Source organism: Peromyscus leucopus, chromosome 5 (assembly GCF_004664715.2).
Source record: "Peromyscus leucopus breed LL Stock chromosome 5, UCI_PerLeu_2.1, whole genome shotgun sequence".
Taxonomy (NCBI): Eukaryota; Metazoa; Chordata; class Mammalia; order Rodentia; family Cricetidae; genus Peromyscus; species Peromyscus leucopus.
In genome coordinates, this window is record NC_051067.1 from 92,008,014 (window position 1) to 92,296,371 (window position 288,358).

At 42.3% G+C, this 288,358-nt stretch overlaps 2 protein-coding genes across 2 annotated transcripts in view; one reads left to right on the forward strand and one right to left on the reverse strand.

Moving 5' to 3' along the window:
- Pou4f2 (POU class 4 homeobox 2) overlaps positions 1–1,443 on the forward strand; it is a 3,579-nt gene extending 2,136 nt beyond the window's left edge. Inside the window, exon 2 of the mRNA XM_028892911.2 lies at positions 1–1,443. This exon is cut by the window's left edge and continues 1,196 nt beyond it. The gene's annotated coding sequence lies outside the window, so the exon portion shown is untranslated.
- A 36,884-nt stretch (positions 1,444–38,327) lies between these two features.
- On the reverse strand, positions 38,328–238,336 carry Ttc29 (tetratricopeptide repeat domain 29). The gene is made up of 13 exons (XM_028892914.2): positions 238,000–238,336; positions 237,607–237,639; positions 232,539–232,636; positions 230,589–230,672; positions 203,356–203,579; positions 195,788–195,973; positions 161,743–161,955; positions 154,147–154,232; positions 122,070–122,161; positions 108,886–109,009; positions 100,742–100,970; positions 39,825–39,891; positions 38,328–39,306 (listed from the first exon to the last, which is right to left on the reverse strand). The coding sequence occupies exons 3-13, from the start codon at positions 232,628–232,630 to the stop codon at positions 39,288–39,290; spliced, it is 1,416 nt and encodes a 471-aa protein (XP_028748747.1). The 5' UTR covers positions 232,631–232,636; positions 237,607–237,639; positions 238,000–238,336; the 3' UTR covers positions 38,328–39,287.
- Positions 238,337–288,358: the final 50,022 nt, after the last annotated feature.

A 288,358-nucleotide genomic window follows, 5' to 3' on the forward strand; every position in this document is an offset into this window, starting at 1 on the left:
GCTCGGCTTCGTCAAAGGAAGCGTGGAGCTGGCTATCAGCGGGAAGGCAGAAGGCCAAGCTTTTGAAAACCTCGCAAGAACGAGCAAGTAAGATTTGTTTTTATTCTTACAGACGTCACCCTTGGTCACGTTTAAAAGTACACTTTGCAGCTATTTTTCAGAAATAGAAATTGATTCAGGACTGAAACTCGAAGCTAGAGTTGATGCTTAATGTGATATGATAGAGACATCTCTAAAATATTTTGAATTTAAAAAAGATGGCAGATTTTCTGCGTTTACACTGTATATTATATATATATTTTTATTGTGGTTCTTACCGCTTTCTTCCCAATCTGAAGTGTTAATGCTTAAGGAAGGAGTTGCGCCTGCTGTGTGTGTTCACTGTTCTTGACAGCTATTATTAGATTATTGCCGAACAACCCTCTGTAAATTATTAATTTATCTCTCTGGCAACTTAATTTCGTGCACATACTAATTAATTAAACTTCTTTAATCTGAAAAATAAAACCGGGAGATAAGTACAGCTGGTGATGCTCAAACATTTCTTCTTTTATGAGTTTGCTGGATTTTTACAGCTTCCCTCTTGGACTGTGTTCGCTTTAGCCTATTTGTATATTCTCACTTTGAATGAAGGTCGTTTTCCCTTTGTTTTAACTGGTAGTGTTCTGATTTGTGAGTTGACACTCGGTAATGGATGTCTTAATCGTGTAGACCTGACTCACTGTCCGAAGTCTTGTTTACTTCCTTACATATTTAATGGGGATTCCCACATTGTCCCCATGACACACGCGCTCTCTCACTCACACTTACATGCCTACACACAGACACGCACGTCTCTAACAGAGGAGAAGAAGCAGTTGGAAGCATGACCGATAACCAGTGCATCCTTCTCCGCTTAGGTGCGGTTTCCACTTAGTGCTTGCTCTGCTGGGTTCTAAGATTTCACCAAGGTGTTCCAGTCTCCCCATTTTCAATTGCTTTGTTGCTCCATTTTGACATTTACAGAAATCCTTCAGTTTTTCCTTTTAGGAGGTTTGTTTGTAGGAAAAAAAAGAATTTGAAAAACAAAAAAGACAGTGCACTGCTTGTAAATGCACATTGTTTCGTAGAATCCTTTTGGAGCACACACACACAAATAGGTCCACAGTGACTGGTACCTTGTCTATTGTAAATATTTCACTCAAAAATGATGCACATATAGATATATTCTTACAAAATCTGCTGTAATTGCTGATCCATTTGAGGCTCTCCGAAGTCCTGAGTTCTGTATATGATCTTGTTTCTTGTTTTTGTTAATAGATTGTTTATTTATTATAGAAATGTATTAAGTTATTTTGGGTGTTGTTTGATTGTCTTTCTCTGATGAGATGATTTTAATGTTTTACTGGCAAAGTATGCTGCTTTTTTCATTAAAATATGCTATTAATATTAAATGACTTTTAAAACGTGATGCTGTTTTAATCATTTATGTGGGAATTATTTTGGCGCTGGTTCTTTTAAGAGACAGGAACACAGAGAGTGGCTGCTATTAAAACATGGCTTGGACTTAGCAAGGGACATTTCCCTGGGAAAGTATAAAAGAACAGGCATTATAATCTCACATTAATGGGCAGCTCTCATCTCACAGGGCACTTTGCTTTTAAGCTTAGATGAAATCATGATGTCTGGCTCCAGATACCTCCTCCAGAGTCCTTCCTCTAGACTTGAAATGAGTCTGTAAAGAGAATCTTATAAAGCCAAGGTCAGATGGAAACTGTTCCATCCATTCCTTCCCATCTCCCATGGGGCAAAGGAAGAAAGGAACTCAGCCCAAGGAAGGCTGGGTGTGGCAATGGTAGGGGCAGGACTTGGTGACTAAGGAGAGGACTTCCTCCCCCTTGGTTCTCAGTCCTTTAGCTTGTCCTGGGGATCAATGGCCTAAGCCATAGCAGAAAGCATCTGGCTTTCCGGCAGATGAATAAAGTCTGTCGTGGTGTCCTCTGTCTCCGTCTCTTTCTATTCCCCATAATCTTTAAGGAAATTAGTATGATTGCAACAGACAGGGTGTGGTTGAAAAAGAAATCCTGGGTGGCTAAAGGAACAAATTTTTGCCCCTTTTTGTGACTTTGTCTGACACATGAGCTGGAGGAAGTCTATTAAATATTGATGTGGCTATGGAATTCTGCCCATTTGGCTCAGGCACTTCCTTTTCTGGTCCTACTTTAAGACACTTCTTCTTCCATCATAACATATTTCAGATCCTCCACAATAGTTGAGCACTGTTTTTGGCTTTCAAACCTTACTTTTCTAGTAAGACTCTGATTATATTACATCATCCATAGTGATTGGAATTAACTGGCATGGAGAACATTAGGTTAATGTATAGATCAAACAAGAAAAAAGAAGCAGGTAATGACCTGTGCTTATATTCTCTGGGGGCAACTCTTCTTTCCTATATTGGCCTTCTCCAGACAAAACTGCTATGAGATGTTTCTTTATTTGGAAGAGGCTTAGAAAACAACCCACAGATTTATGAATATTGTTGTACTGGCTCAAGTTAGGATTAAATGTCTCAAGAAGCTGATTATTATTTCCAGAGAGAACAAATAGTTGTGGATGTTATATGGAAAATGAGAAGGACCATTTCTTCTATAACTGAAACAAAGTACATGCCTCAGAAAAAAGATCCAAGTGTCCATTTAGATAGAATGAAATACATTCCATAGGTGTGAAAGAAAACAGTGGCAGGTGGTGATTTAAGAGGAGGAACTGTGAATGTAGGTACAGTGGCATTGGTGATTTGGTTTTATTCCTGTGTTTAGGAGGGCTGAAATGTCTCTTTTTTCATTTCTTTTCCCATCCTTGGATTCAGTTTTCCTGAAAGTCTTTTCCGACAGCTAGCCTCTTATCTCAGTAGGCTGCACAGCAATTTCAGCACCATGGCCAGCGACCACACGCCTGAGCAATGCTCCAACAGAGCTAATCAGCTAAAGAACTTTTCACTTGTTTTTATGTGTTACACATCATACTTTCTAATCTGGAGTAAAAGTGATTTACACAAGTAGTAATTTTCCCCTTCCCATGTGTGGGTTTTAAATAACAAAGAGTTAGTCAACAGAAAAATGATTGGTGTGCTAGTTGGTGTCTTAGTTCAGCAAATAAGCCATCTTTAAGGGAAATCATATAAAATTAGTAAACCGAGAGATATTACTGAACAGCCATAAAATTGGTGTTTATTCTTTTTGGTTTATCTTGAAGTACACAGCAACCTTCATATATGCTTATGAGTTGCAGAAGAGTTGCTTACTTCAACACTTCAGAATAAAGTCCTGTATTTACCTCTAATCTGCCAAGCTTTGTGTTCCTGAATTTTTAAAACTGTATTGTGCTCTCAGCTCATTTTGTCCATTCTTACCAGGGTAATCCCCCCTTTTATCTTCAAGGTGGAAATAGCTTCACTATTAGAGACTGCTTACATGTGTGTTTTATGGAAACATTAGAATTTTTAAAAAGTAAATACATTCTGAAAGTTTTTTTTTTTTTTTTTTTTTTATTATTATTGAGAGTTTCAGAGACATACAAAGCCAAAGATTTGGAGAGAAGAAAGTTGGGTTTAAAGAAGAAATCAAGGGTAAGAATAGACTAAACATTGAGTAAATTCTTGAGAAATTCCCATTTGGTATACATGAATACACAGAAAAACATGTCTGAAATCTTTGTCATGTCAATCAAAGCCATCAACATTCATGACTAATTTTCTATTTTCCCTCAAGGCCACAATTGCTATCTTATTGCAAATAGATATATTATGTATTGGCTTAGAAGCCCATTTTTTGATCCTAAATCTTATCTTTCAGAACTGTCCAGTTTCTTTTTGTTAAGTTCTATTTAATATGACTATGCAAATCCACACTGAAATGAGACACATCAGTAGCATGGGGCATAGTGGTGCATTCTGTAATTCTAGAACTTGGGAGGCTAAGATGGAAAGTCAAGAGTTCAAACCTGTCTGGGCTACATGGAGAGGTCAAGGTCATCCAGGCTACCCAGTGAGATCCTGTCTCAAAAAGCAGAAAGAAAAACAAAATGCATACATACACTCATTGCTATCTAAGTACTTGCTGCAGTACAATAATTATACTGTCCTGGAAGAATATAGTTGCTGTTGGAAATTGTCAATTTCACTAACACATTGTTTAGGGGGGGAAAAAAGAAAACTTGAAGAGTTGAATGAAGTGATTAAAATTTAGAAAGTACTCTCTCATTTTATATAAAATACATTTGTAAACAAATACCATGCATGGCAGCTCACACTTACAATCTTATCACCTGGAGAGATGGGGCATTGCGGCAAGCTCGAGGCCATCCTGGCTACTTAGTGAATTCCAGGTCAGCCAGAAAACCCTACTTCAAAACAAAATGAAGAGAAACAATAACAAAATTACACTTAGAATAAAAATAAATAATAGTATAGAGTTTTTAGATTTTTTAAATTTATTTTTGCTGTCAAGTACAGTTTCTGTGATATCTTTTTGTCCAGATAACTGAGCTGGGGTGAGGTAAACCAGAATACTTTATTTCAAACTTCAGATGAGTCAGTTTTTCTGTGTTAGGAAAGCCTTTGAGGAGAGTGTGGCAACAGCACCCAAGGACAAAACCAAACCAAACAAATCCATCAGAAAAACCACCCTTTTTAATAAAGTGTTGTGTTTAGAGGCTGAGCCTCAAACTTTCTGGGCAGGTCATGATAACAGGTTTAGAAACTTGTTTCTGTAATTATTTGGCCTAAGTGATGATGTTTAACTCTAGGCAAAGAATTCACATTAGAACTCCAAACTTCACTTTACACTTTACACCTCCCATGAAGGGAGGGCCTGCTGAAGAAAGTGGAAGCAGGCTGTTCCCACAGTACCAAAAGGGGACAAAGGTTCTGGTTGGTTGTGATGGCTCTGAAACGCACACTTGTCAGGAGGCAGATTTATAGCATCGAGAAAAATATTGCTAAAACTCCCCTGCTCTGCTCCTTTAAAAGAGTCATTCCCAGTACTGAAAGTCTATTATGAGAGAATTAATAAATTACACAGCGAATTATTAAATCCAGATAATTACAAGGAATAAGTAAGTAATCATTAGTTATCTCAGCTAATTACTGTGGGTCAGAGCCAGGCAGAATGTGAAATCCTCCCCGGGAATTGAAATTAACTTTGCACGGCAAGTCTCTCTGCTTGACATCCTCACTCTGCAGGCACATGGCAGCTCCCCTGTGAGCCAGCCTTCCTATTTAACTTGGAGAGACTGGAAATAAAATTAAGTGGCGATGTGATAATAGGAAGCTGCTCAGAAAGCAAACTGTGGGTTTTCTGTACTTTCTGTGCCTGGAGATGAAAAGGTTTATTTACACCAGTTTCAATTTTTTTTTTAAAGCATCCTTCTTGAGCCCTGGCTCCCGGAAACACCCGCACAAGTGCCCAGCACTGTTCTGACAGTCAGACAGTCAGGTTAGCAGCACAGGGGGATATCCTCTTTCTCTCCCTCTCTGTGATGGGAGGAGGAACAGTCAGAAAGAAAGATAAAATAAAAACATTACTCTTTGCTTTCATCTCCACAGTGGAAGGGTTGTTGAAAAGTGCAACTCAAGTATAATAATCTGTTTGTTTGTTTGGGTAACAATATGCTTTCATCTTGCTACAGGAAGATCCAGCTTCCTGCAAATGCCTCTCCTCACCAGATGCTTCAGGAACTGATGTCGCTTTTTTTTTTTTTTTTTTAAATCTTGCATCACTTTCTGAACCCAGGCTTTCCTACCCCCCAACCCCCACTTCCCACCAAGCCCCTAGGCCTTCCAAAGGGCAGAAAAGAGGGCGAAGCCTGGTGCCTGTTGGAAAGCAGGAAAGAATCCGTGTGATAATGTGATTGTATGTATCACAGGTCTGGGAGAGCCTGGACATTTGAAGAAAACGGCTGTTAATGTATTAAAATGAGGGGGAAATCTAAGAGTGCTCTCTAGCTCTCTCTCTCTTTTTATCAATTGCAATTAGATGGACGGTCTTTGCGCTCATTCCCTGCTCTAGTCTGGGATGATAATAAAAATTTAATGAAGCCTGGGACGAGTCGAGAGCTCTGTCGAGGGACCGTGGAATAGAATATTTTAACTGTACATTTATACCAACTGTCTAGCTTCAAAGACGTGACTGCTTTTAATCTCGAATTATAAAACCACAGACTTAAAATTAAATATTAGATACCCTCGGATCCCCTTCCTTTCTGAAATATTGTCACGACTCTGTTTTCCTCCATTGCCCCGAAACACACATTATCTTGGGTCTCCAATTACATTTCCGTGAATAATAGATGGCTTTGATAGGGTGCACTATTCCAGAGCTTTGTGTGTGTGTGTGTTTTTAAAAAAATAGAGTTGATGCAATATTAATTGGCTGTAGATGTTATAAGAATGCACAGCCCCCTTTGCAGGAACAAATCGATGAGCCAGAGATGTGAGAGAGGATGAAGGCGAAGGTTTCCCCCAGCGTGGGTCACTTTTTTGAGAAGGGGACCTTTCAGGGCGTCGGTACGTGAAAAGACACCCCAAGTTCCGGGATCAGCGGCCTGAAGCGAGCGAGGTCCACCGGCCAGGACAGAGGTAGAAAAGGGGGAAGTAAAAAGCCAGGCGGGGAGGCTTCCTTCTCTTTCCAAGGCTAATGCTTGGGCACTGAGGAATCAGTATCCTCACCTCGCCCAGCGGCCGGGCACCTTGCTTACAGGGTGCCCCTGCTGGCCCTTGGTTGCCTGCTAGTCCTAACCCCTCTCTTTTCGTCGCGGGGTCCCGGGATGTGCGGTGACAGGCGGTTGGGAGCCGTGGGAGGACAAGGAGCAGAGCCACCTTCCAGTGGCTAGGGAGCCTTCCCCGGTTCTGGGCAACCCCCTAGAGCCCTGGATAGCCTTGCCAGGCGCACAGCCAGAAATCAGCAAGAAAGAGAGCCCGGATCTTCGCTCCCTTGCATTTTACTAATCACATCTATTTAAATTCTAGCGCGGTCCGCCTTGCTCTCCCTGGGAAAGCTCTGGAGAACTGGACCCATCAATTATTCTGGAAAAAAAAAAAAAAAAAAAAAAAAAAAAAAAAAAAAAAAAAAAAAAGACTCTGCAAGGCTTCCAGCCTGCCAGAGGGAGGCGGCGGGAGGGGTGCCCATTCTCGTTCCCACCCGGCTCCCTCCTCTCTGCTCCTTCCAGACGACCCCTGGGTGGACACTTAACTTCTGGATTCTGGGGTTCCATAGGGTTTATGCGTGGTCTTTCGGGGGTTCTCACTTTTGTGGGCAGGGAGGGGGAGGTGTTGGGAACAGATTGAGAGGCGCCTTGCTCTTTACCTTCTTCACCTTAGTGGTCGGGAGTCAGTCCTCTGCAGAGACGCCCCACTTTCCCCCTATACCTCCCTCCGATCCTCAGTTTTGCCAAGTCCTTCACGCTTGCTTGGTGGTTGGAGACTATTGGGTAAGGACGTGTGGACTGGCCTTTGCCGCTCTTCTTCGCTTTACCACTCGGCAAGGACGGTGCCTTGAGGGAGGTACTAGTTCAGAAGTCTTTTAGGAATGTCGGGTTAACGTTCCCCAGCCTACACCCCACCCCCATTCAGTCTCTGGGATGCCCCGAGGCCGAGCAGCAAAGCCGCAATCCCTGGTGCGCAGCTGGATGCGCAGAAAGAACTCGGGTCCTTGTAAGGTAGGGAGGCGGGTGAGCTTGGTAATTACTACTCTCCACCCCTGCCCAGCCTCACCCGCCTCCACTCCTCCCTGGCTCTGCAGCCATTACTCCACCTGTCACTTGGTAGGAATAAGCTCCCTCCCCTGCTTGGCTGTAGCTGAGAGAGACAGTGCCCCTTCACCCTTCCACAGCATCTGCATCGCATCCTTAATTTTTTTTTTTGTTATTTTTTATCAGCACCATACTTCTTTTTTATCCTCTTCCAGTTTTCTGACCCTTGGGATGGACTCAGAGTCTTATTTGGGTATGTTGGTGAGCAGTTTTGTGTTGAGCATTATTAGGAAGGGTATTGGTGTGATCTTGTCATTTGTAGGTCTTTCTGAATAATTTGAAGGGAAAGACAATGAGAAGTATTGTACTATGAGAACTGATATTTTTGAAAAAGCCAACCTGCTTCTGAAATGACTATCAGGTGCCAAATCCCCCTATTTAGGCTTGAAATCAAATGCATTTGTAAATTATTAAATGGCTTAAAACTGTAAATCAACACACCCACTGTGGGCTTCTTTCACAGCACAGTTTGTATTCTTGGAAGATCTTGATGACAAGGGCTGGAAGGCTCAGTCACTGGGAGAGGACAGGCTGATACCACCATGCTTCACCATCCTATACCCCTTATTGGCTACCACAACTGACTTGAGAACTTGTTGGCCTAGCATGGAGCTAATAGAAGTGGAGAGAGCCTTCTGCAATCAAATGGATTGCCTTATGCTCAGATTTCAGAGCTTGGGATGTGAGGGCAACTTTTCTTGATATTTGTCCAGAATATGCATCTTTCCTGCTCCAGTTATGGCTCCTGGCTTTCCTAGTTATCAACCCTGGGAGCTCTGATTAGCTGTCTTGGGATGGGAATGGAATACATCTTCCATGGTGGTGATTACTCAACCCCCATACAACCCATACAGCCCTGGGTTGTAAAGGTGCTCGAAGAGTTTGCTTGAGCCAAATAAATCACTTTACAAGAAGCAGAAGTAGGACGCACATTTTACAGTGTGGAGAAGGGACAAAGTACACCACATCTTTTGCAGGCTTGGCTTGAAGTCATATACTTCAGACAATCAGATTCTAAGAGCCTTTACTTCAGTTCATATTTTTATACCGAGTGCTCACCTAGTTCACATGGATATACACCTTTGGATGAGGATGGAGGTTCATGATGTCACACACAGGTATATAGAGAGCACCTCCACCCCAACCTGCTGTGAAATGTTAAACTCATGCAGAATCTTTTCTGATTCTAACCAGGACACTTCTATCAGGAATACACTGAAGACTCACATCTATTGTTATCTTTTTGCCCCCCAGTGCACCTGCCAGACTTTGACCTTTTATTTGTTACAAGAGGCCCTTGCTCACTCATCCTGTCCTTATTCAGAAACCAATGGGTTGTCCAGGTGGTAACATTTTTAACTCTAAAGGTAGAAAACATCCCTGCCTGTCTGAACACTAGAAAACACCAATGGCAGCTGTGATCAGGAGGAATGAGGGATCTAGTTAGCTCAAGGGTTCTTTTCAGAGTACTGCTCAGAGCTTCAGGAGCCAGGATCTCCACAACTCTGTATGGGCTGCCAAGGAGGGCAGGCTGGCTAACTTGTTGCCTTTGGTGTTATTTGGGTACCACATTCCAGAGTCTCACTAGTGGTGCCCAAGGTGGATAACTACCTTCCTGGCCTGTTCCTGAAGATGAGTCCTTCTTCCCATTTTCACAAGCAGGCTTGTCCCCTCACCAACAGACTGGAGTCTGTGAGGGCAAGAGAAACTGGCTTCTGACTGGGAAGCCCTCTGGGAGAGGAACGGTTAGGAGGACCCTGTGATAGTGCTCTCAAGTAGTCCCTCCTTTCTCTGAGGTGGTCCTCAGGAGTTAGGAGAGAATAGGTTGGTAACTTGGAATTTTTTCATCACTTCCTCACCTTGCAGCCCCGAGAAGTTTTAATGTTGTTAAAGGGATCTATCTTTTCGCTTCTCCCCGCCCCCCTATTCCTTTTTACAATTTTTGGCTTTTTGAGACAGTCTCACTATGCAGTCCTGGAAGTCAGTCTGTAGACCAGACTTGCCTTGAATGCACAGAGATCCACCTGCCTCGGCCTCCGAGTGCTGGGCTCAAAGGCTCATTCTCCCATTTCTTAAGTCCTTTCATTGACTTCTTCCCCCAGGCTCCCCACCCATACTGCTTTTCTTTGTTCAGGAATCTGCTTTTCCTCTAGGATTCCCTCAGAGTTTCTGAGGTGGAAAAAGAGAGTGTGAGGAGGAATGATAGGGGGTGCTCTACTTTCCCCAAAGGAGTGGGGTAAATGCAAAGAATGACCCTGATACCCCTCACTGGCTTCCGTATTATAATGCAGATGAGCTACAAGGAGAGAGGCTCACAGTAAAACTAGGCTTCAGCAGTGCTCAGAATACTCCCATTTCATCACGTGTTCTCAGGAGAGGAGCCAAAATGTGTCCCCGTAAGTTGCAATTAGTTTTGGTATTAAGTGTTTACTTGCTGTAAAGAAAATTAGAGTATTCTCCAACATGATAGCTCATTCACAGTATCTGGTAGGAGGGAATGGGAGATCCTTGAGTTGAAATGTGGTGAACCACCACTTCTCATTCTGGAAAACTCAGACACCTTTCTTATTGAAATCAGAATTCTATGGTTTTGTCATTCACATTGTGATTTAAATAACTCTTAACTTTCATTTTTCAAAAACAAAGCTTTCCTGTCTGGTTTCAATATCAGAATCTAAGATGACCCAAGGTAGAGGGGAGCTGGAGCTTTCTCCCATTGCTACAGACTTAGTAGCTTAGGAACTGGTGGTTGGAAGAAATGTCCAGTTGTTTTTCCCACATCCTATTATCAGGAGGAATCGCTGAATTGGGAAGGGGGCTTGGAAGAGAGAACAGACAGATTTAATAGAAGCTCGGAGCAATCATATTTTTGTGCCTCCATTTGAAGCTGTGACTTAGTAACAATAGAAGTAACTTAGTAGCATCTTTCCTCCATGTCATTTAACTCATGGCCATTAGGTCTGTTATTGCAAGACAAAATGATTTAATCAGACCTGAAGAAGTCTCTTTAGTACCTAATCTCTCACCTTGACACTTTTCCCTTCTCCTCCTCTCCCCTCTTCTCTCAAATGGATGAGGAAATCTTAGATGCCTGTGTCACTGGTGGAAACAACTCACTTATTGAGACAGCATTTCTTCATCATCTGTAGCACCAGTCATGAGTTGCTTAGAAAAAACTGTTCTACCCAGGTCTACATTGACTCTTGCATTTAGAAGACAGAGAATTCATACAGAGATTCAACCCTGTTTGGCTTCCCAGCAGCAGCAAGGCTGAGGTTTGTCTGTAATTCACAATCAACAGGCTATTGACAAGGCAGGGAAGGCTTGTTTTTCAGGTTTTGCAAATTATTTTATCTGAAGTATTTTGCCTTCTCCAGGAGAGGATGATATCCTTGAAAACTGAAGCCAGATGCATGGCAGTGTCATGAAATCCTAGTTTTAGAGACGATCTTCCTCCCAAATGATGGCTCCAGCAGAAGCTGGATGGAGGTAACACCTTAGGTTGCCTTTTCCTCCTAGCTTCCTGTTGACCACCAGAGCTGGAATGGGTTATGAGGAGCTAAGCACCGAGTCAGATCTCACAGCCTTTCATTCATGGTGACACCTTCAGACTGAACTTTTGTAACGAGCGGTGCAGGAGAGCAGAACAGGCTGCAAGAGTGAATAAGTAAACAATCATGAAAAACTCAAGGCCCTAAGGTCTCCTCCAAACAGCCGAGTACCAGGTTTCTTCCAACTTTTCATATATGCATTGCTCCCAGATTCTTCCCTTTCCTGACCTCACTGCTATGTCTCCATCTTTCTCCGTCTCTTTCCCCCAATCTTTTTTCCTTTCCAGTACACTTTTACAGAATGTGAATTGTATGGCAAACTAGGGAATATGATCTCAAGCAATTCTCAATCACACTGAGCTAAATTTCACAGGTTTTTAAAAAGTGATGCATGAAGACTTAGATCCCAATTTTGAGGGTGACATTCGGTTGGAAAGCATGTGAAACAGATTTGAGTCCCAGGGAAGAACAGAGCTGGGTGGCTCTCCTGGGTCTTGGGTGTAAGGTGTTGGTCAAAAAAAAAAAAAGACTGATCAGGATATTCTTGGTCTGAGAAGCTCTTTAGCTCAATTGAAGAAGGCGTCGTCAAGGACACTTTTATGCTTTCTCTTGAAGAGACACACATGGATGCAGTATTATATTTACTACTCAAATACCCTGACTTTTGGATGGAAATGCCATCAGTTGTCTCTGCCCAGTTCTTTTGTAGATGTATTAATCATAACCACAAGGATTGCTAAAATGGCAGGGCTCTCTTCGCTTTTCAGTTTATACAGAACAGAATCATTTACATAAAGTCCTTAAGGCAAATAACTGTTGGGGCTCTAATTTATATCTGATCGAAAATTAGCCGTCATTATGCGCTCCATTAGCAGCGTCTTTAATGTGCTTCTAAGCACCATTTGTCAAGCGGCTTGTTAATATCCTTCAAGTCTTTAAAGTTGAGAGCTCATTAAAGAGTGCGCTCTGTTATTGATGTAATTTAGATGAGTTTGGAAGAGCAAGCACACCATGCCTTGAATGGGCAACCTCCAGAAACTAGGGCTAAGGGGCATTTGGTGACCAAGTTCACAATCAATGATTTCCTATAAGACTTCTGGCTCCCTTGACAGTGCCTCTGTGTCCTGCACTGGTGTTTTCCAAGGCTCACTCCCTGATTTGAGAGTAAGTCGTTTCCCTCTCCAGGAAGACTCTTGAATACTTCTCAATTAATTTTGCTGAGCTTCCTTAGAAGGCAAAAGACCATTAAATGGGCCCTGACCCAGCGTCACTTGTGGGAGAACTCAGCAGTGTGGCTTCTTCCTTCACAGCTCCACCTCGGTTTAGCACCCATTTACTTTTGGAGATACACCTCGCCTCTTTATTCCATGTCCATTGAGAAAACCCTAGGCCTCAAGACAGAGATGTTGCCTTGGAACCTATTTTGACTGAGGTACAGCAAACCTGCTTAATTATGTACATGTTATTACATTATCTATCAAACACCCCATCAGAAGAGCATAAAGGCCAATAAATTATCTCAGTTATTCATCTAAAAATCCATATATTTTGTCATTTTCTTTCAGGAGGAGATTATGTTAGTGTAACACAATAAAGAAAACCATTAGCACAGGCTGAAAATTGCAAGTGAGTGCAACAATAATTCCACTGGCAAGAATAAATAACAGCTAGAGAGCCGCATTCCTGCCTTAGATTTCCGGGGGGGGGGTCTGCCTCCGTTTGATGCCAATCTTGACTTTACCAGTGAATCTTACTACCAGGGGTTTAGTTATGCGTCCCCTCCAACTCTTACTTAAAAAAATTAAGCCCCATAATTTCCGAGTCCCTCTTCCATTCCTACTCTAAATTCATTCCCCCTCTTGAGACCTTCCCAGGACTCAGAGATTAATGCAGATAATGAAAGACATCAGGGGTTTTATTCTCCCCTCTAAATTTCTGAGATTCCTCCAGCTTAGACGGCTGGATGTAAGGAAGGCTCTGTTCTATCACAGTGGAAATGAAACCAATAGTTTAGGGACTGGGGGAGGGGCACAGCGCCTCTGTCTTCCTGCCCCACCTTCTTTCCCTCATTCTGAAAGAATAATCTTTCTCATCATTTCTGGAACAGCGTCTTCTCTTGCACGTCCACACCTTAAAAAGAGTTCATTACACACACAACAGAGAAGAAGGGAGAAAGAAAGATATAATAAGATCAATTTAAGGACATATTGAGGTCATATAACAGCACAAATATTCTCAAGTGCTCTGTATAATGTGCAGTGGGGATTTTGGGCAGTTTTATTGTGTGGTTAGGATCCTCATCTCCGTTGTTTTTTACAGGATTCCTCCAGGCTAAAGTAATAAAGCGAGTAATTAGAATGCTAAAGACAGATGTAAATAACAGGAACGAGACAGCGGTGACAGATGAGCGGCTGGGTCAGGAAGGAGCCCAGTTGGTGGAAATGACATGGCTCTAGCCCCCCCCCCCCCCCCCCCCCCCCCCCCCCCCCCCCCCCCCCCCGCCTCTGTTCTCTCTGGCCGTGGCCTTAGGCGGCCAGCTGGGGACACAGCGGTCAAAATTGCATTGGAGAGGTGCGGCGCTGGGGGTGATGTGAGCCTGGGGAGCCAGAGCTAGGCCCCTGCTCCGCGCCCAGGGCGCAGCACGGGGGCTCCCAGTCTTCCCTCGGGCGGTCCCAGGTCGCGAGGGGTGTCCCGGGTCACTGCGGCTCCATGCCCCACTGCGCTGCCTTCTGCTTTTTCAACCCAACCAGCGCTAGGATCCTCCGCTGCCGCCTCAGTACAGCTACCGCCCAAACCAGAGGAAACCACCTGGGCTTCCTTCCACTCCCCTCTGTCAGCCCTGCCGTGGAATCCAACAGTCCCCAAAAGTTACCCGAAGTCACTGGACACACACCCTCCCCTCGCACCCCAACGGGGCAATCCCTATGCTCTTTCTAGCAAAATATGTAACCCTGGCTTTTTCAACTCTGACCCAGCGATTACTAATGACGCTAAAAGCAGTGGAACCAGTCTTAATGAGTTCTTCTCCCCACAGTCTAGGTGGATGAGCAGACAGGTCCCAGTTTGTTATAGAAATTTTATAAAAAGCCAGAGCTACTTAACCATTTTAATCTTTGACATCAGAGGAGAAACAATTAGATCCGATTAAAACCTCGTGAAATCTCAGGACCAACCCCCACAGGCCATGTTCAGAACGGATGCAGAGAGACTCCCATTTCCCTTAGAGGATCCTCAGTGTGGATGCTGAGGCCTGTTCAGATTTGCAGCTTTACCCCAAGGCTAATTCCTGGGAAACCGTGGCCCGTGGGTTAGCTTCTGTTAGCTTCACAGCATTAAAGACTTTCTAATACTCTTTATATGAACACCCTCTCTCCCCAGCAAACCCCAGAGGGAGCCAGAGTCTACCAGGAAGCCTCGGGAGCACCCACTGAGAACGCTGGTGCTGCAGCAGGCTCAAACCTGCTTGTGAAGCAGTGTCTTGTATCCTAGTCCAGAAATCCCTCTGCTGTGGTCTCAGTTAAAACACATACTCCCTGGAGAGAAAAATTCTTGGGGGGAAGGGCTACAAATAATGGTTTGGGGTAAAATAAGAGAGTGTAACTTGAGATCCAAAGATGTTTACCCATTTTGCTTCAGCCCATATAACGTTCTCGTTTGCATCCATCATGTTACCAACGCTTTTCTCAGCCCATTCCCCACCTGACTTAGCATCTTGTTCTGATGTAGCAATTTTACTTTTTGACCATTTCTTCTTTGTGGGATCTACCCCAAATATGGGAGGACATATATAGTTGTCTCTGTGATTGGCTTAATTAATTCCCATCTTTTCCTTACACTAGCCAGCAATGTCTGCAGTGAGTCCGCGCAGCTGCTGACGGCAGACTCGGTTCCACTGAGGATCTTTGGTGTGTTCACCCACTGCCGAACTGCTGCCTTTCAGATGGCTGTGACTAAGATGAAAAGTTCATTAGTACTGGTGAGTTCAATGTAGGGATCGCAGTAACATCGGTAGCCTCCTCCAACGATCATTTTCTCTTATCAGTCTCCTCAGGGGTAAAAAGCTCTTGGCCTTGGAAGAGGATTGGATGTTCCAGTTAAGTCTCCAGTTACTGCATTTGATTTTTGAGAATCAATCAATTTAAAACCTTAGGGTATTGTGTGAGGACCTAAATTTTGGGGGTGATCTAGAATTCTTGTCTTAGTCCTCTGACAGCAATCTCTGTTTATTCTCATATGAGCAAGCTTCAAGTCAGGCATCTAAAAGTCAGCTGCTGGTGATAGTCCTGGTGAGGGTCAGAGGGAACAATACCTTGGGGGAAGTTGGGATGCAGGTAGAGGAGCCAAATGGTAGGTGCAAATTCCTCCTTAAGTCAGCAGTGTGGACCTTGTGATTTCCCTTTCCTGTGTGCAGACATTTTATGTGCTGTGGACTTCCAGGGTTGTGATTTCATGATTAAAGGACACACTTTGAAGTGCAGGAAAGGAACAATGCATGCAGATCTCATGTCAGAGAAAGTTTTTCATGAGGAAGCCTTAGTTTCACTTGGGATGACTGTTTTTGTTGGGATCTGGTATAAAGTGTATTTCTTTCTGTGTGTTTTAGAGAAAATGCTTATGAACATACTTCATGAGCAGCCTTCTGTGAGAAGTCTCCCTGGGTCACACCAGACCCTGATGATTTATCAATTCTTTGTTCCACCTGAAACTTGGTTTTGTGCATTATACTTCCCTCACATGTCCCCGAAATGTTAATGTCACTAGTGTGTTTTATTCTAATGAACTGAAAGTCCTTCAAAGGTGTATATTCCAGGCTGTTTGAACACTTCCTGGTCTCTAACTTGGTTCTGAGCAAATACATCATCCAAATGTAGATAGTTAGTGACATGTTTAATTAAAGCTAGTCCTCTGTAAGCTCCAATACTGTTTTCTTCAGGGAATCATTTCTCAACCTGTCCTCTGCCTCAGCTCTAAACTTACTCGACTTACTTCTCCAAAATCCCGTCTAGCAAAGCCACAGAGTGCAGGAGGAAGGTAAACACAGTGATCCCCACGTGAGCCTCATTTTTGTTCTTTCAATTTAAATAGCTGAAAAGCCTGGTCCTCGTTTGTGCATAAAAATTACAAAACTGTCAGAGCTGGGTAACTAATGTAAGAGAAGGAACAATCAGATCTGCTGTGAGCCTCCAGATGAACCAGCCCTTCAGGTGCTAAAATCTCATAGGCAACATCCAGAAGAGCATCATCCATGGCCTCAATCAGTTTCTTCCTCCCTTCCTTCCTCCCTTCTGTCCTTCCCTCTCCCTCCCTCCCTTCTCACCTCCCTCCTTTGTTTTTTACAACAGGATTTCCTTGTAGCCCTGGCTGTCCTGGAACTCACTCTGTAGACCAGGCTGGCCTTAAAAATCAGAGCTCCATCTGCCTCTGCCTCTGATTAAATGAGATGAAAGGCATGCACCGGATGCCACACCCAACTGCCATCTGTTTCTTGGACCAGAGAATGAACTTCATCAGAGAAGCCAGAGCCCATGACTTTACCTGTTTCTGACACAGTCCATGACACATGGTCACTCAGTAACTGCTTCTTGTCTGACTGCTAGGTGGAGCCACTTAAAGAATGACCTGTCTGACCCACAGGCTTTTTCTTTCTTGTTGTCAAGAAAGTAGTTTGCTTATGAATTAGTGATGGGAAAGGAAGACTTAAAGTTAATCATCGGATAGTCCTGGCTGATTCTGAGTTTGAGGCCAACCTGGGATACCTAACAAGATTCTATCTTTAAAAAACTAAAAAACAAACAATACAAAACAAAACAAAAACCAGCAATGGAAGCCTAAGGATTTGAGGAAATGAAAACCATAGTTTTTTGTTTTCTTTTTCTAGCAACATGCTATTTGGTTCTCCTGCACATGGCTCTAGAAACAGACCCTGTAAGAACTACTTACAGGGACACAGAGTAGCGGCAGGGGCTTTAGTCTCTGGCAGATACAGAAACTCTGTGGGGTGTGTGAGTTATTTTTCTTTCTGGATAAATGGGGAGTATTTTTTTTTATTGGATAAATGAGGGCAGCAACCCCTGTAAAGTTCTTTCTTTCTACCTTACATGAGATTTAGGTTAAAATATAACAGGTTTTTTTTCCTCCCATCATAGATCTTTTCAAATAATTACCATGTTATTGTTTAATGTTTCAACTTGCTTTTAGAAAATGATTCTACATTATTATTATTTTATCTGAATCTACCACACCTGTGATAGCATGCCACAGAGGACATGGCAGGCATTCTCTTGGAGTTTGGTAGACTTGAATTCAAATGCTGGAAAAGTCAGATTCGAAAACTTCCTAGTCATGTGCAGTTGCAGGGAAACCTCTTTGTGAGTTGTTATTTTTTTTATCTGCAAGCCTAGCATGACCACTTTCCTCATTGCTTGAATTATTGTTTGAGATATCATAACATTTAGTGTATTTTTAAATTAATTAATTTTGAGACAGGTTCTCTCAATGTAGCCCTGGCTGTTCTGGAGCTCCCTATGGAGGCCAGGCTGGCCTTGAACTCACAGAGAACTTCCTGCTTCTGCCTCCCAAGTGCTGGTATTAAAGGTGTGTGCCACCATACCCAGACTTAGTGCATTTTTTTTGTACTAAATAAAGATTTAGTTTCTTTTCCATTTTCAAAGATGGTGGGTAGAACTTTGCACAATGAAAGTGTTCCAGATGGTAATCTTTATTTTCTATTGTTTTTGAAGACACAGGAAAGTATTCTTATTTCTTTCAATTATTTCATCTACAAAATTTAGATAATAATTAAATACCCTTTCATAAAATTTATTTATTAAGAACATCAGTGCATATTCAATTTTAGTAATACTCATGTATTACCAAAGAATGACTTCAAAAAGGCATGTGTGCTTCCAAAAAAAAATGATGCCTCAGAAGGCTGAGAATATCATTTCTAGTTTTGGCAATCAGATTTTTGCAGCAGTAATTTTAAAATGTAGAATTTTACTAGTGTTTTAGGCATAAATTCATCATCTATTTCTTGAGGAAATTGAAAATAAAATAGTTCACCCTCCCCATTCTGCTAAGTGGTTCTAACACATACAGAAAAATTCGAAATGGATTGCAGCTTTAGCTTAGTAAAATGTGAAATGGACTGCAGCTCTGGCTTCAGGGGCACTGTGCTAAGATGTAAATACTGGCTGGCTGAATGGAAAGCTAAGATGCAAGCAGTGACTAGTTGGAGCTGCTTAGGGAGGCACCCACGCTGCAGGCCCAGGCTCCTGGGACCTGCTGAGACTCCAGGCTGCAGGAGTTCTCTGGGAGTCAGAGATGGGTTCTGATATCAGGAAAGGGCAGGAGCTGATGCTGCACATGGAGATGTTCAAAACACAGTCCCGTCACAGGAGTGAAATGGACAAAGGATTCTTCCCTGGCTAACTTTTGCTTTGCGAACTTCATATAGAATCTGACTTTGAAGGTGTAGTCCGGAAGGACTTGCAGGTTAGGGAATTCTGCACCTAGCTGCATGGGTCAGGGTGGTGTTGTTTTTCATATTTAGTGATGCTTTCTTTTCTACCAACTATTTCTAGAATGGTTATATTAGTGAAGGAATCCCCAACCACGTCTATTAACTTTTCTTGGATTTTAGGTAGTCAGAATGGTTCTATTAGTGAGGGAAGCATTTCAACTACATCTATTGACTTTTATTGGATTTCAGGTATTTTGAAAAATGATGGGAATGAAAAGCACACCCTAATTTTGAAAAGCTAATTGCCCATTGGTACCTGCACGTGAAGGACAGCTGAAGGACGTTTGTGTGTCTGCAGTCTCAGGAGTAGATAGGGCAGTACGAGAAAGCCCACTGGACCTGCAGTCCACTAGGCACCTTGAACTGATACAGGCAATGGAAGACATTCTTCTCTCCTTTTCTCCTTGACACAGTTCTCAGTATGTATCCCAGACTGGTCTTGAATGCGGATTCTGCGTCAGCCTTTCCGGTGCTGAGAATACAGCCACCTGGGAATAGATTTCTTCCTTTGGAGCTGGCTTTGTTCAACTATGACTATTTGTTGAAGTCACCAGACTTTAAATGCAAGCGACAGACCCCCAGTGATTCTGTGTTTTTTAAGGATGGCCTTGAACTTGAGAAGGAAAGATAGTTTGCCTTTTATTTAGCACCTATGTCCCATTTCAATCACTGTATTTTTTTTATATATTTGCTCAAGGACTTTACTCACATTTGTAGCAAATATTCTTAGCCAAAAAGAAAAATGCTTTATCCTTTATCCTTTACACGAGAATAGATCTTTTCTAGCCTTGACTCACAGAAAACAGACTATTGTAACTGGAAGAGTGAGGCTGATGATCCAGTCTGTAATCTCAGTTACTTGGGTTACAGAGGCAGGAGGATTGCAAGTTCAGGACTTGCCTCACCTACAGTGAGTTCAAGTCCAGCTTGGGCATTTAGTGAGGCCCTGTCTTAGTTCAAAACCATAAAAAAGGCTTGGGAAATGGCTCACTGGTTAAAGGGATATGTTACTGTTGCACAGGACTCAAGTGTAGTTCTCAGCACCCACCCCAGACGGCTCCAAACTGCCTGTAACTGCCTTCATGGGAATGTCACACCTCTGACCTTTGAGGGAACCCTCACACAGGTGGGCATACCCGTGTACGTACCCATGCATACACAATAAAAAATAAATCTTAGGGGCTGGAGAGATGGCTCAGGGTTAAGAGCACTGGCTGCTCTTCCAGAGGACCTGGGTTCAATTCCTAGCACCCACATGGCAGCTCACAACTGTCTGTATCTCCAGTTCTAGGGAATCTGACACTCTCACACCAATGCACATAAAATAAAGTTAAACAAATTATTTTAAAAAATCTTAAAACATAGTACAGTAAAAAGAAGGCTGGGAATGGCACTCAGAGGAAGACTGCGGCATGGCAGACGCCAGGCCGTGGGCCTGTCTATGGTTTAGTGACAGCAAGAAAACCAACTGAAAAAGTGGGAAAGAAGCGCTTTCGCTTTCTTACTTCTGAAGAGGGGATCATTGGAGTTGAGGGTTAAGGCCAGGACTGTGCAGCGACTCTGCACATGATCTCCTACTAAGCACCACCACAGGCTTTGCGGGTAGCTAGCAGGCATCTAGGCAGGGTGGTGTTACTCCTTTATTCTTTGTGTGGAGCTGTGTGATTGCATTTGCTGTCCTGTTACTTCAAAGATATTTCACTTTTATTGCTAGAAAAAACATGTCAGTTCAGTATTTTGGGGAAAATCTCGCATCTGGGAGAGAAACATCTGCATGCTTTCTCCACTGTGGAGGCGAACACTGGTCACTGTGGAGGTGAACACTGGTCACTGTGGAGGTGAACACTGGTCACTGTGGAGGTGAACACTGGTCACTGTGGAGGTGAACACTGATCACCACTGTGGAGGTAAACACTGGTTACTGTGGAGGTGAACACTGGTCACTGTGGAGGTGAACACTGGTCACTGTGGAGGTGAACACTGGTCACTGTGGAGGTGAACACTGGTCACTGTGGAGGTGAACACTGATCACCACTGTGGAGGTGAACACTGGTCACTGTGGAGGTGAACACTGGTCACTGTGGAGGTGAACACACTGTGGAGGTGAACACTGGTCACTGTGGAGGTGAACACTGGTCACTGTGGAGGTGAACACTGGTCACTGTGGAGGTGAACACTGGTCACCACTGTGGAGGTGAACACTGGTCACTGTGGAGGTGAACACTGGAGGTGCACGCACTGTGGAGGTGAACACTGGTCACTGTGGAGGTGAACACTGATCACCACTGTGGAGGTGAACACTGGTCACTGTGGAGGTGAACACTGGTCACTGTGGAGGTGAACACTGATCACCACTGTGGAGGTGAACACTGATCACCACTGTGGAGGTGAACACTGGTCACTGTGGGGGTGAACACTGGTCACTGTGGAGGTGAACACTGGTCACTGTGCACAAGGAGAACTGGACAGGACCGGTGGAGTTCAGGTGACAGCGCCTCAGTGCGTCCCGAAGCCTGTCTGTGTCTGACCTGCTTTCACAATGAAGGAATTTGGACACTGGATTTGCCTCACATTCTTTAGCACCTGGAGACCTGGCCTTGGCAATCAGCTGCCACACAGAAATTGACTAAGCCACTAAAAAGGCACCGTGGAAGTTCAAGGAGGAAGAATTAGTCAAGCTTTTAATTAATTCACACTTTCCTTTGGTAGGGATGTGTAGAGATCCACATAATCAATTAGTCTTCAGCTGCTCAAAGCCAGCCACATATCACCAGCCAAGCTGCCTATTGAGTCTTAAGGATAATAAAACACATACAGATCAAGCCTTTGCAGAGACAGGGGCCTGTAACAATTCACACAGAATTGGAAGGAACAGAGACACTCCAAGGGGATGAGTTCTGCTCCACTCCATGCAGCTAGCTGCACTGGTGGGCCTAGAAGGCATAGGCTGTTATTACTGAGATAACTGAAAGACTTTTTTTCCCCCGTTTTTGTTGACATTTCATTTTTTTATTAAGAAAAATTTTCCATTCATTTTACACACCAATCAAAGACCCCCCCTCTTCCCTCCTCTCACCCCCAGTCTCCCCCTCCCAACCCACCCCCATTCCTCCCCACAAGAAGGCAAGGCATCCCATGAGGAGGTACACCCAGTAGAGGCAAGTCCAAGCCCCTCCCCCTGCCTCAAGTCCTTGTGAGGTGTCCCATCATAGATAGTGGGTTCCTAAAAGCCCGCTCAGGCGTCACAGAGCTTTTCTCCAGTGACTGATAGAAGCAGATGCAGAGATCCACAGCCAAACACCAGATAGAGCTCCAGGAGTCCCGTCAAAAAGAGAGAAGAGGGATTCTATGAGCAACTAAAGACTTTCAAACGCACTCAACTCACATGTTTGTTCATAGCTAAGCTGATGCATCTGGACACATTCAACTTATTTACACTTGTGAACGATCGTCCTCATGGGGTCCTTAGTCTGTATAGGTTCTCCATAAAATTACCCCTTGCAACTTCCTGATTCTCAAAGATCACAGGTGTGTGTGTGTGTGTGTGTGTGTGTGTGTGTGTGTGTGTTTGTGCGCGCGCGGGCATGCCTGTGCATGTATGCTCACCTGTACATGTCTGTGTGAAGGAGGTCAGAGGTCAACACCATCTTCCTCCAGCTCATCTTTTTGAGACAGGCTCTCTTCCTGGGGCTCAGTGTTTCAGCTAGACTGGCTGGTTGGTGAGCCTCTGGGATCTGCTTCTTTTCTCCTCCCTGCTAGCTCTGGGGTTACAGACATGTCTCTGCTTCACTTTTATGTAAGCAATAGGGATCTGAACTTGGGACCTCATATTACAGGCAGGCACTTTGTCAACAGAGCCATCTTTCCAGCTCCTACATTTCCTAATTCTTTTTGCTTTGTTTTCTTCAAGGCAGGGTCTTACTATATAGTTCTGGCTGTCCTGGAACTCACTCTGTAGACCAGGCTGGCCTCGAACTCACAGAGATCCACCTGCCTCTGTCCCCAGAGTGCTGGGATTAAAGGCGTGTGCTCATTTCCTAATTCTTACATGCTACAATTTTGAGTTGCCATCTACCGAAGTGGCCGTTGTCTCTACAGCTGACATTTTTACTTAAATAAAAATACTCACTGCTATTACCAAACAAGAGCTGCTGAACATGGACATTTCAAGCTGTCAGTCTATCATGAAAGCGGCACCCCCCCCCCCCGCCCCTGCCTCTGGAGATATGGAATGAAATAGCTATTGCCTATGGAACATGATCTACTCAGAAATACTGGCCATTTGGGTCTTGGACTTTTCAGTAACTGTAGATCAGCAAATAGTGCATGTAATGGACGGGGAGGAGTCAAGGACATAGCTGTCGGTAAAGCCTTACCTGATGATATCTGTTCTATTGCAAGGTAGTGAGGGAGTTAGGAATCGTGTATGTATATAATAAAGGTCTTTATTACTGTCTGTAGGATTTATTATGATAAGAAAAATGACACAAAGCTGATTTCTGAGCTGAGTTTGTATTTTTAAAGTGACAAAGTGTTACTGACTCATTTTGTGTGTGTGTGTATATGTGAGTGTGTGTGTGTGTGTGTGTGTGTGTGTGTGTGTGTGTGTGTGTGATTTCACTCTGTAGTCCAGGCTGGTTCTGAACTCACATCCTCCTGCCTCAGTCTCCACAGGCTTGGAATCCATACAAGTGCCACCAAATCTGTTCTAGTGATCCACCTCTATTTTTTTTGTTTTTTGTTTTTTGGTTTTGTTTTTCCAAGACAGGGTTTCTCTGGGTAGTTTTGGTGCCTTTCCTGGAACTCGCTCTGTAGATCAGGATGGCCTTGAACTCACAAAGATCAACCTGGCTCTGCCTCTCAAGTGCTGGGATTAAAGGTGTGCGCCACTGCTACTGGCTGTGATCCACCTCTAAAATCCAGTTCCTATATTGTCTGAAGGGAAACAAACTCCTCACTATTTTCTTCATTTCTTTCCTCTTTCTCCTCCTAAAATTCTAGTGTCTGTATCTTATTCCTCACATTGTTTCTCGCTTAAACTTCCTTTCACGTTCTCAGCAGAAACTTCATCGGAAACCTGTTTTATACTACCATGTGTCTTTTAATTGTACCTATGTAGCTAAATTTCTTTCTGTGAAAATATTAAATGAAAGTGATCCTTTTTGTTTTTAATGTTAGCATTTTGGTTTTATAGTTGAGCTTAAAGAGTTAGTATATAGAATAAGCACATGGATAAACTGAAAAATTTCAAATTCCATCATGCAAGAAGGACCCCAGGGAAAGAGATTTAGCAAGCAATAACAAAAGATGTCGGATTTATTGTGCTCTATTTTTTGAAGCACATAGCTAAGGCTCGGTAAAAAGACTTCCATAGAGTAATAAAATGCTGCAGCCAAAAGAAGTTTGAGAGATCATTTAGTTAAAAGTTCTATTAGAGGAACAAAGACATGGTATCTCAGATCACGTAGAAAATTAGCTGTATAGTCAATACTGGACTTCCGCCAGAATGAACCATTATTCTATAACAAGCTTATAAAGAATTAGAATATAGCATGATTCTTTATGAGCTTGTTATAGAACAATGGTATTGTCATTATTATCAGCCGCCACACCTGCATTTCTGTCCGTCAGTTTTGAAGCAGCTTTCCATTTTTTCTGACTCTGAGGCTGAACTCTGGGAGTCCATGGTGAGGAAGTGGTCATTCTGTGGAGTGTGAGGAGAATGGAGCAAGTATTCAGTTTCTGTGTCCCTAAAGCTGTCACTTCCCTGTCCCTCACCTTGCCTTGTTGACCTCTGGACTAGGAAGCAATTTCAATAACTCTCTTTGTCCTCTAGAGTGGAAGTCTAAGGAGAGATTTGACTCACAATGCCAAGGGATTACGTTCAGTTTAGAATAAAGAGTGTAGAGGGGAATAGAGGAGGTCTGTGAACGTCGAGGCCGGGTCAGGGATAGGAAGTCTAAAGGGTGGATAGGGCTTTTGATTCACTGTTAGTCTTACCATGTCTTAGGTGTTTCTGTCCCCTTATACATGATTTAAATTCTTCCTTATAGAAATAGCTGACCTGTTGTGTGCTGTCTAAAGTCTTGGTCTTTGGGCATAGCTCAGTGGTAGACCCCCAGGGAAGCACTTGTGTAGCATCCACAAGCTCCTGGGCTCAGTCCTGAGCACTACAACAAATATATAAATAGTACACTTTCCCCATCCTACCTTCATTGCCAAGTATTCATTATGTCTATGTTAGTGTTGGCTACCATGGATATCCATGCTTAGAACTCCCAAATCAGCTATACATTTCTAGAATCAAGATAAACAATGATACATTTATCACATTTTTCTTCTCTAAAGCTCTCTAAATTATTTATACTAGATGCTAGAGTCAAGATTTTTTTGTTATTTTTGGGTTATTGGCTAGATCATGAAAATAATCTTGTACTGGGGCTGGCATGGCAGCACATTCCTTTAATCCTAGGACCTGAGAAGAACAGGTAGGTGACTCTCTGTGAGTTCAAGGCCAGCCTGGCCCACATAGTGAGTTTCAGGCGGACCAGAGCTGCATAATGAGACCCTGTCTCAAACAAACAAACACCAATTTAACCCAAAAAGCCTCCAAAACTCTATAACCAACCAACGAAACAAACAAAAACTCTCTAAAAACCTGTATTAATTTCCTTCTAGAATGTTCTATGTATTTCTTAACTTTATGTAATGCTTGTATTTTATGTGGGATTTAATTGGAATGTGTGCTCTGTTGATTTCACATTCCCTGGGCTGCTTGGTAGATGTCATTGGTTTGAATGGTTCCTAAATCTTCCATAACAGAGTAAACCGAAAGGGAGGTAAAGACAGGGGACTGAACCAGGGGCAGATCCTTGGTTAGAATGAAGGAGTCCTAAAGGCCTTTTCAGAGCTAAGGTTCTTTAGTTCCCAAAGAACCCAGAAGAGAATTTCTCAAATTTTTCCCCTTTTAGTTAGCATTCCACTTAGCTTTTCATCAGCTGCATGCCCAGTCTTAGACAGAAGCCAATAAATAGCATTTGAACTATACCACACCTCATCTTCTGATGCCAAGGACTTGCTTTGGAGTGTCAGCATTTGGTTCTGTTAGAGAAGTCTGTGACTACCGTTACACACTCATTCAACACTTACCATCAGTCAGGTGAAGTGAGAAGAAACAGCAGGCAAAAGAGTGCTGTGGGATGTTCTGTATGTCCTTGGGAGCCCGTTCTCGGGTTTCTCGTGGCTTTACCCAGCAGGTCCGCATAGAGGATGATTAGGACCACGGGCCTGAGTGCAGGTGTCTGAGATGGTCTGCACTTGGCTGTGCTGGGGGATGGTCTGTATGTCAAGTTGCTCTGATTGGTCAATAAATAAAACCTGATTGGCCGTGGCTAGGCAGGAGGTAATAGGCGGGACTAACAGAGAGGAGAAAAGAAAGAACAGGAAGGCAGAAGGAGACTGCCTGCAGCCACCCACCAGGACAAGCAGCATGTGAAGATGCCGGTAAGCCACAAGCCACGTGGCAAAGGTATAGATTTATAGAAATGGATTAATTTAAGATATAAGAACAGTTAGCAAGAAGCCTGCCACGGCCATACAGTTTGTAAAGCAATAGAAGTCTCTGTGTTTACTTGGTTGGGTCTGAGCAGCTGTGGGACTGGAGGGTGACAGAGATTTGTCCGGACTGTGGGCAAGGCAGGAAAACTCTAGCTACAAAAGAGAAATATAGAAACATGATGGAAAAATGACAAAAGCCTATCATCAGCAGCCATGTAATAGACGGGAGCAGGCAGCCTTCCCATCCCTAACCCTCGAACCTTGCTTCGCAGTATAGTTCCCAATACTGTTAATGAAAAGGAATGGAGATGTGACATAATCGATTTAAAAATGTAATTACATTTTTTTTTTTTGGTGCTGAGAATGGAATCCAGCATTTCACATATGTAAGTCAAGCACTGAGCTACCCACACCCCACCTCCCCAGCCTGCTTCACACGTTTAACGTGGAAAAAAATGTTTTGAGACAATGGGTTCTGTTTTGGTTATATTCATCTTGTATTTCCCTAACACGTCCAGGAAATTTCCAGATCGGCAGTATGCACTAGGGTAAGGCTTAGCCTATCATACCTAAAACCTTTCCCTTTGTGCTTCTAGGACCACCCCCTCCCCCGGCCCATCCCCACAGTCCTGGCAGTCCTAGGACATCTTCAAGAGTAAGATGTTCTCTCTCTGCTGAATGCTGTAGTAGGAATCCCAGACCTTCCCAACAGGAAGTCCTTTGTGCACTTCCTGGAGATTCCTTGAGGCCCACTGTTTTGTATCCTTTTGGGGTTGAATAGCTCATTGTTGGTTGGACCTGATTTAAAGCCCCTTTTGTTTTCTTCAGAATATGGAGCGGATGGGTTCTGAAAGAGCGGATTGCCTTGTTCTGACAAAGCACTTATCTGCCAGCATCTTTACTGAGTGGAGAGAGGCGATGATGAGTGAGTGTGTAGGATGATACATACGCACAAATCGAAGGGGTTGAAAGACATTGTTTACGTGACACTTGGCCATGGATTTCTTTTTGCTTTGCAGCTGAGGTTCTGAGATGTGAATTCTGGCTGATTGTACAATATCTCCTCATAGAGATGATAAGCGGAACGTCACGCCCCAACAGTGCGTATTTACACAGAACACCCTGGTTCACTGTTTCCCCTCTGGCTCTTCTTAAACAAGCAATTTATTCTCAGCAGTTTTAAATTTAAAATCAATATTTCTAATAAAATAGTTTTACACTTTTCATCTTTATGTATGGACATGCATTGGAAGAGAATCCGAATGGATTTAAATTGTAAAGATGAAACTATTAATAGAAACCGTTCTGAGGACTGGATTTATAGACTAGTGAAACTTTCCCTTCAGCATCTAGATTTTAAGTAGCAAGTTTGTTTTCAGGGAAAGAAAACAAATCAACTGGTCACATTAAAATGCATTTGGAGGCCCGTGAGATGACTGTGGGTAAAGGTAGTTGCCACCAAGCCTCACCTGAATTCAATTGCTGGGATCCACAAAGTGGAAAGAGAGAACAGACTCCTGAAAGTTCTTCTATGACCTCCACAAAAATGGTGTGCTACAGCCCTCTGCCCCGCAAAAGAAAATGTAACATAAAAACATCTTTAAAAAGCATGTGGTAGTTTGGAAATAATTTGAACAGTTTAGTGTTTTTAACACAAATACTGACTGCTGGTGTGTGTTTGTGTGTGTGTGTGTGTGTGTGTGTGTGTGTGTGTGTGTGTGTACACCTAGGGCTCCATACAGTCTAAACACATACTCTGCTATTGTTCAATATCCCATACTTAGCTCCAACACTGAGAACTCTGTTGATGGCCTGCTTCAGAAGAATGCAGGCTGAGAAATTTGCTGTGGAGTCCAGGATGTAGCTATCAGCCTTCTTCAAGCTGCTCAAATGCTTACACTGAGCTATCATGTAGACTGTTCTCCACAGATTTGGAGAATGGCACAGTGAGTTTCTGAGAACACTTAAAATTATACACCTGAAAGTGATTGTATGAAGTTTATTGAATGTTCCATGTGTTACAAAAATATAAAGAACTGACTAAAATAATTGTGAAATCTAGCAGCCTACATTCACGACTGCAGCTTCTTTTCACCCCACTTGGATTTGTTGACTGGGTCTCCCGTCTTTGTTAACTTGTTAAATGCGAGCAATAGGATTGTCTGTTCTGTCTTCTACCATAGAGGAGAAGAGAGCATGTAGTTCATTTGTGCCGCCTCGGAGTCTGAGTTTATGTGCATGTGTGCAGGTGCCTGCAGAGGCCAGAAAAGCCAGTTCAGGGATCTCCCGAGCTGGAGCTACAGGTGCTTGTGAGTCCTCTGACCTGGGTGCTGGGGACCAACTGGAGCCACCTCTGGAAGAGCAGTGTACTCTCTTAACCTCCAAGCCATCTCTCAGCCTCTAGTTAAAGTGAGCGAAACTGGGCTATTTAAAGCAATGTTGTTTTGTTTTGTTTTGTTTTCTTTAGTATATTTCTTAGTTCTTGAGGCTGGAGTTCTAAATCCAGTTGCTGGCTAGTGAACATCTGGTTCCTTGGCTGGCTTCCAGGATGGGGGACTTATGGCTCTGTCCTTGGATGATGGAAAGCAGAGGAAAATGGGGATTATGTCTGAAGCCTCGTATGTAAGACTTAATCCTGCCCAGGAGAACATGGTCCTTTTGTCATTGTCACTTCTTAAAGGCCCCATGTCTATCAGTGATGATCAAGTTTATGAGCTTTAAAGAAGGTACAAAACATTGAACAGCAGAGACCGTGTGCACCGCTCCTCACGTGAACTGTGTATCCCAGAGAAGTCTCCAGGTGAGTTTGGAAGATGGTCTTCGCTCTTCTCTTCATCACCCTCTTCTTGATTCTCTTTCCCTTCCGTCCCTCCTCCCCCATTTTGCTGTGTAGCACTCCACTGTGTAAACCGGCTACAGCTTACTTAGCACGTCTTCTCTCAGTGGACACCGGGGCTGCTTCTAAACTCTGGACCTAATTAAAAGATTGTAATGAGAACTCATCTGTGTGCCATTTCCCATTTCTGTATGCATGTCTACAACATATATTCTTAGACTAAAAACAAAACAATTCCATGGCTTTTGCATTAGGAGTTTTGGAAATAGACAGTAAAACATACCGGTACTTCATGAAAAAGAAAGGAACAGAAAGTCATGGCAAAACCCCCACAAGTTGTAATAAACATTTAAGGCTATGTATTCTAGAGGTTTCCAGATGTGCCCCACAGACCCATCTGAGAGGGATTTCCGGGTAACTGGTGTGGTCAATTTTGTTTTTGTAGCTGTATGAAAATATCACTAGTTTAATTACTGTGTTGATACTTGTACCAATGATGTCAAAATACTGGTGGGGAAACTGTGGGCAGGCTGCAATAACCAGGATAATCATATCAAACTACTTGGAGGTACAGTGGTGAACATAGCTGCCTTCCAAGCTGTTTGTAGACATCTTCCTTGCTTTGTACTTTAGTCAAATAAAGAAGCCGGTTACTGAATCTCAACCCCTGAGGCCTCTTCACAGTATACACTGTGTGGAAGATGGAGAGAGTCTGCACAGAGCACCTCTGCACAAGGAAACTGAGCCGTGAGGCTGAGCTGCTGGCTTCACAGATCCCTTTTGTTTCCCATTTTGCTTCAAAGAATGAGTAGTAGAGCGTGTGTGGCAGACACTTCCTTCAAACTGAACAAAGTGAGCTTGTCACTTCAAGGAAATCAGTTTATACCTTTTTTTTTTTTGCCAGTAATAATTTGAGTTTTCAAATGAAAAAAATCACAATTTTGGAAATATGTTTCTTTCATCTTGAGCTTTCGAGCTTCAAAACACTTTCTGATGAAGTTGGAAGTGATATTATTGGATGTAATTAAAAACATTGTATAAAGAAGTTGGCCAACATTTGAAAGGGCTGCTTTACTTTTTGAGCCAATATTTTCTAAAGGATCAATGTTTGATGCTATAAAAATCATGTATAGCTGGACTGGGGATGGAGCTCAGATGGAAGACTCCTTGCTTAGTGTGCACCAAGTCCTGAGTGTGTCTCCCTGGCACCACAGAAACTAAGTGCATTGTCCAATGTCTTTAATCCCAGCATTCAGGATACAGAGGTGGGAAGATCGGAAGCTCAAGGTCATTCTCTTTTACCTAGGGAAGTTCTGATGCAACCTGGGACAGATCCTGTCTTTAAAAAAAAATCTATCATGCATGGCTTAAATGCAAAGTAAACAGGAAAAGTTTACTGCTGTGGCTTCAAAGTTTTTGTTGCAACCAACATTTAAGGAATGATCATTTGTCAAATTTTGGAGTTTATTGAAGGAGATTATCAGCAGCATTTGAAGATCTGTTAAATACCCCCCCCCACACCCCAACTGCTAGAGCTCATGAGGCTGCACTTTCTTCAGAATAATCTGTTGTGAGAGATTCTTTATAGGAGCAACTGTAGACCAGGCTTGCCTTGAATCCACAGAGATCCACTTGCTTCTGCCTCCTGAGTGGTGGCTTTTATTCTTTCATGCAGGATCCACCAGGGAGCATTTTTTTTTTTTTTTTAGGTTCCTCAGGCATGCTCTTCCAGTGGGGAATGCATTGGAGATGGCCTTGGCTAGGAGGGATGGTTGCCTGAGATTGCCTTTAGTGCTTCAAGTGGCAATGGGTTATAAGCCAGAACAATGTGTCAGTAACAGCAAGGACAGCCAGAGCACTGTCCTTGAGGACATTTGCTCATTTCATCCCTCACTGCTTTAGATACACGCAAATTAAAGACTGGAGATGAGAATGCAGTGTGGATGGTTCTGGGTGTAGCATAAAATTCTGTCCAGGACACATGCTTGGTTATATGCTTCCTTTTAAGACTATGCCTTAATTTTATAGTAAGTTCAGTATTGGGATTTTTTTTGCCCTTATTTTAATGCTATGGCTTTTGGAAGGCTAACTAGTCAAAGACCTACTTCAGCTGATATCCATAGACAGTTTGCAAGATCTGTAATGTAAGTGAAAAGCTCACTATCTCATTGAATCCATGTTAGCAATGCAACAGATGCCTAAGATACATTGTTGAGCTGAATATTCATTATCAAATAGAAATCTGCATTCTATGTGTATTTTGTAAGGAAAAATATCTAAGTATGTTTTTAATGTTGGATGTCTACTGTCTGTTGGAATAGAAATGCAAACATATAAGAACAAAATACAACAATAATTAATAATCATTGGAAATACTTATAGATTGTTATACAAAGTAATACAGCCATTTCATATTATTAAGGAGCAAGCCAGTAGATTAAAAGTAAAGGCTAACATTCACAAACAATATATTAGTCAGGCAACTTAAATATTGCATGACTTAGAGTGGGTAGATATTTATACATTTAAAATAATATAATAAACAGTCGCAGGAGGATTGTCACAATGACCAGATTAAATGCTTGGAACTGCTGTGAAGGCATGGAGATAGGAAAGAAAATAGCCTTTAAAACTGTACTCATAATTTCAGAGGAAATTATTTAATTATTTAGTTCATAAGTCTTTCTTTTAAAAAATCTCTCTCTTGACATAGAAGGCTTCTGTGACATTCCCCACCCTCTGAAATTAAAGAAACCATCTAGACAGGAAGCCATTGAAGAGAACTCTTAAAAACTGTGACAGGGATGCTGAATAATCTGTTGTGAGAGATCTTCACAGTTGGTGGCTTTTGCCAGGAGTAGGGGTGGGGAATACTTTTTCTTTCTCTTTCTTTCTTCTTTTTCTTTCTTTCTTTCTTTCTTTCTTTCTTTCTTTTTCTTTCTTTCTTTCTTTCTTTCTTTCTTTCTTTCTTTCTTTCTTTCTTTCTTTCTTCTTTCTTTCTTTCTTTCTTTCTTTCTTTCTCTCTCTTTCTCCTTTTCTTTCTTTCTCCTTCCTTCCTTCCTTCCTTCCTTCCTTCCTTCCTTCCTTCCTTCCTTCCTTCCTTCCTTTCTCCCTCCCTCCCTCCCTTCCTCCCTTCCTCCTTATTCTCCTCCTCTTCTTCTTCCTCTTCCTCCTTCTCTTTTTCTTCTTTTTTAGTTTTTTGAGATGGGATTTCTCTGTAACAACCCTGGCTGTCCTGGAACTCACTCCATAGACCAGGCTGACCTCAAACTCACAGAGATCCACTTGCCTCTTCCTCCCAAGTGCTGGGATTAAAGGCAGGTGCTCCCACTGCCCAGCTGGTTCTTTAAGGCACTGGCCACTGGGAGTTTAACCATGCTTCAGTGAATATACAGGCAACACAAATTGGACTTGGTATTTTCTTCTTTTTTGGGGGGGAGGTCACAAGTGGAATGTGGATCTGGGAGGACTGAGAAGTAAATGTGATTGGGGTACACTATGTAAAATTTCCAAATAATCAATACAAACATTGAGTTTAAAAATCTCTCTTGTAGTTTTGGTTGTGAGCCTAGCCTTTAATGGCTGAGCCATCTCTCCAGCCTTGCCAGGCTGTGGTGGGACACGCCTTTAATCCCAACACTGGGGAGGCAGAGGCAGATGGATCCCTGTGAGTTTGAGGTCAGCCTGATCTACAGAATTAGTTAGTTCTAGGACAGTCAGGGCTACACAGAGAAACCCTGTCTCTAAACAAAACAAAACAGAACAGAACAGAACAAAACAAAAAAATCTCTCTCTCTCTTCTCTCTCCTCCCTCTTCCATCTCTCTGGACAGGTCTCAGTAGCCCTGGCTACATGGGACTCACTCTGTAGACCAGGCTGCCCTTGAATTGAGAAATCTGTCTGCTTCTGCCTTCACAGTGCTGGGATTAAAGGCATGCACCACCATGCCCAGCTAATTCATGGGTCTTTCACTTTAAGTTATCTTGGGAAATTTTCATATTTGGAAGAGTGAATAAAAAGCAAAATGTCAAATTTCCCTAAGTCAGGAAAAACAACCCAAACCATACAATGACATCTGTGATGAGTCGCCTTTGACCTGGATACTAGACAGACTATGAAGAATAAAAGGAGGAAGGGGAAGCCTTCTAGTCTGTCAGCCTCAGCTGAGAGTACTGAGCAGGGTTTCTCCTCGGCCACCGTACTGAGCATTCTAATCAAACTGCAGGAATCAAACTCCGGTCCTCTGCTTTGCCCAGTAAGTGCTTCTACGTGCTGAACAATTTTGCCAGCCTCACGAATCTTTTTTCTTTTTTTCGAGACAGGGTTTCTCTGTGTAGCTTTGCGCCTTTCCTGGAGCTCACTTGGTAGCCCAGGCTGGCCTCGAACTCACAGAGATCCACCTGCCTCTGCCTCCCAGTGCTGGGATTAAAGGCGTGTGCTCCAGTGGCGCAATCAGTTAGCGCGCGGTACTTTTTCTTAATACATGTAAACATTTGTAAATAATCGCAAGCATAAAACTATATTTGATATCGATGAGACTGAGCTGAACCTACCCTGTAGTCACACACTCGCTTTTGTTTTATCTTAGAGTCAGGTTTATTGAGTTACAATTTGTGTAGTAAAAGGCACTTCCCTCCTCCTGAGTACAATTTAATTTAGACTTGACAAATGTCCATCTTTGACAGCCACCAGCCGAACCCATCCTCTGCCCCTACCCATTAGCCACCAGTCTAATGTGACTTCTGTTTCACGGTTTATCCTTTTTAGATGGTTTTAGAAAGAAAATGTTTGTGTTTGGTTTCTTTCACTTAGTGTGAATTTTTTGAGATTCATTCATCTCAATTTTTTGTTGTTTCATTCATCAGTGGTTTCTTTTGTTTTATTTTATTTTTATTTCATTTTATGAAAGCACAGCGATTTGATTACTCATTCACTGTCACGGACAGTTGGGTTAGTTTCAGCTTTTAGCTATTAAGAATAAAACACTACAAACATTCATGTATAGGTTTTGGTTGTAGATATGTGTTTTCGTTCCGTCTGTGGAAATATCTCGAGTGGGCTTGCTGGGTCACAGTGTAAAGAATCAGTGAAGACTTTTCAGACTGCGTCATCCTGCCTGTATACCCACCACGTTTGGAGCGGTCCAGTGTGTGTCATGACCCGTTAACTTTAGCCATTTTAACAGATCTGTGGTGACTTCTCTCTGTAGTCTGGATGTGCATTTTCCTGGTGACCGACAATGAGGCTGCAGACATTTCTTAGACTCATTTACCACAGGAGTGTTTTCTGTGCTGAATGCCTACTCAGTTTTCCCTTGTCTGTTCAATTACATTTTGCTTTATTATTGGCTTACAAAAGTTCTTAGTATATTCTCAGTTCTAGTCCTTTATCTGATCAGTGCTGTAAACGGCTTTTATCAGTGTCTTGTCTTTTCTTCAGGTTTTCATTTTTTTTTGTATTTTTTGTTTGTCATTTCTTCTTTCTCTTTATTAAATTATAAATTATTATAAAATTATAAAATCACAAATAATTATTTGTTTTATAAAAATTATTTTTCTGCTGTTATAACCTCATCTGCTGCTTTGTTGTTGGTCTTTTAATTTTATTTTATTAAAATTATTAATGTTAGTTATGTCTTTAGAAATGGGGTTTTACTACATTGTCCAGGCTGTCCTGGAACTTCCTGTAGAGAACAGATTGACCTTGAAGCCATCTTCTTTTTTTTTTTTTTTTTTTTTTTTTTTTTCGAGACAGGGTTTCTCTGTGTAGCTTTGCGCCTTTCCTGGAACTCACTTGGTAGACCAGGCTGGCCTCGAACTCACAGAGATCCGCCTGCCTCTGCCTCCCGAGTGCTGGGATTAAAGGCGTGCGCCACCACTGCCCGGCCATCTTCTTTTTTTTTTTTAAATTTTTCTTTATTAAGAAATTTTCTACTCATTCTTTATGCCATCCACAGACCCCCCCTCCTCCCTCCTCCCACCCCCAGCCCTCTTTCCCAAGCCACCCCACATCCCCACATCCCCCAAATCGAGGTCTCCCATGGGGAGTCAGCAGAGCCCGGCACACTGAGGCTAGGCAGGTCCAAGCCCCTTCCCACTGCACCAAGGCTGTGGTGTCGCACCATAGGCACCGGATTCCAGAAGCCTGCCCATGTACCAGGGACAGACTCCGATCCCCCTGCCTGGGTGCCCCCCAAACAGTTTGAGCCAAACAATCGTCTTCCATGTCCAGAGGGCCCAGTCCAGTCCCATGGGGGCTCCACAGCTACCAGTCCACAGTTCATGGACTTCCACTAGTGAGGCCAGTCATCTCTGCACGTCCTCCCATCATGATCTTGACATCTCTCGCCTGCAGTATCTCTCCTCTCTCTCATCAATTGTATTCTGGGAGCTCAGCCTCGTGCCTGGCCGTGGATCTCTGCATCTGCCTCCATCAGTCACTGGACAAAGGCTCTATGATGACAGCTAGGTTATTTGCTAGGCTGGTCACCAAAGTAGACCAGTCCAGGTACCCTCTGGACCACTGCCAGCAGACCAAGGTGGGGTCAACCCTGTGGATTTCTGAGAGCCTCCCCAGCACCCTGCCTCTTCCTATTCCCATGATGTCCTCATCTATCATATCTTCCTCCCTGCCCTCCCACTCTGTCCCTGTTCCAGCTCGACCCTCCCATATCCCTGTTCTCATCTCCCACTCCTCGCCCTCTGCCACTCCCAACACCCAGTCCACTCATGTAGATCTCATCCACTTTTCCTTCACAGGGTCATCTATGTGTCCCTCCTAGGGTCTTTTCCTGTTAGCTAGCCTCTCTGGAGTTGTGGGTTGCAGTCTGGCCATCCCTTCCCTCCCACTTAGTATCCACTTATGAGTGAGTACATGCTATGTTTGTCCTTCTGAGTCTGGGTTACTTTACTCAAGATGATATTTTCTAGATCCATCCATTTGCCTGCAAATTTCTTGATATCATTTTTTTTAACCGCTGAGTAGTACTCCATTGTGTATATGTGCCATATTTTCTTTATCCATTCTTCAGTTGAGGGGCATCTAGATTGTTTCCAGGTTCTTGCTATTATGAATAATGCTGATATGAACATAGTTGAGCATGTGTCCCTGTGGTAAGATTGAGCATCCCAAGGGTAGTATAACTGGGTCTTGAGGAAGACTTATTCCCAATTTTCTGAGAAACCGCCATACTGATTTCAGAGTGGCTGTACAAGTTTGCACTCTCACCAACAGTGGAGGAGAGTTACCCTAGTTCCACATACTCTCCAGCATAAGCTGTCTTCAGTGTTTTTGATCTTAGCCATTCTGACAGGTGTAAGATGGTATCTCAGAGTTGTTTGATTTGCATTTCCCTGATGACTAAGGATGTTGAGCAATTCCTTAAACATCTTTCAGCCATTTGAGATTCTTCTGTTGAGAATTCTGTTAAGCTCTGTAGCCCATTTTTTTAAATTGGATTGTTCAGTATTTTGACGTCTAATTTCTTGAGTTCTTTATATGTTCTGGATATCAGCCCTCTGCCAGATGTGGGGTTGGTGAAGATCTTTTCCCACTCTGTATGCTGTCATTTTGTCTTATTGACCATGTCCTTTGCTCTACAAAAGCTTCTCAGTTTCAGGAGGTCCCATTTATTAATTGTTGCTCTCAGTGTCTGTGCTACTGGTGTTATATTCAGGAAGTGGTCTCCTGTGCCAATTTGTTCCAGACTACTTCCTACTTTCTCTTCTGTCAGGTTCAGTGTAACTGGATTTATGTTGAGGTCTTTGATCCACTTGGACTTGAGTTTTGTGCATGGCGACAGATGTGGATCAATTTGCAATCTTCTGCATGTTGACATCCAGTTATGCCAGCACCATTTGTTGAAGATGCTTTCTTTTTTCCATGGTACAGTTTTGGCTTCTTTGTCGAAAATCGTACATTCATAGATGTGTGGATTGATGTCAGGGTCTTCAGTTCAATTCCATTGGTCCACATGTTGGTGTTTATGCCAGTACCAAGCTGTTTTTATTACTATTGCTCTATAGTAGAGCTTGAGGTCGGGGATCATGATGTTCCCAGAGGTTGCTTTATTATACAGGATTCTTTTAGCTATCCTAGGTTTTTTGTTTTTCCACATAAAGTAAAGTATTGTTCTTTCCAAGTCTGTGAAGAATTGTGTTGGGATTTTAATGGGGATTGCATTGAATCTGTAGATTGCTTTTGGTAAGATTGCCATTTTTACTATGTTGATTCTACCTATCCATGAGCATGGGAGATCTTTCCATTTTCTGATATCTTCTTCAATTTCTTTCTTCAGAGACTTAAAGTTCTTATCATACAGGTCCTTCACTTGCTTAGTTGGAGTTACCACAAGGTATTTTATATTATTTGTGGAAGCTATCTTCTTGCTTCTGCTCCCTGAGTGCTGGGATAACAGGTGTGTGCTATCATGGCAGGTGTTTCACTTAATCAACTTTTCTAATGGAGTCGTGTTTGAAGCAGTTGTTAACACCTGTGCCTGGCTTTGGCTTTTTTTTTTCTTAGAAGGATGTTTCTCAATCTCTGACTAGAAGGATGTCCTTCTCTGTCCTATAGTTCTTATGTAGATAACCAGGAGTCTCAGAGCATCTATTACCAAGCCTATCATCTTTTTTTTTTTTTTTTTTTTTTTTTTTTTTTTTTGAGACAGGGTCTTACTATGTAGCACTAGCAGGAACTCTCTATGTAGATCTTGCTGGCCTTGACCTCACAGATATTCTCCCGCCTCTATTTCCTGAGTGCTGAGATTAAAGACACAAGCTATTACACTCAGCTTACCATCATTTCAAAATGCCTTCTTTATTATATGTTAAAAATTTTAATATTAATTGGTTTTTTTCCTGGTTCACCTGTCTGTCTGTTAGTTCCTGGACAGCTACCTACCCCTTTTAGTAGGAGCAAGTGGACATTTTTGGAAAAAGAAGATCTGACCTCTCAGGAAGCTCTGCTATCAGTGATTGTTAACTGTATTCTCAACAATTCCCCCCTCTCTCAGGTTCCATCTCAGCATCCTGCGATCCCCATCTACCAGAGGGCAGACATCAAGGCAGGCTTAAAGAAGGAATCACATTTTAATTCTAATTTTAGAGTGAGAAACAAGAGACAGTCCAGGACTGGGATGTTGTGGAAGTTGGCTCACAACCCAGAAGAACCCTTTCCCCTAACACACCTAATCTAGGCTTTTTGGCGAGGGCATTGGATCATCTTTATCACGTTGTTGCTGAATTGATTCACTCTTGGGCTGATAGTAGGTATACCTGAGCACCTCTCAACACGGCATCATTCCAGGATTAGCCTCTGCTCTGCAATTGCAAACCAGGAAAGGAATCAGAGCCAGAGTATACCCTGACTGCGTTGACAGGGAGTAAAGTCTTTCTTCTTGGTGATGCACTACCTTTATGGATTCACCTGAGGGGGACCATCTGTTTTAGAGGTAACCATTCCAGCCACATCCTTTCAGCTCAAGCACACTAGCAATGGCCCCTGAGCTGTAAGGGTTTCCCTGACTGTCTCAAACACACTATGTATGCTAGGTTGTGTCCTATCAGCTAAACGTGCCATAACTCTAAGTTTCCACACATCAAGCAGACTGAGTAGCAGTTCAAGCACACCATGGACTGCTCAGGACCCTTTGTGCACGCTGGGACATTTCCCTGGAATTTTAACAAATATGATCATGTGTTTGTGCAGCATGAATGGTTTCCTTAACTTGGAAATATTTTACAATCAGGAATAATTAAAATTTGATTCTTGGATGCCATGACTTCATGTGGAGTAGTGGGTAAAAGGAGACATTTTAGAGTTTATTTCATGTATAACTGTTGATCTTTCTAACCAGGTGAGCTGTTCTTCATCTTCATAAACTTGCCATAGTTACTGCAGCACAAAATTCAACAAATAACCCTAATCTTTTTTATGACTCTATCACTTCTTACATGGTCCTATGGAGTGAAGTCTAAGACTATGTGCTAAATTTCTTCTTGCCTTGATGTGGTGCCACCTAAGTTTCCTTTCATTGATTATCTGGAGATCTGAAATAAAATAAATGATAAGATTAACTTTTGCATTGTGCTTAAAAGTTAAAAACAACTTGCTTTGAAAGAGATTTTTGCTTTCCCTGTTTAAAAACACACCTTGGAGATGAAAAGTACTTGAAGTATATGATATTTCAAAGTGAGTCTGTGGTGATTTAGGAACAGTGTTTCAGGGTTAGTTTAGTACCAGGTGAAGCGTTATTGGTTGTGAGGAATAAGATTGTGTTTGGGGGCCGGGCAGCGGCGCAGCAGCTGAGAACATCGGCTGCTCTTGTAGAGGACCTGGGTTCGGTTCCCAGCACTCACATGGTGGCTCAGAACTGCATGCTACTCCAGTTCCAGGGCATCTGATACCTTTTTCTGGCCTCCTAGGGCATTGGGCATACATGTGGTGCACATACATACATGTAGACAAAACATACTCATAAACTAAAGCAAAAAATATATAAAAAAGACTATGTTTAGTATCCTACACAAAGTTGACACTTAGTAGAAAGTTTTTATTTGATCAGTACCTTGATTTTTCTTCCTGATTATCTGGGTATTGATATATATCATCTTCTGTGTCTCTTCTAGTCATTCCTAGAGGAAAAAGAAAACAGATTCAAAGCTTTTCCTGAATAGCTTATCTTTATTGTGAGCTCATAATAAAGTGTTAATCCTATTGAATGAGAGTAAAAACTACCTACCCACATATTTTTGTTGAATTAAGCAAGTTTTATTTTATGTCAGACAGGGTTATCTTCCTAAAGTGGGGTTTGAGAGAATAACCCTGCCCAGAGGAGAAATGGGTTTTTATAGCCACAAAACCACAAGGCTGGGTGGTGGTGGTGGTGTTCTAAGGGTTTTTGGTTATGTAGGAACTTGGCAGAACATTTAAAAATTATTTGGCAGAACATTTTATCAGGGTATAAGTCAGGCTATAGTGTATGGAACATGTCAGATTCCAGAAGATGGGTCAAGACCTTGTCAAACCCAAATTTTGCAGAAAACAGGAAGGAACTTATTTTGATTTTGTAAGAAGATGGTTTTTAATCTTAAGATGGAGTTAGACTGGTACATCACTGGAAATGTCTTTTCAGGGACTGCAGTCTTTAGCACTTAAATTGTGAAAGTGCGTGTATCACTAGGGTAGGTTGGATGGTCCAACGATGGCCACAACCATACCTCCCATTCCACATTCCTACAGTGTGACCTTTTCAACCCCTCACCAAGAAGCACAGTCTATTTTCTCTTTTCTTGAACTAGTTTTCAGGCTTTAAAAATCAACAATCACACTGGAAGTGACCATGTGCATGACTTCCAAGGCTAACTCAGAAGTGACCATGTACATGACTTCCAAGGCTGGCTCAGAAGAGGCCTGCAGCTTCCCTGCTGGCCCCAAGGCTCCAGTGTGTGAGCCAGCCTGTCTTTGACCTTCCAAATTACCCTGTTTGTCATCTGAATACGACTTAAGTCACCCAATTGTATCTATCCAAGCCCTGCCTGAAATTTTCACTTGCAGAATTCTGTGATATGATAAAATAACACTGGGTAGGCACTGTTGCTGGTAAGTTGGTGTGTTAAGATGATACTCAGAAACAGTGTTAATTTAGATAGAGTATAAATTATCGAAATGGTGAAGTCAAATGTGGCATGTCTGTCTGTGTATCAGTCTGTCTATGCCAATCTCTCCTTAACTTTCATATTTTCTCTTTTGCTTTTGACTTTAATACATCCTTGCCAGTGACAGTTTTCAGGTGGCCTCATTTCCTACAGTCTATATTTGAATATGGGAAATGCAAAACTTTGTATACATTAGTACCACACTCTATAACCTTGTTTCCTGAAATCCCCTTGGTGATTTTGTTTTGAGAGTCCAGAAGCCCTTTTGGTCCCTTTTCTTGCTACTGGCTCTGGAGATGGAGACAGATCTACATGGACTAACATTCCTTTGGCTCGTTTGTCCTTTCTCTTTCCCTTCTCGACACTTGTTGTTAGATTACATAACCAACCATTCATGCTCAGTGTTCTCTAGCTATAAGTGGGCTGGTTTGTTCTCAATACGTTTGTGAATTTTTCCACTGTGGGTGGGAATTTCTCACACTCCTGATCTCCTAGCTCTTCTCTTTTACTCCTGACTTAGCCGCCATTTTCCTTGGTCATATGTAGAACTGACCATTATCAGTCAACGCAAGCCCTTCCCGGTCTCAACTTCCTGCATCGACGACTTAGCTGCCATGTTTCTTTCTCTGATACCCTAACTCTGGTAATTCCCCTGCTCCACCTGTAGCTCCACCGCCTTGTCAGATTCCTTGACATCTACCATCTTCTTTCCTTTCTTCCTACAATTTAAACTTTGAAGCCACCCCCTTGATCTCTTTACCCCTTTCCTGATGTGTCATACCTGACAAGTCTTCACCCCTAGTCAGATCAAGTTCCTGTCTGCTCCATTCCACAGCTCTATAGATCCACTCAGCTGGAGCAAACATCCAAGCAGACGGAGAAAGCTCGCGGTAAGCTTTTGGGCACAGACAGTAGAAATACCGTTCACACTTTCCTTTCAACAGTCCTAGTCTGTTTAGTCTGTCTCCGTTCGATGGCTTTTTAGCTGCTGAAGTTTCTCCGTCCGTCAGTGACTGATTTTCCAGTTTCATATTAGAAATGAATAGCACCAGGGAGGAACTCTCCAGGTTCTATTGCAAGAGCAACACCCAGACCTGCATGTGCTCTGTGCTCTGCTTCCCTCCTGCACAGGTGAGCAGCTGCTTGCACTCCCACTCAGGTTCTAGTCTTTGCTTCCTTCCCCACAGCTCTCCACTGCTTGTGTGCACAGAGCACAGCTCCTGCAACCCCCCGCCGCTCACTTAGCAGGCTGTTTTGTACACGAGTCAATACCTGCTTAGCAGCAGCTTTTGGGGGTACTTTGGCTGACAATTTAAGAAAGGACACAGTTTGCCACAGTGGGTAAAGGCAGAGAAGGGAGGGGACTGGAGTCAGGAAGCAGAGTAGACAGGAAGTGGGCTGGCCTGTAACACCTCAAGGCCCGCCCTTAGTGACTCATTTCCCCCAGCAAGGCTCCTCCTCCTAAAGATTCCATAACCTTCCTAAGCAGCACAACTAAGCCATGAGAGTAAGTACACAAACTTCATACTCAGACAACAATGCTTTGTTTTCTAGTAGATCTTTTCTATCTGTGTATCTAATATTTAACAGAGTTTAAGTCTCTAGGTTACTAGGAACAGATATGCACAGAGTTATATGTTAGATATTAGGCGTTTACTTCTCTTTGCATTTCTACCTTTCCTCAGTCTTATTTGTTATTCATTCATTTATTTATTCTTTAATTTATTTATTTAAATGATGTAGCATTAGCTGTCCTAGAACTTGCCTTGAACCCACAGTGATCCACTTGTCTCTGCCTCCCAAGTGCTGGGAATGAAGATGTGTCCCACCACACCCAGCCCATCTTTTCCTCAGGCTGGAATGTAAAGTACTTACTCTATCATTCAGACTGTATCTTGCAAGGACTGACAAGACTTTGATGCAATAGTTCTCAGCTGGAGGAGGGGTGACTTTGTCCCCCTATAGGACATTTGGAAATTTCTGGAGATGTTTTCCTTGTTATAACTAATAGGAGAAAGTGCTACCGGAATTTAGCAAGAAGAGGACCTGATGTGTGTTCTTCAGCATCCAGTGACACGCATGACAGGCAAGCCCTATCTCTTTCCCTAGAGACAATCCTTTCAGTAGTATAAAATTGAGAAACTCTGCCCCAGAAGGGGTTGGGGCACATAAAGCAATAAGATAGAAAATCATCACCTCCAAGTGCCCATGTGGCTTTGTCATATATAAGGAACACTCACTGCAAGACTGAGGGAGACATGAATATTCTTTTTTTTTTTTTTTAATTTTATTTTACAATACCATTCAGTTCTACATATCAGCCACGGGTTCCCCTATTCTCCCCCCTCCCACTCCCTCCCCTTACCCACAGCTGACCCCCCATTCCCACCTCCTCCAGGGCAAGTCCTCCCCCGAGGACTGCGATCAACCTGGTAGACTCAGTCCAGGCAGGTCCAGTCCCTTCCTCCCAGACTGAGCCAAGTGTCCCTGCATAAGCTCCAGGTTTCAAACAGCCAACTCATGCAATGAGCACAGGACTTGGTCCCACTGCCTAGTTGCCTCCCAAACTGATCAAGCCAATCAACAGAGACATGAATCTTCTTAAGTCACTACACTCTGAGGCTTTCTCTAGTGGGAGCATAGCCTTTCTCATACACAATATGCCCCGCTGTTCTCTTTGAGACAGTGTCTCACTGTGTACCCCTGGCTGTACCCCTTGAACTCTCACGTATTCTAAGCTGGCCTTGAACTCAGAGATCTGCCTGCCTCTGTCTCCTACGGGCTGGGATTAAAGGTGTGTGCCACTGTGCCTGACTGCCTTCTTTTAGATATGAGCCCCTATGACTTTTCAGTTGGAGTGTTTTCATTGAATGTACGGAAACATCCTAGTGTCCTTAGACAGGACTTCAAGCAAGGCGAGCTCCACAGGACTGAGGACTCTCGTCCCGTCACTGCCAAAGCACTCATTTTCAGTCCTAATCTAGGACTGGTCTCAAACTTGCTTTGTAGCCAATGGTGGCCTTAATTTCCGATTTCCTGCCTCGACCTCCCAAGTGCTGGGAGTACAGGCATGTGCCACCACGATGGATGGGTTTATGCGGTGCTGTAGATTGAGCCCAGGGCTTTGTGTATTCTAGGCAAGCACTCTGCCAACTGAGCTCATCTCCCGCTCCTGTTCTTTCTAGTGTTATGCTCTTAGGCCAGCATTCCTTTTAGTGTGGTGAATGATACAGTGAGGTAGACTGCGGAAGTCCTCCGTGAGGTTGTCAGGGTTGCTTTCAGTCATTGGGTACCCACTTCCCAGATGCTGAAGGAAGATGATGTTTACTCTGGGATATTGTTGGCGAAGATTCTCGGAGAATAGCTACATATGTTGCTAATATTCTACTCCACTGGGCTACAACTGCTAGTGGAACACAAAGATGTTCCATGCTGTCTGTGCAGGAAGTCTTGGTGATGGCTGATTCACATATGGGAACACTTTCATTTCCCTTTCACCTTGGAGCACGGTGAGTCCACAGGACTGGCAACTCTGCCATTGCTGGAACATTCGTTTTTTGGTCGTAGTCTAGGTTTTGGACTATGGGTCTGACTTAGGGTGTGACCTGACATGTTCAATCTGCAGGGCTTCAAAGCTGGAAGACTGAGCCAATAGTGTACAAGAGCCCATGGGAAGCAATAGAAAGCTTAAGTGTGACGTGTTCATATCCTCTTCCTTGTCTGCAGAAATGGGCATTTCTTTTTTGCTCACAGTGAAGACATCCTTAAATGGTGGATTCTCTCAAGTGAGTAGTGGGAAGATGTGATTTATACCATCTTCTGGTCTATCCTGTCACAGAACAAGGTGGAAAGTGTTATGGCAGTCACCTTACAGCCTCATCCCTTTGTTTGAAAGCATAAAGTGCAGAGTTGGGTATAAATGGGATCTTGAAGATCTAACCTGTAGATAAGTTTGGGCTGAAATGGAACGGACACTTTCTGGCAGTTTGGTGACTAGATAGGTGAATGAATTTTTAAAATTTTGTCATGTAAAACATTTTTAGTGGCTGTAGCTTAGAAAAGGGTAAATCATAACTCAAACATAAAGGTTGTGCCAGGGTTTATAGACTAGACCCCTGGTAATGGATTCAACCTTTCCACAACAGATCAAAAGTATTGTTGTGTGCTCACATGAATAGACAGTGGTCATTGCCTTACATTTAAAATGCACTCTAAGCGACAAATCCAGAGAGCAAGGTGTGAAGGCTGCATTGTATCAGCGTGCTCTGCAGAGAATTTCTTCATGCGGGTTTTGCCTGCTGAAATATATGCTGCAGTTCAAAGCTAAAGGGATTACTTTTGAATAGTCATTGCAGAGGTTGATTACATTCGTCTATCATATTTAGCCGGACCCTGCAGGCTATTATTCCATTAGCTGTGCTGGCCCCACCATTGTCAAAAAGTTGATCACCCAATGTTAACAGACCACGCTTTCTGTTGACCTTATCAAAATGCTTCAAAAGGCTTTGCTAAAAAAATAAAACTTGGATTATGCGTTATGTAGTTGATTAAGGACAGATACCATGTATAAAATGGTCCTGTTTTCTGGAGGGCCTTAGAATTCTGTCATTGTTGAAGATGAGGTTTTTTTCTTTTGTCTTTCAACACATTTTATTTGAAGCCACATATTTAGCCTCAGGAGAAATGGCACCCCATTTTCACGGATAGCAATGTCTTGAAAATGCATTTCTCAGAAAGGGGTCCTTTTCTTCCCAAGCATACACTGAAACCACACACAATTAACACAGTGAAGGAAACCCAGCACGTCAATGACAGCAGCACATCTATAGCGCTCTGACTCAGCACGGTTTCGCAACATGGTTTTCATGGAGAACGGACTTGCTTTGTTGAGAAATATATGTAGAAAATGAAAATTTGCCACTCACATTTGGTAACCAGAAAATCTTTTCCAGTAAATGTATAGATATTGAGAAGTGGGGTTTTATTACTTAAAATAACATATGAACAGTTTTCACTCGGATCATGTTATAAAAGCTCTCCCCTAGGAACAAAGATGGCTGGGAAACTACCCCCTGAACAACAATTAAATGCCTTTAATCATGGTCTCAAAAATGGTGTTGGCTTCGCACACTTGAAGGTGCTCTCCAGCCTGGTGTCCCTTAACTGATGGTGTGTGACATGACTGGTCAGGGACAGTGCACTTGTAACCAAAGACAGGAGACAGATTTGAAGTTACAGCGAGTCCCTTTGGAAACCAGTGAGGGTGCTCAGCAGAAACTGACCATGCTAGCCCTTGGACCTCAGACTTTTAAATTGTAAGAAGAAATTTATTATATTATGTTATATTATACTATATTTACTATATTATATTATGTGCCAGTGAGATTCAGGCAATCTGTAACATGGCAGCCCAAACAACTGAGACAAGGGTACCCGAGAAGAGAGGGCTGGAGATGTGTAGAAGTAAATTAAACCTGAAGTATTTACACAAGTACAGACTGGAGTCTTTAATCCGGAGCCAGGGGAAGAAACATCACGTGGACACAGAATAGAGTACTCAGTGCCCACAGACAGCTGGGACTGCTATCTGCCATTGACAGCCATATCAGGAAACTGCAAGTTTCACAGGATGCTGGGTCTTGCCTCATTGTGGATAATAGTTACCCAACACTAGACCTCCCTCTGACCCTATATAACAGATATGAAAGAGATATTTAAGACCAAACTGCTTCCAGGTGACTTTACTGCATGTCAGACCAAAGCTCAAAACTATTTATAGGAACAGAAAACTACACAGCACCAAGAAGGGTTCAAGTTTGTAATGTCTGGTTTCCAGGAAAAATTTTAGACATACAGATAAAAAGTATAATGAAGAGAAAAATCAATTACTCAAAATGACACAGTCTTTAGGATTAAAATGGTTACTGTAATTGTATTTTAAACATTTAGATTGCTTAAAAATACAGAATGTACAAAAGAGAAAACAGTAGTGAATGTGAAGACAGAATGGTAGAAAGTGCTAAAACTTAAAATACTAACTTATTTTGTAAGCTGTAGAACAAATTCAAGCAGCCGAATAGAGTTGTCCAGGGGGTCGTCTGTCTGTCCAGGGGGATTCATTCTGTGACTTCCAGTAGCTCCCCAAACACACAGAGAGTGCTGACCCCACATATTAGAGTGACTAAAATGGGTATGTAGCATGTGGACATGGATATACTGAACAAAAGGACGATGCATATGCCCCAAGCAGGATGAAGTGCGGCAGCCCAAACTTCACCCCATCACTCAGAAGACTGCAGAGTAAAACCGGAGAATTCTTTGTCTCAAGTTTTTTCTTTTAATGTTTTTAAGTGATGGTTAACCCTGGCACCGGAAGGCAACATAAGGCAGTAAGTAATATACACACATTGTTGGAATTCTGGAAGGAGATGGATGGGTAATTGAAAAATATTTTAAGGAATAATGATTGAAAATTTTCAAAATAGATGAACTTGATAAATACACAGATCTAAGAAGGTCACCGGCTGGATGTGGTAATGCAAGCCTTTAAGTTCAGCACTCAGGAGGCAGAGGTAGGCAGATCTCTGTGAGTTTGAGGCCAGCATGATCTACAAAGTAAGTTCCAGGATAGCCAGGGCTGTTACACAGAGAAACCCTGTCTCAAAAAACAAAACAAGTCACAAAAAAAGAAGAAGAAAAAGAAAAGCTTTGTCTGTCTTAGAATTCTATCCCTAGTGAAAAAAATTCTTTCAGAAAAGACTTTGAGACAGACAACAGCTGAAGCAGTTCATCCCCAGCAGAGCTGCTTGACCAGAGACAATAAGGTCTCGAGCAGGAGTGGTGTCAGGTGGGAATCGGGACCTGGGTAGAGAACTGAGGAGACCTGGAGATGTAGCTCAGTTGACAGAGTGCTTGGCTAGCATGCATGAAACCCTGAGCCTCATTTCTACCCCATAGTAACAGCATGAAAGGGCACACCCATAATCTCAGCACTAAGGAGGTGGTATCAAAAGGAACAGAAGTTGAAAATCATCCTTGTTGACCAAGAGTTTAAGGCTAGCCTGGGAGACATAAGAACCAATCACCAAAGTAATTTTTTTTTTTATGTAAACAGATGTTTCTCTCACATCTACCAGTCCCCAAATCACCACTCAGAGGCTGAATATGAATTACAAATGTCCGGCCAATAGCTCAGGCTTGTTACTAACTAGCTCTTGCATCTTAAATTAACCCATATTCCTTATTAATGCTCTGCCACCGTGGTGGTACCCTTATTAGCATGGCATGTTCATCTCCTGCCCTCTTCTGTATCCGGCTGGCAACCTCTGACTCTACTCTTCTCCTTTCCATCATCCTTAGTTTGGTTACCCTGCCTATGATTCTTGCCTGGCTACTGGCCAATCAGCATTTTATTAAACCAATTTGAGTGTCAAATCTTTATAATGTACAAGAGGATTATTACACAGCATTTTTTTTTAGATGTAGCAAATTAGTACAGACTCCTAAGAGAGTCATTGGCTCATCCATGTTTGAGAATCATTATTTTACATATCTTTGCTCTAATTTATGTCCAACCTCTTAATGCTGGGGTAGAATAACATGCTTAAGAAAAGGTAGATGTAGGAGTCCCAGGATGCTTTGAGAACATAAGTGAAAATGAAATTTGTTTTCCCCAGGCCAAGTATGTATCTTGTTCTAGGAATGTGGTTAGCATTTTATTTAAACCTCTCAGTCCCTACAGGGTTTGCTTGTTTGCAGACAAGGAGCAAGGAAGGCCAGTGATGAGACTAACTTGCTCAAGTCTCACATAGGTGATAAAAGGCTTTTAGAGAGTCAAACCTATGCACACAGCTATTATTCACTTTATACCAATGCATGTCCCCGAGGAAAGTGAGTAGCAGCAGAGCCTCTCAGGTGAGTTGGGTTTATCCAGGTTGACTTATTTGACTTTGTGGCAGGGAGAGCTGCCAACAAGTTTATTCAGTTCTCGTTTGTCTGTTAATCGTTTAATTTCTTGTGTTTTAGGGCCTAATAAAGCACTTACGGCAACAGCAACAAAAGCCAGATACTCAAGGCACCTCTTCCAAAATCATCAATCTACAATACTGGCCATGACGACTGAGCTTGGGGGACACCTAATCCTGGGGTCACATCATGTGACTTGTTGCCTTTATTTCATCGTATTTTAACCCTGGTCCTGATGGCTTCAGTGCCATGAAGTCAGAAAAGGAGGGGCTATGGCGGTTTCTTCATAAAGATGGCGGTTTATCTATGTTTTCACTGGGGCTCCACTGCAGACATGGAATTTCTCTAAAAATGCAAATCACTTGGTGTCACACAAGTGAGACTTGCTAGCTGAAGTGCTGTCCCAGAGCTAATGTCTTTATGCTCTGTGATTGAAGAAATCGATCCATCCACTTATTACAACATCTTCACCTAAATTTTTAGCTTTAAGCCCTAGATGAATGTGTCTAGAAGTAGTGGGGGGCTTTTCTTTAACACTCAGAAAATGGATTACACTTGTTAATTTGGCTTTGAATCCTAGCTATGTCAAAATAAATACCATAAACAAGTGTTGAAGAAATCAATCTAGACCTGTTCAATATCAGAATGACCAGAAAAGGATTTAGTAAGACTCTCAGATGTAAAGACTAATGTACACACTAAGCCCTTATGTAATAAGACTTTTTGACATGCTCAGTGTAAAGCCGAAGGAAATGATTTCTGAAGGCAGAAATGGTGCACTTTTGTTGCATTAAAGAAAAACCCCTAGAAGGCCCACCTACACAGGCATCTGGGAAAAGATCTTGTTTTTCATTCCAACATTCTTCTTAATTCATGGGCATCATATCACTGAGTTTTCTTATGTTACACAAAGCAGCAATTACACACAACTGTAGGGTTAGTTCTTAAATATAAATGAAACAACACTCTCAAAGCCAGGACACCACGAGGCAGAGCGATCCTCCATTCTTTTTCAGAGAAGGTGAAGTTAAGGAGAAATAAAAATCATGTACAAAAACTTCCAAAATTCCATTGCTGCCATTTTAGACTTGGAGCCAGAGCAGCAAAAGCTAACCATCTTTTTCCTGAGAATTTTTTTTTTAAATCTCACTTGTACCATAATGAATAAGACAAGGGCTTTCACACTGCAGTACTCTGAAAGACAGAGCCTCACACTTTCCAGCTGTGATGTGGTTATGTTGACTAGATGGTCCCATAGACGGTCACTAGATGGTCACAATGGTAATCTCTGTTTATTCCTCATCCATTCAACAGCTGGTCACTGAGCACCCATGGGGACAAAAACATACTTGTGGAGCAGGTGCCAGGGGACAGTTGGTAGCACAGCTCTAATTAGATGGCTATCGGGCATGGCTGGTGTGAGTGGAAACTGAGAGCCAGCTCCTGTCCTACCAGAGCTCTTCAGACCAGGGCATAGTCTTCTGGAAAGAGATGAAATTTATATGTTATGTATTTTAACTTATTAAAATCATTTAACCCAGATTTCTAAGACAAATATTGACTTTCGCAGGGTACATACAAATGCATTACAATCTCATCTCAGGAACAGCTTGCTGGGTTTTTCACTGGGATTCAAATTCTTTGATAGCATGATCGGTGGGTAAAAAGTTTGAAAATCAGAAAATTATTTGTTAGAACACACAACACTCAACATACATATGCTTATGATTTTATTGATGGATAGATAAGTAGTTGTCATTTTAGAAAAGATTTTGCATAATCTTCAATTCTGAATATGTGTGCGTATCTGTGCATGGGCATGTGCACATGAGTACAGATGCCTGCAGGGGCCATCAGTACTGGGTCCTCAGAGAGGTGGAGTTACGTGATTGTAAGCCACTCAACATGGGTGCTCTAACCTGAACTTAGGTACTTGGGGGCAGTGCAGGCAGGCTCTTAATCACCAAACACAGCCCCGCTAGAGGTCATCAAAAAAAAGTTCAGAGTGTAGCAGTTTCTGTTTTGAAACTTATATATTGATCTCTCTACCTATAGAACCTTGCACAAAGTCCTCAACTATTTTTTTAAAGACAGTCTGTCTGCGTAGCCTGGCTGCTCTGGAACTTGCTACGTATACCAGGCTGGCCTCAAATCCACAGTATATACTTAATTTAAAAAATGAATATGGTTTTTAGTTTATCATTTGCTTTAAAAATGTATTAAAATATTGAATAGCACATATAAAATGGTCACTAAATGTCTGTTGAAAGACAGAATAAATATGTCTCTTCTTAAAATGAGAGTATAAAGTTGTATGATTAAAAACAATGCTTTTAACATTTTGCTTGAGGCAGGTTTTATATACAATCTAAGAAGTAGATTTAGCTGTGTGTTTCTTCTTGTTTTGTTACAGACTTTCACTATGTACTCAGGCTGACCTCAACCTTGTGAGCCTTCTGCTGTGGCCTTCTGATCGTTGGAATTACAGCACAGCCATCACACTTGGCAGAAGTAGCTTTGGAGAGCTTGTTTGTTTTTGGTGAATACCTTATTGGCTCATCTTACAGGTAGAGTAAGAAAATATCCAGTCTCAGTTTCTGAAGTGCTTCAGAGAAGAAATGTTTTAATATTCAACCTCTTCAAATAACTTAAAACAAGTAAAAAAAAAATGCCTGTTTCTTTTTGCCTCCTATCTTAACGAAAGAAGGTTTCAGCTACACAAATATCTCCATTCTCAGGAGGTAGCGAGGCACCTTCTCTACCCTAACGACAGGACTGCAGTGTTTGTGGTGTGGGAAGGAGGAGGAATGGACACCAGGAGCTGGGAGATTGTAACCTTTCTACAAGTGTGGCTGCTCTTCTTTGGTTGACCTTTTTAGGTTTTGTTACATCATGGTTCAGAAAGAAAAGCATCATATCTTAAAACCAAAAGTACTGTATGAATAAAGATATTATATAAATTAAGGTTTTATGCGGGATGGAATTACCAATTATATAATGTGTTGCATTCAGTGATGCTGGCTGCGGGAAAAGATGGCTTTAGGGACAATCTCATGTCAATCAATTAAGTTGGAGAAAAATTTGACATTATTTTATCCTCAAGAATTCAGTTTTGTTTGTATTTTTATCCTTCCCCCATCTTTCAGTAAGATGATAACCTATATAATTTCATCATTGTCCAATCTAAAAAAGTAGGAATTAAAAACCTAAACACCAGGGACAGGAGAGAGATTGGCAGTAAAGAGTACTGGCTGCTCTGGCAGAGGACCTGGGTTCAGTTCCCAGCACCCACACAGTAGCTCACTCCAGTCCCAGGGAAGTCACTGGCCTCTTCTGCTCTCCACCGGCCCCTGCATGCATGTGGTGCACAAAACCACGTTCAGAGACACACTTATACACACAAATCAATAAAATAAATTTTAATCCCCAATTACAAATGCATATACTACATGTGGTTTAAATTCTGGTTATTTTGTCCCCAAATTTAGGACATTTCATCACACATACTAGGGAAGAAAGTAAATTGAATGTTATCTTGAATGGAATCTTTTATTTTTCACATCTAAATTATCTTTTAAAAAAATTCCCTTACACAGTCCCTGTTCAGTAGTATTTCTTACTCCGGTTGTCCTGTTCTTTTAAAAAAATATTTATTATATTTAGTATGTTTCTATTTACATTTTTATATTTAAATGCCATCATAAGATTATTCCCTTCTCTTTGGTATTTGCTATCTTGCTCAGGCTTGGGTGATATTTTTCACTAAGACAGCTCACAAATTTATTTGGAATAATGTTAAGTGCCTATTGCTTTATCCATACCACTGGGGACTCCGTGGGACCACTTTTGCCAAACTATATGTCATATAAACAGTAAAGGGCTTTGAACTATGGAAAGAAAATGATTAGAATCGTCCTTATGTATTGAAATTATAGAAAAATTTTACTAGACCTTTTATAAAAGAGTAAACAATGGGTCCCTAGAAATCTGTAATTATCCCTCATACATCATATTCCTTACTGTAGGGTTAATTATTGCTTGTACAGAGGAGTTATACATATGGTACGATTTTTTTAAAGGATGGCTATTGAAAAATCTGAACTCCTCCATCCTCAGCTTCTTATTTCTTCTCCCCTGGAGGCAGCCACTGCTGCTGTTTGTTGGGCATTCTTCTCTGAAACATTCTATGCATTTTTAAAAGGATAAAGAATCCAAATTCACATACAAATACAGTACATATTTATGTTTTATATTTGCACAAATGTCAGTATACTATATTCACATTTCTGTACAGAAGTAGTATATATTGGGCACTGTGCTCTCTCTTCTTAAATACACCAATTTTCTTTAGAGCTATTTTAGTCTCACAACAAAACAGAGCAGAAAGAATCCCTTGTCCCAGTGTCCTAGCATATACAGCCTCTGCCTTTGCCTCTACTCAGAGTAGTTCATTGTTTCAACTCATGGACCCACACTGGCGTGTTCTCATCCTAAATCCACAGTGTAGAGGTCACTTCTGGTTGTTTCCATGATTTCACATTCAAGAATAAATCTGTTATAATTACCAGTGTGTAGGCATGTAGGTGGGCATATGTTTACACCAGGTGTCCATCACCATGCCCAGAAGATCAGAGGAATTTTACCTAAAGAAAGAAGTATGGTATCTGTGTGGTAATTTATTTAATGTGAATACTGCCTGGTGGTGCTGCCCATGCTCTGTGGGTTTTGGGTATTTGCTATAGGCCATAGCCTTTGCAAATTTTACTAAATGTAATATTTCTTCAGATACCCACTTTTAAATTATAGACATTTTTATAAACAATATGTGAGAATATGAAAACTGTTAGAAATATTTTAAGAATAACATGATTTGTAGAATTCTTATGATTTTCTAGGAATTCTATTTCTCATTCACAAGAACCTAAGGTTAATTTCCTGGGAATTTGACCAAGTAGAAATGTTGATATCAGAGAACTGGAAAGGAGACAGGATCAGCTGGGAAGGGCTTGGGAGGAGCCCGGCCCTGAGCAGAGGGACCAGAGATGAAGAACGTCTGAGATAGAGTTTGGGGCGCTGTGCATTTGTAGGAACTGAGAAGGCCTAGGATTAACTATGGGGAAAGTTAAGTGACTATGACGGCAGACGAGCCCGTTGGAGGAGTAGACACAATTGGAGTGATGGAAGAAAATGTGAAGAATAACCATGGGGACACTGACATTGTCCAAATTTATCAGGCTTTCTGATGGAGTGGCAGTGAACCCAGAGCTAAAAGCTTCAAGGGACGAAGAGAAGATACAGCGAGGTAGAGAGGTACGATCAGAAAAGGCAGGACTATACAAGATTGATTTGAGAGTTACAGATCATGCCTTAGACAGCCAGAAGTGGTAATAAGGTCAGAGCTGTGTCCCACATGGAGAAAATGCTTCTGTGAGAACTACAGAGAAACAATAACTCTGGGAGCCAGCCAGCTTCCAGCTCACACAGAAAAGGGAATATTGGGAGTAGGGAGGATGTCCCTTGGTCTGGCCGTAAGTTCCTGAAAGCTCACTGGCAGGGTCGCCGTGGGCAGAGAGTTAGGAGAAAAGATGAGAAGAAAGGACACACAGACAAAGTTATGGTCAGCAGAGCACAGGGAGACTAGGGTTTGCTGTGGACGACACACAGGCAGTGAGGGTATGCGCAGTAGCGAACCCAAATCTGAACATCCTACTTTAGTATGGGTTTGATAGGCTAGGGAATTAGCAATGTATTTCGATTGATACTCGAATATTTTGATGAAATGTGTTTTAAATACTTCTGTAAATATGACATACAGGAGCTTTATAGTTGGTTATTTTTTACTCTTTGGTCTTTGGGGGCCAACTACCCAGCTCCCAAATAAATACACGGAGTCTTATTCTTACTTATGAATGCCTGGCCAGCTTTTTTTTTTTTTTTTAACTTAAATTATACCATCTATCTTTTATTTCTCTCTATTTTATATTTATTTCTTTACTTCTTATTCTTTGGCTGGCTGTGTGGCTGTGTGGCTGTGTGGCTGTGTGACTGGGTGACTGGGTGGCTGGCCTTCACATCCTCCTTTCCTTCTCTTTCTCTTGCTCCTCCATCTCTCTTCACAGATTTCTCCTCCTATTTATTCTCTCTGCCTGCCAGCCCTGCCTATCCTTTCTCCTGCCTTGCTATTGGTCATTCAGTTCTTTATTAGACCAGTCAGGAGTTTTACACAGGCAAAGTAACACAGCATTACAGAGTTAATCAAACACAACATAAAAGAATGCAACTCATCTTTGCATTATTAAACAAATGTTCCACAGCATAAACAAATGTGACACACCTTCAACTAATATTCCACAACAGAGTTTGTATAAATAATGGCAAGCACGAGCCTGCTCACTTCCACCCATTCTCCTTGAAAATAGAGTAATGGGACTTCAGGAAGTACATTTAAAATGCTATCAGACCTATTATTTAAATATGGCTCTGTTTACTTTAAAAATTCTAGAGTTTAATTTTTGCCCCAGATAAAGACTATTGCAGAGATCCACGACTCATCAAGATGCAGAGAGGGACTGACCGACTGTGGGTACTCAGCCCTAAGTGATGCATCTACAATACACCCCAAGGCTCAGGGAAAATCAAAGAGGAGGGACTGGGAAAATTCCTGAGTCCCCAGACATGACCAGGAAAATGCACCCAGTAACTCCGGACAAGACCACCACAATAGCACCAGTTGACATGCAGATTCAGACAGGGAAAATTTCCCGTGGTGCTGCCCCTAGGTGAGGAGCTACAGAAGGTCAGTCAGTACGCAGAGTGTTGAAACACCACCCGTGGCACAGGCGCTAAATGCTGGCTCCTGATCTGGACCCAGGTCACCAGACTCAGCGGTTGGCACTTGGGTTTATTTCATTTGCTGGATGAATTCTCCCTCCGCAGAAGTCTCTGTCTTTACTTCTGTCTGTCTTTCCCAAACTCTCCTCAGGGCATCTGAGCATCCAGCTGAACAGAATATATTTTTCTTCTCTCAGTGAAACGACATTGTGTTTCATATGTGTTTTTAGAAACCGCCGAGAAACGAAGGCCAGCTAGTCAGTCTGCCTTTCTTTCTCAGACTGTGAAGTCAGTGAGGTTCCAGGGCAGCCTTTGACACATGGGTATAAGCGGGTGGACACACTGCTCTTCACTGGTCAAAATCTGACTTCCAGGTGCTGACTAAGAGCAGTCCTTGGGATACGAGCTGCTGCAACTCAGCCACACAGATTTCTTAGTGGCACCAGAAAAGTAAAGTGTGACTGTGGGGAGCAATTACAGAATTTGACGCGGGTGGACTGCTGGGGGGCGGTGCTCAGTCTCTAAAGTGTTTGGTGCACAAGGGCTGAGGCTTGAGTTTGATTCCCAGCATCCATGTGAAAATCCAGGTGTGGAAGTGCACACCTGTAATCCCAGTGCTTGTTTGTGAGCTAGCCTCGCCTAATTGGTGAGCCCCAGGTTTGGATGAGAGACCCTGTCTCGAAAAACAAGGCGGACAACTCTTAAGACACTGGGGGTTGACTTCTGGCTTTCATATGCAACTGCACACACACACACACACACACACACACACACACACACACGCACACATACACACACGTGCACACACACATTTTACACACCCACACATATTCACACTCACCTACCCATATTTGCACACACATACATTTGCACACCCACATATATGTACACATATACACATTTGCACATACACATTCACACACACCACTTATACACAAACTCTGGGGAAGAGGGGGATCTTCTCAAGAATTTGTCTCTCTTTCTTTGAGGGCAACTGACTCCTTGAATATGTTGGAGCCAGGATGGCACCAATCAGTGAATGTAGTATGTACAGCTAACAAAAGTGAAAGGTACACTTCTAAACATTGAAATTATTTTCTATAGCAGTGTGAGCTAATCCTCTTTCTTTCCTCCATTGTTTCCTCCTTTCCTTATTTCCCTTCCTTTCTCGTTTCCTCTTCCCTTTCCTCTTCTTCCCCCTTTAACGCAAATCAGTGGACTGTAGTCGAGTGAAGCCCCAGTTAATGCTGGATAGGGCTCTATCTGCATGCTGTCGCTCAGGGGCATCATTTCCCTTTCCAGAGAAACTGAATGGAAACACAAAACAAACTGAGATGGTTGGGTTACAGTGGAAAGCCGGTTTGCCTAGAACTTCAGCTAGCCTCTGCCCTGATCTCCCAGGACAACTCACCCGTCAGACCTTGAGCTCGTCAATCTTCACTGACATTAGTTACAGACAGTGCCTGGCAGTGGCTCTAAATATCATGTGGAAAATATTTCTAGGGGCACAGTAAAACAATTTAAACAATGTGAGATGGTGTCTTCTCGAAAGAACAGGGACGCTTCAGCCATGAAGCCTCAGCTGTATGGCTGCTTAAAGACCTGAACAAGTCTGACACCACCATGATGCTTACTCTGAAGGCGGAAAGCTCACGGGGCCTCACCTCTAGACAAAGAACTACAGGTAAGTAAGGAATGATGCAATACCAAGTGGTCAGCCCTGAAATCATACACGTACAAGCAACACTAAATGGACTGAGCAGGTTGTGTTCAGATATTTTTGCATTTATACACAGGCACATAATAGTTAAGGAAAGAGAAGCCGTGAATCTGAAAGGGTGCATGATGTGGGGCATTGGGGAGCTGGAGGGAGGGAAAGAGGAAATGTTACAATTATGTTTTAATTAAAAAAATACAAGCAGCTTTTGAAAACATGTCCTAACTGGCCTTAGTAGAGTGAGAGGGTGGTAATGCATAAGTAACTTGGTGAAGACTGAGGTTTTATTTGAATGATTCAAATGCTCTAAAAGGAAGAATGTCTTTCACCTCCTTTACAGATCACTGAAAATAAGAGGCCAACCCGACGCCACCCAGGGTTCAGCCATGCCGTTTTCAAGCTCCAAACAGATATTGATTTTCATTTCAAACTCTAATGCCAAAATTAGCAGTGTCAGGTTGAATTAGAGGTGGATGGCTTGGAGAGTTCAAAAGCAAATCGCCTGCACAGCCAGGCAGCTTTTTCTTGGTGGTTTCCTCCCCTTTCAAGCTTTAAAGGCAACAAAGCATGGGATCTGATACACCCTTCAGTTTTATTGCACCCAGAGAAGCATTTAGCTCAGCTCTACTTCAGTACACTGCTTTCCTCCAAGTTCGCATCCAGGGGTGAACGCATCGAGAGTGGGGTCAGTCTGCTGATGGCAGCCATGTTTTCCATTCCACAGGAGGAAGCTTGCTTATATCGTTGCTGATAGGGGCAATCATGTGTCTTTGGAAACTTTAGGTCTTCTGATACACAAAGATTGCGTTTCTGCTTGTCCTACAGTGATTCTCATGTTGTACTGATGGCTTCCATAATTTATATCACAGCACAGACAAGTATCCACAGTGTGGTGTGTATGAAAACTACATGGTGTTTTAAATTACAGTGTGCACGATTTATTATTTACATGTTAATTCAAATTTGGTTACAGGTGTAAACCAGAATCCTGAGGTCCTTTATCTTTAGCTCTAGGCGCTATTGAAAGTTCCTCAGACAGGACACTGTCATCTCACAATGGATTCCTCCAGTTATGTAAAGAATACCACACCAGGAGGAGCCATTTGCAAAGAGAGACTCTGCTTTCTGTACCGCAGCTGGGAAGCACAGCTAATTCACTGTCTAAACTCCCAGCCCAGCGATTGATGTTGGAAAAAGTTCAGTCTCCTAGAGTGAGTAGTGGAGTTTACAGACTAGCCTTCAGTTCGCAGATCCTCTGTGCCAGCCCTAGGGGAGACAGATTTTATAAATAAAATATTGGTGAACAGCAGTAGTCACAACATTTTTACAAACCTAAAGGAAAATAAAAGATATCAAAGGCTAGGGCTGCTCCAGCCAGCAGCGTTAGTCGGTACCTGCCTCTCAGAAGAGGCAGGGCTGGAACAGAGAGCAGGGCCAGACAGTCTCAAAAGGGAGACTCATGTCAAGAATTAGAGATGCGGAAGACGTCACAGTGTCTAAATAGATTTCAGCTTAATTTTCCAATGGGTTCAACATTATGCTGCTAGGTATTTGTATTAGTGAAGCAATTATGTACTTTGAGGGTGAGTGTTAGATTCTGAAAATTAAAACAATTGTGATCCTGTTTTCGGTGTGCAGATACAGTGAAATATTGGTTGATCAGTTAAGTTCTGTGGTAATTTTTCCTGTAGCTAATGTGTACTGGGGGTACATTCCCTTCTTCCTCATTCCTGGAGGAAGGAGTGGCTAGGTGAACACTGATGGGACAACCTGCCATCTCTCCAATTTCACAGCTCAGTGTAAATACTGCATCTTTCAGGAATGACTGAAAATTTAATTTAGGTCTTGCATCACAGGTCGAAACATAGTTCAAAGAATGACCCAGAACCACATGTCCACTATCCCAGGAGTGAGTGTTCTTCCGGGAGCCGTCATCCAAAGGCCTTTGATCTGAAATGAACAGCCATCTCCAGATTCAGCTTATTGTAGTTGACTGAATTTCAGCTCTTGTGTTTAAACAGTCAGGACCTAGGGTTTTCCTTAGCAAAGACTTTAGTCATGTTTTGATGTCTTGTCTAGTATTTTTATGTGTGAGAAACCCTATACCTGTGAAGTTCAAAGGACACTATGGGCCAAAACCAGAACAAAGCTGTGTATCTGGAGTCTAGCATGATTTTGTGCAAAGTGGCTGTGGTTAGGCCAATAAGGATTCACTGCTTGTGGAGGCAACCTCAAGACTAAAGGGATGGTTCCATTTCCTATTAGGATTAACCTCAGGCTGGAGAAACGGCTCAGTGGTTAAGAGCACTGGCTGCTCTTCCAGAGGACATCGACTCTAGTCCCAGCACCCACATGGCAGCTCACAACCACCTGTAATTCAAGACACCCATTCCTGGCCTCTGATAGCATTGCATGCATATGGTGGACAGACATATATGCAGGCAAATCACCCATACACATAAGAAAAAGAGAGAGAAACATTGTTTATGGACAAGCCCGTTTAAAACCAAAGCTGTCTTCTACAACAGCCAACTGCAAACACACTTTAGATGGTAGGCGGCTACAGAGTGTTTTTATCGCTTTTTTATAGTCTAGGAAATAACCCTTACTTATACAAATTAGAGTAGGTCAATTAAAGAACAGAGGGATGTAAAGATTATTCTCGTGTCACACGCATGGAAAACAACTCTTTCCCCCATCCTTGCTAGACAATCTTTCTAGAGCAAATGTATTCACGTAGCTTCCAGAGCCTCTTGTACACTGTGTGTGTGATCAGTGTGGAGATGAGAACGGATGTCACTGAGATGCTGAGTTGGGAGGTCAGAGCTGCCTTGCATCACTATGGGTAAGAGGAGGCTCTGCAGACATCTGCTCCACATTGTCTCTAAACAGAATCTATTTCAGAGGTTTGTGTCTGATGCTCCCTACTTAGTCTTTCTTCAGTGTGGTGTAATCTACATAATTCAAACAACCAAGGAGTGTCTGCGCTTAAAACCACCTGCTTGCTTATATTAGCTAATTAATGGTGATTTATCTGAGTTGTTGGTTTGAGTGTAGCTGATTGTCTTTAGGAACCTGGGAAACACTGTTAAGAATTCTGATTAAAATGTTGCCTTTATGACTGGCAGTTTCATGAAAAGCGATTAATCCTCCCCCCTCCCGTCTTTCTCTCTCTGCAGAGGAAAACAACGTCAGACCCCCAAGCGATGTCAAGCCATTGAGTGTGCACTGGTTTTTGGTTCAGATTGTATGTTATGGTTATTGCTTTTCTTTGCTATTCAGGTTTATTTTCTGCCAAGCTTTCTCTCATCTGGATGTCTTATGTGAGAATATTTTAAGCCTTCTTTTATAGGATTGTGACTGTTTGACAACAGTGCTGATCTTGAATCCACAGACCCCAGTCATTTTCTCAAGGATTAATACAGCAGATTTGTTTTAACCAGATTTCTGTCCCGGTGCCTGGATGTGTGAATTTAATGGAGACGTGTGCAGCAGGAGCATAATAGACCTCTCTCGGTAGCTCAGCAGTCTGTTGGATATTGGTGTGATTTCCTTCTTATTTAAAAATGTTTTTAAACTTTATTTTTACTTTATGTGAATGTTCTTCCTACATGTGTGACTGTACACCATGTGTGTGTTGGATCCCTTGGGCCTAGAGTTACAGATACTTGTGAGCTGCCATGTTGGTGCTGGAATTGAAACTGGGTTTTCTGGAAGAGCAACCAGTGCTCTTAACCCCTGAGCCATCTCTCCAGGCCCTGATTGATTCATTTCTTCCCTCCTTCCTTCCTTCCTTCCTTCCTTCCTTCCTTCCTTCCTTCCTTCCTTCCTTCCTTCCTTCCTTCCTTCCTTCCTTCCTTCCTTCCTTCCTTCCTCCCTCCCTCCCTCCCTCCCTCCCTCCCTCCCTCCCTCCCTCCCTCCCTCCTTCCCTCCATTTCTTCTTTCTTTTCCTTTGCTGGTCTCACTGTATCTCAGGCAGAAGAGCCTGAAGTCTGGAAAAACTGGCTATCTTTTTTGACCCTGATTTGGTTCCCACTGCTATTACAGCAGAGAGAGAGAAGTCTCTCCCTAGACAAAGTATGTGATGGCAACCTTGAATACACAATTTACGAGAACAGTGGCTCCATAATTTGTGGTGTGGCCTATCTTGGTTTCAAGAAGTTGTAAATTAATTAACCTGTATGCCTTTCTAAGACTTGGACTCAAGAGTATTTTCACGAGCCTACATCCTTCCCAACAAAGATTGTTCAAGTAATAATAGCAAGATGTGTATTGTATTAAGGGTACATATATTTTCAATTTCTGGTCATTAATCCACATATTCCTTTTAATGAACAAGGCACTTTTCATGTATATGCATTATGACAGTTAAAGATTTTAACTATTAAAATAGTCATGAAAGAATTCAAGGTCAAAATGCAGATGACAAATTTGTCTTCTCAGTGGCCACAGACTTAAAGTTTGCCTGGATTATCTCTTCTTGAGGCATACAACTGAAGAATAATTTGCCATGTTTTTCTGATTTCTGATACATTTTTAAAATACAGAACACACACACACACACACACACACACACACACACACACACTATGGTTATAGATATAGCTCAATAGCAGTGAGCTTGCCTAGAAGGCATGAGACCCGGTGATCACCAGCACAACATATGTGTTACATATTTCTATACATATATAAATATCTGCATACATATATACACAAACATAATATATGCACATGACCTATGCCAGTTGTCAGATTTGACAACCAAAACAAAGTTTTGCTATTTCTACTTTGCACTGTAGCCATTTAGTGGGGGTTATTTTTGCGATTGAGGCTTATGCCAATTTGCCTGGCCACGGAGTTCTCACAGTGGCCCATCCCTGCATTTGCAAATTCAGCTCATCTCCTTGGTTGTTGAGTGAGGAGTCCGGGCACACCAGTTCTTCCCACCTGCTTCTCTTATCTGTGTGGCTTTCAGATTAGTATGCCTGAGAGGCTCTTCAGCTTTTGATGTCTGCCCGTTCCCCAACAATGCCTGTGCTAAGTAAGTGAGGAGTTCTTCTAGACCTCTTTATGTTGAAAGTGGCAACACCATCTGTTCTTGGATTTTCCTGAGCCTCCCCCTGCTCCATCTATTTTCTCCTGTTTTTGACCTTAATAAATCCAAGACATTTTTATTGGTGGCACTCTGTATCTAAGTCCAGCTTATACCATGTGGGTTATACACCCCAGCTTCTGTCATTTCATCAGAATATGAAATAGGGGAGGGTAATTGTCTAGTGCCTTTCAGATAGATTTAGTTGAACGATACATATTTTAAAAACATTGTCTTTTAAGAAAAGATTTTATTTTGTATGTACATTTCCCTGCATGTATGTTTGTGCACCATATATGTGCCTGGTGCCTGTAGAGACCAGAAGAGGTGCCAGAACCCATGGGCCATAGATGGTTACAATCTTCCGTGTAAGTTGTAGGAACCAAAGCTGTGTCCTTTGCAAGAGCACAAGTGATCTTAAGCACTGAGCCACCTTTTCAGCCCCTACAAAGGCATGTTCTCTCAGAGACTCGATGAAAGAGGGCAGAGAGCATGTGGAAAGACAGACAGACAAAGAAACATCACCAGACTGCCTTGGTCACCATCTAAAGTGAGTTCCAAAAGAGAAAGGGAAGTCGTACAGCAGGCACTGTGACCACCCAACTTGCACTCGTGGACTTTATCAGAATGCCTCTGAGTTTCATCTGCATGTATTTCATGTTCATATGTGGGGTCTTGATTTTTATAGGGTGAGCCCAAGAAAGTGTTAAACTTTATTCTAGAGAAAAGTCCTACTCATATCAGGGCTGATTATTGCTAAGCCACAGGGAAGCCAATGGCGATGTCCAGCTGAACTGAATTAGTTCTCTCCTTGTGGCCCTTCTGCTATGATGAAGCAACCCACTGATATTTCAAGAACACAGAGCAGAGGAAACACCCCCAAAAGCATCTATGTTGAAACACACTCTAAAAGTGTCACAACATATGGATGAGAAATTGCTGGTGATTTCTAACACTCAGAACTAGTTTCTGCAGTAAGTATTCAATCACATTATGATTGGTTCCATTTCAAGAGTGATAGAAGGAGGAAATAGACTCCAATTCACAGTTACTGTCTTGTGCAAGATTCTTATTAAAAACAGCACATTCCTGTAGCCCAGAGGGCTGACAGCTTCTTCCTAAGCAGGAATGCTGCTCGGAGCTAACCTCAAGGGGCTACTCAAGAGAGACAGAGATGCAGCCTGCACCTCTCTGGGGGGTCTGAGCGGGAGGGGCAAAGAGCATGGGATCTTATAATGTTGCCAAGTCTCAGTCATCCCAATAAACTATTTCTTAAGGCTCTGCTGGCTTTCAGCTCTATGCTTAATTGGTTTATAAGTGCATCACTAAGGAAACTGATCCTAAAGAAAAACACTGTAGAATCACTGTGCTAGGGTGTACATCCTCTATGTTAGCTAGCATTTTTCCTGTTTTGTTTTTTATCATGTTCAAACATAGGTGTCGTTTGCTCCTATTTCATCACTTGGGCTTGACATTCTACCTAAAGATGATCAAAATACAATAAAAGGATCGCTGCCAGACAGAGGCTCTTAACAGCGCTGAGTGAAGTAATGCTTGGAGACACTGTGCTGAGGAGCAGGAAGACGCTGAATAAATTCAGTTCAAACAAGATGCTCATGTCCTGAGGTACCACTGACACGCCTGCTTTTTCTCATTGTCTGCAGAGTGACAGCAAGTGTGCAGGCAGGGGCTGTCCTCTGTTTCCCACAACGATCGTCGGTTTCCAATTTATTGACTTCACCTTTCACAGATAAGACGTTAACTTCCACCTCAGCATTCTTTACATGTTCTTATGTGATAGATCCCCCTTCTCAGAACCTTGATTCATGCTAGACGTCTACTGTGTGCACTATCTCGTCATTTAACAGGTTTAAAAAATTACAGTACAGCAGCATGTGATGATTCCAAGTTTCTGGAGGTGGAGGCAGGAAGATTGAAGGTCGTCCTTGACTACAGGGTGAGGTTGAGGCCAGCCACAGCTGGTCTTCTGACATCACACACACACACAAATCAAACACAAACAACTAAATAGAAATAATAATGTCACTACAATTTGGAAGGATTTTGGGCTTATTTAAAAAGTATTGGTCTTGGGTTGGGAATGAAGCTTCCAGAGACAGAGACAGACAGACAGAGACAGACAGAGAGAGGGTAGCCTCTGCTGTAATGCAATCTTGGGGATTAACTCCTGGGCCTTGCATATGCCAGGCAAAAGTCCGACACTGAGCACCATCAGTACTTTATTTTTTTCAGACAGTCTTGCTATGAGTCTCAGGCTGGACTTGAATTCCAGCTTCTCCTGCCTTAACCTTCCAAGTGCAGGGATTATGCTGCCTCGTGTATATGTTAAAGGCATGTTCATGTTGATATATTTTTAAATATAATGGTCTATTGTTTTATAAATTTAGAACATTACGACCTCAAGATAAAAAGGAAATGTCAGGTGTGGTGTCACAAGTCTTTCATTCCAGCACTAAGGAGACAGAAAGAGGAGGATCTTGTAAGTTCAAGACCAGCCAGGACAACTTACATAAAAGTTTCAGGCTAGCCAGGGCTGCATAGTGAGAACCTGTCTTAAAGGAAAAGAAGAGCCAGGTGTGGTGGCGCACACCTTTAATCCCAGCACTTGGGAGGCAGAGGCAGGTGGAACTCTGTGAGTTCAAGGCTAGCTTGGTCTACATAGTGGGTTCGGGGTCAGTCAAGGCCACATAGTGAGACCCTGTCTCAAAACAACAGCAACAACGACGAAAGAAAGAAAATAAATTATTAATAAAGTCAAATCACAATTTAAATGCTTAATTATTTCTTTAAAAGAAATAAGAAATCATAAGGAAATGTGTAAACAAAATGTGTTAGACTTGCCACTACACTATTCAAAGAATGGGATAAGATTGGAAACAGAACTCTAATTTTATCTAATTTTTATCATGCAACTACGCACGTGACTGTCAGCGACAAGGAAGCAGCTCCCTGGCCAGCACACTTGCTAGTTTGCACTCCCAGTTGGTTGTGTATATCATGTGGTCCTAAGTCAAGAGCATCTGAGACAGACAACTTCCAAAAGATGGCCGACCTAAGCCTGTGCCCATGCTTCCACTTTAAACGATGATGATACTTTGTGGCAGTAGAAAAAGATGCTTGGTCTAGGAGGGAAAAGGATAGAAATCAGCAGTCAACAGAGGGCTCTGCTGCTCAGAGCTTTCGGCTTCTGCCATCCACATATGCAGGTCAGGTAGCTGCACTCTTGGGGTATACAGAGCGCTCAGGCAAAGGTGAGAATCCTAGGGATAGAGTCAATCTGAGGACCAGAGAGGTCTTGAGTTGAATTATTATTTACTCAAATTTAGTGTTTTTGTACATTTCTTGGCAGCTAAATGCAAGAGGAGGAAGAAGGAAGGAAGGAAGGAAGGAAGAAGATGGTGAAGAGGAAGAATTCTGATGTGTCAGTGGCCAGATCTTTATACAGATGTTTGCATTTAAAAAAGTGAGGTCAGTAAACTTAAAGAAACTCCCAATCACCACACCTCAAACAGAAGATCACTGTTGTGTAAGGAAATAATTTTGACACAGGTAGGAATGCATTTGGTCAGGTCAGATCATTATGTACAAGCTGGGTACTTTTTTTTTTGACTTAGTTTTTATTCATATATCCCTGTGTGTGCTTGTATGCATGTATGTACTCATACATGAGGTGTCTTTGGAGGTTGGAAGAGGGTATCAGATCCCGTGGAGCTGAAGTTATTGGCAGTTGTAAACCACCTGATACAGATGTTGGAAACCCAACTCTGGTCCTCTGCAAGAGCAGTGAGCACTCTTAACTGCCTAGCCATCTCTCCAGCCCCCTGAAGCTAGTTTTTATGGCTCCTCCTCCTCCTTTATTTCTACACCAATACATATTGCCAGATAGAAGTTTTCTAATTCCCCTAACATTTCCCTGACATTAACAAATATGCAAGGGCAGCTTCATTTTGTAAAGGGGATGGGAAGGGATAAGTATTCATAAATGACTATACTAATATATTTGTTGTACAGACTTCCTGTCTGATAAAAAATTAAAGAGGAAAACTGAATCTGTATATTTTACCGCATGGGTTTGTGATAAAACCACTAGCCTCATAATTGTTAATTCCCACTGCAGTGATTTTCTAAATTGGGGTTAATGACCTTGTGGATAGACAGACCTCAGCATTACATTTTGTGGGATCTTTGTTAGAACTATGAAATCATACAGTGTAACAAATGGCAACATTCTTTTCTCACTCTATCTAAAGAAAACTGAAGCCTCTAGTCAGGTTAGAAGAGATGTTATAAGAGTTGGGAACTGGGAAGAAGTCAGACAGTGGGCAGCTTTGTGTCTTTGTAGCTAGACATTTAGAAGTGATTAAGGAAAAGATCAGTGATGAATGCCAGAGGGAATTCCTTTAGAATCATTCATGAAATCGTGCTGCCAATTAAACCCCGAGACAGCCGGCCAACCGGCAAGCCATTGTGTAAGCAATCACAGAACTCCTCTGCAGAGTCCCTAGGAATCACCCAGAGCGCAAGTCACCTCCAGCCACTGTCATCAGATGAGATGTTCCCTCATGACCTTAGAGCAAAGATTAGCAGTTAGTCTAAAAATCAGTGAACCTTGATTTTGGTTCTCTCTCTGTGTGTATGTGTGTAGGCTAGAGGCTGACATCAAATAACTTCTTCATCGTGTTCCACCTTATGTTCTGAGGCAGAGCCTCTTGCTGACCTTGATGCTCACTGACTGGCTAGACTGGCAGTCATTGAGCCCCTGGTTGGAATCCCCTTGTTCCCATCTCTCGATACTAGGATCACAAGCATGTGGGACCACACAAGCTTTTTATTGGGGTGCTGGGGATCTGAACTCAGGTCTTTATGCTTGCAGACTGAGCCCTTTGCCCACGGGGCCTCTCCTTGGCTCTGCTGGTCTTAGTTGTGTCCTGTCATCCTGGGGCTGGGACACAGGAAAATTACCTAACATTTCCAAACCTTCCCTCTCTTACTACAGAGAAGAGCTCCCATCCTCCACATGCTTTATCCTATTTTGACAACTACCCTGAATCTGTTCTGTTCTGATTGCTAATGCCTAGATCTTTCTCTGCCTTTGTTTTTCCCCAAATGAAAACTGAACACTTTATCCCATTGCTTCAAGCCTGGTTAGTATGTCTGCTCACTAATAATTCGCCTCTGAGACAATAAAATGCCTTAATTTAGTGGAAGCAGACACCCTTCTTAATCATAACCCACACCTGTATAAAGAACTGTAGTTTATACAGTAAAATCTCAGTTAGTCCACACAGCACACCTGAAGTAGGATCCAACTGTATCCACCTCACGGGTGAGTGGTAGTAATAAGCAGGAAACCATTGTTTTCTCAAGGCTGCATGCATAATTTGGGACCCAAGTTCTAGACCAGCTATTCTTTCTGCTTCCCTGCCGTGGTCAATAAAATGCTGAGAGAACATTGAGAAATATATGAATTTTAGACTGGGCAGTTGACACCCCCCAAACAGCAGTGGGGAGGCAGCATCTGTCACACACAGACAAGTGTGATGAAAGCAAGCTTTTTCAGGCCTCAGTTTCTTTACCTTTAAAATGGAAGTTTTGGACAAGACAATGCTTTGGAACCATTTCAGGTTTAAGATACTATGATTTTTATGAACATATAAGCATCATAGTTGCAAGTTTTAACGTCAATTTTCATTTTCTTTTCACTTTATATCAATTGTACAAGGAGATTGCAGTTGCCAGAGAATCTGATAGCATTTCAAAAATGTTTTATGTTACATTAAGAAAGAAGCAAAAATGTGGAAAATTGAGAAATTGATTGTGAAGATTCAAGCCGGAGGGTGTTGGGTTGACACAGCAACACCTCCTGTGGGATGTGCTTGGTTTCAAGAAAGATATACAGTAGGGGCGGCGGTGGCAACATTCAACTATCCTAGCAGCTGAATTAACTCGAGTTTTCAGTAGGGTCACCAGTGTGGAACACCAGCATCAACCTGCTCATGGATTAAACTGTAAAACATCGGATGTGAGACTAGATTAAGCCGTGTAGCCAATACTGATGTTGCCCAAGTTTAAGTACTATTCTCTATTTATTATTATAAACTGTTGGATAAAATGCAGCCCAATTTTAGACAAGAGGCTGAGAGCAGAAGTAAAGGAAAAGATGTTTCGAACCCCTTCCCCGCAACACAATGAGGCTGGCCGGGCTATGCAATTGTGATGGAAATATTTGAGCTGGTGTGTCTGAAAAAAATGCAGTGATCATTTCACTCTTCCTGGCTTTTAATGCTCCAGGGTTTTGGAGACGAATAGGAGTAATAAGTTCACTTTGCAGGATTAATGCAGTAATTCTTTATCATAAGAGTGGAGCGTTACCTCAATCTGATTTTGCTACAAAATGGTTCAAAGTCTATTTTTAATGATGGCCCTAATTTGTTAACACCTTTTACATTATTAATCCCCTTTATATCCAAGTAGTTATTGCATGTCATAACAATGTATCTATGCAGGGAATTTAATAGTGTTTTCTAGATGTCAAGAAAAGGCTTGTTCCACAAAATGCTATTAAAACTGATAATGAGCTAAATATTTGCCATAGCAAACATTGAAATTACTATATCAATCAGCATTGGGCCCTCTTATTCAATAAACAGAAATTAACCTATTAACTATGCCCAACTTTCAGCCACAAAACGCTGCTTTCGACCACTGTTCTCCATTCCTGGTCTTATTTCCTTGGGACTACGTATTGTCCTAAAGCCTCTGAGTTTTGTGTAAAATGCTCAGTGTTAGCGCTGGTAGTGCAAGCTCTGAATATGTAAAATCATGTGTGCTTTGCCACAGTGGCTGCAAATATTTTTAGCCTTTCTTTAAGGTAGGCACCTACTTATACACCAAAATTAGATTCTACCAGATAAAACAATGAAAGACTTAAGCTTTTAAATCATTTTTCCAGATCTTTTCCAGATTTCTAGTATTCAAAGATTTTGCTAATAATATAGAATGTGACTACAGTATCTCTATAAAAGATATAGGAAAAGTGGTGGAGAGCCAGCCGCTGTTCAAAAACGGCATTCAGATATTAAAACAGAGGCCTAGGGGCAAAGAGCCTACTCTTTGTAGGCCCAGAAGAAGGCTGCAGATTCAAAGACACACACACAGTCAAAACCAAAAGAAAGGCTCATTCCTACTGTGACGTAAGCGGCCCTGGATGAATGCGCTGGCCAGATTCATGGGCTGCCCAGATCCAGTTACCCTCAGAGTGACACTCAGTGACACTGGGCTGAAGATCAATGCTGTACAGCAGTGTATGACACCTGCGTTGCTTCTGATGCTATTCTGTTGGTACTTAAGTAGTCAAAGGGCCTGCACACCTTTAGTTGTCTTCGTGGTTTCTGGTTTTCTGGATAAAACGACACTACAATATGGTGATATTTTATTTGTACTGGAATGTGATTTTATTTGCATGTTAATAAATAAAGTTGCCTGGGGTCAGAGCTAATAGCAAGCCATAGCAGAAGCTGGGTGGTGGTGGTGGTGGTGGTGGTGGTGCACGCCTTTAATCCCAGCTCTTGGGAGGCAGAGCTAGGGGGATCTCTGTGTGTTCAAGGATACTGCCAGCATTGGAGACACATGCCTTTAATCTCAATAACAACCATAGAAGACCTGGAGGTCTGCACAGACAGGCAGTAATGAGGAGGTCATGTGGTTGGATTTACAACCAATGAGAAGGCAGAATAGAAAGTCTATAAAAAAGACAAACAGACAGGAAGTTGCTCTATTGCTGAAGAGGACAGCAGCGGCAGTGAAGGGTACAGTTTTTAGCTCTTAGCTATTGCTCTGACCTCTTGGGCTTTCATCTCTGCATTGGCTTTGTGTTTCTTATTTAATAAGACTGGTTACATCTACACTACACATTTTATATCATTTGAAGTCAGGCGAGGTTAACATTTAAATGATGAGTTTAGGGTTTGGATATGTGGCTGTGTGCATCAAAAAATGTTTTGTGGTTGTGCTCCCTACTTCTCAGGGCTTTTTGTATCTGTTTTATTCAGTTCCTTTGGAGCAGGCCGAAGGTTCAGTGTCTCTGTTGGAGAGTTAAAAGGCAGATCAGGGACAGTTAGATGTTTGGTTCAGTCAGTATGGACGCTAGGGAAAGAGCCTAGGGTATGATTTCCAGGCTCATAACCAAAGAGGGTCTGAATTCTGGTTATTCCCTGGACTCACTGGGGGAAGCTCGTACATTGTTGGAATGCCACCCAATTTGATGCCCAAATCCCTTGGCGTCGTCTCTCCAACAGCTTGTTTTTTTTTTTTTTTTAACATTAATATATAGGGTATCCCATGATATTTTGATCCATGCATACATTGTTTAATATTAAGTTAGAGTAAACATATCTACCTCCTCAAACATGTATCATTTGTTTGTAATGAAAGCATTCAAATATCTTTCTTCCAGCTTTAAAAATTATCCACTGTACTATCACCCTCAATCAGCACTATGTTATCCTCCTCAGGAGTCACCCTCTCACATCCAGGAGTTTTAGAGGGTTTAAAAGTGCATCCAGGGCAGAGGGCCCAGGGATCTTGTTAAAATGCAGACTGTGGTCAGCAGATCTGGGGGAACCTGAGAGTCTATGTTTCCAAAAGGCTCCGGGACTCTGACAGGCAGAGAGCACATGCTGAGTATCAGATCACTCTTCTTTCACTCCCAGGGGCCCAGGGAGACCTTGCTGGGCAAATGACATCTCTCCAGAGGCTCTTCCATATTTAAGGACTTGGAAGGAAATACTTCATTGAATGGGCCTATAATTTTTTGGACTTCATTAGATTGCATGAGGTTTCAAAGAAACACATGCAGTTCATTCCTAAACTTCAGTCTCTTCCAAGTCAAATAATCTCGTAAAGGTAAGTTTTCCGTGAGAACATTTGGGGATAAGGACAAGTAGGGCTTCAACAGCAGGTCTAAGTACAGATCTGTGAACCAGCTCAGGGGCGGATTCCAGCTCAGGCAGACAGACACCAGTACATGGCCTCATGCGACCGAGCCTCATTCTCCAACGTGTGTGGTGGGAGTCATGTACAGAAGCCTGGTACCAAGTACATCAGACACTGTGCTAGAGAAGAACAGGGAGGCTCCCTACAACCAGCAGTGTCTTTGTAGCGAGAGAGAATGATGCCTGCAAATCGCTTAGTATCCGGCTGAGCGTGCGAGGGCTCCGTAAATCTTAGTCATTTTTTTGTATTAGTGCTAAAGTCTTTTCTGTTATTATGTCCAATTAGTACATGCTGCCTTGATTTGTTGATAGCCTAATAAGGACAGGAGCCATTGATTAAATATACTAATCATAATTTTGGATGCAGAACAGGCCTTACAGGCACATTATGTGAATATGCCTAAGAGCAAAGAGCAAAGCCTTCTTGATTAAGAAATGCAGGGACTTGGCTGTTAGTTATATGGTCAGTTTTTGGTCAAAGGCTCCATGTTGTTTATAACAAAACAGACAGGCATGTCTGCCAACATGATCTGTAAATATAAGTGATGGCAAGTTTGCAAATTTTTAAAAAAAATATTTCCTTGAATGCAAAGTTATTAATAAATGCTTTATATCACATTCATTTATTATTTTTGGAAATTTCTCATTTTACATTTGTATTTTCTTTTAAAAGAGATTTTCTACTTTTTGCATTTTAAGAGATATATTTTTTTTGTCATTGTTAATTTTTGATACTGAGCTATGGGCCCCGAGCCTCACACCTACTAGACGGGAGTTCTCCCATTGAGTTACTCTTGGGAAGTCAGAAAGTTTGAAGGGTGTATAGTTTAAAATAAACTTCTCTCACATGCAAAACTTAAATGTGGAGAGGATAAAAGGAGATATTTTGCCTAAACAGTCCTCTGGGAATATATGCACAGGAAGAACACAGAATCAACATATGAAGGCCAGGCCAAGTAGTCCCAGCCATGCTTGCCACAGAGGCTGTAGTCATAGGACACAGAAATACCTTCTTCCAGCACACATGATGAAAAATCAACTTTTTACCACATTTTCGGTTTTTCCACATCCTTCCTGGATGAATAAATACTATTGCCACCCTATTCTGTACCCCATCTCTGAGCATCTTGGCCTCTGGAAGAAGGTACTTCTGGGGCCATGGAAAGTCTGCTCCTTCCTTACACGGGGGAAAACAGACAGAGTGTTGAGATGTTTCCATGAACTCATCAACTCAGAGCCAGGACCAAGAGACTCAGACTGATGCTCACGCCCACGCCAACCCTCTTTTTCTTCCTTTTTAATTAGGAAAGAGGGCACACCAGTCTTATTTGTGTGTCCTAGATAGTTATTTTAAAATTGCATTAATTTATCTATTCATTCATTCATTCATTCATTCATTCATTCATTTGTGTGCTTGCGTGTGTACCAGGGAGCATGCTGCAGAGCACATGTAGAGGTCACAGGACAACCTGTCGGCATCAGCTTCTGCTTCCACTCTGGAAGCTCAGGGGGATAAAGTTGGGTCAGCAGGCCCTGCCAGCAAGTATCTTTGTCTGCTGAGTTCACTTGCCTTTTGACTTGTTTATTTCTTATTTTTTTAAGAACCTATTTGCCAGATCATTCTAAATATTTCCTATTTGAGCAGAGAAGTTGTAAGATGTGAAAAGAAAAGAGCTTTGAGTTGTAATGCCCTGGACAGTTTCTAGAAGCATGGAGGACATTCCGGCACAACCTTCCTACGCTCCTCCTCTGTATCGCCTTCCACAGAGCGTTCACGATGCGTCTACTGGTGCTTTCAGTCATAGTTTTCTAAGCCGGCCACGGCTACACCCCACTAGAGTACCTTTGAAATTTTGTGCTAACCTCAGCATGTCTAAAATTCTACCAAAATGTATGACAGAATACTTACAAGTTTTCTTTACTTTAGAAGAGATTGTGAACTACTAAAGTAATGGGGGAGCCAATGGGCTTTGCTCATTAACTGGATATGGGTGTGAGAAGAGAAGGGTGGACATGAGTATAATCGAGAGAAATATTTGGGTGAAAATCGGAAAGCTGCCATTGACCTGCAGATGGTTATGAAGTATCTCAGTGATGAAGTGAGGTGGACTGGTGGCTGTGCTGAGGAGCTCAGGGACTCGGAGCTATGCGCATCTGGACTCTGTGGTATGCACATCTGGACTCTTAGCTACGCACATCTGGATGGCACCCATTATACTTTACTTTTATTCTTGTTCTATTTCCTTCAATTTGATCTTTTTGTAAAATTTCTCTCCCTTCCTATAGAATTATGCTGTTATTCTGATGTAATTTGTATATTTAGCTCATTAATCTGTGTACCACTTCATTACCAATATATATTTAACATTTTAACAATCTCAAGAATTGCTTTAGTTAGTTGTTTTACTGCTTTGATATTTTAATATCTTCATATCTATTCAATGCTAAGAATTTTTTCGCTCCCCATTTGACCTTTTATCAAGGACCATTTGTTTGTTTGTTTGTTTATTTATTTATTTATTTATTTATTTATTTATTTATCTATTTATTTATTTAATAAAATGGCTATTTGTTTAAAGCATCTTAATTCTATTTCAGACGGAATCACTTGATACAAACTGTAATACTTCTGTTAAGGATTATTTTCTGGGCACTGGCTTTTGAAATGTCTTGTGTGTCTGACACCATCACCTAGAGCAGTGGCTCTCAGCCTCCCTAATGTGCGACCCTTTAGCACAGCTAATCATGCTGTGGTGACTCCAACCATAGAACTATTTTGTTGTCCCTAAGTAACGCGGCTCACAGAGTGGGCCGTTTGTTTCTCCGCCCTCAGTCTTAAGGTTTTCTGTATTTACCATCTGAGGTTGACACGACTTCTCTTGTTAGATCGAGGTTGTTAAGTACATGTCCTGACTTCCATCATGTCATTTGATAGCTTGTCTTCTGGCCATGCTCTGATAAAATCGTTGCCTTCTGGTCACTCCTCAGACCTGTGCTCTCTCCCTGAAAGCCTGCAGCTTTACTCGAAATCCTTTCTTAAACTCTGGTTCACCGTGCTTGCGCTAGGTACGGGAGCTCTCCTCTCTCGGCGCTTCTCAACCACCAGGCTGTTGGGTGTTGCCCTTCCCCTATTTTCTCATGGGGTAGCACTCCAGTTACTGTATCATATCAAAGGATTTATTTATTTTTATTTGTATCTGTATTTCCCTGTACGTACATACATACGTATGTATGTATGTATGTACCTACGTATGTATGTATGTATGTATGTATGTATGTATGCATGTGCGATGTGTGTGTGCCTCCTGCCCACAAAGCTAGAAGTTGTTGGATCCCTTGGAACTGGAGTTAAGCATGGTTGTGAGTGGCCATGTGGGTGCTGGGGAAAAGCTCTGTGATGACAGTTAGGGTGTTCACCCGTCTAATCTCTGGAGCAAGCCAGTTCAGTTCAGGCACACTCTCCACTCTTGAGGCAGATCCCATCTGTCTTTTCTAAACAAGCACACTTTACCTTTCTCTTCTCCATTTCACTCTAGTTTCTACCCTCTCCATAGGCTCTTTTTGCACATCACCAGCCATCAAGTCCAAGACCTTTTCTCCTATCACTGGGCTACTGACGAGATTTCTCCTGCAAAACCAAGCTGACTTATTTGTTGTTTTGTTTTTGTTTTTGGTTTTTGGTTTTTCGAGACAGGATTTCTCAAAAATAAAAATAAAAAATAAAAAAAAACAAAAACAAAACAAAACCCAAACAGCTACTTCCATACCGTCATTTCAAACTTAATCACACCTGGTGTTTGTACCTTGTGTGTATGTGAACATATGTTTCTGCACTTGAAAGGAAATAAACTATACAATGAATTAGTTTCCAGAAATGATGAGAAACAATGAGTAACTTCATACAAAAGCATTTTTAGGATGCTGTTTCAGACTTACTTATGGGCAACAGCTTTGAACAATGAGAGAGGAACTTGGTTCCAGTACAACTTGCTAAGAGTTCACTTAAAGGTATTATATAAAAATGAAATGGACATCTAATTTTACAATTATTATATGACAATGTTAGAAAAAGATCTGGTAATAATTATTTTTGGCAGTGTTGATGAATATAACCTAGTTACAGTTTGTGGTGTTTCCTTTACAGTGTGCTTTCTTTTTTTCAACTAATTTCCAAGGTTTTCTAAATAATTTTTACTTTTCCCAACATTTAGGTGTAGCTTGAGAACATAACCAAGATCAGTACATTTTAGAGGTTGTTTACATAGCTTACAGACACCTTTTAAATAATATTATAAACTGAATTCAAACAAGATATAAGGCATCTTCTTAAACTGGCTCCATTAGTAAAAAAAAATCTTTAAACTGTAGCACTAGTTTTAACATTTGGCCAATTAACTAAATGATTTTACATAAAAGTAGATGGCTTGATCGTCTGCTTCATCTTGGTCACAATGGGCTGCTGTATTCTGGGGCTAAAGACCAGGTTCTAATTAAGTAGATTAGGCACTGTGTGCTGAGTCTGGCCATCACACTATTCATCCTACGGTCACTGGCTCCCAGCTACTGAGGAGGCTGCCAAAGGCTCATTTTACTTCCTTTACATTGGTTCTGAATCTCTACTTAGTGGAAGACTAACCTGGAAGCTAGTCAAAATCACACTGAATTTATAGTTTTCATGTAGAATGGAAGCACCTGCTGTTTCTACTGCTTTTAGAGCCCCTTATAACTAGATGGCTGAGGCCAGTGAGCGAATCTTAAATCCAACGCTACATTCAAACAATCTTCTTGCCTGATAAAATGTTATATTTTACCCCCACCTGGGCTTAGTAATGACATTTATAGCTACTTGGATTCTAGACCTGTACAGATTCTCAAAAATTGGAATGTTTTACAATTCGAAAGTATTATACATATTTTTATCTCCTTGTGAAGTGTCAGGGATAGTAAACACAATTCTAACAAATTTTTTTAGCCTTAAAAGAAAGCAAAAAAACATTTAAGTAAGATAAAAATAGTATCAGTTTTCAGTATAGGAGACAAAGGGAAGCTACAATTTAAAACATGCAATTACCTTCCACTTTCTAAAGTCCTGCTACTTGAAACAAATGTGACATTACAGTTTGTGGTACATTTTTGCAAATATTTTAATTAAACAGTTGTGAAAGGGAACTATTAGAATTATAAAATTCCCATATGTTTTTCCAAATCTGCTGAAACCTTGGTTTCTCCCCAAACTGAGCTTTGTGAATCCCTTCCCCTCAATGTGCTTTTTGGCAGCTTAGGTAAGGAAAGGCCATGGCATCTCGGGGATCTGGGGGGTGCAGTGGACTGTTTATCTTTAGGACAGTGTGTGAGCAAATGAATAACAATTTTTGAGCTTTATGTTGTGTTTGTGTGCATGTACGTGCCATACGAACCTTCATCTTCTGCATTACAAATACTTACACAGTTTAAATTGCTAAAATGTTTCAAAAACACAAAAATGCAAAGTAGCACTTCCCATTTGCTTTATCTAGAAGTTATTTCTTAAATTTGTGAAAAATATGTATTTACATATATATAAATTATCACTGTACCAGGGTTCTCATACTTTCTTGTTTCAATGGTTCTCTGTTAGTGTGTTTTCTGTTGCTGATAAAATAATGAACCTACACAAAGAACAACAGACAACCAAGGAATGTGGAGAGCAGGAGAAATAGTCCTTTCCAGGGAAGAGCAAGCCAATTGGTTAGATAGTACCAAACAGTCAGCCCTGGACTTACATACAAGTAACATTATAGAGATTGAATAGGTTGTATTTATATATAAAGGAATACATATCTGTATGTATATAACAACAATTAATGAAAGAGAGAAAGGAGGGGTACATGGGAAGTTTGGATGGGAGGGGGAAATGATATAATTATTTATATTATAATCTTAAAGAATAAAAGAAATAACTAAAGGATGCCAAGGGCTGGGTTCTTTACAAGGAATAATATTTTGGGACTGTACTGGTCAGCCTCTGATGAAAACTCATCTGGGCTGCATCAGGTCATGGCAAACGGCTTCACGGTGAGAACTCATGTGAGAGAGAAAGGTAACACAGTGAGAGGAAGCCAGAGAGACACAGGGGCCAAGTCTGCTTTATTATTTTGTTTTTAAAATAAGAACTCACTCTTTGTGGAACTAACTGTGGCCTAAGAGAACTATGTTACTCTCTTCCTCCACCACACTCCATGACCTAACTCGTTCCTACCATGTCTTACTTCACTCAGGAGCTGACACTTGGTTGGACCCTCCATGTCAATCCATACCACCCTGTTAATATGAAGGATTTGCTCATGTAAAAAAAATCAGAAAATAAAAAATTAGATGGCAAATGATGGTGGGATTGCTATTAGAATCTACGTCTTTCGTGTCTCCATATAGATTCTTTCTCATTTGCCTCCCTTGTGAATCTGTGTGAGTCTCACGAGAATCAAAATACCCCAGCAGCTTAGTTCAGAAATAGAGCTGCCACTCTAACTCTAAAGGAGGTGTGGTGTAGTAAGACTTAGTAACCACGCGTGAACAGAATGACCACTAGACTGGGCTTCACCCCACCCCAATCAAGACATGCTAACTTAATACAAATATTTTGGTAACACCATTCTGAAATGAGCTAACTTGAGTCTCAAGCATATAGATTTAGGAAATTAAGTTAATCACTGAAAGTTCCTTTTAAAAAAATTCTGAAGCTGAGATTTGAAAACAAAACAAAACAAAACAAAACAAAACAAAACAAAACAAAACAAAACAAAACAAAAGGCCTACCCTCATATTCCAAAGCTGGTAGACTAAAATTAATGTGAGGACTGTGCTATGAAAAATTTATTCACTAGAAGCAAGAACTATATAAGACAAATTCTCTCTATTTGGGGTTTGGTAGAACTTCATTACAAGTCAAGTGAGAAGCATGCTAGTCCAATACTGCATTAGCTCAAGTTATTCACCTGTAGTGTAGGACTACCAGAAAATGAAATTTTATCACAGTGGTATTTGGAAATGTTTTACCTTGGTATCTTGAGAAAATGAAATTTACCCAGCTGTGTGCCAGGAAATGCTGCAAAAGTCATTTTATGCATGTGAAGACTGCTTAAGAAACTCCCCAAGACTCGTAGGAAATAGATTTGATGGTAAAGTGAACTCAATAAAGATTCCAGCAGTGAAGGGAAACCTTGAGTTTTAATTTTCAGAGAACAAAAATATAAAACAAAACCCACAAGCAAACCTCGAGGTCTTTCTATTGGCAAGCACATTCAGGGCCACGTCATTTACTCAGCTAGCTGCACAGACAGTTAAAACACGGACTGTGCGGTGACGCCATCTTGGATACAGCACCTTTATATGTGAGTCTCACGGGACAATAGTCTGTGACAAATCTAACTCTATTTGACTTCTAGAAATTGATTCTTGATAGTTACTCAATGCCCATGGATGATGCCTCATTGTCTATTGATTTCCTCCTTTTCTTCAACAATCTTTTTCTTTCTTACATTTGTTTTTTCTATGGTATCTTTATGCAGAAAGTAAAATCTTTATGCTGTATTTTACCACAACCTCCCTAGCATGTGTTCCTGAGACGGGTAGCTGCACGAAGCCTCCATGGATAGAAGAATTTATGATTTCAACCATCCTTTGTACGGCTGTCAAATGTGACAGGTGCTAAAGCTTGTCTACTGACTTCAGGTAGGGGGAGAAGGGTCCTCTTAGATTTATTAACATAGGAACATCTGTGATAGTTGTCTTCCATACTTACAAAAATAGTACCATGTTTTAGTCTATAGCCTGGCAAATGTAACAAACACCTTCATTATTTTTTCAAGATAAAAGGAGAAAGATGGTTCCACAGATGAGTGAAAATTTTAGAGAGCAATTACTTAGGTCTTTACGGTCACACAATACTTAGAGCTGGCAACTTAAGACATATAGTCCTTAACCTTCCTCAAGATTCAAGGAAAATAGACTCAGTCACTAACAGGAGCTTAAGCCAGTTTTTGTCTACTGAGAAAGGACTAAGATCTCAGTTTAGTATAGCACAACACAACATAGTATAAAAACATATATAATATGTAATACATACTGTATCATACATGATGGAAGTCCTATATTCACCATAATAGTTGCTGAATACAGAGGGATACTGTACTAAATCACATCAAACACACAAAGATAACACCCATTATTTTCGAGCATCTTTTGAGAAGACAGATGGTAAACATGTTCAGTAACTTGAATTTATCTTGGTAAGTACCCAAATCAAAGCAAAACAACGCAAATGGCACAAGTTGTTGGGAAAGGTAGCAGGTGTGCCCTCAGAAGTGTCTGTGAGTCCTGGCCATGTCCTCTATGTGGCCTTGGGCAGGAGCTCTAACTTCAGTGATTCTGTCCTCAGCCACAAAGTTGAAATCCTAACTCTCAGGGAGCCGTCATTGAGAGTGGGTTCCGGGAGGGCTTAGGTTACCTGGCCTCAGCAGGCAATGGCAGCGGAACACCTCATCTTTGCTGAGCTTGTCCTTCGTCTTCTCAACGAAGGGTGGATTAGAAATCAGGGCCTTTTGTATTATAGACTTCCACACAAGTGTTTCCTTAGATTTTCCCTTAAACAGATTAACTAAATCAGAATTTTCCCATGTGGTTGAGGGATGTCAATAGAAAAACTGATTGTGTGAGGTAACATGAGGCCACGAAGTTTTCATGAACTCTGGGCTCATTCCTATATCAAGAATTCTATATGCTTGGATGGATGGGGGAGGGCTACTATTTTCAGCTGCTTATTGACTTTGTCATCAAGTTTACAACTCATTCAGGAGCAAATATACTCATCTATGAAAGAGTGCAGTTTCCTAAGCAGCAGTAGCAACAACAGGTTGGGCTGGTTGAAGCTGGTTGAAGCTGGTTGAAGCCACCAGCATTTGACGGATGGACAATTAGGAATTTCTACACTCTAATAAACAAGAGATCTCAAAAAAGGACTCCTGTGCTGTAATTACCAGTCTGTTTGCCTCAGTCCCATCCTCGGAGGAGACTGAGAACAGCTGGCGAAGTCTCCCCTGCTTAATGATGCTTCTTCGTCCACAGTGACCGGGTCATTAGAGAGCCTGCCTTTCCCACAGCCTGAGGAGTCCCAACCTTTGCTCATGTGTCACATTTTCCAAATGATCAAACTTTTCCATTATAATTCTGAAAATGATTTTCAATGCTTTTGTGTATCTTTTGAGGTATCTGCTTTCAAAAGCAAAATTGTGGTCAAATAATAGAATCATTACCATTTAATTCCATGAAAAGTAATATCAACACTTTTTAAAATGGCTGATATGAAGTCAGGGTATAAGCATTTAACCAAAGGTCACTAAACTGGCATAAAGAGAAAATCCCATTCTTTCCATCATCACTATTGAAGAATAGCTACATGTAGGCGTATATGTATCTCTCATATCCTCTCTAAAATAATAGACTTTGCCTGGGATCCATGAAGACCTTTTGGGTGAATTGCTCTCAAGGCTTTATGCTGATAGGTTAAGACTAGCTGAGAAGACACCAGGCCACGATATTAAAGCAAGAGGGCTCCCATCTGCTGCACCACTTTTACAGGCTCCATCCTTTGTGCGTATGTGTGAGGCATAATTAACAAGGGGTTGGTATCTCTTTCCCCAGAAAAGCATGGAATTGCCAGGCGGTGCTCTACATAATAAGCCTATATTTGAAAAATATGCTTTCAGTTAACACCGAGTCCATTTGTACAACTTATCCTTTCTGCTCACACTGGTTAAAAGATCACTTGGAGCAGGGCTCTCAACCTGCGGGCTGCAGCCCCTTTGGCGGTCTAACAACCCTTCACAGTCGCCCAATACCACCGGAAAACAACATTTACATTACAACTCGTGACAACAGAAAAGTTACAGTTATGAAGAAGCAACAAAAATAATTTTATAGTTGGGGGTCAGCAAACATGAGGAACTGTAAAGGGTCACAGCGTGGGCAGGCTGAGAACCACTGACTTAGAGGGCCCAGGGAGATGGCTCAGTCAGCAAACCTTTGCCACAGAGGCACGAGGACCTATGCACAATCACGAGGACCTATGCACAATCAATCATGAGGACCTATGCACACTCAATCACGAGGACCTATGCACAATCACGAGGACCTATGCGCAATCCTCAGTGAAGTACAACACCCACGAGAAAGACTGGGCATGGTGGCAGACACTTATAATTTCAGTGCTGTGTGGTAGCCACGGGAGGATACCTGTAGCTCACTGACAAGCCCAGATCCCAGTGGAAGACCCTGTCTCAAAAAACAACCAACCAACCCCAAACAAAAACAACAACAAAAAACCACAGTAATACTCAAGACTGATCTCTACACATGTATCTTCAGCATCTCAAACTCTATTGGTTCCTCAACTCTTTCGGTCATTTTGATATATCTTCAGAGAAAAATATCCTTTTGTTTCTATTCCTTATTCTAATACTTGTAAACATTTGACTACTATTATGAAATATTTCCTGGAACAGTACAAAAGAATTGACCAATTATTTGAAAAATCTGCATAAAATGTAGAAGCTGATATGTAAGCTCAAGAAAATATTCTGTCCTATGTAAAAAGAAATCAAAGAACTGAGAATTGCATAATAACATTTGAGACATGCTTTGTTTGCCAATGAAGAGCCAATGAAGAAATACAGTGTGTTTCTGAGCACCTCCAAGCTTAGCTAGCCAGGACTGGGACTTTAAAACAATGTGAAGGTCCACGCATGTGTCGGACTGCATCAGGTATAACTTAGCAGTTCATCTGGACTCTCAGAGAGTAAGTCCCCCAAGCCTAAAAGTAAAGGAGTTTTACTTAAACATACTGCTCAAAAAATAATGTGAGATAGTTGTATATTCACCTATTATAGTTTTCACATTGTCTGAAAAAGTAGTGTGTGTGTGTGTGTGTGTGTGTGTGTGTGTGTGTGTGTGTAGATAGCCTAGATAGTTCAGATATTTAAGCCAAATTTTGCATCGTTCTCACCAGTGTGGGGACATTGATTTACACAACTGTTTGCGTAGGCTCAAATGAGCCCGGCAGACTGAGGGTTTCTCCTGTGTTTGTTGATTTTTGACAGCTGTCAGTTCGCAGGTCTGACTGCTTTATCCGGGCTTCACCAACAGCACATTAGTATCTTCAGAAAATGGGCCGTGAGAGCTGCAGTTCCATGTCCCAAATCAATTACTGCATTCTTAGACCAGCAGTGTGTTCATTTGTGGGCAGGGACAGCCGGTTGGGGGACTGATTGGAGGAGAGTGTCATGGGTAGCAGGGGAGAAGAGGAGAGTGTTTCCTGCTTAATGGGTTGGTATTAAGTGGGTGGGAATGGCTTCTAATTAGGCAACAATTGCTGTGTTTTCTAGTTTCCTCCTTTCCCTCCTCCTGCCGGTCACCAGCTGCCAATCGGCCCCCATTTCTGGATGTTTTTTTTTCTTGAGTTCATTGCTCATTGCAGTGGAAGTCTTTGTTTAAGAGAAGAGGGCTCCCAGGGTCTCAGCTGCCTGGGTGCAGCTTGCAGCCTTCGATGAGTAGCAACTGTCAGTTTATTTTATCTCAACCTTTTCATCATTCCGCTGAAACTGATCGACTGCACCCACCTGAGAGACCTGAGGATTCAGTACCTACGAGTCATTAGCCAGGACTGTGCAGCCTTTCACTGTGCAGTGAGTCAGCTCAACACTTCCTGAACGGCAGTCCACCTTAACCCTGTGCTGCCCCCGAACACACGAGAATCTGGCCTCTGTGGTTCAAAGCCGAGTTGACAGGAGGTGCTGTTCTGATACAGTCCTGTCCGTCTGAATATCCTGCTTTGGCCGAGGGACAAGGAAAGCGCCTCTGTTGTATGCTTTGCTCTAGGGAACTCCCTAAGGGGAGACAGCATATAGTGGAATACAGTTTTATTGTAGCCACAGGAAAAACAGGTACAAAATTGGAGAACATTTTACAAAATGACTTTATAATATGAGGTACTAACCCCATTCTTCACAAACACCCAATGAGTGGGGTTGAGCCTTATTTTGTAGGCACGTGACATATGACATCGTTTCGCTTTATATTTATTTATTTACTGTGTGTGTGTGTTACAGCACACATGTAGAGATCAGAGGACAACTCCCAGGAGTTTTCTCCTTTCAACCTGTGGGTCCCAGGGATTGAACTCAGGAAGTCAGGCTTGGCAGCAAGCACCCTAATCCACTGGCCCATCTCACCAGCTCTAATGTAGCTTCTCTATGGGGTTTCCTGTGTTTTATTTTTACAACCAACCAGATAAAATTTTCCTGCACAGATCAATGGGATTTTGGAAAGTAATTTCCTAAAGAAACCATGGAAGCTGTTGTGTCCAGAATGTATTTAAAGAGAATGAATGACGAGACAAGAAGATCCTGTTTGTGCCACAGGGGAGTGTAAAGCACAGTGAAAATTAGCAGCACACCAGTAAATGGTCTCATTTACACTTAGAAGTGGGGAGTGACAAACGGCTTATATCTAGCCACAGTCAATGTGGACAGACCGGCTTGTTGGGAGATAAAACTGGCAGAACAAAGTAGATCATGTTAGGTAACTCAGGAGGTGACACATAGCGGCACTGGGTTGGGACTGAGACAGCAGGTCCTCAGGAAACCCTGCAGCACCATTAGGCGGCCTCTGGGTGTGAACGGGTGAGATACCTGAGCACCCGAGGCAGGTGTGAAGAGTACATCCGACTGCCTGCCGCTGCTCACGTGCGAATTTACAATCACTTCCCACAGAACTCCTCTGCTAGGAAATGCTGTCCCTTTAAGGGACACGTGCAGTACTAGATCACCCAGATGCAAAGAGCTGCGTGTGTACATTTAACAGAGGGAATGAGTTTGGAGTTCAGAGAACCTCGTTTTAAGACCCAGTACGTGGGTTTGTGTATTTTAGTGAAATGACAAATAGACAGGAGGAAAAACTAGCAACACAATCAGCTTCAACACTGAAAGATTAAAGAAACCCTAGGACAGTTCTCATACAAGAATCAGGCTTGCACTGAAGGCAGGCTCTTAAGTTCTACCCTTAGAGGTTTGTTCACTCATTCCGAGGGCCCTGGAACACCCACTGACAGTAACTCTATGCCAGTCTCATAACTCTGGTACAAGTGACCTTTGAATTCCACCTTGAGACACTGCCTGGAGCTAATGTGAGGTTTAATTTTCCATAAGTCATCTTAAAACACTTGTGTATAAGTAGAAAACACAACGGATTGTCCTGATTCACCAATGTAGACTTCAATGCAGTTTGTTTTTGTTTTTGTTTTTTCCTTGTAGGATTCTCCTCCTACTCAAATGAAAAGACTGGCGACTGGCGGAGGAGTACACAAGAAAAGGTCGGAGAGCTTCCCAGGGGCGCAGAGGAGTACACTCAGAAGAAGCGCGGAGAGTGTCCCAGGGGCGCAGAGGAGTACACACAGAAGGCTGGAGAGCATCCAAGGGTGCAGAGGAGTACACACAGAAGCCCGGAGAGCGTCCAGAGGCGCAGAGGAGTACACTCAGAAGGCTGGAGAGCATCCAGGGATGGCAGAGGAGTACACACAGAAGAAGGCTGGAGAGCTTCCCAGGGGGTGCACACTGTGTTTTCCATGTCTGGGCTCAGTTCCCCGTTCTAGACACAACTGATCTTCACAGAGCAGCTGAAACAATCTTTTTGAAAAGTTAACCAGAGAGGTCTTCTCAGAAGGACCTCAGTGGTTATTTCCTCACATTTGTCACAAAATCCAAAGCACTCACAGCGGCTTACAAGAACTATTAACCAGATGCCCCTGAGTCCTTCCTCCCTTCTCTCCCCCTCCCCCTTTCCTTGTCTTTGCCCCTCTTCCCCCTCTCTCCTTGCTCCTTCCTTCCCTTCTCCCTCCTCTCCCCCTTCCTCCTCCCCCTCTCCCCACTCTTCCCCCACTCCCCTTCCCTCCCTGTTCCCCTCTGGACTTGCTCCAGCCACGTTGGTCATCTTGCTGTTCCATGAGTGAGCCTGGATATGCCAGAGGAAGACCTTTCCCAGAAGACCTTGCTTCTTCCTTCCCCTGCACCGCTGGGCCGCTCTCCTCTTACGCTGCCTTATTTTCCAACTTGATGGTACTTACCACTATTTCTGGAGGCTGCCTGCCAGCATCTTAACCTGCTTCTCTGCTGACAAGATTCCCAACTTTATTAACTCAGGCGGAAGGATGAGATGTGTGTTCTTGTATACGTTAAAAAGAGACCCATTTTGCTACTTTCCCTCACAGATGGTGGGAATCTGGTGAATCAGGGTCCACCTTAGCATCCTTCTCGGGCCTGCTGTTGGGAGCCAGGGGCAGTGATGGAGGGCTATCCAGAACCCAGCCCAGAAAGGGGTGGCACCAGGCACGGTTTGTACTGTAAAGCATCCTTAGTATTTCCTATAGCAACAAATCAACCTGCCAAAATATATGTACATCATTAAAAATCTTTTCCTATGGCTGTCCTTTTTTGTTTGTTTTTTGAGACAGGGTTTCTCTGTGTAGTAGCCCTTGCTGTCCTGGAACTTGTGACCAGGCTGGCCTTGAGACCCGCCTGCTTCTGCCTCCCAAGTGCTGGGATTAAAGATGTGTGCCACCATTGCCTAGCTTTGGTTGTTCTCACTGTTATATAATCTTGGATTTGATACATACAAACCTGAAAGATTTGCTACCTGTATTTTTATTTGGGAGCCATTGTCTTGAATCCTGGCTGTTTGGTTTGTACACAGGTCTATGAGATGTGTGTTATATCTTATTGTATATGTTAAAAAGAGAAGCATTTTGCTACTTTCCCTCACAGATGGTGGGACTCTGGTGAGCCAGGGTCCGCTTAAGTTCCCCTAAGTGTGATTATAATTCTAATTGCGGAGTTATTTCTTCAATTCGATCTACTCATGAATGTGGGTTTTCATTCACAGATATCTTTAATTTCTGTAGAGAGCATCATTATTATTATTTTTTCTTTCTTTAAATAGGTTTGCAAGAATCAAAAGGTAATCTCGAAGAGAAATAGTTTCCACTTAGCTTTCATGAATTCCATTTGACTGAGAAGGTCACTCAATGGAAGCTAAAGCTGAAGAATTCTGTGTGAGCTATAGAAGGGACAAAGTTATGCATAATTATCTATGCAATTACACTTGCCCGGCTTGAAGATTTTTAGCCAGGAATGCTTAATAACATTTGCGTGGTTAAATGAGACAGCAGGAACAGTGGGAAAGGCCTCCGGGCATGGTCGTCTATTTAAGCATCCACTTGGATTTTCAACATAATTAGTCATATAATTGTGTGCCTAAACTTAGTGGATCCATGTAAGTAATTATCAATTATTAAAAAGTAGTGCTTCTAATGTTTTTCTCTCTGCTTCCTGCCAATCAAATTACCAAGGAACATACGATGTTCATGTTTCATCACATAAATTTTTAAGTAAAATCAACTGTGAAGCCTTAGGTGAAGGTGGATGAATGAGAAATCTGTGAATTAATTCGGATGAATGGTAGCTAATTCAGCCATTTGGATATCTATGGTTTTAGGTAGTTTTCTTGCTATCCAATCATAACATCGTTGAAGGATATGACCATGGTAAATATTACCACAGTACCTCTGAGAGTTCAGGAAGCAAGTTCAAGTATGTTCATAGTGACTTCAAGATACACCTCAGAGGCGTTGACACTGCTCAGGATGGCCTGGGCCTAAAAGGTCGAGCCGGACATTGCATTTCTTCTCTAGACTGTGGCCCAGTGTTTCCCACATGGTTTACATTGTGCTCAATCCCAGGAAGCTACCATCATCCACGAGAAGTCTGATGTATGTCCATGGGTTGGTATTCAAGGCAGTGTGACTTCTAAGTTACTGTAAGCAATTTCTAAAAGAGAAATTGCCATGAAAAACATGTAGTTTTCTAGTAATTATGCCAAACTATCCAAGTTATACAACATTCACTCATATCTGAGAGTTAAAATTGTCTTCCCCTGGAAGTTAGCCAGTTAGCCCTGAAAACATATACACAAATAACTTATACAGCCTGAGCAGATTGTACTTATGAACACACACACACCACCACCACCACCACCACCACCACCACCAATAGTTAATGAAAAAAAAAAGAGGTTGCAAATTTGAAAGAGAGCAAAGAGGGGTATTGGGAGGGTTTGGAAGGAGGAAAGGGAAAGGGGAAGTGATGCCATTATATTATAATGTGAAAAATAAAAGAAATAAAAAAACCATGCCAAGGGGGTAGAATAACGTAATTATAGTATAATTTAAAATAAAAACTATTGTAAAACCTTTAAAAACTAAGTTAAAAAACACAAGGATCTTAGAATAAGAAAATTTAAAGAAAAGCAACTTCTGGAACCAGGTTATAATTTTAAAGAGGAATTCCCAGTTGAGGAAGGTGTAGGATGAATTAGGAGCCAGTAACACCGATGTCTCCAATGCTCATGCCTCAAGTCCCAATGGTGTGCCACTTCTTTCTTCAGAAGAGAACGTTAGATGAGAGAGCAACAGAATTGTCCTAAGAGAAATTTACCAAAGATGGGTGACATCTACCTAAGGGAGAGGGCCTCATGCTTCCAAATTCTGGCAGTGGTAGAAGGATTTAGCTACCTTCCTAGTATGTCAGACTCATGAGCACAAGAAGGGGCATAGCTGGACAGTGGAGACAGACTTCTCTGGCAATGAAACAGGTAAGGCCAGGTGGCCGTGGGGTCACCCAGACCTACAAATGCAAACCTTCTGCTGCCGCAGCTCTGGCATTAGCCTGGTTTAAACAACCCGAAGACTGTTCACAGGCCTCTCAAATGATCAGTAAAGACGAAACACAAACAGAAGCACAGCAGAGAAGCCTAGTTACATTCCTGAGGAGAGGTGCACTCAGTGTGCTCTGGAAAGTTACGCCTGGTCACACCACCAGCTACCAAGCACTGTGAGTGGAATCTAAAAGAAGGCTAGTTTTTGTCGAAGCAATCAAGAATTCTCTTTTATTGAACCAAGGCAGCAGATAGAGAAGGAGATTCTCAGAGTGAGGGAAAAAAGAAAATAAGAAACAATCCTCTCAACCTGAGGGAACTGGAGTCATTATTTTCCAATGAAGCTAGTTTTAGTTTCTGAAGAAATACTTCATTCTGTAGGAAGTAACTTGTTACTTGTGTTGTACAAAATAGGTGAAGCCTGGTGATGTGTATTTGAATGAGGAAATTGAAAATCCACACTCAAATTCTTCCTTTTTCTTTTAGAATTTGGTTGCAATGAAGTATTGGTTTCTCTCTTTCAGATATTTCCCATTTGGGCATTATGTTTGTTTTGAATAAGCTGCAGAAGGTGCTGAATATGTTTCCTGATGTCTGTGAGAGCCAGGTTCATATGATCACTTTAAGTAAGGCTAACAGAAGGGTACACACTGGTGGTCGTCTTCTTTTGACGTGGGTATGGAACATATAAAGGACATATTTTAATGCTTTTATCCTATTTGTCTCATCCAACTTGTTTGCTGTGACTAGAAATGAGAGTTTAATACAGTATTTTAAGGGTTTCTACCTTTAAAAAAAATCACAGGCCAACTCGTAGACTATAAATGCACAATCTGCAAATTGTCCTACAGAGAGATGGCCACCCCAAGTCTCTCACCAGCACCCTTACTGCTGTGGTCCTGCCATTGAAAAGAGTCCTGAGGCTCCTGGAGTCAGAGTAGGCTAGGCAATATGGGAACCTGCATGGGGATGGAGATTGACGTCCTATACATCCTCTCCTAAAAGTCATAGTTTTTTTTTTTTTTTTTTTTTTTTTTTTTTTTTTTTTTTTTTTTCCGAGACAGGGTTTCTCTGTGTAGCTTTGCGCCTTTCCTGGAACTCACTTGGTAGCCCAGGCTGGCCTCAAACTCACAAAGATCTGCCTGCCTCTGCCTCCCGAGTGCTGGGATTAAAGGCGTGTGCAGCCGCCACCACCGCCCGGCCAAGTCATAGGTTTTTAAACAAAAATCCCAGAGCCAGGTGTAACTTAACCTCTTTATGAGCATTGGTAAGGCAAACCCAAGAGATTACTGCCCCCTCAACAAAGCCTGACACTCATAGTTTCTCACAGGAACTAGATGATAACACCCCGTTGCTGAAGGTACCACATCCCTTGACTACAAGACAGAGAGATCAGGCAGGAAGTGAAGAGGGAGCTTCCCTGCTGCTGACTAGCTTTCTGGGTGCTGAAACGTGCTATGAGGGCTGCTTAGGGAGAAAGGGCATGAGTGGTTTCACCCAGCTGTGAATCCTATAAACCACAATATCATCCTGTCAGACAAGGTGTGCCTACCGAAGCCACAATTGAGTAACCCAATTCTCTTTGAGTAGACATGAGGCTTACCCCTAGGAGGGAATCCTTGTCTGATAAGGTAAAAAAACAAACAAACAAACAAACAAACAAAACTCATAGTTGATGAGGTCTTCAGCCCTAGTGGAGAACTTATGACTCTTTATTACCCTTCTTTAGCTTATCATAACACCAAACTTCCTTTTAAGTATCTACTTTTAGACCCATATACAAGTGCTCATCTCAGCCTTAACCAGAGATGCTTCTCTTTGTAAGGGGGTGATGGTGAATACAGAGATGCCTGGCTGCTCAAGGTGCTGAGAGTAATTGACAGTTGAATACTCAGCCTTAAACAAGACGTTTATACCACCGCCTCAAAGGTTCAGAGAACATGGCAGAAGAGGGGGCAGAAAAGATGTAAGAACAAGAAAAGGGGAAGAAGGGCTGTGACGTGCTAGCTTCTGGCCTGGCACCGCCAGCACAGCTGTGACCTCCCAGGAGCTCTGGCTGCATGCAATGGGCCTGTCAGCAGTTACATGGATTCAGCAGGGCTTGCGAAGGTCCTACCTCTCCCTCCTGAACGACTGGTTCCTGATGGACTCTGGGGGAACGGAAGACATCATTTGCAGTTCGTTAGCCACAGATAAGTCCTCTGGGCTCCAGTGGACAGTTCCAAACCCATCATCACAGAGATGGCCCTGGTTAAACTCAGTGAGTCACACAAAAAAAGACACGAAAGTGGAGTAGGGACTTGCAGGCAAGAGGAGGTACAAAGGGGCTAGGCGGGAACTCAGAGAGGGTGGGGGTAACAATAATCCAGATATACTATGTACATGTATGAAATTGTCAAAAAACAAGTTAAATAAAGGTTTTTTTTGTTTTTTTTAAACCTTGCTTGCTAGCCAGTTGGATGATTCCATTATTGTCACTTCATATTTATGATTATTAAGCTATAGAAAAAGTATCCAATCACAACAGAATATGAGGGCTTGGTTATGAAGATGACCTTTTCATATTCTTTAAAAGCTCATGAATGAGAAATGCAAGCAAAGTATACAATAGAAAATGGCTCGGTACTACATTCTGGGTGCAACATGAAGCCAACAAGAACCAAGAGCCGTGAGACCAAGTCATGGCACTTCCTGAAGAATAGTGCAGGAGTCATAAAGCCAAGAGGATAATTTTTCAGTCCCTGTGAACCTTCACATGACATCTCACCGAGAACAGTGTCCTTGCAGTCCAACTAGCTGGTGTGCTCGTCTGTTTTGGTGCTTGGCATGCACATCTTATTTCTCTGATATAATTTACATTTGGCCTCAGTGAGAAAGTGCATGGGAATCCTGCTACTGATCCCATTCTCATCAACATGTAGCTCACATCATTGGCATTTAAATGGCTATAACTGCATGCCGGGGTTAGCACTGCTGTTAAGTTGAATGAGGAAAAGCATTTGTTTCTATTGCTGTGTCTGTGATTGTGTTATGAATTACCTTTTCCTGCAAAAACACACATTTCCTTGATTGTGAGGATGTCTTGGGTGTGGGAAGTAAATATTATTCTGAAGAATTCAGTCCAAGTTCATAGGCCCCTGAGCCTTCCAGAACCAAACAATCGCAGTTGCTTCAGGACTGAGTGCTGTGGATATCACTCTATATAAATAAAACACTGATGGCCAGTGACCAGACAGGAAGTATAGGCGGGACAAAGAGAGAGGAGAATTGGGGAAACAGGAAGAAGGAGGGGAGACACTGCAGCCACCGCCAGGATAAGCAGCATGTAAGGACACTGGTAAGCCACCAGCCACGTGGCAAGGTATAGATTTATAAAAATGGGTTAATTTAAGATAAAAGAACAGTTAGCAAGAAGCCTGCCACGGCCATACAGTTTATCAGTAATATAAGCATCTAAGTGATTATTTTATATGTGGATTGTAGAACTGTGGGGCTTGGTGAAACCTGGAGAGAAGCCTTCCAGCAACAAATGGCGCCCAACGGCTCGATTTTCCACCTTAAACCTGAGAATATTTAATAACCAATTCTAAACAGATCCAAAACCAGGATCCTGCTTCTTGTCTCATACAGGCAGCTAGATGCGGCAAAACGCAGGTTTGAACACTGGCGGGTTCCTGGCGTTTGCGTTTGACCGGCAGTATGGCAGAAATGAGGCATCTGCCAGCGGCACATTACGCTGTGTGGTAGATTTAATCTTTACTAGTATTAAAAAAAAAAAAAAAGGTTTCTGAGCTACACGCTGCTTTGATAAAAGCTTAGACCCACTATTTCTGAGACTTGATGACTCACAAAACTGGCAGAAAACGCCATGTTGGTAAGCTGAGATGGGCGGAGCCAGCAGCCACAGTGCCTTTTTAGTCTTACAATACTGCAGTTTAAAGCAATTGATTCACAATACATAGGCTTAAAAGAGACAAAAAAAAAAAGATAAATCAATATAAAAAAGCCACATAAAGATGAATATTACACAGACAATCTGGATTGTGTTGTCTTTGGTATTTTTAACTACAAAAAAACATTTGACCAGCCGGGCGGTGGTGGCGCACGCCTTTAATCCCAGCACTCGGGAGGCAGAGCCAGGCGGATCGCTGTGAGTTCGAGGCCAGCCTGGGCTACCAAGTGAGTTCCAGGAAAGGCGCAAAGCTACACAGAGAAACCCTGTCTCGAAAAACCAAAAAAAAAAAAAAAAAAAAAAAAAAAAAAAAAAAATTTGATCGAAAAAGATGTTGAATTAAACCAATAGGTATATTTTAAAGGTACCTTGACTTCAAAATTTGGATTTAAGGATATGTTGCTTTGGAAAAGAGGTTCTGCTTTTGTTTCCACAGAAAGCCAGAGGCTGTGGATTTGTTCCAGATTAAGATACATCAGGTTTCACCAGCCCAGACCCCCTGAAAGATCTCCGATGCACCATGGCCCAGATGATCCAACATCCAGAGCGGTTTCAAGGCAACTGGTTCAAACAATACAGCCTCACGGACTACCCCATAGGCCTAAAATTTTCTTTGCGTCCCCATAAGATACAGCGCCCCCTCCAGCAGGAAGTAGTAAGAGATGCTATGCCCAAATTCCCAAATATACCAAGCTGGCTTTAGAGGTGGAATTGGCTCACTCCCCCTCTAAAGCCAGACATATTGCTTAAAAAAAAAAATGATTAAGAGATTCTTGTGTCCCAAATCAAAAGAGCCCTCTGGTGTGGGACAGAGAAAAACCAATATTTTTATTTAAAACAGGTTGATTATAAATGTGATCTCTTTCTAAAAAAGAAAAGGGGATATGATATAGATATATAGGAGGATATAGAGATGATAAGATAAAAGGGTAGATTAATGAACCTACTTTTAAAGAACAACTTGTTTAAAATGTTTTACATTGGTATAGATTTTAGTTTATGTTTAAAATGTTTTACATTGGTATAAATTTTAGTTTATTGATACAAACTTGAAGTTAATTTTGTTATACTGTATATATATATATATATATATATATATATAATTTCTATTCTTGTTTGAGGTATTATGTTTATGTAACTCATTTAAAATTGTAATGGATAATTAAATAATAGATTAATAATTAGTCATCTATGATAATCATATCTGTAGCCATGTTAGTTAAGTCTTCTAGGTATACATACATATATTTCAGATAGATAGGTAATCTTCAAACACTTCATAGACCTAGAGAATATGGCTTTTAAATAACTTAGAATTCTGTTGACGTGAGACACAATTGCTCCTGGCTGCACCAATTTGATCCGGAGAGAATGTTGGGCTTCTAAGACATTTCCATTTGGAAGTTTGTCTTCTTGGCACAAAATGGCCTACTGGACAAAGAACTGCCCTTGCCTTGACGGCTGACAGTACGAATGCAATGCTGTCCTTTCCGGACAAGCGGGACACAAGGAAAGCGACCACTGTACTCTGCCAAGACAGGGTAAGATGGTCTTTCAGAATTCCTGCTTCTGAAAATGGTCTGTCATATACTCTAGGCCTGTAGCCAATTTGAATGCACCAACAATGCTGAAAAACATTAGGTGACTGTCCAGGCTGCCAGCTGTCTTGGTCCACTCTTGCAAGATTCCCGAAAGTTGCTTGCATCCATCTCCCATTTCTCAGGTACCATTATGTTCCTTCTCAGGTCTTTGATGTGGTTAAAGACTAAATAGTTGTAATTTCCTCAGTTATGATAAAAGATAAATTAGATATAAAACCTTAAACTCACAAATATAAGATAGATAGGACATCTTCTTTAATATTGTAACTGTAATTCTTGCTCGATAATTGTTTTGTTATATGTACTTTACCATGTTAAAGTTAAAACCTTCCTTTTAAAAAAAGAAGAAAATGGGAAGTGCTGTGGATATCGTTCTATATAAATAAAACACTGATGGCCAGTGACCAGACAGGAAGTATAGGCGGGACAAAGAGAGAGGAGAATTGGGGAAACAGGAAGAAGGAGGGGAGACACTGCAGCCACCGCCAGGACCAGCAGCATGTAAAGACACTGGTAAGCCACCAGCCACATGGCAAGGTATAGATTTATAAAAATGGGTTAATTTAAGATAAAAGAACAGTTAGCAAGAAGCCTGCCACGGCCATACAGTTTGTCAGTAATATAAGCGTCTGAGTGATTATTTTATACGTGGATTGTGGGACTGTGGGGCTTGGTGAAACCTGGAGAGAAGCCCTTCAGCTACAACTGAATCATTTTATTAAGGTGTAATAAACTTGATTTTTTTTTTCTCTCAGTTTTTAAATTTGGGAGACTCAATGTTAGAAGGGGAGAGCAGGCTGTATGAATCATTCCCACCATCTCCCAGTATTAGAAAAGTCTGAAGGTGCCTGTTCTTGCCATGGTCCCTCTAGAGGAACAAAGGCCAGTGGTTTGCTAGTGAGTCACCCTTCCCATCCATCTGAGGATCTCAGTGCTCTCTCTGCTCCATTCCCTTAGGGGGTCATGTGCTCTGCTTAAGAGTGTTGGCAGCTCCTGGAGCTAATGATTTGTTTGGAGGATGGAAGTCTCCGAGGTGCCAATAACTGCATAGCTTTCATAATGTAGCTTACCGATCTTTGATCTTTTTTTTCTTTCTGTTTCTGAATACACGGGACCCTCAATAGCAAGATTAAAGATGCCTCGTCCTCAAGGAAGGTGGAAGTTGAAAACTTAAAAGCTGCTCAGATTTCCAAATAATATTCTTGTACTTTTTCATTTTGTCAACATCCTGTTTGGTGAGCACCATCCTTCATTCATGTGATAATTGGATGGTAATCCAAATAGTGTGGCATCATAGGCTTCCCAAGGACGCATTGAACACAAGCTTAAAACGTGCTTAGTGCAAACTAGCTTGTGGTCGGGCTTACAGCTTCATCTTGAATTCTATTTGATTTAAACATTTACCTGGTGCCTTGCAGATGTCAAATATCACATCTTCCTTCCTAGAAAATACCCAGAGTTCGGAATGCGTGTTTGAGAGACCCATGCTCTTAACTGAGCAGTTAGGGCGATTAAAAAAAATAGTCATGGTAGAAAATGAACTGAAATGGCTTGAAGAGAATGAATGAAGCCATTGAGACCAGAGCAGAGAGCATTTTCAAGTGGAAGGGGCCTCAGGCACCCTCACCTAAGGACCTGGCTGAACTGAGCTAGAAGGAAGGTGTTCATTAGGAGTGCAAGGGGGTGAGGAGCATATGCAGTCAGGAAAGGACCAGTTTAGAAAGGTCAAGAGGCCTTTAACCAGAACTCAGTGAAGAGCCAGTGAGGAGATTTTTGTTTTTTTGCTTGTTTGGTTTTGGTTTTTTCGAGACAGGGTTTCTCAGTTTCTCTGTGTAGTTTTGGTGCCTGTCCTGGATCTCACTCTGTAGACCAGGCTGGCCTCAAACTCACAGAGATCCTCCTGGCTCTGCCTCCCCAGTGCTGGGATTAAAGCATGAGCCACCACTGCCTGGCCCAGTGAGGAGTTTTAAGCAGAGTAAAAATGGAGCATCTTAAGGCAGATGTTAGTGTGCTTTGAACTAAAAATACGCTAATGCAAACTATCATGTGTGGGCTGGAGAGAAGGCGCAGAGGTTGAGAGCACTGACTGCTCTTCCAGAGGTCCTGAGTTCAATTCTGAGCACCTACATGGTGGCTCACAACCATCTATAATGAGATCTGGTGCCCTCTTCTGGCCTGCAGTCATACATGCTGTATACATAATAAATAAATAAATCTTAAAAAAAAAAAAGAAAAAAAAGAGTAATGTTAAAGAATTTTCTTAAAAAAAAAAAAAACTATCATGTGCATTTAAATAATTTCCTGTAGGTTTATTTCATGAAGGAGAGTTACCCTTCACAATGCATAATGTGACAGCAGATGAGAACTCAGTGCTTACTCATACTTGTCTGAACAATTGTTAATTTTTACTTCTACAGGCAAGTAGCTCATCCCGGCACAGAGCTCTGAGTCACGTGAGATGAGCAAGGCTGGTTGTGATTTCTACAGCACTCTGAGGAAGGCTACCCAGCACCCCCATGCAGACCATGAGCTTTAGTGTTGAATCACGTGGGCAAATGAATGATTTGTTTCTGCTCCCAAGTCCTTCAGAAGAAAATATAACCTCTCAAAGCACCAAAGAGCCACAAATGTAAGAGGTAGGGATGAACAAAAGTGGAAGAAGGCTTTTTGAAAGCTGGAAACGAGGCACTGACAGACACACCTGGATCCCATTGGAACGTGGCTTTTCTGGCCCCAAGAGAATTCTTTTTCACAGTATCATCAGGATAGTAAGAGTTTATTCAAGACCAACCAGAGACTTTGAACAGCTCAGCTTATCCTCTGCAGACTGTATCTTTTATCAGTGTAAGACGGCTAACATGGATCATTTCCCCTGTCTTAGATCCTGATATTCTGGGCAGAAAACACAAAAATCTAAGATGTAGGTGTTGGAATTCCTGGCCACTTCCTCAGCTACATGACCGCACATCACAGTTCAGAAGCCAAGCAAGGGGCCTTACGTCCTATGTAAGCCGTGGGATTGCATAACTTGCGCTCAGCATGATCACGCAATCTGTGCATATGCTTGGCATAGCTCTGTTACCCCATATACGCATGTACAGGGAATGCATAAAAAGCAGGTCCCAGACTCCTCCCCCTTCTTCTCCTCACCCTCCTCCATGCACATGTCTTCCACAGGCCTGATCACATCCTCTTCTGTCCCCTCCTTCTCCTAATAAAACTCTAATAGTGGGTTTTGTCTTACCTTGTGGCTTTTCTTGAAAGTGATATTGCGCCGCCAAATAAAACCAACACTGATGCCGAGACGAAGCAGGCTCTCCTAGCGCTCTGCGCCCCGAACCTGTGCCAAGGTTTTGCTCCGTCTATGACTGCCCGCTCTTTTCATTTGCCAGGCTGCCGGACCACTCCGCACAACGTCGGCTGCTCAGATTGGTGAGTTTTCCCTTTCCAATCCCTCGCCATTTCCCACACTGCAGCCTGAGATATATTTCTCTCTGTTGGAGCCCCAGGGGGTCCTTGGGCTGTGTACACCATGACTCATTCTCTCTTGATGAGGCACTGAATGCTGTCGGAACCCCACCCCTCCCCGGGGGGCGGGTCCTCCGGGTTAGCACATCCTGGCCCTTATTCTCTGGCTTGACAAAGTATTGAATGATTTGTGCTGATTCACAGATCCTTCCCTAACCTCAGGGATACCTGAGACTGGGGTCTTGGATCCCGTTTGTTATTTTAGTTTTTCATTTTCTTCTCTTGGCTGCAGTCATGGGACATAAAGGCTTCCTCCTCTTGGTCCTACTCCTCCTCTGAAAAATACCTTAAATATCCCTGGGATACTCATAAATATGGCCATGTAATGGCTGCTTGGACCCCGATATTCCATGGGAATTATCTAACTTCTGCCAGCGAACAGGCAAATGGAAAGAGTTACCTTATCCCCACGCTTTTACCTAAGCTCTGAACCCTCCCTTTCTGAGTCTTTCTCTCCTGCCTATGTACAACCTGAACCCGAGGAATCTCTGACTCCAAAGAACCTCCACCTATCAGACCTCCACTCTGCTTTCTGGTATCAGGCAGGCTGTTCTAACTGCCCAACTCTGGCTCCCACATTCACTCTCACTGTCACCGTTCCCAGCTGCCCTGAGAAGCACAGACTGGTCTGGAAGCAGGCTAGGATGCACGCAAGTGAGTTTCCGATCAGGACCCACATTGGGGTTACAATAACCTGGTTATTACACTGTCATCTGGCTTTCTAGCTACAGACCACTTCTTCTTGAGGCTTGCCTCAAACCAGTAAACTATAAAAGCTAAAAAACATAATTCAAGATACGGAATAAAATCTGTCTTATGTCTTCCAGAGCTTCCTGACATCAGGGCTAACTTAAGTCCTGGAGAGAGGGCCCCTCACCCCACAGGCAGAAGTCTCAGTTGTGGCATTTAAGGTACCATGGGAGAGATGAGAAAGCCCATGAACAGAATTGCCAAATGCTGGCACATGCTATTTGAGCGGCTGCCTGAAGGCTTCCATGTCCCTGTTCTAAGTGTGGTAGAAAAGGCCGCTGGGCTTGTGTGTGTCCTGCCCCACTTGGGCCATCAATTAAGCCTTGTCTGAAGTGCCACCAAGAGGGACATTTGTCAGCTGACTGCCCCCATGCACCTCATGGCATGGGGAAATCAAAGACCTCCAGCAGACCTCCTAGGCTTGGCCATGGGCTCCCAGGGAACCCAGGATGCATCATGGGGCGATCCGTTTCCAATTTTGGACACTGAGCCACTTACTCAGTCCTGAGGGAGTTTTGGGGTTTCACATCTCCTCATTTTCCTATTGTGAGGATAGGGGGCAGCCTTGCCTATCTCATCACACCCCATCACTTAATTGTATTTTCAGGGGCATCCCTCTTACACACACATTTTTCGTGGTGCCAACCTGCCCTGTGCTCCTAATGGGAAGAGATTTTTTAGCTAAGGTAGGAGCTTTCATTTCATTTGCCAACTCCCACCAGTTGCCTCACTCCAGACCTGTCAGAAGTGCCTCTTCTCCTCCTCATGCACAGTGACACAGACAGGGCCCTGCTCTCTCTCGTTTCAGAGGACATCACTCCACAAGCTCTTCCTTCCTGGTTCCCTCTCCTAATTAACTACTCAGCTAATTGTTACAGGACCACCATAGACCTGGAGTCCAAGGACAATCAAGTATACCCAGGTCGTAAGGAACAGTAACAGTCCAGAGGTATTTACACCCCCAGACTCAAAAGTATCTGGGCTCTGCAAAAAACAGACTTTAATATAACAATCTATTACTGTTAGCCCTCAGCAATTGATCACCTGTGTCTCCTGGATGCTAAACAGATGCCTTAAAATAATCTGTCTCAGATAAGGCTTATCTCAGGTAAAAATTAAGAGCATGTTCCAAATATCTGCCCCCACTAACACTAACACTACAGCAGGATACTAAAATATTACAACATCATAGTCACAAGCTCAAGATTTTAAATTTCCCATGGCTGCTTCTTAACATGTTTAAAAATTCTTCCGAGCTCCATAGAATCTACCTGGACAGGTCAGCGAGCTCCGGAGCCAGCTTGAATCTACCTGGATAGCACCTTGTCAGATAATTCCCAAAGCAGCAGATGACAATCCACTACCCCAGGACACCTGGCTACCTCAGAAGCCCCCCTTCTCTGTCCCCCAAGAGTTAACCATGTCCACTGAGTCAGCTGGAAGCAGTTTCAGGAGACACAGCGCCCCCATCTCCGTTCACCCACCTTTTTTTATAATAAGCAAAGAGTCTGGAATGTTGGAATTCCTGGCTATTTCTCCAGCTACATGACTGCACATGTGCAGTTCAGTAGCCAAGCAAGGGGCCTTACGTGTAATCTGTGCACCGCGTGATCATGTAATTTGCGCGCAGTATGATCATGCAATATATGTGCATGCGTGGCATAGCTCTGTAAGCCCATATACACATGTGCAGGGGAATGCATAAAAACCGGGTCACAGACTCCTCCCCTATCTTTTCTTCCCACCCCACCCCCATGCACGTCTTCCACAGGCCTGATAACATTCTCTTCTGTCCCTTCCTTCTAATAAAACTCTTATAGTGGGTTTTGTCGTACCTCGTGGCTTTTCTCACACAGTAACAGTGCCACTTAATAAATAACATTGTGCTGCCGCATTAAAGCCAACAGTAGGTAGCTCCAAGCTGTGGAATGAACTCTCAAGGATCTAACAATGAGCTAAAAAAGTTTGGTATTCAGGGTGGGCAAGATGGCTCAATGGGTAGAGGTGATTCCACCAAGCTTGATAACCTGAGCTTCATGCCTAGAGTCTAATGAAGTTAACATCCAACATTGACCCTTACACTAGCCTAGTTGTTTATAATAAAATAATTTAATTATTCATAAGAAAAGTAGAAACATTGTTATAAAATATTTTCAAGATTATAAAAATAACATTAGCTACTTATTATCAGTAAAGTACCTCATCCATCCCAGTGTCTCTACAGTTGCTCTCATCTGCATGCCGTGTGACTGGATAGTATTAAAAGGCGTAAGTTGATTTCACATGCCTTACTCCTTATTTGAATTATTCCTTACATAGTGTACATAGTGTGGTCTCCAAGATGACTGGGAAGTGCCAGCTCAAGGATGGTGAATTATTGGTAGGACAGATCACCCCTACTGGTGTATGCTTCCCATAAACAGTACTAGTATGATTGGCAGGAGAGTACACCCAACTTCCAATGTAGTAACAAATGAACGAAAACAAAATTACGAAGCAAGTTCAAGTCACCAACATGTGAACAAACCTTTCCAACAGAAATACCTTGGATAATACAAAATCTAAACGCCAAAGCCTTACCCAGAATCGGGTCGTATTTGATTTGAGTTCTACTCTCCTTCCAGGACAGCAGGCAGTTGAGGCTGTCCATGTCTGCAGATTCTATGTAGTTCTTCATCATCACCATCATCTGGTGGGCTCTCGCTATCCCGAAGTGAACTTTGGTTTCATCCATCAGCTCCGTTTTCATGAGCTCCACTGTGGTACGGAAAGCTTGCTGGAAGTACTCAGAAGCCTTGCTGTACTGCCCCTAGTGAGCAAGAGAGAATACTTTTTTATTTCTTACCTCACCCATTTCACATATTTGCTCATCTCACCTCGGCACACCCATTTTTGAAGAGAAAGAGCAGGCAAGCTGGCTTTTCATCCGAAGGCTGTCTTCTGTGAGCAGTGGTCACTTGACGGTCAGAATCTTGAAATTAATTTGGTTAGAAAGCTACAACTATGGCTGAAACACATGAAGCACACAGCAGCAGGGGGAAGCGGGGAAGCGAGCCGGCTGCCGCGATTTCAGCACCACGTTACTAATTATGGCCCTGTGTGTATCCAGTGAAATGTCTTCAGCTGTCTCTTGTCTTTATTTGTAGCACGTCAGTGGTGACAGCTGACACCTGCAGCTCTCTGCTGATGCGGGTCACTGCCTCTCTCTCCTGACGGACCTGCACTGCTTGGCTAACATCATGGGAGAATCGAGATTTAAAACATATGATTGTAATGTGGATAGAACAAAGAGAAGGTGAGGGGTTGAGGAGGACACATGACTCGAACCACTGGCCTCTATATGCATGTGTACCTACACAGCTGTGCCCGCTACATGTGAACACTCATACACACACAGAAAAAAATAGAGATATTTAAACATGGTTGAACACTCCTTTCAAAAGAAACTTTCACAGGAGAGATTTTTTTTTTTTGCAATAAAATTTTAATCCCTATTCCCATACTCTGTGAAAGAAATGGGCATTCAAACCCCATGGATACATCTTCGGGCCACACACCAGCACAGAGGGGGTGCAGCTTCAACCCCTAGCCCTCTGCAGTGGGGCAGGTTGATGAGGGGTCACACTGATGAGTAAGGAGACACCCTGACAGCGGGATGGTGATGAGCGGCTACTCTCACACACAACACATGTTAACACTGTGTGTCCTGTGTCCATAGGGCAGACTATAGACACTTCCTATTCAAACTATTCCTTTGACCAAATTTGCTGATTGATGTGAAGCTCCTTTATATTGTATACATAATAATTATTATTTGTTGCTGTAAGCAATTCATTCTTTTATCATAAAACAAAATTTCTAATGGGGAAGATGATTTGATTAAAACCATGTGAAAGGTGGTATCTATGTTCCAATTATATATGGCTGAGAACCATGAGAAATATGAAAGATGATGAAAATGCAGATTATCCTGATAGATACCAATGGGAAAGGACAAACTCCACGAAAAAGTACAATTTGGCCAAGGCTAGCCCTTTGGAAAAAACAGAAATTGAAGCCTCTAACTGCTCCTGTTATATTTCTGAGCCTAAGGCTGTCCATTGATTTAGGCTGAGAGTTTGAATCTGGCAAATCCAGGGCTATAAATAAATGGGCACACATTTAAACGTCAGCATTATTTAAAGACGTGTTAAAATGAACTCGTGCATTTATCTGCTTAGTCATGGGGCGGCCGCTGTGTGTGGGGCTGCATGGCACCAGTGGCACCCAGCAGCAAGGGCAGCAGGGGCAGGTGCCCACTTTAGAGCAGACAGTAATGCCTGGAGTGGGCCTGGGCCTTATTTAACCCAAGTGCTTTTTCTCCCTGGGGCAGGACTACCCTTAGGTAGCTGTCCTCCCTTCAAACTGACAACTGTCTGTCATGAACTACTACCAATGAAAATGTCTCTAAAACACTGTCAAGTAAACGCAATCAATATTCATTCTTTTCAGATGCTATCGTTTTTTAAGAAATGTACCTTCTGGGAGTGAGTTTTCCTTAGTGTCTAATGTGTTTCCACATTCTTCATTCTTACAAAAGCTTACTATGTAAATGTAATCTCCTCTAAAATTCTGTATAACTTTCTAAAGTTCATCTTTGTTTTCAAGTCATCTCTATTATAAGTTTCTAATGATTCTAGAAATCACTTCTGACAATCTTAAATAGGAGCTTGAGGTTGCGCAGCAAACTATACGTACATTATTCCATCCACGCGAAGGCAACCCCGACCAGTACTCTGCAATCCCTGGCAGTTCCAAGATAAGAGCTCAGTGACATCATAGACCTGAAACAGAGCTTGTAACAGAATTTTCATGCCTATTCTGTTTCTTACAGATCCAATAAGCAAAGTCAAAATAAATGAGTGTTTTCTAAAGGTAAGTCATTCTCTCTCTGTGTGTATGTGTCTCTGTGTGTGAGTGTGGGCTTGCACATGCATGGCACACTTGTGGAGGTCAGAGGACAACTTTCAAAAATCAATTTTCTTCTTCCACCTTGGGTTTGGGGGATCGAACCCAAGTCATCAGGCTTGTGCGGCAAGTGCTTTGACCCACTGAGACATCTCATTGGCCCTTTTCTGTTATTTTAACATAAGAATTACCATTCTTTTAACTGTGATTATTGTTTTATCTTATTGAGGAATGAGAAATCTCATAAAGGGCAGATACTTGATCTTCCCTAAAACATTCTCATTCGGACACTTTATAGTAATTATATATTTTCAATTAACATTCCATCAAAAGATCACATCTACAGAGTGGCATGGGAGGCCCATTCTCCCAGATTTTATATTAAAAGATTAACTAAGATAAAGACTATTTTTAAGATGCACTAATTTAAATAATAAAAACACTACCATAATCATAGAATATGCCAATTCCAGTGTTTTTCAAGATAACGATTTTGCCTTGTAACTTCTGTCTCACAATGTTATATTTTGAAACTTATTACTAACAATACCATTAAAATAAGTGGCCCGAGCAATACAGAGGCAGAAAGGATGAGATGTGGTAGCTGGTGGCGAGTTCTCCTGACTGCTGTCTATTGCTATGATTAAACACCATGACCAAAAACAACTTGGGGAGGAAAGCATTTATTTCTCCCTACAACTTGCAGTCTATCATGGAGGAAAGCCAGGATGGGAACTCCAGGCAGGAACTGAAGCAGAGGACAGGAAGGAACTCTATTTACAGGCCTGTTGCTCATGTCTCACTTAGCCTGCCCACAGACAGCTGGGATCCCCCATACCAATCACAGAGATGCTGGGGGCTGTCTTTCTGTGTGCTTTGAATATATGTTGTTCCCATTGGTTAATAAGTAAGCTGCTTTGGCCTATGGCAAGGCAGCTTAGAGGCAGGCAGGAAATCCAAGGAGAGAGACAGGAAAGAGAAAGGTGGAGGGTGGTGAGAGACGCCAGCATTGCCAGGAGAAGCAAGACGTGAAAGTACCAGTAAGTGATGGTCACGTGACATCTTATAGATTAATAGAAATGGGCACTCCATGCTTATCTTCCAGTCCAGCCATGTACAGTGGCCTAGGTCTAAAAAGCCAGCACATGGGAGATTAAGACAGGAGGCTTGCAAGTTCGAGGCTGGCCCGGGCTTCGCTGAGAATTTCCGGCCAGAAAAAGAAAGAAAAAAGAATGAAAGGAAGGCTAATTTTCTAAATTGTGTGTGTGTTGCACGCGTGTGTGTGCGCGTGTGTGTGTGTGTGCGCGCGCGCTCGCGTGCGCGCATGAGTGCAGGTGCCAGAGGCACTGGGTCTCCCCAGAGTTGGAGTTACAAGTGTTTGCTAGCTGCCTTATGGAACCTAACTCACGTCCTCTGGAGGAGCAGTATGTACTCAACCACTAAGCTATCTCTCCGCCCTTAGTACACCCCTTCGTACGTTCTTCTGAATATTGACAACACTCTGCTTACTCAAAGCTTGTGTCAATACTACAGTAAACATTTAATCATTTATCGTTTTAATGTTTGTGTGCAAATTTAAAATTTTTTTTTTTTTTGGTTTTTTTTTTCGAGACAGGGTTTCTCTGTGTAGCTTTGCGCCTTTCCTGGAACTCACTTGGTAGCCCAGGCTGGCCTCGAACTCACAAAGATCCACCTGGCTCTGCCTCCCGAGTGCTGGGATTAAAGGCGTGCGCCACCACCGCCCGGCTGCAAATTTTAAATTTTAAGAGACTTCAAATATAATAACTTATACTAACATTTTAAGTACTGTTTTCTGCTAGATGTCTTAAATATGCAGAAAATCGTGCAGTTGGGCTGGTGAGACGGCATCGCAGGTATAGATGCTTGCCACTAGTTTTGAGTTTTCTTGTTACTGACATCTGGAAGGTGAGGGAACTGAGCAGAGAACTAACTTGCCCAATGTCTTAACTAATTAGCAGCTGGGCACAGTTCAAACCAAGTGGACAAAACCCAGGCTAGTTACTCTCAGCCTTGCTCTAACCTCCTTCCAGGAAGCGGTCAATTCCCACCTGTGCAAATAACTCATGGAATTGTTCAGCTGGGTAGCTTGTATGGCAGCACTCAATATAATCGGGAACTGTCCTCAGCCACTCAAGAGCAAAGGTGGCAAGTTATTGTTGTCAACGTTTTCTTAGGAAGGGATTTTGCAGAACTTAGAGAAATAGCAACCACCCCCCAGTTCTAATTAATCTCTTTGTTATACCGACTGCCTTTCAGACTGCACTGAGAAGAATGACGGACAATTCGGTTAGCCTGGGCCACTGTCAGCAGACACTTCTAAATGACGACAGGGTGGAGAACGGTGATGCACAAAGACTAAATGTCGCTTTAACAGTTTGAGAAACAAATCAAGCTTTGTTTTGAAGTGTGGGTGGTTATAAAATCATGTACTCAATGTTATGTTATTTGTCATTAAGACTATTTACTACTGGACCCATCAAAGTATTGGAATCAACTTATATATCTGAACCATCTGTTTGTCTGCCTGTCTTTCACTGGTGATTTGAATGAGAATGCCCCAGCATTGGCTCTGGCATTTGAACACTTAGTTCACAACTGGTGGTGCTGTTTAGGAAGGCTTAGGAGGCATGGCCTTGCTGGAGGACGTACCTTACCATGGTACTGAGTGTTCAGACTTATACAGTTCTCAGTTTGCTCCCTGCTTCCTGCTTTTGGTTTGATGAATGAGTTCTCAACATTCTGATCTAGTCACCACACGTGCTTGCGGCCATGCCTCCCTACTATCGATGGCAATGGACTCATGGCCCTCTGGAACCATAACCCCTAATAAACTGTTCCTTCTGTGAGCTGCCTTGGTCATGGTGTGTTATCACAGCAATAGAAAAGTAACTAAATAGTGTCTATCTGTCTGTCTGTCTCTATGAATAAAACAAATACATATATAAAGATATATATGTATGTATATATATAAAAAGATGGAATGAATGTTCAGAATCCTCCAAATTTTATAATGAGGCTAAATTGGTAAAAATTAACTTTTAGTAGTTGACACAGTCTTTGTACGTTAAACTGTTCAAGAATCAAATGTCAGAGAATAAATCACACTAGTGACATTAAAAAACACTTGGCAAAACTTGAGAAAATGAAAGCCTGAAGTTCTAGTGTTTCTCTCTTTTTCTGTATCTTTCTGTCATGAGGGAAACGGTGGACACTTGGCATTCCTGTCACCTGGAACATCGGTGTTCGGAGTACTGTTTGGTAGGATGGGAAAGCCATAGCAGTGTGTGCTTGGTTGTGTTTCTGAAGAGCTGTCCTTTCAGAGGGTCAGTCTGTGTCTTTCAGTCCAGTGTGTCTGTCAATCCAGCTATTGTGGGGCGCAGTCCCCTCTTTGACTGCAAGCTTTTCTAGGGCAAGTCTTGGCATCCCTGCCCACCACCACTTTATCTGGAAAATAAACTCCCGCTGTGGGGATCAGCAGGGCAGAAGTGGTCCAGGAGGTGGGGGCAGCAGAGGAGGCACAGGAGAGGAGGGTCCTGGGGGTGGATGTGGGGGGCAGAAAGAGAGAAACAGTGGGAGATGGAGGGAGCAGAGCCAAGGTGAGGGCAAGGGTGGGGGCCTGGAGGGAGGAGGCAGGAAAGCAGGGGAGGGGTGAAGGGGGCAGAGTGGGAAACCAAGAGAACCGCAGACCTTAAGACTGTGAGCCTTCCCCAGGGTCTCCAAAAGCACTCTGGGCAAGGGAAGAAATGGCGTTATGGTCAGCACACTGACTAATTCTGGTGTCTTTGTGCTGTGCAAAACCCATTCTAAATTTCCTTTTAGAGTCACTCTTGGGATGGTGGATTCTTCTCCTGGGAAGGGCAAAGGAACCAGAGGAGCAGCAGGAAGCTGAGAGAAATGAGAGGTCATGACTAGCTTGCAGGATTTTCCCAGAACAGAAACAAAACAAAACATTACTTTCACTCATTTGTACTAATTTCAAACTCATTTTATTAAAAAAATATTGTAGTGGCTAAGAGTGTGGGTTGGACTGTTCCAACTGCTTTGAATCTAGGAGACTGGAAGTGAGTCAAACTCTTGGAGGGTCTGGAAGAGAGAACTGTTTGGTGGTAGAGCACAATCGTGGCAATACCAATCCTGTTTCCCTGCCAGACACAGCAATAGTTCAAGGTGCTGCCCTCACTAAGTCAGCTCCTTTTCTCCTCAGTATTTACTCTGTGCATGGTGCATGTTTGTGTTCATATGGATTGTGTACCTGCTCATGTGTGTATACATGCATGTGTATGTACAGATGTATGGAGGCCAGAGGTCAAGGACTAGTCTCTCCCTTGACCACTTTCTACATTGTATTTTTGAGACAGGATCTCTCTCACTGAGCCTGAGGCTCACTGATTTGGCTAGGATGGCCGCCCAAAGAGCTCCACTGGTCCTGCCCTACCATTACTGGGGTTATAGTCATCTGTGACACACTGTTTTTGAACACAGGTGCTAGGGATCTGAAATCAGGTCCCTTTGCTTGCAAAAAAGATACTTTAATGATGTGGTCATTTCCCCAGCCCGCCAGTATTTATTTATTTACCGTGTGTGTATGTGTGTGTATGTGTGTGTGTGTGTGTGTGTGTGTGTGTGTGTGTGTGTGTGTTTATGTACATTTATGTGTATCACCTGCACAGGCCAGAAGATGGCGTCAGATCCCCTGGAGCTGGGGTTACAGGAAGCTGTGAGCGTCCTGGTGAGTGTGCAGGGAAGCAAACCTCTTCTGCAAGAGGAGCAAGGACTCTTATTCATCAAGCCATCTCTCCAGCTGATTTTTAAAAATTTAGCATTGTAGATGGTGTGTAAAATATTGGGTTTCGTTATGACACTTTCACACATATACACCGCTGTGCCCTGTTCATGATTGCTTCCCTCCCTCCCGCCCTCTTTTCCCACCCTCTCAGGGTTCTTTCTTCTCAGCCGTCCTTCTGCTTTCTTGTTGCTTAATTTAATCCTTACAATAACCCCGTGAGACGAGAAAAACCAAAGCACCTAGCAGTGTAAATAACTTGTCCCAGGTCCCAGATCTTAAGAGTGAGGGAGCTGGGCTTGTCACCCAAGCAGTGGGTTTCCACAGTAGTGCTTTTAATCACTGAACACTCAGATTAACACAGAGTGCATGAACACAGTTGGAGAATATAATTACCCTAAAAAATGACGGATCGGATTCATGATCAAAACAGCAATTATAACCAGAGAAACAGGCTTCTTCCATACAATTTCTAAAGGAGACCCTGGGCAACTGAAGGTAATAAAATTGGTATTACAACAGATGCATTTACTAATCATGGATCTTGGGATGCTGTGAAAACCCACTCTAAATTCCCTTTGGAATCATTCTTAGGGTTTTTGTTTCTTCGCCTGGTGGGGCTTAATAAAGAGCATCCCAACTGGATTAAAAAGAAATAAGAATTTGGACCAAGAGAGGAATGTCAGAGTAAGCTGATAAGGGCCAACGGTTATCACAAAGTGCCTTTGAATGGAAATCTTTTCATTGTTGTTCACACTCAGTCACTTGGAATACTGAATGGCCGTGGTCACTGCTGGTGGGGCCTGTACACCACCAGACGAGTGGGAAACAGGTATTCCTAGTTCCGCACCTTTCTGTGCTCCATCCTGCGGCCTCAGCCCTTTTCCACATTGACTTGTGAGAGAGCGAGCATAAAATGAGAACAGACTTCCAACTTTGCAAGCCTTTCCACAAACAGGGGCACACGACTCACTCTTTCATTGTGGATGTCACCAAGCATCGTGGACGCTCGGATCACGTCGAGGCTCTGGAAGTTGTTCCTTGCGATTTTCACAACCTTTTCCAGGTATTTAATTGCCTCTGTCATCTCGCCTTGGCTGAAATGAAATGGGAAACCGTTAGTGTAAATCACAGCGATGTGAAAAGAAGGAACTTTGTGTCTGCCGTAAAAAGTGGGAGTGCTGGTCAGAAGGTTAGACTTACAACACACAGTGCATTTGCAGACACGGCTTATCTCTGTCAGAGAATACAGTGAGCTAAAACTCAAAACTTTTTATTTTTTTTTAATTCTATACACCATTTCTACCCCATCCTCCCCTTACTCCAACTTCTCTCATGTCCCCTCCACTCCCTCCCAAAATTCATAACCTCTTCCTCTTTCATATCACACACACACACACACACACACACACACACACACACACACACACACGGCCCGCTGAGTCCATTTAATGTTGCTCATATCTGTATTTTTTAGGGATGAGCACTTGGGATTGGGTAACCTATCTGGTGCTTGTTTCTGGAGAAGACTGAATCCCCCTTTCTCAGCCGATAATTGCTTGTAGCTCCTTATTTAGAGCTATGAGATTTCTATGAGGTTTCTCCCATCCACAGCAGCATGTCAACTGGGGCTGCCATTCTTCAGATCATTCTCAGGTGATTCTAGTTGGGACACCAAGGGTGAAGCTTCCCTGCCATGTATTGAGGACGCGACCTCACTGTACATGTTCTGGGTCTCTGGCTCTGGCAGCCTTTCCACCCCCTCTTCTGAGATGCTACCTGACCCTTCGGTGCAGATGTGTTGAAAGCTCAGACTTGTAAAGCCTCATGGATTGTTGGTGTGGATGGAAAATGGTCCCACTGCTTTAGAAAACAAATAGTCTTCAAAGTCTGTAACACAGAGTCAATGAGTGGTCCTGAGATTTGACTGCAAGATATTCAACCAATAGAAACAATCACATCTCCACACAAAAATCCATACATTATTGTCAGAGCAGCCTTATGAATAACAGCCAAAGAGTAGACACTATTGAAATGCTGATCAGTTCATAAGTGACTCAGAATGCAGTATGTCCATACAATGGAATATTACTTTGCCATAAAAATGAAGTACTGCTGTGCAGTGGTAGCACACATCTTTAATCTCAGCACTTGGGAGGCAGAGGCAGGAGGATCTCTGTGCATTTGAGGCCAGCCTGGTCTACAGAGCGAGTTCCAGGATAGATTCCAAAGCTACACAGAAAAACTCTATTTCAAAAAACAAAATAATAAATAAATAAATGAAGTGCTGATACCAGATAAAACATAGACAAAACTTGAAAATAGTAAGTGAAAAGTAGACAGGGAGATGATATATTGTGCATTCATTTTCTACTGTGTGATGAACAAAGACAGAAAGGACGCTAGGAACTGCTAGAGGCTGAGAGAGAGGATGAAGGATGATCAATGGTCCATACAGGATTTCTTCCAGGGATAATGGAAAGTTCCTGAAATCAGAAGGTAGTCACGGCCACACAATTCTGTGAGAGTATTAAAACCACTGACTTGCAGAATTTAAAAGGAGAATTTGTATATAATTTTATTTTAAAGTATATAAAAAGTGAAAATGCTGATGGGCAGTTCACTCCTTTAATCCCAGAACTTGGGAGGATCTGAGTTTGAGGTTAGCCTGGTCTATGCAATAAGTTATAGTCAATGTTACATAGTGAGTGAGTGAGTGAGTGAGTGAGTGAGTGAGTGAGTGAGTCAGTCAGTCAGTCAGTCAGTCAGCACCCCCCACCTCTCTCACACACACACAAACACACAAGTGAATACTGTTCTTTTAAGTGTCTCTCAACAGCAAAATTGCAGGTTTCACTAAAGTCACACATATACATTCTAGTAAAATGCTTAAGGAGACTTCACTTTCCAGAAGAGTACACGGCATGTACTGGTCACTTAGACACGTTTGAAGGAAGGTGTGGTTCAAAGGTGGATGGGGAAAGATGTGGTCCACATGAGCTGAGTGTCAAGGAAACTGAGGGAGCCTCAGCCACGTGGATGTTTGGAGTTCACAACTCATTTCAACATTAGGTACTTCATGAGAAGGAGCACAGCTCAGCTGGAAGGGCATGTGCCTGGTGAGCACAAGTCCTGGATTTCATCCTCAGCACAACATGAACCATTTCATCCTAGTACTTGGGAGGTAGAGATGCTGCTTTAGAAGTTCAAGGTCATCCTTGTGAGTTACAGGCCAACTTGAGATACATGAAACCATGTCTCAAACAAGCAGGCAAAAGGTGAAAATTAGGAGAGATCGATTACGGATTCTTAATGACTTTCAAAGATTATTTGGAGACATTTCCCATCTATGAACTATTGCTGGGGTAAAAAACAATGAAATGAGTAATTTGTTCAAAACCTTAGAAGGTGACAAAGACTTAATAGTCCAAGAGAATTATCACCTGAAGCTGAGAAAGAATTGGTCTTGGTAGAAAAGAAAGTACAGGAAGGACAGACACGATCCTGTTGATCCAAAGCTGGATTGCATTTTTTTTTTTTTTTTTACCCTTTAGGCATTCTCCTACAGGAATTTTAATGCAGAGGGAAGATATTATATTGGAATGGATATTTCTACCAAATAAACAGAGTAAAAAAATTTAAAAATTATATGGAAAAGATCTCTGACTTGATTTTAAAAGGAAAATTAAGACTTTGTCAATTACAGGAATAGACCCAGCAGAAATTGTCATACCTTTAACTAAGAAGGACAATAAAAATATGGTTTGAGGTCAGCCTGGGCTACCAAGTGAGTTCCAGGAAAGGCGCAAAGCTACACAAGAGAAACCCTGTCTCGAAAAACAAAAAAACAAAACAAAACAAAAATTATGGGCAGAAAGTGAACTTTGGCAAAGAGCTTGCAGTAATTTTGGGGGAGAGATTAACAGCAAATATCCAAAAAGTGATAGAATTGAACTTACAAAGAGAGCTGATTGGATTTTGCCTTGCATTGTACAGGAAATACCCATATCTGGAGCTTGTACATTTTATACCGATGCAAACAAATAAGGAAAGGCAGGTTACAAATCAAAAAATTTAAGTAAAGTGGCTCAAAGTCCTTATATTTCTGTTCAACAATTGGAATTATATGCTATTCTGTTGGTATTAATGGATTTTTCAGAACCTCTCAACATAGTTACTGACTCTCAGTATGCTGAAAGAGTGGTATTACATATTGAGACTGCAGAATTTATCCCTCATGAGTCAGAATTAACTCCACTATTTATTCAGTTACAAGATATAATCAGGAATTGGCATTATCCCTTATATATAACTCATATCAGATCCCATACGGGTCTTCCAGGCCCTCTAGCACAAGGTAATGATAAGATTGATACATTATTGATAGGAAATATGCTAGAGGCCTCAAAATTTCATAAGAAACATCATGTCAATAGTAAAGGTTTAAAAAAGGATTTTTCCATAACCTGGCAACAAGCCAAGAAAATTGTAAGGTAATGTCCTACTTGTTCCTTTTACAATCAGAATCCATTACAAGCAGGATGTAACCCAAAGGGTACTCAGAGGAATGAAATCTGGCAGATGGACGTGTTTCACTTTGCAGAATTTGGAAAATTGAAATATGTACACCACACCATTGATACTTATTCAGTATTTCAATGGGCAACTGCTTTGAGTTCTGAAAAAGCTGATTCTGCAATCACTCGTTTGCTAGAAGTTATGGCCATCATGGGTATACCTGCACAAATCAAAACTGACAATGCTCCATCATATGTCTCTGTTAAAATGAAACAGTTTTTTGCTTATTACAATATAAAGCATATTACAGGTATACCACATAGTCCTACAGGCCAAGTAGTTATAGAAAGATCAAACAGAACTCTAAAGGATATGTTAAATAAACAGAAATGGGTAACAAAAACCCCCAGAAATAGATTGCATAATGCTCCATTAACTTTGAATTTCCTCAATGCTAATGAGAAAGGAACAACAGCTGCAGAGAGACATTGGATATTAGAAAAAACTACAGAATTAAATCAGTCTATATACTTTAAGGATGTGCTGACCTCAGAATGGAAACCAGGATATGTGTTACTGTTGGGGACAAGGTTTTGCTTTTGTTTCTACAGGAGAAGATAAGCTGTGGATACCATCAAAATTGGTAATTTCGATTTGAACAAGAGAGACCTCTTAATTAGAAGAAGTGATAATTCATCAACCAGTGTGACTATCCAATTTAATCTAACTTATACCATTAACACATGGCATTTCATTTAATCAGATATAACTTGCCAAAAGGGAACTTCCCCAAAGTTAGTCTTGGGGAAAGGTTTTTGTTTTTGTCTTTTAGAGAGAATGAAGGCTAAGGAATCTGAAGAACACTGGACAAACAAGACATCTGAAGAAAAAGGACAAGTCATCTAGAAAAAATGTCCCAAGATAAGGAGTAAATTGGCCTATTGGTATATCATCTATACAATTTTGTAAGTCTTGCTAAATGTTTGTTTCTGCTCTTCTCTAAAGACTCTTAACACAAATGGTCTTCTTGTCGTCCCAGTTCAATTAAAAATTAAAGCTGGCTTTGGAGTTGGAGAATGATTCTCTCCTTCTCTAAACTCAAGCATGTTGTTAGGAAAGGAAAATGCAAACTCCCTATATCATACCAGAAGAAAGAGCCATCTTCTGATGTGAGACAGAATAAAATTAAAAAAAATTAAGGGAGTATTCTATTACTACTAATCTCAATTCTTTGATTCTTTAAACTTTTCTTGAAGTATGAATTTTATATCAAAATTTATAAGATTAATATATTTTTTAAACTTTTGTTATGATATTAATGGTCATATAGAGTACTAACTAATTCTAGAAAAAAAGGCTCCATTTAGCTGCCTATACATGTTTTTGTGTTTGAGTCTCTATCAGTTTTCTGCAGGAAATCACGACCAGGCCTAACATCGAATCTGAAGTCTCCAGAAAGATGATGGGGCTCCACAACAATGATTCCAAATGGACAATAATACCACTAAGCTGACAAACATCATCTACAGATCAGCTTTGGACTACAAACTGCTCAGAACAATTTCAAATTGGCTAGCTGAGATGATCCAGTTTCACAGACTACTTGAACAAGGACTTGAGATAAGCCCTGAACTTTGGCATTATGCAGAGACTGAACAACAAATAATATAGCTACCTTTCCTAGAACTTGACAATTAACCCAAAATTTTTCTTTTCAGAATAAAGATGCCTTCACCCACAACCAGCAGGAAGCAATTTTAAGAATACAATACCCACATTCCCAAAGAGGTGGTGAGGGCGGGTGGTTTTTGGTCTTTCAATGATTTTTGGGTTTGGGATAATTTTCATTGTTTAGGAGGGTTGGTTACAAGTTGTTGTTGTTAATGGTTAGGAAAAGGGCTAAACAATGGAGATTAGATTTAAGGTTCTTGCAAAAACAAGATATATAGAATGATAGATTATTGAATCTACTCTGAAAAGTAAAGATAAGATATAGGTATGATATAGATAAAAAGAGAGATTATTCAATCTACTTTTAAAAGACAATTACTAGTTTTAAATACTTTACATTGGATTGGATTTTTGTATATTGTATACAAATTATATATATATTGAGATTGTTAGAAAATGTTATATGTATATTTCTAATCTTGTTCAAGATATTGTACTTATACAGTTCATTTAATAATGTAATGCAATTTGCTAATCCATAAATGTTATTATTACCAACTGTTAGGATATAAAGAAATGAAAGTTAGTAGTTAGATATTACAATCCAACTTGTAGTTATATTAGGTATGTTTTTGAGGTTGAGCAGATATATTTTAGATAGACAGGTCATCTTAAAACCTTTCAGAGATCTACAGATTATGGCATTTAAAATGTTTTAATAACTTAGCATCTTCTTTTTTATGACTGTGAGACATGTCAGCTCCTGGCAGCACCAATCTACTTCAGAGAAAATATGGGCATTGAAGAAATTGCATATGGAGTTAACTTTCATTGTGGCAAAAGTTAGCCACTGGACAACAAAGTATCCTAGAATCGACTGCTGACAAACAGGACAAAATGGACAGACAGGACACAAAACAAAGGACTACAGATTCTTGCCAAGACAAGTGTGGTTGTGGCTTTAGCAACAGGCATCCTCTGAGGGCAGGACAATATGGCACCATCCCTGAAGTGGCCTTTGCAATCTGGAAAAGGTACAGTGCCTCTTTCTTCAAAGGCAGCTGAACAGGCAGTGGACCAATGGCTTCTGGTGTGCAGTAGAAAAGTAGCTGAAACAGTTATTCTTGAAAGAGTAACTAGGTTGACGGAGTCTAACCTCTCAATGGCAGACTTGTATTTAATGAAAGGGATGAAGCCACCCACAAGCTGAGAAGAATGGGCTGTGGAGAAGAGTGGGATGCTGAGATGAAGCCACCCACAAGCCAAGAGGAATGGGAAGCTGAATTCCAAAAACACCAACAATTTCCAGAACTTAAAATCCTGAATCATGACAGGACACTAAGTGTCATATTCTCATTTTGTTCTTCTTTTGTTCTCTTGGAAAAACAATTTTGATGATATTAAAGTTATAGACCTAGAGAAAAAACTCCCATTTCTTCATTTTTAACATGACTCTAAAGAGCTCTGAGGTGGAAGCTGTGTAAGTGAGCAGCTGGGTACCCAGCAGGGATTCAACAATGACCGCCGTGAAGTGACAGAGACTGTGTGCCATGAGAGACAAGCGCAGTGTAGCTAAGCATCCACTGGGAAAATCCCCACGATGTGATAAACTGAATGTGAGATTTTAGTGAATGCTCTGCCTACAGACTCACAAAGCCCCGGCTATCAGAGCCTATCAAATCTGTTCTTTCTTCTTTCTTTTTGGTAAACCCATACTCTACAGAGCAGAAATAAAATGGAATTTCATGTTCCCCAAAGTTGTGATTACTGCCTTTCATAATTCCATATGTATCATTTTTCATGCCAAAATCATGGCTTCTCTTCCAGAGTGAGGTATAGATCAATTCTCTAGAAAAGTTATGCTGCCCATGGAACATATATTAAAATATAAAGAGAGGGCTGCTAACTGTTTTAACTTAAATATTTGTTTGTATGTATAATTTTCAGGGAAGATCAGTTGGTATTAGATAATCAATTGGTATGCTTTTCTCTGGGGAAGACTTTCTCCAGCTTTTAGCAGTTCTTAGTTATGTGTATCTCTTTATCTGGGATTGCTAACACAAACTGTGCAGGTTGTATTTGTGTATTTAGGAATATATATCTATACATACATGTGCACACACATATATGTAACAACAATTAAAAGAGAGGCTATGAATGTAAAAGTGCAGGAGGCTGAATGGTACCTGGGAAAATGAGTATTAAATATTGATAAAATAAATAAAGCATATAAGCCAATAAATAAAATACTAATAAATAAAACCAAAATAGAGAGTACAATAATATTTTTAGGGCTAAGAATATTTTATCAAACTGTTGTTAACATTTCAAGCTTTTTTCTGTACTTTAACGTCCCAGGAAAAGAATGAGACATCTTTACATACCACTTTAAAGCCAGAGGGAAAATTCATTCTTGGTATTTAGCTAAATAGACTCACCAAAGCTTGTTTATGTTTAATGTTCTTTAACAAGTGGGTATGTTTTGGATAGAAGTACAGTATACATTAGGTTTGGCCTGCTGGGTTAAATCATATCACACTCAAGCAGCAGTACAAAAAGAAGTTTGGTAGAAAAAAACAAAATGGTATAAATACAGTGGTTATGGGGTGTTTTGATCTTCTCTCCAGCCCCCCGAGATGCAACAGATTTCCCAAGCACCAAGAATTATCCTGGACTTGCTCTAAAGCAATGCTGGGGAAAATCTTCTCGTCGTGAGTTAGACGCTGCTCTCCCACCCTCAGTTTGTACTGTCTACCCAGCAACTAGAATATAAACAACAGCGTGGAAAGAAAACCTCCAAATGTGGACACTAACAACAGATTTAGAAGCTAGTTTGTCCTTGGGAGAGGGGGAAAAACAATTTCTTCCTAGAGAAAGGCTACAGATTATTTATGTAAGTTCAAAGACAAGGTTAAATGTTAGACAAACATTAATTCCAGTTTCCCTACACGCAGTGCACAGGTGCGCCTTCAACAGCAGATTGTATGGTATAATCATTGAATTCATTCAACCGGACCTTAGAGAGTTAAAAACATATATTCTGAGGACCAGGACTCCTCGGTCCAAACAATGAGAATGAAACGGGGCAGAATATTTGTGTATCAAGGTGATTCCAGTTTCCAACTGGGAAAACAGGACTGTTAACGTCCCCGTCCCCTGACAACTGTCCAATTATGTAGATCACACTTGGCCTAGTGTTTGCTGAAGAAGTAATCAATAAAGGATGTGGTTGACTGAGCATAGATTTTGGTTGAACCAATGCATGAAAACTTAATCATTTACTCAGAGAGAAGAAATCAAATAGAGCAGAGATGGAGCAGCCACCGAGGGGTTTGCTGATTGTACCGCCAAGTTTGTGGGCCACAGATGAGAGTAATAAGGCAAATGGGATCAGTGGCGGGAGAAAACGTAAAAGGCGATTCTTAATTCCATGAATTAATAGAAACGCTTCTGTTGGTCTTTTTTTTTTTGGTCATTTTTAGCAAATTTCACATGGAAGCCTGAATGCTCCATTTTAGAGAATATATGAAAATTACTAGGGCATGTCATTTCTCTCAAGCAAGAAGAAATTAATCTTCAGCTATAACGGAAAGGTAATTTTCACACTGGAAACTTTGTTGGGATTGATTTGAAGATCTCCACTGTGGAAAGTTTTCCAGGGAATCATTTCACTCAAGTGTGTGAGGAAATTGACAATGGGCACGGAGTAAACCCAGAAGTGGGCTTGCTGTGACCAGTGCATCGTGAACACAGCTGGGTGGGGTTCTTGTTTTTTAGGTCCTTTTAAGTAGTTTTCCTGATTATGTAGAGCTGTGGCATTTCAACAAGTGAATTTGTAAATGAGAATACACAAACATACATATTCCATAAGGAAAATTGCATGCACTTGAACCATCTCTCTCCGAAATCATCATCTAATAGTAATATTTACTTGGTAATTTCTCAGCTCACTTTTTCTTTATGAATCACAAATGACATTTATGGTAGTGTCATAAGACCCTTTCAGACTCAGTTCTTCTCTTCAGTACTACTTCAAGTAGGGAGGAAATGCTTACCCTCTCTCGCTCCTCTTAAGCCCTTATGCAGTGTATATTGTTCACACTGATAGAAAAAAATGTCCACTACTGAAGCCTCCCTGAATAAGTCACGCCAGGTCTGGCTTGAGCAGCATCAAAGGGTAACTCTGTATCCCCAAACCTGAGAGAATGTGTGTTTCCCAGGGAAGGCTTAGTATAAATTCTTGTAACCAATTCTTTTAGAGCTTCTGGCTTATACTCCTTCCAGGTACTCTCAGCTGATGGCCTTAGACATGCACTTATCCTAGACATGGCTAACCTCTTCCATTTCCTTTAAAGAGATAAAATATGGTTATAGAGATAGGGCTGCATTAGGGAACCTGGTGCATCACTCAGGTTAGGAAGAAGAGATTTAGGAGGAATGCTAAGTTTCCTCCTAACACAACTTGATTTATTTCTCAGACACCACTGCCATAATTTTTCCTATTTTGCCTGTTACCTTTTGTGTGATACCTGCTAGTCCAGAAGAACAGTTGAGGACTGTGAGTGGGGTTGACATGTATGTACTTGTGTGTGTTTGCACATGGGTGGGTGTGCTTGTTAAAGTTAATATTAACTCCTCAAAGCAACATTTTCTTAAAAATGACCACAAAACCTGTAAAGGTTTGGACAGTTTAATAGACTTGATTTTAATCAAAGCTTTCCAAATAGCCAGTGCTGTTGTGGTCCAGAATGTTTTGTTTTGAACACTGAAGAAATGTCCATAGATTACATCCTTGACCAAGGCCATGCTCCCCTGAATGCTCCTATGAGCCAATGCTGCAAAATGGCAGCTCCACACTGGGAAGGTCACGACCTGGCTTATTTTCTCCTATGGCTTCAGAGGAAGCATCCCTGTACCCTCCTGCATCCTATACAACATTACAAAATTAAGGACGCACAAATCAATGAGAGCTTTACCATACTTTAGTGAAAGGCAATTCCTATAAATGTAATTAGTTTTATTGGCATAAAAGTAAAATGTGGATCTGTTTCTCTCTGTGTGTGTGTCTGTCTCTGTCTCTGTCTGTCTCTCTGTCTCTGTCTCTGTCTGTCTCTGTCTCTGTCTCTGTCTCTGTCTCTGTCTCTCTCTCTCTCTCTCTCTCTCTCTCTCTCTCTCTCGTGTGTGTGTGTGTGTTGTGTGTGTGTGTGTGTGTGTGTGCGCGTGCGCGCGTGCGCACAGCACCAGAAGATAATATTAGGAGTCTTTCTTGATTACTCTCCACACAATTTTTTTGCCTTTGAGACAGCGTTCATCTGTGTAGCCCTGGCTATCCTGAAACTTGCTCTGCAGCACAGGCTGGCCTTGAACTCACAGAGGTCTGCCTGGCTCTGCCTCCCGGGTACTGGGATTAAAGGCGTGTGTCACCACCACTGCCAGCATCAACACACTATTTTCTTTTCTTTTTTTCTTTTCTTTCTTTCTTTCTTTCTTTTCTTTTTTTTTTTTGAGACAGGGTCTCTCTTTTTTTTTTTTTTTTTTTTTTTTTTTTTTTGGTTTTTCGAGACAGGGTTTCTCTGTGTAGCTTTGCGCCTTTCCTGGAACTCACTTGGTAGCCCAGGCTGGCCTCGAACTCACAAAGATCCGCCTGCCTCTGCCTCCCGAGTGCTGGGATTAAAGGCGTGCACCACCACTGCCCGGCCTGAGACAGGGTCTCTTACAGAACCTGGAGCTCATCAATTAGACTAGCTTTCCAGCAAGCCCCAGGGATGCGCCTGTCCTGGCCTCTCCTGCACTGGGATTACAGCATAAACAACCATGCTGCCCTTTACGGGATCCTGGAGATCTGAGCATAGGTCTGTATGATTTCACAACAAGCCCTTTCCTGATTGGGCACTTTCACGGCTCTGTTTGCAGTGTTGCCGAGAATATAAGAAACGGATTTTCCCCATTCCTAAGAAAAACTTGCTACCTCCTGGCCTGGCATGCACAGCTATGGCTTTCCCTACCTCAGACACATTGGGTCATCTGTGTCAGAATTCACCAAATTATCATTCATCTTTGCCCTTAGTGTTGACGGGACAGATCAAGAATTCCCATTCTGAGGTACATACTGAAATATCTCAGATGAAACATGCAGTGAACCTTTGCAGATAATTTCAAGCCAACCTCAAGTGTCCAGAAGTTTCAAAAATAAATACGAGAGCCATCAGTAACCAAAGGCCGCCATGACATCATCTTGTGACAGGGCAAATGCTCAGAAAAGGTTGTAAGGGAAACCATTCCCTCGAGAGTTTTCTCTCTCTAGCCATGTGGAATGTTATGAAAATTTCCTTTTATAAGAATTACTTTACGAGCATGTGAAGGGACACATTAATATTACTGTGTGAACTTAGATCAGGCTTATCACTACAAAGTGAGATGAGGAATTCAACTATTTTCTAGGGGATGGAGAGATGGCCCAACAATTAGAGCACTTGAATACTATTCCAGAGGACCATGGGTTCAATTCCCAGTACCCACATGATGGCTGACAACCACCTCTAATTCTAGTGCCAGAGCATCTGATCTCCTCCTATTCTGACTCCTGTGGACACCAGGCATCATCATGCACAGACATGCACATATATAAAACATGCATGCATATAAAATAAAAGAAAAAACAAATAACAAAACAAAACCAACAACAAAACCCCCACAAAAGCCCAACTGTTTTCTACTGATTTGCACCAATGATGATATCAGAGGCAGGTGATTTAGTGAAATGAACTGGCCAAAGACATGCACAGGGTCCGTACGACCAGACAGATATTAAGTTGAATACTAGCCAATCTCATCTTAGCTGCTGTTTGGAGAGCAGAGCTTTCAAGAGGCAGCTGGTGGGTCTGCTGGGGACTGCTCACCATGCATATTGGGAGGGTCCACTTCCAGGTTGCTCGCTTTCCTTACGTGTGGCTGGCCCTGGCTCTCTCCAGTAAACATCCACATTCTCAACAGTACACCTTCTCCTAAGATATTTGTCTAACAACGACCAGGTTTTAACTGATATTTTATAGGCCACCTTCCATTTCATTTGTATTAGCATTTTAAGAAGTGATTCTTATATTAGTAGTGATATTTATGTAATGATTCTACTTTTAGTTCATGTAGCAAATAAATGTTAAATGCCTTTCAACAACACCGCCACCTTTTCAGACTGCCCTGTATATATCCAATATGTTTACAATGGAAGACAAATATGAAGAAGTTACAGTGTAACAAATTTTACACTTGCCACTATTATTATTATTATTAACAAGCTATATTTGGCTCTAAGCTAACATACTGGAAAAAACAAGACTGTGCGTTTGATGGATTTTGGTGTTGTGAGTGGCTGCCACACAGTCACGCTCTATAGCGAATGGTGAACCAGATCGCACTGGCTGCAATACAGGAAGTGAGGGGCAACCAGCAAGTTTCCACCAAAGGCCGAATCAGAAGCTGCTCTAGAGATTTTCATTAACTTTTCTGTTTCAAATGAGATGTTGGGAGTGTTGGTTTGCACCCAGCTGTTAATCCAGGTTTGCTTAATGAAAGGAGTGTGGTGGAAGTTCAAATGGAAACTCTTGCTGAGGAACTTAGCAGAGGCTAGGCGAGTCACAACATCGAGACTCACTGCCTGGTACAGGTTCTCTGCAGCCCTGACCTATGAGATGTGACCTGATTTTTTTCCTGCTTGGGTTCATTCAAGGTCATCACTCAGAAAACGAAAGGGAGCTAACCCAATGGAGGAACAGACGAAGACGACTTTGGATGCATCTTTTAAAAATACCACACTGGTTTGAAGTAACTTACCATCAAAGGGTCACTTAAGAAGGGCACTGCTTAAAATTTCAGCAGGCAGTAATGGAAAGCGACAGACCTCAAACAATTTAAGTCCTTCACAGCTGGGTGACTCCACAGAGACAGCAGGCCAAGGCTGTGCTAACTTACCTCTGCAGGACCTTGGCGATCACCTCGTAGGCTCTCCCCAGGCTAAGGTCATCATCCATGTTGGTGGCGATCTCACAGTACCTGTGAAGCACCTATGGGGGGAGGAACATGCTGAGTGGGTAGTCTGTCCACATTTATGGATGGCGCATTTCATGATAGAGAAGATGAAAATGCATCCTTTTTAAACGTCTAAGTTTTTGTTTATTAAAGGTCCACTCTGGTTTGGTTTATTTTTGTCTGTGCTATGACTGTTTCACAGCTATCTCTTTGAGCCATGACAGTGAAGTCTTAGTTTTGAAAAATTTTTTTTCCCTCACACCATCCCAATTCTCCAAACCTTTCCGTTTATATAATGTAGGTGTGAATAAATAATTGAATGGTTTACAGCATTATTTTAAAATATGGAGACTATTACCTAAGGTAATATAAGGCAGATTAGAATGTTCTACCATAGTAGTTCAAATATCATGGTTCTTTCTATAAATAGCTCTTTGAAGAGAATGAATTTAGGCAATGGGCCTTCTCTAAATCTGTCATAGGAGAGGCCTGCCTTGCAGTGTTATGTGTATATAGCGCAGACTAAAAATATTTCTTACAAATGTACTTCATTACCAGCAATCTCCCTGGTAATCAGAAGATTGCAGCTGCCGCAGCCAAACATATGATCTTAATTTAATTTAGCATTGACATCATCGGTGTGCTGTCATTTTCCTCTTTTTAATTCCCTGCTCCATTCATTCCCTGGTCAGAGGAGGAAAACACAGAAACCACCATCCTCTCTTTCCTCTTCCTTAATTGTTGTGTGACCCAACCTATTACACACATGAGGACGCAGGAAATCTCCAAAGACCTCTGTGAAAATCCTTTGTGCACATTTTCTAGGAAAGCATCAGAGGACGTCGCTTTATGGCATTTGAGAGGGTGGGGGCGGGGGCGGGGCACACATCTGCCTGGTGTGCTCTGCCTCAGATGCTGGCACGAAGGGTTATGTACTAGGAGAGGCCACGTTTGTCTCCGTACCGCCCTCTCCTGTGGCCCCTCCCCCATTCGCTTTCTGTTTCCTTCCCTATCTGCTTCCATGTCACATTCATCTTTATTTCTTCAAAGTTAACATTGGGGAAATAATTCCATGAGGCCATCGTGATCCCTCGTTAGAAGCAGCTCTCCTGTGGTTTATAAGACACTGCTCATGTTAAGACCTGTCCATGGCTCTGCATCAACCCTGAAGTCCACAAAGTTCTAAACTTTGAAAATGCTTTCAACAGTTTTGATTGACAAGTGATGACTGCATTTATTGATAAGCTATAGTGTGATGCTTTGTCCTGTGCGTAATTGGGGAGCTCACTCGCCAACTTCCCAACTTGTTATTGTTTTATGATAATAGTGTTCAAAAAACAAACAAAAAGAATGTACATAATATATTTTGATCTTTTATTTTCATCTTTGTGTGTGTGTTCCTGTGTGTGAATTGGGTACACACATGCCACGGCACATGTGTGGAGGCCAGAGGACAGCCACAGGTTCCAGACTTCACCTCCTCCTCATTTGGAAGAGGCCTCTTGTTCTCACTGTGTAACATTAAGCTGGCCCATTAAAGGTAATGGAATTTTCTCAAGTCCAGCCCTGAGAAAATTCCTCCCAGAGTCCTGGGAAAGATGCTAAGCCTGGCATGGGTTATCTGAGGGAAAGGAATCTACATACACCATGCTTTTTTGTCCGTTGATTTTATTACTCTATGACAAAATTCTGTCTGTACAGCTTCAGCTCCGTCCTCACATTCAGCTCCTCTCTGTGCCTACTTTTCCTGTCTTCATAGTTTTAGTAAGCTCCTATGTTTTTGACCTCATCTTCGTCCTCTGTTCCTTTATCCTCCATCTATCCTTCCTGGCTCCTCACCCCTGGCCCTGATAAACTCTACAAGAGATCGGCCTTACCCTCTACAGAACCTCTGTCTTCCTCTGGCCATGTGGTTCTGTGTCTGCCTCTGGAATTCCACTCCAGTCCTTACTGCACCTGGTTATACAAAAAGTCCTATTGTCCTCAATCAGTCTCTCTGTCAGGCCCCTAGGCCTGAGGGAAGGGGATGGTCTGAGCACAAGAAATAAAACTATGCATCTACAGCCTGCTTGTCTCCTAGACTCAGCAGGGGAGTTAGTTATCTAGAGGTTCAGCAGGTCTGAGGAGCTAAACTGTTTGCCAAATGGTCTATAGTATATGGGCACACAAGAATTTCATAGCAAGGTGCAGCTGAATATTAAGGCTGTATAACACCAAATATTCTGTGATAAATGGCTTCCCATTTGGTGGAACCTTGGTCGGTCAAAGTATAGCTTTAATACACAGCTGAATCTCTATAATATATTCATGCAGCCTGCAAGAGCCCATGTGCTTCATTGGAGTTCTCTGCCTCCTGTCTTGCTTCAGGAATACTGCACTTACACACACACACCACATCTGGCTTGGCGTGGTGAATACTGCACTTACACACTACCACATCTGGCTTGGTGTGGTGAATACTGCACTTACACGCCACCACATCTGGCTTGGTGTGGTGAACACTGCACTTACACACCACCACATCTGACTTGGTGTGGTAAATACTGCATTACACACACACACTACCACATCTGGCTTGGTGTGGTGAATACTGCATTACACACACACACACCACATCTGGCTTGGTGTGGTAAATACTGTGATAGATCCACAACACGCCCCCACGGTTGGACACGTCCGGCGGACCTAGACACTTCAGCCTAGCCAGTTCTGTCAAAATAGCCATTTCCAGGCCAAGGCATCTCGAGTGACCAGGACCCCGTGGCTTCGCATGGTTGCATAAGAGTGCACAACGAAACCATGTGATCTACGTGCATCGTGGAGTAGCCACATCGACCTGTGTACGCATGCGCCACCCAGCCTTTATAAGCCGGCACCGTATTCCCGGCTTCCTTCTTCTTCTCCATACATGTGTCTCTTCCGCAGGCCTGAGCACTTGTCTGTCCTTTTATCTTAATAAAACTCCCGTTAGTGGATTCTGTCATGTTTCATGACATTTCCTCGCAGGGTAAGAGCACCGCAAAATAACTAACATACTGCACTTACACACACACACACACACACACACACACACACACACACACACACACACCATGTCTGGCTTTGAGTGGTGTGGGTGCGAGGATCTAAACCCAGGTCCTCACACTTGCACAGCAAGCCGTCCGCCTCCTGAGCCGCATCTCTGGCCCTCCCTTGGCAATTTTGGAATATATAGCACATGATCAGTAGCCTTGATTCTCATTTTTCGGCCTCTCAATGAAGCTCCGCAGAAACCTTAGGACATTCTTTTTGTCCCATTCTCACAGCTGACAGTTCATTGCTTTGACCTGAGGTGACTTCACAGAGCCTACTCTGAGGCATGAGATAGAACCTTTGAGTTTTTTTTAAATTTGTAAAAAACCTTGTTGGACTGATACACAAAGACATGTAGGAAGAGACTCTAAGGAGCTTTATTTTGGTCCACATATTTCTAGATGACATTCTAGAATCTCAAATTAAAGGCTGACTATTGTGCGCCCAAAATAGTTCATTTGCTTTTTTTTTTTTTTTAAAATAAAAACTGTCACTGTTGATATGGATTCACAACAAGCCCCCACGGTTGGGCATGGTCACATATGCCCGGCGGGACCTAGCCACTTCTGCCTAGACATTTCTGGGTCAAAACGTCTCGCATGACCAGGACCCTGTGGTTTTGCGTGGTTGCGTAAAGCACGCAGCGCAACCATGTGATCTACGTGCATGTGTGGAATAGCCACATGGGCCTGTGTGCGCAGGCGCAGCCCAGCCTTTATAAGTCGGTGCCATGATTCCCGGCCCCACTGCACTCACATGTCTTTCCACAGGCCTGTGCACATCTGTCTCTCTCCCTTATCTTAATAAAACTCTTGTTAGTGGATTCTGTCCTGTTTCATGACGTTTCCTCACTGGGTAAGAGCGCCGCAAATAAACCAACAACTGTGACCCCAGAACTATTTTAAAGCTTAGGAATCTTACAATGGTGACTTGTTTGCAACACTGAGAGCTTTTATATATTGCCCACTAGTCCAGACTTTGGACTGATGCAACTGGATTCTCGAGGGCATAAGCTGGGCTTACACAGTGAAGATCTCTCGTGTTCTTAGTTTGTTACATGTGGCTTCTTCATGGTGGTGGATATGGTCTCCTGGGCGAACACTAACTCAAGCGTTCCCTCTTCTTTTTGCTCATCCCTCTGCCCCTTCTGTGAGAAGGGATCTCACTCTGTTTGCTAAGCTGGCCTCATACTCTGGGTTCAAGCAATCCTGCCTTAGCCTCTTGAACTGCTGGAACTAGAGGCATGTGCCCAGCCTCAAACTCAGAAGAAGATTGAGAAGTAGGCCTTAGTTCCTCCATGACTGTTCCATATCCCAGCACACAGGCAGGAGAGCTCTGTATTTAATTTCCTCACTAAAGAGGAAAGTTAAAAGCTGTCACTCAGTTCTTGTGACTCCATACATCATATCATGTAGTCTGCACACTATACAACAAGTAGTCTTACTCTGCTTACCAGCCTCTGGGAGCAACCTGGCAGGAGTTCCCTCCCCAAAAGGAAGACAACCAACTTTATCTATGGCTTGAGAGAATTTGGTATTTGTTTTAACAGTTACCCCAGAACCATGAGCCACATAGGCAGCTGTAAAGCCATGGTTCATCTTCTGTCAAGCAGGGAATCATTGAAGGACACAAGAGCCACACTGCGTATCTTGTGGAGGATCTGGTCTATGATGGGTTTCTCTGTCCCAGGAACATAAGCTCAGGAGAAGAGCCATGCATATGGGGGAAATCTAAGAAGAATGCAGAACAGAGGGAGTCAGAAGTTCTTATTAAAGTAAAAAGAAAAAGCCAGGACTTGAAGTAGAAAATAACATGGAATTATGAATTCTATGGAAAATAGAAGTGTTTATATTCATTGTGACAAACTACTGTGATAATTAATTTTGTCACCTTAATCCCATTAAGGGGCATCTAAGAGATTAGTAAGTCTAGACCCAGGTGTGTGTGAGAGCATAGGCCTGGGTGTGTGTGAGAGCATAGCCCGGGTGTGTGTATGTGAGAGTGTAGCCTGGGTGTGTGTGAGAGCATAGGTCTGTGTGTGTGTGTGTGTGTGTGTGTGTGTGTGTGTGTGTGTGTGTGAGTGTAGCCTGCCTGTGTGTGAGAGGGCATCTCTAGAGAGGATGGACTAGCAGGGCCTGACCAACCTTGAACAAGAGTAGCTTCATCCCACAGACTAAGTAAGGCCTGTAATGGAATAAACAAGGAGAAAGAGAAAGCCCTTTAGTGAAGGCATTCCTTCTTCTTTCCTGGCCTCCATGATGTGGATTTCTCTGCTCTGTCTTGCCTCTAAAAACATGGCCCCAAACATACTTCCTCGTTTAGCCTATGGTAGGTATTCTGCCACGCTTGCGAAAGTCTAAAACCAGAGTGGGACTGTTTTTACAAGACACAGCAGGAAGAAGATGCATGGGTTCTAGCAGCATCTGTGGAAATCTGAATAGACTCGTGTTGTGACTATGGTGGGCACGTATCTATAGCCTGGATGGTTACAATCTACCAGCACAGGTCAGAGAAGTGGGAACAGGGAGTCCCTAGGTGTGCTGTGCCCTCGGGGATGAAGAAGTCTTCTTGCCTTCCAGATATACAGTCAGTGAAGCTCATGAGGTTGAAGAAAGAGAAATGCTTATCTGCTATGCTGCTGTGTCAACTCCACGTCACCAAAGTGGGAAGAGTCAGCTTATGTATCTGGCAGTGTGGAAGAGTTGTAGAAAAGAGGCGAGTGGGTCACAGCAGATGGGACACTGGGAAAGGTGACACTTTGCTAACTTAACTCCCTCTTGTTACCACTTTTTTCATATTGTCCAAACTTTTAGAACTAGTGACTGGTGGTACCATGCAAAGAGTTCTTCCAGAACATTCCATTCCCAATGGTGACTAGTTATAAAATCACATCGTAAAGACCATTTCATTGACCTTATACATTGTGCAGTGTGATGAATCTATGTAAGGGAATAAAGACACAGCCCAACGACTCTGTGTCATTAGAGAAATTTGAGAACCTTCCAGAAGTTAGAGTTTTCTCTAGGTGCTGAAACCTATTCTAAAACTGTCCCTGGCCCTGTACAGCCAACCCTGTGTTTGGAGGAATGGAAGATAATTTGTAATGAAATCAATGATGAAGCAATTTTAGGTATTTTTGAGAATTCTGGAGAAAATACAACAAGAATTTGAAGATTCATTAAGAAACTCATATGAAGAGGACATCAATCTACATTTGAAAAGAAGGACAGGGGTGGGTCCAGGACAGCCTGAACAGCTGTCCTGAAATGAGAATGAATGGAACCACTGAAGAAAGAAAGGTTTTGCCAGGGAATGAAGACACAGCAGTATCCAACAGGAACATCTGCTTAAAGCTTATCTAGTAATGGAGAGCAAGTAATTCCAGTGTTAGTTGATAAGTGAAAACTCAAATCACAACTTATCAGTTCGATTATGATTTATTTGTTGTTGGAGAAGCCAGGCTGGTCACTCATTACAGCTTTTTATCCTATTCCAAGAAACTAGTGCTAAAACAGCACTTTCTGAGTAACCGCAGTGTCTGTCTCTCTCATCTCAGGGCAGCTTGATGAGCTTGGCCAAGGTCCCCCACGTTCATGACCAAGCCAGAGCCCCTGTGTTCCCTGTGGCTTGAAACTGGGTGCACTTGTTCCTGTGTCTAGGGAAAGGACACAAGACATGTTTCTTTTCTCTCCTCACGTATCACTGAGCATGGACAGCTCAAATCAGTGCTACCAGGTCACCCAGGAAATGACCTGAGATTTAAATAAGCCCCTGGTCCTGCTGGTAACCCTCACCACCATTGTTTCTATGGGGAAACAACCCAAAGCAGCCGTCATTAAAAAAAATCAGGTCTAGGATGCAGCTCACTTGAAATGGGAAGCCTATGCAAAAATGTCAATTCATGCTAATTGTTATTTTTATGCATGTGTGTATGTTGTATATGTATATGACAGTTTATGCATGTGGAGACCAGAGGACCACCCCAGGAATGCCATCCACCTCATCGGAGACAAGATCTCTCATTGACCTGGAGCTCACCAATTATGAAAACAAGTGGCCAGTGACAGTGAGCTCCTCCCTTACCTGCCTCCAGGGTTGGAGCTACAGGCGCATGGCCAGTAGTAATTTGGCACGGGTTCTGGGACTTGAACTCAGGTCCACATATTTTTAAGAAAAGAACTTTACTGAGAAAGCCACCCCAGTCCCCCAATTCTTTTCAAAATTCACATTTAGTGGCATTTAAAAATTATTTTCCTTTCACCGTTCGCCGCCCTCCCCCACCCGCTCTTTCTTCCTTAGCTGGTTCGGCATCGGCATCGCAGGCAGAATCCTCCTCCTCAGGAGGCATAGACCAGGCCATGGACAGACTCACTAGCACTAATAAGGCTATGGAGGGCGCTCGTGCAGGCATTAATCAAATCTCCCTCTGAGTGTTCAGCTTTCCTCCAAATACCACAGGTGATGGCAGGCTCTCTAACAGACTGAGTGTCATGTGTCAAGTCCTTCATTTCCCTGAACCTAGGGTGTAGATGGAAACGAAAAAAGCTTACCTTGAAGGAGGGATGGAAGGTTCTATGTGGTACTTTCCCTTCATGCTTGTCTAACCTAGCCTTTCTCAGATGGAGGGACATCTGTCAACATCTGAGAACACTTCCGGTTGTTATAGTCAGGGGAGGGTTGCTAGTTCCGAGTTACACCATACACCCCATAACAAAGAATTATCTGGCCTAAAATGTCAGTAGAGCCACTGTTGAGAAATCCTGACCCGGCTCCCTTAAATAACTTTCCTGACTGGAAACTATTCCCTTGGGAAGCTAGCCACATGCTCACCAGGAAGCTCCATAAACAAGCTGTAAGTTGAGTTGAGGTAAGATCTGCAGCTCCCACCTGCCAGCCAAGAGTGTGTCTTATGGGGCAACAAGGTGAATTTGTCCATCTCAGTGTAACAGCTTCTAATCACGAGGCATGGCTCTTTTCCCCATCCAGTTCCTCTGCAGATACATAGTCATCAAGGACATTTGGAGACAGGAAAGAACAAAACTGCCACCGTTTAGTCACATTTAAATGCTTCCGCCTGTTTTTCCCCCACAAATCTCAGAGAACTAGAAGAGTCAGAATAAGCCTACTTAGATCAAACATCATCCTTAAAGCCATAAAGGACAGCCAGCAGATTGTCTGCAAACAAGACATTATGAGTCCCCTGCCCAGGGCACAGTTTTCAACTTCTTTCCCCATTGATCACTATAAAAAGGCAGCACACCTAGAACTTTGTTATACATGCCCCAGAGAAGCCCTGGATTGTGCCATTTCATAACAAAAGTTTGGCTCTAATCTCAGTTCACTGCTTTGCTTTGAAGAAAAAAAACAATACAGATTTTTACTGGCACAATAATAAACCCAGGAAAGGTAAAAAGTCAGGTTTGCCATCGTGAGCTTGCAATCATTGTCAAATCTTATTGGAAATACATTTCTTCTGATTTCTGGCTCGTAAGCCCCCTTAGCCATTTCACAGTTGGTGAGCAGGGAGGATGCTTCTGCGTCATTTGCAGTGTCTGAACCCGAAGCAGACGATCAGCTGCAACATTAGTCAAAGAAGTCAGTGTCTAATGACTTCTGACAGGCCCTGCAGTGAGAGGCTGGGGCCAGCCAGGGCGTCACCAGCAGCATCCAGGGGCATCTTCCTGGAGATGAAGAGGGGCATTGTAGGAAATGCTGAGGATGGGGCAGGGTTCCCATACACTTTCTAGAAAGGCACAGCTTCTGACACGCAATAAACACAGTGACACTTTCTTACAGCTACGCTATTGTGAGCGAGCCATCCGAGTGTGTGACTTTGTAACCTTTGCAAAAGTAGCTTCACTCTTTTTTTTTTGTTTGTTTGTTTTTAACACTCTTCTTTTTTTATAGTGCATTGTGTATACTGAAACTCTCTCCTTCAGTGGGAGGCAGTCGACTTTCCTGCTTCTAACACTGATCATTTGGAGGGTGTATCCTTTGTCCTTGGAACCCATTACTCATCATTGAACCCATCTGCCACCGTTGATGGCTTGTACTGTCTAGCACACAACCCAGAGACTGTGTGATGTGGGGCAGAAAGGACTGAGTGTGAGAAACATTATCTCTGATTTCTCCTGTCTGCCTAGCTCTCTGTGTGATCTTAGACAAGTAACTTCAGTCTTGCAGATTTCACGTCCCAATTCTGGAATATGAAGGCGTTGGAACAAATGGCCTAGAATTCTCCCTTCCAAAAGTATGATTTGGAGTTTCAGACTCCAGGATGATGTGTTTAGTCATTTAAGACATGTTCTACTTCTTTTCAATAATCTAGTTTAAGAATTCCTAACCAGGGAGCAAAATGGCTCAGAAGTTAAAAGTGGGTGCAGCTCTTCAGAGGACCCAAGTTTGGTTCCCAGAACCCACACTAGGTGTCCTGTAACTCCAGTTCTAGGGAATCCAGCATCATCTTCTGGTCTCTACAGGTTCACACACACACACACACACACACACACACACCACACACCACAATTAGAAATAAAACAGTCCCCGGTCAGGGACTGCAAAGATGGCTCAGTCCTTAGGAACTTAGGAACACATTGTTCTTGTGCAATCATGAGGACTGGAATTGAGATTTCAGAACTTGTGTGACAATTTGGGCGCCCTGAAAAGACCTGCAACTCTAGATCCAAAGGATCTAATGTCCTCTTCTGGCTTTCAGGTGGGCAAAGGCACACACACACACACACACACACACACACACACACACACACACGTGTGCAGACAATCACATAGACATGTATACACATAAATAAATGAAATAAATCTTTCAAAATATCCCTGATGGAATTATTTTCTTTTTTAAAAATTTAAAGAAAAAAAATAGTGAATCACTTCTATTCTGTTGAAATCTTCATACTTTCTTCTTATTTGTGGATTCTTGAAAACTTGAAGTGTTTTTAAACAGGCACTACGTTAGAATAGCAGTAAGCCAGACGTGAGTTTCTAATGGTAGCCGGCTGGTCTGAAGAGGTAGCTCGTGCGTGCTCACTCTTCTTCAGAAATAGCAAGCATTTGCTTTACACCTTGATGAAAGTTTGAAGTCACTCATACTTTATCCAGAAGCGCTGGATAATCCCACAAGTGCTGTAACTTGACACTATACCCTCAACAGCCTTATAAGGATAGAAATACACCCCAGAAAATCTTCCATGTGTTACCTAAAGCTCCCCCTCTGCAGATGATGCTCAGCCTCAAGACAGAGATGAAACTCCACAGACAAGTAAAAAACAAAGCTTTTCTCAGCCCTGAACTGGAGCATATTGCTCCAAATTGTTACGTCCAAAGTTGCTCATTACATCATTTGTACTATGATGGTATTAACACTACATATGAACATTTTTACTGTGGTTCTCAGTTGTTATTTTATCACAGGTCAGAAGGCACAGGGACATCTATCAGGTGCAGCCCAATCATAGCGTGAGTTATGTTTGCAGTTTCTCAGAAGAAAGTATCTCCCTGCCCTTGACATCCCGCAGAGGAAACCCATTGGAGGCTTTGTTTTATATTTTGTTCAGAGGCCCTCGACCAAAGGGTAGTCAATTTACGGGCAACTGGCTATCGGTAACCTGATGTCAAACTTTCGGCTTGGTGGAAGATTAGAACGATAACTTAGTTCAATCACATCCTCGTAGGACATTCAGACTGTTGAGCTGTGAGGCATGGCAGAGGGAGGGGTGTTCAAGGCAAACACATTGAGAGGACAGACTGGCTGCAACCGCTGAAGGGCAATATGAAAACTCAACTCTCCTTTTCCAAGAATCCCCCGATCTCATTGTAACCCACTGCTGACACCTCTTGGGATTCGTAGGAGTGTGGTCTATGCAGAATCACAGGCATTTTACAATCACCTCCTCCTACTTGATATAATGAATGGATTTCTTTCTTGAAATAAAACTGAGAAAAACTTGAAGGCAAAATAAGCATCTAGAGCTAAAGTGACAGGCTAATAATTTTAGCATTTCCCCCTTTTTGTTTGTCAGTGAAAAACACTATGAGAAGATCCCAGCCCCAGTGAGAGGCACAGAGTGGAAGAAACAGGCAATTTCATAATCAGAATGAGACAAGAATGCAAAAGGTTGAGGGGTTCTGTCCCAGGTATTGCTCTAACCAAGAAACCCCAAATTCCACTAGGAAGAAGAGTGAGTATGACAGATGATGGCCCTGTATCTGTGATGACATCAGAGCTAATACCAGCTCTTTTATTTACGAATGCTGGAGATGGTTGTGACAAGCTGAATCATAGTTAGTGCCAGTCAGATCTAATCAGATTAGATGCACATTGCCACTCACTTCGCTCACGCAGGAATGACAGCATTTACAAGTCGCTGGGATATGCTGGGCCATGGGCCCTTTACTCCGCCATGCAGACATCTGGTTCTCAATCTTGATCCCGATTTCCTTGGCCTCTGGACTCGAGAACCTTCGAGGTCTCAAGCCTGAGCTGTTGTTTCCAGCTTTTCTCTTGATTTTCCAGAGCTTTCTGACAGGGAACTGCAAGTCTCTGTCCTACCTGAGTTCTCTTCACACTGTCCCGTGCATCTAATTATAATCATTGAGTCGAGTCACATGGACAAAAACTCTTTCTGCCTCGTTCTCTATTGCACTCTAAATTCCTAGTCATGTTAGCATTGAATGTTGTTGAGTAGATATGGTAGAACCGGAGCCAAGTATCAAGAGTGAAGTACCTACTGAGACACTAATGTGGTTGTGATACGATGTGGTATGTATTGCCTTAGGTCCCCGGCAATAAAGAATAAGCATGATACTTCATACTCAGGGCCAATGGAAAGTGTGTGAACATTTTCAATTTGTAACCAGCCTGGAGAGCTGGAGCATCAGCAAGTGAATTTAAAAGGATACAAATGAATTTCCAAAAGACGTGAGACCTCCCCATCTAAATGTATGATTGCTTTGTCCAGACATCTTCTCAGACAAACAGATGTTTCCCATCAGGCCCCAGGATACTAAGGCCAGAGAAGAGCTGGAGCTCTTCAAGAACAGTGGGGACAATCTGGCCTTATCTGTGGAATTAATAACAGGCCTCTCCTCCTTCATTTTGCCGATGAATAATGAAGACAAACGCAGAACTCTCTTCATAGGTAACAGAACAAGTCTGAGGTGTATGCCGCAGAGAACCCGTGCCAAGCGAGCAGTCCCGTGTCCCCCACCTCTCCCTGGCAGCTCACTCCTCCCGCTGGATGCCTTCAATGGAACCACATCGGGCTCACAGGGAAGGTTCTGAATGTTCTACATTTGTCAGAAGGCTTTAACAAGCACTGATACTGCAAAGGTTTCCATATTCTTGCATGAACCTATTACCAGGAGATTTCTCTCTCTCCTCTGGCGGGAAGCCATCATCTATCCACAATCCCTCGCACTGGATTTCCCTCCCATGGAAGGCAGAATTCAATAAAAATTCATTCTCATTTCCCATTCTAAGAAATCCGCAGGAATCTTGTGAAGCATTTTAGTGTGTGCTCTGTGGACAGTGCAATGTCCCTCCCACCACAAGCCATTATTCTGGTAAACTCAGTACATACTAGTTTATGTTTGCAATGTCATGCTTCCCTGTCGGAATGTAAGAACCCAGTCCTTTCAAATAAGGCATGGTAGAAAAGGCTTCAGCTGACTGCTTCAAGGAGGCTTCATCTATGACCCTTCCTCAGTGGCAGGAAAGACAAGGAAGCAATTTATGAACCATTTCCATTCTGACGGGAAATGTGATGCCACCAAGAGCTTTTATCGAGTAGGTTATAACAACTAGTGATAAGTGTAAATAATAAATGGTTGGACTCCTAGGGGACATGGTGGCAACAGGAAACCATTTTGGGTACTGCTGATGGGGTGCTAGTAGTCTTGGAATTCCCTGGCTCCTCAGTAGAGTTTGGCCTGACAATAAACAACAGTTTAGTACTTTATCTGATCTTAGCCAGGAGGGGAGTGGCGCAGCAAGGTTTTGCAGATGTTCACATTCAATAATCTATCCATAATTGATGAAACAGGGAGGTCAGATGTAATGGCTGCTCCTATCCCGTCGGCAAATAAATGGGTATTGACAAAACAAGCCAGCGTGGCACAGAGCGCGAGCGATGACAGGCGGGAGATGGCATGGGGGCAGAGGCAGGGGAAGCACAGGAGGAATGTCTCTGCAAGCGCGTGGTGGAAGGGACTGCTCCAACACACAAGCAGATGCAGGAGGCTGATCCAGGGCCGCGGGAGAGGCTGTTGGAGTACAAAGAAAGAAAGATGAAGGCCAGCAGAGACGGAGACAAGGAGGAGGGGCCTGAGAAAAGGCCGGGCTGGGTGAGTGCAGAGGCATGAGTAGTTCGGAATGCCTTGGGATGCTTGCACTGAGATCCAGATGTCTGAGTCGCCATTATTGCACAGCTATGTGTCTCCTCTCATCTGCCTGACTGTCACATTGAGCAGGTTAGGTGAATCCAAGTCAGCGCGAAGGATGCATGGGACATTTGGGGACCCAAACCCTCCTGCTGCTAAGGGGCATTCATGGATAGATTCCATTTATACTGTGCCCCTCCACTATGTCTTTAAAAATCTATGAAAATCACTTTTGCTATTTTAGGAATATTTTCAGATAAGCTCAAGGTACCAAACCACAAAGTTAGAAAATTTGCTAGAAACTGGAAGGAACCTGAAATACACACTGCTTAAAATCAAATTTACTGCAGAGGAGTGAGTGTGAGGCCAGGATTTTTAAAATAATAAAAGCCAAACACTGTATTTTATTCACCTCAACTTATGCAAAGAGAATAATAAAGCCTTAATCGAGTGTACTTTTATTGACTGAATAAAATTCAAGATATTTAAACATAAACAAGCAGCCGCACTCCTAGACTTCTATTCCAAAGCAAAAGAATAAGTTCTCACAGAGTTTATTGTGTAATATTATAAAATGAAGAATGGTGGAACAAAACGATGGTTATTATTGCTATAGTTGGTCATAAAGATGCATCGGACACAGAAGTTTTAAATATTAATATTCCCACAAATTACTTAAATCAATTTAGCACTCTTTAGTGGTTTGTTTAGAAATGCAATTTATTTTATTCTTTGCAACCAATGCCTTTGATCAATTTTGGAATAGCATTCAAGCTGAAAACATAGTGGGAAGCAAGTAGCTCACTAGCATCCTAGCTCTGGGTTTTACAGCCTACACTAAGAATTGCTGTTGTAGCTGGCATTTCCAAGTTGCTTCTCAATACAAAAGCATTGATTGAGAAGCAGCCAGCTCAGAGGGATCCTGTGGTCTGTCCTGGAGTACTTGTTGGTAGCCTTTCCTCCACCCTCCCCGGCCAAACCCCCATTTCACACCTTCCAACTTTCTTATAGAAGCTTGGCATTCCACAGCTTGCCACAGATCATATTCTGAACTTTAACCTTTGTTCACATGACTGGTCCTTGGCTCAGCCCTGCCTTCCTGAGAGATATATGCCTGTGTGAAGGAGTCTTACCTTGAGCCTCATGGCCCATGCGACTTGGTGGCTGCCACTGGCTCATGACAGTTGTTACCATTGACTAAAGCCTACATTTACAGTGTTCTTATGTTCATTGTGTGTTTGATCTTCACAAAGCCTTGAAATAAATATTAATATGCCCAATGTGTAATCAGGAGCAACAAAGTAGAGTGTCTCATTGTGAGATGTACAGTGAGCAGGGAGGGGAGGGGTTTGAGCTGGCTGTCCTGAAGGTCCGAGTCAGTGGTTCTAGGCTCGGCACTCTGCCTGCTGCTGGGCTGTCCTGAACAGGCCTGTGCTGACTCCACTGTCACTTAACTGCCATCTGGGGCTTCAGTTGCCTAGCACCCCTCTCCCATTGTGACAGCCATGACAGCCCCGAATCTCCTGATGCTCTAAATGTTAGCTCCCTGCTTTCTGGCCACTGTTTGGCCTGCCAGCTGCTGCCATTTCATCAGCACTGTTACTTGTAACCACTAAGACTGGCCAACCCCGAGAACTTTTATGTCATTCATTTGCTTGTAGCCAACATCTTTTACTTTCATTAATTACTATTATTAGATTATGTCTATTTTTTTTTAAGACTGGTTATCATGTATCTCAGGCTTGAATTGAACTCTCTATGTAGCTGAGGGTAATCTTGAAGTTGTGATTATCCTGCCTCCACCTCCTGAATGTGTACACCACCACACAGGTTGCTGGGGGTTGAACCTAGCGCATTATACATTTTAGGCAAGATCTCTACCAACTGAACTGCACTGCCAGCCCCATTATATATATTTATTTATTTATCATGGCCTCCACGGTCCTCTGTGTACCCATTCTTAATCTTTCTAACCACCTCCTACGCTCCTCCTTTGGCTTTGCTGAGACCCCTTTAGCACCAAGCTGCTAGAAGCCCGGCCACCCAGGACTGTAAACTTGCCCCTTCCCTCTGCCTGGGCCACTGCATGGTTGACTCTTAACTGCTCCCAGGCAATGCTCATGTGTCAGCTTCTCCAGGAGGCCTTCTTTCTTCATCCCCTCTCCCAGTATACAAGCACCATTCCTTTGAATGGTGGGCATCTCCCACTCTGTTTTTCTAGGGCTTGTCATCGTCTAATATAATCCACTTGCTTATTCTGCTCAATCTTCATTATCTCTTTCCCATGGAATAGAAGTTCCACGAGGGAAAAGATTTCTTGCCTCTTTTGTTGCTAGTATATCCCAAAAAGTGTGGCCACAGGCATTCAAAACCATGTGCAGGATGAAGAACACAGATATTGTCAAGCCAACACATAAACTATTTCAGTCTCCTGAAAACATCAGGCACAGCATTTCCAGTTCTTCAGTGTGGGGACACTGAGGCACATAGCCATGAAGACACTGGGCCACAGTCACGCAACTGGAAAGTGCTCATGTGGAAGGAGGGATCTTTTAGCTTAGAGTAAAAAAAAGCTGAGGCAGGGTAGGAACTTTACAGGCAAGGGCTTAATTTCAGCTCTAACTGCAGAGAGCTGACACGGATCAAGAGAGAGAGCAGGACTGGAAGGGAGCTCGTCTGGTGAGAGTCTAGCTGTACACGCATGAGAACTGAGTTTGGATCGGCAACTACTCTGTAAAAGCCCCGCACACAGCAGGCACCTGCAGCTCTCCTGTCAGGTCGGGGCAGGACCTCCGGGGCTTGCTACCAGCCAGTCTACCAGCCAGTCTGCCCACACTGGAGAGCTCCGGTTTCAGTGGGGAGCCCGTGTCTCAAAAAATAAGATGGAAAGTGATCGGGGAAGTCACCTGAAGTCAACGTCTGGCCTCCACAGACAAATGCACCTCCCCCACATGCACACACCAAAACATGTACACACACACACACACACACACACACACACATACACACACACACACACAGCGGGGAGAGATATTAGGCTTGTCCATAAACAAAAGTAAAAACAGTGGTAGGCTAGCATCTAGTAATTCCCAATGGTCATTTTTATGACATTTTCCAAGACATTTCTTCCTAATGCAAGATACAGAGTGGTAACCTGTTTGTCCTTGGAGACATTATGATGTCATCCTAGACATTATGGTAGTCTGCGTCTAATAGTGTGAGAAATGGGTAATTCAATGTGTACTTTTTAAAAAGGGAGATACACCTGCCCATCCATTTAATGGATGGCAGGTTGTGGGTTAAGGTCCAAGAATTCATTCATTTCTTGCTCCATGGTGGCCACTCATCAGGGAAGTGATGACCATATTCAGCTCCAGCTCTCTCTCCCACCTCGCTGCCAAGATGGTGCCTGGTGCTGCTACTGTGAGGCTAGGCTCAGGATTCTGGATCTTTCTGATACAATCTGTCTTGTTGTCACCAAGCAGGATTATAACAATGGTGTTATCCAAACAATGCCATCAGGGGACAGAACAGAACTGGGCCAAAGAGCTCCGTGACACACCAGACCCAGAATCCCAGATGGCTGAGTCTCAATTTGAAAGTTTTTCTGATACTTTAAAAACCAATTTTGAAGACAGCAACGACTACAGAGACGGTACAATGCTATTCCCATGTCATCTATTACAGCAAACAATTAAAAAGTAATTTTAGCTTTGAAATCTTGTGACGGATATTAATGTTTATTTACACAATGTTTTTAAAGGAAAACATTGATTTTTAATATCTATGGTATTATAAACATACAAAATGTACATAATAAACACCCGCTCTACTGTAAGCTAATATAAGCTCATAGGGAAAATGAATATGTTTAATTAAATTTGGGAAAAACATATAGTTAAATCATTTGTGGTACAATAATAACGACCAATAAACCATTATCTCCTTACTGTTCCATTGGAATTTCATCAAGGCACTTTATTAATAAATATCATGTTCGTTTTACAAAGCAGGGAGGATCTTTACAAAGCAAAGTCGTCTAGGATCTCAGAAGTCAGCAGAAACAGGAATACCACAGTCCACATGCTGCCCAGCAAGGTCGTTCTTGAGTTGTTGCTTGGTGCTAGGCAGCACTCGGCATCGCACATGCCCAGTGCTTTTCATTGCTACTTCATTTCCTCTTCACTATCACTTCCAGGTGAGCCGGGCAACGGTATGGCATTCCTGCGGTGGGAGAGGAAACTGAGGCACAATGGAGGTTTAGAAGTGGTGGGACCAGCATTCAACGTTCTCTGCCTCCAGGGACCGACCTCGGAACTGAAACCTCCTTCTGTGGTAACAGCCGAGGTGGCAATGTGGAAATTAAGATATACGGGAGGACCTGTTCCTCTCCTCCTATTTCTGTTTACTGAGAATTCCCAACATTGTCTTCTCCGAGAGCGCTTTTCGACCGCAAGTCTCATAGCTGGTGCTTTTTAGTAACGCCATCCCTTATGTAGAACGAGTTGCTTGCATCCAAAGCGAGGAGAGCCAGCTAGGTTGTAGCAATATGCTGAAGACATTACTTTTGAAAAAGACTTGGACTACTTCTCTGTCTTGGATTTGTATTAACTCAAAGGCACACAGAAGCATTAACAGAATACAAAACAAAAACCTGAAGAGAAACCAAGACAGACTGAGCTGAAAGAAGACTCCACTGGAGCTCCATTTCCTCCTTGTGGAGAGGAAGAGGGAGGCGGAGGTGAGAAACAGGAAGTGAGCATGCCTGACTCTTTCTGGAGAGCTTACGAAGTAGGGATCTGTTACTAGCCTGGTATGACGCCCCCTCTGCTTCCTGGGTCCGTTCTCATGCTTCCCTAATCTGTGTATTGATTCTCAGCAGGCCCATCCCGCTGCACAGGGGTTTCTGTTTTAAGTTTCAAGTGTTATTGGATAATAATTCCTTCTGGGCAATAATAACAAGATGTTATTCATAGCAGTAAATCGTTCAGTAAGGAGAACGGATGAGGATTTTATTAAAAATTTATACGGGATCTAGAGAGATGGCTCAGCGGTTAAGAGTACTGGCTACTTTTTCAGGGGACTTGGGTTTGGTTCCCAGCATCCACGTGGTAACTCACAACCATCTGCAACTCCATCCAGTTCAAGGGGCTCTGGTGTCCTTTTCGGTCACCAGGCATGCCCATGGTGCACATACACACATACATGCAGCCTCAAAAATAACACACATAAAATAAAATAAATCTGAACAACCTCTATGTGCAATTTGTGATGAGACTCAACAAACCGTTTAGAGATGATGTTAGCGCCACCTCTGCCAGTGCGCAGGAGCAGCTGGACGCAGGGGCTGCGGGCAGGCGCCTGTGTGCTTGCGGGCCGCGCGTGGGCATGCGCAGGAGTCTGAGCCTTCCTCTCCTTACCCTCTCTCCAGCAGCCCCCTGTCCCCAAACACCCCCACTTCTCTGACGTCCAAGCTCCCACCTGAAATCATCTTCAGACTTAATAATTTTCTTTAATGCTTTGGGCTGAGATGAGCTGTTACAATGCCTAAGAGCTATGCCCAGTGGCTCACTGAAGAATCGAGCTATAGGCAGGCCACATAAACCTATTCAAAGCATCAACTAAGACCGTTGCATTTCAGTGGAATGCAAAGGAATAATAGCTTACTTTTTACATAGCGTTTTGTTTTTAAAATATAAAATCAATATGTTAATTGTGTAAAATGTGGAGAATATGCATCTCATTGTCTTTTCCCTAATAGAAAATTAAAGTCATTTGTTATTTCCATGGATTATCACTGAAAACAACTTGATGGTTCTAGTATTTTCTATATATTTATAGAGTATGTATATACATGCTTGCATATATACATATGTAAACAGGGTTGTAATGTACAGTGTTTTGTAACCTAATTCTTTACCTCCATATATCAATAATATTTCTATGTTATAAATGTTTATTGTTTAATTCCTCTTGTCTGTGAAGAGTGCTCAGCAGTGCTTTGAACAATCTGTTGTTGTTTTACATTTATTTTGTTTATGGATTTTTCCATGACAAATAGTGCTTATAAAATTGTATATAAAGGTCACAGCTAAGTCTCTGTATATATTAGTTATGCAGGTGATATCATGGCTAAATATTTGTATGTTTTAACACTTATTTCCTTTAGAAAAGTTCTGAAATAAGTATTCCTGAGTCAAAAGGTGTACAAATTTGTACACCTCCTTTAAAAAATAGCTAGTATTTATTGACTGTTTACTAAGTGATAAAAGTGTTATCTCTTTAGCTTGGTTAGTCATGAGGTAACCATCTCTCTATTTTACAGGTACAGAGAATGTACTAGAACTCAAGCCCAGCAGCCTGTCTGTGCCCCTTCAGACTCTCGGCAGCTGTGGGCTGCTCTGGCCACCCCTTAGGCTTTCCCTAGCTCATGGCTGTGGTCATAGCAACCCAGAGTTCCAGAGATGACTGCTGTAGCTTCTTCCCGGTGACTGGTGAAGACTGACTGGTGGAGAGGAGCGCCTGGGCTTCCTTGTCTCTCTGGCTTCCTTTGTGCATGGCAGCAAGTGTGTGGAAAATCCTTGTGTAGCCTTCTTTCTTGTGCCCAATTCTCCTGCGCAGAGAATCCCTTCAGTTAAGCCACGTGAACTCAGATCTGTGTCTCAAGTCGGCTTCCAGGGAAACTCAAACCTAGTCCTGCAGTTGTTAGTTTCGTAGTGCATAAATGCTCTCGCCTACCATGGCCCGTAATTAACACTGAAACGCAAAGCATGTCCCGTATATCTAAAAATACATATTTGAGTAAGAATGATCAGACACATTCAGGTTGCAATCAAAAGTAGTCCTGACTAGGCTGTTCTGTGTTCTTTATTGTGAGGAGTCAAGTTGAGTTAACCACAGGTCTTAGCCCAAGTCACAGTTTAAACATCCATCTTTGTCTGTCTCTTAATTTTATGTTCATCTTTCCTCCCCATTCTTATTCCTCTCACTGGCCCACTGGCCTCATGTCCCCAAGAATCTTCTGGGTAGATATACCAGCGTAGGAGGAACAGCACGTTCCAATCATTCTCAGAATGTGGGTACCAGCAAACACTAACTGCACTCACTGCTCTCTCAGATCCTCACCAACCATTGATTCTACTTAAATTTCTGATTTTGTGCCTCTAAGTCATGATTTTATGCAAAATAATATTAAGCTCCTTCCTTGAAATGCTCACAAATGAAAGCTACAATATATGTTTCCACGATCAACTTCCTGCCTGCCATTCAGGAACAGGACACTGTTTTGTGATTAAATGAGTTCATTACTTTCTTTTCCTTTTCTGACTATCCTTGGCTGCCATCATCAAAATACACACACACAAAGAAAATCAATAAGATGTTTAGGAGAAAAACAAAAGCTCAGTCTTAAACAAGTACATTTTACTAGTTACTAATTAAAATTATGGGCTTATGAATGTAGAAAGTCTAAGGTATTGGATAAAATAAATTTTTATAAATCTACAAATTAAGTGTTAGGAATAAAGAATGGATGTTCCATTTGAATCTTAATATAAATTATTTTTTATTGAGCACTAATTATTCTGAATATCTAAACTCAATATTGCTATAAAGTGAAAAACAACCAATTTCCTATGTTCAGATTCATTTGAGAATACTTTGCGTATTTTCCTTGTGTTGTGAATCAAATTTTGGTCTCATGAAGGCTAGACAAGTAATTTAACTCTGAGCTTTACCCTAACTCTGGATAACCGTTGACACTGGGGGATGGGGAGTTCGAGGCCAGACTGGCTATGTGGCCAGCTCCAAGCCAGCCTCTTCTGCACAGCAAGAGCAAGGCCCTGTGTTAAAAGAAACGTTCACCACTTTTCTCTGTCATCACTCCTTGTCTTGAGGAAATATACACGATCTCTCCAACTCTACACTGGCGAAGCACAAGCCGTCCATTATTTCTCCTCACCCATCTGATCTCATAAGCATCCGCGGTTCCTCCAGGTGTGGTGTCTCCTTGTCTGCAGCCCTTAGATCAGTGTGCACTAACAGCTGTGCCTTTACCTCCAGGTCTGTCACACAGTCCGTCTGGTGACGAGCTATGCAGGTCGCTTTCTTGCTGTAGAGCACATTTTCATGTGCGAGCCCTGGAACTTTAAGGAGTGTACGTGCACTACACTCCATGTGGCACTGCTCAGAACTCGTGGGTAGGGACTTGAAGTTCTTTGCTTTTTAGAGACAGATAAAAACGATTACCCATACATTCATCTGCTCTCAAAATTACTATCAAAATCTTTTTATATCATTTTGTAAAGTGGAGCTGACTGGAATCTAAAAACTCAACAACTCTGTAAAGACCCTGTAGCAGCATTTTTTTTTAAAAAAATGAATATGTAAGATAATCACAAAGTATTGGCTAGTGTGGTATTTTAGATATCAAGGGAATCTAAAACTAGGTTTCTATTAAAAACACAATGTATGTTATTACCAGGTAATTGATTTTTATTGTAATTTAGGCCATAAACTTTTCTGACATAAAACATTTCACAATTTTGATGGAAATTTGAGTTTTTAGTTTACTAATTCCTATTTCTAAAGTTCAGTTTCTCAGGATCCTCAGAGATGGCCCAGGGGAGGAAGTGCTCGCTGCCCAAGCATGCAAATGGACTGGACTTTAGGACCCAGCACACAAGGAAAAAGTCAGAGGGACACACTGTCAGAGATGGGCAGCCGGGAGGCCTCCTGCTGGTCAGCCAGGCAGGATTAGGGAGAGCCAGGCTCAGTGAAAGGCTGTGTCTCAAAAACTAAGTTGGTGAACTATAGAGAAAGACACTTATCACCAGCTTCTAGCTCCCAAAAGCACACTCACAGGTACCTGCACACACAAATGGACACACACACATACACACAAATAAATAATTAATAATTAATAGAAATTTTCATTTTCTCCTTGGAGCTTCTGAATTGTGACTTACATAACATTTTCATCATTTAGATTGTAGACATGGCCTTTTGTGTATTGCTCAGTTTAAAAGAAGACAAAGACAGCAGGCTGAGAGAAGAGGATTATTGGATTGCTACAAGTCTCAGGCCAGACAAGTCTGGGATACAGAGTGAAAACTTAACCTCTTTCAGATCTCAAACCCAGGACCAGTTTCCCTCAGCACCTGTGGGTCCTCCCAGCACTTTTCACCCCGCCTCCACCCTAAGCCCCTCCCTCCCAGGGGCGCGGCTTCTACTTCCCTTCCCCCAGTCTGACCCCTATATAACTCTGCCATTTTGGCTACTCCAGTCTCTTGGCTTGTTGGCCCAGGGCCACCTCTCCACCTGCTTCACCTCTCTTGCCCTCCCTCCCCGTCTCTCCTCTCATGGTCTGGTTTAGTCTGCTGGCCATGTTCAGCCTGGACTTCCCTCTGCCCCCTTTCTCCCTTACATCTACAATGAAAGTCTATCCTCTCCGTACTTCAGGAGTAGTCATGCCCTCCTTTTATTTCATTCGCCACCAAAAACATAAAATAAAAGCCAAGAAAAAGAAAACAAAAAAATGCACACATTATTTTTTAAAACTATACCAGTATTGAAAACCGCTATGGAATTTTATTCAAGTAAAAAAGTTGCAAGGGTCATACAGCTCATTAATTGGGAAGTTAAAAATCCTGTGATTTGATATGATTTATTCTTCTGTGCTTATGGAAACCTCAGTAATTACTATAAAGTTACCTGATTTAATGTTTCAGGAAGGTTATAACTTAAGTACAGAGACAAGAAGAACAAAATTATTCATAAAACAATTGCTTCTCCATTCTCAAAATTACTAAGACAGATTTTTCTATACTCCTTAAAAAGCCATTTTCCATGTAAGGCTAACTACCCAGAAGGCAGTGTACTTGCACACTGAGCTCCCATTTGAGATCACTGCCCAGTCATTTGAACCATGTTCTTCCCATGTTGTTCGAAAATAAACCCATTTTACAAATGAGAAAGTTCCGCTGCTTTCCTCCTACAGCACGTTCTGCAAGTCCCTCCTTAGGCTTGTTTGACCCTGGGTGTTCTGGATGTTTCTCTACTGAGTACCACATATGAAGTGAAAGTGGAGAGCTGTTGGCATGCTGGCAGGTGTAGGTGTGTGTGTGTGTGTGTGTGTGTGTGTGTGTGTGTGTGAGAGAGAGAGAGAGAGAGAGAGAGAGAGAGAGAGAGAGAGAGAGAGAGAGAGAGAGAGAGCAGGTGTCTTGCCAAACAAAGGTCTGCACAGCAACACCTGGTGGAACTAGAGTCTATAAGAGCTGCCCCTACAGAGTTCTCAAGGGGACTGTCTGCGGCTGGAGCAGGGGGAGAGAAATTCAACAAAGGAGGAAGGACAGCTTCTCTCTCAAGTAAGAGAATGGCCACTGGGAGCCGAGCTCACACAGGCAGAGCCTCAAGCTGCAAGGTGAGTCCGAGTTCTCTTGTTTCTCAAGCTTTAGGGAAGGTTTCCTAATGATAAGTAAAGACACATTCTGTTTCATGGGTAGTGAAAGATATTATATTTAATTAAAGACCTGGCTCAAATCCTTTTGGGGGATGCCTTTTTTTTTCTCAAAGAAAAATGATATAAACAGTTTTCTACAAGATGTTGCCTTATTTTCATTATAAAAATGAACGTCAAGTAAAAAAGACAAATTTAAGTATTGTGTAAATGCATACATGAGAAGATTAATAAATGGTAGTTAAGAGAAAAATAAGATTAGGGATGGCGTGATAGCCCAGTGTGTAAGGATACTTGCCACCAAGGCCGGCCATTTGAAGTCATCCCTGGCACCCACATAGTGGAAGAAGAGAACTCACTCCTTCAAGTTTTTCTTTGACTTCCACACTCATGCAATGTACACACACACACACACACACACACACACACACACACATACACACACACACACATACACACACACACACATACACACACACATACATACACACACATACACACACATACACACACATACATACACACATACACACACATACATACACACACATACACACACACGGTACTTTTTAAAAGAAAGGAGTTTCTATGACAGACAAAGGCACAAAGTGTCTCAGTAGGAACTTTGCTCTATGTGTGTTGCTCCAGAATCTGCCAGGGTATGCATGCCAGCTAGATTAGAAAGAGCTCACTGCTCTGTACTTCAAAGGGAACTCTACATGGAAAGAAACTAAGCAGGAACAATTATTAAGAGTTATTTCCTCACCTCCCAATTTCCTGTCAGTGAAGGGCTATGGAAAGAATACACCATTCTTTGTGAGGAATGGCTTTTATAGATATCTTGCATCTGTTAGGTTGAAAGGATAAATAAAATTTCACTACAGTTACTTAATGAAACCTTAAGAACGCTTTATAAATACGACTAATGTCATCCATTGTTAATGGATATATACCAAGCAAGTTGTAGGTTGCCAGGATATTAATGTCAGTGTGTCTTTCTGACATATAGTCTTTACTTGCATTCTTTCTATGTGATGCTGCTGGGTAATGACAGAGATGTAGGTCAGCCATGCATGCAAGTTCAAAGCTTTGTTGGACGATTTCTACAACATCATAAAGATGCTAATGTATTAAACAATGAAGTGGCTACATTGGGCACATGGAATAACTAAATAATAGTATGTGTGATGAATCCTGTTGTATAAAAGCAAAAGAAATAGCAATCTTCCGGGCAGTGGTGGCACACGCCTTTAATCCCAGCACTCGGGAGGCAGAGGCAGGTGGATCTCTGTGAGTTCGAGGCCAGCCTGGGCTACCAAGTGAGTTCCAGGAAAGGCGCAAAGCTACACAGAGAAACCCTGTCTCAAAAAACAAAAAAAAAAAAAAAAAAAAAAAAAAAAAAAGAAATAGCAATCTGATGAATTTTGCTTTCCTTGTACATATTTTTTTTTTTAAAAAAAATGACTTTATTTCATTGTATTTGTGATTTGTGTATGTGTGTATGTATTTGTGCACATGAGTATAGGCCAGAAGAAGACGTCCGGTCCTCTGGAGTTGGAGTTACAGGGTGGTTGTGGGCCACCCAGTGGGGCGCTGGGAACCAAACTCAGGTCCCCTAGAAGAACCACAAACATTCCCAACCACAGAGCTGTCTCTCTAGCCCCTTGTAAAAGTTATGATTAAACTATATTTTTGGTGAATAATGGAAACCAGATTTTTCACAGGATGAACAACTGAATAAAGTTGGTTTCTGGGAACCGTTAAGGAGAATGAGGTATTAGGAAGGAGGGAACCGCACAGCCAGAGAAAAGGCCGAGGAGACACTTTCTTTCTTTAAGGTTGCGGTATGATCAGGACTTCTCACTGAACTGTAAAGGTGGAAAGCCTTATACAGTAAGACAGAACAAACATGCTACCTGGGGTTCCCCCTCTTATACTGGCACTCTTGCTATCCTGGGGACCCCACCCTCGTGACCATCTAAGTCTAACTACCTCCCACAGCCTCACCGTCAAATCCTATCAGCATGCGACTCTGGGGTAGGATCACTGACAGATGAGTTGTAGGGACACATCGAAACCACACACCAGTAACGCTTCATCACTACACTTGTATTCTTATTCTTGCCAACAAATTCTTTTGTTAAATATGTTGACAATTTATTAAGAAATGTTTTTAAATAGAGGCACATTAACATAAATTTAAAATTCCTCTTTCTGGTCAATAGAACTATTGAGTAGGAATGTTTCTTTTAAAAGACATGGCAGAATCATTAAATGGATAACTAGCATTATTGGAAGGGAGAACTGTGTGAGAGGTCGAGTCCAGAGGAAAAATACTGAAAATTTGATGATACCTTGGTTTATATACTTAAAACGCAAGTGACTGGATAAAAAGCTATAGCTCTAGAAGCAACAACAACAGACACCTCTAGGGGCTCCATGACTGCTGTGGGGCGTCTCTCTCCTCCCCACAGCCACACAGGACTGAGCACTGGCATTGCTTTAAAGCATGAAGATAACACTGAGACGTTATTGATGACACTGTCAGCGGACGATTAGAAAAGGACTTCAAAGAGAGGACAGGGGCGAGTGCTGCCTGTTTTCCTCACATAAATGGAGTCCAGCTATCAGTCATCTGTCACCTACCCATCATTATCATCTATTATCCATCATCTGTCTATGAATGGCATGAAAGAGTTAGGGAACAATTTCAGAGGAAGGGAGAGAGTAGGAATAAGAAAGAAATGTGAGCAAGGTACAGTGACACCCGTGTATGACGTCATCTAACCCGCTGCTGTACAGTGACGCCCGTGTATGACGTCATCTAACCCGCTGCTGTACAGTGACGCCCGTGTATGACGTCATCTAACCCGCTGCTGTACAGTGACGCCCGTGTATGACGTCATCTAACCCACTGCTGTACAGTGACGCCCGTGTATGACGTCATCTAACCCGCTGCTGTACAGTGACCCATGTATAATCATCTACCGCTGCTGTACAGTGACGCCCGTGTATGACGTCATCTAACCCGCTGCTGTACAGTGACACCGTGTATGACGTCATCTAACCCGCTGCTGTACAGTGACGCCCGTGTATGACATCATCTAACCCGCTGCTGTACAGTGACGCCCGTGTATGACATCATCTAACCCGCTGCTGTACAGTGACGCCCGTGTATGACATCATCTAACCCGCTGTTGTGCAGTGATGCACGTGTATGACATCATCTAACCCGCTGCTGTACAGTGATGCATGTGTATGACGTCATCTAACCTGCTGCTTTACAGTGATGCACATATATGACGTTATCTAACCCGCTGTTGGGTAGCTGACTGTGCTGGTTAGCTCTGTCAACTTGACTCAACCTAGACTCACTTGAGGAGAGAGTCTTAAAGAGGAAATATCCAGATCGGATTAGCTTGTGGGTACATCTATGGGGATTGTCTTGATCATCCTTGGATATGGGATGACCCAGGCTAGGGCAGCACCATTTCGCGGGCTGGGCAGGACTGTGTAAGAGAAAAAAAGCTGGAGTACTATGAAAGCAAGCAGAAATGACCCAGGTTTTCATTCTCTCTGCCCTTGCCTGTGCATGCGACTCTTGGAGCTCCTGTCTGGACTTCCCTCGATGATGAACCGGAACCTGGGACTGCAAGGCAAACAAGCCCATTCTCCTGCATGTCACTTTCTCTCAGGATATTTTATAACACGTCAGCAATGAAGCTAGGACACTAAGAATTTAAAACAAGAATCAAAGAACCTTTTTAAAAAATATTGATTATTTGCTTTGCGATTAGGTGACTATTTCCATCTCCAATCAATTAGGAAATCACCTTGCATATTTAATTGTATCCAGTCATTGTGTTTCTTGTGTATCCAGTAAATATAGAAGGTATTGTCTGTTGCAGACTTCCTAGCAGACCAAGTGGATACTCACTCAGAACTTTATGTAGAGAAAATCTTTTCATTCCCTTAGGAGTAGTTCCATGGAGCTGACATGATGAAGGGTGTCCTTTTGAAGCTTTGAAGGGCAGAAGTCTGAAATCAGGTGTCGTGCAGCATCATGACTCTACTCATGGCTCTGGGAGGGGATGCTTGTCTGCCTCTTACCCCTCTGATGGGAGGGGATGCTTGCCTGCCTCTTACCCCTCTGATGGTCCCAGGTATTTCTTGACTTGGGTTTACATTGCTACCAACTCAGCCTTCATCCTCACATGGTCTTTTTCTCTCTGTACTGTCTTTTGTTCTTGTCTATTTCACATCCTCTTCTGCCTTTTTCTTAGAACATTGTTTGACCTTGAGCCCACCTCAGTCAATCCAGGACAATCATCTCATCTCAAGGTCCTTAAACTAATCACACCTGAATTCACTGGTTCCAGGGATTAGGAAGTGGCTGGCAGCACCACCTAACCTATTACACTCAGTGGAGTAAGCCTACTTATACCCCCACAGGGTACGTGAAGCAATTGACATGTGGAGAGCTCAAGGGACTGGCCTGAGGTTTTCCAGCTAATAAGCTGAGAACATGAGATTCATATTTACTTCTAGAAAAAAAAAAACACACTTTCTTAAAAGAGTAATGGTTTCCAGAATTTTCCACTTGGATATCAAAGATAATTTCTGTGATCCACTCTTTACTGGACTATCTTATATCATGGACAGCATAGGATACACCAGAATTCCCTACTTCATGCGGTAACTCTGTAGTTAAATTAGTCACATCTGACAAGGCTGTTTGTTGCACACTGTATGAATTAGCTTTTTTCATGGCTGTGAGAAAGTGCCTGAGGAAAACAAAAGTGGGGAGATGGCGTCCTCTGGCTCATGGGTTCGGAGATCTCAGTCTATGCCACTCTGCCCCATTGCTGCTATTGTACAGAAAGGCAGAGCGTCATGGCAGGGGGAGTGTGGCGAGCAAAGGGACTCACTGCACCTCACACTGCACCTCACCGCACCTCACCCCCCTCCCCGCACCCCCGCACGACCTCACACACACCGCACAGCAAAGCACCCACACGACACACGCACCAAACCCACACCGCACCCGCATCAGCATAGCACAGAGACAGGACAAGGACAGACGGAGCCCTGGACAGGAAATGGGCCCCAAGAACGCACTCCCACACCCTGAGACACCTACTTCTTTGCTCTATGTTTTTTACACATTTATTTATTGTGTGTCCATATGTGTGCGTACATGTACCATAGCACACATATGAAGTTCAAAGAACAGCTTGCGGAAGTCAGTGATTTCCTACCCTAAGAGTTCTAGGGATCCAGCTTGGGTCTTCAAGCTTGGCAGCAAGCGCCTTTCCCAGCTCAGCCATCTGATTGCTCTCTATTTTTCTTTTTCTTTTTCTTTCTTTTTTGTTGTTGTTAAGGTTTTCTTTTTTTCTTTGTTGTTGATTTGAAACAAGGTCTTGCTTCGTAATCCAGGCTGGTCTGGAACTTATGGCAATGCTCCAGCCTTAGAATTCAAGTATTAGCATTACAAGGGTGAGTGTCTCAGTTAGGGTTGCTGTTGCTATGGTGAAACACCATGCCAAAAGCTAGTTGGGGAGGAAAGGGTTTATTTGGCTTACATTTCCACATTGCAGTCCATCATTGAAGGAAGTCAGGACAGGAACTCAAGCAGGGCAGGAACCAGGAGGCAGGAGCTGATGCAGACTCTGCTTACTGGCTTGCTTCACATGGCTTGCTCAGCCTGCTTTCTTATAGAACCCAGGACCACCAGCCTAGGGATTGCACCCCCCCCCACACACACAATGGGCTGGGCCCACCCGCATCAATCACTAATTAAGAAAATGCCATCCATGCTTGTCTACAGCCAGGTCTCACGAAGAGATTTCTCAATTGAGGTTCCCTCCCTGAGGTGACTTTAGCTTGTGTCAAGTTGACATGAAACTATCCAGCATGGTGAGTCACCAAGACTTGATTTCTTCAAAGTTCCTGTCTGTAAAGTTCCTGCTACCTCCCAAGTATGCCACCAGATCATCAAATCCATAATTAGATTTAGTCTGTCAGTGAGGGAAGTGTATTCATGGTCCCTTCACCTACTAAAGCCTCATCTCCAAACATTGTACTGGGGACCAGAACATAGGGGTCTTTTAAGGGGTTATTTCATATTCAAGCCATAACACATGGAATTTATAATAAAAATATATTGAAAATAATCTTAATGTCCAGCCATATGTATCCATGCAGGCCTTTTAAAATGAAGCAAATGTATAATTACATATGAGATTTTCTGAGAGAGTAGATTTTGAGTATTCTCAGAAAAATAAGGCAAGTTATGAAGAATAGGCTAATGAGCTTGACTGTGACAATCACTTTCCAGTCTATACCCATTTCAAAGTAGCATGTGGCATGTTTTACAAACTAAATACACACATTTATCTGTTAACCATCCCTTGGTTAACCTGTAACCATGAAGACGAATGTGGAGCATGCCTGAACCTGTGTGGAAAAGTTCATTCAGGACACAGAGCTGTGTGTGTGAAAAGCAAGCATTTCACACATAACAAAAGGATGCATACTTACATGCATTTATATGTGCTGCACGTACTGAATGTCTTAGAAAGGTAAGTCACAAACTTGCAACTGTGTTTGCCTTTGAGAAAAAGAACGTGGAGCTAAGTGTGGGGATGGAAGGGAGCTTTCTGTTCTAAGTGCTACTGTGTGACTTGATGCTACCTTGCTACAGAGCAAGGGGGTGGGGGGAGGGAAAGAGAGGGAAGCGGGGATGAGAATCCAGGAGCTGGTTTTCACCTAATTTAATTTTTAGTTTAGTCTTTGTCTCCCCCCCCCTTTTTTCTTCTTTGAGACAGTCTTGCTATGTAACTTAGGCTGGCCCCAACTCAAATAGTCCTCCTACTTGAGTTTCCTGAGGCTGGCACATACCACCATGCTTTACAGTTTTTTAGCTTCATCTCTTAATACATTTTGTCTTCCTCAGACAATTCATTACTCCCCAAACAATGTGTGTGTGTGTGTGTGTGTGTGTGTGTGTGTGTGTGTGTGTGTGATGTGTTTATGTGCACCACTCCATCATCACCTTTGTGTTTTCTGCATCTGGAACCCCCACCGCCCCACTGTTCTCCTGTGCAGCCCTCCTGGTTTTCAGTGCTGGACTCTACCCCCTCGTCTCTCTTCACTCAGAAGCTCTGAGCTTATGCTCTGAATTATGGTCCTGTTTCTCAGCTGGTCACTTCCATTAAATTAGCTCCTGCAGGAAAGCATGCATCTTGGTCATGTGTACACTCTCCAAGCACCAGAACAGAGCTTTGCTGAACACATAGCACTGACCACAAAATTTAAACGGCAGAGTCTTTTAGGAAAAGCTATGTTTTCTGTGAGGACCAGTTTCAAGGGAACTAGAAAATAACACGTGACCCAAATACAGGACTCCTACTTAACACAAATATCTAAAGGAGCCAAGAGATCCCACAGCTCAGCATCAAACCTGCACTATGAAAACTAAGGTAAGTACATGGGGTGTAGATGGTTAGGAGGCCGCATTCAATAAACAGTACAGATAGCACAAGGAAAGAAAACTGATTTCAATTCTAATAAAGAAAACCCGGCTCTGATGTTTGTACTTGTTTGTGTCCCATCAAACAGAGCAGGCCCTGTTACAAACTATACAAGCACTAATTCTGTCATGCAGTAAGACATGTCGAAGATTGGGACTATCAGCCTCTCACTGCCCCGCCCCCTGCCTCCAGACCCACATCTATGCAAATCGCACTGTTGTTGAACAGACACATCCTCACATTCTAAAATCACATTCTAAAATCACTGTGCTTTCTGCGTTTAGTCTTCCTTCATTGGAAACTATTGTCCCTTGTTCTGGGGGAATGGGAGTAGAGGGTCACATTACTCAGTGTATGTAACTTCCCTATCTCTTAAAGTGCTTCATAGTGGCCGACTATAACTCACCTTAGATGACCAATAGAGCCCACTTTTTCATGCTTCTAGGAGACAGGTATTCAGTTTGGATCTCCATAAATAGGTGTGCTGATGTCAGACCTAACCTACCTCTTCTGACCTTATGATAACGTCAGATATTATAAAATGATGATGTTCACTTCGACTTACTGTGAGTGCAGTTTCATATTCTCCAGCAGCCAAGTGGGCTGAGCCCAGGTAGAGGGCAGCTTCTCCTTCCATGCTTCTGTCATTTCCTGAAGTGAGGATGTAGAGAAGTCACCATGGTGTTGGTGGACAGACACCACACAGAAAAAAAATCCTCATCAGTCAAGACAGTAGACAGTCACTCTTTTAAAAACTTCCACACATACCAATGATCCTTGAAATTAACCTGCATTAAAAAACAAGCAGTGTGTGTGTGTGTGTGTGTGTGTGTGTGTGTGTGTGTGTGAGAGAGAGAGAGAGAGAGAGAGAGAGAGAGAGAGAGAGAGAGAGAGAGAGAGAGATTAAGTAAGACCTATTTGGATCTCAAATGATAGGTTAAGATACTTTAGTGATATAAGTATAAGGAATGTGTAGACCTACAGTTGTCCAACATGTCTGTGACAGCTTACATGAAACAACCAGCAACACCTAACAGCGTACCTGGCTGCACACGCCTGCCAATCATCTGTTTCCAACAGGACACGTGATTAATCAGTCAAGAATGTTGGTCTGACAATGTTCAATTCAGAATTGCTGGTTCAAGCTTATGTGAGAATGACCAGAAAAGTTCTGCTTCTTGGTACAGAAGTCTATGCACACACTGAAATGGAAAAATGCTTTCCTCTGCTAATTATGCTTTCTCCTTCCTAATTTCTCTGATGTATTTATTTCAACAATGACCCGGTTCTTTCCAAAGGCAAAAGTGTAAAGGTGTAATGTATGGTTCAGTAAGAGGTATGGTGTACTCCTGGTGAATCCATAGCTTATTTACATTACTATGGAAACATAATCTGTAAACTTTATATGTTAGAAACAACCATTAAAAGTTTTCTTTAAAATAACACTATTCTTTTTCTGCTTTTAGATGTCACTGTCATCCAAATCCTGGAAATGCAGCTGCTGACAAATCCCTGTTGGCTTAGGTCTCTACACAGTCTCTTTGGTGTCTGATTCTGGATTCTAATCACAAAGGACTTCAGGAGTGTGTGTCCTCCTTGCTGTGTTCTGTCTCTCCACTCACCAGGTTACCGCTGGTGAGGACAGAAGATGCCAGGACAGACAGCAGATGCCTCGGACAGCACCTGTTTTTGTTGCCTAGCTATTTCGCGGGCTACAGAAAACTATGCTACAAGATCTCACACTTCAGCAGACCTGATGGTCTGTGATCCAGCCTGGTGGTAAAATTTTAACTTAGCCCAGCAGGGTCCTCATAGGTTTCCAGGTGATGGGGCAGGCGTGAGTCCTGGGAAGGAAAGATGAAGTAGGAGAGGGTGGCAGTTGTGGAAAGTGAGCCCCTGGATGCGTAGAAGTTGATTGTGTGTGGTTTGTATTTGCTGAAAGAAATTCCTGGTGTGGGCAAAGACAAAAGATTACATATCTTCCTCATATCTGGAATCTAGATTTAGCAACACACAACATACATATATACATGATATGAAAACAAAGGGGAGATATTTGGGGCAAGGATGGGGGTCTGTGAGGGGCAGGGATGGGGGTCTGTGAGGGGCAGGGACAGGGTCTGTGAGGGGCAGGGGTGGGGGTCTGTGAGGGGCAGGAATGGGGTCTGTGAGGGGCAGGGACAGGGGTCTGTGAGGGGCAGGGGTGGGGGTCTGTGAGGGGCAGGAATGGGGGTCTGTGAGGGGCAAGGAGGAAGACAGAACAGGGAGACAAACTAAAATGATGGGTGTGTATGGAAATGTCACAATAAAATTTAAATGGTACAATTATACTACAAAGCTATCAACTACCCAGTGTGATACATCACAGTTGTTTGTATCTAATTGTGGTGGGGTGGGTGTGGATTCACCAAAGAGGAGGCAAGAAAGGGAAATCTACACAAGATGCCAATTTTGGAGCAGCTACTTGAAACACTCAGGGAGCACAAATATCAGCTTAAAAACTAGTGGGCTGAGAGCATGATTCGGCAGTGGGATGCTCCTGTGGTATACTCGGGTACCTGCACCTGTCCCTGGCCATCAGCTAGGCGTAGGTGTGGCAACCTTTCCTGTTTACTGAGTTGTGACAATATGACAGCAGGGAATGACAGGGAAACACCAGTAACAACCAAAACAAGTTATAGCTGCAACTTTGGCATGATTAAAATGGAGTGATACATGGGTCGTAACTTTTAGTTTGTAGGGTAGGGATGGAGACAGAAAGTAGGCCTGTTTGGTGAGACACTCGGTGATTAGTGTCCTGGGGGAGCACAGCAAGGGAAAGGGAGCCCTGAGGTGAGAGGGTGAAGCAGGTTTCGACTCTCACTGGACTTGTGAGGGAAGAGCTCAGGAGAAGACGGCATCTACAGTCAAGTGGAATTAGCAGCATGGAGTAGAAACAGTCTGGAGACCTCACAGCTGTATGAAAACAAACCACCCTGCTAAGTAATCACTGGGTAAAAAGAAAGAAACCTCTCTAGCACTCTGCTTCTTCCTATTCCCCTGGGGTCTTCATTCATCATGGTATCTCCCTCCCCATTCTCCCACTCTACTCCTGACCCAGCTGGGAATCCACAAAGATACCTCCACTGTAGACTACTGGCAATGGTCGAGAGAGTGCCTGAGCCAAACACCCTGGCTGTCATGATAGAACTCTTATCCAGTGTCTGATGGAAGTGGATGCAGAGATCCACGGCCGAGCCCCATGTGGAGCTCCAGGAGTCCAATCGGCGAGAGAGATCAGGGATTGTATTGTGAGACCAAAATGAGCCATCTTAGAAATAAGACCAAAATGCTTTCACCCTAAAACTAAGGCCTAAGATTTCTCCTTTTAGGAATAGGCCATTAGTTACTGAAACCAGTCAGTTCAGATTCCAGAAACCAGGAAGTGTAAAAGTACAGAGTCACAAGATACTCACGAGGTAATACCTGCCAGACTATGGAATGTCCTCTCCCTGGTTTCCAGGGTAACTGACCACAGAAATGCCCCCACCTGAGGGCAGCCAATGAGAAATGGTGGCGGGCAACCACTCCCTTAGAAGTAATTTCTAGAAGTCCCTAGAAGCGAGCCAATCAGAATTGTATCTGTACTAGCACCCCTAAATGATGTAACCTTGTGACTTTTCCCTTTAAAAACTGAGCTTGCAGACAGGTGGGCACTTCCTCCAGCCTCCACTGCGTTGGATGTTTTGGACGAAGTCCCTGCCTAGGCTTGTATTGCTTTTGGATATCCAGAATTAAACCTTGCTTTTGCATTCCGGCATGCTCGTCTTTGGTGATCTCTCTGGGGGTCATGATCTGGGCACAACAGTATGAACAAGAGATATTGGAAAAAGCACAGGGACAAATAGCCAAACTAGTGGAAACACATGAACTATGAACCAGTGGCTGAGGAGCCCCAGGGAACTGGACCGGGGACCCTCTGGATAAGCAAGACAGTTGATTAGCTTGAACTGTTTGGGAGGCCCCCAGGCAGTGGAGTCAGGACCTGTCCTTGGTGCATGGGCTGGCTTTTTGGAGCCTGGGGCCTATGGTGAGACACTTTGCTCAGCCTGGGTGAAGGGAGGAGACTGGACCTGCCTCAACTGAATCTACCAGGCTGGGCTGACTCCCCAGGGGAGACCTTGCCTTGGAGGAGATGGGAATGGGGCATGGACTGGGGGGAAGGCTGGGTAGTGGGAGGAGAGAGGACAGGGGAATCCATGGCTGATATGTGAAATCAAGTTAATTATAAAATAAAAATGTTAAAAAGAAAGAAACCACAAGGTGAGCTATAAAATATGAAAACTGTGAGATGGATGAAAGTGAAAATGCAGCAAACGGAAAGCCAGATAAAGTCACACACACACACACACACACACACACACACACACACACACACACACATATGATCACACACGTGTACACACACACACGTGTACACACACACGTGTACACACACACACACACGTGTACACACACACACGTGTACACACACACATACGTGTACACTCACCCACACAAACCTAGCAAAGCCAACCTAGTGACACAAGAAAGATTGCACATCGTGATCAAGTGGGATTTAGTCTGGGAGCCTAAGGTTGGTTCAAACTATACAAACCAGTTCTATCACATTAATAAAACAACAAGAAATGCATGGTCATCCTAAATTATAAAAAAAAAAAAATCTCTCAGCAAAATCCAGTCCCTTTTCCCCCTAAAGCCCCCAGCAACCCTGGAATAGCAGGAAATTTCCTTAATGTGTGAATGGACATCTACAAAACCCTCATAGCCAACATCATGTTTAGTCGTGAGGGGCTGAAAACTTTGGCCCTAAGAGCAGAAAGAAGGCAAGACTGTCTCTGTCACCACTTCCAGGTTCTAGTCAGGGACACTAGTAAAGCAAAGCCATCGGATCAGATGGGAGAAGAAAGCTGTGCTCAGATGCATGGTCTATTTATGAGAGCAGACATGTGTGTTTGTGTGAGCAGACATGTGTGTTTGTGTGAGCAGGCATGTGTGTTTGTGTGAGCAGGCATGTGTGTTTGTGTGAGCAGGCATATGTGCTTGTGTGAGCAGACATGTGTGTTTGTGTGAGCAGGCATGTGTGTTTGTGTGAGCAGGCATGTGTGTTTGTGTGAGCAGGCATGTGTGTTTGTGTGAGCAGGCATGTGTGTTTGTGTGAGCAGGCATGTGTGCTTGTGTGAGCAGGCATATGTGCTTGTGTGAGTAAGCATGTGTGTTTGTGTGAGCAGGCATGTGTGTTTGTGTGAGTAGGCATGTATGCTTGTGTGAGCAGGCATGTGTGTTTGTGTGAGCAGGCATGTGTGTTTGTGTGAGTAGGCATGTATGCTTGTGTGAGCAGGCATATGTGCTTGTGTGAGTAAGCATGTGTGTTTGTGTGAGCAGGCATGTGTGTTTGTGTGAGCAGGCATGTGTGTTTGTGTGAGCAGGCATGTGTGCTTGTGTGAGCAGGCATGTGTGTTTGTGTGAGCAGGCATGTGTGTTTGTGTGAGCAGGCATGTGTGCTTGTGTGAGCAGGCATGTGTGCTTGTGTGAGCAGGCATGTGTGCTTGTGTGAGCAGCATGTGTGTTTGTGTGAGCAGGCATGTGTGTTTGTGTGAGCAGGCATGTGTGCTTGTGTGAGCAGGCATGTGTGCTTGTGTGAGCAGGCATGTGTGCTTGTGTGAGCAGGCATGTGTGCTTGTGTGAGCAGGCATGTGTGTTTGTGAGTAGGCATGTTGTGTGTTTGTGTGTGTGTGAGCAGGCATGTGTGTTTGTGTGAGTAGGCATGTATGCTTGTGTGAGCAGGCATATGTGCTTGTGTGAGTAGCATGTGTGAGCATGTGTGTTGTGTGAGCAGGCATGTGTGCTTGTGTGAGCAGGCATGTGTGCTGTTGTGTGTGAGCAGGCATGTGTGTTTGTGTGAGCAGGCATGTGTGCTTGTGTGAGCAGGCATGTGTGTTTGTGTGAGCAGGCATGTGTGTTTGTGTGAGCAGGCATGTGTGTTTGTGTGAGCAGGCATGTGTGCTTGTGTGAGCAGGCATGTGTGCTTGTGTGAGCAGGCATGTGTGCTTGTGTGAGCAGGCATGTGTGTTGAAAGCTTCAAAATGTGAGGTTAGACCCTCTTCATGACACACAAACAAATAGACCGTGGATCTAAAAAGGTTCAAAACATTAAAGCTCTTAGATCAACTGCAGTAAATCACTGGGACCTTGGACTAGCGTGAGCGCGTGCGCACACACACACACACACACACACACACACACACACACACACACACTACATGTTGGATGAGACCAAGATTAAAAACTTGTGCTTTGCTGAATACCACCAGAAGTTGAAAGGGGGAAAATGTTCAAATCAGATACCTCATGAAAGGCTCACATTATGAATATATAAGGAATTTTAACAACTCAGTAATAGACAAATAACACACCTGAAATGTGCAAAGGTAGTGAAAATGGTCAGTGAGATCACTTTGCAAGCTAGAGCTCCCCAGAAAGTGAGCATGGAGTTATCACATAACACAACAATCCTTCTCCTAGGTGTGCACCAAAGAGAATTCAAAATGTATGAAAGTTCTACTGTGGACAAAACAGCTCATGTGTCCATCAGATTATGAGCAGGTAAAGAAAGGGTGAGAAAACCATACAGTGAAGTGCCACTTGGTGGATGTATGAAGGAAGGAAGCCATGCTGCATGCTGCAAGTTGGATGTACCTTCAAGTGCCATGCTTCTCCAATGCTGTCAGGCTGGTGCTCAACTTGAATGTCCCACCATAGTGCCCTGGAGAAGGATTCTGTTCCAGAGGATGTTAGTGTCTCTTAAATACTCTCTAAAGCCAGTGTGGGGGGCATGTGCTCCTGACTATTCATTCCTTTTTCTATAAACTATGTTACCACACAGAAAATGCAAACTCAAAGTGTAAAGTCTTCTCCTAGTGGACACACCCATCATTGATTAAAGTGTAAAGTCTTCTCCTAGTGGACACACCCATCATTGTGATTCTGGTATCACTTACTGTGTGACCAAAATTTGCTGTTGACACTGATCCAAATGCTAAGGATTTGTGTACCCTTTATTCCCCCAAAGAAGACATGGACCATCATTTATGCAGAAGCAGTTAATTAGATGGAATTTACCTTTCAGTAATGTATTTCAACTAAAGTTATTTAAAATAATAATAGAAAAAAATGAGCTCAAAATTTACTTTTCCTCTATAATAAATTAAAATCATACTCTAAGACCAGTCCCATTTACCCCAATTAAGCCATCAGCTTCTAAACAAATGAATTCATTAAATGTGTCCATGAATCAATAAATTTTAGTTCAAGACTGTAGCTTCCTTTTTCCCCTTGATGGAAAAACTTCTCTTTTAGAAAATAACTGTGGTAATATAGTAAAAAAAAAGGTATTTTTTCTTTGCATTTTATAAATTGAAAGTTTATAAGAATATGCTCCATTTTCCTTATGTTTTATACAGACAAAGATGCTGTAAGATAGTAAGGGTATGAGCAGCTTTCCCGAAAGCATTTTCACTGCTGAGAGTGTGAATGAGAATCACGTGGGCATCCTGCCAGCCTGCAGACTCTGATGCTGCCAGTCTGGGGTGCCAGTCAGAGTGTGACTTTCACAGCATGCTCCTGCTGATGTTGATAATGCTAGTCCTGAGGCCGAGCTTTGAGGGGCAAAGGTCTAAGGCAAATCGCAGTGTCGTTTCCTTGTTACTTCTAACTAAACATTGGCCACGATTTCCCAAGCATCTGACTATAGGGAATTTATAAAGGACTTCTCAGATTGTAAAAAAAAACCCACACCACACACACACACACACACACACACACACACACACACACACACATGACCTTACCTCCTCTTTGTGGGTTCCTTGTTTTACAGCAGTACCCCCAGTGGATTGTAATTTTGGAAATAAAGCTTTCAAGAAACTAATGGATTTCTCATTGTCAGCACTAAAGCCCTAGCTCTGCCTTACAGTGAAATCTGAAAGCAGATTGATGGCATTTGTCTTTGCATTTCATAGGAAATAATTACCCTAACACTTGACAATTTTTACTCCTCTCTTGGGAGAACCAGTGTCTGTCCATTAAAGAGAACAGTGTGAGAGCACTCTCTTCCACCCACCTTCTTTGGCTATTTCAGAAGCTTTTATTAGAATTTTGATGGCCTGTTTGTATTCTTTGTTTTCCAGCATTCTGTCTGACAGCAATCTGTAGGTCCTCACGAGACTTTCACAGGCCAGCAAGTTGAGAAGTTGACCCGTCTCATCCTTCCATATCCGTCCCTGTGTCAGTTCATGGAATGCTTCATAATGCTGGGCAGCTTCCAGAAGCTCACCTGAGGAACAGAAGCCATTCATAAATATAAATAGAGCACAGGCCAGAAACTTGTTTTCAAAAATTTACATGTTTGTCGGCACTGCTCATAAAGGGTGGGAGAGAAGCAGGGATACTACATGTGTCGGCCTTGCTCATACGGGGTGGGAGAGAAGCGCGGAATGCAGTTCAAAGGATCCGAACTGGAACAGGATCTACCTCTAATGGGGCCTCAGATTCAGTACTTAATTCTGGTTCAACATCTCCAAGAGGGGTGGACTCAGCGGTGGAAATGACTGCCTTTCTGCAAGTTCAGAGACAGCACGAAGGCCCATCAGTGGTTACTAGCCTCATTACATGGGCTAGTGTCTCTAGAACAGCATGCATTCTCCATTTAACCCACAAACAGTCTGATGGTGTGGAAGTCACATGGTTCCATTTTACAGAAGGGGGTGTGGAGTCTCAGCTCACCGTTGTGTGCTCAGAGGGAACAGAACTGTGAAGACTCTCAGAGCCTGTGCTCACCACCATTTATCTTCATTGCTCTCCAGAGACGCAATTGCCTCACTCTTGGCGAGCATTTAGGTACCATGAGAGACATGCACTAGCTACACATTTCAGATGAACACAGCGGGGTGTAAACCTGCTTCTCGGAGTTTGAAGGGGCACCACCCCACCCCTCCCCTGTCGTCTGCCTCGTTCTGGACGAGGAGAACCTCGCTGAGTTGTTCTGGATTTTACATCTTATCAGTCATGTCTCTTCTCAAATCCCAAACTCTAAATTAGCCTTAAACCATTTCATTCCTTAAAACACGAGGCAGTGCGTTTCTGGGAGAGCAGTTTGCCGTTCCACACTGAAAAAAAAACTGTGTTTTATATGTTAATCGCCTGCAGAAACATTGCCGCTCTCCAACAGCAGAAGCAGCTTTGGCAGCATCAGAGTGACATCACTTGTCTTGACTAGACCAGCTCACCTAGGCATTTCAACTGCAGCAATTAAACGTGAGTAAAGGTTCCAAGCAGACAGCCTGCTCTTATTTCCATTTTCTTCCTTGTTTGGGTAGACTAATTACTGCCCCCCCTCTGCCTTAGTTTACCATTCTGTGAAACAGGCACAGAGTGAATTAGTTCACATTCAGTGTATTACAGAGTCAGTGTAAAATAAACATAGGAAGTGTTATCAGTTGGCACAGTAATAGCATTTCTGCAATAACTAACAATCAATTGCAGTTACAGTCATTATATTTATACTTTAATTCAGCTTATCCTGCAAAATATAAGAATTAGTCCCTCTAACAATATTACCATGACAGTTTAAATTAACCCAAACAGTTCATTTCCACAAGTTGTTTCATTGGATAGTGTAGGCAGGGATGATGCTGCCTTGACTGTTTATATAATCTGTCAACACTTCTTATACTGACTTTGTTACTGAGACTACTATTAGCAAACACTAATAAAACCAAGAGTGTTGGCACATGCCTGTATAACCCCAGCCCGTGGGAAGAGGGTGTGAGAGGGTCAGGGTTATAAATAGAAGACATTGCATGACAGGGTCTCAAAAACTACATCAGAAACAAGAGTGATATTTCCAAAGGAAGCTAGACAAAGCGGAGAGTCACCAGCAAATAAGTGGTAGCAAAATACAGTCAAATCATAGCCAGTATGAGTTCTTACCTTCTGTGCTGGGGTGGGAGTAAGCAAAGATACCTAATCAGAGGCAAGGAGTCCTGTGGAGCTGTTTAGAAACCTATCAAACAGCTTTGGAAGAGAGGAGAGCACACAGCCATAAATTGATATCGCTGAAGAATACTTCATGTCATAGGTTTTTATAATGAATGAAAATATCAGAAAACATCTACAAAGCACTCTCTCTGGGAGAAGGGCTATGGTGGAAGATGGCTTCATTTTTTATTTTCCTTTTTTTTATTTCACTTTATTTCTGCTTATTGGTATTTTTGAGAATTTCTGTCATCAAAATATATTTATTTAGTACTAAAAAATACACAACAGAAGTCATTTAAAAATAATGCCCTGTCCCTTTTCGCTTCGGAACAGATGTAGACAGCAGACACCCACTGCTTCAATCTGTTTTTCCTTGCAGCTGATGACTTTTGTACCTCCTGTAAAGGTCAGCGTAGTTTCTCATCGATGCCTATAACACCTTCACCAGAAACACCTTCCTTAAATACCCGTGACCCTCATTTTGGAACTTCAATGGAGCACTGGTGTGTGTGTGTGTGTGTGTGTGTGTGTGTGTGTTATGCCTTCTGTTAAATATTCTTCTGCCCACAAAGTATTGCTTTGTGACTCTGCAGAGATGTGCACGAAAGCTCTTTTTCCTTTTTCCGTGTCCATAAAGTGGGGATACATTTTGTACCATGTGAATAGGGAATAGTGGATACAGAAAACTGAGAAAATCGGGGAGTTCCAGAAAGAAAACAAAACAAAACAAAACAAAATAACAACAAAACTGTAAAGTAGATGGCACTCTAGATAACACAATTAATTTAAATTAGATGTAAATGAGGCATGATGGTTCAAATAAGAAGTGAGATATCCTTGTCCAAAGTTGAGGGTAGAAGTTGAAGGCAGGGAGAGGAGGAGGGAACGGAGGTGAACCCGAGGACAAAGGGGTGGAAAGGGCAGAGCTACGGTTTCTATTCCCTGTGAGTCACACATCCTCCTTGCTGCTGAGTCTTGAGGGCTGTTAGGTTTTCAGGATAGACCCAGATGTGTAAGGAGGAACACAGTCTGGGAGGATTTGGGGTTACTGCTCACTATGAAAAGCCATCTTGGAGCAATCAGAAACGGTCTTTTTGTATGAATCTGAGGTTTTCTGGGGTTGAGACTGCCTATTTCAAGACTGTCTGGGATTCAGTATTCAGAAGGGTGCTTTGTGACCACCATGGGGAAGGGGCCTAAGACGCACGCTTGGGTGACAAAAACAGGAACCCCCTTTCCTGGAGGGGAGGCATTGATCAAAACAAAGGTTTTCTTCCTCACACGTTATTTTTAAATGTGCCTCAGACTGGTGGATATAATTTCCAATTTTCCACAAATGGGGAAACTGATGCTCACAAATCAGAAATGGTCTTTTTGTATGAATTTGGGGTTTTCTAGAGCTCTGGGGACTGCCTGTTTCTGAGTAAATTAGTGACTGAAATTTGTAAACCACATTTAAAAATTTTATGATTAGAGGTTGAATTCCTGATCGTCAAAACCCCGAATAACCAGTTCTACCACATCAGCTACAGCATCACAAACTGTCAGGAACATAAGTTGCCTCACTTAAAATGGCAGGCCTACACCTCTCTCAAGCAATGCTTGAGTTAACGCTCATGGGTCTCTCCTAGGCCGATAATATTGTCACTCGAGCTGGTCGGCCTTGCAACCATTAACAAGAAAAAAAGTGCCCAGCCCTCGTGTGCTTCTGGTCGGTCTTCCTGAATGTCCAGTTTCATAATCAGCTCCATTAAAACCCTCTGTTTTCTCCTCAACCATGTGGTGACACCTCGGGACATTTTGAATTCTTTGGATGTCCCAATGTAGTGACTTCAGCCAACCAGTCATGGCTTCCATGCCACCTGTCACTGATGAGGCTGGTCCCCGGGGTTCTGATCAGCGCTGCTTCAAGTGGGAGGACTTGTACAGAGGAGAGCTTTCCAGTCCTTCTCAAAGGTTTCGGTCCTCCAGTTTCTTAATAGAAGTGAATAAGGCAGTAAGGACTTGATTCAAAGGACCACAAGTCCACAGGTGGCTCAACCACAATGTCCAAAGGCTGGTTGGAACTTGAAAGCACACATTATAATGCAGCATATACTTGACTTAGAATACTAAAAGATATGCCTATGCCATGATATTATCATAACTTAAATGCAGTTACTCCCTTGAAGCAGGATCAATAGTGGTATGATTTCTGTTCAATCTATCTCCAACAGCAACAAGGACATTAGTAATTATTTTATAATGTAAGTGTTCTGATGCCAGTTGAATAGGTATCTATTGCAATATAATGCACACCACTTTTATCTGAAAACTTTCACAATGTTACTAAAGTTTTGGAAAAGGCCATAAACAAAACTCATTTTGACCAAGCTAAGAGCAAATACCAGTGATGATAACAAGCCAGTATAGTAGTTACTTCACTTAGAGAAGAAAGGATTTATTTGGGATTATGGTTCTGGAGGGCAAGAGTCCATGGCGGTGCAGTGGAGGTAGCCAGTGGCAGGCATGGTAGCTGGAGCAGCATGTTCACATCTTGAACCTCAAGCACGAAGCAGAAATTTTGCAATATATTTGATTACACTCTGTAAAGACGTGTCACTGTGGTTGGTTTAATAAAAAGCTAAATGGCCAATAGCTAGGTAGGAAGTATAGGTGGGACTTCCAGACAGAGAGTGCTCTGGGAAGAAAGGTGGGTCACCAACTCGACACAGAGAAAGCAGGGCATACAGGAGGAGAAGTAAAAGCCACAAGCCATGTGACAGCACGTAGATTAATAGAAATGGGTCATTTAAGTTATAAGAGCTGGTTAGAAACAAGCCTAAGCTAAGGCCAAGCTTTCATAATTAATAAGAAGTCTCTGTGTCATTATTAGAGAGCTGGCTGGTAGGACAGAGAAAGACTCGTTACACAGAGAGAACAAACTAGAAATAGACTGCTCATCTTCACACTCTCAAAGCTCCTCCTCCAGTGACACACTTCCTCCTACAAACTTACACTGCCCCAAAGCTCCCAAACAGTGCCATTAGTCAGGGACCGAGTAGGGGATATCTCAATGAAACCACTACAGCTAGATTTTCAAATCTGGCTCATGACAATCTTTGTAACTCCTTTGAAGTGTTCATATATAATCTACCCTTCATTTCCAAATAAAATTTAGCATATCAAGACCTGGAGAGATGGTTCTAGACCCCACTATCTGTCTTTTAGAAGGGTAACAGTGAGTGAGCAATGTGAGTATCTGAAGTCCGTCATCCTCTGCGATTCTCAAGTGTGGGCACTGTTTTCCACTGAGGAACAGGAGCAGACGGAGGAAGAACAATTGAACTTGGGATCACAAAAATAAAAAGTAAGACTTAGTAGAAACCTCATATCCATTAAAAGTCTCCTGGGGGGGTGGGTAATCAGTTGGGCAGTGGGATCATTAGCAAATCTTCAGCACTGCAGCATCAGGGTAGCAGTCAGGGAGAGGTAACCAGGTACTGCTGGGCTGTGTGCCTTCAGGGCACGGCCCTGTGTCGTGGCAAATGGGCCCTGCTCCTTCACCTGAGTCAGGGAAGAAATCAGGGCCAAACTGTCACTGCGGGGATGAAAGGCAGCCCTCCATAGACTCTGCCAGTGGTCCACTTATTTCCAGACCACGAAATGGCATTGCAAACCACGTCTCAGGTGAACCTTGTGAACAACCGTGTGGGACAGGAATATCTAGGTATAGACAAAAGGTGGTCCAAGCCTTGACTTTATTTCATATTCTTTTAACAATTATATGACGTCTACATAAGCAATAAAGACTTGGGCGTGTTTTTATAGTTTTTCACCTCAAGCAAAGTGTGCTCCTAAAATAAACGCACTCATTGTATCTGAGGCCATACAAACAAGAAGTCCATGCACTCATTTAAAAACACAAACAAAAGCCAAACAATGCTGCTGTAATGGCACAGTGCTTGCCAGGATGTTAAGACAAACACAATGTGGAGAAAATACAATTTTATACATTTGGATATTACCCAAATTGTGGCTTCCCCTTCTCTGCACACCATCTCTGAAAGTTTATAGATATTTGTTGCCTCACAGCAGATGTCTAGAACAAATATTAAGTAAAGGGAAATGTATATGATCTCTCCCATTTTAGTTTTTTTTTTTAAAGTAGGAAGATTGACTAGATATTAACACAAATAGGTTTAAATGTGAAGCTGCCATAAAGGCAGGAACATAAATGTAATTCTCCCAGCCGCTATTTTGATGCACATTTTTGATTCCATGAATATTTTATGAAATGGCCCAAACTAAAGCCATATAACATTCCTGCATTACTGATGCCTGCGCCCGTAAGCTACGAACATTAGAGGCATGATTGAATGCATTAAAATGAACTCATTCAGCAGTGCATTGATTACTTGAAGGGGGGAGGGAAACAAGGAAAAGAAAGAAGAAAAAGAAAAAGAAAGAAAAAGAACTTGCTCCACTTCAGGAAAACGGCAGACACTTGGAGTCTGAAAGACAGGGGGTGAGGACAAGTGCGAATACAATAACGTTTCAGAAAGTGCTGCTCATGTTAGCCCTGACATTAATTAGGCAAGGTGTTAATTATGTCCAAAGATGGCTGCTGGTATTGTTCAAATAATTTAAAATGTCACATTCCCTAAGAGGCAGAGGCCTGGACTGCTTTAGCTCCATACATCAGCAAGTCTGAGAGCAACTAATTATTTCTTTTTCTATCAACTTGTACATTTGCCAGTAAAAACAACACGCAGAAACAATTGCATGAAAATAATTTGACAGGTCCATGAGGCCCATTCCCTCAGTGAGGCGGGCCTATATTGTAAGCATATTTACTTCTAAATTGGGCACGTTTGTTGCAGACTTTAGGGAAATATTCCACTTTAGTTTAAAACAACAACCTAAGGAACAATAAAGCTTTATGTATATTATGTTGCATTTTAATCTGGAACTACTCGCCATCTTTGGCGTAAGTTACTATCCTGTACAATGTAGACGTAGAATGTGCTAGAAGCAATACTGAGCAGTAACAAAAAGAGAAAAATGTTACCACCCTGGTGTAAAAACAAAAGACATTGCTTTCCATTTTGGCTTAACTGCAAAAGCAATTTACAACATCTTTCCATATTTACATTCAATCATAATCATTATAACGGCACCACACACGCTGACATAGCTCGGGCTCCCCATCCTGCCGATGGGAACACTGGAGTTCCACCGTTAACCTCCTGTTGGGGGAATTGGCTGTTTACTCTAATCCACTGTACACCTTCGCAAAACGGAACGCCAGAAGACAAAGGTTTGCTTTCACAACTCAATAGCATCTCTAAAAAAGAGTTCAGAAAATGTGCCCATAACTTTCAAGGAGCTACTGTGAGATGCACAGAGGAAACTTAGAGAGCTGTTTCTTTCCCACACAGATTTCAGGTGGGCTGTAGGAAAGCCATTCCCTACCCGTTAAAGGACTGATGCTCACTGAAGGAGCCAGTGAGAGGGGTTCCAGGAGGATGGTGTGTGCGTGTGCGTGTGCGTGTGCGTGTGTGTGTGTGTGTGTGTGTGTGTGTGTGTGTGTGGTGTGCCTGTGTGTGCGTGCTGGTGCTGTGGTATGATCCTTCTGTATACTACGAATATGTATTTCTCTTATTGCTAATGAAAAGCTGATTGGCTGATAGCTGGGCAGGAAGGGATTGAACACGAGAGCCAGATTAGGAGAATTCTGGGAAGAGGAAGGGTGGAGTCAGAGAGACACCAGCCAGACACCGAGAAGCGAGACAAGAATGCCATACTGAGAAAAAGTACCAAGCACACGTGGCTAAACATATATAAGAATTATGGGTTAATTTAAGTGTAAGAGCTAGTCATTAATAAGCCTGAGCTATCATTCGAGCATTTATGATTAATATAAGCCTCTGTGTGGTAATTTGGGAAGTGGCTGCTGGGTATTTGGGAACAGGGAATAGGAAATGTCTGATTAAATGCCCGTGTGTTTGTGTGTGCCTGTGTATGTGTGTGTGTGTGTGTATGTGTGTGTGTGTGTGTGTGTTGGAGACTGAGAGGGGAAACTCAAAAGGCCTTTATTATTATGATGACAAAACTGGATCAGGTAAAGCCTGCCTTGACCTTCAGAGCCCCTGTAGGAAGTGTTACCAGCTGCTGCTTGGACATTTGGGTGTCCCAGCTGCAGTCAGTGCACAGGTGAAACTACTGAATGCCAACAGTTGCTGTCTGAGTTGGGGGATTTTAGGTTTGCTTATTAGCTGCTGGCTTTGGGGGAAGAGATCTTTTGGAATTTGTCCTAATCAAAGGATTGATCCCTTGGTAGATTCACACTATGATAGTATTATTTGGAAGTGGGCCCTAGTTGGAGGAATTAGGGCCCTAGGATCACTGGAAAGATACATCTTACCCTTGGTCCCTATTGTTTTCCTTTCTGCTTCCTGGCTTCCTTGAAGTGAGCAGCTTACTCCTGGCTGCCCTCTAACATGAGGTCCCACCTCACCTCGGGGCCCAAAGCAGAGAAACTTGTGAAGCCATGACCCGAGACAAGCTGTTACCCCTGCTACTGTTTCTCTCGGGAGTTTGTCAGAGGTCTGACTGAGACAGTTTCTTTGCTCTTAAAAAAATGCATAAGCTGAAGACATCAGATCGTCTCAAAATTAAAAACAAAACAAAACACTGGGTTCAACCCCTAGTACCACCCAACCCTAGTGTGATAGTACACAGCTGTAATCCAAGCTCTTGGAAGGTAGAGACAGAAGGATCAGGAGTTCAAGGTCAGCCTTAGCTACATAATTCAGGGCCAACCTGGGTTATATGAGACTCCATCTCAAAAACAAAAACATTTGTAGAATTTGTACACATGAAATTAGTACTTCTCATTAATAAACCTTGTAGAACTTCCAGTTTTCTTCATATAATATATTGTTTTACTTTCATGCTTGTGCCTTATTTGAAAATCCCTTTTATATTTTTTTAAAACCAACTAAAAAAACAAAAACCCTAGGAATTTCACAAAATAATTTGTGCGTACTAGGCTAGTACCGTGCCAATCATTGAGCTGCCTGTTCAAGCACTCAGACATCCTAAGTGGGAAGTATTGTTAGGCACACAAGTATTCAGATACCGGTCCCATGCTGACTGTAGCACTAATGAGTGGTATTTTGTAGTTTTAATAGTATCACTCTTACCTGCAATCCATGTTCATCTGAGCGAGGGGGGAGGGGCAAGCTGTCCTCCACACCTTAGGTAGATAGCAATTAGGTAGATAATGAACGTGCTATTTGGGATATTACAAAGGAAAACCAGCAAACAGACTGAAGATGTTTGATTTAGATGAGCATGGAGATAACCACGCAGTTGGACACTTAGTAGTTTCCATGCACACTAGTAAAAGACTCTCCTGACAGCGCACCCCTCCCTCTTTTTCTCCTCTGTCCCTCCCTTTCTCCTCATCTGACCCCAAGGCATTAGCATCTATGTGTCCACACCTTAGAGCCTTAGTAACAGCCTTAGTGACTGTCTTGCTTGCTGCTCATGGGCAAGGCCCCTGTGGAAGACGATTTCAGGTTTGAACTTCAGTATCAGGATGCAGTCACTCTTTCACAGAGCCTGCTGAGCTCCCATCCAGACTAAAAGATGGTACCACTCCACCCCACCCCCCACCCCCACACACTGACGCCTGGCCTTTTCCACTCTCTACTCCCCTCCTCTCTGCTCCCCTCCCTCCCTACTCTTTTCTCTTTTCTTTTCTTTCCTGTTGAATGCTGTTGAAGACACTAAGTGGAAAGCATTTGCTCTCCTCTGGTCCTTGGTAGGAAGACCTCTGCAGACGCAGTTTGGGGGCCTTGCTTCTCAGCAGCGGAGGAAACACAGGCCCAGAGCAGTTATCCGCTGCAGAGATGGCTGCAGGCTGGCTGCAGCCAGCCAAGGCCTCCTTGCAAAGCTTTCAAACAGAAAACCCTGCTGCCGAGCCAGCACCCCTGAACCAGGCAGGGCTTCCTCTCTGTGCTGCTCGTTAAGCAGTAAATAATTAAAACACCCTGAAAAAGACAGGTAAAATACAAGCCACGGTGTCAGTAACACAGACATGAAAGGGAAAGGGGAAGAAAATGAATTTTAAAAAAAAAGCAATGAAATAATTCATTTGAAGCTTTAATAAAGTTTCATTTGCAGTCTTGTTTAAAGATATATCAGACTTCAGGGATGTAACCTAATTACATTTTTATTCTAAGTTCCATTCAAAGATCTCGGACTTTGATTCTTTAACACAGATCAAACATGGTATAATTTTCTCTTGGCTATCAATACTTAAAAAGAATCTCTTCATTAAATGCTGTAAGGTCTTACGAGTGTGTACACAGAGTAGATGGGTAATAAACTGACACAACCCCAAAAGGGGACAATTCATCTGTTCAGAAGCAGCAGCGTGAACCCCTTTGGTATCTCTAGACAGTTTGAGTGACTGAGTTCACATTTACGGAACTGTGAAGTGCCTCGGTTTCCAGCAGTACTTAGGTGGATCTTGGGAAATGTATGGTAGTAGTCACACCCTCAATTAATTCCTGGGGTTTCTGGCAAAAATGAAGTGTGATGAAAGAGCTGGAAGTCCTGAGTCTGTCGGGGACACAGCCACCACAGGGAGGGCTTTTAGATGGTCCTGCTGTTGTCTGGTCCCCCTATGCCCTCCCATGCCCCCACCCCCATGCTGTCCTACCCTCCATGTGCTCTGGGTCTCTGGTAGTTTGGAGCCCCTAGGGTTCATTTCAGATGTGTGCTTGCATTGTTTTGTGCCTCTTCACACCTCCTCACTAGTAAACAGAGACTCTTCCAGGACTCTGTCCTCCAAAAGACATTTAAGATGCACTTCTAAAAGCAATTTATAGGCAGATGTCTCGATTGACTTATTTTACTTATCTGGAGGCTGGGGTTGAACCCAGGGCTTCCTGCATGCTAGGAAAGCACTCTGACAACTAGACCACTTAATTGAGTCCTGAGGTTTATTTTTTAACTATGAGGCAGGAAGGAAAATTCTCCAGAACTGGCTTAGCTGTGCTACAGATGGGCTAGGGCTCAGCTACACTGACAGGAGAGGCACAGGGAGCTTCCCAGGTGTTCTGGGAGATGGTTTGGTTTCGTTTTGCTTTTCCCCCTCTCTCAGATCTCTGCAGTGTCCACAATACGTTAATGATTTCAAGACTAATGCTTTGAACATAGTAAAAATGGCCATCCTACCCAAAGCCATCTACAGAGTCAATGCAATCCCCATCAAAATTCCAACACAATTCTTTATAGACCTTGAAAGGACAATCCGATATTTCATATGGACAAACAAACAAACAAAAAATGCAGGATAGCCTAAACAATACTGAACAATAAAAGAACTTCCAGAGGTATTACCATCCCTGGTTTCAAGCTGTACTACAGAGCTACAATAATAAAAACTGCATGATATTGGCATAAAAACAGACAAATAAATGAGTAGAATTGAAGAGCAGATATAAATCCACATACCTACAGACACCTGGTTTTTGATATAGAAGCCAGAAATACACAATGGAAAAAAGAAAGCACCATGAACAGATGATGCTGGCCTAACTGGATGTCCGCATGTAGAAGGATCCATATTTATCACCCTGCACAAAACTCGTGTTAGTGGATCAAAGACCTCAACATAAAACCAGATACACTGAACCTGATAGAAGAGAAAGTAGGGATATCCTTGAGTGCATTGGCACAGGAGACCACTTCCTGAACAGAACACCAATAGCAAGGCATTAAGATCAATAATTAATAAATGAGACCTCATGAAACTGTAAAGCTTCTTCTGTAAGGCAAAGGACACTGTCAATACGACAAATGACAGCCTACAGAATGGGAAAAGATCTTCACCATCCCTGCCTCTGTCAGAGGGCTGATCTCCAAAATATATAAAGAACTCAAGAAACTAGACATCAAAACCACAAATAATCCAATAAAAAAAATGGGGTACAGATCTAAATAGAATTCTCAACAGAAGAATCTCAAATGGCCTAGAAACACTTAAGGACATGTTCAACATTCTTAGCCATCAAGGAAATGCAAATCAAAACCACTCTGAGATTCTATCTTACATCTGTTAGAATGGCTAAGATCAGTAACACAAGTGACAGCTCATCCTGGTGACGAGTACAAACTTGTATAGCTACTGTAGAAATCTGCTGTGGGATGATCCTTCTGTACACTGTGGATATATATTGCTCTCATTGGTTGATAATAAAGCTGTTTTGGCCTACAGTAAGGCAGGATAAGGTTAGGTGAAACAATTAAACTGAGGACTTGGAGAAAGAGGGGCAGAGTTGAGGGAGATGAGAGCCAGCCATCTAAGAAGCAAGATGCCAAAGGACCAGTAAAGCCACAGCTACATGGCAAGACATAAATGAATAGAAACGGGTTAATTTTAAATGTAAGAGCAGTAATAAGCCTGAGCCATCTGCCAAGCATTTATAATTAATATACATCTCTGTGTGGTAATTTGGGAAATGGGTGCTGAGTATTTGGAAACAGGCAGTCGGGACAAAGGACTCCACTCCCCTTCCCAGAAATCAATATGGCAGTTCCTCAGAAAATGAGGAATCTACCTACCCTAAGACCCAGCTATACCACTCTTGGGCATATAGCCAAAGGAGGCTCCACCATAATACAAGGACACTTGCTCAGTTATGTTCACAGCAGCTTTATTCATAAGAGCCAGAAACTCCATACAACCTAGATGTCCCTCAACTGAAGAATGGATAAAGAAAATGTGATACATTTACCCAGTGGAGTATTACTCAGCTGTTAAAATCAATGGCATCATTTATTTGCAAGCAAATGGATGAAACTAGAAAAAAAAAGTCATTCTGAGTGAGGCAATCCAGATCCAGAGAGATAAGCATGATATGTACTTACTTACAAGTGGATATTAGCTGTTAAGTAAAGGATAATCATGCTGCAATCCACAGACCTAGAGATACTAAATAACAAAGAGGGTGGAGAGGGAGCTGGCAGCATGGATATTCCAGGGAAGGGAAAATAGAATAGATTTTGTGTGTGGACTGGGGCATGTGGGAATGGGAACAGGAGGAATCAGGTTGGAGAGGAAGGTATGGAGGAAGAGAATATGTGAGAAACAACTGTAACTGGGGGACATTTGAGGTCAGTGTGGAAATACAGTGCAGTGGAAACTTCCTGGAAACTATGAGGGTGACCCTAGGGAGGACTCCTAATAATGGAGGATATTTAGCCTCTCTTCTGTAACCAGGCAAGTCTTCCAGTGGTGGGACTGTGACACCAACCCATCCACAAAACCTTCAATCTACAATCCGTCCTGCCTTCAAGATGTGCTGGGGAAATGGTGGCTCAGAGCTTGTGGGAGTGGCCAAACAATGACTGGTCTAACTTGAGGCTCACATCACAAGAGGGAGCCCATGCCTGACACTGCCTGGATAGCTAGGAACTGGAAGCTGGATGGCCCAGAGACCTAGGGTAGAACCAAATATGACTGGAGGGCAAAAAAAAAAAAAAAAAAAAAAAAAAAAAAAAAAAAAGGTCAGTGAAAATGATTCCTAATGATAGGAATCATTTGCTTACTCATAGATGGGTGTCTATCCCAATCGTCATCAGAGAAGCTTCCTCCAGCATCTGATGGAAGCAGATGCAGACACCCACAGCCAAATATTAGGCCGATCTTGGGCAACCCCACAGAAGACAGGGAGGAAGGATGGTAGGAGCCAGGGGGGTGGAGGACACCAGGAGAACACAGCCCACAGAATCAACTAAGCAGGGCTCATAGAGGCTCACAAAGACTGCAGTGGCAATCATGGAGCCCGTGTGTGTCTGCATTAGGCCCTCTACATATACAGTGTTGTTTAGTTTGGGGTTTTGTGGGACTCCTAACAGTGGGAGTGGGGGTGTCTTTGACTCTTTTGCCTGCTCTTGGGACCCTTTTCCTCCTACTGGGTTGCTTCATCCAGCCTTGATATGGGGGTTTGTGCCTTGTCTTAGTCCATGTCTGGTGGATATCCTGGGAGATCTGTTCTTTTCTGAAGGGAAACAGCAGAGGAGTCGATCTGGAGAAGAGGGAGGTGGAGTGGGGGTTGAGAGGAGTGGAGGGAGGAGAGGCTGCTGTCAGGATGTATTGTATATAAGAATAAAAAAGAACAGACTGATGCTTTGATCCAAAGGCCTTTGCCACTCTAAGAGCCATATGTAAGGGAGGTTTCACTGTAACAAGTTTTAAAATTGATGGCAATTTAGAAGGAGAATAAAGTCTTTCAAAGCCCAAATACTCCTGTAATGCTTGTCAACAGTCTGTTAACAGCAAATAATGAAGATACTGTTGTTCTCATTACGGTTAGCACAGGAAGAAAATGCTAGGATTTAGAAATATATCACACTCTGCTTAGGGTGACCGGTTCATGCAAGTTTACTAGTGACTTGCCTGATTCTAACCTCAAAAGTCTTGAGTCCCAGGGACTCCATGTGTTCCGGGCAAACCTAGATGGTAACAATTGTCCTATCTGCAGCCCAAGATATAAGGAACTTTGAAAATAGAACTCAATAAAACTGAAAAGCAGCTTCTAGGAAAACACATGCATGTAAAAAACATATCAACAGAACTGAAACTCTTGGGGAAAAATCTTAAAATATTGCTAGCAATGATACTATCCATCACCCAAAATCGAATTATTTTGCTCGTGGATCTTTTCTATACCCATTCATATTTTTTACACAGTTGTAAGGAGTGAATGTAGTTTTCTTCTGATTCTCATTATTTTTTCAGGATTCCTTTCCATGCTGTGTGTTTTCATAACAGTATTCTGAAATGCTGCATATTATTATACTACATTTCAAAACCATTTCAGCAATTCACAGTGCTACCACCAATACACACAGGTAGTACCTCAATGAATAGCAATTGCTTTTCTTTTTCTTTTTTAAATTTTAAGAAGTTATTCAATGGAACTTTACAATTATTCAAGTGAGTTAGCCACCGATTCTGCTGTAAACTTGTTCTATTTCTTCTTCAGTTACTAGCCTTTCCTATGAAGTTAAACCATCAGAAAATTTTCTTGGGTGATATACTTTTCAGGTGGAATACATCTGCTTCTTCTTCCTCACGTGTTTGTGCAATATACAGATATAAAGTTTATATCTATATACAGATACAAAGTTTATATCTATATACAGATACAAAGTTTTAATGGGTTTCCCCCTCTGCCTGACAGCTGCAGACTAATTTGCTCCTCCCATGTAGTGTGCAAATATTATCTTCCCTTTGCACTTATTCAGTCACATGCCCACATTCAGTGCCTTGTAAATCTCTCCACCCCCAGACCAGTTCTCCCTGTTCTGAGTTATGCCATGAGTAAGCAGCCCAGTTCCCACTTGTGTTTCCGAGCAGGACAGGAAACCTTGTCTTCTACAGGAAGCCATCCAAGCCCTCTTGCTCCTACTGTCTTGCTTGCCCAGTCCTTTTCTTCTTCCTCTTTGCTCACCATCTCTGGAGGGGCTCTATGTTGTACTAATTTTCAGAGAGCTAGCTTCTGTAAAGAACCACTTTTTAAAATTTTACATTTATTTATCTTATTTTTATGTATGCAAGTGTTTGCCTGTATGCTTGTATCTGTGCCCCATGAGTGCACTGCCTGCAGAGGCCACAAGAGGGCATCAACATCTTGGAACTGGAGTTAAATAAAGACGATTATGAACCACCATGTGGGTGCTGGGAACCGAACCCAGGTCCTCTGCAAGATCAACAAGTGTTCTTGACACAGAACTATCTCTTGAGCCTTAACAGAACACAAACCACTTTTTTAATGTGCCATCTGAATAGTCCAGAGGGTAGCATGGATTGAGGAATGAGAGGGTTTAGTGCTAGTGCCTACGGCAGCATGGTGTATTTACTACACTGGATTCCTGGGCTGGGTAAGGGCTGAGCACAGAAGCAAGAAGACAAATTGACCAGTAGACAAATGAAAGAGGACTTGAAATGTGAGATAAAACTTATATATCCTTGCTTGGTGGTGGTGGCATACACCTTTAATCCCAGCACTCAGGAGGTAGAGGCCAGTGGATCTCTGTGAGTTCAAGGCTAGCCTGGTCTACAGAGTGAGTTCCAGGATAGCCAGGGCTACTCAGAGAAACCCATGTTGAGAAAACAAAAATGAACAACAACAAGCCCCCCAAACATTTACATTTTTAATTTTATTTGAGCCTGTCCTCTTTCAGACACCTTTTCTTGCTATAATTTTTATAAGCATAAACCAAGGACAAAATACAGCCAAAGGGAGCATTGCAAGGTGACTGCTGAAAATCTGCACTGGGAGGTGGTGGAGGGCAGGGAAGGAATGCAGCCTGGTGTCTGAAGACACAGGTTCCCCTCCTGGCTCTGACAGCTTTACTTGTCAGCTAATGTTGTTCAAGCTTAAAATTGAAGACAACCCTGAATATGTGGCATGGATGGACCTTGAGGACATCATACCATGGGAAGTATGCCAGTCACAGAAGAACAGAAGCTGCAAATCTGTGTACATAAGGAGTCAAACCAAACAAACTTCTGGAAGAAAGAGCAGAACGGGGCTGGGGAAGCAGAGGACTCAGGACATTGTGCCTATGGGAGACCAACAGTCCTGGACTCTATAGGACATTGTGCCTATGGGAGACCAACAGTCCTGGACTCTATAGGACATTGTACCTATGGGAGACCAATAGTCCTGTACTCTATAGGACATTTTACCTATGGGAGACCAATAGTCCTGGACACTCTAGGGACATTGTACCCATGGGAGACCAACAGTCCTGGACTCTTTGGGGACATTGTACCTATGGGAGACCAACAGTTCTGGACTCTACAGGACATTGCTGCTGCAGGCCACAGGAATATATCATAAGAACTCAACTGGTTATGGCAAAGTCACTACCTGGAGGGATCAGGGAATTCCTCCAGAGGAAGCCAAATTCCAAGGAATTTTTGACGTTATTTGGCTTGTTATATATATCAGCTGTATTCTCTTATGAAAATCATGTGTGCCTTCATAGTTTTCTCAATTGACTTTTCCCTGAGAAGGGCTAACAGTGTGGACTGATCACTCTCTGGACATACACATTCCAGGACTTTGGAGAACAGCCCCAGGAAAGGCTTTCTCTGTAATAAGATGTCTCCCTTAGCCACTTTCAAGGACTAACAGGAGACACCACCTAGGTTGACACCCAACTTCCGAGGACTAACAGTGATAACAGCCCCCATGCAAGTCTCCTGACTTAAGGTAAATCCTACAAGGGGACACCACTTAGGAGAGGTGGACGTTAAGTAATAGCTTTACACAATTTAGCTAGGACCCTCCCTTTATATACCGGGACTTCCAGGGCATGAGATGGAGAAGAGAAAGAAAATGGAAGAACTAAATGGGTAAGAACTTGAGAGGAACAAACTGAGATGGGGAAGAACTAGATTGAAGGGCACGAAGAGAGTGCCAGAGGAACGAGATGGAAGATGAGGAAGAGCCAGATGGGGAAGAACAAGATGAGGAAGAACAAGACGAGAGAGAAGGAGATGGGAGAGGAGCTGGTATGGGAAAGAACTAGATGGATGAGAACCTAGAAGGGGCAGAACTAGATGAAGGAATTAAGATACAACCTGGAGGGGACAACAGATAAATGTAAAGAGAAATTGGGCAAGAAAGGAGCTAAAAATGAGAGCAGAACATAAGCTTGTAGAGAGAAAACTGACAGAATAATAAAATGTATTGACTAAGGAATTTCATGTACATAGATTCATTCCTTTTCATCAAAGATTAATTATCAGCTGGTTATAGCTTCTTCCCAGACCCTGGGAGGGGACTGTCGAGGGGCTGGACCCCATAGTCACCGATATATCACACCTAAGGGAGGCCAACAGTCCTGGACTCTCTAGGGGCATTGTGCCTATGGGAGACCAACAGTCCTGGACTCTATAGGACATTGTGCCTATGGGAGAGCAACAGTCCTGGACACTAGAACATTGTACCCATGGGAGACCAACAGTCCTGGACACTCTAGGACATTGTACCTGTGGGAGACCAACAGTCCTGGATTCTCTAGGGGCATTGTGCCTATGGGAGACCAACAGTGCTGGACTCTCTAGAGGCATTGTGCCTATGGGAAATCAACAGTCCTGGACTCTCTAGGGTCATTGTGCCTATGGGAGACCAACAGTGCTGGACTCTCTAGGGGCATTGTGCCTATAGCTTACAATGCTATTTCATGAACTTATCTGTTAAGAAACTAGACCTCACATTTGGTATTAACTGCAATAAGATAAAACTGCAAATGCGTTTTTGAAAAGGAAAACCTCAAGCTCTCATTATTCTAGTTGATGCATCTTTATGATGGAATAGTATCACTTACCTTGTAAGTGAGGAAAAACATGGCATATTTACATACCAATGTCCTTGCTCTGTCATTCTGTGTATTGAAGATACATCTGACTTATTCTGCTTGTCCAAATTCTATTCTTTTTCTCTCTTTTAATATTAGCCTAGTATTTTTATTGATTATTTGGGAATATCATATAATGCATCCTGGAGAAGAAGGGGATGTTGAGATGAAACCATATATACACAGCCAAGAAGAATGGACAGCTGAATTCAAAAACTGTCAACAATTTCCAGAATTTAAAATCCTGAGTCATGACATGACACTAGTGGAATTCAGGTGTTTCTGGTACATGGACTGCTCTCACCCAATGTGAGGTTGAACTGTTGACCTTGTGTACATCCTACTTCACAAATGAGTCTGTCAGATACGCTAAGCCTATAGGCTGAAGATGATGCCCCAACACTGTGGAGAAACCTCAAGTGACTGTCCAGGCAGCTGGCTGTTTCTGTCAACTCACAAATTTTTTGGAAGTTGCTTGCATGCACTTCCTGTTTTTATTTTTGTTAGCTTATATTATTTCCTTCTTGGGTCTCTGAGGGAGTTGAAGATTAGTTAGTTATAGTTGAAGATTAATTAGGATAGAAAGTGAATTAGATACATTTTGGACTTACCAAAATAGGATAGATAATGGAATTATTTTCTCTGATTTGTCAAATACAAATGGACTAGACATTGTTTAGGTATTTGTTACTTGTATATATCGCATATAGTTATTGTACTTTTGTATATAGTTTTTCTTTTGTTAGTTATAACCTTTTTGCCTTTTTTCTTTTTATTAAAATAGAAAAGGGGAAATATGGTGGTATTTTATTTGTACTGAAATGTGATTTTCATTGTATGTTAATAAATAAAGTTGTCCAGAGGTCAGAGCTATTAGAGCCATAGCAAGAGCGTGGTGGCGGTGGCAGCGGCGGCGCATGCCTTTAATCCCAGCACTTGGTAGAAGAGCTAGGTAGATCTCTGTGTGTTCAGGGATACAGCCAGCATTGGAGACATAGGCCTTTAAGACCTGGAGGGTGGCACTTACAGGCAGTGACAAGGCAGTCATGTGTTTGGGTTTACAACCAATGAGAAGGCAGAACAGAAAGACTATTTAAAAACAGACACACAGGAAGTAGCTCTCTTTTGGGGAAGCTAGGAGCACTGCAGGAGGTAAGATTTTAGCTCTGAGCTCTGACCTCTCGACTTTCTCTTTTACATTGGTTCTGTGTTTTTTATTTTAATAAGACGGTTGGTTACATCTACAGCATCCCAATCACCCTTACTTCCCAGTCCTCCAGGGTCTGCCCCCCCACCTTTCTGGCCTCTCCATGATGAAAAGATTAAAAAAATACAAGTCTAATTTGTATTGTTCATGTAGTCATTGGAGCATGGTCAAACTCCCAGTGGCCAGCCCCTTAAAGAAAAGTGAGTCCTTCCCCCTCCCACCCCACCAGTATTCTTTTATTGTATAAGGTGTACTTCCTTATCCTTATCATAGTTTTTAATGGTTCTCTATGGTGATATTTTATTTGTACTGAAATGTGATTTTATTTGTATGTTAATAAATAAAGTTGCCTGGGGGTCAGAGCTAATAGCAAGCCATAGCAGAAGCCGGGTGGTGGTGGTGCACGCTTTTAATTCCGATCACATGACAGACAGATCTCTGTGTGTTCAAGGATACAGCCAGCATGGAGACACACGCCTGTAATCTCAATACCAACCATAGAATCTTCTGTGTCCTTTATAGTCAGCAGGAAAAAGGTCTGCACAGCATGGACCATGAACATTCACTTGGCGTGTGGCGTCAACATGTGCCACAGACCTCAGCATGACCACTGGTGGCAGTATGGACCACAGACACCAATACAGTCCCTGGTGGCAGCCCAGCCCATGGACATCAACATGGTTTCAGGTAGCAGCACAGACCATAGACATCTACATAGCTTTTGGTGGTAACATGGGTCATGAACATCAACACAGCCCCTGACTGCAACAGAACCATGGACCAAGATATGGCCCCCTTTGGCAGCGTGGGCCATAGATATCAACATGGCCTCAGGTGGCCATATCAGCATGGCCCCCAGCAGCATCATGGTCCATGGGCATCAACATGGCCTCATGTGTTGGTGGCACAGACCACAACAGCATCAGCATGACCTTCCATAGTAACATGGGCCCAGCATGGCCTATGGACATCAACATGCCTCAAATGGCAGCTCAAGCCTTGGATATCAACATGGCTCAGCCTCTCTCCACAAAATAAGCACTGCTCTGTTCCTCCATCCTTCCCACCCCTCCATCACAAATTCTTTAGTCACAGTGGCGTTGGAAACGGCAGTGTGTCACTCCGTATATTTTTTGCCTATACAGCTCTACATGCAAACACTCATTGCCTTGAGTCACTGGTCTGGCTCAAGGCCTCTGGTCTCTAAAGCACCACATATCCGGGACCATCATGGAGACTTCTTTGATCACAGCCATGCTTCAGGTTTTCATCTTCAGTGACACTTGCTCCCAGATCTGGTTCTACAGCACCGGCTCCTCCTTGTGGTCTAGCAGCTGGTAGATGGAGTAGGTGTTGGGGATGGACATGCCTGATAACAGCTGAGTTGGTCAGGCTGCCATGAGCAGCAGGCTTTCCTGGCCAGGCACCTCAGGGGCCCAAATTCTATTCTTAAATCACCTGGAAGAGGCAGTATGGCATAGAGAAAGGAAAGGGAATAAAGAACTCTGGATTCAAGTTGGTGACCAACTATTTACACACCACACGGCGGTGACCAAATTGCTCACTTCTTCCTTTGTGTCAAGTTGGCCTAAGGACTAGATTGATGTGAAGATTCCATATGGCACTAAGACTCATTCATCTCACACTGTTATTTCCAGCTCAGTTTTAAGTAATTGGGCACTTAGAACTTACTACATCCATCTCATTGCACTTCTCTAGGAAACAGGTCTCCTGATCCCTGCCATTCACATCATGCCTCTTCTTGGACAGCAGCTTTTGGAATCCCAGCTCCCACGAAAAGCAGCTGCCATAAACAACTCTTGCTTTTCCCACCCTGGCCCAAGGACAGCTCTTCCTTCCACTTGTTGACTTGTTTGCAAGCAATGGCCTAACAAAGCGGGACATGAGGGACCTGCAGGAAAGCCAGCGAGGTTCTCAGGCAGAGACAATGGCTCTATGTGCTTCCTGCCACAGGAAAGCCACAAACACAGCAAGGCTGCCATGTTCCACATGTATGTGATGTTTCCAAGAAGAGATAAGATCATCCTGAATACAAAGTTGAGCAGATTTTTGCTTCTTCATGGAAGACATAAGCCCCCAAAGTGGCTCCTGAAGTCATTTTCTACAACTTTCTACATGCCTCCATGTAGATGAACACTGTCCGTGTAGCCCTACAGAGGGTATCTGGAGCACTTGACAAGGCAGAAGATTTGAGAACAGAGATGGAACATCAGGAGATGTCATGGGAGACACCACGGGCAAGTACAGCTGCCCACACTGGAGAGCAGGGTCCCCGCAGACATGGTCTCCTGTTGCTGCCCCTGACGTCTACTCTGTTTCTCTGAAGATGTTCTCCAATTCCAAATGTGTTCACTGGAGCTGGGGTTTGTAAGCCCGATACTGATTTACTCCAGCACCATGCATCCCTCACTGCCATGCTTTACATGACAGGTTCACCAGGGAGCACAGAAATGACCTTGTAGATGGTAATGTGATGAGCAGAGCACCAGACACTTCGCTCATCCTGTTACTCATAGTAATATTCCAATAGTTACAATTAAGAAGACATAAAGAGGGCTGGAGAGACGGCTCTACTAATAAGAGTGCTTGCTGTTTCTCCAGGAGACTCAAGTCTCAACACCCACACCAGGCGGCAGCCACCTCTAACTCCAGCTCCAGGGGATTCAATGTCCACTCTCCCTCCATGGGTATCTGCACACACACACACACACACACACACACACACACACACACACACACCACCACCACCACCACCACCACCACCAACAACAACAACAACAACAACAACAACGAGTCTTTCGAAGATCACTTGCACAAATGTCAAAACTGTTCTGCTTCTGCATCTCTGCTGCTACAGAACAACTACAGTGTGCATCGATGATATTCTCCTCACTTTGTAAGACTCTCAAAGTCATACTTGTTATGGGTCTGTGTTAGAGTGTGGTCACTGAGACAAACTAGAGGAGAGAGTCAACTTGGAAAAGGGAAGGTGATTTTCACTCTGGTTCGGTTGGTCCTTTGCTTTGGGTTCTGTGATGTGATAGAACATCGGGGCGAGAGGGCACGCTGAAGCAGGACTACTCATCTCATGGCAGGGAACGCCAGGATTCAGAGAAAGAACCAGATTTCCGAACACTTAACTTCCTTTGCTAGGCCCACCCCTAAAGGACCCCCGCCCTCGGGCCCAATAGACCACAGACTGGGAACCATGCTTCCAACACGCACTTTCCAACGACTCCTCTCTGGGGCTAAGTGCTTAATCCTCAGTACCTGTGAATATAACTACAGTGGGAGGGAGGGGCTTTGTCCAGTTCTGATGCGACATGGTGGCAGCCTGAATTCAACATGACAGTCACATATAGAGGGGAGATGATGTGAAGAGCAGGCGCAGTCTGCCAACCAAGGCCTGCCCTGGGCCACCACAGGCTGGGAGGGCCTGAAACAGGCCTTTCTCCACAGATCTCAGAAGGAACCAAACTCTGAGGTCATCTTGATTTTGGATTCGAAACTTCAAAACTGTGAGTCCACACAATTCTGCTGTTTAGGCCACCTAGTTAGCAGTATTTTGCTATGGAAGCCCCAGAAAACCAATGTAGTACAGTGACAAAGATTTCTTTAAGTAACAAAAGCTATTACTTTTGGGAAAAAGAAAACGTCAAGGATCTACTCAGTGCATTTGAAGAATGTGATACTCATTTTAGACATGTCATATAGTACAATCATGTGGGGAGTGATCAATTGAATAGTATCTAAAACAACACAAAATGACTTTCAAAAACTCTTTAGTGTCTCATATAAATAATCCCTTCCTAGCATTTTGGCTTTTTATTTTATTACATATTCTGTTATAAATGTAGTTTTATTTTTATTCTTTAGCATTTGAAGTGAAGTTGATTATCATGGTATTCAGTTCTTAAAAAGGTAAAAATATAATCATTTAATATAACCAAAGATGTCACATCAAAATTGATAGAAATTTCATTGTAATTCCTTATTTGTCATGGGATAACATTTGCCAGTTTATTAGAAAAACAGCCTTAATAACTAAAAGACATGCAAAGGATATATCAGTTTTTAGTGTGGTATTTTATTTTCTCTTTCATTTTATTAAAAATTAATAGAGATGTAAGCGCTGTTGAGAGGATTTAAAACCCTTCAGATGTACGAGATCTCAACTGGGGAGGCCTCTAGAGAAGGATATGGAAGCAGAATGATGAGGAACTCACTTTGCAGGGTGACTGATTGCTCTCTCTCTCTCTCTCTCTCTCTCTCTCTCTCTCTCTCTCTCTCTGTTGTTTTTCAGTTAGAACAAAACTAGCCAGTTGAGAACTCTCAGAGACACTATCAAAAGGATAGGTTTTAAGAGATAATGATGGAGACTGAAGGCTCACTAGAGGTCCAGACCCAGGATCATGGAGTAGGAAAGTGTGAGACCGAGGTGGCAGAAACATGAATTCCATGTATAAATTGGACAATCATCACATAGCGAAGGAAGACTGATTTTGAGAGGCCTTAAATATCAAATAAAAATTTGAAATAAAAGTAACAGTTGGAGGGGCAGGTGAGCTGGCTCAGCAGGTAGAAGCGCTAGCTAGCCACCAAGCCTGATGACTCGAGTTCAATCCCAAGGGCCCATGTGTAGGAAGGGCAGAATCAGCTCTTCTAATTTGCCCCCTGAACACCACACATGTGCTGTGACATATGTATATTCACACACACAGAATAGATGTTTAAAAGTACCACCGGAAACCTGCAGATTCACACATGGAGGTTTAAGTTAGTGATAGCTGACAGGCATTGAGTGCCTTGGTTCTGTGCCTACGTGGCATCACACTCAAAAGTGCAGCAGCTGCTTTGAGAGGCTTTAAGCTGAGCACTCTGAGAGTCTCTCCTACACTCCACTAACTAACTAACTCCGGAGTGAGTAAGTCATTTCACCACGGCACCTGACTTCCTTGTCTCTAAGGGCGGAGCTCACGATATCTACTCCTAACTCGTTTTCTGATTTCTATGGATACATGTGCCATCTTATTTACTTATTGGGGTGAAAAGGCATTTTTATGAGAATTGGGGGATGGAGCTTTATGTTAACTTATTTATGCTTCTCTTAGTTTTGACCTTTTATGATTTTTAAGTTTTTATTTATGTGTATGTGTTTTTGTGGACATATGCCATGTGTACGCAGGTGTCAACGGAGGCCAGAAGAGATCATAGAACACATCCTTAAACACTCAGTCATCTCTCCAGGTCCACAAATGGTGTTTTTATAACATGCCACCAACATTTTTGAGTGACTTACTTTTGAAACTATGCCATGTTAGGGCTGGACGATGGCTCAGTAGTCAAGAGTGCATGCTCCTCTTGCAAAGGGTCCAGTTGTGGTTCCAGCACCCACATCAACACACATGTGCTTGTGACTACAGCCCCAGGGCGTCCAACACCACTTGCCTCCCTGGGCACACATGCTCATGGTGCAAATAAACTCACACAAAGACATACACACATATAAAATTTTTAAAAAGTAACAAATTATTAGCATTAGCCTCTTATTATCTGGTTAAACTGAATTATTTTCTTTCAATTATTTATTCTCTTGGTTTGGTTCCTATTTCGTGCTCTTCTCACTATTTGAATGTCCGTTACCTAAGAATATTAATTAATTCATGATTATGATGGTTTAAAATAGTTTCTACTTTTGTTTAACGCGTTTGAATTGGGTCTTTAAAAACCAGTTTTAAAAATTGCACTTCAAATTTCTCAGTTTTGTTTCTAATAGAGATCTCTGCTCCCTCCTCAACCTCCAGGGGAAAGAGACCTTTTCCCTCTGTCTGCTTCTAGACAGAGACAGATCTGGTTGGTGGAATTCTGAACTCTTGTCCTCTCTGGATCCAGTCTGTAGGAGGTGCGGTCTCTGAACTTTCTGCCTAAGCACGAGAGTGGCTTGGATAAGCCTTCTGCCAGGACTGGAGGTTAGGATTAATCCCTGGGGGGCTGGGGAGATGACTCACCAGTTAGGAGCACTTGCTGGCCTTGTGTAGGAACCAACACCCATAAGGTGGCTCACAACCATCTTTATCCCAGGATGACAGGAAGGTGGCACATCCCAGCCCTGATGTCAGCAGTCCCACGAGTGCAGTCCCTGAGCTCTCTTCTCTTTTGAACCCACCCTATACTTAGCACGAGAGGGGCACAGCTAACAAAGGCTTTCCGCATCCTTCTGCCTTGTTTGGTTTTTGTTGGAAAGGTTTTTCTCACGGAAGACAATAAATATGCAGCCATATAAAGCCTACCTGTTCTTTATAGCTCATTTTAAAAATGTTTCTCATGCAATTTCATTTTAAAATAATGTAGATCTGACATAATCTAAGGATGTGTGTCAGGACCACATCTAATGACTTGTGTCCCTTTGTCTGTGATATTTAGGATAAACTGAATTTTTGGTGTGTGTGGGTTGGTGTGTGTATGCATGTGTGTTATAGGCACATGCTTGGGTGTGCACATGTATGCATGTGGAGATCAGAGACGACACTGGGTGGCTTGCTTGATCCTTCAATCACTCTCCATCTTAGTTTTTGAGAGCGTCCTTCCCTGAACGTGAAGCCCATCAATTCAGCTGTGCTGCCCGACCACGCACCCCAGGATCCACCCATCTCTACCTCCCCAGGTGCGGGGCTCACGGACTCATGCAGCATGCCCAGCTTCGGCATGGGTGCTGGGATCTGAACTTAGGGCTCTAAGCATGTATTTCATCCACTGAGCAACTCAGCCCCAGGTAAGCTGATCTTCACATTATTGCTGGCAATGGACCTTTGAAATACATGTGGTTCTGTCTGAGGGAGGTGCTCATGAGGCCTCAGTGACACCGGAGAAACTATGGGCAGTTGAACTATATGGCTGCTGGGGGAGTGAGGGCACTGGTCTATTGTCCCACACCCATGCGCATACAGGCAACACTAAATGAATTCAGTGGGTTATTTAAAAAGGAAGAGAAGGCCATGGCATTGGGAAGGAGACACTGTGTGGGTAATCTGGGTGAGTTAGAGTGGTGGGTATGATCAAAACACATTGGACATGTATGAGATTCTCAAAGAATGAATAAAACTGTATTAAAATGGCTCAGTTGATTTTAGTAACATTCAAAGGTTTTCTGTTTTACTTGTTAGACTAAATATAGGGTTAGAATAAATTAGTAAAAGCAAGCTAATGTTTACATTTCCCATTTGTACTTTATTTATATTCTCTTTTTCATAGATGCTTGTTTAAAAGATTTAAAAATCATTTTGCACTCTGGTAAGGACAATAGTAAGTATGTCTTTTAAGTGTTAAAAATAAAATAAGCTAGAGGAGTAATCAACAATACTTCTAAATGTTTGGTAAATATGGAAATCATAAAGAGAAAATTAAAATTATTTTATTTTATTATACTTAATTTTATGTATCATCTACTAAAACCATTTAATTTCTTTTTGGTAAATTCAGCTTTGCAGACACTTAGTTTGAATTTTTATGGCTAGTTCTTCTGCATGAGGCTTTCCCTTGTCATGAATTTCTCATTTTGACCTGTTTGGTTCAAGACCACAGTACACACGGAAACTACACATGCGGTGCTTTTAAAGCAGGGATCTTTAAACATGTTTTCCGTGGCTTTGTTGAGAACCAGGAAGCAGCCTGGTGTTCCTCCTTGCATGTCTCAGGCTCACAGCGTCCCCATCTCTTTTCTCCCACCAAACTCTACAGGGTCTACTCTGTTGTCTTCTGGTATTCGTTGATGAAATGAGAAAACGGAGCCTTGTTTACTTCCTGTCTCAACACAGTCAGTGTTTTCTCTTTGCGTGTAGGTAAATAGCTCTCTTCATGAAGTATTCAAAAGGCTTCCAAGGAGTTTTCAAAATATGGACCTCTCTTTATTAACTTTGACTGAAGCAGAAAGGCTATTTTAATTTTCATTTGAGATACTTGTAGGGTCAAGAAAGCTTTCTGGAGATAATTCTGATTATTGCTTTCATTCCAATCATGGTTTATTCTTCCCCTAGAGAGTCCGTATTCATCACTGTCTTACACTGCCTTCATCTCTTTGTCTTCCTCTGCAGTCTGAGGCCTTTATTCAAGTGTGTTGTAGACATCACAGTTACATATTTACATTGGGCCAATTCCTCTCCTTAAGGAAAGCAGTCGTTACGTAGAACCCCCAGATCTAGGATGCAAAGATTCCTGCAGGCTAGCGTTTCAGGGAAGTCATGGTCCTTTGGAAGCTCCACGGAAACCCATCAGGTGGGTGTTAGAGGCAGCTGATCTTGATTTTGACCCTGTCATTCTCTGATGGTAAGGAAAGGTTGGTGTTTTCCAAACTCTACAAGCCTTCCGCTAAGTGCAGGTCTCTGGCCCAGCCCCTTCCCCAATCCTCCTCTCCTTCCAGTCATGCAGGGGAGGGGAAATGCACACATCCTGAATGCTCAGCTGGCTTGCATCAAGGCTCCGCCATTGCTACTGTGTTGGGTCCTGATCATACCAGGAGGGTAACGATGCTTCCTGAATCATACAGCAGTCTATAAAACAGAGGGTCTGAGAATGCACGGTTCTTCCTGCCTGTGTCAGTCCTCTCCGAGGGCCGCAGCACTAGCAAGGTGCTGCCAGAGTAGTTTGCCTTGGTCTCTTACTAGCAGGACAGTTGTCCCAGCAAACTGATCACCTACCCAGGCACACGCAACACGCTTCGCTTCTGCAAGTAAGTGCACAGTGGCATCAGCTCAATAACCCAAACTGGGGTGACAAGTGTCCACTCAGAGAGTGACTTGCCTTCAGGAGTCAATGACTCTTAGCCAGAATCAGCAGGAGGTTAAGGCTCTCATTGCCTAGAGTGCTTTGTGTGTGAGAGAAGGGTAGGGAGGGAGAAGGAGGAGAAGGAGGGAGAGAAAGAGAGAGAGAGAGTCAGACAAGAGACTGACTGGCTGGAGGGAGTTAACTAGTGTGTGAGCTACTTTTATGACAGGAAGTTGAACCATACCGCCCCTTATAAAATTCATGATAAAAAAGTCACAGTTGGGGACATATTCCTCATGATCGCTAAGGAACAGGAGTTTGAGAGACGGCTCATTCAGTAAAGTGCCCGCCGTACAGATGTGAGGACTGACTTTGATCCCCAGGACCCGCGCTAACAGTTGCTTATGGGTTCCGGGGAGATAGTTCTGTGGGTAAACTGATTGCCACCCAAAACGGAAGATCAAGGTTAGGATTCCCAGCATCCATGTAAATGTCAGGTAGCCACGGGTGCCCTCCTATAACCCTGCTGCGTGGGAGGCAGAGACAGATGGTCCTTGGGATAAGATGGCTAACTAGGCTAGCCGGATTAGTGAGTTCTGGGTTCAAGAAAAATCAAGGTGAATGCTTGACATCAACCTCAGACAAAAATGCGTGTGTGCACACACACAAGCCCACACACACACTTGAACATGCACACAGACCACACACACATACACACAAAAGAAACAAAAAGCTGAGTATAGTGGTACATGCTTACAATCTCATCATTCTGAATCCAGAGACAGGTGGATCCTGGTTTGCTGCCTACTGAGCACGTTCCAGGTCAACAAGAGATACTGTCTCCAAACCCAAGGAGAAAGAACCTGAGGAATAACACCCAGGGTTGACCTCTGGCCTCCATATGCACTAGTATATATACCCACACACATGTGCATCCCCCCAAAATACACTCACACATTAAAAAAAATGATAGAGGAGGTAGGGGAAGATGACTGATCTCTCACCATCAGCGTACAAGGATAAGAGAGAGTGGAAATTCTATTGCTTCTCAATGAAATCAAAACAGCAGAGGGACAGTCCCTTAGAAACGTGCCCTCCTCTACCACTACTGGCAGGATGGCCTTCCAGTTCTAGATGAGACAGGAATGAGCTGGTGGTCATCCTAGTGTGTTTTCATGATGGTCCTGGAGACATGTGGCTTCCAAGTAATCTGTACTGAGACATTACCTCGTATCTATCCAGCTGACTGACAGTTGTAGCTGGAAGTTTTCTCTGGTCCACCTGGCCCGGTGGCCCCACAGCCACTTATAAAATAACCATTCAGAGACTTATAGAAGAAGCAAGATGTGAAAATACCAGTAAGCCATGGCCACATGGCAACTCATAGATAAATAGAAATGGGTTAAGTTATAAGAGCTAGCTAGTGAGAAGCCTGAGCCGTAGGCCAAGAGGAGAGAGATGGCTCAGCAGTTAAGAGCACTGTCTGATGTTCCAGAGGAACGGGGTTCAATTCCCAAGTCATCTGGAGTCCGATCATGTCAGGATAAAAATAAATAAATAGGAAGAAGGGACCTGGTGACCCCTCTCTCCTCTCCTTTCTCCTTTCACCATCTCTCTTGGATTTTCCCTCCTGGCTCTACCCTGCCCTGCCATAGGTCAATACAGCTTTATATATCAACCAATCAGGCAACACATATTCACAGAGTACAGAAAGATATCCCACAGCAGACAGTTAGCAATCAGTTCTAGGGCTTGAACTGAGGTGACCCAACCGTGAAGGCTCTCTTCCAAAGTTTCCCTGTCACTGGAAGAATTTAGGGTCTATGTTGTAAAGCCTAATTAACATTAACACAGTTTTTCTGCTCATATTGTGGTGGTGGGTTCCAAGGGTTCCCCCGCCCATCTCTGTGTACATGCTTAGCACCCAACATTATCATTCAGAGAACATTGTATTGCCTTTCTCATCTCCTACAGCAATTAGTAGCTGGACTCAAAGTCTGGGGTGAAGTGGAATGGATTGCTGAATGCTAGGAAATGGTCCCTGGAAGCTACACACAGGAACTGGGTGAGAAGGAGCAGGACTTGGAAAGGTAAGGTGACTGAAGTGAAGGTTAACTTGTCCAATGCTGACCCTTCCAATCTAGTCCTGCAAAAAAAGAGACCGACCTCCATAAGGTTCCATGGAAACAAGCTAGTTTTCTTGCTTATGTCTAGTGGGCATAAAGCAAGGCTCGGATCAGTTACTAAGTCACTGAAAGTGGGTAGAGGGAAGAGCTGCTGTTTCCTCCACCAATGCTGTGGTGTTGCAGCTCTCCCACTCTCTCTCCCCACCAATGACGCTGCTGCTTCGATGGCAAACAGGACCAGTCACCTTTTGATGACAGAGAAAAGGCTGGTGCTGTCAGGTCGGGGATGGAACATAAAGATATGTCACACCATCTTGCTGTGTGCCTTGGTCTCAGTTCATCCACATGGAGGAGATGGCACTTCCCTCTAGTCACCTGTCCTCCTAGGTCTGACTGGTGGTTCTTCTAGCCCTCCAAGAACTGCTCCAGAATTAATGAGCACATCTCCTATTGCTCCAGGATCTGGGTACTCTCTGCAATGCCCACTGGACAGAGCATGAGTACTCCTTGCCCCTGCATCCTGGCTACACAATAAGATCCTTACAGATAAGATCATGATTCTAAAAGAAGATGCAGCCAGTGACTTACTATAAGAATTAGTCAGCGCCTGATTCCTCCATGACTACTACTCTGCCATAAATCTGCAGATATTTACACCGAGGAAAGCCTGGCTGCCCTTCAGGCAATGGGGGCCGGGGCACACCGTATACTTCAGCCATCCTGAGCAGCAGACTTGAGTCTCTGTTGTGTTTGACTTAGCCAAGAGGCTCTGGATGAGAACTAGTCACATTGTGCCTGTGGGCTGCACAGTACCTCTGATTGCAACCATGTGCCCAGTCTCTGACAATGGCATCTGCATTTGTTCCTCATTTGCTCTACAGTTCCCCGAGGGAGCTGGAGCCCTGCCCTGAACCATAGCTTGCTTGGTTGGGCCCTGACAACCTGCCCATTGCCATCTGCTGGCTAAAATCCTCTTTAAACCTGAATGGGGGCACCCATGGAATCAGGAGGCTGCCACCTGGCCCAGAGCACAGCTGCTGCCTAGATGTTGCTGTGGGGCCTCCATTTGCCTGTCTGGACCAATCAGGTCAGATGAGTGGAAGGGACAGGACCTTGGCCTCAGCAGGAACCCTGCAGCCAGGTGAGCCCCTCCATTCTAGCTGCATGTATTGACAGTCTATGAGTTTACTTTTCTTGTGGAAATTCTCCCCCAGGCTGCAGTATCTGCACAGACAGTTCTTGTCACCAAGACCAGTCTCTAGACTCCCTACCAACACCGGCTTGGTTGTTCATGCCACAATAAAAATGTGGCTCTGGAACTCAAGCACTGTTTAAGGACACAGATGGCATAATTTTACATCTGACAAAAGGCAAAAGCAAACTAACCACAGACTCTAACTCTAACATAGCTTTGAAGGCCAAGTCTCTAAAATATTCAAAGACAAACACGAACTTTACTACAGATACTAGTGTATTTTACTGTGATGCAAGGGTGGGACATCTAAGTGTGAGCAACCCAAAGACCTGCACATGCTACTCTGCAGCAGTCCACTGGGATCACACTTCCCACACTCATATTGGCCCAGCCCCTGTCTGTCATCAATGAGATGACCAACCACTGTGCTGCTTCGTGTAGGGTTAAGGGACACGCCCAAGAGTTGTGGCATGAATGAACGAATGACCAAATCAAACAGTAAGGTCAGTGATGCATAAATATGGTCATCAAAACTTGCTCAGAGATTCTAAAACTCAGGAGGAGGGAGAATGGGTGCAGAGTGTCCATTTGTCAAGGTGAAGGGCTGCAGATGGGTTACTCAGCAACGCGAATTTACTCAACATACTGGACTATACATTCAGAAACAGTTGGGGGGGGGCTGGAGAGATGGCTCAGAGGTTAAGAGCACTGACTGCTCTTCCAGAGGTCCTGAGTTCAATTCCCAGCAACCACATGGTGGCTCACAACCATCTGTAATGAGATCTGGTGCCCTCTTTTGGCCTGCAGTCATACATGCTGTATACATAATAAATAAATAAATAAATCTTTAAAAAAAAATGTTGACTTAAAAAAAAAGAAAGGAACAGTTGGGCTTCCTGTGGACCAGGACTTGGCCTTGTTCACTGTGTTGCCCTGGGCACTAGGCTCTAAACCAATATTTGATAATGCACTGGAACACTGGAACACTGAATGCTGAATGAATTTTGCTCAGTTGTAAGCTCATGACCGATAGTCTGTGGCACAGAGTTGCTTACTTAACTGTCCCTCTATTTTGGGATATTATAAACTGTACTTGTAATTGAATGGTATAATTAATCCTCTTAGGTATCTCTTAGCTGCTTCTTCTGAGTTCTGTCATGGTGGCAGCTTTTTAACCACACCTCCTTCCTTTTCCCCTTCCTCTTATAGTTGGCATCTCAGGTATGCTCGTAGAGAGGCTCAACTTCAAACCACAAATGCTGCCATTTCTGTCTGCCCTTCCCACTGTGGTGTCCCCTCAAAGCAGGGTGTTCCTCCTGCAGCTGTTTCCTCTTCCAGAGCACCGCACTGTTATTTTTACCCATCTCAATCCCAGCAATCTCCAAGTCTTACCAACACCCCTCAGCTTCACCATGTACTGCTCTAGTCAGTCTGCAGGACCTCTCACCACAGCTGACATTTCCCAGCATCCCCTGTGCTGCTCATATTACATGGTCCCTCATCATTCTGTAGTGTCTGCCATTCTCTGGGGCACAACCCAGCTTAGCCACAGCTTCCCAGAGCACAGAAACTAATTTGATTTCATTTTGTTTCAAAGTCCTATATCATCCTGGCCACAAAATTATATGTATTTATTTTTATATTATATATAAAATCAATTTACTACCTCCTCAAAGAACCTTAGAGTTAAAATAGCATTTTCATAAACTATTTTAATCATCCCCTACATACTTTTTGCACATTATCTGCATATACTCTTTCACATGTTTCTTAACTTTCTATGTGAAACTCTTGATCAGTCATCATTTAATAGCATCTTTACCATTTTGTTATTTGGTTTTGATTTTGGGTTGTCTTATTACGTTAAATACATGTGTTTTTTTAAAGAAGCAATTCCTTCAGCAATTATTATAAAATCTCAAGGTAGAATCCTATTTATACTGTTTTTATACTTTGATCCAAGGAGAAGGAGGAGCACTAGGAAATTCACAAAGGAACCTTTCGTTTTTCCAAACAGTTCTGTGAGTAGAAATATTATTACAAAACAGACCAAGAGGGCTGCTAGGAAAGCAGAAGAGAACCACCACAGACATAAAAAGATGCCGCATGTGACCTGAGGAAGGTCGCAGAGGACGCAGAAAAGATGTGGGAATGATTCAGGAAGACGCGCTGGCTGTTCTAGGCTGACTGCTCCTGCGGAGACAGCAAAGGATTGTGCAGGGAATGATCTTCAAAGAACAACGAAGCTGACTCGGTCAGCCACTCCATTTTGCTTTTTAACTGCAATACCTGCCTCCTCACTGTCAGGTCCTTTTCTTAACTTCCTCCACGGTTTTGGTCTCAGGATCCCGCCCTACACCAACACCTCCAGAGAGTGCCCACTCACCTTCTTCCTCGAAAAGAAGACCCATGTGGGCATGCGCTTCTGCTTCTTTCTTCCCACCGTCAGCTTTGATCCGCTGAGCAACATTAAAACACCGTCCATAGAAGTGATTTCTCACCCACTTGTCCTCAGAATTATCAAAGTAACAGGCCAGAGCGTACAAGTTGTTATACACTTCTTCATAGTATCCTTTACAAAGAGGAAAAAACATACTGTGCATCAGAAGCTCAGCTTAGGACACACATGATACTGCAAATCACTGCTGTATTTGTCTTTAAGACATGGTCAACTGTCTTGAAAATTAAATCTAATACAAACATCATTTATTTCAATTATTAAAGTAATCACATTAGTCAAGGGGATGTGTATATGAGACAAGCAGCAGGTGTCTTTCCAAAAATGCTGAAACCCTAGAAACTGAGACATATTTGGTTGAAATAGGACTTATTTATATAACAGAACTGGACAGTATCTGTTAGGAATGTGTTCCTCTTGGAAGAGGATAGTGGTGTCAGTGGTCTCATATAGATAAATGGGGAGATCAAAGGGAAGGGAAGGGGAGGGAAGGGGAGGGGAGAGACTATTCCATATCCCAGTGATGGGTCTAAAGGCATGCATCACTAAGCCTGGTGAAATCAATGTTTCTAAACATAGGCAATGTTTCTAAACATGGGCAAAATAAAAGCAAACGCAAAAGGGAAAAAGGAAATGGAAAGCCCAATATATTTTTACCCCAAAGGGGATAATGCTGCTGATTTGTACAAGAGACTCAGGTGAGGATGACAGGTGGTGATATATTGTGTACCCTAATAAAATCTGCCTGCAGATCAGACGGCAGAGCCAGCCACTAGATTAGACATAGAGGTCAGGCAGTGGTGGCACACATCTTTAATCCTAGCACTCGGGAGGCAGAGATCCGTCTGGATCTCTATGAGTTCAAGGCCACCCTGGACTACACAAGATTGACTCAGTCTATGAGAGAAACAGAGCCAGGCAGTGGTGGCACACACCTTCAATCCCAGTATTTGGTAGTCACACACCCTTAATCCCAGCACTTGAGATCTCATGCCTTTGCTTGGGAAGCACACATGCCTTTAACCCCAGGAAGTGATGGTTGGGTGACAACAGGTATATAAGGCATGAGGAGACAGGAACTAAAGGCTTTTCAGACTGAGGCATCCTAGAGGTGAGACGTGGCAGTAACTTGTTTCCTTGTCTATCTGATCTTTCAGCATTTACACCAATATCCAGCCTTGGATTTTTTTTTTTTTTATTGAAAGACCATTTTAGCAATTCATGTTATAATGATACACATGCTTCTCCCATTTTCTCCCAATGTTTCTAGAAATATAAGTTTGCAACAGCTCTAAAAAAGTAGACTTCTATACTTCTGCTTTGGGGTATTTTTCTTTATTGAAAATGTATACACACTAGCCATTCCTTTTCCTCAAATTTCTGGTAATTTGTTACATACAGCTTTGTATTTTTCTTTTTCCTAAAGTGATATCTGTATTTATAAGTGTGTGGCCGTGTGTGTGTGTGTGTGTGTGTGTGTGTGTGTGTGTGTGTGTGATCTGTTCCATGAATGCTGTTGCAATAGTGAACTTGAGCAAAGATATTTGTGTGTTAAAAAACTGTGCCTTGATTCTGTAACTCTAATGGCCCACACTAGCCTCAAACATGTGACAATCTCCCTGCCTCTGTGTAACCAAGAACTGACACCATAGGAGCGAGCCAGCCACTGCAGCCAGGACTAAATTACCTTTAAACATCAGTCACTGTGCACAGAGTGCTCCAGCACCAGCTGCTCATCACCACAGGAGAGCCAGCTCCTAAAATGACCCAAGTCACTGCAATATTTCAAAAGCATTTCTTTGTGTGTATGAGAATAGAGAGTGGTGTGTGTGTGTGTGTGTGTATGAGTGGAGGGTCTGGTATATGTGTGTGGGCACATGTGGGAGTTTGAATGTCATTGGCCCCATAATCTCATAGGGAGTGGCACTATTGGGAGGTGGGGCTTGTTGGAGTGGGTGTGGCCTTATTAGAGGAAATATGTCATTGTGGGGATGGACTTTGAGGGTTCTTATGCTCAAGATCCCACCCAGTGAGTCAATTGACTTCCTGTTGTCTGCAAGATGTAGGACTCTCATATTTCTCCAGTTCCATGTCTGCCTGCATGCTGCAATACTCCCTGCCATGATAATAATAAACTACACCTCTGAAACTGTAAGCAAGCCCCTCAATTAAATGTTTCCCTTATAAAAGTTGCCGTGGTTGTGATGTCTTTTCATAGCAATAGAAGGTGGCCTCAGGGCAAGATCCTACCCTGCTAACTTTTCAACTTGTGAGAAAGAACTAAAGAAAAGCTAGAGCCAGGTGTGGTGGGGCATGCCTTTAATCCCAGCATTGGGAAGGCAGAGGCTGGCAGATCTCTGAGTTTGAGGCCAGCCTGGTCTACAGATCCAGTTTCAGGACAGCCAAGCTTAGGCAGTGAAGGCCAGAAAGCTGGTGAAGATGTAATTAGACAAGGGTGCCCATGTTCCAGTCCCATAAGCAGCAGGTCTTGGCAGCTTCAGTCACACAGCTCTGGCTTTGGAGTTAAGGACAGAAGAAAGGAGTTATGGAATAAAGCCATTGAGGCCAGGCATGTGTCAGGGGTGTCCCTGAATGGAGGCCTAAGAGAAGCCATTGTGTAAAGTTGAAGCCTGGATTACCTTGGAGACCCCAAGATGTTAGAGATGACAGAGTCATGGGATACCTGCTGATGAGAGCTGCTAACAGGGAGTGGAACCAGCCCAAGACAAAGAAGTGTATTGCAGTCAACAAAGTTGAACAGAGTTAAGAGATTGCATGAATCTCAGAAGAGACTTTGAACTTTGGACTTTTAAACATTGTTGAGATTGTGATACACTATGGGGACTTTTGAAGTTGGACTAAATGCATTTTGCATTATGATATTGTTACAAGCTTATGCAGGCCAGGGAGTGAATGTGGTAGTTTGAATGTAATTGGCCCCCATAATCTCATAGGGAGTGGCACTATTAGTGGCCTTGTTAGAGGAAGTGTGTCATTATGGGAGTAGGCTTTGAGATTTCTTATGCTCAAGATATCACCCAGTGAATCAGTTGACTTCCTCTTGCCTGCAAGATGTAGCCAGCACTATGTCTGCTTGCATGCCATCATGTTCCCTGTCGTGATGATAATGGGCTAACCTCTGAACTGTAAGTGAGCCATTCCAATGAAGTGTTTTCTTTATAACAGCTGCATGGTCACGGTAACTTCACAGCAATACAAGAAGCCCTAACTAAAATGTGCAGGTGTGCATCCATGTGCATGCTTGCAGAGGCCACAGGGCCTGTCTCCCCCGGTTGCTTGCTGTCTTATTTCCTTGAGGTGGGTCTCTCACTGAACCTGCCTACGCTATCCTGTTTTATTTGAGTAGGCTGGCTAGCCATCCACAGCGATCCTCTTGTCTCTGCTCCCACAGAGTGCTGGGGTTACAGGCACATGCTGCCACACACAGTGTCATCTGTGGCAGGGAGTGTCATATATGGCAGGGTTTCTATTGACGTGATAAAACACTGTGACCAAAGCAGCTGGAGGAGAAAAGTGTTTATTCCGCTCACACTTCCACATCACTATTATCATCAAAGGAAGTCAGGACAGAAACTAAAACAGGGCAGGAACCAGGAGACAGGAACTAATGCAGAGGCCATGGAGGGGAGCTGCTTACTGGCTTGTTCCCCATGACTTGCTCAGCCTGCTTTCTTATAGAACCCAGGACCACCAGCCCAGGGATGGCACCACCCACAATGGGATGGGCCCTCCCTCATCAATCACTAATTAGGAAAATGCCCTCCAGCTGGATCTCATGGAGGCATTTTCTCAATTAAGGTTCCTTTCTTTGAGATGACTCTAGTTTGTGTATCAGGTTGACATAAGAGCAGTCAGCACACCTGGCTTTTCCTCGGGTGCTGGGGTCTGACTCAGATCTTTACACTTACACAGTGGGCACTGTCCATGGAGTCCCTCAAAAGACACTTCTGAATCCTATACCTTCTTCGCAGAAACTTCCTACAAGTGCATTTCTTACCTAGTGTGAATAGACCATTAAAGTGTATTTTATCACATTTCATACTCACTGATTACAGTTTCTGTTTACAGCTGCCAGTAGGTAAGATACTCAACTTTCTATGTTAACAAATATATATGTAAACATTTTCTTCTGTTTAATAAATTAAACTATAATTTAAAATATTCTCATCATTATGTATACAGAGTATTTTAAAGTGTAAAAAGCTTAATTATGGAAGCTCCCAGGATTTCATAATTAAAGACTGCCTATCAGTTGAACTGTTTTTCTGTAACTACATCTGTATTCTTCACATTCTAAGTAGCCTGTTCTCCTCAAGTGAACTGCCAACAGCCATCATCAGAAGATGAAAGTCCATCACGGGTTTGTTATTTAGTCAGATGCTATGGCTGCTATTTTAAAAGGGAGATTTTAAAAATCTTTAAAAAAGTGAAGTAAATTAAAAAAAATACTCTTGCTAATTTTCCCTACTGGTGAAATAACACAGTACACAAAGCATACACGATGCTCTGATAAGTACTACAAAGTATGCTTAAGCCCAGGATTAATTAACCCAGAGTCTCCCAAACTTCCTTTATTGGACATTGTTTTCCTCCCTTTTCTGCTTTCATGAAACTTACATCATGTGAAAGTCCACTTGGGTGAAACAGATTTTGGGTGTATTGAACAAATGTTGCCAAGAGGCAAAGAAGCTACTCAACCCTTGGCCAAAATTTACAAGTCACATGTAAGGCACTTTGAATTATCTGTCTTCAGTTTGCAGTTGTCATCGACACTTCCTCCTCAGCTTCATGGGGCTCGGGGCACTAAGAACAACGGTACAGGTGTCACAGAGAGGATTCACACTGGAGAACGTGAGGTTTGTGTCAGAGATGGGCACTTTAACAGGGGACGACCACCCAGAAAGGAACGACAGATTGCTTTAAAACAGCTTTTCTATAAAGCAGCAAGTGGTGTTTGCTGATTTAAAAAAAACTAAGGTTACTGATGTGCACATCTGCAGAGGCTGAACGGCCACAGATGACACTTCCTGCCACAGATGACACTTCCTGCCACAGATGACACTGTTCCTGCCACAGATGACACTTCCTGCCACAGATGACACTTCCTGCCACAGATGACACTGTTCCTGCCACAGATGACACTGTTCCTGCCACAGATGACACTTCCTGCCACAGATGACACTTCCTGCCACAGATGACACTGTTCCTGCCACAGATGACACTGTTCCTGCCACAGATGACACTTCCTGCCACAGGTGAGGGAGAACTGCCACAGATGACACTTCCTGCCACAGATGACACTTCCTGCCACAGGTGACACTTCCTGCCACAGATGACACTTCCTGCCACAGGTGAGGGAGAACTGCCACAGATGACACTTCCTGCCACAGATTAGATGAAAGGAACTTCACTGTAATCCTAGAGTGGATGAATGGTCTTTCTGAGGAAGCAATGAAAACACTCAGAGACATGTTCTTTCAGGATCAGTGTGTTGCACCCCAAGATGACACTCGATGGGACCTAGATAACCACTGACAGATCTCTGCATTCTAGATGCACATGTACACACCTTAAAACATAACACATGTTTTCAGATTTTGGATTCATTCAAGTTAATAGAAGCAAACATGCAGATTATTCAGATCACAGTTTTTCTGATAAATTTAATGTGTGGAGGGTGAAAAAATTACATAAAATTTCAAGCAATGATTATATAAATGCTTATGTGATACTTTCTGCAATAATTTTAATTTTCTATATTTCAGCAAGGCAAAAGCCATACCATCTTATAGGAGGTAGCCCTATGGGTGTTTTGAGCCAAGGTAACTTTGTCCCATTTAATAACTGCAACTTTATTTCTCACACACATGAATGGGACTTTCGCTGTCACAAGCTGGGACTCTGTCATTGTTTCCGTTAGAGAAGTCCTTCTCTTCCTGCGTAGTTACTTTGCTTTAGCTTAAGCATCCTACGGCCCGTCACCCTGCAGATGCTCCATGGCAGACTGGCACGGTAATGACACACCATCTCAGGTCAGATGCTTGCCTCACACTGATGCTACTCAAATCAAAGCCCTCGATTTAAGCTGAGGATGAAATTGAACTTTATAAAATAAATAATGGGCAGACTTTATCTTGGCTAATTCTATTTCTTGTATAAATATCTATTCAGGATTTTGTTCTGATAGTAGAATTTGGGGCTTGGGTTTTGTTTGTTTTGCAATAACATGGAATATTTATTTATAATAGTTAATTTCCTATATTTAAATTGTATTTTTTAAGTTCATCAAAAGACTGTTTCATGGTGATTCTGCAGTTTAGAATGCTTTCCATAATACAGATGGCCCCTCCCTTACTCAGTCTTCCTGCTGTTCATTTTCAGTGTCTCTTTCCCCAGTTCTACATCAAGCTCATGACGACTGGGACCCAGGCTGCCCCTCTGAGCTCTGCATTTTCACGGTCCCCAGTAGCTAGCTGTGGGTAGACAGAATCACCTGCTGACCGAGTAAAGGCCGAGTGAAAGACCACGTTGTCATGTACAGCACTGGCTTTTCTGGTCTTTATAAGTCCTTTTGTGTTTTCAGTCAGAATGTTGAGGAAAAAAAAATTTGGAATGCCAAATTCTAGAATTTTCTTTTCACTTTTCCAATGAAAACAACAAATTCCTAATTCAGACCTAAAAATGTTAAATGATAAAGTTAAATTCGTGACACAGAATTAAAAATATTAAATGACAAAGCCCATAGAGCTTTATCAGAGATTAAGTACTTAATTCTTAAGTACTTTAAAGTATTAAATAATTAATACTTTAAACATACAGTACTAGCTTTATAAAAAACATTAAAATATGGCAAAGGAATACACTAAAATTATTCTGTGGAAAATAAGAAATTAACTATTGAAATCACAGTCATGGATTATGGATCATTTTCCTTTTCTTCTGAGAAAGTGTCTCACAATGTAGCCGAGGCTAACCTCAAACTCACAGTAAGCCCCTGCCTCCATCACCCAAGCGTTGGGAGTGCAGCCTAATAGCACCCTGGAAAATAAAGGCTTTTCATGTCTTTAACTAATATCATTTTATAATCCAACCAATGGGATCTAGTGACAAAACTTTGAAAACTCATTATGAAAATGCTAAGATAAAATAAATCAAATCAGTGAGTCTCAAGTGATGGTGCTTTGAAAACTCCTTGGTGAGAGCCAATACTCATCCCACACAGAGAAAGATCAGGATATGACTGTTCTCGATGACAGGAAAGGTTTTAGCCTGTTGGACACCTCTGGAGATGTTTGGTAGTGTACCCAGTCTTCCAAGACTTTCAGTGACATCGCCAGCCTGGTGCCTAGTCCTTTACTCCTTAAAGCCACTCAGTGGACCAGCTTGAATTGTACAGTTTGTCTTAATGTATCAAATTCACACGGCAACAGTTCGGAATCTTCCCTGGGGTGCATCTCGGGCCACCAGGCACCTACCTTGTCTCTCCGCGGTCTCGGCCCTGGTCAGGTAGTGGTAGAAATTGTCCAGCTTGTCCGGCTGCTCCTCCAGCGGCCTCTGCAGCCAGAAGAGGGACCGCACCTCAGCAGCATGCCGCAGAGCATCCCACTGCTCCATCAGCGCGAAGAGCTCTGTGAAGGACTTGTGGTAGCCGTCGCGCAGCATGTCCACACAGACGCTCTTCTTGTAGGAGTTCCTGTGCCTAGAATATGACAAGAACACGGCTGATTCGGACCTCAGAGAGTTTTCCATCCTCTGAAAACCAGAACTCAAAGCAGGCTTTTTTTTTTTTTTGTTACCGTCAAGAGATCTTTGTGACAAATCAATCAGCTTCAGTTTAATGAAGGATGCCTGGTGCTTACCTAACATAGTGATATTAATGTAATCGCATTATAAATATGTCAGCTCCAGAGCTGGGGTCTCTTTGAAAAGGACAAACAAGCTACTTGACTATTAAAGTTCTCCATACACCACCCCAGCTTTAAACCATTCTGCTCAAACCAACCAGCCAATCAGAAGAGCAAACAAACCAACCAACCAATCAGAAGAGCAAACAAACCAACCAGCCAATCAGAAGAGCAAACAAACCAACCAACAATCAGAAGAGCAAACAAACCAACCAACCAATCAGAAGGCCAACAGGCACCAATAAATCAGATAGAAGTGAAACTTGTTACTGAATATTAAAAAACCTTAATTTCTCTATTAGGTAGTTTCACGATCTACTATTGGAACTTAACAAACTTCAATCATGCTTCTGAATGTAATGTTTTAAAACCACTGAAATATCATACTAAATATATACATTTATATAATCATTTACAGGTAAGATCAAATTAATGACTTGATAATGCAATTAATAATAAGTAGATAAATAAATAGAAATTCACCTCCTTTTTGCACTTAGGAAGCTGAGGAAGAAAGATTATTTACTTAAGATCAACCTGGGCTACATAGTATGAGCCTGTCTCAAAAGATAAAACCCAATCGAAACCTCCCCAGACATACTTCAAGGTTCATATGCGGAGATAAAGAGGCAGGCAACTCTCTCATGTATCTATTCAGCAAATCCCTATTGGATTTCTTATGATGAACTATTTTCTTCTTTTTCATTTTCTTGTGTGTGTGGTGTGTGTATATGCGTGCTTTTTGCATGTGTGTGCATGTATGTGTAGGCACAAATGCACATGTGTGCCTGAGGTTAATGTCAGGAGTCATTACTCATGACTCTGCCTGTTCTTTGAGGCAGAATCTCTAAGTCAAGCCCAGAGCTCACAGATATGATCAGTTGGCTCTGGAGACTCTGAGCTGGAGTTAAAGGCAGGCTGATACACTCACTGGGTGTGCATGTGGGTTCCAGGGATCTGAACTGCAGCTTTCACGATCGCATGACAGGTGATTTAACTACTGCACCCAAGAACTGAGCCATCTTCACAGTCCCTTCTCCTCCTCCAACAGATTGTTCTAGACCAAACCGTTCAGTGCCCTCGTGAAATCTGTAGCTGCTCAGGGGAGGACACAGACAACAACTAAGTAGATACATAATATTTTTTGCAGGGCTCCCCTAGGACGCCGTGAGATGAAGTGTGTGCACACACTCTGGGAAACACAAAGCCAGTGTGGTTGGTTCTAGCCTCTAAGATAGGCCTTAGATTCACCTGTGGAGGTTCAAAAACAAAACAGCACAACTGTGCAGCCTCCACCCCCCAAGAGCTTCTTATTCCATAGACCTCCTTAGGCATGAAGGGAAGTGTGGTGAGACTATGAAGTTGTTAAAGCAATGGTGAGGTTTGGACTCCAGGCCAGTAGTGCTAGAGCTAGGCGCTGAGGAGTCTGGATCTGGGCCATGTTAATAGTGTGCAACGGAAGATTGTTATTATTATTGTGGTGCTGGGGATGGAATGTGGAGTATTGAGCATGCTAGGCAAGCCTTTCACCATTGAGCTCCACCCCATACACACGGCTGCATTTGAGAAGTGTCTGGAAGGAGCATCCCAGATGGACTTGAACTTCAGTCCTCTCCCATCGGACAGCCAGACCATTATAGAGCTAGCTGATAAAGAGAATAAAGAAACCATCTTTCTAAACCAGAAGGTCAAGAGCCACTATGTGATAAGAGATAAGATTCTCAACATGTGGCAGAGAAGAGCAGCCCTGGATTTCTTTTTTCTGCTGTCCTTCTGATCCAGTGAGAAGGACACGGGATGGAAGGGTTAACGACGAGACTGTGAATGGGCCAGGTCCCCTTTTCTTCCCCTCTCTCCCTCAAACAATAGATGAGCTGGAAATGGAATTCAACTTCCTGCAAAGTCCAGTAGAACATCGTGGGGTTGACTGTCCCCATCTCTCTGGTGTGATGCTTGAAGGCACAAAGCTGACCACCATATCCTTGCCCACCTCCCTGAGCACAGTGCATGGGGAAATGGCCAACCGTCAGGAGATTCTAGACAGAGGGCAGCTGGCCCTTTGATTTCTCAAGGGCCTAGAATAGTATGAGAGGAGTGGGATGATAACGTCCCGGGGGCTCTGTGTGCCATCCTGAAGTTCCTGGAAAGAGAGGTCCACCATTCCTGCCGCCATATTTTCGAGTGGTGACAAGGTTTGTATGCAGAAAGGCTGTTTCTAGACTGCTCACGGGGACAGACATGAAACAGGAAGCTCTGGAGAGATCTGGCAGCCCAGGCTGGCTCATCTGTGGAGCTGATGGAAAAAGCTTGGTCAGGTGCATTAGAGATGGTCACCTCTGCAGGGCCCCCTAGCTTAGGAATACATTCTGTAAGAGAATTTACCTCCCAGGGTCTTAGAGAGTCAAGGCTCCTATTGTTGCTGAGGGCACACAGCTGAGGGTCTGCTGAGTGTCCTGGTGGATTCTCTTATCGTTTGTCTCTGCTGTGCTCGCTCGCAGGCTGCTACACACCGACATCCTGTCCACTGTTACACCAAGAAGAGCAGAAAGGAGAGCGTGGGGTGGCATAGCTGTGCCTTTCCTTAGGTGTGGGGAAAACAAAAGCATTCCTGAAAACAGCAAATGCCCCTTTATGTCACATTGGTCAGGCCTGTGTGAAATGCCACCCTGCTGTGACACAAGGAATCTGGGAACAAATGCCTCTTTGGCTTGAGAAAATCCTGCTAGAGGAAGGTAGCATGGGGACTGGGTAGTTACTGCAGACATGGCACAAGGCCCCTGACCAAGGCTGTCACACCCTGTCGCTCGCTTGCCAGGTTGCCAGATAAGATCCAGTTAAAATTAAATGCCAGACAAAAAATAAATGATTTTTTTAAAAAATTAGAATGTTCTATTTATTACATCAGATAGACTAAAAGATAAGTTTCTGACTGTTTGAAAACAAAATTGAACTTTCATATACTTTTGTTTGCTGGATCCAGGGATTCTCTTCCCTTTTGACCCCCACAGGGCAATGTTTTTCCACCACAGGGGCACAGAATGGGGGCAGTGGCTTGGAAATGTTGAGCCATCTGAAAGATCACCACACTGGTCTGGCCTCACCTGAGTGACAGGATTAACACAAGGGAGGGTCGAGGCACAGGACCAGAAATTAAATTGAGGTTATAAAAAAAATAAAGACTTTCCATTCTGCAGTCTTGAGTTTGTGACCCTGAACTTCACACCTGATGAGAAGGGATGGACGAGAGGCTGGGGGGCTGGAACCGGGCAGAGGTGCCGGGGCCAGCAGCGGAAGTTGTTGGTCCCAAAACCTAATTAGGTGGTAAGATTCCGGTGGCTTGGTGACCGGATGTTATGGTGAAGGAGGAGATCGGATGTGACCAGGTGTTTAGAGTGGTGACGGGTCATTTTCTAAAGAGGGAAAGCAAATGGTTGAAGACACTTTAAAAATGATTAACTGCAGTTTGGGGAACCTGAGGGCACATGTGGTTGGCAATCCAGAAGGCAGCTTTGGGGAGGCCTCGGGGACTGGAGTTCCAGCCAGCCTTTCTTGAAATAAGAGATGCCACATTTGTGTGTTGGTGGCTCTCACCACGGGAGGGAAGAAGACCTCCTGGGTCAAAAATAAAGAAAAGCGAAACGCTAGCTTTAGGTGCAGCATTTGGGAGGGCAGCTCATCTCACGCTGGGTGAGAAACAAATGCCAGTCAATCATCCTGGGCCGCTTTTGTTGGCCTCCATAGACGGAGGCTCATTTGCAGGATGTGGCCCGTCTGGCAGTGATCTCCCCCTCCACAGCTGGCAGTGAGCTCCCCTCCACAACTGGCAGTGAAGTGACCCCCCAACCCCCCCCAACCCCCCACCCCCCCCCACCCCCGCACACACAGCTGGAAGCATTTTAAAGTATGTGGAAAATAACTAGTCCCACTGAGGTAGAATCTTTGTGGGTCAAGAATTCAGGACTTTTTTTTTTTTTTTTTTTTTTTTTTTTTTTAAAGCAAAGTGGTGATATTCTCTGAGAAACTTAGGGTGTAAGCAGGATTGGGGCTCAGTCAATGTGGCAGTGGCCTCTCAGAAAGACTGTTGGCTGTTCTTGCTACCCACTGTCTGTTTAAGGGTCTTTGACTTGGCCTTTCCTTTTGGACTAGATTCTCTCCTAATTTCCACCTAATTAGTTACCGAATATCCTTCCAATAAGGTCATTCCCACTTAATTTAGTCAAGATCAGTTTCTGCTCCCTATGTCTCCAAACCATGAAAGTGCTTCAGAAGGCTGGACTGAGGTTTTTTTCTGAAATAGCTTTCAGTCTCCAAACATCCATAATACAGAATTAATATACATTTCAAAAATGTCAAATGTTTAAATGTCCATTCTTCACAAAGACATTCTAAAAGGCAATATTTCAATTGTGAGCTGTACCTATGCTCACATCATTTCCATTTTGCACATATTTTTTCATGTGTGCGTATGTATACATCATGAAATAAGCCTTATCATACTTAAAGAAAATACTTAAAAAAGAAAAAACAATAATGCCAACTTACTAAACAGACTCCTATTGAAACTTTCCTAGTTGATGTAAGCTATTTACCCACCCCAGATCTTGATTTCCTGAGGTGACTTGGTTACCCGAAAGTAAAATTGTGTCCGTTCTCAGCAATGGTCGACATTTCCAGGCTCTCTCTCTCTCTCTCCCTCTCTCTCTCTCTCTCTCTCTCTCTCTCTCTCTCTCTCTCTCTCTCTCTCTCTCTCTCTCTCTCTCTCTCCTCTCTCTCCCCTCTCTCCCCTCTCTCCCCTCTCTCCCCTCTCCTCTCTCTCCTCTCTCTCTCCTCTCTCTCCCCTCTCTCCCCTCTCTCCCCCTCTCTCTCCTCTCTCTCTCCTCTCTCTCTCTCTCTCCTCTCTCTCTCTCTCTCTCTCTCTCTCTCTCTCTCTCTCTCTCTCTCTCTCTCTCTCTCTCTCTCCAAGACAGGGTTTCACTGTGTAACTCTGGCTGTCCTGGAACTCACTGTGTAGACCAAGCTGGCCTTGAACTCACAGAAATCCTCCTACTTCTGCCTCCAAGTGCTGGGATTAAAGACATGGGCCACCAATGCCCAGCAGCTTTCTGTTTCTTAATAGAGAACCATAACCAAAGTTCATTTGCTTTGTGGAAATGATTTTTTTAAATATAAAGACAATAGAGTTTTGTCATTTTAATAATTTTTTCTTTGGACCTATATGTTTCACTCCTTAAATTCAGTGACACAAAAGAAATAATTATAAATATTGGTCTAAACTAAAATATGCTGCTTTTAGGTATCAGAAGAACAAGTTAAACAAGGAGGAGATGAGAATTCCTGGACATTTTATGAAGGTATATGGTTCTCCATCAGCACAGCAGCCACACCTGAATCTACTGCTGTTTTTGCCAGTGATTTATTATTGGGGCTCCATAGTTCCTGACCAGCTTCCCAGGCAGTGGCCCAGTGAGATTTTTATGTCCCGCCAGATCCTCTGCCTGCCATTGCCACCAAATGTAGCTTTAAACTAAATCTCTATCATTCTATTTATCAATAAGACTTGGGAGTCAGAGGTTGGGGTGAAAACCTGCTAGTTCAGAGAGGTTGAGGAACAACTAGCTGACCTTCTTCGCTGGTGTCTCTGAAAGAGAGCCTTCTTGCGATCTGCCAAACCAAAAAGACTGCCACCCTCAAAGTCCCTCCCTACTACTTCCTGTGCATCTCTCTATCTGTCTTCCAGATTCCTCTGACTCTCTATTCTGCCAACTAGTTGCTGGCTCCACCTCTTGATCCAAGGTTGATTTTTACTTAATAGCACAAATGCAAACTAGGGGTTCACAGTGTGATCAAATATCCAGCAACAAAGGACTTCTTCTTTTTTTCCGAGATAAGTTTTCTCTGTGTAGCTTTGGTGCCTGTCCTGGATCTCACTCTGTAGACCAGGCTGGCCTCAAACTCACAGAGCTCCACCTGCCTCTGCCTCCTGCCTCGCCCGGCTGCAACAAAGGAATTTAATATTATGGAATTTGAGGCAAGTGCTCATGAAAACAAGTGGCATGGAAGTAAAAGTAGGGACAGTCATGAACACACCAAACATCTATAAAATGTGTTCTGGGACGTTATCACTGCAGGTACACGAGGCTTCCCGGGCATATTGGCTAATGTTTGCATCAACTCAACATAAGCTAGAGTCATCTGAGATGAGGGAACCTCAGTTGAGACAATGCCCCCAGAAGACGGGGCTGCAGGGAAGCCTGTAGAGCATTTTCTTAATTACTGATTGATGTGGGAGGGTCAGCCCACTGTAGGTGGTGTCACCTCTTGGCTGGGGTCTTGGAAAGCAGGCTGAGCAAGCCAGTAAGTAGCACCTCCATTGCCTCTGCGTCAGCTCCTGCCTCCAGGTCCCCCAACTCACATTTGAGTCCCTGCACGCACTGCCTTCAGTGATGAACTGTGATGTGGAAAGGAAAGCTGAATAAATCCCTTTTACCTAAGTTGCCTTTTGCTCATGATGTTTTCTCATAGCAACAGAAACCCTAACTAAGACACTGGATGGGAGCTGCAGATGAAGAATGGATTTTAAAACTAAATTGAGCTCTGCCCCAGTTGCCAGCCAGCAGGGAGAGTCCTGCAGGCAGGCTCCCTGACCCTGCAATCTACAAGACCCACGCCCTACCCCCTGCAACCTCAGTGGCTTCCTGAGACACAGAATCTGCCAGTTCTCATTGGACCAAGAGAGCCTTTCTCCAGTAACTGATGGAAGCAGATGCAGAGATTTACAGCCAAACACCCGCTGAGCTCCAGGAGTCCAGTCAAAGAGAAAGAAGGGGAATTCTATGAGCAAGGGGCATCAAGATCATGATGGAGAAACCTACAGAGACAACCAAACCAAACTAGTGGAAACTCATGAAATTTAGATCAACAGCAGTGGAGCCTGCATGGGATTGGACTAGGCCCTCTGCATAGCGAGACAATTGTGTAGCTTGATCTGCTTAAGGGGCCCCTGGCAATGGGATCAGAATCCATCCCTGGTGCATGAGCTGGCTTTTTGGAGCCCATTACCTATGATGGGACATCTCGCACAGCCTTGAGGCAGGGGGAGGGGCTTGGACCTGCCTCTACTAAATGTACCTCCCCATGGGAAAGGCCTTACCTTCTTGTATACATTTCTTGTATAAATGGGGAAGGGTTGGGAGGGGGAGGCTGGAGGGGCCGGAGGAGGGAAGGAGGGACCTTTGATTGGTATGTAAAATGAATAAAAATTTTTCTTAATTAAAAAAAAAAAAACCCTTGACCTATGAGAGGGGCATTAACATCTGGTCCTTCAAGATTTATGTCATGACTTTGGTTCATTATTCATCATCTTCCATTCATCTCTGGTGGCCATAGAAACATGACAATTTCTAGAGTTACTTATCTTGCACTTGGCAGTCACTAACATTTGGACTAAAGAGAAGAGACAGAGGTGGTTCACTTCTTGTGTCTCGCCCTTTCTGGTCAACAATTCCTGTTATTTAAAAGATATTTATGATTTCAGCATCTGTCAAATGGATCACCTCAACATCCATATGTGAAGATTTGCCAAAGTAGAGGAGTGCATGTCAAAGCTATGTGGCCTCTTTAGCGCCTTCTTATTTGAAGTAGTCATTGCATCCTACCCATACTGGCACCTGTGGGAATTCAAATAACAACGTTGTACAGTTTGTGTCCTTTGGGAAGTTCATTATTTTCAAAAATTTAATGTCTCAGGGACTGTAACCAAGACAGAGGTGGACATCCCTATCAGTTCCACCTGGACCCTGCACCTGAACTGCAGCATGCAGAGTACGTGCTATTAGGGACCATTTTCATGAAGACTGCAGTTCTGGTTTTCAGGACAACATCTATTAAGATCAGCTCCATGAAAAAATCCAGTTGTTTATATTGCTACAAGCTCGCTGCCTTAGTTTTGTGTGTTAGCAGCCTGTTCACATTTGTTGCTGCGAGCTGGAACCACCTTGCAGATCATTATGGCCAAAGCATTCTGGAGTTTCCACCTGACTTTCCTGTCAAAAAAGAAGCCTTGATAAACAGGCATTATACTGATGTTTCCATTAGCAGTCCTGACAGCCGTCGTATCACTGTCTGGTGTGATCATCTTTCTAGATGATGTAAGATCTTTGAAACTACAGAGACAGATGAAAAGGAAGTAAGTCTGAAGCGAGGGCTCCTTCCTTTGCAACACTTGTCAGAAGGGCCCTAGAAGTAGTTCCCATTCACACCCCAAACTTGCGCAGTCAGCAACTCATTCTAAATAAAGTGTCAACAGGAAAAAAAAAATGAATCTAGTTTTATCTATATGGGGTCTACTGCCATTTAAAGGCAATCTAGTTAACTATTTTAATTTACATAAAAATCCTTCAAAATATCTGTGTTACAGAAACCTGTAAGTGGGAGAGTCGACCTTCACACACAGCCCTCTGCCTACCAATTCACAATTCTTTCCATTTCCCCACATTGCTGACAATTATACAAAATATTTAATCCTTCTTCCTCTTCTCTACAGTGTTCTGCTTATTTGTATTGTTTATTTAAAAAAATGACATATTCTGCAACTACGTCACAATCTCAGTTTGAATGATTTTCTCTTTATCGAAGCTCATCTGTGTTCATGCTGGGCCAGGAAAAGTGACCAGAGTCATCCTGTGACCCTCCCAGAGGATCTGCCTTAAAATGAGGGGCTGGCAGGTGATAGCATCCATGACAAATGGATTAGATAGCTGTGAGTCTCATTAGAGGATAGAAAGGAAGCATGCTGGCAAACATTTCAAAAGAATGAAAACCGCACCCTTCTACAGATGGAAAAGGTAAGGGATGGATGAAACAGACAGGCACGGCAACACCATTTAGTTTTCTGGACATGAACATGAGTTAGCTAAAGGTAGACTTTCAAAATCTAAGCATTATCACCTCTCCAAATATATGGGGAGTAAATCTAAAGTATTTATTTATGGGGTGAACTGGAATTTACACTATCAGAGTGAACCTTCACATTTAAAGATTTCAAAGAATTAAAAAAATTCTTTAAAACAAGATCATAAAAATTTTATTTAATCTGACAAAGATAAACTTGAAATATCTCGGAGAGCTCTTCAAAAGTCAGGATAATACTTTTATTCCATTAAGTTAATATTTATAAGCCACTAGTGGGTTATCTGTGCCAGTTTTAACAATTTTACACTCATATTGGCAGGATAAATGTTATTGGAGTCACCTGCGGGATAACTACACTGATGCCGACACAGCTTTGGTTAATACAGTTTCCACAGGATAAAGTGAATCACTATTCTTACATCTTCTTTTCAATGTAGGTAAATATTATACAGGATCAAAACAAAAAGAAGTTATTTCCTGGCACACACATACTGATAACAATTGCCTAAGTGCTGTGGGTCTGTTTGAACATTTTTTTTTTCAAATTTTTCTCCTAAAATTAAAAACAGACCATCATGAAGCATTTCTCTATAAATACACAAAGCTAGAGGAAAGGGGTAGAAGAAGTCACAGACTTAGAATGACTTTACTTTAAAACTAGATGGAATTTCAATGAACAATGAAGGCATTCATGATATAAACATCAGCTTTTGGTAATTCTGAGTCCCAATGGTGACTAACACTGCCTGAGAGCATCCTATGTGTAGAGTACACACTGGAGAGTACCAAATGAATGGGGACTTAACACTTTTAGTGCTTTTATTTTATTTTCCACATACTTCTAAATAGAGCCCAAAACAAAGTTTTAACATTAAAAAAAGAAAGAACAAATCCCTTCCTTTACAAAGCACGAGGGTTTCCAATGAGTTGACTGGTCTCTGGGGGCATCTACTGGAAATTTAGCAAACTGCAGTCATATCATGTAAATCTGATAATTTTGATTCTCCATCTTAATACAGATGCTATTTTAATTGGTATGTAAACAAAGTGGCAAATAAATAATATAAATAAATGTAAAGTTATTCAGGGCGATCTACCTCATCCAGCTGACAAGGGCAAGCATAAAGCTGTCTGTGGGATCAGGGAACGATACTCCATTGCTTCAGATGCACATTGATTAGGTGGCACCTCAGGTCAACCTTTTCAAACCAGTCAGCTCTCATTGGGGAAGAACTAGGGTGCTGTTTCAGCCATAAGCACCCCATACCTAATAAGGATTTTCTATTCGTTCCTAAGGAAAGTGCAAACACTTCCCAACCGTGATGGTTTCTCTGAAACCAACATTGCATATCTGCACATGTACTAACTACACACAACCAATGTTGTCTATTTTTTATATGATTAAGTTTGCCTGTTTCATGTTATTGTCTCAAAAAGCAGAATTTTACTATACTTAAATTTAAAACTCTTTTTATCCTGACTAGTCATTACAATTAGAATTATTCATTAGGATTAACATGACTCATTCTTCTAGAGATTTCAGAACCTGAATAATGCACATCATGTGACAGACATAATATAATCACAGCAGCTTACATACATTTTAAACATACATTTCAATAAAGAACTTTTCATATAGTTTCACTTATGACTAATCACATTGTAAGAATTTTCATGGCATAACCATAATCACCATCTCGATCCTTTATGAAATTTAAGGGCATATATTTAAAAGAAAGTTTTAAAAATAATTTTGAATGTATAAATATTGTGCTACAAATTGTACCATTATAGATTTTATATGTTGTTATAATTTTGTGTAAAATGTTCCTTACAAAAATTGGAATATTTAGTTAGCATCTAGAATGTATTAATTTATGTGTTTTCTGAAAAATTTCGTTAGACTCACCACCCAGGTAAGTGTGGTATCATCCACTATGTAAGCTTTAAAAAATGGAGATAAAAATTTGCCAACAGTTAGAATGTGCATGTTAATACAGTAGGACATTTCTTTTCTGCTCAGATTTACATTCAACTAGGTATCTAGACTAACTTTCTAATTTAGAAGTAAAATCTGTTATATGACTGAATAGAATTGTTGCATAATTCTCTAAACAGCTATAAATTTATTAATATGAATCTTTGGAAAACTGTTATACATTCAAGTTTTGCTCTATATTTTTGGAAAATACAAATTCATATCTATTAATAAAGTAGGAAGCACAAACTTTCGATATCTTTATAGTATATGTACAAATTTGAAAATATTATTTGAAAAATTATATTGAACCCAAGAACAACTTTTTATTTTTTTTAAGAAACCTAGTAATAAGATGAACTCACTGTGAGACTATTGCTAATATTATTCTTTTGATGGATAACACAACATTTTATAACATGCAACAAAGAATCCTCTTAACAAGAATTCGTTTCATGACAGGTGACTTCCTTTTTAGAATACATAAAATATTTCTGTTTGTGAAACAAAAGTTAAGTTGCATATTCAATTGTTAGAACTGATGTTTGGCTTTCAATGCAGTGACTTGCAAGACCAATGACGTTTACCAATCCAACAATGTCTTGCTGGCCATAATTACTGGCTGTCGTAGGAACAGTGGGTTTGATTTAGCAGGCAGCCTAGGACCACAGCCCTCTGAATGGCTTTAAAGAGTTCTCTTAACAACATAAATGCATTTTAATGTATAGATCATGTTAAAGGTGCTTTCCATTCAGTCAAATCTTTGAATCACAGTGGCTACCATTGTTTGGGCAAGAATCAACCATGCATCCATCAGTCTAACACAGCACTGGATATTCACAAAGCCGTCACACAGAATTTTAGCAGCATACACCTTTAGTGAAAAAAAATCTCAAGTTTAGCCACAGTTTTTTTTAGAGCTTCTTTGGGAATTTTGTATAAAAAACTAGAAGAAAACCCATTATGTGAGTTTCCAGTTTTGTATGTGATCTGACTAGTTGCAAGCCTTCCTGGAAAAGCCAAGCTCACTTACAGAGGAGTGGTACATGCTGAAGGCCAGGCAAAGTGCGCTGCGGACTGAACGCCACTTGAATGGGATTTTCCAGGGAATTAGTGTCAAGCTAGAAGGAAACGCAAGTCTGAACACCTTTTGAGTATAAGGGGGAGCCACATGGATTCATGTTCTTTTGGTCCAAATTACACTAAAGTTTTCAACCCTTGGAAAGGCAACAGAAAACCATTTTTTTTAAAGTGGCTTTTAGTGAGAAAAAAGAAATTTGAGTAAGTAATATAATTATTACATTGTGTCCTAATGTAATATTGAGTGTGAATTAAAATTTAGTTTTATATATCATGACTATGAACACACAAAAGTATTAACATGCTACAGCATCTGAGTCTTTTTGTGTAAATTAATATCATAATTTGTGTTAGCATAAAACTCCACAGGATATTGTATCCACTCTATTTTTTAAAATGTAATTTGTAGTGTCTGCCACAATTTTTGAAATCATATTATTTGGGATTGTTTTTCTCAAAACAAACTAAAAAAAAAAACACTCCTTTCATTCTGGTTCTCATCTTTATAAATAAAACAACAATTTTCCACATAAATTGAGTGACCTACGAAACAAACAGAAAGCTGGAGAACACACTAATCTCAGGAAACCTTAAGACGAGGGTGTGGTCTTGCCATGCTGTTTTTGGAGCCTCACACTTCGCCTGTGCCGGATTTTGCTGAGTTTTGCAAATAAAATTCTGTTTTTCGCACTCTTGCTGGGAGTCGTGAGAGTCTGGAGTTTGCACCTTCCCATTAAAAATGTATTGTATTTTTTGAAATTATTCACCCCGCCTTTTATCCAGATCGTGTCTTTGAAAGGAGGAAGTGGATAATAAATGGAATAATTCATGATTTCCCATTAAATATGAAACTTTCTTTTGCAGAGTTTAGAAAATGAAGTTCTACATAATGTACAAAAGTTGATTAGAACTTTTTCAATGGTTTTTTTTAACCTTTCACATAAAACAACTCCACGAGTAGGTTTCCTTAGGAAAAGTAAACCAACTGATTCTTTACACCTATAGTCTTGTGCTAACTGTTCTCTTGTTCCTGCTTCCAGCACACACACAGACACACACAGACACAGACACAGACACAGACACACACAGACACACACAGACACACACACACGCAAGCACACACACACATATTCACACACATACATACACACTCACACATATATACACTCACACATACACACATACACATATACATACACTCACTCACACACATACACACACATACACTCACACACAAACACATACACACATACACTCATACAAACACACACATATATTTCTTTAGGCTATTTAAAAAGCATTCAAATGATGACAGGAAATGTCGTGTGACAAGTATTTAAGAGAAATGTGACACCCTTAAAACACAAAAGGAAAACAACATAATTTAAAAATGAAAACAAAACATTATTCATTCTCTTTAGTATAAAAATAAATAGCAAACCCAGAATTTTGATTTCTCATATTATGATAGTTCTTCTAGTGAGGTGGTGACATTTGTCATGAAAAAATAAAAACATCAGCTCTTAAGTCTCATCTCTTCCTCCCTCCACCTCCCGTCTTCTCCCGTATTCTGCTAACCACACCATTGTCCCTTTTTCCTTTTCCTTTTTAAAAATTAAGTTAACTTGAGAAAAAAAAAACTGTGATAAATTAACTGAGGAGACTTGTTACATCCGAACATTCAAGGACAACAGCTGGTCTCGTTTGCCGGGTTCTAATGTTTCTACCACAGCAATGCACAACTTTTCATTAAACATCCTTTAACTTTCTCCCACATGAAAAATAAGTCAAGAATATGTCTTCCCCTGTCAAACTTAAGGGCATATAAGATAAGTACAAAATTATAAGGCATATGGAGAAAATATTCTTTATCATTACAAAGAGATGGGTACCACACAGATGAATGGAGAAATGAAGGTTCCTCACAGGCCATGTGCACGGAGGATCAAACTTTCAGAAAATGGTAAAAACTGCACTGATAAAAACAATATAAACTGATCATTCTGATGCTTTGACAAATGGCATCTAGGAATAAATAGCTCATCCTAAGCACCATATTGTCCTTATTGCAGCTATCACAAACATTTAGGAAAATTTCTAGTTAGGAATAACAATATTTAAAAATCAAATAATGCATGAATAAGAATATTGTAAAATAAGAAGGAGGTATGTTTGAGAATACAAAACAGTGCTGAATTCAAACTTAAAAAACAAAACAAAAACAAAATCCACGTAAGATGGACAGGCACCGGGCAGAGAACGTGCCTCTCCTTGCGTTTTGTCCCCCACCATCTGAGATGCTAACAGGAGGGAAGCATGCAGCCTTTGCAGCTTTTTTAATAGCACACAAAACAGAATGCAAACAGAAAAACCTAAAGACTCGGAGGTTTATAAATAGTTTGGTTACTGAGAAGTGTGGCAGCTGGAAAAAGTGTATCAGATGCCACAGCTTCAAAGTGTAGAAAATCAACAGAACAATGAAGACAAGTAATCCGAATGATTTTATTTCAGAAACATACAGATGAGGTAGCAGAAAAATGCTTGGCTCACTCATTCCCAGGCTGATGGGAATAACAGATTCAAGCTGGTGACCAGACTCCAGCAGCCAGGTCTGCCAACTGTTCAGTAAGTGGATATAGAATATGGATTAATATCTCAAATGTACAAGACTTTTTCATAAAAATTGACTATGGACTAGAATGTACTATGGACACTGGAAATTTTATAGACTGATATCATGCACAGCATGCTGTCTAAGCCAAGGTTCCCTCCTCAACCCCCGTTCCCACTGAATGAGAGAAACAGAAAGCAAACTCCAAATCCATTCACTGTAAATGCATAAATATAACTCCAACTTACTCAGTGCTTCAAAGCAAAACCCTTTATGTAAACTTAAAATATTTGGGATCTTAAAGATACTCAAACATCACACCCCGAGAAGGGAGCCTCGGGGTCGAAAAGAAGCGTCACCCAAGAGACTCTCGGGAGCAGCTGTTCTGAGCGAGGAAGCAGCTTTCCACTCAGGATGACAGAAAAAATCCAAACAAAACAGACACAAGGAAATACGCCCAAAGAAAGGGCAAGAGAGGAACATCAAGAGGAAAATGGAAAATAATAAAACAGAGAGAGGCATGGTGGTCTCACAAAACAGACAACTTCTTGTATAAAAAGACAAAGACGTCGCTTCGAATCTTATCAAGAATTGAAACAGTAGGAGTACAAAAGCCGATGCAGCTGTGCACGGCGGCAGCACAACCCTAATTATAGTCACAGCTATCATTTATTTTATGTTTCGATGATGTTCACAATACTCGCTGTATAATTACCTGATTGAAGGCTCCCAATGTTATCTATAAAACTAGGGCAGGGAAAGAAAGATTACAGGTTAACAAGATAATTTAGATGAAAATGCATGTACATACACACACATATACAATACACACACACACACACACACACACACAAAGAGAGAGAGAGAGAGAGAGAGAGAGAGAGAGAGAGAGAGAGAGAGAGCGAGAGCGCAAATTAACCACACACCATATAAGTAGGGTTTATCCAGAATTCAGTATTTTTAAAAAAATCTAGTAACTTTATGATCACTTCAGCAAAATTTATGATCACCTCAGGGGAAAAAAAAGCAAGCAAGCAAGCAAACAAAAACAAACAAACAACCAAAAAACCACCAGAAAATTATTTAATAATGTTAAAAACCCATAATGCTTAAGAAAAGTAGAAATTAGGGAACCTTTTGTTGACAATGTATGTATCCATTAAAAAGACACAGAAAGGCCCTTCACATTTGCGGTGCGTCAGTTAGCGTACTCCCAGGCAGGCGTGTGCGGGGTGCTGCTGTCTGCCACTGTGCCCACCAACACCGCTGAAAACAGCAGTTCTTGTTAGTGTGGGGGCTCAAGGTTTTAATGCTATCGTTTCTTGTAGAATAACGTTTAAATTTGTGAAATCTTTGCTGGAGATCCAATGATATTTTCCTGACTCTTGACAAGATAATTCTAAAATCCATACAAAATAGCCATATGCAAGAAAAACATTTAGAAGCAAGAGGGGCACCGTCTGCAACTATAGCAATGAGAAGGGTTGTGTCACGGCTACCAAGAAAGCAAAGACATCAGTAGCACAGAATATATATGCTCACGAGTGTGTGAGGTATAAGAATGCACACGTGAGAATTTGACATTTAATGTAAGAGGCACTGCAGTTTGGGGAAATTTGGGGGACAATCGATTTATTTGCAGATTTTGAAACCCATTTCTTAACATTTGTGTCTTGCACACACATGCCACATACACTGCATATGCTGTATTGCCAGGCTGCACTGAATAGTGCGCCTCAGACATTTCAATCTGTTTTCTAATCATCTTCCTGTGGCTATTACACGTGGCCGGTTTACAGTGGTGTCAGCCTCATGTCTTCCGACACTCAAGCCCATCTCTGGCTGTATTGACTCTGACGACATCGACTTTGGACTTCTGCATTCAGGAACTGTTTCTTGACTTGAAGAAGCTCAAAATGGCAAAGCAAATCAGAAAAACTTTCAAATTTTGTTTGTTTTTTCTTAGACTTGATAGACAAGTCTAAGGTAGATAGTCTAAGACAAAACAAATAAAAAAACCTTGAAAGTTGGCATATCGTATTTTTTCTTTTTCCTTAATAGTAGTCTGGTTAAAGGTTGATCAGTTCTCTTCATCTTTCCAAAAAAAAAAAAAAAAAAAAAGGCAATAAATTCCATTTATTTTCTCATTTTTTTCTGCTCTCATTTTAATATTTCACTGTATTAATTTTACATCTAGTTTTTTAGTTTTATAGTTTTATAAAAAGGAAGCTCAAAATGACAAAGCAAATCAGAAAAACTTGCAGCAAACAAAGAAAAGGAAAAACAGGCATTTCAAAATGTACATGGGACAGTGGGGTAGGGCTTAAAGGAAAACCTACAGCATGGAACGATGGTGTGTACAAAGTGCAAATACATAAAGGGAGAGGGACCAAGGGAGGGGAAGGGGGGGGAAACGGGGAAGGAAGGAGGAAGGAAGGAAGGGAGGAAGGAAGGGAGGGAGGAGGGAGGAGGAGGAGGAAGGAGGAGGAAGGAAGGAAGGAAGGAAGGAAGGAAGGAAGGAAGGAAGGAAGGAAGGAAGCTAGGTAGGTTGGTGGGTGCAGAGTCTAGTGCCATCTTGCAAATTCTTGGAGCAGTCTGGACTCTGGCCTCTAATGTGTGTCCTCCATTTCCTCTCCAGCTTAGCCCCTGCCTTCTTGACGCTTACTCACTGCCAAGTGTTGCCCTGTGCATGTACATACAGTGCATATAAATACATAAAAAGTATAAAAGCCCTGCTACACACAGCACTTTATTCTTCTTTGGATAAACAGTAACATAGTCCTTAGAGCTGTTCTATGAGACCCTTTCTCTCTCTTTGAGGAGGCTGAGTTAGAGGAGGTTAAATGAACTATCCAAAGGCAACCAGTTCTTTGTGAGTGTAAAGTGGAAAGCTAAGCATCGAGTCTGGGCTTAAAGTCTGCTCTCCTCCAGTAAACTTCCCAGTGCTAGCCTTACTGAACACATGCACTCTTCTCCATCCTACTTTATGAACTCTCTTTTTATTTTTAAAATGCTGGCTGTGATCCCCAAACTAATGGGTCACAACTACTGCTCTCTAATGGGTCACAATCTATAGTTTATTAAATATTAATACTCGGGGAAATAAAGTACATGTTTATGATGGTCCACAGCTGTTCAGAGAGCAGCAACAAGCACTTGGAATTCTACTGTGTGGGTGATGGTGGGGCACAGGCGGCCTCACACAGCCAGGAAAGGGGAAAGCTCCTAAGTACATGAGGCGTGGGAGGGAACGGCGGGCCTTCCAGGCACAGCACAGGTACCCAGCTCACAGATTCACCACCACCTGTGAGCTGTGGTCCTCATCCATACCGTAGCTACACAGATAAACAGCACACCTCCTCCATCCTGTCAGAGCACGCGCAGGAGACAAATGGCAGTGGGGTGCTGGAGTGCTCTGATGGGAGAGGGTTACAGAAGAGTTGCAGATGCCCGGGAGAACCACGGCACAGTCTAGGGCAAGAATGGCAGTGCCTTAGGATGGGAGATGAGAAGGATAGCACTTGGTTAAGGCCTGGGCGGCTCCAGAGCCAGGGTGGTGTCAAGGAAGAACGGTGGGTCACAGAGCTGGAGCGCCAAGCCTCAAGTTCAGCTCTTGCCCTGATGATCTGGGTGGCTTGGTCAAGATAATGCCTCTGGACTTTTATTCTTGGTTGTAAATGGAACTGATAGATATTTTTTCTAGTATTAAAAGAATTTTTACAGATGACTTACGTGAAACAATACCTGAAACATTCTAAGTGCTCACTGTAGCTCTTATTATTTTTACTACAAAAATTTCAAAGTGGGAATGGAAGGGATTTAACTAGAGAGGCTTAGGTAAGAGCAGCCTGACTTAAAAAGTTATTTATTGAGTGCCTACTGTGTGCTGCATATTGTTGGAGGAACTGGGGACTCAGCTGGGAATAAGACATCGCTCAGCTGCTCAGGTGGGTTCAGAAGAGTCAACATCTCTTTCTTCCTTTATTTATTCCCATGTCCATTCTATCATATTCTAAGTAAGACTACTTCTTATAATCTCCTTTATTCCCACCCTGGTCACGCCACTCAAAGCAAGTCATGCACAGGGCAGAGCAGTCTTGGGCACACATTGAAGTGAAGCCACCTCACATCGTTTCCTTGTAGAAAATACAGCAAAAACTTCCCAGTATATTTAGAATAAAAGTTAGACTCCTCAGAAATTATTCTGACCAGTAACATTTGATCCCTCAAGAAATGGAATGAGAAAAAAGTCCACACAAAAGAAATTTGGAAAAATTCTTCCTCATTGATCACCTAAGAATTTTGGAAGATACTATAGTGATTAATTAGTCAATTTATAAATGACTAAATGCATATATAATTCATTAGTTTTAATTAATTCAAGGACATTTTATTAGACTTAATTAATTGAAGGGCTGGAGATCAACACTGGTTAATTTCCAAACAATCAAAGTCTTCCATATCAAAAGCTGGAGCAGAACAAACACTTGTAAATGAAGGCATTGTTGCAATTTTCCAAAGATGCATTTCCCTTTTCCTGTCTCGGGACCAGGGAAGGGGACAAAGAGACGTTCAGTTCCTAACTTTACTTCACGCCCGTGCGATGGGAGCACCCTGAGAACCGTGTCTCCCATGCCCATCATCTCTGCCCTGCCTGTGGATTCCAGGACACCTTAGCCTTGCAGTGGTGGCTAATCCCTTGGGTGGGCTCTGCGAACTGATAATTCAGTGTTAAGATTCTTTCTCATTGGGTTTGATCATCTATAAATAGGAAAAACAGGTTTCTGTGGGAAATGACACAATCAAGTTTATTCAATGAAAACCCCTCTAATTTAATATAATTCCCAAATTAACTGCCTTGGCCAATGATGGATTTGCACTCTACCTGACAGTGACATACATGAGCCATTTCTAGATTTTTAAAGGATGTTGGTCAGCCTAACTCTCACATCTGAGTTAGTGGGGCATTCCTTACAGCCTTACTAGAAAAAGGACTGCTGAGTTTTGCCTGGGTATGTGGATTATGAAGAAGACAAAGATATGTCTCCCTATTTCTGGGTGTTCTGGGTATGTTTAATTTTAAGATACTTGTTAACCTGAAGAAAATGGTCAAAATTTATTATATGATTTTTGTGTGGTATGTAGAAAATTAATATTATCAGTTTAAGCCCAAGCCTAAGGATACATATTTACACACAGACTAATATACACATATTTACAAACATACTACACATGTGTATCTTGATAATTATATTCCAGATGAAGGGAAGTTGGACATTTCTAAATAATCTAATTAAAAACTAAAGAAAAAAATATCACCTTAATTTTCTTCTTTTCATCATTTCTCATAGTTAGACATCAAACTTTTTTTCAAAAAAGAATAATGTGCTTTTTAAACAGACATCACACACACACACACACACACACACACACACACACACACACACACAATTGCACTGACTAGGAAAGACCTTGATCTAGCCATTTCTGTGGAGACTCTGAGTATGCAGAAGCATCCTTGTGAGCCTATAGCTTTAAGCACTGAGAAGTTCAGCAGTTGTTACCCCCACTTTCCAACATAAAAAAACAGCATGGCAAATGTGTGGGCCAGGAGATTGATATTTTTATGAATGTTGTAGTATCAATATTTTAGGGATTGTTTTTTAACCATAGCAGAAATCTAAAAGGTTGTGAATAGTTTCGAGTCTTCCCTGTTTTAATACTGACAGAATACAATATCAAAGACGAACCTCACTTAACACCATCATATAACCATTTACTCGGCAACCGACTACTTTAGATGTTTAAATTTGCCAACTCCCTTAGAGATTCCATTTTTTTTTACAGCAGAGCACAGTGTTTTAAAGGAAAACAAAGTGATTTCACAAAAGCAGACAATAATGAACAGGCCAGAGGACAAACACACCTGGAGGAGATTAAATTCCCACAGCATGCTCTGAACAGTTAAATCTGGACTAAACACCGTCTGCTCTCTACATGTGCAAACCCCGGACCTGATTGGCCAGTAACTGGGAAATCTGAAAAGACTGTCTAGAAGGCTCTGAGATTCCAGAGCAAAGCCTCCTCAGTGAAATGCTAATTTATTGTGAACCACAGGAGTTACACAACTCAGAATGAAGCAGAAAGGGACTTTAAAGTAATTTTTACGCTGACCCTCACTGAACTCGGAGTTTACCCGTTTATCCAGACTGGCTGGCCAGGGGCTCCAGGGATTCTCCCCACTGGGACTGAAGGTGTGGGTGCCACATCTGGCTGTCCCTGGGTGCTGGGGTTCTGGACTCAGGTCCTCACGCCTGCGCACCACCACAGCCCTGGTTCTTGGTTTTGTTACGGTCTAAAGTAGCTGGATGAGGGAACCAACAGTCCTGGCCACAAATGCCTTGCAGATGAGGCTCAAAGTCAGATACCCCCAAAGAAAGCAGCATCTCAGGAATCACGTGAGTCTCAACCTACCTTCTTTGTCCACACGCTGGGGCTTCCGATTTGAAACAGAAAATAATACAGAGCAGATTAACATTATCTGTGCCCAAATGATTTTGCTCATTTGTATTTTCACATACAATGTTACAAAAACTGCCCCCCCCATTTTATTTGAATCTATAAATTACAATTTTATTTCTTAGCTTCTCGGAGCAATTAAGACATGATAATACGTGATATTTTAAGTGCTTTTAGAAAAACAATACTGCATTCTGATAATATACATAATTAAAAATCCAAAGTGCACCAAGGGTTCTGGTTCACCAATTTCCAGCAGTTAGAGATCAGTTAAAACAATATCAGTAAACCTATCACGTAGACTTGTGTAATAAAGTTGAATCACTGTCAAGTGCAAATGTAGAGTATATTATTTTGAATAATGCAATATCTAAGATACAGCCAAAAAGGGTGCATTTAACAATTAATAAAGTGGAGACTGGGCCTCCAGCTTAGTGGTAGGAGTGCTGGCTGCCCTTGCAGGGAATCCAGGTTCAGCTCCCAGTACCCACAATGGGTGGCTCACAACCACCTGCAACTCCAGCTTCAGGAGGTCCAAAGCCACAGTGCCCTCTTTTGGTCTCTACAGTATCTGTAAGCACATGCTCATCTATATACTCACACACATACATAAATTAAAAAAAATAAAAAGCTGGGTATGGTGGTATGTGCTTTGAGAAATGGAGGCAGACCAGTCAAGAGTTCAAAGCCATCCTCAGCTCCAGTTCAAGGCCAGCTGGACTGTGAAAGGCTCTATCTCAGAATTAGGATCATGTCACTGAAGATACTACACTCTTTGCTTGCAAAGTATAAAGAAACCCAGCAGGAACTGATCTGGAAGCTTCCTCCCTGTCTTCATGATCCTGGAATGTGCTACACAGGCTGTTGGGGAAGAAGGGTGGCAGTGGTCTTATCCAGGTGGGAACCCATTAAGCAAAATGAGCGTGAGGAGGGTAACCAACCACTGTCTGACTGGTGCTGTGGTCTGCTCCACAAGAGGGAATTTATTTCTGGTACTGCAAAAAACCTGGTACTAATTAAAAACCCATGCCTGAAAATGCCTTAGGCCCTCAGGGTAAGCTTAATACTGTTGATTAGCTAGATGGTCATGGTCCCAAACTACCTTCTAAATAGTCATGCTTATCCCCATAGACCAATGCTACTTCAACCAGAAAAGCTTCTCTTTGCAATGAATTAGTGGTGAATGCAGAGGCACAGGGCGGCTCAGGGTGCTGTGGCTAAGTAACAGCTGAATGATCCACATTGAACAAAATGTTTATTCTCTCTCTAAGACTCAGGGAGGGTGACATCGCAGAAGATGAAACAGACAGATTTAAGAGGCTGAACATAAGAGGGGCCATGACATTTGTCTTCCGGGCATGGCAAAGTTAGTCAATGCGGCCATATAACCTCACAGCAGCTATGGTCGCTTGCAATGGGACAACACAAGACTGGGCCCCTCAACTGTCACTCACGGGGGAGTTTAAAGGACTCTATCCTTTCTCCATGAACTATTGGCCATTGGTGAATTCTGGGGGAAGGGATATCATTGTCTTCAGTTGTGTGCCCACTGAGAAGCCGCCAGGCTTCAGCTACAGTTTCAGAGCCACGGACCCACATGATCCTGGGTAAACCCAGGAACTCTCACACAAAACAACAACTAAGTCATAAGAATAAGAAGGAGACTTTTGGGAAGGAGAGAGAGGGTGAAAATGGCAGAGAGAAAGAGAGTAGAGAGGGGCTACAATAATTAGAATGCATATTATGCGTGTATGGTATTGTCAAAGAACAAAGTCAACCAAGGTTAAAAAAAGCATCCTGAAATTCCTTCTGTATATATAGATTAGGTAAGGCCTGAAGTCCTTGCTTCTGAACTATTCTACCCATTCCAAAGCAAAGCGAGTGGCATCTGACCCTCTGCTGGATTTCTCTAGTAACAATTGTTCAGGTTTTCTGCTTGAGTACGTTTTAAACCAGATTAGGAAATGGGAAAGAGATCCTAAGGGCGGGCACATTCAAAGTGGCATACCACATGAGAAGGAGTACACCAGCGATAAAGCCGCCCTGGGAGCGCAGAGGGGGCCAACGGAGGGCCACCAGTCAGAGCCAGCAAAGCTGCAGCCGCACCCAGCTTCAGGCCAGCTGAGCAAAGGCGGCACAGAAACAGTGAGAAAGCTTTAGAGAAAGGAGTGTCTTCATCACTAGATTTGGTAAAAACAGAATACCCAAGAGTACTCCAGAGTAGGAAGTGCACCTAGAAGATTGTGTTGAGACCTCGGCAAGACTGGAGTAGGCAATAGGGAGAAGTACCGGGGCTCAGGAGATATTTTAACGTTGCATCTGATGGAGAGCATGGGGCATGGTAAGGGTAAAGGCTGCTTTGGGGAGTGGCTATAGGGACAATCCTGGGCGGGGTGTGGGAGAGGAGCGTCGGAGAACCTAGACTTTAGTTTCAAGTTGCTGTGACCTTGTGATGTGTATTCTGTATCTTCTGCAGCCACATCAAGGAGGCAGGTGAATGTAAAACTTTGGAGCCTGGAGAGCTCAGTGCTGGATTTGCCAGTGTAGCAGCTATGGTATCGCTGCTAGTGTTTACAGCTAAGACTGCATCCATCGAGATGATGGCTGGAGAAGCAGGCCTAGGACAGGGCCCTTGGCTTTCTTTCCACTGAGACTTTGAAAACAGAGATGCAGTCATCAGAGGAGGCTGATGTGGTCTGGAGGAAAATCATCCAACAAGACATCCCAGAAATCACAAGAACAAAACAAGAGTGGTGTACACTGCCAAACGCAGGGAAGGCGGTCCTCAAGATGAGACGGAGGAAGAACTGTCAGGTGTGGCAGAAAGGAAGCATGCTAAGGAAAAGGAGAGACGGCGATAAGGATAGCAACTACAAATGCATTGGAAAAAATATTTACATGATGCTTGTGTTTGCTGCAAAAGATGGTGTGTGTGTGTGTGTGTGTGTGTGTGTGTGTGTGTGTGTGTGTGTGTGTGAAAGCACTTGCATAAAAAGACCAGAAATATTAATGGAGGTTTGAACACTAGTGCTGTTGATTCAATGGGGAGGGAGAACTTGATGGTGTACTGAAGGAGGGGGAGGGAGGCAATGAGATGGAAGGATCAAGAAGTGCTTAGAACAAGAGTGGGACCTCCCACTCACCGCAACCAGGGAAGCCACAGTGTATGCACTGTGATGCATGTAGGCTGCCATATTTGGAGGCATGTGATAAGAAGTCATTTGGAGACAAGACAAAGAACACAGCCTATTAGGGTATACTAAATCTAGTGTGTCTCAAATGTCTTAGTGAGTATATACAAATGTTCTAGCATCCTAATGAAGAATAAGGCAGTAGAGTGGAGGATTTGAGGCATATCTTACATGGTGCTCTACCTGCTTGAACATTGATTTTTGAGTCACTGTGTATTAAACTCTGTGTGCTGGTTATCGCTGACTTATTGGTCCAATCACTTTACTGTGCTAACCACGTATATATACATTGCTTGACAAGTTTTATCCAGCCGTCTCTGTCCTTTCTGCTTTACCCTTGGTCTCTGGGCTGCACTTCACAGTGCATCAGCAGCACTCATCCTTTCCATAGCTGTCTGGTACACATAGGTCTTAATATCTCCAATACATGTTAAGACTTTGGGATAGGGTCAACTATCTTACAGTAAAATATCACTGTCTCTCCCAATGTGAAAAATCTCATATTAGATATGAGGTAAGTATTTAGTACCTGTTTGTTGACCAATTTATCTTTTTATAGTTGAATGGCTAATAAAACGTTTTATGCAGCAATTCCTCAGCTAATAGAATATGCACAATTCTTATCGGCACCTGCTGGGCATTTCTGGGAGATGCTGAAATCATTCATCAGTTTTCTCCTTTATGTGTTATTCAATTAGTTTGTCTAGGGTGCAGTAGTCTAGAATGAATATCAATCAAGAGCGTAATAGCAAGTTGTGTACAAGCTCTCTCCATACTAATGACCTGCACTGAGTGTGTCGCAAAAAGGGCTTTTGTGCAGATAATATTAGATTCTTGAGTCACATGCAGGGTCTGCTTTTAGGAGAATGCAATATGGAAGAATTACTCAGTGCTACTATTTTCTGTAACACGGTGAAGAATTTGAAATCAATTTGGTGATATTCTTAGTGAAAAAAATATATTATTACTGTAATTAGAGAAAAGTCATAAACATAGTCTACCTTGTACTTTCTTGGATTGAATAGTCTGCCCTGAGTGCTTAGGTGCACAGAATTTTTAGTTTGTTGACTTTTATGAAGCATATATTTAATTCTTATCTTAATATCTTAATTCCTAACACTTAAGGGCAACTAAGTTATTTGGACATAATTATACTTAAGTTATCATGCAAGTACTATTTATATATATTTCTTATAGTTAGTAACCACAATGTCCTACAATAATGACCTTTAATTTTGTTCAACAGGTTGCCAAGGCAAGCCAGTGAGTCATCAATCCAAATAACATTTAATCAAACATCTTTAAAACAGCTTTGTGGAAATAAGTAACATTAATTATTATAATTTTAAAAGTTATTTTTAGACAGGGTCTCATGGTTGCCCAGGCAATCCTCCAATTCTATATGTAGCAAAGAACGAATTTGAACTCCTGATCCTCATACCTTTGTCTCCTGAGTGCTGGGATTTACAGGCGTGTCTCCCACCATGTCTGGTTTATGTTGGATGAGGATCGAACCTAGAGCTTCATGCATGCTAGGCAATCACTCTGTCAACTGAGCCACTCCAGTCCAATTATTATAAATTTTACCATTCTATGCTGGAGCTATTGACAAGATGAGCTCTTTTGTTTGTCTATACAATACTCACATTGACAAAGATCAAATCAAACATACGAAGAAACAACATTTTACAGTGTATGAAACCTATGATAAAAACATTAGGCATATTTCTTGATTGAATTAGCATTAAGTTGTATGCTGGTGGAATCTTTTAAAAAATTTGCATTAAACATTACAGCGGAAATCTAGTGAATTCAGTGTGATACGTGGAACCCTTTGGTGGTGCCAATTTTTCAATGCTTATGCCTAAAGACTTAACCTGGCTGAGACCAACTTAAGCCTGTCTGGCCATTCTTTAAATGTCTCTCTATCCCTCTAACATACATGTTTTTTTTTTTTTTCATACTGCTATTTGTCCCATAGATTAGATTCTGGTTAATGATAGAATAGCAGTGTTTATACTGTTCATTAAAAGAATAAATTCAGACAACTTAGAAATAATTTTACATTTAACAACAAACTGCTATTCATCAACACTTTTGAGGGTTTTTGGACAGAGGGAACAAAATATACCACTAAGAATTATTTTTCATTTTTTAATCACCAATAAAAAATATACATCTTTTTCTGAAAATTCTTTCCTTCCCCACATAGGCAAAATACCCTAAAGTGGAGATTAATAAGCAATTAATGGCTCAGACTTTACTCAATATTGCAAATGTACTAGTATAATATCTTTCTAAATATAAGAATTTTGAGAGCCAAAAAAATTAAAGACTTTGATGTGTGTAAGATCAATAGACGTGACTTATCACTATTTAATATCAGTTTTAATTTTTAAATGCCATGTTCCAGTGAAAAAAAGTTTACTGCACGGGAAAATTGAAATTCCAAGAAAGAATCCAGACAAAAGAAACAAACTTTATATGAAGGTGCCGTTAAGAGGGTCAGACTTACGCAGCAACCTCTTCCTTCGACAGGCCTTTGAAATTCTGCTCCAGGTAATGGTCTATGTCATCTTTCTCTTTGATCAACTGAGTCCTAAATGAAGTGGAAAGAAATAGTAAAGTACCGTCTGACCAAACTGAAGAGCTTCCAAACACAGAAAAGCGCCACCAGGAGAGAAGCTGCGCTCCACAGACAGTGGTGTCTGTGGTGAAGCATAGCCATAACCTTAAGTTGTTTGGATCGTTTCCAAAAACGTGAAGGTAGGAAGATAGGGAAGAGTGGATCTAGTGAATAAAGGGAGACATGTCAACATACTGCAACAGGTCATGTGCTCACGTAGTGGTGTGTTCTCTCAAAGCTTGCACGGTCTTCCACCTCATTGTGGGATTTGCAGTACAACTCTCACTATTTTCTTTGGTACAAGACCTTGAGTCAAGAACTACTACTTGATACAAATGTGCTAAACATGTGTGTTCCAATTACTGGCACAGTTTTCCATGGAATGCTGTTTGTAAAGGTCTATGTTTTCCACTCGTTCTATTTGTTTTGTTTTTGTTTTTCATAAACTCTCACTTGGCACCTAGTCCTTCTTAACCACCTGCCTCAATCTCTGAGCACTGATCAATTGCAAGTGTGCCCATCATGCCCTACTAAGAACTTGCTTGTGGGTTTTTTCCTTATATTGCACATAAATCTCAAATTATTGAGATTCAAGATGCAAAAAAGTTAAAAGAGACTTTATTGGAAAATGTGTCCATTATTATCACCCTCTACATTTGTAAAAACAAATATGCATTAAGTTCTCAGGACCCAGTATGTATTCTACTAAATGTCCCCAAATAGTCATGTTTTATTTACAGAATTTTTATTAAAGAATGTTTGTAAAAATGTTTTCCTAAATAGTAAGATTCTTTAATAAGATTCTTTTTTAAAATCCATTTGATTTTAGGGAAGTGACAATTAGTTGTGTTTATTGCTCACTTCAAAATTAATATGTAATCTTAAACACTAAAAAAAGCCAGACAGAACAAGCTTTTTGAATTTTGTAAATATTTCAAAAATTAAAGAACATATACATGAATGTGTACATGCACTATTGAAAGATTTCTTAGCTTCCTAAAACAGAGTATTTGATTTGCAATTTTAAAAGAATGTTTGTGTTGGTTTGGTTATGAATTTGCTTTGGTCCAGGGGTTTTGTCTTTCTAAGAAATACTAAAAGTGATATATGAGAACAAAGAAATCTTGTAACAATTTGATTGTTACACTTTGCAGGAATTGACACAAATGCACAAAAAGAAAATAGCCAAAGGTACATATGTAAATTGTTTCTAGGTATAAGCAATATGTGTATTTCTAAAAGTCAATACACTGACAAATGGCAACTTCAAAGTATTTCAGTATCTGTTAATATTCATAAATATGATAAATGCATCAATTTCTTCTTCTGCATTTTGTGACAATTTCAGTAGCTTGGTAGCCATTCCTCAGTAGCAGCAGTACGGGAATGCATTTTCAGATTCCATTTCATTTCATGAGCTAAATCTTGCCTGTCAATCTACCCTACTAGGAAGCATGCATCCTATTAGGACACAGCTCTCCAAAACAAAAGTCAGTGTTTGAGACTTTGTGAGCTAAAAGCCACATATGTTTTCATCCAAAGCTTCTGCTTTATTCCATCTGTGTCTATTTTAAAAAGAAAACATCTTGAAATTCTGTAGAAAATATAAAATAATTTCACAGGAAATAAAATGATTAAATGACTACCAGCTTGGTAAAAACTGGTTATATTTGAGTGAGGCTCATTAAGACTTTCTAAACAGTGAATTTGAATATTTGACTATAACAATGTATTATCTCTTTTCCTTACACAATTGCAATTTTTAAGATGTGCTATTGACATCCAGGACTGCAGGAATTGTACCCTGTAGGATGAGAAAGGGGAAGTAGGGATGCATACCTTGGAACTGTTACTGAAGAGCATGGCAGCTTCTGTCTGGCTAAGACTGTAAGCTTTTTACTCGTCACAGGAACTGGAGGAAAGGTGGTCATTGGGGACTGCAAAATGTAAGCAGAAATCGCTGTTTTAAAAGGATAAATCTTCAAAGAATCGATAAAGACAAGACATTATTAGCAATGTATTATGTGTTGTCTGAGATGAGGATACCTCTATGTGTCGAGCTACTGCTTTTGTTACGCAGGAATGCTACTGAGAGAGTTAATTCCACAGGCTGCATCTCTCATTCTCTTCTACTGTCTGTCTTTTGGACAATGTTCTGTATCTCTTCCCCAAAGTGATTTAGGAGAAAATCTATAAATGGATTTTCGACGGTTCAGCTTTGTAAATAGTTCTGGTAAGGGACATGGTTGCAATGCAAGAATAAAGTCTCTGGACAGCTGTGGGTTCCAGGATTCGTGCTTTACTTTTTTGTTACAATCAACATTTTAGAATACGTCACACTTTGCTATTCTCTAGTAACCTCAACACTCACAAATAGAGGCTTCCCTTTAAAGTGATAGATGCTGAAACTGATTCTCAGTGAAGAGGCAGCCTCCTTGAGGAGGCAGATAGCTACAACACATCAGATAGCAAATCATTTCAAAATGCATTAGTTTTAAAATTTGCAGGCAGGCGGATCTCTGTGAGTTCAAGGCCAGCCTGGACTACAGAGTGAGTTCCAGGAAAGGTGCAAAGCTACACAGAGAAACACTGTCTCAAAAAAACAAACAAACAAAAAAGTTGCTTCAAACCACTTTTCCTTTCATACCTTAAATGTGTCAAGAATTTGGACAGATTGTAAAAGAGATAGCTTTTTTTTAACCCCAAACTATCGAGACCTCTTCTGTATGGGCAGAGCTCATCTCCACTCATTTATCTGGTGGTAAGGGCTACCAGCTGGGACCCCAAACAGCTGTCTTTCCAGAGCACAAGCATGAAGTGTGGTCATATACATTGGGTTTTCTCATTGTATAGCAGTCTTAGGATTTCTTAGGGACAACACAGGGTTCCAAAGGCAAGTACCCCTCTTATGTTGGGCCCACAGTCCTCACAGCATCTGTTCAGATCCAGGCCATGTGAATACAGAACCATCTACTTGAGGGAGACTGTTAGTCACACTTCAAGAAGAGAATGGGGCAGGGGCATGAGAGAGATGATGGCAGCCTTTTTCTGCAATGCATTATGTCGTAGTTGTGAGCACTGAGAAAGGAAAGCCAGTCAGGTTATTGGAACTTTGTCCCCAAAGAAAACAAGGTGGGTTAGGCAGTGGTGGTGCACGCCTTTAGTCCCAGCACTTAGGAGCAGAGGCAGGCGGATCTCTGAGTTCAAGGTGAGCCTGGTCTACAAAGTGAGTTCCAGGACAGCCAGGACTACATAGAGAAACCTTGTTTTAAAGACAAGAAAAGTAAGCAAGGTGGGTCCTGTTATCTGGAGGACCTACAGTAAGAGACAGTGTTCACTCTGACAAGGCTCTCAGTTGCAGAGTCTGCCTTCCACTTAAACAGAGAGACATTCAAAAGGCCAGATGCTCCTGATGCCATCACTGCCACGTGCACCAGGTTTGACTCCTACCCTTCATCAACTCCCTGGAAGGCTGCATCTAAGCTTCAGATTACTCCTCACCAGCATTTTACAGCTGTGTGATCTGTTGTAAAACTATCAAGTTATGCCTTGAATGGTCAACAGATTATTCACTGAGCCACTGCTTTGTGATGGGCACTCTCCTGGGTGCTGAAGACACAACATCCAGGAAAAAGACCAAAGATCGATCTCTGACCTCATGGAATTTCCATTATGAGAGTGGATATTGAGAAAAGCAGATACCAGTTACATAAGCAAAGTAAAAAGACCACACCATGGCAATAAAAGACTTGATAGGAAAAATACACCACCAATGCTAAGCTATAGTAGAGGGTAAATACGAGAAGGCAATGAAGTTAAAATTTAGGAAGACAGAGTCTTGAAGTTGCTGTATACATGAGATTGACTTGGGTACTCTCTCTACTGTAGATCCTCCAGATATCAGGATCCACCTTGTTTCCTTTGGGATGAAATAATCTCAGCTTCACTTTGAAAAGTAGCTTCTCCTGAGGTCACAGGGAAAGGAATGCTGGCTTGCAGAAAGGCTGCTCTGGAGGCTTCTGTGAATCTGGCAGGAGAGGTCAGTAGGAAGAAGTAGAGCTGAGAGATGTAGCCAAACCATCCACACAGTGGAGTGCTACAATAGCATGGCACTATGGGACTGGATATAGGTGGAGGAAACACTAACATCTGAAGGAAAATCTTATGAAAGTCAATAGTGATAGCATTGGTCTCATGTTCCTAAAAAGGATTATCACATTGGACTAAAATATTTTTCGCATAATTAAAGAGATAATTTAAATACAGGTTAGTATTTTATTTTCAGTACACTAAAAGCCTATTACCCTGTTTATGCAGACTTGATTAATGACATGAATCTTCACAGTCTGTGCATAATATGCAGCTAAAGACAAAGTATTGTTTTATTCTGCAGAATAAACAACAGAAATGAATGCTATTACAAGGGATAACTTTATAATATAATGACTTAACTCTCTTGTAACTTAAAAAGATCTGGTTTTTTTTTAATCAAATGTTATAGCAACCAATTGGTTTATCTGGATGCCCAGAATTTATTCAATCAAAGTCTTATACATAACATGCATTAAGAAGTTTTGACTTACATAGGGAAAACCTCATGGATGTGTTTGAAGGAACATATAAAGGCTTCCCAAACCAGATTTCCAGAAGCTTAATCCACAATCTATGAAGCCTTTCTTCCAGAGTATTCAGTGTTGCAGAATAAATGTGAATGAACTCCATTCAGCACAACCTGCATCCCATGAGTGCACACATCGTGAGACCCATTCTACTTTTCAGAGCATTGTAAGATGGCCACTGGAGTGAGGGAGTCTGCACAGTTGCAGATGCCATTGAAAGATTCACCCAGGAGCGTCTCATAGGCTGGGAAAGCTCAGCTACATTCAGGCAGATGGAGCAGCCTCCAGAAGCTCCAGTATGGCCCATCAAGGTGCATATAACCTCGCCACCTCTCAGAGTGGCCTTCCAGTATATTATACAAAACCAAGTGAGTTGGCTGAGTTTTGCCAGGAAATACAGGCATATAATGAAATCAAATGCAAATAATACACATGGAAAAGAATGTGTCTTCTTTGTCACACAGATCAACTGTGATTTTTTTTTTTCAAATTCTAAGTCAACGTTTCCCACCATTAAAGTTTCAGCTGCCAGTTCCTTCATTTTGCTCTCCTCTGATCTGAGAACATGAGCAGCGGGAACACCTTTACTCTTAAATTTAGTTTAATGTAAGTATTGCAAACCCTGCTGGCAAGCCTCAAGGCACAAACTCTGAATGAGGGGTGGTCAGAGCTGAATTACAAAGTGGGGAAAAAAGTTATTAACTGCATGTTGGAAAAATGTTGCTCAACTCATCTGTACTGGAAAGTTGAAGCTAAGCATTAGTGTGGATGTCTAGCAGCCTCTTTCCTTGTTCTAGCCCACATCCTACTTTGCCTATGCTTTAGGCAAGAGCTTTTTGTTTTTCATAATCAGTGTGTGATCACCACTGTATCTATTTATACAATATATAGTGCGTAGTTTGACTACATCTTCATGTGGGACTTGAAATATACTCAATATTCAGTGTGATCTTGGACCAAATTATCTTCCTAAGTAACTGTCCTCTCTTTCATGCCTTATGAGTATGGTCTTATTTATGCTGACATTTATGAAAGTAGGAAGTAGCTGCATTCTCACAAGTAATAGGGGGCTGAGGAGAACTGAGGTAGTGTGTGTGTGTAGGGAGGAAATGCCAGTACTTTAGGGAGCTATCATTTCAGGGGTTGCTTTTGTTTTTGGAGTGACAAAAGCCTCTTGTTCACTGTCAACATGACTTGAGCCACTTTCCCATCATTCCCAGCCCTTGGTGTTCTAACCTCGACTCAGTAATAAGGAATTTAGTCCATTCCTGCTGTGCATCACCTGCCAGGTCAGCAGCAAAGATGGAAGCCACCTCCAACCCATTGGCCATCAGGGTCTACCCCAAGAAGAAAGCTGCAGGAAGGCAATCACTCAGGAAAGGGAGAAGGAAGTTACCTCTCGGGCTGGTACCAAGATGTGCTGAGCCCCTGGAACCCAGCTAACGCAGTGCATTAGGAGGGCCCAGGTCCCCCCCCCCCCAGTGCCAGTGAATGGGCATGGCTACGTGTGGCACCCCAGGGCCTGAGACACAGATCAAAAGGCCGCCCGGAGCCATTCCACAGTTGGCATTCAGAAAAGATTTGGTGCATTCTTTGATCTGCTGGTTGGCACTCACATCAGCTGCAGTTACAGCCTCTACATTTGGCCCCCACATACAAAGACAAATGAGAATGAGAAAGTAGAGGATGAAAGGTTTGAGAGTTCTGGGTCAGGCTGGAGGTGTCCTATGGTGTGAGTTTGTTTCTGGCCCCCAAGTGAAACTTCAAAGAGTAACCCTCCTGCCCACTCCCCCCGACATGTCCCCAACAGGAACCACAAAGGAGGACAGGTGACTGTGTCCACAGTGGCTGCTTAGAGAGCTACTGTGTCTGAATGACTAGATCTCCAGGTCCAATCACTGTACAGTGAAAACCGAGGTGAGAGAAATAAAACCAACAACTCCAGCAAACAGGTTTATTATGTATCACCAAGAGAATTTAAAATAAATATGTTTTTCCCACCAATGACGCAATATCATTCTTAAGATTCAGAACACTTTATGTAAGAATTCTTTTGCTATGAAAGATGAAAGAAACTATTGGATACATTTAATAGTTTACACTCTTTACAAGAGTGAAAAAACAAGTTCACATATATATGTTTAAAATTTCTGGACACTCCTAGCACCTTATGGTGGGCAACTGGATAGGTTGTGAAGTAAATAGTAATCACATATTTCCCACCTCCTGACATTTATGAGTGACTCAAAGCATCAAGTAGAAGGTAGGTCATATTTCATCCAACTTACATTTGCAGATCTCTCTGGTTCTCAGAAGCCAATCTGAAAATTCAGAAGCAAATGCAACAGCAAAGGAAAGAGAAAAAAAAATTACTCAGTAATATAATTCCTCTGTGCTCCCCAAGTCAAGAAACAAAACTCACTCAGACCGGTGAATAAGTGAATTAGTAAAAGCATTACATACCCAGTATATATATTACAAGAACTAAAGAGTGAAACGTCCCGATTAGTTGCTGTGAAACTAATAACTAAGTCAACAAAACAGTAGAAATATGTGTGTTTTGACACAGTTCAACTCAAACGTGGTTTAGGATAGTTCTTTCTCTCAGGTTTGTAAGATAGGGCTGTTTTTTTTAACGACAACTGAAAACAGAGGATGCCTTCAGTTCTGTATCCACTCACCTCTGAGCAGGCCCAGTGTGCCTGTTCCCACATCTGTCTTTCCTTAACGGGCCAGGTGGTCTCGAGCCAAGAAGAGCGCCTTGCCTTCCGTTCCTCTAGGGAGAGGCTTGATTCTGGAGGCAGACCTCGGGAAGCTGGAGGAAGGGGTCCTGGGAAAGAAGAGCAGCTCGCTCTCCTAGGAGCTGGCCAGGTTTTGTTCCCAGTCTTGTTCCACAAACCTGGCTCTGGAGACAATTGCGGCTGTGTGCCCTGAGGAAGCTCCTGCGGGCGGAGGGTGCTGGGTGCTCTTTGGCCTCTCTCCAGGTCAGTGGCCTGGCTAGGTGCAGACGGGGGACGCCTAGAGCGTCTCCCGGGAAACAGAGGGGCGCGGCGGGCCGGGAGGGGGCGGAGTTAGGCTAAAATGGGCTTTGGGATTGGGCAGCTCACAGACTCTTTGAGCATGGGGGCAGTGCTTGGAGGGAGGTTTGTTGATGAGTGGGCGTGACTTGCCGGAGGAGCTGAGTCCTCAAGTGGCCAGAGAGAAATCTCCACAATCCAAGGACCTTGAGTTTGAGAATGCCCCTGAGTTGTTTCCTTCAGGGCATCACTTTTTCTCAAGATTTTTCAATATTTATCCTTTGTCCACAAGATTGATGGAAAACCCACAAATTGGCATCCAAGATCCCCATTAACCTGATGAAACTCTTATTGAAATAAAGCAGCTATTGTCTTCTTCCTCGGCCTCCGAGATGTCACATCCACAAAGATGACTTTGCCAAAGCTACCTCCAGAAAGGTAACCCGACTTTGAGCTGTGACCAGCTAAGAAGCCTAAGGTCCCTAGAATTGCTCTGTCCTTGTTTGTTCTCATCTCTGAAACTTGGGAGTTTGATGCTTCCCTGATGGGTCATTGTTCCGTCTTTTCTGCGCCTTGTGTGTATGTCTTAGTCAGGGTTTTTATTGCCGTGAAGAGACACCATGACCATGGCAACTCTTACAAAAACGTTTAATCGAGGTGGTAGCTTACAGTTTCAGAGGTTCAGTCCATTATGATCATGATGAGGAGTGTGGCAGCTTGTAAGCAGATATGGAGCTGCCTACATCTTTACCAGAGGCAGCAGGAAGTCGACTGATTGTCACACTGAGTGAAGCTTGAGAAAGAAACCTTAAAGCCCGCCCCCGCACAGACACACTTCCTCCAACAAGGCCACACCTCCTAATAGTGCCACTCCCTTTGGGGGCCATTTTCTTTCAAACCACCACAATGTACTAAAAGGTGAGCCTTCTTGCACTTTCTCTCATACATAGAATAGGGCCAGAGCTTATTGCTTCTCCCATAAAACCATGCTGGGAAATAAGGCTTTATTGATTGCCCATTGTCATACATTGTCTGAGTTAGCCAGCAATCTAGCCCACCCATATAATTTTCCCAATCGTACATTGATTCTGTCTAGAGTATAAGCATACAACCATAGCCACATTTTCATTCCCACATTTGATGTTCTGTAATAAATCACTGCATTATTTCCACCAATTAAGTGTAGACCGTGCATTCAACTGTTGCTCATGAACATTCAGTTGACCATTGTGACTACCTATAGCCAGCGCTTCCTCCAGGAGGTCCTCCTCTGTTCTCATGAATTCATTTTCCTGCTCTCAGAATCACTTTAGTGGAACTCCATGTGACTGGTAGGAATTCTCTCCCAGACTCTGCTCTCTGTAGACTTTCTGCACAGGAGATTTGTGAGTTCCACTTCCTGCCTTAGGTAATGAACCACCTCTTAGTCCAAGGTCTAGAAAACTGCCCTGTCTTTTTGGATTTATCCCCCTGCTTGCTGTCCCCAACTCACTGGAAGTTCTGTGACATCCTTCTGAGCATAAGTTTCTTTAGAGCTAGAAAATGCAGTCAGAGAACTTTGCGAATTACAGAAAACTCAAACTGACTTAAGCAAAAAGTAAAGAGGACACTATTCCTCCCAAGTGAGGGTGCTGGCTTCAGCACTGCTTTTCTCTAGGTGCTTGGGCCCTTCTGGAAGCACTGGGGACTTCTTTATCCACGCAGAATTAATCTCTTCTACTCCTTCTACTTACAGATGTCTTTATTCTATGAGCCCATCTTCCCTGAGAGTGAGAACTCCCTGTAAGTGTGGGTTTTAGTTTCCCCTTCTTCTTGTCTAGTTTCCTGTAATAACACAGAGGCTGGGGACTGTCGTGTGGTATATGTTCACACCGGTTTTGGATTAACCGAATGAATGACAGCATAAACAGAAGTTCCTCCAATTGACATCTTTTCTTCCTCATGTAGAATTCGAAGGGGGATGGGGGCAGATACAAATGGCCATTTGAAGCTCTTACTGACCTGCTACATCCAGGGTGCCTTCTGCTTTTTGCTCTGGAGACAGGTATTTAGGACATGTCAAAACTCTCCCCAAATAGAAGCTCTACTCCTCCAGTGGGTGCCACTACATTCTAGCCACTCTCCCTGATAGAGCTCAATGCTGTTTTGACCCTTACTCATCAATTCCAACAGGAAAACTTTCCTGAATCCTTCTTTTTGACTCATGTGTTTTACTGAATGTGTCCCCTTGCAACACTGAAGAAAGAATATTCTAGGCATTTTGAGTTCTTTTGGGCTGACATGGTCCTTCTTTTCTCTATAGCCATTGGCAAAGTATACATTCTTGATACTTAGAAAGTATCCTTTTACCTTTCCTAACCTGAGAATTTATGATGAGAACTCCGAAACCCATTTCCTGTGCCTCCTTTGTATGTGACCTCCTAAGTGCGTGCATGCGTGCGTGCGTGCGTGCGTGTGTGTGTGTGTGTGTGTGTGTGTGTGTGTACACATATAGAGGTCAGAGAACAACCTGGGTGATTTAGTTCTCTCCTTTCATTCTGTGGGACCTAAGTTGCTGGTGCTTAGAGATAAGTACCTTTATCAGAGGCCTATGGTGCTGATCCAAGACAGCCTTCTAGTTGGAGGTGCTGGGAACCAGATCCAGGGCTCTGTACATGCTAAGTGCACACTCTTAACACTGAACTCTGTTACCACTATTTTTTCTTTTTAATTATTCTATGTGCCTTTTACATCATGTATCTTAACTTTATTCATTTCCCCATCTCTTTGCATCTGCCTTCTGCCCCTGTATGCCTCCACCACCCAAATAAAACAAAATTAATGAGAAAAAAATTTTAAAAAGGGAAGAAATTTAAAATCTCATCATGGAAGCTGCAGTGTGATACCATAAACCCCTTTGTCCATGTATCTTTACTTGCAAGTGTTCATTGCAAGGAGTCATTGGTCTGGTTCAAGGCCTCTGGTTTCTACTACACTATCAATGCTGGGCCCTCACTGAGACTCTTCTTGGGTATGTTGTTGTTGCTCTGTGTTGTGGAGATCCTGCAGCTTTGGGTCTGTGAGTTAGGTCCCTTCACATGCTCCAGCAGATCACAGATGGGGTGGATGCTGGGACAGGCCAAGTCATAACCTTGGCCAAGTCTGGGTCTGGGCAGCTATAGAGTTGGTCTGCCTGCGTGTTCCCCCTGTCCTCACCATCAGGGTGAGCTCTGTAGCATTGCCCCAGCTGATTCACCTCTGGCAGCAATGAGTGAGGGATGAGGCTGGTTCTCCTGCTTTCATGCTCTCAGGATGGGCCCTCCCACACCTACACCATTAGAGCCAGCTCTATTGTGTTGCCCAGGCAAGATACAGGGGCCACTCTTCTGAGTGCTGCAGTTGGTGAGGGATAGGGGCAGCCCTCCTGCTCTTTTGGCCCCAGGGTCAAAAGCTCCTCCATTTGTCTCAGGTATTGATGGACAGGAGGTGGGCAAGAGGGCGTCTCTCCTCTGCCAATGCTACCACATATCTGATGAGTAATGGGGACAGCTCTCCTTTGCTCATAACATCAGAGCTGGGTCACCCTCACCTCTGACCACTGCTCAGCTCTGCTGTGCTGCCTAGGTGAGAGGCAGGGCCTGTTTCCTGAGTACGTCAGCTGGTACGGCAGAGGGTCAGCCTTCTCATCTGTTGCAGGTGGTAAGGGTGAGGGATAAAGGGGGCATCTCTTACCCTCCCACATTGCCACATAACAGATGAGTAGTGGGGCAGCTCTCCCACTTACAGTTTTGGGGCTGGCTCATCCACACCCCTGCCAACAAGGTTGGCTCTGTTGTGTTACCCAGGTGAGGTGCAGGGCCTGCTCTCCCAAGTGTTGCATCTGGTAGGGGCAGGGACTGCTCTTCTGCTCTTGTGACCTTAGGGCCAGTTCTTACACTTGCCCCAGGCATTGATAGGCAGGGTGGGTGTTGGGGGCAGGGAAGAGAGCAACTCTACCCTACCCATGCTACCACAGGAGAGGTTGGCGATGGGGGCAACTCCCCTTTGCTCACTACTCTGGGGCTGGCTCACCTATACCTAAGCCAACAGGTTAGCTCTGTTGTGCTGCCCAGGCTAGGTGCAGGGCCTGCTCTCACAACTGTTGGCAGCTGGTGGGAGTCAGGAACTACTTTCCCATTCTTATGATTACAGGGCCAGCTCTTCCACCTGAGGTGGGGGTTGATGGGGGGAGAGCACCTCTCCCCAGCCCATGCCACCACAAGATAGATGGCTAGTTGGGACATCTCTCCCATGCTCACAGTTTTGGGGCTGACTCTATTGGGGCACCAGCAGGGTTGGCTCTGTTGTGCTGCCCAGGCAAGGTACAGGGCCTTCTCTCCTGAGTGCTGTAGCTGGTGGTGATGAGGGACAGCTCTCCCACTCTTATGACCACAGGGCCAGCTCTCCCACCTACCTCAGATACTGATGGGCAGGGCTGGGGGTGGGGTGGGGTGGGGAGTCCACCCATGCTGCCACAGGCAGATGGGTGATGGGGAAACAGCTCTCCCATGATCATTATTTTGGGACTGGCTCACCCACACCTGCGCTAATAGGGTTGGCTCTATTGTGCTGCCTTGGCAAGATGCAGGGCTTGCCTTTTCCTGAGTGCTGCAGCTGATGAGGGTCAGGGACAGTTCTCCTGCTCTTACAACCACCGGGAAAGCTCTCCCACCTGTCCCAAGTGTTGATGGAAAGCAGGGGCCGGTGGGGGGGTGTTGCCACTGTTTTTAATAGATTCTTTTTCATGAACAGAATCTCTTCTCAATTATCACTGAATATATCAGATTTTTAAGGCTGTATTTTTTCTGTAAATCATGTTTGCCTGCAGGAAAGTTTTTCTTTGCTTAATGTTGACATTTTTACATAGTCTATTATCCTTGGCTGCTATAGTGATAATCAGTAGGTTCAGCTGCCAGGAGCAGAAATCAACACTAACAGAACTGAAAAACTAGTTCCTGCCTCTGAGTTACATCTTAACTGGGTATTCTCAAGATGGTCTTTGCAATCCAGTCACAACATCTGCATTTTATCTGAGGAATGCACACACAGGAGAATAATGGTACACTCATCCCAAGATGAAGAACAAATCCCTGCTTTATCCCACTAGCAAGGGCTTCATCACGTGGCCACTTTAAGCTTCAAGGGCAGGTGGGAATATGTCAGCTGTGTTTTGAATATCCACATGCCATACCTTGGAATTTGAAGTTTGAATACCAAAGCAAAAAAGCCTAATAATATTTGTCAGTTATTCCATACAAGCAGTGGCCTCCTTAGAAGGTAATTACTGACAAAAAGTCACTGTTGTGACTCTGTCCATCTTAATATAAGATTCTACCTTGGTCCCTGGAGTTCCCAAGCCCAGCCTTTTCAGATTCTTATCTCTTTCCTTTAGGCAGATTCAACTACAGTATATTTTATGATTTGCAATTGCTCAGAGAACCATATCTTGGGTCCACAGACTGCATTGTGGATCATACATAGTATTTTTAGGTAATTCTATTTACCTGCTCTCCCCTCCCCGTGTGTGTGTGTGTGTGTGTGTGTGTGTGTGTGTGTGTGTGTGTGAGAGAGAGAGAGAGAGAGAGAGAGAGAGAGAGAGAGAGAGAGAGAAGAGAGAGAGTAACAAAGAAGAAAGAGTGTGAATTTGAGAGGGAGGGGGCATAGGAAGTGTTGGGGGGAGAGAAGAGTTGGAAATGATGTAAGTACAGCAATCATGCATGCAATTCTCAAAAAATTAAATGCAAAACAAATACTGTTTTGCTGGGGGAATTCAGACTTGAAAAACAGCACTAATAATTCCTTGAGTGTTCCCGTATAATCTTCAGGTTTGCCAGACTAACAGATGGAGAGAACCTGGCTAACCTGACAGCGACTGTGGCTGAGCTGCAGTTTCTGATAGCACCTTTCTGATGGGGCAAAGTCATATGCAGCACACACTGTTACCGCCTCCATGTTAATGGATAAGACGAAAACAATTTGCTTTTACCTAGCAGGGCTAACTCTACTTTCATTTTCCAGTGTAGTAGTAATTTGTCAACTGTGGCTTTTTTGTTCTGCAGTTTAGACTATAAGAGACTTAAATCTATGTCTCTGTCTCTCTCTTTCCCTGCCTCTCCCTCACCCTCCAATACACACCATCCTGGTGGCTCACCACACTGATAGGCACTTAAAAGACCAGAAGAGTAAGAAATAGTAGGTGTCCTCCATGCAGATCGTGATACAGCAATCTTCCATCTCAATGACATTTGTTAAGGGGTGATCTTTAAATGGCTGGACACTACAAAGTAGAGGTCAATTTGTCACAATTTTATCATCCAACCAAAATGCTTCTCTATTTTTGATGTTGTTGGATTTATTTTTGCCGATCCTTTAAAATCCTTTTACATTTTGTATTGTGTATGTATGTGAGGGTCAGTTCTCTCTTTATACCATGTAGGTCCTAGGACTTGAACTCAGGTCATCAGGCCTGGTAGCAAGCACTTTAACCTGCGAAGTCATCTCACTGGCCCTACTTGCCCATTTTTACCTTTGGTGGCCTGATATGCGTTATGGCCTCTCACCAAATTTGGAGCTGTACTCTTTCATGAGAAAATTATGGTTCTTGTTTAGGATCTGCCTTGCTAGCTGCTTCTGGATTCACAGTGATTTAGCAAGTAGTCCCACACTATCATTCCTTCTGATAAACCACTTGGGAAGAGAGATCTGATGAGGAGTTGTCGAGATAAAGTTGTCCTGTGGTGTGCCTGCAAGGAATTTCCTTCATTGGTTTAATTGATGTAGGAAGACCCACCCTGGCCGAGGATGGCTCTATGTCAAGGGCTGGCCCTGGACCAGATATCAAGGAGGGGACCGACTGAGCACTGGCAAGCTTGCACACATTCATTCTCTCGCTGCCCTTGACCATGGACGGGACTAGATGTGCGAGTTCCCGCTGCTTCAGTGTCTCCGAAGCGATGTGCTTTACCCTGGGATTCAAGAAAGGAAGCCTGTTCTCCCCGAAGGCGCTTCTGTCACTGTCAGCAAAGAAAGGAGGCTAGGATACCAGGACACCAGCTAAAGAGATGCTTTTGCTTATTATGAAAGGGTACTAGTTTAATAATAATTAAGAAACTATTAAATAATACAAATGTAATAATAAATTTAATTTAAAAATACAAACTTGTAGCCATTAATTACATAAAATATTTGCTCACAGTGAGCATTTTAGAGTACTATATTCCTCCTCAAGCAAAAGTTGAACCCTTACAATTTAGTCGAGAAATGGCAACAAAGAATCTGCACAATAATTACACTTATTTTCTATCATTCCACAGAGATTTGGTAACACTAGTTTAAAAGGCTGAAGCTAAAGGATTTTATTTATATTGTACCATATCTTGGGATGTTATTGATCAGACTGAAAATATCGTGAAATATTTGAGGTTCAAACATTTTGGATTTGTATGCTAAATCAGATGGAGAAGTCTAGTCGATATTTATTGATCTACCATAAACAGTGCAATGAAGCAGTTATTTGAAGGTAAAACAAGTCATTTGCTTATTGATGTTTGAAAGTAATTTTTACACTAAACTCCGAGTGTAAAGACCTTTATAGGTTTTACTGTGTGAGCAGCACTTTTGAAATTGTCCTAAGTGTTTTGCATTTAAAAGAACTTCCAAAACAGTATTTGAGATCTGAACAAATACAGTCAGTAAAGGTGCTCTCCAGCTGTCCTACTGCTTGGTGGGACTGTAAAGAAGAAAAGGGGGTGGGCGAAAGAGAGGTCATTAGCACTCTTAGAAGAGGGCACGTTTGAAATTTGAGGGTCTCAGAAATGATTTTCTTAAAGCTCTCCCCACTAAGGTGTCCTGGGAACTTGTCAGGACTTTGGAGTCTAATTTGACATCTTGTTTGGCATCTAATCCTTGGTTTGAAGTCGAATTGCAGGTGCTTTTTCTTCAAAATGGATAAAGTGTACAAAGAACCAGCCGCCTTTTACTATTTATGTTAGCAACACCTCTTGCTATTAAAGTAATTTCCTGTGGTGTCTTAGCATCATCCTACTTCTGAGCTTGTCTGGGTGCAGTTCTATTTACTTTGTTTGATAAATTTGCTAGCTTAAAAACAATACCATTTGAACTTGAACACTCAAATGTGCTTTCTTGAAATTTTACTTATACTTTTGTGCCTTTCCACAATGGATACAATTATAATAGAAATGTTTTCTCCAAGTGGAGATTAATCTCCACAAACTAATGCTTGAATCTGTGTCCAAATCTCTTTAAACCTTAGTTACATGTGCACACACATGGGAGTCAGCTTTCTTTTGTTGTCTGATGAGGTCAATCAGCCTCCAAGCAGGAAGATTTGCTTTGGTCCACGATTTCAGAGGTTTTAGCTCATGGACACTTGGCCCATCACTTTAGCCTTGCTGTCACATAGTATATCATGACAGAAGTGTGTTGTAGAGAAATTCTGTTCAACTCATGGCGTTGGAGAAGCAAAGAGAGAGGTAGGGACAGGCTAGTCTCGTCTTTAAGAGCATGTCCCCAACGACAGAACTTCCTTCCATTAGGCTGTGTACAACCTCCCACAGTGTCCCAGAATCTACAGCCTCCCACAGTGTCCCAGGATCTACAGCCTCCCACAGTGTCCCAGGATCTACAGCCTCCCACAGTGTCCCAGGATCTACAGCCTCCCACAGTGTTCCAGGATCTACAGCTTCTCACAGTGTCTCAGGATCTACAGCCTCTCACAGTGTCCCAGGATCTACAGCCTCCCACAGTGTCATGTAAAATTCTATCCAGCTACTCATATATCCATAAATGTCATTCAAAAATATTAGGAAACATGTTAGTATTCGCCTGATGTAATGCAGAAGTGCAGCTTCTTATTTTCTAAGGACAAAAAACAAAACCAACAAAAACTGTAACTGTGTGTGCAAGGGGAACTCTAAATTCAGAAAGAAGATGTAGAATATAATGGTCTTTCTCAAAGACAGTTATTAAAAAGTGAAAAACATCACACTTGGTAAAAATCCTACTGTAAGTCCCAATATACCACACAAGAAAACAATTTGTTAGGTATAAAGGTATCTGTGTAAGCTGAAATGGATATATAAAGGAAAAATATGGAATAATGGTGCTAAGCATTGATTTTGAACATCTAAATCCATCCATCTTTATTTCAACAAATAAGGTTTTGGGTAGGATAATGCATCAGTTACTTTTCTATTGCTGTGAAAAAAAAAATACCATGGCCAGAAGTACCTTACAGATGAAAGTGTTGATTTTGGGTTACAGTTCCAGAGGGACAGGAGTCCGTCACGACAGGGAGGCACAGCAGCAAGCACCAGGCGTGGCAGCAGGCTCAGAAAGCTAAGCCATCGCATCCCAACTGCACACGGAAGCAGAGAGAGTGAGCTGATAGTGGGTGCAGCTGTGAACTCCCAAAGCCAGCACCCACGGAGACGTTTTCTCCAGCAAGGCTGCACATCCTATAGACTCCACATATGGTGCACGGACGTGGAACTTGGGTACAGAGGATAAAAGAAAAGGAACGCTGCAACTTAAGTGGGCATGCTTGATAATTAATTGGAGTTTTGTGATTTTCTTTTCTTTGGGAGTAACATTGTAAATAAAGAACAGGGTAATAGTAGAAGTTAGGCTGTGGCAAGTCTATCTGTCTATCTATCTATCTATCTATCTATCTATCTATCTATCTATCTATCTATCTATCTATCTGTCTGTCTGTCTATCTGTGGTGGTATTGTGTTCTCCAAAATATTGTGCACCCTAATAAACTTATCTGGGGTCAGAAAACAGAACAGCCACTAGATATAGAGGCCAGAAAATGGTGGCACACATGCTTTAATCCTGTCACTTAGAGAGCAGAGATCCATGCGGATCTCTTTGAGTTTAAAGCCACACTGGAAACAGCCAGGCATAGTGACTCATGCCTTTAACCCCAAGAAGTGATCCTTTAATCCCAGGAAGTGAGGACAGAAAGCAGAAAGGTATATAAGGTGTGAAAACCAGGAACCAGCCTGATTAAGCTTTTAGGCTTTTGAGCAACAGTTCAGCTGTGATCCATTTGGATGAGGACTCAGAAGCTTCCAGTCTGAGGAAACAGGATCAGCTGAGGAACTGGCGAGGTGAGGTGGCGGTGGCTTGTTTTGCTTCTCTGATCTTCCAGCGTTCACCCCAATACCTGGCCCCAGGTTTGTTTTATTAATAAGATCCTTTAAGATTCGTGCTACAATCTGTCTATTAAGTTAGATCTAAAATTGTAATATAAGTAAGTCATAAAAGTTTTGGTGAAGTTTGAGAAATATATGTTTTAGGTATAGGGATATGGTGAAGACTTAGGCTTAATAGAAGGTTTAACTTAGGGTAGAGTAGGTTTTCCCCAGTATGGGACCTGGGACATAGAAGCAGCATCTGGGACCGAGAAGCTACTGTGGACTTGGCAGTACGAGAATGAGCAGTGGCTTCAGAAACCCTCACCTCAAGCAGCAGCAGCGGGAGCAGTGGCTGACCTAGCATCAGCATCAATGAGACCCGTGGGGCATCGTCACATGGCAGGCAGCAAATGGCAAGAAAGCCAGCAGGAGTAGCAGGGGTCTGCACACTTTCTGCCATGGAGGAGCCATGGCGAGGAGAGCACGGTCAGCCAGAGTGCTTGTAAGAGCCAGACTGACATGGCTAGAGGCTACACTCTTCAACCTTGATGAGCCAAGCAGAGATGCTGCAGGAGAGGTGAATGGCAGGCAGTGGAGGTGGCTTGGGGAGCGCAGCAGAGACTTCGGACCTCTGCAGATGGAGCAGGTCTATCACCAGGAGCCAGAGTCCCCTTTGGCCAGAGCCAAGTGAGGAATGCCCTGGAGAGTTGGGGGGTGGAGTGAGTGTGCAGGCACCTTGGACATTGCACAAGAGATAAAGAGAAAGATGCCAATGGGGTGTGCACCCGGCAGGCCTGGGGACAGGTGCCTCCATGTCTGAGTGTGCCCAGCTGGCCATACCTTCTGGGGACACGGAGATCCTGAGCAGACAGGCCAGAGACAGGAGGTGCAGTTGGACCAGGACTGTAAAAAAGATGAAATGGGACAGAGTAAGCAGCCAAAGCCATGCAGCTTCTGTTTGCTGGCAGTGAACAAATGCATGGCTCCTTTAAAAGATGACTTTCTGGTTTATGTTGGCTGCATAGAGTTCTTTCCAGAGGTCTGCATCTGCCCAGCTACTGTGACGGGTGATGGGCAGACTTTGCCCTGAAGAGAATTTCCTAGGGGAAGGCTACCAGCCAGAAAGTGCTGAGAGTGAGGTTTCAGAGACTCTAGTTTGAACTGGGTTGTTGCGTACAAGGGAACTACAACAAGTTTTGGTAATGAGACTCTTCATATTTGGAGCATTTGCTTCAGATTCATTATGACTTGGATAGCTATACAAGGACTTCAGGGCAGCTGGTGAGCCAGGCCCTGATCTTGGGCTTTCAGTGAAACATTAATATTGGTATCAGAACTGGTTTTTTGAACTTTTTGGACTTCAGAAATGGAATGGACAGGAGTGGTTCAATTGCAAAAGGACAGTTTTGATTTCACCTACACATCTATATACATTATGAACTATGATAACTTATGAACCGTTTTGTGTAGAAATGGAGGAGTTTATTTTTTCTACCCAGGCTTAAGATGAAGCTTCAAAAAATATAAAATAAGGGGGAGTTGTTATATCCCTCAGTCTATTTAATTAAAAAAATGTACTGATGAGTAGGAGTTGGGATAAAGTTTTTGCTGCTGGACTGGAGCAGTTCAAATGAAAAAAAATATTTTCTCATTCTTTGTATGGATAATGTTAGCCTGTATTTATGTACCCTATGTTTTGTTGGCAAGAAATGCAAAAAGTTCTATTAAGAAATTGCTTTTGGATGTTTGCTAAAGTTTATGAAGTGTAAATAGTTCTATTAAGAGTTAGCTTTTGGATGTAAGTTTGTGAGAATTGTAATTGTGTATAGTAATCATACTAGAATTATGATGTTAACCTGTTAATGATAATGAACCATGGAGTGGTGATGCTAAGGAGGCCTTAATGATGTATTTGCTTCAGGAGTTTATTGATTTAAAAAAGGGCTTGGTGAGCTAAGACTACTGTAATCATCTTAGACCCATTCAAAAAGGACATTCCATCTTGATCATCCTCCACTCCTTTACTAGGAGGTATAGCAGCCATAAAAAAAACAGGTGTATTGCTGTGATTGTTCCAGCTACTTGCAATCTCTTAGTGGAAAGCTGATTGAGAGCTGCATAGAGTTAAGCTCTGCACCCTCTTTTGCCAGAGGCTGGTAGCCAAACTTTATATTACAAAGAAGGGGGAATGTGTGGAGGCCCACAGAGGCTCCCTAGTGAGGTTTTACTCAAGGTCAGAAGGTCTGAGCTTGCTTTATCAAGCGGGACTGCATAATGGGATGATTTGGCCATGGTTGTGGGTACCAGGTGTTTTGAGGGGTCTACACTTGGCTGTACATTGTGCTTTGATCTTGCAAGGGGGAGGTCTTTTGTCTCTCTCCTTGGCAATTGTACAAAAAGCCCTTTGGAATAAACCTTGAGGTGACTGGTTATTGCCCTCATGAAGCTATCCTTTGTCTCTTTCTTTTCTTCTCTTTCTGACTTTCTATCTGATACTTCTTCATTCTTCTCTTCTCCCCTCAAAAACTTTTTGACAGGTTGGAGCTGGACTCCAACAGACTCCCATGTTTCATAACCTCCCAAACAGCACCACCAACTGGGAAGTAAGTTGTCAGACACCTAAGCCTCTAGGGGATATTTCTCATTCAAATGCAAGTGAATATTAGGATAGGCATGTCTTCCAGGAACTCACATCAAGGAGTAGTCTACATTTTTGCTTTTTAGCTCATCACTCATCTGTACCAGCAGCAGGAAGGTCTGCAATGCTCTTGCTTTCCTAATGGCCTAAATTATAGGTTTTAGCTGTTTCCCATCCAGATCCCCAATTGGTTCCTAATTCTCTCTGTTTCAGATTAATTACTTCTTTAAGGTCTCCAAACAACTCATCGGTGATCAATTCCTGATCCCTAGGTACCAAATCTCTGGCCCTTCAGTCATTCAAGACCCACTAGTCATATGCTTCCCATCACTTTGCATAATCAGTTAGCCCAGAATTCAGCAGGGGACAGATCATTGCTGCAGATGCTCCTTTCTGGAGCCTACCAGTCCTGGGGCCACAGTGCAGCACAGTGCTGTAAGATGGCCTCATAATCACTACTCTGAGGAAGAGCCATACAACTATAGCCTTGGGCTACACAGAAGTCTGGATAGAAGGGATGATGCTTGCAATGTGAGCTTTCAAACCTTGAGAAATGAGAGATACTATGCTTGGAATACTGAGGTGAAAATAATAGACACACATAGCTCACTTAACACCAGGCAAAAAGCTGTGGAAAATGCAACCAGCCTCCAAATGGAACACTACAACATTGACAACACAACAAAGATCATGAAGACATGAATATATAATAACTAATTTATTTAGAAATATGTTGTAGCATATAATTTTTCCTTTTATTTTTGAGATTATAGTATAATTACATAACTTCTCCCTTTTCTCCGTCCAAATGCTCTCATGTACTCCTTCTGACTCTCTTTCAAATTCATAGCCTCTTTTTTCATTGATTGTCGTTACATGTGTATGTGTGTGTGTGTGTGCGTGTGTGTGCGTGTGTGTAAACATAGTAAGTTATTTAGTATTATAATTAAAGTAAGTAGTGATATTATAGTATTACTTATAGTCCAGATATGGGAGAATTATGAACACTCTTGCAAAAACTGAATTAAAGTCATTATTTTGAGATAAAACATTTTGAAACCATAGGTTTCTTTTTTTTGGGGGGGGGGTTCGAGACAGGGTTTCTCTGTGTAGCTTTGCACCTTTCCTGGAACTCAACTTGGTAGCCCAGGCTGGCCTCAAACTCACAGAGATCCGCCTGCCTCTGCCTCCTGAGTGCTGGGATTAAAGGCGTGCGCCACCACCGCCCAGCTAAACCATAGGTTTCTTTACAGGCAGTCTCGGTTGCCTACAAGATCATTTGATGAAGAGACCTTGTCTGCCTTCTCCAAAGCTTCCTCTTACACCACTGTCTTTCTTTAGTTTTGTTTCCTCTGATTTCATGATCATCAAGCAACCACATGCTTCATTTTCTTCTGCGTAGAGACTCCTCAACTGATAGGAGGAGGTGATTCTGGTTAATTGAAAGTATCTGCAGATTAATATTTAGATTCTCTTGAAAATTACATTCTGACCATGAATGAAGTGATGTGTTTGAACACTTAGTCCCAACTGGTGGTGCTTTTGGGCAAGGTTATGGAACCTTTGCAAAGAGGAGGAGTCTTTCTGGAAGAAGTATGTCACCGGGGGTGGGTTTGAGTTTTTACAGCCTCATACCACTTCCTGTTCTCTTTTTACGCTTCCCATGTACACGTGAAATGTGATCCACCAACTTCCTGCTCCTGCTGCTGTGCCTGTTTGTTGCCATGTCTTGCCTGCCATGATGAACTGTATCCTCTCTGAGACCAGAAGCTAAAATAAGCCCCTTCTTCCTTAAGTATATTTGGTCACACTCTTTTATCACAGCAACAGAAAGGTAAATAATATGGTCAGCATGTGTAAATTTGGTTAAAGCCTTTCCTAAAATGGAGCCCTGAGTACACTGCAGTTTTCAGACCTGACCTGCAAAGCTTGAGAGCAGATGTCCGATTGGAGTAGCCCAAGCAAAAAGGACATTTTATCAGGGATAATTCAGTACTGTTGACTTCCATTGTGGTTGTCTATTTTAATCCCTGCCCCCACCCCAGTTACTGTGATAATGAGGAAGCTATGTATTTTATTAAAACTTTTTTTGAGAGCCATAAAGAATGTAAAAGAATGTCACATAAACTTGTTTAGCAACTCTCTTTGTCTTCTAGTTCTTAGAAAAGGCAGAACTAGAAAATTTATAAATTGCATTTGGAAGCTGAGAGGTGCAAGCCCACAGTGTAAGTATGTTTAGTTTGTGGTGAGGATCTGACTGCTGCCTCCAAGATGAGCCCACTCTCTTACACTCTGCTATGAGAACCATGCTCACACCCATGAAAGCTCTGCCTTTGTGGTTTAATGACCCTTTTAAATACCCATTGCTTAGTACTATCATATTGGTGATGAGTTTCAACACATGAGTTAAGGGGGACATCTTCAGACTACAGTAACTTAACTAGAAGAGAAGAATTTTAGATATTAAAAACCAGAACCAAAAAGTAACATTAGTTATTTTATGAAAATTTTTATCAATAATGTAATTTTTCTGGGAAAGTAGGATAATGAGTATCTGTTATCTGTCTTATTGGGCATGAGAATGTTCTCCACAGGTAAGTAATTCCAGGAATGTAATTAACCAAGAGCCCAGGAACTGTGTTGGGAATGTCTTGCTTCTTGGTCTCCTTTAGATGTTTCCTAATCAGTGACCACAAGCAGCAAGGGCACTAAGATACCCTGGCATCTTGCAATGGCCATGTTGAGGTTGAGGACTCTCCTGTGATTTTCTCCTGCCTGCTAGGATTCTAACAGCACCTGCTTCCCTTCCTTTCATTCTCCTTCCAACTGGGGCCAAAATTGTATCAGCTTCTTGGCCTGCTTCAGATTTCTCTTAATTTTCTTTCAAATAGACATCTCTTTAGATAAAATCTTTACATTTTAAGCCATTAAACTTCTATCTCCAAAAATATTTATATTACTATTATCACAGTAGCAAAATTACAGTTATGAAGTGGCAACAAAAATAATTTTCTGGTGGGGGGGTTGCTGCAACATGAAGAACTGTATTAAAGGGTCACGGCATTAGGAAGGTTGAGAATCACCATTCTAAAGTGATTCCTCTTACAGGGGAACTCATGATACTCAGGAAGCAAACAATTCAATATCTTCAGGAAGTTCCTGAAACTGACCAAATTTACTATGTCCTTCCCTCTCCAGGTTGATAGAAGCAGTAAGAACTGCTGAGAGACACTCAGACATGCAGAGCAGCCTGTAAGAGACAGAAACCAACTGAACGTCACATTGTGTAGTGAATTCTAAGTTTCTGGCTTCCATGATTCATCACCAATGCTGGGGTGGGCTTTGATGATGCTACTATGAGTTGTTTCTGTTCCCATAACTCCTTTCTATACTTCTTTAAGTAACCCTCATAAGCTCATTGCTTCAGTAAACTGGACTTTGATGGTATTGTTATTTAGGTCTGTCATTGATTTACTGTGTGGGGTAAGTAGACATTTTTTATGTCTCCTCTGCAACAGTGCCTCACGGCAGCTGTATGAAGCCACCTACAGGTGTGTAATGTGTACATAACTCTCATATTGTTTCAGTTCTCCAGCAGGAAGCCATTGAGCTGGGATTTGCTCAGACATATTTTTATGCCTTCATTTCCATATTCTATGGCCCTAATAATTATGTTCCACTAACTTCATGTATCATGGATAAAAATGGACCCAAAGAAGGTAAGCAGTTTCCTCCTACATTTTCAAATCACATTCATAAGTAGGACAGCACCTAGTGATATTGCAGTCAATATGATTATCAACTTGTTTATGGCTGAAAATTTGAACATGCACCTAAACTATCGCATGCCTTTCACACCATGAATGTGATGCTCATACAGCTCCCCTGACATCAGTGAGTCTTTACTAATGCATTTTCTCTCCAGGAACATTCTCAGATACCTGTGCAGCTTGCCTTCCACCGCTGGAATTTTCTCTTTTCTCCTCCAAAGCTCCTGGACGCTTCTACTTGTTCAGTGTGGCTCTTAGTCAATCCTGACAACCAAAATAATGTATTTTATAGTTTATTTAGAAACTACTTTTGAGATGATGAAAGGTTTTTGTGTGGGGGGGGATGAAAAAAGAGATCCTTGAAGCACATAAGTTATCTTACTATAAGATTTTAGCCTGAATAAGAGCTTATAAATAAAAGGTCCTTCTTTCTGCATTTAATTTTGCACAAAATGCCCAGAGAAGAGGCATATTTGTATGTTAGCCGAGTCTTGTCCCTTGATGTTTCCTTCTGGTTGCTAATAGAAAAACGTAAGGATTTCAATTGAAACACATGTAAATTTTAAAGCTCATCAAATCATAACAGCCTTTGAAAGAATTTGGAACAAGAGATTGGATTGAACAAGTAGTGCTGTTGAAGATAGAATAAACTGCCATTGTAGGCATTATCAACAGGGGCAGTTCATTCCACAAGTCATTAGAGGAGAAACTCCTGGAATGCTCACTGCTCCAACAACACTCTGCAAGGAGAACAATAAAATATGTTCAAGAAACTTGACATCCGATGGATTTATTTCAGACTTTCCATAGTCCCTTCCGTCACTTCTGCTCCAAAAGGAAAAGTCAAAATTGTGATAGAGAGTGATGAGTGTTTTCCAATAGTGTATTCTTCTAAATATTGATGAATTTTATAATGAAAATATTTTTTTTTTTATTTTTACCCTATTAGTGCCACCAAAACTAGCAAGCTGATGATTATTTAATGAGGTAAAAAGCAACATACGCAGTGAGTTCACAGAAGCTATATGTGCCTAAAAGGTTATAGCAGCAAAAAGAGAAAAAAGTTTTTTTTTGAGTAAAACTGAAAGACATAGAAATTGAAAACGTAAGAGAGAAAAGAGCAATTATTGTAAGCAAGACTGTGAAGACAGCAAAGTGTGAACTGTCTTATAAAATGTGGCCTCTGGAGCCTTATGGTTATAAAGACTTAGGTGTTTGGGGAGATGAAGCGAATGTATAATCAGTTTCAATAAGTATAAGTTGTCTAGAAGAGATGATGTCATAACTGGTTGGGAGAAAAGCACAGGGTGGGCCAGACTCTGACAAGCACCTATCAGCAGCGAGTACCTACTGTGGAGAAGCCAGGGCCAACTCCAAAGGCAAGTCCAGCTTCGTGGCCACATGTCACAGACTGATGTATACTGTAGAGGCCCAAAGCTCCATCCTCCAGGGCACCTGACTCTTAATTCCTTGCTCACCATGTAGACTTTCTGATCTACAGCTGACTTTCTCCACTGAAAATAGAGTTCGGGCTTCAATATGATGGGTTTTGTTTCATCTTACAATTTATTTTGTCATGTTTGGTTGCTATCTCTTAGAAACCTGTTCCTTTCTAAAGAGAGACAGAAAGGGAGAGGGTCCAGATGAGAGGGGAGGAGAGAAGGAACGGGAAGGAGTAGAGAGAGGGGACTGTATTCAGATAATAGATAATATTGTGTGAGAAAAGAATCTATGTCTAATGAATGGGGTGGGCAAAAAAAAAAAAGAAAAAGGGAAATTAAAGGACTTCAGAAGCACAGGATCCAACACATGCCAAACTCTTCATCTAGATCCGTATCCACACTCCTAGTAGCAATTACAGCCTATGTAACGATAACTGCACCTATGTGACAGTTTAGGAAAGAAAAAACAGACACAGAACACAGTTGGAGGTTTCCAGGGACAGGGTATGATGGACGGAGTCCTGACTCATGATGAGGCCCCGTGAGAGAATTGGGGGAAGACTACATTGTTCTTTAACCTCATTGTGCTGTCAAAACTGATGGAACTAAGTACTTAGAAGTGTAAATGGCGATGGAAGTTTACGTTTTATATAAATAAAAGTGATGCTATCACCCAAGCTCAGAGAACTGTATGGAAAAGGGTTTATAGGTTTTACTGCATATCAACTGCGCATCTTCCTTACTAAAATAAATGCAAGACAGGAACATTTTAAGTTCTAAAAAAATTGAGTTTCCTAACATAAATATATGTATGTAAACATAAAAATCTATTTTTAATAAAAATATTCCAAAAGAAAAAAAAGAGGGATGCAGCTTGATCTGAGGTACATGGTCCAGAGGATGCTGCTGATGCATGAATTCTTCAATCTCAGATCAATGGGAAAGAGACAGGATGTAACGAATAAACAAGTGGAAGATGCAGAGTCTGAAGAACTTGTGGTAGAAGTATTGGCTTAGTGTGTCGTGACTGGATGGGAAGTAGCTGGATCAAGAGCAGTAACCAGATAGATAGAAAGCTGTGTCCTTCCTGAAGAAGGATGGGTTTACAGATGCTGGCAACACTGTGTGTGTGTGTGTGTGTGTGTGTGTGTGTGTGTGTGTGTGTGTGTGTGTGTGTTTGTGTTTGTAAGAAACTATATTAAAGTTTGATCTGTTGGTTTTCAAGTATTGACTGGTGTTGGGATTTTTTTTTTTTTGTTTGCTTTTGGTTTTTGGTTTGCATCAAAAGACACAGATTACTTTGAACAAATAAAGCCTTTCATGGTTGCTTCCTTTAACAGAATAGAAAATTTGAGTCTATAGTATATCTTCCACATGAGAACAGCTTCTTCAAAATATTGAGGAAATTCTCCAGTTGTTACTCAAACAGAACTTATTTTTAATTATATCATTATTTACATCCCAACAGTAGTTTTCTCTTCCTCCTCTCCTTGAAGTCCTTCCCCTCTCTCCTCTCCCCTCCCATCTACTCCTCCTCTGTTTCTATTCAGAAAGGGGCACACCTCCCACGGATATCAGCCAAACATGACATATCAAGTTTCAATAATACTAGGCATCTCACCTTGTATTAAGGCTGGACAAGGTAACCCAGTGTGAAGAACAGGATCCCAAACACCCTCAAAAGAGTCCAAGACAGTCCTGCTCCCACTGTTAGGAGTCCCACAAGAACACAAAGCTACACAACTGTCACATACATGCAGAGGACCTAGCTCAGACCTATACAGGCTCCCTGGTCATTGGTTCAGTCTCTGTGAGCCCCTATGAGCATTGTTAGTTGATTCTGTCTGTTTTCTTACAGTGTCCTTGACCCCTCTGACTCCTTCAGTCCTTTTCCCCCCTCTTCTGCAGGATTCCCCAAGCTCAAGCTAATGTTTGGCTGTGGGTCTACGTCTGTTTCCATCAGTTACTGGATGAAGTCTCTGATGACGGTTGGGCTAGGCACCAATCTATGAGTGTAGCAGAATATTGTTAGGCATCATTATGTTGAATTTTTCCTTCTCCAGTTGTATTTGGTTCTATTCCAGGTCTCTGGGCTATCCAGCCTGTGGGTCTTGGCACTCCAGGTAGTGTCAGGGGTGGGTTCCCACTTGTAGTCTGGGTCTCATGCTGGACCAGTCATTGGTTGGCCACTCCTGCAGTTTCTGTGCCACTTTTACAGAAGCTCATCTTGTAGGCAGGACAAATTGTAGGTGGAAAGTTATATGACTGAGTTGGTGTTCCAATCCCTCCACTGGAAGGTTGTCTGGCAGAATCTATTTTTAATCAGTGTACGGAGGACCATTTGGGTTTTTTGTTTGTTTGTTTGTTTTTGTGTAATACATAGAATACTTACTTTTTAAAATATTGATCCAAACAAAGAGGATGGGTGATAGTCCACCTTCAGGGGACTCTATCATTAAAGTAGCCAAAGAAATCATGTCAGGATAAGTTGAAAATTTGCTGAAGCCTTAACCCTTCAAACTAAAGAGATGATTCTATAGATGATCAGACAGCTTTGTTTGGAAACTTTAAAAGCAGGCACATCAGAATTCATCTCCTTATCATCATTTAAATACAATGCTTTATTTGAGAAATTCCTGAAAATCAAAATTGGTCACTGTCAAATCCTGACTCCGTCAAAGAAGCCACTTAGCCCCCATGTGTTTTATTCAGCCAAGCAAGCCTCAAACAAACACATCAAGTCAGGAACTCCTTTACAGAAAGTTGAAATGTACTAAAAAGTAATAATTCCTGTATTATCCAAGATGGCTCATAGACCTGTGATGTAAATGGGTGGTATAGATTATTGACCTGTGTGCTTTACCCTGAATTCTTCCTTACTAGCAGGCTCATATGTTTTTGGTATTTGGACTATGTTCAGCAGAAGGCAGGGGAATAATTTCTTAGCCTCAGAATGTCACCCTAGTGTGTACTATGTACTATAACTGTTGCTAAACAATGCTCAATAAAAAGTTTTAGACTCCTTGAAAATATAGTTGAAGAGTTAAGTCACCAATCAGCCTGGTGAATTTCTAGTCCAAAGACTTGCTGATATGAGGCTTCTCCTGGGTTATAAGGAATACTAAGTGATGAATGAATCATGCCCAAGGCCTTTATTAATTGAATTAAATGTAACATAGGAAAAAAAAAAACCAAAAAAACAAAACCCAAACCTGGCATGTGTCTTATTTTGATGATGGGCAGACCTTTCAAAACTGTCCCCACTGTTTCTGTTCTCACTGTTAACAACTGTAGTTGGAAGTTTTCCTGTGTCTCGGCTGGCTGGCAGTCAGAACAAATCTCTCCCACTCACGTCCCCAAAGTAAACACACAGAGGCTTATATTAATTATAACTGCTCGACCATTAGCTCAGGCTCATTACTGACTAGCTTTTGTACTTAAATTAACCCAAAATTCTTATCTATGTTTAGCCATATGGCTTGGTACCTTTTCTCAGTCTGCCTTGCCATCTTGCAGATGATAAATCCATAACCTCTTGCTTCCTGTGGAAACAAAAGCAGAGCCTCCTTTCCAAAGCAACATATCCTTAGATTCAAAATTTGACGACAAGATACCTTATATATAGGTTTAACTGAGCAGCCTTTAAATTAAATGTCTTTCTGCAGTTAAAAATCTCAAAGACAATATAATTTAGACTCTCTGTGAGATTTCCACCTTTACGTGGCTTATTTTTTAATAATACTTTCACTTTCTCTTTAAAGTCTTTATTTTTTTAAACTTTCTATTTCTTTATATAACTGCCTATATTCCCTTTCCTCTCTCTTACAAGACTATGTACATGTTTACACTTACTGTAAACTGTTTAGGGTTTATCCCATCTGAATCTATCTTATTGTGAATCTATTGCTTTAAACTGTAGCATGACTAGGACTGAAATAGCAACTTTGACTGCTGGCTTCACCCACCTCAGCTTTTAAACATGGCGGAACTACATTTATCACCAGCTCTGGGGGAACCAGGCTCATGGCTGACTCTGTGAAGCAGTGGGTCTGGACTTCCAAACCAGCAGTGTGTAGTTCAAAACCCTTTTCTTTCTTTCCTTTTTTTTTTTTTTTTTTTTTTTTTTTTTTTTTTTTTTTTTTTTTTTTTTTTTAGCCATACTAGCAAAAGCTGTATCCACCATGCATCATGCTGCACAGCTTGCAGACAATCCACCATGCTGCACTCAAGCCCACAGGCCGTGAACCTGCCATACTGTAGCTCAAGTCCGTGCCATGGTATCTCTTGACCTGCATGAGACATGAAGTAGAAGACTGTTTTTGGCTCCATTACTGTGTGTTTAGAAGCCCTTTTGAAGCTCTTTTAGGCCTTATGAAAATTTGAGAGCCCCATTTTTGGTACACCAAATGTAGCTGGAAGTTTTCCTGTGTCCCAGCCAGTCGGGACAAATCTCTCACCCACAGTCCTGCAGTCTTTTATAAAATAATCACACAGAGACTTAATATTATTTATAACTACTTGGCCATTAGCTCAAGCTTATTACTGACTAGCTCTTACACTTAAGTTAACCCAAAAGTCTTGTCTATGTTTAGCCATGTGGCTTGGTACCTTTTTTCAGTTCTGCCTTGTCATCTTGCTTCCTCTGCATCTGGCTGGCAACTCCTCACTCAGCTCTTCCTCTTCTCAGAATTCCCTTGTCTGCTTACCCTGCCTATACTTCCTGCCTGGCTCCTGGCCAATCAGCATTTTATTATTTATCAATCAGTTAGAGCAACACATATTCACAGCATACAGAACGATATCCCACAGCAAACAACTGTATGTAATTCATACTCATGTTGGCTTTGGAAATTCTAGAAATTAACAATTTGTTTATATATTAAAGACAGTTAGAAACAAGGTACTGTATATTTTTTTTTGAAGCTTTGGTGGAGATTGCCCAAGGCAGTGAACTTGTTTGAATCTCTAAACCATGACAAATTTGGAGTTAGGTGTGGTTGTGGCATCTACAAATGAATTTCAAAGTGTATCAATAAAGTTTTGCTTATTCAGCCCAAAGTACTTGGCAAACAATTCAGAGAAGTGAATTTGCCATGTTATATGGCAGAGTGAGGAGTATAGCTCAAGATGTCACCATTCAACCACTCTGGCCTCCCTTCCAGCTGTTGAGTTCCAAGAGGATTTATTGAAATGAAGTCCACATTTGCCTAAGGCAGACAGCAAAGTTTCTGACTGGTTTATGAGCGACTGTGTGCACAGTGGAATAAGGTTGCACACAACATGCTGCTATCCAGTCACAGTACTGTGGTACAGGGCTTTGGACATTGGGTCTCCATGGGCCCCAAACAACAGAGCAGCATGACAGAGAAAACGATGCTGTGAGATAGGAATGGGCCATGGTTGGTGAACTTTGCATCATAAAAGAAATGGAGTCAAGAACAACCAAGAATTGTAAAAGTGTTTTAAATTTATCTTGTGGTTTTCATCTTCCAGGGTTTTAGAATTTGGGCACTTTGACTTTATGATTTCAACATGTAGGACTCTGGCATTTGGTTTGTATCTTTGGGGATTATTGAATCTCAACCTACTCTAACAGTGGCCTCTGTCTTAGTCTATTCATGTTTATATTTAAAAATAAAACAAAGAAAAGGCAATGGTTTACAAACAAAGCAAATTTTCTCCTCTTAACTCTAGAGCTTGAGAAGTCCACGATAAAACACAAAGACCGAGTATCTTCTGCTGGTCCACGTTCTGGTTCACAGCGATGTTTTCCTGTGGAAGCTCACTTCGAGGAAGCAGATGTAACATGCCCTCCAGCCTCTTGTAGGAAGACACTAATTCCATTCATGCCAGCCCTCCCACGAAGCCCACACGTACTCCCTCCGGGGCAGGCTTAGACAAGAGTTCTGGAGATACCCAGACATTTAACCACAGCACTGTCTTACTCACCAGCCCTAGTGACATGCACATGGGGCTGGCAGTTTAACATGGATTATGGTTAAAGAGGCAAATGAATTGGTAATGATAAATTAAGATTTTTACAAAAGTGTGATTGATTTTGGTAATAGACACAAAGAGAGAACTCCACACTGATGTACTTTTTCCCATACTGGAGGATTTCTTACTTCTCAGGAGTGAATCTTATCTTTCTTTCATGAATGTGAAAAACTTGGAGCTTAGGATTGCCTCAGGCAAGTGGGCTTGAAGGTCTTCTTGGGATTGAATGAAAGGTAATAATCAAAATCTAGGTCAAGATACTATTTATTCTGTGGAGAATTGTTTAAGCTAATGCTTAAAATTTAAGTCAGAACACATTTTAATCTATGATTCATACCATGCCTATCAGATATTCTTAATGACTGCACACATTGTAATCTTTTCCTGACTACTTTGAGGAATTTTCTAACATCAAGTAGAACAGCCATTAAATTATCATTATAAAGATATCAAGCTCTCTTCATTGCATCTAACTATTTCTCAAGGCACATGGATGAGGTGTGTGTCTGAGAGCTTTGGAAACTTCAATATCTCTCTTCAGAGAGAGAGAGTGAAAACAAAGAGTCCGTGGAAGAGAAAGTGAAAGGGAATCGGAAAGCGGGAGGCAGCAGGCAGGAGCTCAGTGCCTAACGAGGACCCAGATGAAGCCACTGGCAGCTCTCAGTGAGAGATACAGACATGTCTAATTTCATAATAATTATTTTAAAAATCAGTGGAAATGTGTTTGAGAATGCAATAGCAATACTTTATAAGATAGCAAAGACTGGAGTAGAATAAAGAGAGTTATCCCAATATAAATAGTTTTATGGAAGAAATTAGACTACCTTGCATGTGACTTATAATCCAAGAAAATAATCCTCATTCATAGCATATAGCAAATGACCATTTGATATTTAAGAGTATGAATTTTAAATGCATTACTCTGAAAATATTTTTCCCATCTCTCCAATTCATTCTGACAATTGATTATGAACACTGATTATATATGAAGAAACACACTCATGCTTTCAATGATGTTAGGACAAATGAATTTTCAAACTCAGAGGCAGCTGCTCTGCTAATATTCAGAAAATGACCACAGACCAAAGCTGCATTATCTGGATAAAGATTTCCCATAGCAAAAAATAAAAATGGGAAACAACAATAATAATGTATTAAGAGAGTTAGAAATATATGCTTACATTATAGTAGGATAAGAGCTAGAGTTATGTGAGAATAAATGTTTGAGTTATATTAGAAAAACAGTTAATGCTGGCATCCTCTGAAGTCCAGAGATGCTGAGATAGAGACTTGATAGCCAACGCCTGAACTCCATGGATTCACTATAAAAGTTATGTATCCAGCACCAGCATGGAGAACAAGGAGGAGGCCCTGTAAGATCACACAGTCCCAGGCATGGAAATAGCATCTGTCTGGAGGTTTGTAGGGAAAGACAGGATGGGAAGGAACAGGGAACTAATGAGAAACAAGGTTAGATTTCTGGCTCTGTTTTATAACTTGGAATTTCCTCTACCTTCCAACCATTCTCCTTATAAAATAAAGACTCATGGTCATAAGGAGACTAAAAGTGACTTTTACCTGCAAACGAATTTCCTTAACTGCCAGTGACTAAATCACAGGGTATTTTTTTTTCTAAGTAAATGTAGAACATTTAGCCAAATTGTAACCAAATAAAGAGGTCCAAAGAGAAAAATGATCATCCAGCTTTGGTGATGAAGATTAAACCCGGGTGACCAACACCTACAAAGGCGAGTTTCTCCCCAACACACTGTAAAGGCAGCATGTCCTCTCCTTGACAGACAATTCCGATCATTGAAATTCACACCTAAGCTCCAAACTGCCTTTCTAGTCAAAGTGTCCAACTTTCCCCGTAGCAAAATTAGAGAGAAGTAATCTGACCTAACTGATGTGAGTTTTATCTTCTTGTATTCCCTCTTTTATTTCTTATAAAGATGCTAATGAGGAGTGAAATGACAAAAAAAAAAAAAAAAAAAAAAAAAAAAAAAAAAGCCACAAAGAGAAAGCAAGGGAAGCTGAGAACCCAGAGTGACTAATCAGCTCCATGTAACTGCACCTGAGCACTGGGGCATTCATCTGAAGATCAAAGGCTTCCCCCATGTTCTAAACTTTCAAAAGACCTCGAGTGAAGATGGACCTGGTAAATGTTTTATCTCGAGTATTCTGGAATATTCTTCCAGAATGGGCTGAAATTTCATTATCACAAAAGGTAATGAAAGTAAAAGTGGTGTGGCTGGTGAGTTTTCTCTTCCCACGGTTCTGTGTCTTTTCCTCCTGTCCACTCGACAAGTGGACACAGAGAAGCTCTATCACCCTCAGATAGAGCAGAGGGTCACATGCCCCTTCCCACTTCCTAATGCGCTCTGCACATCCACAACCCCTCCCCTTCCTGTCTCCAGAAGCAAACTGAAGAGCTGTTCTTCAGTTCACACCAATACAGCCAAAATCCCAGGACAAAGACATTGAAGGGTGATTTTCTGTCATGCGTGGTTGTTCCATGCCTGTAATCACAGTACTTGAGAGGGAAGGGTAGAAGGTTAAGGAGTGTAAGGCCAGGGTCAGCTACACGGCAAGTTTGATGTGAGCCTTGGGTACATTAAACCTTATCTCAAAGAAATAAACAAAAAGCCATCTTGTTATTAACACACCCTTCCTGCCCTTGTCAGGCCTGTGGTCTCACTCCTGGAATGCTAAGGTCGCCCCCTGTGACCACCACTGAGTCATCCTTCCCTGGATGCTCTCCTCTCCTGTCACTACCAAATGATGATGCTGGTTAGCGCCTCTGCATAAACTGACAAAGGAAAGGAATGAGCTCTGGGATAAAATAAACCAGCTTCCACATCTCAGGAAATGGTGGGGAAACAGAGAACTCAGAGAGAAAACTGACCTGCTCCAGAGGTGCATAAGCAGTCCAAGATCCCTGGAAGAGGATCTTCTCTCCGGCAGCCACAGAGCTCAAGTTTCAGAAGACCAAACTGAAGCCCTCATTATGGCTGAATTACAGCAAAAATGTAAGTCCCAGCCTCGAGGGTGTCTGTGGTTCAAGTACGGACATTAACAAGTGAAGAACTGGATCCTGTAACATGGGGTGTGTGTGTGGGGGGCTCTATCACCCTCAGATTCTCAAGGGTTTACCTCACCTAAGGAAGTAGTCTCTCCACCCTCCCACATCCACCCCCTGAAATAATCTCCTGTTCACCTCTGACAGAGGAAATTCACCCTTCATTGTCTGCCAAACCAGCAATGACTTTCTCTTAAAGAAATGCCAGGCCCACCAGTAGTTGTCTCTAGACCTGTAACCAGACTTAAGGCAAAGCAAGCTCTTAGAGGGGAGGTAGAGAGTGTAGTCCACGAGGACCTTATCACCTCCATCATGAGGAGGAGCACTACACCACTAAAGAGCTTAATGAGTTCGCTAATTCGTTCAAGCAGACATCTGGGAATGTGTGTGAGGACGGATCTTCAGCGTGTGCAATGGTGGAGGAAGGAACACAAACTGGATCTTCAATAAGAGTGTATCTCAGCCGGGCAGTGGTGGCGCACGCCTTTGATCCCAGCACTCGGGAGGCAGAGCCAGGCGGATCTCTGTGGGTTCGAGGCCAGCCTGGGCTACAGGCGAGATCCAGGACAGGCACCAAAACTACACAGAGAAACCCTGTCTCGGAAAAAAAAGAGCGTATCTCTTTCCTGGCTGTAGAGGAGTGTGGATTTTATAGGAAGGCTGGGTATTATGGAAGAGTAGAGACCACATTATTTCTCTATTTCTGTACATTTCTACCAGAGGTGACATTCCCTTTCTCTCAGTCTCTGCTAGAGAACAGGATAGCAGATCTCTACCTTCTTCATGGGGAGGGGAATAAGAGAAGAGCTTCGGTTTCATGTTGTTGCTGAACTTAGCACTACCTCCATTATCAGAAAGAAAGAAAACTGGCAGATCTAATTGACCCCTCGAATACAGTCTAGCACCCTACCGTATTGGTGCCTCAGGGTACATCAGTCAGTCTAGGGTGAGAGTCCATTTGTCAGTCAGTCCAGGGTGAGAGTTCATGTGTCCATCAGTCCAGGGTGAGAGTCCGTGTGTCCATCTGTCCAGGGTTAGAGTCCATGTGTCCATCAGTCCAGGGTGAGAGTCCATGTGTCCATCAGTCCAAGGTTAGAGTCCGTGTGTTCATCAGTCCAGGGTTAGAGTCCGTGTGTCCATCAGTCCAGGGTAAGAGTCTGTGTGTCCATCAGTCCAGGGTTAGAGTCCATGTGTCCATCAGTCCAGGGTTAGAGTCCATATGTCCATCAGTCCAGGGTTAGAGGAGTCCGTGTATACATCAGTCCAGGGTTAGAGGAGTCCGTGTGTCCATCAGTCCAGGCTTAGAGTTCATGGCTCTCACAGAGAGAAGAGAGATGTGAAGCAAGGGGTGAAGTCCAGCCCTTTTTCTCCTGTTTGCCTTAGCCAGGGTAGCAGTCCCTAGAGGAAAGAATGGGACATTTCACCCCGGAAGTGAACATTTGCGGCCTGTGCCTGGTTTCACCACAATGGCTGCTGTCACCAGGCTGATGAAGTGCCTGTTTTCTCTAAGTAGGTCTGTGCAGAGAGAGGGTCTCAGAGCCCCACCTCTCCAGCACTTCAGCAGCCACATGATAGTTTCCCCTTTGAGTCACCAGTGGTTTTTTTAAGCTCTTTAGTTGTAGATTCTTCTCTTCTGAGAATTCTGATAAACCACAAGTCCGAATCAGAGCTGCTCTGCCTGACTGAGTTCTGCATGGCCACCTGGTTTTCCTGCCTCCCCCAATTTGGCTTCCTGCGCACTAGGTTGAAGAATCAATCTTCTCCAGGTTATTTTTAATGAAACATCAAGTTGTTTAAACATACAACAATGTAAGTCTGAGAGTGTTACTCCAAGTTTCTTCCTGCATTGCCAAGTGGTTTCCTGTTCTCTGGATGTACAGGGCATAACTCAAGCCTCTCTCCCTCCCTGGTGAGAACAAGCCCTCACAATTATCTCCCTGACATGGAATGGTGGCACCAGGCTAAGGATTCAAAATTCATCATCTGTTTTTTTTTTTTTTTAAATAAGTTATGGGACAAACGACACCTGTGGTTCTCTGTGTCTTTAACAAGTACCCTTCTCTTACTTTAGTGTTAGGCCTTCCTGGGTGACAAGTGTGGATGTCTCAGCTGTCAGAAGTCCATGTCTGCACATAAAACCAAGATCACAGCCTGACAGTGCACATGGTTCCAGGTGGCCATGGCTCCTGCCATCCTAGCCAGTCAGATTCCTTCTCTGAATTCTATGTAGAGAGTGGCACACTTACAGAAGAGACTTTATTTACTAAATGTTAATTATTTTAACTTCTAGAATATTCATGTGCCCAACCCCCCTCTTGTTTTGTTTTGTTTTGTTTTTGTTTTAAAATAAACATTCAGTTCTTCTTTTCTTTTCCAGGTTATGAATAATTTGTGGTTTTATGTATATATTAAATTGGGTAAGTCATGGTACCCAGATATTTGGTCAAATGCCAATCTAGAAGTTGTTATTGACAGCATGTTAAATGTAGTTGATATAAACATTTAAATCAACACACTCTGAGGGAAGTGTGTTGACTTCCTCAACAACCCCATATTGTCAGGCAGGAGTATCTGATTTGTATTATAGGAGGCACCCAAGATGTTTTCTCCCAGTATACTTTGAACACATTTACAATCAACAACACTTCCATGGGAGGGTAGTTCTGCCAACAAGCAAGTCTTGGCAGAAATCATTTGGTCATCCTATAATTAAATTTAGTTTTGATATTATATACTATCTACATAGAGTTACAGTTAGACCTGACAGGCTAAGGAGGGCTCAATTCTCTCCCTGCTTCAAATGCCAGTTACATGTCCAGAATATCTGACCAATCAGCTATCAGTTGGAGGTTCCCACAGCACTCACTCTGATTTAGTCCTTTGCTAGAATGTCCAAAAGCCCAAAGAAAGAGTTCATTTAAACCCACTAGATTTATTGCAGACCGCCATGGTGGCACACAAGTGTAATCTCTTTTGCTTGCTAGGCTGAGGCAGGAGGATTGCAAATTCAGAACTGGCCTGAGCTATAGAGTGGGTTCAAAGTCAGTCTGGAACATAGCAAGACCCTACCTCAAAATAAATATATAAAATGAACTGTAGATGGTAGAGTACTTGTTTAGAATATGAAAGATCTTAGGTTCAGTCTTCAATACTGCTAAGAATGAAGAAATGAGAAACAACAAAAACCTAATAGGTTCTCTCTCTCTCTCTCCCTTCCTCCCTCCTCACTGTGTGTGTGTGTGTGTGTGTGTGTGTGTGTGAGAGAGAGAGAGAGAGAGAGAGAGAGAGAGAGAGAGAGAGAGAGAGAGAGAGAGAGGAGTTATAAAAGGAAATTGGAGTGCAGCCTGATGGGATCGATGTAGAGGCTAAGCTAAGCAGGAATGGCTGTGCACCAATTTGTTCTTAGTACCTGAAAGGAAGCTCTCCAAAGCCAATGGCTGTGGGATTTCTACTGAGGCACCATCACAGTAGGCACAGACAAGCATTATTATTACTCAGTCTTCAGCTTTTCCTCTTCCTGAGGGTAAGCTCCTGAGAGGTCCCGAGCTTCCAATGATGGCTCTTTCTGGAGGCCTGTGAGTGGCCTCATTGTCGTAAAGTGCATTTGTCTCTGGTAGTTCTGATGAGTTAGGAGCTCTGTGTCATAAACAAGACTGACAGAGCAGATGTTCTAACAAAATACTCTCCTGCATCCCCTTCACAGGAGCCTAAGGAGCCCTATACCAGGAACCAGGAACTCAGGGATGAGTTTTAAAGAGCCTCACACCACATTCCCGCACACACCCCATGGGTTCTGTTTCTCTGGAGAACCCCAACTAAAGCTCCAGTTCCCAGTTCTGGCTGGGCCGCCCTCTCCTGTGTTGCTGCCTACCTTTTTTTTTTCTCCAAATAGACAACCAATGGAGGCCATGCCAACATTTCTTATACGTTGTATGAATGTAAGAATCTCTTATTAATTACTGCTGATTAGCCAAAAGGCAAATATTTAATTAAACCTTGAGAGATAATGAAATTGCACATGAATTATCTATCTAAGAGCACACAGGTCTGTATATTTCATTAAAACGCTTTAACTAATAACCACATCTCCCATACCCAGTCTTTGTTAGCATGGGTTGATTTTTTTCAAGCATGTTTCCTTGGAGGGGTGGCCCCTCATTCCGTCCCATACCTACCTCCACTAGAGCCATCTGTTGGTTGACTTGTATGTACTTTGTAACTCATCCATGTCCCCTTAGAGCCACTGCCAATCACACCTCCACAGGTTCATTATCTTTAAATGCATACCCCCAAGAACAGTGACTGACCAGTTTGAATAACAATGAAGCTTCCGAAAGGATTTGTCTGGAAGATGAACAATACTCTGTGTTGGGTCAGTTTCATAAGTTTCTGTTTTCTAACTTAATTTGTGATGCTTCTGTCCATGGATTTAAACAAGGCAAGATAGCCAGCTACTGCTATACTTGCTAAAGCCTTTTCAATGCTTACCCCAGGCATGTACTTGAATTTTTATTTTGTTTATGAAGGACTATGTTATGATGAACTTTCCACTGCTGTGATTAATAGGAAAACATGTTTTAGAGATAATTTATTTTAGTTCACATTTCCTGAGGTTTCAGACCATAGTTACTGGTGCCACCGATTTTAGGTGGAATTCTGGTGAGCTAGAATATCATGGCAGTGGGAACATAGAGGCTGGACTTCACAATGGACAGAAAGTGGAGGATGGGGACTTGAGTAAGATGCGATCCCAAAGGACCTGTCCTCAGACTTCTTTCATTCATGCCCCAACTCCTAAAGTTTCTAGAACCTCCCCAAATAATAACACAAGCTATAGCGCAAACCCTTTACTAGGAGCCTGGGGCAGGGGTAGGGCAGTCCACGGTTAATTCATAAAAAAGATGCAGCCAAAATGCAAACATTTTCACTGTGCTCCCCCCAAAAGAGAACTGAAGGAGCTGTGAGAACTCCAGTCAAGGCCTCAAGAGATCATTACTGAAGGAAACGAGCCAGGGAACTTCCAGAGGGAGTTCCCAAGACAAGCAATCTACCTCAGGAGCCGCAAAAGGAGAACACCGCCATGTTCACTTTTGGAGTTGCCAAAATGCCACCTTCTGTACCATTTCCTTGTGGTTTTACATTAACTCGTCCTTCTTTCTATGGTGCCAGAAGTTAATGATAAAAGGGATAGGGGCATGTTAATAGTTTTATTTTGTGATTAAAATTCCACAGCCTTATATTGGTTTTTCTTTGGGTATTTTCTGTCTAATGAAACCCTAATGTCTGGGACCTGCTGGCCTCCATGCACTTTCCTTACTATGTTTGATGTTGCTCTTTCCAAATTCTGGTCACACCTCCTCTGATGCTGCTCGAGTGTACATTTGTGCAATGGATATTTGGAGACTGTCATCTTCAGAGTGTGGGCTCTCCATCACTGGCACCAGATGGCATTGCTGGAGTGCTTAACACAAGTTATTAAAGATGACCTCTGATGCCACAGGGCTGGGTAGCTGGGGCACTGCATGTAGCACTCTGCCTCAGGGCTCATTTCCCCTCTAAACACACTGGTGGGAAAAACTAGACGATGCTCTGTAGATTGGCTATCAGGATTGTTTATGTAGCATGGGTCGGGGTTGGCACTCTACAGAATAAGAAGATCTAAACCATTAATTGGTCTGGAAACAAAACCTCAATGAGGCTCCAAGTTTGGTATATTCCAACTCATTTAATGAAGCCAAGAGGTACAACCACATGCCACATACTCATGTATTGTGCAACAATTGGTCCCATAATAATAAATCTTCTAGTGATTTATTAGCTTATGCAAGCACACTATTAAGTTTATGTTTGTCCAATTACTGAATCCCTTAGACTATGTGCCTATCTTTAAACAAGTAAAACTATATTTGATATTATAGGTCTCTAATTTGCATGTTATTTTAATTGTACAAATAGCTTTGAAGCCTTCTAATGGTGACATCAAGATATTGAAAATATTTTGAATGAATAACTCAAAAGTATTTTTATAGGGATAATGCTCCAGATAAAGATCCCTAAATTTGTGCTAGCTCAATTCTTCAACTTTCATCAGTCAAGAATTCTATTGTTTACCTTAGAGTTATTTCATCAATCTAAATTGTATAGTTAAAAGGCATAGAATAAGAATTCTTTTTTGTGTTGATTTGAGACTGAGTTTTGCTATGTAGCTCAGGCTGACCTTAAACTCATGATCCTGTTCCTCAGCCTCTGGCATGCTGGGGACATGAGTGACAACCCCCACCTAAAATAATTCCTATTATTGTCATAGTTGTTACATGCTTTCTATTCATTCACTTCTGGATTTATTTATTTACTCAGAGTGTCTTTTATGGGACAGACTAGAAAGTTTCAGTCAGAAGTGAGCTGAGAGCTGAACCCTTCCATACAGTCTTGGCCAGAGCAGACTGATACTTCACAGGACTCCAACCACAGTCACCTACCAGCAAACCTTCTAACACTAACAAAGATGGCATTTCCTTCTTTTCCCTTCCTGTCCTCTCGAAAATGTGGTAAGTTTGAAATCCTGAGAAATGTTGACTGATTCCAACCATGGATTTCACAGAGGAGTGAGGTTTTAACAGCCTTGTTGTGACATTCTTCATTGATCTGGGACTCAGAGAATGAGTGGCTAAGTTAAATGGTCCTTGTTGGGACGGAAACTCCCAACAGCCACAGTGGGAGCAAATACATCAATGTGCAAATAAGGGTTCATCTCGACTCTCTGGAGGTAAAGACTGAAAAGCCCCCAATGTAAAAGTGTGATCACTTCCAGAACAAGGTAAATGCAGAGGGGAACTGCTTCCTGAAGGTCCCCAACCTGCTACTAGGAGAGAGAACCCAGGAATCCCAAATGAACCTCCCACCAGCAAGGGTCCCTCAAGTTAAATGCAGAGACTTCCGTTCTGCATGCGATTGTTTAGACTGTGAGGCGGATCTCATTCATACATAATTGAAGCACCCAAGGGTAAAATACCGAGGCACAATAGCTGACATCTGATAAAGAGAGGAAGGAAAGAGCCAAGTTAAAAACAAGATACAAGACACTGGGGACCATGGAGAAGAATACCTGGCGCAGGCCAAGAAATCTCAAATAAAAATATCTACATTATAAGACAACGCAAACACAAAGACAAACGCAGGGAGGAGACGAGGACCTGGGAGACAAAAAGGACATCAGACATCCAAAAAATGTGTCACTGGTTAGAAACTCTTACCTTAACAGAGTGACGCTGTAGTCACATTCAGGGAGCTTTGTCGTGCAGTCACACATTGCTTAGTAACAGGGATGCATTCTGTGCAATGTGTTGTTCGCTGATTTCTTACTGTGCAAATACTGTAGTGTCCTCATACAAACTAAGACAGCTACAGCATCATTGGGCCATATGATCTCATGGGACCACAGTAATTTTCAAGGACTGTTGTTGACCCAAATACAATTGTGTAGCATATGACTCTACATAGGAACTAAAAAGCATCAAGAAAAATTAAATTAAACCCTCAAATGATTAAATAAGTTATAGCCGAAATGGCTGTATACTATATATTATAAAGTCACTCATAGAGCATACATATGAATAAATATTATTATTTTATTAATTTACTTTGAGAGTAAATATGTTATATTCTATATGCTTCTACTATACAAGAGAAGATTTATTTCTATGCTATAACTGTTTAAAAATATCCTTTCCATGTGGAAACCAAATGGAAAAGACTGAGCTGAGAAAATTAGGTCACGTTGATTCTAGTGTGACTAATATATTTTACACACAATTTAACCTCACTGGTGGCCAGCTTTCCCATTTATATGGGAAGAGACATTGACTTATGATCTTGGTCATCATTTCTAGCAAGGAGAACCTAGGACTTAGAGATCCTATGCTCATACAATACAATTTCCTTCTGCCAGTTTCATAAGGCCCTTCTTTGTTTTCTGTTGTTAGCATCCGTGCCCACATAGTGCCTGTGCCTGTGTATTGACATCAGAAATAAGAAAACAAGAATCAATGAAATGACTCCCTGTGAGGGTCCTTAGACAAACAGCTGAAAGTACTCAAAGTGAAACTGAGGTGTTTAAATGTCTCTCTGTACTTCTCTTTCCCCAGCAAACATATTCCTTCTAATTTTGCCTGGCTCGTATGCAAACTTACTCTGAGGACTCATAAATTTTCCTAATCCTTTTCCATCAGAAGTGACCTGAGAAAAACAGGTTTGACTTTCCAAGAATAAAGTCCTCACTTTGACATCTGCATATGTAAAAACAGTTTTAATGGCAACAAATCCAGGTGAGTTGTGCAGGGAGTTGCAACAGGATGTTCATCTTAAATCCTAATTTTCTAGTTTCCAAAATGAAGTTAAGAATGAGCCTTTCCTCAATATCCATGGAACTTGTAATAAAGTAAATTGAGGCAAGTTTTAATCCTCTCCTACCATCCAGGGGACACTGGATGAGAACATCCCCAATTCAAAGATAAAAACACTTGGTTCCACTTTTCCAGTGACAAACCTAAAGCAGGACATGGGAGAAAAGGTTATGCACAGTTCTAGCAACTAGAATGACTCAGGGAGATGGGTGTGTCTTACCTAGTCCGAACAGAACACCATCTCACCAGCTAGACCGAATGCCTGCAGCTCCCTTGGTCTTCTGCCAACAGATGACAGCATGTCCCTCCTTGCATAAAGCTGGCAGCACTGCCCACATGGTGAGTGGCCAGACCTTCAGCAGCTAGGCTTCCTCTTAGTGTGTAGGTAGCAGCGGGTCCATCCTTAGCTCTAGACTCCTGCAATAGAGGGGAGGGAGAGGCAAAGATAGGCAAAGAACTTGGTCATAAAGAGCCTCAGACATAAGTAAGCACTCTCTTCTCACCTGGTGTGAACTCTTACTTAACTTTCTTTAGTGGAAGGCCATGTTTGCTTGAAACATGTTTTTAAAGGCAAAAAGTATCTCTTGGGAGATCAGTACTTTCAGATCAGGAGATGTATTTATTTACATATAAATCTGTTTAGTTGTTTTTACTTTTCATATAGAAAGCTAAGTGCTACTTCAGAGCTGCTGAGCCAGAATTTGTAGGGTTGTTACATATATCTGTTAATATTTTGGCTATCTGCTCAAAAAGAATCTTTAGATGCTTACTGTATTCATTTGAAGCTATAACATTTAATGTGATCAAGATAAGATGATTATTTTAGAATACATTTATCCTATTATTATTGGAATATATTATTTTTACCCTTTTCAATTTCCTAAAATCCCATGGGAGAGCTCTTTTTTATTCAAATCAATGAACCATTAAATTAAAATATTGCCCATTGATTGTCCACTGAAAACCACTAGGGCATAGCTCTGTCAGCAATCATGTGTAACATTAAGAATATAAGCAGATGCTTGGGTCCAGAAGGCAGACAATGTCATAAAGTAATAAGTGTCTGTCAATAGCTTGTAAAGCCCCACACAGTGATGGCTCTTGGCCTCATTGCCCTATTCCAACTGAGATTTCCTAAAGTAAACACACTGGGGTCTAAGAACTGTACCCAAGGCCACTTCTTTGCTAATAAATGCATTTATCTAAAAATCATATACTATGTCACCACTGAACCTCCATACTGAGAACTCAACCTGTACTGGAGAGGAAGAGGGGAATGAGATGAAATTCAGTGGTGAGCAGGGATGGAAGTACACACAGTAACTTAGGAGGATGAAGAGAATGGCTGGACTTAGAAAACCACTCAAATAGCCCATGGATGAACTCCTGGATCTGAGAAAGGAACATTTTTGTATTAGTAATCAGGATTGCCCTGAGAACCAAACCAACAGAATATATGAAGATATTTATTAGACTGTTCTAGATGATACAAAACTGAGATCACTAAAGTGCCTTCTGAAGGTTGCAGAGCCAGGAGAGTATGTAAATTCTCAAATGAAGAAACTAGGAGTCTTAGAAGAAGAGAAAGTTCAACTGTACAACATCTATCCAAGACCAAAGGCCTGGACACTCCCTGGAGAAATTTGGATTCAAGTCCAGTTCAAAGGTTGAAGAAGCTGGAGTCTGATGTCCTTGAGCAGCAGAGAAAATACACGCACTCAACAAGCATAGATACATGAGCTCTCCACTTCTGTTTCCTCAGCCCATTGGAAGGCACGGTCTGCATTCACAGCAAGTCTCCCTACTCAGTTTGCATCTCCATGTCTTGGTTTTCTCTGAAATTGCCTTTAGAGTCAGCTATAAGTGCCTTTCCAAGGTTCCAGGCAGTCTACAACCCAAACAAGTTGGCAACCAAAACTAGCTGTTAAACCTACAAACTACAATTCTTCACTTATAGCTGTTATTATTGCAATAATAGGTGATGGTAGTCTTCAAAATACTGTCAATCAAATGGACAGAGATTCTAGGAAGGGAGTGAGAAAGGCAGTCACAAATCTCTAGCTCAGAGGGACACAGGCGTTTCCAATTCCATAGCCTTCCACCCTTTCTCTTCCCATTCGCGTACTCTTAGGCAAGACAACTACGTTTTCTAAGTCTCACTCTATTTACTTATATTATGAGGTTGCTAGTAATTGGAACGTAACAATGGGAAGGAGATTAAATAAAATAATTTGTATAAAGTGCTGTCTGCATAGTAATCAAGGGTAGAGATTATGTCTAAGAATAATACAGATTAATAAAAAGGAAAACATTTTATTCAAGTTAATTAAATCTCATTAAAAAAATAAGTAGGATGCTGATGTTAGAATATGACCTCATTTCACTTAAATGGACAATATTGGGTCTATTAAAGAGAAATGTAAATGAAAGGGAAAATAAGCTCAGAACAGGAGGAGAGTTTAAAATGTAACATTTATAGAATGAAATGTTAACAGTCCATGCATTTACTGTTTAAGTAGGATAGAAAATTTATTACCCAGAGAGTAAAAGAGATGTATTTATAACTAAGACAGAGGAAACTAGAGGCTATCTGACTCTAAGTCTGGGTGCCTAGAGAGTTCCTTTCCAAGGTCTGAATGCTGTCCAAACCATTATCCCAGGCAGCCCCAGCTCCACCCCACTGGCTGGGGGAACAAGAACAAGGCAGATCTGGTACCTAAGGCCATATGTGGTAACAATAAAATCTGCCTTTATCTCTTTAAGAGAAATCATATTTTTCCACTGCTACATTAGACTGACTTGGGGAGACTGAGTCTTTATGTCCAGATAAACTGTCAGGATTTGTCTACCACAGTCTGGAAATCGGTGAGAAGTAGGTATCAGTGCCAGCCTTAGGTCACTTACTAATCTTCTTATGGTCTCAGTTTTCTCTTTGACAAGACAGCTAATAACACAAAAGCAAGATCTGGTCCCTTTCCTACCCCTCCTTATGCATACTTATATTAGCCACCTCCTTCCATTGTTCTAGACCAGCTCCGGTTAGTTGTCTTTACATACAAGCAAAGGCAGGGTAAACATCTGTCCTCCTTGGCTGGCCTCCTCCCTTGAGCACTGCCCATTATTGAGGGAAGCCAAGGCCAGAACTCAAGGCAGGAAGAAAAGCAGAGACCATGGAGGAGCATGACTTGCTGGCTATTGCTGTAAATTTCTCCAATCCCACCCGGCCCCATGGTCCAGTATTTCTCCAGTCCTGCCCAGCTCTGAGGTCCCATGGCTGCTTATAAAATAATCATTCAGAGGTTTAATATTAATTGCAAATTATATGGACTATGGGTCAGGCTTCTTGCTAGCTAGCTCTTATAACAACTCAACTCATTTCTATTAATCTATATGTTGCTCCTTGGGTAGCAGGCTGGCGTCTCCTGGACTCCAACCTTCTTCCTCTTGTCTCCAGTTCGAATGTACCAGCTAACCTTATCCTGCCCTGCCATAGGCCAATGCAGGATATTTATTTATCAACTAACCAGAGCAACACATATTCACAGTGTACAGAAAGACATCCCACAGCAGCTGGTTTCCTACCTCTGAATCAGTTCTGGATTCACACAGACAAGAGTCCAAGTTCACTAGGTGTGTGACTCTGGGCAAATTACAGAGACTCAAAAAACTACTATAAATATTCAAACCCAAAAAAGGCTGCTTCAAAGCTGAGTAGTAAGCTTGTAACTCCAGTACTTGGGAGGGTGAGCAGAAGCACTGAGGGTTTGGAGCTAGCCTGGGCTACACAAAGAGATTGCATCTTAAAAACAATAGATCTAGTTGACCCTGGTGCTTTGATAGTTCTGTGGCTTCTCCGTCTTTGCCTTGTGACTCCAGCCTCTCAGTATTTGGTTTTGATATCCTGGTTTATCATGTAGGCCAGTGACCCCCAGTCACCTGACCTGGCATCAACACCGACATTCTCCCAGAGAGCTCTTTTGAAAAGAGAATTGCTTTTCCTTCTTTCTCACACCATATGTGTGCATGTGTGTGTTTATGTATGCACAAGCCTGTGAATACATGTGCAGAGGCAAAGCAGATTGTAGGAGTTTCCCCATATGCTTCTGCATATTTGACGTAAAGCTAGACCTGCAGTTACAGTCTAACTTGTACCTGCTCCTGGAAGCCGAATTCTATCCAGTTTCCATTGCCTCATTATCAGTTCTACAGAGAGTCTGGGTGTTTGTGCCATGCTGGGCCTGAAAGTCAGATGGCGTAGTGGAGCACAGGTATGCAGATAGCTGCTCTTAAGAACCAGGCTGCATAGAATGGAGATCCCAAATAAAGGGGTGGGGTCAAAAGACTCACAGTTTAAGTGTCTATTGATACTACCATCAACCCCTTTCCTGAAGTTTGGGTTTGAGTCCCATATGAAGAGTGCTGGAAGAAAAGAGCTAAGAAAAAAAAGTTTCCTTCCCTTTTTCCTCTTCCTTCTCTTCCTTCCTGCATCCTCCTCCTTCTTCATCTCGGGGTCAAATCCAAGGTCTCATACTAGATAAAGACTGCCACTGAGCCAGATTTTTAACCCTAGAAGAGCTATGTTGACAAGGCTCCACAGACATAGGTATATATATTCATATTAATATCAGTGTGTAACCCAGAGTGGAAAAGAGAAGTATTCTCATAATGGGATAAAATATATGTGACCTTAAATCAGTGAACACCCCAATGACAATATCCCTGGAGTGTTCCTACGACTCTCTGGGGATATTAGCATGTGGTATTTATTTATCTATTTATTGAGTGCAAACATTGTCACAAATGATACAGCAACAATGGCCAATCAGAATGAGGAGGTTGCTGTGGGATGTTCTGTATGTCCTGTGGTAGCCTGTTCTCGGGTTCTTCATGGCTTTACCCAGCAGGTCCGCATAGAGGATGATTAGGACCACGGACCTGAGTGCAGGTGTCTGAGATGATCTGCACTTGGCTGTGCTGGGGGATAGTCTGTATGTCAAGTTGCTCTGATTGGTCAATAAATAAAACCTGATTGGCCGTGGCTAGGCAGGAAGTATAGGCGGGACTAACAGAGAGGAGAAATAAAAGAACAGGAAGGCAGAAGGAGTCACTGCCAGCCGCCTGCCAGGACAAGCAGCATGTGAAGATGCCAGTAAGCCATGAGCCGTGTGGCAGGGTATAGACTTGTGGAAATGGACTAATTTAAGCTATAAGAACAGTTAGCAAGAAGCCTGCCATGGCCATACAGTTTGAAGCAATATAAGTCTCTGTGTTTACTTGGGTGGGTCTGAGCGGCTGTGGGACTGGCGGATGACAAAGATTTGTCCTGACTGTGGGCAAGGCAGGAAAACTCTAGCTACAGGGGTTGTAGACAGCATAGAATGGGAAGAATGAGTTCAAGACTTGGTAGTAGAGCTCATGTTTAGAATTCACGTAAACCCCAGCAATCCACCTCCCCACCTCCCCACACATCCACATGCAGACATGTGTAGATGAAAGTTACCACAGTGGGACAGTGGGACCACGGGATACTGAAGTAGATAGACAATAGACTAGATATGATGCAGCAACAATTTTCATAATGGTGAAGTGATGTTTGCACATGCAGAGTCCAACAAATCAGTGATGTGCTAATGTGAACTAACCAAATCCCTTATCCCATGTCTTGGGAATGTCCTCGAGACTCTAGTTGCATGTAATAATGGGTTAATTTGAAGAACTAACAAAATATCATCAGCCTACAGTTATAATGTTATGTGGTTTTCTCATAGCTTTTGTGAAGTCAAGCAGTAGCCAGACTTAGTCTGTAGAATGTTGTTCCTGAGTGAAAGATGGAAAATGAAAAGATTCTGGCTGCTGTCATCTGTTTTTCTTTCAAAGAGAAGGCTTGCCTACGTGTACCAAGAAATGATAAATATTTGATGCCATAAAATGACAGAGAGCAAGTACATTAACAAACTTTTAAAATGCTGATAGTGGTCTGCAGGGGTCCAAACAAACTGAAATTTGAGCTGCTGAGAAACCACACATGCCATCCCCCTCTTCCCAGCTGAGTGTGAATTCTGCCTCACAGCCTTAGGTTGCTGATTTGGCCATCTTAACAACTGCCCCCATGAGCCTGGACCACTGAGAATACGGCAGGTGGTAGAGTGGGAGGGAGGCATGAGTCGGGGACGGAGTCACTGCCCCCTCAATTGTCATCAATTGGTCAGTTAAACCTGGCACCAGCATTAGGACCTACCCCCTATTTCTTCTGTATAACTTCATGATATTTAATTTATAACATGTGTGCATTATGCAAGAGGTACAAAACCAAAACCAAAACCAAACCCTAACTTGAGGGAGGTGTGTGTCCAAATTCTCTCCCTTCCATTATTAGTTAGCATTTGCCGTGTGTGCACACAATACACACAAAGTGCCCCATCACTGGTTTAAGAGGCAATTTGGCTTCTGTTATGTTCATTCAAATGTTCCAATTAGTTTGGTACTTTCATAATTATGTATAATTCAGCTTGCATTTATGCATGAAGTGTTTATTTCCATAATTGTACAAGCACTTAAATTAATTACAGTATAACCTCTTGATTCTATGGGCCAACTGTTGAGTCTTTTTTGATAATATTTTAGTCATGCCTTTCTATTTTTGAATTTTCCCTCTGACTTTGATGTGTTGTTTCTTCCCCCTGTTTGACTTTCTCTGTGGAATAGTTTCAGAGTCATCGTGTAGTTTTTCTTTTATGACTGAAACTTTGCATTTTAACTGTTATCTGGAGATAGTTTTTTCCTTGTGAAATATCAGTTTTAATAACAGGAAAAGAAAAATGCCATAAATCTGCACTAACCACGTAAAGCCGAGGTCTCTGAGAGACTGATTAACATGGAGGCACGACACAGGTTTTTCAATAATTAGAGATGTGCTTGCATGGAGCTGTGACTGTTCTGGCCTTGAAGCCATGTCCCAGGGCAGCCAGCAATTATTACAGCCTGCAGTCCGTTTCTCACATTCCATGCCTCTAGCTATTGAAGCTGTTCTGAGGTAAAGCGCTCTTAATTTCACAACAAGTTAACATCACCCTCAATGAACAACACTTTGCAGCTAATACCTTTGCTACTTGGTTGGGAGAGGGCCCTCAGAGAGAAGGCAATTAGAAATTCCTAATTTGTTGCTCATTCACCCATAAAAGGTTAGAACATTCTGGTCTCTGATTACGTGAACTGAGCAAAAGGCAGCTCCAGCCTCCCACCAAGCCTAGCTCACCACCCGCCTTGTCAACAAATGCCTCTGACAGTTCTCTTCTGAGAAAGTGGGCACTCGATTGTGGGCTTGGGCATTTATTTATAATTATATTCTCAGTGATTTACAGTAGCAAATATGGCATGGAAAAGATTGCAATTTTTTTCTTTTGGGTGCAGTCCTTAATACCATGTGAGCAGACAATGAATGCTGAACACTGTGGTGACTTTATGGAAAACTACATGTTAACTCATCACCAAGAGCAACAGAACTCCTCTTCAGATGACTGACTGTCAAATGGTCTTGGTATAACAAGGCAGTTTATGCAAAATGGAATGTTCATACACAGTGGACATATTTATAATATTGAATTACTTTGTATCAATTGAGTGTCAATGAAATCTGACTCTATGGTGAAACTTCGGGACACACAAAGCTTCTGCTTCTACACAGGCAACTCCATAGTATAAATGACCAGAGCATGATGCTCATGGGTCACATTTGGTTATTTACCTGTGTTTTCTATGCTGCCCCATCTACTACTTAGCTACAAATGAAGCCCAGAAGGAAGTTTTCTTTGAAATGGAATAGGCTAAAGGATGGGTCTTAGTAAAGAGACAGAGAAGCCAAAGCAAGCTTGAGATCAAAGGAGGAGATTGCTGGAGTGGGGCAAGCAAGCTAAGCCCTTCCAACTGAGTTTTGATGGGAAAGAATCATGACTCGGTTTAAAGTTCAGCAAGTTGCACTGATTGGTAGATACAATCAGTTAAGCTTGCTATACTATCTACATGTAGAAGAGACTGAGGAATATCAATTTTTTTTATCTCTTTGAGGAATTAAAATCATCTACTGTAAATTGCATTCAGTACATTGGCTGTAAATAAAATCCAAATTATTAAATTGAAGCATTAGTATGCAAAGCCCTTGGTTTCATTATGGCATTTTATGTATGTATGTTATTATCTAGCTCCCCCACTCTCTGTCCTGCTTCTTACCCATCCTGGCTGCTCCCGTCCTTTTCCCAGATAGCCCCATTTCTGCCTTTATGTCACATGTATTCTAATAATCTCTCTTCCCACCCCTTGACTTTAGGAGACATGTTGGTGCTTGATGTCAGAGGCCCAACTGCCAAATCAATTTAAGAAAGGCTAATTTCTGATTCTTTATGTCCCATCCTAAAATTTGAATATACTTAGCCACATCTTTGAAAGATAATTATGATAATTTATATTTAAATTTACATGCTATACAGCTGCATGTCCACTGAGATTAATTACTAAATTTGATACATATTTCTATGAATGTAGAATCCATAAAATTCCTTTTATATGTGCTAAGCTGGTGACTGAGTGCTTCTGTCAGGTCACCTGGGCTCTCATCCCAACCCACATGACCCTGGAGGAGTTCCTTCACCTCTCCACTCCTGTTTCTATGTGTGGGAGGTGGGGGTAACTTCCCTTGTTTCTTTCTCTTCTCAGATCTGCTAAGAGTAAACGGAACAAGAGAAGGAATGTGTGGGGACTGAAAACAATACAGAATTCTGAAACTGGAACAAGTGGTTATCCTCTCCATACAGAAATGTTTTGCAACAAAATAAAAGTGAGTCAGTCTGTCAGTGTGAGACAGGTGAATGGACATGGGGGAAAGAAGGGATCTGATCGTGGACACACTGATGACAGAGCACTCGCTTTGACTGTGTGCCTTACAGTTTCCATGTGTCTCTCTGAAGATCTTCTAGAGAATAAAGCAACCCTCCAATTTTTGAAGTAGTTTTGTAGTTGCATAATCATGGCTCTCATTCACAAGCTAGCCTATGTGATGGTAGCTGCTGCTTAAATGCACTTTTTAAGTAAATAACTTTTCTTCAAGGATAACTGGTAGGGGCCACAGCTAGGCTGTAGTGCCCCACATAAATTCGAACTTGACATGTTCGACAAAGTGGTCCAGAGAAGCACAATTTACCACCTGCTGAGCATAAATAAAAATCATTTAGCCAGTGAAGCTCACTTCTGGAGGAGAAGCAGAACTCGGCCCCCACAGGTCTCCACAGGCTAAGTGAAATCTAAACTACATCTTAAATGTTGAACTCCCCAGATGAATCTCACTCTGCCTTCTATTGTTTAAAACAAAATTGTTTAAAAGACAGCTATTAACCAATTAGAGATTTGTATTTGTTGTTCATTAGTCATAAAAATAACGCTGAGGGAAAGGTCACTATAATTTAGTGCTTTGCAAACACTCCTTCAGGCTCTTGCTTACAATCAGAAGAGACCAGTGATTACAACAAAATAATGGAATTTTGATGGACGACACAATTTGCTTTGCTTTTCTGTAGTCATATTCAGGGATATTAATAATTGAAAGGGGATGAGACTAAACTCCCCCACTGCTTTTAGTACTTGACTTTTGTGTCTTACTAAACGACCTTTTATAATACTGACAAAATTAGATTAACCAGTCAGCATCACTTCCATTCTGTTACAGTGTGGACCTGGATGTCTCCTAGAGGCTGACGTGTAAATGCTTGATGCTGGGCTTGGCTCTAGTGGTGAATATGGAAACTTTAAGAAGGAAAAACATCTTTAAAATGAAGGCAAAAATGTATCAATTTCAAATAATGAAATTCTGAGAGCCTTGGTCAACACGAGACTTTAATTATAGTACATGGTAAAGTTCATTCCAGGCACATGATATCATATGGAAACATGGATCTACATGAAAGAAGTTCTGGAAAATACTGGAAATTGGGAGCACAAAGATAAATTGGGATTTTTTGGTTTGCATTTTAATTTATTTAAAACCAATCAATTGTAAAATAAGTAATTGTATGTAATGAGGTTTATAACAACACCACTAATGATGGAACTGGGCAAGTGGAAGTGTGTGTAAGAAGTTTAGATTGAAGTGATACGAAATATCTCAAGGCTGGATAGACTGAACTGAACTGAGCTAAGGCTGCATTGTGAGCATTGCAAGCATCAGAATCTGAGTTTGATTCTCAGACACAGTGGTGAGTACTTGGGTATCTGACACTGGGGAGCCAGTGATTGGCAGATCTCTGGGCCTCACTGTCCAGCCAACCTCATCAGGTTCAGGAGTGCCAGCCCTACATAGAGACCTTGTCTCAAAAATCAGAGTACCCAGCACTTGAGAAATGACACCAGAGCTTGTGGGCTAGCCTCCACATGCACCCAACAGATACATGTGAAACACGCACACAAAACAAAGGAGACACAGTAACACAAAAGCAAGCCACGAGAAGTGAGAACATATGTGTGTGCCATAGGTTTAGAACAGACTTATGTTTGAGAGTGTTGGCATGTGCCTTTAATGTCACACTCAGAAGGCAGAGGCAGGCAGATCTCTGAGATTCAAGGTCTGTCTGGTCAGCACAGTAAGTTTCAGGCCAGCCAGAGCTATATAGTTAAGACTGTCTCAAACAAAAAAGGAGAATAGACATTCAGAAATAAAAATAATTCCTATAAATAAATTAAAAAATAAATAGCCCAGTCTAAAAACTGGGCAAAAGTCTTAAACACATTTCACAAATAAAAGTACAGAAATGTCTAACAAATAAATGAAAAACTGCTTAATGTTACTAGTGGTCAGAGAAACAGAAATTAAAACTATAACAAAATATGGCTTCCAACTCAATAAAAGAAGTAAAAAGTTTTATAAAGCAAATAACAAACATATTCATGAAGACATCAGCCACTGGAATGCTTATCCATCGTTAGCTGGAAAGCAAAATCATTCAACCACTCTGGAAAAACCTTCAAGCTATTTCAGATAAAACTAATGACCTGTCTTACAAACCCAAAACGCCAGTTGATGCATTTACTACAGGCAAATGAAGATGTGTCCATGAGAACGTGAGCAGACTCTTTGTGGTAATGTTTATATACATTCCAAACTGGAAACAATTCAAATTTCCATCAGTTTAAGGATAGATAAGTAATGGACTATTTATGATATATAAATTGGCAATAAAAAGAAATGAACTACTCAGTAACAAATTTCAAAACCATTTGAACAAGAGAAGCCAGAATAAAAGAGGGTTTAGCTATGTGACTCCGTTATGAGGTTTTAAGACAGGCAAGACCATTCTGTGGTGTCAGGACTCATAACAAAGTGGCTTCCTTTGGGTGGACAGGAATTAAGTGCTTATAAACGTAAGTGGAATTTCTGACAAAATGGAACATTTACAATGTCATTAAAGGTATGACTTGCACAGGTGTCTGCACTTGTCACAGTCACTGAAGAATGTTTAGACGTGTTTATTTTACTATATGCAAATTTACCTCAACAAGGCCAAGGACTCAAAGATTACGTTGACATTTCAGGTAACAAACATGAATTTTTAACTTGATGTGTTTTTATATATTTTTTTATATTGTGGAAATGTTTCATATTAGTAAATTAAAAAGTTTCTTGAGACAAATCATGTACTAACTTTTACTTGTGATTGCTGTGGTCTGGTCTGTATGTCAAATTACTCTGGTTGGTCAATAAATAAAACACTGATTGGCCAGTGGCTAGGCAGGAAGGATAGGCGGGACTAACAGAGAGGAGAAAAGAAAGAACAGGAAGGTGGAAGAGTCACTGCCAGCCGCCACCATGACAAGCAGCATGTGAAGACACCGGTAAGCCATGAGCCACATGGCAAGGTATAGATTTATGGAAATGGATTAATTTAAGCTATAAGAACAGTTAGCAAGAAGCCTGCCATTGCCATACAGTTTGTATGCAATATAAGTCTCTGTGTTTACTTGGTTGGGTCTGAGCAGTTGTGGGACTGGCAGGTGACAAAGATTTGTCCTGACTGTGGGCAAGGCAGGAAAACTCTAGCTACATGTGATTATAATGTCAAAGTTTTCAGACTCTGTCTTGACCCCAAGTTCCTTTTTAGTCTCTGTTGGTCCTTGGCTAGCCAATTTATACCAGTCAGATGCCTGATGCTATTTTACATTTCTATTTGCTTATACTATGTGCAGATTGAAAACTTATAACTTACAAAATATGAAATATAATTTTAGTTTGAAAAGATGTTGAGAGAATAAATGTTTTTTGATGCTGGTGTTTGCCTAGTGCCTATCGAGAAATGCATATGTCTTGTCAAGTAGATTGATGCACAGTGTTGAAGTGTGGGCTGAAGGCAGAGGGTCTACAGTGCCTGGATTCACCACAGTGCTGGATCTTTCTGCTTATTTAATGATTTTGTCATTGTTAGAGTCAAACTTGTGATGAGCAGGGTAGGGAAAGAAGTGCTGTGTTCTGGCACCCAGCTTACGGTGTTCCAGTCCATGACCTGTAGACCCAATCACTCTGTGTCTTTGACAAAGCAACAAATCATTGAGCATGTGGCAGGGCCAGGAAACAAAGGAGAGAAGAATGAGAAGACCCAAATCTGATAATCTACTCTAGAGGCACACCTCCAGTGACCTACATCCTTCCTCACAGTCCTACCCCTCAAGTGTCCCCCCGTCTTCCGATAGAGCCACCTTGTGGGTCAAATCTTTAGCACATGAACCTTTGGGGAACATGAAAAATGTAACCTATAGCTGTTATCATTTTGGAATGCTTTATTGGACTTTGTGTAAACTGTCAATACAACTTCATGTTTTTATAAACTAGCCATTTACTCTCATGGGGATACATTCATTGTGTACAAATGTAGGACCCTCTGATTACAAAACAGTTTCCAGTTTACTACAAGTCTGAAAGTAACTCCTGTTTGTTTCTGAGCACTGACTGAACATATCTTGTTTAAGATGAGCAGCATTTCAGTTGTACACATTTTAGAAACTGTGATTGTCTCAAGTCAGATATCATTTGAATGCTAGAATAAGCCTAAGGGTTTTTTTTTATTGTTTAGTTACTTTTCTATACTTGTCTCTTGGTGGAATGAGTTGTTATAAGTGAAAGAAAAATATTCTAATGCATATTGTTTTCTTCCTCACCCTCAACTGTTCAGGATAGCAGGAGAGTGGCCAGTAAGTATGTCCAAACTGACTTCTCCAGCTGCTGCACACTGGCACACCAGACTCCCTTAAGAAATTTCTAAGACCACAGTGTCCAGGCAGCCTCCCAGCTCCACTACTCAAGAGATGATGGTGGAATTGGTAAGAGCTACAACATGGCTACCAGATTTTTGAATAGCTTCTGTGAGTAATACTCATGTGCAGCAAACTTTGAGAACAAGTCTTTAGAGAGAAGAGATAAATGTTCATAGGAGGTGGGAATTCCCTCTGTGTTGGAACCTTGGGACTGCCTGAAGAGTGTGGATGGGCACTATGGTAAGTTGTGATACTATGAGTAGGGTGGGACTGACTGAAGAGCATCAATGGGCACTATGGTAAGCTGTAATTCTATGGGTATAGTTCAGCTGAAAAAGAAAGAGGCTGTTATGCTGAATTTAAGCAGGAATGATTCTGGAATATTAAATGTCTTACAGATCATGGGGAAGGCTTGAATATAAGACTGTGAGTTGAGTTTTAGAAACAGCTTTGAGGGTCATACATCAGAATTGTACTATAGATATGTGGGAGAGCACAGGCAGAGGCAGGAACATCTGGGAGTGGATATGGCCAGGCTGAGAAGGGAAAGAAGAGTGGTGGCCATGTGCAGCAGCCAAGAGGCCAAAGGTGGAAAAAGGGTGGGTAACCAAAATGTCTGGATTATATAGGGAAGAGCCTCTGGAGGAAGGGCAGCCCAGCCTCTGGGCTGGAGAGTTCAGGGTAGAGGGTGGGGTATATGAGTCATACCCTGTAACAGCTAGGGACTGAGGGATACTGGGAGAACTTGGTGGCCAGGTCCAGCTTACATATGTTAAATAGACACCTCAGCCATTTGTCCTAGGTTTGAAACTTAACACTGGTGAAATAAAAGTAGGCATTAAAAGTCTCCCAACCAAAAAAAGCACAGGTTTCTACAAGACTTCCAAAGAAGAGTCCTCAAATTATTTCACAAAATAGAAACAGAAAGAACATTGTCCAGTTCATTTTATGAGGCCAAAGTTACCTGATAACCGAACCACATAAAGACCCAACAAAGAAAGAGAATTACAGACCAATGTTCTTTAATAAAACACTTGCAAACCGAATCCAAGAATACACCAAAGAGATCATCCACTATGATCAAGTTGGCTTCACACCAGAGATGCAGGAATGGTTCAACATATGAAAATCAATTAACATAATCCACCATACAAACAAGCTGAAAGACAAAGACCACATTATATGCAGAAAAGGCCACTGACAAAATCCAAGACCCCTTCATGATAAAAG

Coding starts and splice junctions, on each gene's coding strand:
- Ttc29 (XM_028892914.2), bottom strand. CDS start 232,630: ATGACCACCTTTCCTCCAGTTCCTGTGACGAGTAAAAAGCTTACAGTC. Junction 161,956..195,787: donor TCTTCTTTTCGAGGAAGAAG/GTGAGTGGGCAC, acceptor TCTGTTCCTCAG/GTGAGCTTCTGGAAGCTGCC. Junction 109,010..122,069: donor ATCGCCAAGGTCCTGCAGAG/GTAAGTTAGCAC, acceptor ATTTCATTTCAG/CCAAGGCGAGATGACAGAGG.